The following is a 280,730-nucleotide window of genomic DNA, read 5'->3' as shown; positions in this document are numbered from 1 at the left end:
CCCAGCAACAACAAAATCAGTCCGCAACATGTGCCTATGGCTGCCCGGCTCCTCCGGCACATGACTCCCAATCCATTCAGTTTTAAACTCAAAACTCAGGCAGCGTCCTTCTCCTTGGTCTGGGCCGCAGACCTCCTGGGGCCAGCACACTACTGCATGCAAAAGGGGGGGATGTAATCAGAGCAAACCAGCAGCAGCTGTGTCAATCAGCTCACCTGGTGCTACTCTCATGAGCCACCCCCCCACACCTCTCCCCTGCAGCTGACTACTAACCACACCCACCTCCACACAAAGACATCGTAGGCAACTGGACTTGCTTGCGTTTCTTGAAGACATTTCACCTCTCATCCAAGAAGCTTCTTCAGTTCTAATGGAGGGTTCAAACTCAGTGTGGGTGTGAACCCTTACAGCAGGGCTATTCAATTACTTTGGAACTGGGACCGGTTCATGAAACTGAGGCCAAATAAGGGGCCAGAAAATATGAGTAATCACGGTAACAAATAAAGAAATTTTAACAACATACTGAAGGAGTTAATATATTCTATTTTGTAAATGCATAACAACATATGTGCATTGTGTTATACTAAGACACATAGGTCCAAGGCACTGTTAAATTCAAATGGCAATACCATGTTCAAAAATCAGACCAGGTGAGCCATATCTAAGCCATATTACACAGACATGTAGAAAAATGTATTTAACTGACAGAAAACATCCACTTAATTGCACATAACTGTACCAGCACAACTTGACAACTTTATCCTGAATGGACAATGTGGAGATAAATTCCAATGTTACAGGAAAAGAGGGAAATACTTCTCAGAAACATCAAACTGTCCCCCCTGCTCCACCTACTAGCTAAAAATAGAAATGTAGATAACTGATGACTGAATACATACACATATAATACACTTTTTTTCTTCTTAGAAATAAAATAGACTGCCCCTTAAGTCCACACATGGACTACTACTGTACTCACATTTGTCCATTTTGAAAATATATCAGACAACTTAACAATCAGTCTAGGTGAGCCATATCACATATATTTAATATTTCACTAATTTGAGTGACAGGCAAAATCAGATTTAACTCCACCAACAAAAATAAAACCAAAGTGTGGTAGTGAATAGAATTATAACAACATAACACTGCATGCTATTTTATCAAGGCAAGGTATTTCAAATTGCATCACTCTGTTAAATGAATACAATTCTAAATAACTGATATGGCACTGACAGACAACTTAAACTTCAAATGCACCAACAAATACAAAACAAGACTACATACTATGCTACTGAATAGAATTATAACAACTAACAGTGCATGGTATTTTATCAAGGCAAAATGTTTCAAATTGCATCCAACAATAATCATTTCATCCAGGTCAGTCCTGCTAAGACATGAGAAGAATCAATTTAACAGTCCCTTAGTTGACCTCTCTTGACAATACCAATGTTAAACTGTTCCTCTGCTCTAACTACTCAGCCAAAAGCAGATACACTGATAAGGAGATTTGGTGAGGGCTTTTCATTCTTATCTGTCTATGTTGAAATTGCACCAGACACCTCAATATTCAGTCCAGCTGAGCCATACCACATCAAGAAAAAAATTAAGTGCATAATATGGCATTATGAGGTGAATAACATGTAAACTGCATCATACTGTTCAAAAATCAGTCCTCATTGCTTGCTTGACTAACATGTCTGTTACCTTCCATGTAGTTTACCAACATTTGCCATCTAATGAGAGAAATGGCATTTTTTTGACTTAGCAAGAGCAGTGAAGTCAGGTGTATATGTTGTCAGAGCAATGCGCAAGCAGTGTTGCAGATGCTGGTCAGTGAGAGATATGCGATTGTGAGTTTTAATGGCATTCATGTGTGAGAATGACGACTCACAAGTGTATGTTGAGCCAAACATTGTCAGGAGAAAAAGTGCAAGACCCCTTGAGTGTGGAAATTTCTCTTGGCTGACTTCATGAGTCCAGAATTTTTCAAAACCTGCCAGCTGCAATGACTGTCGCAAGTCTTCTGATGACTGAATGTCAATGAGTTCCAGTTGTAAAGGTGCCTCGTCCAATGACGTTATCAGCTCCTTTGCTTTCATTGCAAAGTCTGCCTCAACATTCACACAGAAAGGGTCCTTCACAAATCTCATCACTTCATGGGGGATACTGAAATCATCAAACCTAGTGGCAAAGTTGTTTTTCAATGAGTCAATAAAGCCTGACATCACCTTTGTAATTTGTAGGCCTGATTTCCTCAATGTGGGGAAGTGGAGCATCTTCCCTGGACAAAGATCAGCAGAGAAAAGTGAGAGCTTTCTTTGAAAAGCATGAAGTCTCTCCACAAGTTGCGTGACTGTTTTATCTCTGCCCTGCAGTTCCATGTTGAGTTGGTTCAAATGATGGAAAATATCGCTCAAAAAGCAAACAGCAGCATTAAACTCCTTATTTTCCATCAGAGACAGAAACTTGACAGCTTTTTTCAGCTTTGAATTCCGGAGAAACACCATAATCTCCTCTCTTAGTTCACAAAATCGTTTCAATGCGTTTCCTTTGCTAAGCCATCTGATGTCATTGTGAATGAGCAAATCTTTGTATTCAGCTGACATGTCAGTCAACAACTTGCGGAAAAGTCGGTGCTGTAAGCTAGAGGTACAACGGATAAAGTTTATAATTGCCATGACAGAGTCCATGGTCTCTTTTAACTCACCACTTAGCTTGGCACACAGGAGGCTTTGGTGGATGAGGCAATGAACCGATCTCAGCTGCGGAGCCACGGCTGTCATCCTCGCGGCGAGCCCCTGTTCCCTGCCCACCATCGAGGGCGCACCATCCGTCACCAACATGTTAACGCGCGCCAAATCCAATTTGTTCTCTTCAAAGAATAAAGCAATTTTTGTGAATAGAATCTCACCGGTGGTGTGTCCCTCCATGGGAATTAATCCAAGCAGATCCTCACGAAAGCATTCCCCATCAAAAAATCGCACGTAGAGGCACAGCTGTGCAACATCGCTGTTATCCGTCGATTCATCCACGGCCAAAGACATCACCTCCGCCTTCCTCAGCTTGTCCAAAAGCGTCTCGGAAACGTCCGATGCAAGGGCCTCCACTCTCCTCATATTTGACGTGTCAGATATTGGAATTTGCTTGACCGAATCGATTATGCTTTTTCGGGTTTTCTCATCTGTAACCACTTCCTCGATTGATGCCAGCATACACTCTTTGACAGTCTCTGAGTCTGTAAACAGCTTTTTCTTTTTGCCTAATATCCATGCCACCTTTAACGATGCAGCCGTTGCTCTCTCCTGATCCGTACAGGCCCGAAACAAGGTGCGACGTCTTTGCTCATAACAAGACGTAAGCCCCGAAATCTTCTGGCTCCGAGCAGCAGAGTCCGGTGGGAAAGTGGCGTCAAAGTTAGCATGTGTTGTCTTGAAATGCCTTCTCAAATTATACTCTTTACTCACGGAGAGGCACTCGTTGCAGATTAGGCACACAGGCTTCGCACCAACAGCAATAAACACATATTTCTCTGTCCATTCACTGTTGAACTGCCTATTCTCTGAGTCAACTTTTCGTTTTTTAAAAGTAGAGAGAGACATTTTGTCTTGTTAGTCGAGCTCCGTGCTTGGCTTGAAAGAAGAAACAAATAGGTCAGAGCAGAGCGCGGCTAGAGCGCGGCTAGAGCGCGCACGGGCGACTTTGATTGGTCCATTGTGGTCCCCAAAAATATGTGTCCGGCCAAAACAAGTAGATATTCTTCCTCCTCTTTTGATTACATAGCAGATTGCCACCATGGTGTAAACGGGTGCATACCGCCACTTACTGCACCAGATAATGTACCATGAGTCATAGCCATGAGCTGTATATGAAACTGCCCGCATGTATTCCCTATGTTCCGCCCAAAGGGCCAGCACAAAATCCCCCGTGGGCCGGACCCAGCCCGGGGGCCGCCAATTGAATAGCCCGGCCTTACAGAGTCGTTGAGTTCATATGTGAGCTCAGTTTCAGTGTTGTTAAGGTCAAGTGAGTCGTTGACCCACCTGACCATCATGTGTGTCGTTAGGGTAGCACTTATGATTACCATGACCTGGATGACTGAGAATCTTCACCGACATCCTCCGCACAAAGATTTTCTGGTTTTATGAAACCAAGGTTGACTTGTTTGACCTAAATTCTAAGCGTAGAGTTGTTTACATGCGCACAAATATTCCCCTATTATTCAGGTTATGACAGCATTCTGAGTTTGATACAAATCTTGATTTTTAATTCTGATTTTTCAAATTTAGCATTCTATGATTAAGCTTCAGGAGCATTCTTTGGACATGTATACAGCACCAATTGTGCGCCAAGCTCTGTGTGTTGTACACAAACTAACTACCCAACAGTTTGTGATGCTGGTAGAGATGCATGCCCAAAGAAAAGCCCACATTTCTGGTTGGGTGGAGAAACAAGATCTTACTTACTTGTCTCTTGGGGTGCTGAGTAGCTCACCTGATAGAGCAGACACCCCATGTACGAAGGCAACGTCCTTGCTGCAGCGCCCACAGGTTCAAATTTGAAATGCAGCCCTTTCCTGCATGTCATCCCCTCTCTCTCCCTCTTCATGCTACCACAATTTTTTCCAAAATAACATCCAATGGGGTCCACAGGAAGGAGAGGGACTTTGCCTCTGTTGAGTCTACAGATTGATGACGGATAAATGTATTCAAACAATTTTATTATCAGGATATGAATGAAGAGTTTCTGAATGCACTCTTTGAACAAACTGCATAAACACTTAATATGTGGAGAAAGTGTTTGCTTTTCAGCAACAAGAACATAGTTTAAATATTCCTTAAAATGCACTGTTTGGACTCACTCCTGACTTCTGCAGCTGCTCTCCCAGCACGCACTGGGTGGAGTCCATCAGAGGGAAAGTATAGATCAACACACAGTTTACACCCTCTATGCCTCCTGACTTGCATGTGTTTGAAATGTGAAGGAGACATGCTGACATTGTTCAAGAAAGATGAAGTAAGAGAAATTCGGGAGCTTCCTGCTGTCATGTGACACAGTTCTACTGCAAAGTCCCAAAAAACATAAGCTACTTTTTCAGGACTTTTGGTGCTCTGAATGTTGTGGTCCTGATTTTCTGCGAAACTGTGTTTGCTGCTATCTGATCCTTCTCTCCCTCTCCCTGCAGAGTGAGTGCTGAGGGGCGGGGCGATCTCCGGGAGCACTGGGCTCCCAGCACACCTGCAGCTCGTTCTGCCTAATTAGCCGGCTTCTTAAGCCACACTCTCTTTGTCTCCAGTGCTGGATTATTCTCCTTGCTATAGTACTACGCTCATGCTCTCAGTGATCTCCTGCCTCTCGCCACGTGTTTATGCTCCAGTGTTTGGTCTCCAGGTTTTGTGAGTTTTGTGCCTTGTCACTCTTTTCGTTGCACTTTTGTTCCTGCTATTTTTCCCATGTTTATGGTGATTTTCAGTTTAGCCTTTTCTGTTGTTACTTTTCCCTCAGAAAGAGTTTTGGTTGATACTTTGTTTGCTCGTATTTTTTCTGTGAACTGATTTTTTGTTGCTACTTTGTAAAACTACTTTTTGTACTTAACTCTGCAACTGGGTCCTGGCTTCCTTGTCTGGCACGTAACACTGAACTCTTTACTTGGTCACAAACTGGAGATCCTCAGGCAACTGCGCCGCAAACAGAAATGTTTGCAGTGTTATCTAAGACGCACAGACTTTCAATACAGACCAAATCAATTAGCCACTAATTTGGCAATTCCCAGGCTTAAGAGGTAACATTCTGCACAGAAAGTAAACTGCAGTTTCAGAGAGTAATTTATTCATTCATTTCATCACATTTCCAGCCATCTGGCCCTGCAATATGGCCATGTAACAGGCAGCGAATCAGGCCTCGGGGTGTTTGTGCCAAACTCACTATCTGACTGAAAGCTGGCATGCAGATCTGCACCCAGTCGGGTGAGCAGGGGAAACTAGGATAAGTTTTATATAACGTGTTTTTACAAAGTATGTCATCACTCTTGTCGTTGCCTCGAGCTGCGCTGATTAAGACTTGAAATAACTATCTTTGATATGAGAGGAGTCTTTCATAGTGACAGAGACCAAAACAAAACTGAACAAAATGGATTTGTCATTGGTCAGGTAGGCATATTATTTTAACTTGAGGATGATGATTAGAGATGGGAGGTTCGACTCTTTTTACTGACACAACTTTGTATGAGTTACTCTCTCTAAAGAGAGTTGGGTTTCACTCGAGTCACCAAGTCAGTTACCCAGAGCTTGATAAATCCTTCAACGACCCCAGTTCCCATAGAGTATTCGCACAAGAAACTTCTACCAGCTGCAGTCCAGTTTAGCCCTCCACCAACTTGAAAGAGGATAATATAATTTAATCGTGCAGCTCTTCTAAACTTTCCAGATGTCATCGGACAGAATGTATCAAATTCCAAGTCCTCATTGTGGCGCTACAACGATTTGTCCAACATTGTACAGCTGCTTCTTTTCCCATGATTGTGTGTGGAATAAAATGCTTTTTTGGCCCCTGTCGGACCAGGAAGTTGTGATTACACAGCTCATTCATTCATGGATGGTCACTGACTGTGGTGTGGAACTTGTAAGTGATTCATGCAGCCTGAGTCAGACCTTCAGTTCTGGGCAGGGAGTGGACGGCTGGCTGGGAGAGCGAGTACCAATTTGAAATTTCTCACAAGGCTGGGTTAATATAGTACAAATACAGTTAAAGGAGCAGTAAGTAGGACTGAGTGGCATCTAGTGGTGACGATTACAGATTGCAACTGGCTGAAACTTCTTGGTCAGAATTTCTTTAGGGTCCATTGTTCGGGAGGTCTCTTCCTCTCCAAAACAGATGGACCAGATGATTTAAAACAGTGAACACAATAAAATAGTTTCATGTTAAAAATCAATGTTTTTCTGACACTGTGTAGCTCAGTGCAGAGGGACTGCCAACTATGGTGGCCAATGCGAATGGCCCTATCTGGAGCCAGTGCTTGGTTTGTCCATTCTGGGCTACTGTACAAACATGGCGGTGCAACATCACAGACTCTGTGGACGAGAACCTGCTGCCTATGTAGATATAAACAGCTCATTCTAAGATAACGAAAACACAATGACTCTTACTTTTAGGTGATTTTATACTAAAGAAAACATTCATTATATTATTCTCCATTTCAGCCATTACATCCCCCGAAATCCAACACACTGGACCGCTAATATAAAAGTTGCACAACAGCGAGTGTCAGCAAAAAGAACAGCTCGTCCTGAACAATTGATTTATGACTCACACATCACTAGTGATGACGTGTTAATGTGTCATTTACTGCTCATTGGACTGGAATCAATTAATATCAGTTTAATAATTTAACAAAGTAATCAGATCTACTTATTTGTCAGCAGTTAGACAAGAGGATCAAGGAGTTGGATATTAGCTTGGGTACAACAGCTTAGCTGTAGCCTATTAGCATCTGTGATGCTCATTAATAACATGTTTTATCTCTTTTGTTCAGTTGTGCACAAAAAGCAATGTAACAACGACAAATTTGCAGTTTTATGAAAAGAGTTACACGCTATTATCTCTGCAAATGAGTGTGTGCTGGCCATATCCATCCATCCATCCATCCATCCATCCATCCATCCATCCATTATTTGTAACTGCTCGTTTTTGACTGGGTCACAGGGGGCTGGACTCTTCCCAGCTGACATTAAGCAAGAGGTTTGGTACACCTCGGACAAGTCACAAGGCCATCCTTTCTTTAACAACCATTTACAATCACATTCACACCTACGGGCAATTAAGAGTCACCATTAACCTAGTCTGCATGTCTTTGGACTGTGGGAGGAAGCTGGAGAACCAAAGGAAAACCATGCTGACTCAGGAAAAACATGCAAACTCCATCCAAGCCCGGGTTCGACCCTTAGAACCCTCTGAAAATAGCTTCAACATCCATGTTTTAAATCACAGCTGGGAAGCTCAGATTTTATTGAAATTTAAAATTTATCCAACTTGATGCTAAATGATGTCGAAGTGACAGGAAAACAAACTAACATGGATGTCCAGCCCGGTCTCATTTCGAAGTCAGCGTATACCGGTGCTCAGGCAGCAACTTCCACATCAGACACTGACGAAAAAAGCTGCCCTTTCATGTCAGCATGATACACGGCTAGTCACGGTCAGTGTGTAATGGTGCCTGATGGTGTCGGGGGAAACACAACCGGACGACAATGTAAGTTAAGGGGGCGAAAAGTCCTGGTAAGGTTGGTGGATGGGTCCAACAGTCACCAACTACCAACTGGGTACCTAGCACATCATATGTAGACTTGAAAGTCCATGACCAACTGGCCACACATTACGATGTCAGAGTGAGAGTGTGTTGGTCAGTCAGAGTCCATTGTATACCTACATTTAATGGATATAGCGCTATTTTTCCACACCGTTTCACGACCAACTCACAAGTCATAAACACAGCACTCTCCCGTCTCTACCATCACATATGATATGAAAGTGGTGTAAGCGTATTTCCCAAAATGTCACTGTTCCCTTAATTTAATGTTCCCATGTAGGGATCTGTGGCAGGAAAACAACTCATGGGTGATAAATTAAAAGCATTAAATATGAATTACTTTGACTTGTAAATACTAAACCTTCAGGCTGTTATTAAGCTTCATTTTGATTTACACTTGTTCATCCAACAGCTCAGGCCATTGTGAGAGAGCTCCCAGCACTGATTCCCTGACCTCAGTTTGCAGTCCACAGAGGCTTTTCTAGTAAAAATGGGACGCTGGACAAAGGCCAATGAAAAAGGGGATGTCAGCAAATCTGAGGTTTTTTTTCCCCCCACTCATGTGATCTGCCCTGAACTTCCTTCCCTTTAGTCACAGCAGAGGGCAACGAGGTGATTTCAATACCAGTCAGAGAACATGTCTGTCATTTCATGGCTTTGGGATTACATAATAAAGTTTGAGCAAGGGGAAATTCTTCGTTGGATACTTACTGAGACAGACCAGAAAGAGTTGAGCCAGTTTGGGCCAGTTACAGTACAGTGAGTTAAATGTCACAATAGCAACAGCCTTTATACATTAGTGTATTCAGTTTTTACATCACAATCCCTCTGTTTACTTTTCTTCCCCACCGTTTCCAGGAACTCCCTCCTTATCACCCTCCTCACACCTCCTCTAAAAACCTCCAGCTTCTTTCCTTGTAATGTCTTCACACAGCAGCTGACAGCAGCTGGATTCAACATGTAGTCAGATCACTTACTGAAGTAAAAGTAGTGATATCACGGTGTAAAAGTAATCTGATTACAAGAGAAAGTCTTTCATTCAAACTTCTAAAGTATTACAAGCAAAATAAAACATAGAAAGAGGTCATTATGCAGAATAACTCAGTATGATATTATGTTTTTAATTCATGTACGCAGCTTTTTAGTGTCGTATTTTAAATGCTTTACTATGGGATGGTTTAATCTCTTTCATTAACTCATCTGTTAAAGTATTTATGGTTGTCAGAGCTGAAAAAAAATACAATATGTTTCTCAGAAATGTAAAATTGATATAAAGTAGCATGAAATGGAAATAATAAAATACAAATGCCTCACAAGTGTACTTCAGTATACTATTTGAGTTAGTATACTTACCAATGCTGTAGTCAGTATTTAAAAAATACTGATGTCATAAGTGCAATCATAGGCGTAGATTTTAGGCAGGACTGAATAATATTCAGAACAAGAACATTTGTCTTCCCCCAATCAAAAATGAAAGTAGCAGTTTTATCTTGATGAAAAAAAAGCAATTTACAGCATTTTGGGAAAATGATTATGCACTTTCTTGATTGATTGATTGATTGATTGATTGATTTATGGATATAGAGGTCAAACAAAGTGAAGGATAACATGTAGTATAAGTATAATGGTCACTGGTGTCATAAAAACAGGACAGTCAATCACACATAACACACACACAGACCATAAACATGCTGGTCTCACTCCCAGAGAGCGTTAAAATTCACTGCTGGGGCCGTGTTTCCAGTTTCACTATGATGCTGGGAGCACTGGTTAGTCTCTGTTTGAGTTGTACCGAGCTTTCCATCAACTCCAATGTTTTATTAGAAACACTGGCATAGTTGGACTTTGACCCAGAGGAGTGGTGTTCAAGACAAGGAAACAAAAACATCAGTTGTGGCATTTGTGGCACTGTAAAGATGGGTGTCTTTTGGCAACATGGCAAATCTTTTACTTGCCTGAGCCTTACAGCCAACACCATCTTATCGGCACATTTGTGCCACAAGAAAGGTGTTTTTTAACGAAATCCGCAATCCTTTCCCAGCCATTTCGAAGTAGTTTTGTTGCCTATACCTAACCTACCTAACCACTCACCCCCTCTTACAGCTGACCCCTTCTGCATTGAGATACAAGGTAAAAGGCCACCCTCTGTGTCGTGTTGGTGACGCCCAAGGCTTGTGCCCAAGTGTTAAAATATGACGAGTAGGGATGACATCACGTTGCCCTAGAACAATAAGCAAAACACACACACACACAAAAGGAAATCCCACATATGATAAACAACATGTCCAAAAGCATTTACAATAAAAGCACCATAGTAGAAGCAATAAATACACTTAAGAACAACTACAATAAAATACTCTGGACCTGCCTGTCATAGGAAAGTGAGAAAAAGTTGGGTGTCGGTAGTGTAGTGGATAGTGCCAGGGCCCCACGTACAGAGGCATTGCCTTGCTGCAGCGGTTGCGGCTTCGAGTCCGGCCTGCAACCCTCTGCTGTGTGTCAGTCCCCACTCTCTCTGTCTCCCCATTTCACACGCTGTCCCTTTCTATTAAAGGCAAAAAACCCAAAAAATAATCTTTAAAAAAGAAAGTAAGAAAAAGTGTCTCAACTTCCCAAAATGTAAAACTATTTCTTTCGATCAGGGGTCGACAACCTTTACAACCTTTATTAAAAGAGTAATTATTGGCCCAAAAAATTGTCTGGAGCCGCAAAATTCTAATTTAATGAAGGTAACAGCCTATTAAGTCTAAATTAGCCCATCAACATTATGAATAGGTTCAAATGAGCATTCATTAATATGATTTACTACAAGGTGGCTCCTCTGCAGTGAGATATTTATAATTATTTAGTACTTTAACCTTGCTGCGTTGGTGGTGAAAGCAAATGAATCTGCCCACACATTATTAAATCATCTATTTCAAGACTTTTCCCTTTCTGGATTTGGAATCCATAGCTAGCCTTGCAAGAGGGACTCCAGGTTATCCACCACTACTGAGGTTTGGTAAAATTTAGAGGAAAAAGCTCCAGGTCGTAGACGTATGATGCACATTTTAGTTGATTAAATGTTGAAATATGTTTTATAGGTTACACATATTAACAACTGTAGAATGCTATAATCACTTTAGGCCTGCAACAATGACAAATAAAAATCTGAATATTAGCCACAGGAAGCCACTGGAGAGGGTCTAAAGAACCGCAGGTTGTTGACCCCTGCTTTAGATATATTGAGTATAAAATATGCTTTTCTACTGAGTTACTTTCAAACACTGGATTCAAGAAAGTTATTCCCACTTTGTTATTTAGTTTAATAATCTTGAAATTTAGGCTGATAAGACATCTCCACACAAATATCTAAAATTATGTCTTCAGATCATATTATGAGTTAAGAAGCCAGATCATTTCACTTAAATATATTTTATTGTTACACATAAGAGCAGTGAGATTGATCATTTCACATCATAAAGTGAATAACACATTAAAACTGTTTACTTCTGAGAGTTAAAGCCTCAAACAACAGAGGGATGTTTTCCACACGTGTTTTCAATGGAACAAACCTTTAACGTCAGTATCTGTGTTTTGTGCTCAGCTCCTCATGTGACTGTTGCTCAGTTCACTTCAGTGTGGAGTGCACAAAGCCCAGCAGAAGTGTATGGGAGCTCTATGTGAAGCTGCCTGACAATAAAACAAAGCTCACATTGAGCCGAGTCTGTGTCTGTACACGACACTTCGTCACTTGTTTCTTCGCTGGAGGAGCCAAAAGGCACGATTGTCTTTTAATGTGCTGCACAACAACCCCTAAAAGTTTATGTGGTGCCAGTGAAACATAGTCTTTAATTCACTCCACACTTTACTGCTAAATGTCTCCCCGCCTAACTTCTGTGCCAGGTACTCCTGTGAAGCCCCCGTCCCTCTCTTCCCTGTTGTTATGGTAGCTCAGTCAGGAATGTGTTCATGTACTTGGATTAATATTTGTTCAGGAGGTGTGGTGGCGTGCTGTTTGTTGTTCAAACTTTTTAGGTTTCTCATCTCAAGAATGTGAAGTATGAGTGAACAGTCAGAAGCTCCTTTTGCTCCACCCAAAGCAGTATAACACCACCTGTGATGATTATTATCCCAACAAACTCAGATGCTACAGCAGCAATGAAGAAATAATAATGAGGCCAGCAGCTTGTGTGAAGCCTCTCTGTGGCTAATGTGGTGAGAACATACCCTCTAGTGGTGTGTTCGAGTGGAACAGGCTACTTTCAAATTCATCAAACATGTTGTAGGGTTTTCCAATCCCCCCAAAAAGTCAAAAACTGAGGCCAGGGCATAAATAGATGTCAAGTTTTATCTATTCTTTATCATTATATAAGCATTTAATACAGATACTGAGCAAAGGAAGGTGAGGTTATTTTATAGCACCCTTCAAACAACAGAATGGATATCTTATATTATATTTCCATACTATAACAGGCACATATAGGCATTAAATCCCATTTCTTAAAGTACAGACATTATTATAATAGTCCAGGAATGGTTGCCAAACTTGCCATACTTTATGGAAATCATTAACTGATCCTTGAGTGGGATGTCTGAGCTTTTCCAGCTTCAAGTGAGCCATGACATCATTGACCCAGTGTCCAAACAGAGGGGACAGGTTAGACTCCCAATTGTACAGAATGAGACGACTTGCTAGCAGTGGTGAAAAGGCCAAAGCATGGGTCTGGGCTTGGGAGAGACCCAGATCTCTTTGGGCCACACTAATTTTTTGGCAGTCTGAGTCACATGTTCAATTTGACCTGGGAAAGAAGGGTCATGTAGCACCTAGTAATATAATCATTTCCTGATGACAATGTAATAAAATTTGCTCCTAACCAGTTGAAAATGGAAAAATCCCAATGATAACTTGACCAATAATCGTAAAATATCCTGACTGATATTGCAATAATATTTTTATCGTTATATCTCTCAGGTCGATCATTTTTGTTTTAAAACAGAATCATTTTGACAGATAATGTAATCATAAAAGAGTATGCATTTTTTCTCGGTAATGTAGAGTATTAGAGTAATGTATAATACCGTAAGTGTCATGTTGGCCCACTGAAAACACTAACATCCCAGTCAACATTTGTATGTGGACTCCATGTGGTAAGTAAATGAGCTGAGAAATGGGCCCTATATGGGATTGTCCATGAGTTCCATAATGGCTCCATGCCACTTGCCCACATGGGTGGGTTTACCCAAGTGGGCCCCACAGGGGTTATGCTACAGCTACCTGGACACCAAGTAGGTATGGGCCCAAAATGGGCATCTCTTCTTGGGCCCACTTGGGTAAAACCATCCATGAGGCCAACTGGCATGGGGCCATTATGGAACCCTTGGAGAAATACAATACAGGGCCCATTTTTCACCTTACTCACATGGGCCCCACATACAAATATTGGCTGGGATTTGACACTAGCTATGTTTCCATCCAAAAGTGATTCGAATCATTGGGAAATGCGCGTTAAAAGAAATACAAATCCTGTGTGTTTCCATTAAATGTACGGACTTTGGTAAAAACTACGAACTCGTGCAAGTTTTCCACAGAACCGGAAACAAAACAAATCTCGCATTCTTCTTCTTCTACGTTTTCTGGCGGTTGGCAACCAGCTTGTAAATGCATTACCGCCTTCCCGACCCGGAGTGTGGATATCACCATGGAGGGAGGTGCGCTACGTCAGACGTAATTCAGACATGTTTCCATTTTGCGAATCAACATTTTTTCGAATCAACCAAAACCCGGCTAAAGCGAACGTATTTTAGTTTGTGCGAGTCAGGGGATTTTAATTTTGGCGTTTCCATCATAATTTTCCAATGCAATACTTCTAGATGCGCATCTAAACAGGCTGATGGAAACATGGCTATTGATGCCATGTTTTGGAAATGTAAACTCTACATTGTTACAAGGCAAAGATGCATTTAACTAAAATCTTATCAATGGGACATTAACGCGCCCAAATCCATTCTGACTGGTCGTTGTGCAAGGATTGTCCACAGAGTGCCCTATGAATGATGTTTTTCTGTAGGCTGACATGGAAGTTAGCATCAAGCTGGTTCGCTCGTCAAAAAGCCTATGGGATTTTGCATTGGATTTTGGATTATTGACGAAAATAGGCTCTATGGCAAACAAACGTTTATGATACTTACACTTTTTGTTCAGCACATGGTTTGGCGTGATGACGTTCTGTAGTCTCATTGAGCTTCTTGTTAGCGACCACCTTTTTTAAGACACATAGAAGCCTCAAAGTTAATGACTGAGGTATTTACTGATGTATTTTATGTCGTAGAACAAAACAGAGTGTCTTCGTCTTGTGTTAACCACAGACCTCATTTAGGCATCTAACCAAAAACCCATTCAAAAAACCCACTGACTTTGAGACCAGGGAACAATGAGCGGTAATATGCTAACTCATTTCCAGAATATGACAAAAGCTGCAGAGGATGGCTAATACTACAAAAGTGAATGATGACAGCAAAACAGTCGATTATATTTCTGTTAAATGTTGTTTTCCATGTGGGTCAAAAATGATTCTTATTGAATGAAGTGTCTCCTTTGCCTCACCTGATCTTATGAAATGTCTGCATTCAAAAAGGGTTTTAAATTAAATTAGAAACTGAGGAAAAAAGTTGAATTTAATACTTAATTGCACCCTGATGGATTATGATGGGGAGATCCAGTAACACATTTTATAATTTTAAAAGGGGACCTGACCAAAAACGTTTGAGAACCACTTCTAAACTTATTTCTGGGTACTATTTACACTATTTTATTCTATGGCAGTATCAGTCAGGACATTTTATTACATTTTTCTTATATCAGATTAGGTGCAAATTTTATTTAATTTTTCAGCTGTTATTACATTTGCAGGAAATGACTACATTATTTTGAGGCTACAGGTCATACTGTTCTACTTTAAAAATAAAAGCTGGGTAATGTTGTATTTTTTAGCTACCAGATAGAGACAAGAGCAAAACTATTTGGTGTCTATATTAGCTTAAAACCAAAATAGGTTGATGTAAAATGACTAAAATCACATTCAGTGTGTTAGCAAACTGATTCTAGTGTTACTGTCTGAACCAGATGTACGGTTTTCTTATATCTTCTTTTTTGAATCACTAGCCTACTGTTAAAATCACCAGAACCATTATAAGACAAATGAATGAATCAATGAATTAGGCTCACTGTCTCTTCAGGCCCAAATAATTCAATCTGAAACCAGCCACATTGCAGGAACATGATGTAGACTGTTGTTCACACCAGTATCAGCAGTGTTCTTCAGGCTCTTGTGACCAAGCTGTGCTTCCCCTTGAGTCAGAATGACTCACTGTCTATATAAGACATGTCCTGATCACCTCTCGCAGATTATGAGGTTTATATATCTGAATCAGCTTAGGAGTGTGTGTTTGACACATTACAGGATAGAGGGACCTATAGTGCAGTTCTCTATATAAAATCTGTTCATCTTTGATAACACTAATTCAGTAACAAAGAAAATGTAACTTTATCCATTTTACTGTAAAGAATACCCTTTATGCTCATTTTCTGGTTCATACTATTAGAATATGTTTACATGTTTTAATGTTGTAAAAACACTTTATTTTCCTCACACTGTCTGCACTGAAACACCTGTACTCACCGTCTGTCTGTCTTTAGCACCTGTCCCTTTGATACCCCCCAAAAAGCCCAGTCTGCTCTGATTGGTCAGCTCCCCCAAGTCTTCCATATCTCAGCTATAAGATACTCTGTAACAGAAGACACCCCAATACAAGTAGAGCCAGTGTAACGGAATGGTACATACTTCCGGTCAGTGTTAATTTTGACAGCTATTTTCGGTTTAGTCTTAGTCTTGAGACGAAAATGCTAATTAGTTTTAGTCACATTTAAGTCATTTTTATCCTGCACAGTTTGAGTCTAGTTTTAGTCAACGAAAACCCAAAACGTTTTAGTCGACGAAACTTTTAGTCAATATGTTTTCTGTCTTTTAATCTTTAAACTAATCCAATGAGGCTAATTCATGTTTCAGAAATAAGACACATGAATTAGATACAAAGTGTTTTTGCTGGCTAGCGAAACATCCTGGCACAGACTATTTACTGGAGTTTACCAGTCTGTAGCTCAGGCGGCATTTGAAGATAATTACAAGCATGGCCATTTTCGACTTTCAGTGTCCGCTGGTCAACCACGAACATTTTCCGTATGTCACGTCTCGTCACATCTCATCATGTCTCGTCACGTCTCGTCACTTCTCGTCACGTCTCGTCACTTCTCGTCACTTCTCACCATCGAAAATGAAGCATAGATTTCGTCTTAGTTTTTATTATCAATATCTCCTTTTAGCTTGTCATCGTCTTGTTTCCATCATGGGAAAAAGGTCTTTGACGAAACATTTTCGTCATAGTTTTCGTCGACGAAATTAACACTGCTTCCAGTCTCCTAAATCGGGCGTGATCGTCTCTCTGAATGTAATTGAAATTACCCAGATCTTCTGCATCATGGGGTCCGTAGAGCAAGCGCAATTGAGACTAACAGCTGCTAACTTCCAGTTTAGCCCTCCGCTAACGTGAATGGGGCTCTTCTAGACTTTCCAAATGTTATCAGACCAAATGGATTTAATCTTGAAAGTGAATGGAATCATTTCAGGGGGGTTGTGATGCTAAAAAAACGTCCACTGACGTCTCTTTCTCAATGTAAGTCTATGGGGAAAAGTCTTTTTGGGCCAAATGGCATAACATGACAGGCCCATTGTAATTCCATGTTTGGCCTCTACATCAAACTGGCTTCTCCTTCAGCCATGTTCAGACATTCAGGGCAACACATCTGACCTTTGTCAGATCTATTGGATTTTTCTGTAAATAACAAACTGAGCACCCACTGGGCCCCAGCGCAGCAGACTCCACCCATCTGTTAATCCACTGTGGGATCAATACAAACACAAACACCTGGTGTGACTCTGCTGTGTTGTCACCCATAATGCACGGGACTGGGCTGTTGTCATGAGTCAGGACACATACTGTAGGTGTCTCTCTGCCATTCACAGCAAATCTGACTTCCCAAACAAACATCGGCGTCCAGCGTCAGAGGGGTTTACATGGGGTTGATGGAGGGAATCACTTTAGAGGATTAACACTGTCATCTGTTTAGATTATAGAGAGAGCTTACCTTCCCATCTGTCACCTTCAGGCTGAGGTAGGCACACTGGCTGTACTGTAAATGACGGAGACCACAGTCTGACTCACTCTGTCTGTTTATTCATTTATTCAGATTAAAAACATGACACCATGTCCCTAAATGGGAGCAGTGTCTGGATTGTTATGTGTTGCATATTAACACTGCCTGATTTACAGAGTGGGCCTCTCGCTTTTGGGTCCATGATACATATTAAGATCCTGTGACCCGGTCTGAGCCTCGCAGACTTCTGAGGTCGGCTGATTCTGGATTACTGGCTGTTGCCAGAGTTAAAACTAAACGTAGTGAAACGTGCCTTTTGCTTCTGCGCTGGTCAAATGTGGAACTAAATGCAAGAAGGGCTAAGACTTGGGACAATACTGACCCCCTAAAATCACGACCTACCTGTTTACCATTGCCTTTAATTACTTTTCCATAAATCACATGTATTTGTTAGTTTAATTTGTGTGCCTTTACTTGCATTTGTATCCTGGGCTTTAACTTGTGTAATCTGTAAAGCACTTTTGGTTGCCTTGTGCTATATAAATAAATTTGCCTTGTCTTTAGATGACTCTATTGATATGAGCTAAGATGACAGAATTCAGATTTACAGTGCTAGAGCGATCAAACCTCTTTCTATCAAGGTATATGTATGAAAGGTTCATGAAGTCTATATATTTCTATCTGAAGAGTCCTCATTATAAATAACAGACATACAACAGCCATATAAAGCAGCCTCTTACCCTATAATATGTCCTTAGAAATCGCCTATTAGTGCTCTAAAAAGCTGTATTTGTTGCAGTATCTGAAAGTACAAAGAAAGCCCAGGGCATGGGCGGATTATGAGACAATAGGCCCCTGGGTACATTTTGCAAAAGGCCCCACCACCTTTCCTACACAGGAGCAAGACACACAGAAGCCCCTTTTAAACTGCCAGATTTTTTGCGAATGTTGGGCCGTTTTGCTGGCCAGCTGTGAGTGTTTATACACACAGAGGCGGAATGGCGAGCTGATCCGAGGCGCCCAATTTTCCACCTCATAGGGTAGTCATATTGGCGGAACCCTTTTAGTTTAAACAGACAGAGGCGGCCTTTAGGTCTGTTTAAACTAAAAGGGTTCTGCCAATATGACTACCCTACGAGGCGGAAAACAGGAGGGGCTGTTGATGACTTGTGGGAGGAGCTGTTGATGACACCGCATGTGCGACCCACTGGCGGTGGATTAACAGGAAACAGCTGATAGCAGGAATTAGCGAGCAGCTAGTAGCAAGAGGGAAACGCAAACCTGACAGACACTAAAGATGAGCAACTGAGGAGACAAGGAATTGCGCACCCTCTTGCCCTCGCAAATGAAGAGGCCATTAACCGTCAGATGACGGGGAAGAACGGGTCGATTTACGAAAGAATCGCCGCCTGACTAGCCGTGGCTTCCCTCCCACGTCACTGTTTACGTCACACGCTGAGCTACACGTTTTGTTACTTGCTCATGCCCCCCATTGCCCTGAAAAAGGCGCATTCTGTATAAACAAAAGTAGGTAGGCGGCATTTTGCTGCACTCCCCAATTTTGTTTTTATACTGCCAATTAGGGATGGGAATTGATAGGATTTTATCGATATCAATGCCATTATCGATTCTGCTTATCGATCCGATTCTTTATCGATTCCCTTATCGATTCCTCCTGTGAATTAATGATATCACCTCCTGTTGTTTGTAACCCAATACATCTGCTTTAGAACGTTTTATTATGAACCTTAAAGCCATGGTCTAGTTTAGAAAGATGATGAGAAAGATTTGAAAAAAAGCATCCCCAGCCTGAGTGTGTCAACACCACGCAGCTAGTGCAGCTAACTCAGGTGAGGCAGCTAACGCAGCTAGCCCAGCATATTATAACAACAAATAGCGTGCAAATCAACTCAACTGCCCTCATCTTACCATCCTTGGTGTTCCCGTGAAATCTGACAACGGGAGCGGGGATGCTCCGAAGCTCCACAGTGAGCTAAGCAGCTCCAAGGAGGCTAACAAGTGAAGTGAAGCTACGGCTTTGACCGCTTCTGTCTGCTTTTACGTGCATCAGGGTTTGATGGTTTAAACATCATGAATTTAAAATACTTGAAATAGTGTGTTTTTCATTCAGGAACACAAGAGCTCAGCTGAAGCTCTGCAGGAATCTCACTGCTTTTCTGTTTATACTGTGGGACGTTGGTGTTTCTGCACCAACTTAATAGAGTTCAGAGTTCACCCAGCATTTTATTTAACTGTAACACCGGGAAGGAGGAGGAGGAGGCTGGTGGTGGTGTTGTGTTGGCGGGGGTGTGACGGAGATTTTCAAGGTTACTGTGAATATGTGTGCAGAAGCAAGCCGTCTGAGGTTAGCTGCTCACACCTACACACGGAATAAGCCAACAAACCTTGATATCCACCTACACAACTACTGCACATTCAGTTTTACCTTCCTGCCTCTCTATCATCTGCATCACACACACACACACACACACACACACACACACACACACACACACAAACATTTCCTCCTGCAATTAGCACTTTTCCTCCTATAATTCATGCACGCCTGTTCTGGGGCCAGCGGGACTCATCATCCACAGAAGTTAATTTACACAGGCTGACCTCTTGCAGATGTTGCACCACTCGCCGCTTAACTAAGCCGCACACTGCACTAACCCTATCCTCAAAACAACATCCTTTAATTTATCTCCCTCTTTCCATCTCGTCGCTCAACCCACTGTGTCCTCTTTATCTGCCTCTTCATCGCTCTCCAGCTCCCTTTCAGCTGATGGAGCTTATTGTGGACAAATAGGCTTAGGAGCATCACTATGGCAACGGCGAATCGTAAAAAGCTACATAAGCACTTCATCAGGGGCCGTGATCCAATGGCTCCTGTGGGAGATGGTGCCCCCAACCTCCTGCAACAAGTAAAGGCAGGCCAGAGAGGCTCATGGGAGGAAGAGGAGGAGGAGGAGGGGGGGAGGCGGGAGACAGAGGGAGAGAGGTGGAGATAATGCTGTGGGACTGTGAGAGGATGAGAGAATCCATTTCTCTTCTCTCTGTCTCTCTCCGCTTTTCATTCAGCCAGTCTCCTTGGTATCCGTCCACCCATCTGTTGCCTGAGGACTTTTATTATTCTGCTCTGCAGTGATTTGGTTTCTCGGGGAGTGACAGAAAAACTTGAAAAGAAGAAGAACAGAAGAAGAAGAAGAAGAGGTAGGAAAATTTTGAATAAACAAATTGGAACAAATGATGTGATGCTTCAGCATGTTCAGAAGCTGTGTTTAAATCTGTAAAAGTAGGCAGCCGTCCAAGTGTGAAAAATCTTAGTTGTAATACTGAGCAGAGGGAATAATCTTGGAAAGAAGAAAGTTCAGGCCAGCCAATTTCTCTTGCAATTAGTTTTTTATTATTCATGGGAGGCAGGTCAAATGTAAATGAAACAAAAGCAGATAAACATAAAAGAGAAAAATGGCTATTTAGAGACACAAACATTTTTTACATTTTATTTATTTATTTATTTAAATATGTTTTCAAGCAAAAATGCCCCAAATTTGTTTGTTACAGGTTCTCAAATGTGATTCCTTTTTTGGCCTTGTTTAAAAGGAACTGAATATTTTTGGACCCTTGGGCAGACAAAACAAGACAACACGAGGAAAAGACAATTAGAAGACAACACGTTTGGCTCTATGGAATCATGTTGCACATCCTATTTTATCATTACTGTTGTCTTATAGAGATTAAAAGAGCAAAGAATTGGCTGATTAATCAAATCACCCTACTTGTGTGTATTTCTTCTGTGAAATAATCTTCATTAAAACAATGTAGAAGTACATATAATAAGCTACAGAGCAATCACTGTTCTAATATACTGTAGCTGTATTGGCTGCATGTGTTTGATTCCATTTTGAAAGTGAGTCAGTCCACTGTTAGGGTCCACAGGTAACGCTGAGACCTGTCTCACTCTGTCATTTTGATGTCAGAGCTTTTCTCTGTACAGTCACCTACAGCACTAAAAACAGCCCCGCTCCATGGAAGCAGAGTCGTATAAAGCATTTACATCACCTGAGGACTGGACGACAACTTCAGCATCTGAACAGATTAACTCAAGATTAAAAGAGGACACTTACAAAACTAAATGGACTCCTAAAATGAAGACAGGATGAGGTACAACAATATATGTGTACAACTGTTAAATACACAGTGTATGCTTTATAAACCTGCCTCTGAAGCAGTTTTGAGGAGATCACAGGCATGGATGGATTACTGAACGGGCCTACTGGCAGTGGTGTAGTGGTAGTTGATGAGGTGGGTGTACTACTAGGGAGATAAGGAGACTACCGAGGAGGAATTGGGTACACTCTCCTTTATATTCCAATGGTTCTTTGACTGATAGTTGGGTATACTGGTAACGGCTAGAAAGAAGAGGTGGATTTACTCTGTATACCTGCGTATACCTTCCACTACATCACTGCCTATTGGGCACAGGCCTAGCGATCCAAAGTGTCAGGGCTCTGCAAAATGTTGTTTAAATTAACACGTACTGACCAGGAAGAAACACAAAACAACGAAAAGATGCACAACTTCAAAAAATGCAAAACAATAACGAAAAAGGAGGCAAACATCTTAAAGTCTGTGTGTCTTGGTCCTGTGTAGGAGAGGCCTTTAACATATCTGTGCCCAGAGGCCCACAGTCTTATAATCCACCCATTATTACACCTTGGGCTACAATTAAGGATTTTTTATTTTCTCAGTTAATTGATCAGTCATGTGACATTTAAAATATCAGAAGGGTGCAAAATGTTTCCAGCCCATTCTCATTCCGAAGTCATCGAATACTAACGCTTTGTCAGTGATTCCAGTCTCAGACACCTGACGCCAAAAGCTACTTTTCTCAGTAGTATGATAAGCCACTGGACAGCGTCCAATTTAAACGCTGATGGCAACAACGTTGCATAAGGAGCTTGAAAGTCCCCATTGGATTGGCAGGAGGGGTGGTGGAATGGTCCAACAGACCCTGGACTTTCACCTGGGAGGCTGGTGTTTGCTTCACATTTGAATGTAGAGCCAAACCATGAGGTTTTTCTTCTAAACCACACAAAGACACTAAGACACAAAGTGTGTAGTATGTAGACGTGAAAGACCACTGACAAAGCGGCGATATTTGATGACGGGATGAGAACATGTTGGCTTGTCACCATATCCTGAAGCTCAGTGGGTCCAATTCTTCAACTTATTTTGTCTGACCAGTTCAGACCCCCACAATATTCAGTTTACGACTGCAGCTACTGATGATATTCATTGTTGATTAAACAAACAATCAAACAAACAAACAAAACTGCAAAAGCTGAAGGTGACATCTTGAAAAGTCTTGTTTTGTTCAACCAACAGTCCAAAACCCAAAGATTTTTACTTTACTATTTAATATGGCAAAGAAAAGCAGCAAGTCCTCACATTTAAGAGGTTGGGACCAGACACTGTTTGTCATTTTTTGTTTGTTTTTTTCTTGAAAAATTAAAGTAAATTGATCAATCATCTAGCAAATAGTTGGTTAACTGATTTGGAGACTAATCATTTCAGGTTTGATACAGTTTACAATCACAAAAACCAAAGAAAAGCAGCAAATCCTCACATTTAAAAAGCTGGAACTGAAGAAAATTTAGCATCTATACTTTAAAAATGACAAACGATTATTTGAATATTGAAATTGTAGCCAATTAATTTTCTGTCGATCGTCGAAACATTGATGTCTCCAAAGAGTCCTTAAAGCTTTTTATTCTGAATTAAGGACAAACCTTCATTAGTGGCCTTCTCTGTTATGTTTTACTTTCATCACCAAAAGCAATGCAAACAAAAGACTGTTGAATTGAATACGGCAGCTGTGGGAGCAGATATCCACCTGTTGAACAAAGAGCCGGTGGATGGGAGAGACAGGGATCGTTGTCTTTTGGGAATTTGCCCAGATGTGGAAACATTATTCAGATCTGGAGATATAAATTATGCAAACTACCTCTTTTCTGTGTGGTAAAAATAGTATAAAAACTATAAAAAGGATTTCATGTGTTCTCTACGACTGCTGCATTTTCAGACAGCTTTGAAAAGTGACAAAACAAAACAAACAATCAACTGAATTAGACGATCAATTAAATGTTCGATATTGAACAGCAACAGCTGCAACTGTTTTATTGGTTTCACATTTCAAGCTCTGCAAAGCACAAAGATTTCAGTTACTGTATAACCTTTCCAAAATGTCTTATTAACTTTTAATAAAAGCAGCAGATCTAATCTGTAGGCCTGTATGTGTTCTCCTTTTATTCTCCTGTCACACACAGCTTTGAAATTAATTCAGCTCAGCACACACTTCTGTCTTGGCAGGATTTGTTTGTGATCTCATTTATTTTGAGGTCACGTCCAATCATGTCAGTGTGATGATGACTACCTCTGATTGCCTCTGTCATCAGGGGGCTGTGAAGGAGGACAAGGCCATGGCCTCCTGGTTCAGCTGGAATGAGCCGACTCACAGGAGCCCCCAGCGGGACCCGGCAGACGTGGTCACCGACACCCTGATGCTGGAGTTCAGCTGGCAGCTGAAGGAGGCGGAGAGGCTGCAGAGAGAGAGAGAGAACGAATACAGGCGCCTCAAGACCGGAGTGGACTACAGCTGGCTGGCCAACACGCCTCGGTCCTCCTACAACATCAGCACCGGGGAGAGGCTTGGTCTGGAGGAGCTCTGCTCCAAGTTGCCGCCTCCCTGCTGCGGCCTGGTCATACTCAAGTAAGGAGACACAGACACTGAGCATGAGCATTAAAGGATATTACTTTGATTTCTTGATCATGAAACTCCACTCTGAGGAACAATAATCTCTTTTAATTTTAGAGTTATGGACAAAAAAAATAACCATTTGATGAAAGAAATATCAGACCCACATCACCACTAAAACTTCATCTGCTCCTTAGCTGAAGTCAAAGGTGTGCTTAAAGGAATACTTCATCCCCCAAATGATCATTTGTATATTAATTTCTCACCCTGTGCTGCACTGAATTGATGAATATAACTTGTTTTCCTCACTTGCCTCCACGATAGATGAGGAATCCAAAAACGGAGAAAATTCTTGATGAATTGAAGTCATAGGGGGCCATGTTTAACAACAGCAAAACTGTATCAAAACATCAGTTTACAAACACTCACACAACTCCTGCACTATAATTTAAAGGGCCAGTGTGTAATATTTGGCATGGTTTATTGACAATCTGAATCTGAATATTCTACCCATTAATATGTTTATACAAGTGTATAATCGCTATAAAATAAAATTTGTTTGGTTTTCGTAGCCTTATAGTTATGCTTTTATATATATATATATCAAGGGCCTTGCTTTAGAGAGGTCGCCATCTTGCGCCGCCATGTATGTAAGGCAGCCCGAGCGGACAATCCAGCCAGCCAGAGAACGCGTTTTGCGTGTATAAATAAACCAACGAAGACAGTGGAAGGAAGGAAGAAGGAGGAGGAAACAGCAGAGAGTGTTAGTAGTTCGTCGATAGAGAGTAGTGAAAAGTTTTTTTAGTTATAAAGTTTGCGAATGGACCACACTTACCACGCAACAGGAGAGAATGAACCCGAACCGTCATCTGCGAGGAAAAGAAGATGCAACTTCACTCCTTGTGATGCACTCTCTGCAGCGCTTTTCCTCCTGATGATATATCTCCCCAGCGTTCAGCCTCTTTTCTCGCCCGCTCAGCATCAAACACATGGAGTTCCTCATCTGTATGCTCCGGCTCAAACAGGTATGGCTCTGGGTCTGTGTCCGCTACAAGAAACTCTTCAAAATCGCGTTCAAAGTCGTCCATTGCAGCTACTATAGTCCGGAGATATCGCTAGGCTACATAAACAGCTGAGCTCTGTTTACCGGCTACGCTGTCAGTCAGTGTGCGGGCTGGAGATTGAGCAGAGAGGGGAGGGGGGTCCCCACTTAGTATCGTAAACGAGTATGTGTGTAAAGTTAGAAGTGTGTCTGTTACGCTAGAAGAGTCAGAGTTTGGGACGGAGTGGAGTGTTACCAGAGTTTCTGGAGTGCTCAAATAAACGGGCCTTTTTCCCGAACGCTCCTCTGGTCTCCTGCTCGTGAGGGATTCATTACAATATCGTAACATGGCTTAGATTTCTAAATAAACATTCACCTCGTCGCTAGATAGACCTACTCCTGAAAAACTCGTGCGCAAGGCTTTTTGTCCCTACGAGGCCGCCGTCATTTACCTGATGGGAGGGGTGAGCGAGTGAGCCCTGCAATCTAGAATTTGGCCACTGATGTCACTGTTTTCAACCCATTTTACACACTGGCCCTTTAAGTCTCATTTATCCAGTCACATGCTCAGTACTTCCAGAATACGTTGTCTTTTAGCTAAAACCTTACCAACTAAAAACACTTCCACATAAACAGTAGAGAAAAGCACCTGGGCAAGAAGGTGCATTTGTATTCCAAACTGATAGCAGAGCTCTAACAGAGGTGTGTCTAAGAGGTGTTTTAAATGGTAAGGTTTTAGCAAAAGTGTTTGCCTGTGTTTTCTTCACAAATTTAATGTAACATGCGATGAATAATTGATATACAAATCATCATTTTAGGGTGAAGTGTTTCTTTAATTTATAATTATGGCTGAGAAAGTAATCATTTAATGGACCCAAATCAAGTGGTGCCCCAGATACTGTTGAAGTATATCCTCCCGAGACCTGAACTTTTGTTTAGTATGCATTTTTAAAATCTCCTAGCTATGTGGGATCAGTAGGACCTGATAAGAATAAAAAACTAAACATTGTCAACAATAATAGAGTCCCAGTGTCCTCAAACGGGACGATACGGAAGTTCCAATGTCTTCTAAAATTGGTAAACTTTGTTGCCATATCAAACTACAAACATTATTTTTCATATGTCAATAAGTTCCAACCATACAATGTGATCAGGTTTTGGACCTTGTCCACTTTTGTGTCGGGATCGGCTGCAGACTGACTTGGCAGAGATGGCTGCCATCTTGTTTTTACATGGATTAGTGTATTGTGCTCTAACTACCACTGGATGGCATAAAAAGTGTCCACAAATGAGGACAACAGGTCTAAGTTAAGAAAAATTAAATATAAGGTCAAGTAAACCCAAAATGTGATGTCTTCATATGAGGACACAGGGTTTCAGGAGGATATAGGCTACAGTAGTTTAAATCTATGTCAATATGATAGTTAAGGAATCGCATAGTAATATACTTTGGTTTCTTATTTTACAGTTAATATTACTAATTATCTGATGTGCAAAGACTAATAGGCCCACTGCAGTTCACATTTTGAGCTCTTCAGCAATCCTGTTTCAGTGTTATGTATCTGTATGTTAGAAGATTCATCGTTCTTTAAACAGACCTGTTGTCCTTTCCCTTAAAAGACAAATATACAGCTTTAATTTGAAGGAGTACACTGAACATGTATTGTCTCAGGGCGGCTGTAGACACCACCAAAACCCTAATCAGTCGACCCTTGGCTCAAGACCAAGATGCTCTTTAAAATCCATTAAAGTCAGCTGACAACTTGCCCGTGGTCCCTCACATGACTCTGTAATTCTTTGCTGTCTCCGTCCTTTAATCTGCAGCACAGACGTCCTGAGCTGGTTTGAGCATCTGTTCTCAGAAAGCTGCCGAGGTCTCAGGTGTCTCGTTAGAGATCGACAGTTTTTTGGGAAACAAGGCACATCTGGGTTTTCCCAAATGTCAGCCTCTTCTTCTTATTCTGTGTCTGGAACTTCCACAAAGTACACATAAAATTATAATATCAAAAGGACACTGAACTCTTACGTTGGACAGATGTTCAAAGGATAATTTGGGTTTTATAAAGGGAGGCTGTATGAGATAGGCTCACTTATCTATAGTCAGTGTATTACATACAGTAGACAATGGTTAGAGTGAACAACTGACCTGTCGCGCAACAGTGCACGGCACAGTTGGGCGTTTTTGCGTAGGAGTATGGAAGTTCTATGGTTGAGAAAATGTAGTGCTAAAGGGAAGGGCTGTCTGACAGTGATGTAAAGCGGAGAAAAATATTATAAATATAGCATCCACTGAGACTGATATCGATTATTTTTACATAGGGCTTTTTTTTAAGTGGCTACAATACATTTTGCTGAAAACCCTCATCCACAGCATTGCTGAGCTTCTGGGGTGCTAGTCCTGTCTGATTCTCCAAACAGGGAGCATGTTGACCCCCATCTACTGTATGTAATACACTGACTATTGATAAGTATCTCATACAACCCCACTTCCAAAAAACAGAACTATCCCTCTCAGGTTTGGTTGGAGTGAATATCAGGTTGATGACATTCTAAATCAGTGGTTCCCAACTGGTGGGTCAAGGTCCCAAAGTGAATGCACTGCAAGTGACTCACTAACATGCATGTCAAATTTATGAAAAACACACTATTAGTAAGTAAGTAAGTAAGTAAGTAAGTAAAGTTTATTTATATAGCACCTTTCACAGATATAAAATCACAAAGTGCTTCACAATAAAAGCAAAAACACAGACAATAATACAATGAAAATTCAATTAAAAAAATAAATGGAAATAAAATAAAATAAAATAAAACAAACCCATAAGAAGCAATAAAAGGAGGTAAAAACATTTAATCAGTCAGCCAAAGGCCTGTCTGAATAAAAATGTTTTAAGTCGCTTCATAAAAATAGTACAGGAATCTGTGGATCTCAGAGAGAAGGGGAGAGCGTTCCAGAGTTTGGGAGCGACAGCTTGAAAAGCACGGTCGCCTCGGGTTTTAAAATGGGTCCTAGGGATGGTGAGTAAAATCTGGTCAGAGGACCAAAGAGTCAAATTGGGCGAGTACGGGAGAAGGAGGTCGGCAATGTACTGTGGCATCTGACCATGTAAAGCTCTAAAAGTTAAAACCAAAATTTTAAAATTAATGCGGAATTTGATCGGTAGCCAGTGCAGAGAAGATAAAATTGGCGTGATATGTGATCTCTTGTTACTACTGATTAAAAGCCGAGCAACTGCATTTTGGACAATTTGGAGCCGGTTCAAAGTGGTTTGGTTTAAACAGGTAAAAAGAGCATTACAATAATCTAAACGAGAGGAAATAAAAGCATGAATAATCATTTCCATCTCAACTCTGGTCACCACAGATCTTAATTTAGCAATATTCCTCAAATGGAAAAAACAAGAGCTATTAAGCTGACTGACATGACTGTCTAGGGACAAGGACTGGTCAAGAATGACACCTAGATTTCTGACGGTACGCTGAGCATGAGCACTTAAAGGCCCCAAAGAATGCTTAATGACAGGAATGGAGTGATCCAGGGCAATTATAAGTGATTCTGTCTTTTTAAAATTTAACTGGAGGTAGTTGTCAGACAATCAGCTTTTAATAGCATCCAAACAATCATTTAAAATAGACGATTTTGGCTGGACTCATCAGTTGATGATAAATGATAAAAGATTCCGCTGTACTGACTAATAATCTGTCCGAGAGGCAGCATGTACAGGGAAAATAACGTGGGACCCAGAACAGAACCCTGCGGGACACCGCATGACAATGGCACTGCGTCCAACATAAATTGGCCAGCAGCAACTGAAAAACTCCTATCAGTGAGATATGAGGAAAACCAATCTAGAGCAGACCCAGTACAGTGAACATCCTGCACAGAGCTTTTATTTTGAAGTGGTGTTTCCTGCTGTAGAGTGACTAACAGACAGCTACTTAACAGAGACAGCAAACTAAATCGACAACATGTCCAAACACAAGTATAACGCTAAATATTTTAAACTGTGTGGACCTTAAACTAATGACTAAAGAGAAATCTGGACTCCATGGCTGGACCAGTTGGGAACCAGTGATTTAGACGACCCAATCACCAGAGAAAGTGTTGGCATTATACATTTCTGCAAACCACAGATGTGTTCGATTTACATGTTAATATGTAGCAATTGTGTTGAAACTTTGGATTTCAACAATGCTTTGGGTAACGTGTGGTTTAGGCATAAAAAGAAACTAGTCATGGTTTGGAAAAGTTCATGTTTTGGCTTAAAATGCTCAGGTTTAAGGGCACAATCCCTGCTGGAAAAGTAGCCATGTCTCAGTAAAGAATAACCCTTTTTTTGTGGCACTATCCCGGCTGGAAAAAAAGAGCAATGACTCGCTAAAAACAGTCGGTTTTATTGTTTGTTGGTCTCCAACCATGGTTTGCAGCTTGGCGGGCATCTCTCCTAGATTGGTGGTTCCCAACTGTGGGTTGCCAGTCTACTCTGAATGGACTGCAGGTGACGTGCAAAAGTGTCAAGTTTGTAAAAAAACACACTTAAGTTTTAAAGACAGGGAATTTCTGGCACTGAGCTTTTATTTTGAAGTGCCGTTTCCTGCTGTAAAGTGAGAGACTAAACAGTAGACTAGTAGACTAGAGTAGTAGACTAGACAGTAAACTAGCTCAACAACATGGCCAAACCCAAGTATGACGCTGAATATATTAAACTGTGGGGACCTTGAACTAATGACTAAGGAGAAATCTGGACCCTGTGGCTGGACCATTTGGGAACCATTGTTCTAAATGTCTAACCATGTTAGAATTTCACATTCTGTGGACGTTAACATTATGATGTTTTGCAGATGTTGGGTTGATTCAGTGTTGTTATTCTATGTCAAGATAACACTGGCACGAAATGTTTGGAGGACGTTGGATCTCGGTTGCTTCACAACACAGTTCAATACCAACAAAATATCAGCGTCATCTGCCATCAGCATTCAGCATCAAACTGACACTGGCATTCAAACTGTCTCCTATTTCACACATGTTTAATGTTACTGTTATTTTGTGACAGCTATTTTAGGAAAATAAAAGTCAGATGGTTACATGAGTAAGACAGCCTCTCTGTTTTGAGACAAACAGTTCATTTTTATGTAGGTGTCATGCCTTTTTTAGCCCATCTCATATCTCCCATTTTATCTTGGTAAACAAAGCACTGTGTGGTTCACAATGAGAGGGACCGTAGAGGACAAAATGGGACTCATTTTCTGTATTGATTAACCAGCAAACTGTATTGTGTAAATAAACAGTCGTGCAGCTTTGATGGAAAGATGATTGACTGGATCTGTAAGACATGATGAATTTAAAGTATGAATAAATAGATGAACACAGACTTATAGACTTACAGAGGAGATGGAGGCTTTTTCCCAAGGTGAAGAGTGACCTTTCATACTCAGTCAATAACACTGATTGAGTCGTTATCTCGTGTAAACCTCCACTAAAGGTTAAACGATCTGTCAATTTGAGACGGACGGCAGCTTTCAGTCTTGCATATTGACAGTGGGGCTACATTCATTCACAGTTAAATAAATAAAGCCTTTTTTCCACTTACTAAATTAAATAATGTCACATTATAGCCTTTTGCTTACCACACCAGTGATGGTTTAAAGGTGTGGGTACACATAATAAATATGATCCTGGCTCTAAGTGTGTCCTCAGAGCTAACACGTGTGTTTGTGTCTGTGTGGAGGAAAGTAGGCCAATCATCAGTTAACCAGCAGGACTGACTGGGAGGCAGCATCTCAAATAGCAGGCTATTTAAAGGCTTGTTAAGGCCTCAGCACCTCTTGTTAGCAGGAGGAGGAGTAAATGGGGGGTTAGCAGGAGTGTGCTGCTGGTCACACAGGTGGGGGGCTGATGACTGTGATCCTGGCTGCCTTTTATAACACTCGATATTATGTGGGTGTTATTTTACAAAGAGGCCAGAAAAACAGTAAAAAAAAACAAAACAAAAAGATCTTGCCTTAAGGTTCTTTCTTCAGTTCACCTGATAATGCAAATATATTGATATCTGTGCATTGACGCAGTTGTGTTGCGTTGCCTTTATGTTTTCTTTTCTTAAATTACTTAATATTGATTTGTACACTTTATTGTCACATCACGTTTTAAAGGGCCAGTGTGTAATATTTGGCATGGTTTATTGTCAATCTGAATCTGAATCTGAATATTCTACCCATTAATATGTTTATACAAGTGTATGATCGCTATAAAATAAAATTTGTTTGGTTTTCGTAGCCTTATAATTATGCTTTTATATATATATAGCAAGGGCCTTGCTTTAGAGAGGTCGCCATCTTGCGCCGCCATGTATGTATGGCAGACCGAGCGGACAATCCAGCTAGCCAGATAAACATAAATAAACATTCACCTCGTGGCTAGATAGTCCTACTCCTGAAAAACTCGTGCGCAAGGCTTTTTGTCCCTACGAGGCCACCATCATTTACCCGATGGGAGGGGTGAGTGAGTGAGCCCTGTAATCTAGAATTTGACCACTGATGTCACTGTTTCCAACGGTTTTCAACCCATTTTACACACTGGCCCTTTAACTTAATGCTTTAATGTTAAAAAAAATGTTATTTTCCTCCAACTGTCTGTGCTGGAACACCTTTATTCACCCTCTGTCTGAAACACTCTGGGTTCATCCCATTATCTCTCCTCAACTCCTCTGTCCTCTATCCTCGATCACTTAACTCGGAAATCGATCAAGACTCGCCATCTTGTAGGATGCCCCAATACATTAAATGCACTTGGAGGAGTTGCGGAGAGAGGAGCCTTTCAATGGAGAGGAAAGCAAGGATACACGAGCTCAGCCTTTGTAGAGGTCGTTTACCGACTGACACACACCCCTGATTGGATATAAGTTACTGATTGGACAGCGCAGCGCTGTAGCTGATCAGACTGATCTGATACATGTTAATCAGTTGCCACCTTCATCAGAAACGTCGCTTCATGCAGGGCCGTACGTAGGATTTTTTAAATACCGAGGTCATTTAGTCGTGGTGCACGTGGGCGGGTCAGAAATTTTTGTCAATTATATATCAAAAGCCTTCAATCTGGTGTACTTTGACAGCCAAATTAAGAGGCTACATCTATAAAGAACTACACACATCATATTAGATTAATCCCATCTTATCATGTTTCTCTTCCCACTTCATACTATAGCGAAATTGCCTTTCACCAAACTTTTTTTGTGGGTGTTTATAATTATGTTTGAACCACTTATTCTTTAGCAGGAAGTACTTCTCTTCATCTGTCAGTTGTCAGTTATATTAATTTTTATATCAATGAAAAAAAAAAACAATCTGTGTTACTGAATTCTTACATTTTTACATGTATCTCACCATAGCAAGTTGGAAGTAGACATATTCTGCCATATATTAAGAGGGGAGACTCTCTGGAATCTGGCAATATAAGAACCATGATGCTGGGACATTCTGTCACTTCACAGCTGTCCAAAACATGTGGTTTGTGCCAGGCGGACATGATTGCCAGTATTTTTTCATTATTGCAAGAAATTCCATTGACTCATTCACAAGTCAAAAATGTGTTTCATTTGAAATAAACATGCAATATTTACATCTAAGATAATAGAAAAATAGTCAACCAAGTGCAATGATCTCCTCCAAGATAATATTTGCCACTTTGCAGTAAAAAAAAATTCTGGACGTTTTCTTGTTGACATGATCTTGACTTACTTCTCTGTGCTGTGTGCTGCTCTTTGGCCTGACCTGAACGTTTTTTGTTGTTGTTTTTCAGTTTCAGTTATATATTGGGGGGCATTTTGGGCAGTGGGGGGGGGGGGCACGTGTCCCCGTCAATGTATATGGTGACTACGGCCCTGTCACGCATGCATAATTAGGCTACAGTTGTCTGGGTGCGCAAAGGTGAAGTGCGCTGATCTTGTCATACAAAGTTTGATTGAGTGACAACTGGAGAATATGGAGATATTTGCATCTTGAAAGCCGGACTACAAATGTGGATAGACAGGGAGAAACACATGCAAGCCTAAGACGTGGTAAGATACAATATTCCTCACTATATGAAGTGACTGATAACAAGATCTGTATAATGGATTGTAAAGAAATTCGTCAGGTTTTTATTTTGTAGACAATTGATCTGTATTTATAGCGTGATGGGATGACAGCACAATGATGTGTGTGGTATCCTCGGAAAGCTCTGGTCCTGCACTTTCATATGATATGTGTGGCATTTCTGTGCGACCCTGCATTCGTGAGTAATCCATCTAAGAATAATGTGTGTGCAAAGCTGTATGAAAGCTGCGTCGATCAAACAAGAGTACCAGAATTTTCTTTTTTAAATAATTATTATAGAGAAGAGAGAGTCACTCAATCACCTTCCATTGGTCCTCCCACGTACTTTCACCGCACAAATGAAATGGTTTATTTTTATTTTCATTTTATTCATTCATTTAGGTCGGGAAAAAATACAGGTCATGACCTCGGTGTCCTCAGTGGTAGTTACGGCCTTGGCTTCACGTTATGCTTCAGAGGACAAGATGGCTCATTTCTCTTAAGGCTTATTTCCTTGCTTCTTCTCTCCTCGCATCTCTTCCCCATGTCTTATGAGGGTGGAGCTAAGATGTGAGGAAGAGACGCGAGTGAGGGAAACATAGATGTGAAATCAGGCATTGAGATAAAGCCTCCATTTTAGCACCTGTGTCTTTAGCAGTGTAGGCTACATCATATAAACACTTGCAATAGCGTGCCTGAAGCAGATAACCATACAAAGAAATCCAGCACGAACTGACATCAGCTTGTAGCCAAAGTAGAAAAAGAGCTTACATTTACTTCATAATATGAAACTGAAGCCATGTTTAATATACACTTCCAATATTGCAACATTATATATACACATGGATACACACATTTGGAGCTGTTCCTGGTGAAACAAAAAGGATCTTACTCTTTAACTAAAAGGTCTTTCACTGTAGGGATCCTTTCTATAATGTTGCCAGCAACTTAAAATTTCAATCTGAGCTTGTCAGTGGCAAAAAAAGCACTTTTAGTGGATGTAAAGTGAGTGCACAAATGCCCACAGGATTATGTTGCAGCTTGTTTAGCTGCTCTCTTCTGTTTCACCTCTAATGACACTGATGGATGAGGGTGAGTGTGATCCAAAGTGTGCTTTGTTGCACCTGTAACACCACCCAGCAGGAATGTCACAGTATCCTTGAGTGCACGTGTACATCACTGCGGCAAGTTTTGAGGTTAAACCACTGGAGGTCAGCAAAAACAAGATTTCCAGGGATGGTAAAGTTACTCCACTGATGACCAAAGTCTGTTTTCAGGTCTTGATTATTATCTGTGCAACAGTCAGCTCACTGGCCATGTTTTTGTGCCTTACAGGTTCAGGGAGATAATGCAGACCAACGAACCCGAGGTGCAGGAGGTGTCCGGCCTGTTTCGTTCTGTCCTCCTTGAGGCTTTGGATCACTCAAAGGAGGAGGAGGAGGCCCAGCGGCTCGCCCGCCAGTGGAACAACAAACGTGCCATGAGCATGTCTCTCATTAACTTCAGATCCCGTATCAAGATCAACCCGTTCGGAAGCACGGTGGGCCTGACGACCCCCGTGGCTGAGGGGGCGGGGCTGAGCGACCTCAAAACCGTGTCAGAGGATGTGGAGAGGGGCATGGAGAGGTCGCAGAGGGTGTGGAGCATGCCTGACTTCAGATACAAAGGAAGTAGCAGCAGTAAGGTTGTCTGATGTGATGTGTTCACGGGACAGTGATGGTGGGACAGATGCTGATCTCCAGGACACCTCTGCTGCAGTATGTCCACTTTGCACCAGACGAGGCGGGATGAATCCCACAACCTTCCTACTCTTGTCAGTATGAGACCAATCAGCATTTGATCCTGCTTTACCTGGACAGGTCAACATCAGGTGTTTCTCTCAGATCCTCTGTAACTTGAACGCACTCTTTTTGGACTTGAAACACTCCTTACTTTGCGTGAGATTATTGCCTCCTGCTGTGATGCCTCTTATATTTGTAGACACTGGCATCTAAGCATTGAGCGCTGTTTACTGTAGGCCAGGTAGGGATATTTATGTATTTTATTAAAGGCTTTTTGGATAACTGAATGTTGCAGGAGCACATGAAATGCATTTGTGTTGTTACATCACCCAACTCAATGATCTTTGAAGACAAAGTTTCGCATGAGATTTATGTATAAACTGTATGTACAAATTGTCAGTAAATGTCAATGCTCAACATGAACGTCATTGAGAGTGAGTCACGCTCTCTTTCTACAGACTGCTCTTTGTTTCCTCCCTACAGCACAACAATTCATCATCCAAGGTCAGCAAACTGAAAGCTTTCCTTCGCCTCTAAGAGAGCGTCAGAAAAAGGAAAGACGCAAAGAAAATATGACTAAAATGTTAGCAGACCTTTTCGAGTGATTAAACTCTTCCCAGCAATTTATTGCTGTTTCTTTTCTGTTTGTCACACATCAAAATTCACAGTACACAACAAGTTTACTCCATTGTCCATGTAAAGCGTTCGGCTGCGTTGACACAGGGGGACTAACGGTGACTGTATTTTATATTTCAATTTAATAAAATGGCTGATGTAGAAACAAGATTTATGACAGAGTTTGGGGGGAATGAATGTTACAAATAAGACATACAGTTACTATCCAACAACTCTGAGTCGACTCTCATATCATTTTGAACAAAATGGACACATTAAAGGAATACCACCCACAAAATGACTATTTATATATCGATTAGTAATGCTGTGAGACAATACATTTGTGAAGAAAACTTTGCTTTTCTCACATGCCTTCACAGAAAATGGCAAACATACTGATTTATTGTCGACTGGGGACCTCGTGGGCGGCACGGTGGTGCAGCGCTTAGCATTGTCGGGTTCAAACCCAGGGTGGGGGAGCCCTTCTATGCACGTTCTCTCCATGCCAGCATGGGTTTTCTCTGGGTACTCCGCCTTCCTCCCACAGTCCAAAGACATGCAGGTTAACTGGTGACTCTAAACTGTCCGTAGGTGTGAATGTGAGTGTGAATGGTTGTCTGTCTTTATGTGTCAGCCCTGTGATAGTCTGGTGACCTGTCCAGAGTGTACCCCGCCTCTCACACAATGTCTGCTGGGATAGGCTCCAGCCCCCTCGCAACCCCAAACAAGATAATGTAACAACAACACAATTCAAACGTACTAAAACCTTACAGTCAATAACTGAACTTAGAGTGAAACAGATTTACGCTCTCCTCAAAACAAGACCCTAATACTATGTTGTTTGTTTTTAGAATAAATGTATGTGTTCAGGAAATACCAAGCATTCAACTAGATAAATAAGACTTGGATTATACTGCTGGAGTTGTGAGTGTGGCCCCCACTCAATCAAAATATTCACCGTTTTCCGTGAAGGCGTGCAAGAAAAACAAACTTTTCCTTATGAATTCTAGGTAACACAACATGACTAACTGATATACAAATGGTCATTCTGTGGGTGAAGTATTCCTTTAAATACTATTTTATCAATACACAATGAGAACGATGTGGCTCCCACAGCCAACATTTACTGTGGAAGCATTAGTTACTTATCTACAAAAAAAGTATGGGCAGTCCTACATGTAGTACAGTTGACATGAATGACTGACAGAACCAGCAGGTAAACAAAAAAAGAAACTCATGTTACACATCAAAGTCTGTTTACAGGTGTTGGGGAGCACTACTGCATATATGAGAGTAAAAGTTCGTAGAGACTTCTGTGGCTGCAGAGGGAACTGCGCAAGAATAATTGCATCAAATGATATCGCTTGGGGCTGAAAGCTGATGTTTGAAAATAAAAAAAAAAATCCGAGGGCATTGAGTTAAACAGAATTTATCAGACCTATGTAGCTGCTCATTTCTGCTTCGGCTAGCAGCTTGTGGCTACTCTCGCCGCTACTACCATGACACACCAGAATTTCCAGTCAAACTATCGGCAGTTGGAGTTGCAGTGTGGGTATTGTAGGCTTCAGGTTTTGACAAGGAAAAAGACAATATATCTGGTCCATTGTGAGTCGGACGATGTTGAAGGAGTAAGATGCTCGATCGGTAGAACACTCTTTGAAAGGGGTGAGCATACGTTCAAATCACAAGCAAAGCTGAGAAGCTGGTGGTTACTGGCCTCATCTGACGTAGGTTACATCCACACTGATATGGTTTTTGTTTTAAAATGCTGTTTTAAAACATTACCATTGGTGTACACTGGCCATGTATATACTGGTGGAAACAGGAAGCAGACTGTCTGGTTTAGGACTAGAGGTTTCTTTGCTTGGATCAATGACGAGATGGAGCTGTTACTGAAAGTAGCACATGAGCACAAGGCGTTCAAGATGGCAGAAGCCAGATTGGGCGACATATCACTGATATTAGAGCAGCACTGGGATCATTATCCACTGCCAGAGGAAGCCATGGCGACGGGAGAGGAGTGACATAATCACAAAAGGTATGCGGACCTAGCTGTAATGTTCTGGCTTGACACATCGTGACTGATAAGACCCATTTGGGAAGTGAATGTGGGCGCCTGCATCATCGATTCCAAAAATCTGTTTCCACCAGTCCAGACTGAAACGTAAACCCAGAGTTTTTAAACTAAAATGAGGTCAGCAGTAGTTATGCGTTTTAAAATGAAAACGTATTAAGGCCAAAACACACCAGTGGCAAACGCTGCACGTCACAAAATATGCCCCAGTATTTTCTATGTCCAACTCTACACCGGCGGTGGCTAGACATGACACGTGACGTGCTAGAGTGGCACTTCACACCACTGTCCTATTTCAAGCCTCGCTGCCCCCAGAATTAAATGCTCTCTGCATGTACATACCAGCTCCCACAACAGCTCTTTTTCCCTGCTCCTATAGCTGCTCGACTCCTCTCGTCACCACGGATGTATAAGGAGTATTGCAGCTGTGTTTTTTTGTGACAAAGACTGGATGAGGAGAGCCTCGTTGCTGATGTCGCAACATCTCCCAAGCTTAACAACCCACAATCCCGTCATTATAAAGACAATGGCCAAAAAGATACTGTCTAGCGATCGGCTCTACGGGTGAGAAATGAAGTTTAATTACGAGCTCTCCACACTTGATTTTAAGCTAATGCAAAGGAGGAAGAAGTACAGATCTTTCAGTAAAAGTAGTAGCGGCCCTAGTGTGTTCTGGCCTTTAGTGTAGATGTAACCGTAGTTGATTAAAGATAAAATGGTCGATTACATTGCTCAACATAAACACTTCTCATATTACAAAATCTATAAGACCAAGCTGAAGAATTGGCCACCTAAACAGTAGCATGATGACAATTAAGCTAGTGGTCTGAACGCATCTCACTTCCCTACAAGAGCTACAGCTCCTTCACTCTATCAGGCTCGGTGCTGCCCCTGTGTGTCGATTCAAGTCGTAATCATTGTCTCTTTCTCAGAAAACTCTTCACTGTTGTTCACCCGGTAGGCCGGAGTTGTTGTTTCCTGAGTTCTGCTGTCCAAGCCCGGGCTCCACCACTGCCGTCAACAGTGGCATCACAGGGTAGAGTTCAAGAACTCGAGAAGCTCTGCTCGATTTTTATCCCGCTGTGACAGACAAAAAAAGGGAAATATAAACCATCCACAAACTATACAGATACACTTGGTTGCTTACTTGATGGCAGAGATGTGAGATTACCTGTTTGTCTTTCTTCGACTTCTTTACTTTCATCTTTATCTTCTTCCCTGAAATCATGCTGTACTTGCCCTTTTTCTTGTCCTTCAAGTACTGAAAGAAAAGCAAAACTAAGTTTAAAGGGACTTGTTTTAAGAGCTGAGCGAAATTAATTGAATGGAAGTCAAAAACAAAATGGTGACACTTAACTGGAAAGGGTAAGAGGGACTAGAATAATGTGAAAGATGTATTTTTGGTCACACAGGTGAGAAGATTATTTTTTATCTGATGGTACTTTAATCTGCAGTTACCTTGGAAATCTGTACAGGTCCTGTGTTTTCTTCTCCTTTTGATTTCTTCTCTTTTTTGCGTTTGTGGCGCTTCTCTTTCTTCCCTTTCTGCTCCACGACACAAAACAAGTTGGACTCAGTTTTCAGCAGTGTTCAGTAATAAAACATTTCAGTCACCTCAAATTATAAACACGTGAGATACAATGCACAAGATTACTTTTTTGTGTTGTTTCTCCTTTTTCCTTTTCTTCGACTGCTTTCTGGATTTACTGCGGGAGTCTGAACACAACAAAACACATCAATGTATTTTCCAACTAATCAATTCATGGACATTGACACAGTTATGATGATACACTTAGATATAGTGTGTGGATTTACAAAGCCCAAAATTTAAAGGCAGACTTTAAAGATACACTTACCGCTACTGCTAGAGCTACTCCGACTGCGGCTGGATGAGCGTGATGAACCCGATGAAGAAGAGGATGATGAGGATGAAGATGAGGAGGATGAACTAGAAGAGGACGACGAGGAAGACCTACTGCGGCTGCGCTTACGCTTGCTTTTTTCTTGTCCTGAATAAACAGAGGACAGATAAAAATCTAGATAAACCTTCTTTTGTATTTGTGCAGAGAAGATGACATCTTGTTAAGACCTCATGCAGTGATGATATTACTTTAGACCTATGTAACAAATATTCCCCCCTCGGTTCCACTATACAAATATAAAAATACAACTTTGAAACAAAGTTAGGGAGTGACAATTAGAGGAAGAGACTGGGAAAAAGATCATCAGAAAAAAGATTAAGAGAAAAAACAGGAGTAAAAACAGTTAACAATTCTCTTTGACGTTACATGCACACAACATTTAACAAGAGACAGTGGTGAAAATGAGAAGAACAACAGTAACACAGTCAATGTGGCTGAACACCACCTAAGTATTTAATGTGACGGGGAGTTTCAAGTGTCAGCTCTTGCCTGTGCTCCTTGATCTCCTCCTTTTTTCTGTTTTGTCGCTGGAGCTGGACACTCTGCACTCCGCTTTCGTTGACTAGAAACAAAGAAAAAAGATTCATGCCAAATGTGTTTGAGTGTGACTGCATCCTGAATATGATGGGAGATGTCTGTTTTTATTGAAATCTGGAGTGTGTTGCGTTCAGCCCTGAGAAAACGTTGCAAAGGGTTTATTTAGGCTGAATCCGAACACACAGAATTTACCGCATTTTCAGACTCGCAAACTTTCCAGCGAGTTCCCGGGAAGTCTGGGAGTGCCAAGGACTGTCCAAATAAACAATGCATCCAGTCCACAGAGACAGGGACCTCAAGCGGACTTTCTGCAGACTTTTAGGGAGTCTAGGGTGCAGACTTCACTGGACTTCACTGATTTAATTGCTCACAATTCATTGCAAAACAGATGCAACGTTGTTGCCAACTAAGAAAACAAAAGTTCTGAACTGTGTAAAACAGTTACTGGAGCCATTAAAATGCTGCTTGAATCATGTGGGCCAAAATAATATGGAGGTAGTCCAAATGCATTTTGTTATTGCAGCCTAACCCTATAGACTGCACAATGCCAGATACATAGGCTACAAAATTGCTTCAACTTTAATGAATAAACTTGATGTGATTGCTCAAACGTTTCTGCAGCAGCGAGTGACACAGACTTGAGGGCCGACTTTCAGCAGCTTGCAGTCTCTGCCCTCGCAGACCTTTCGTGATGGCAGTGAGTGAACACGTCACACTACGTACAACTGAAGTCCACGAGGGCTCAGTCTGCATGTCCAGAGGATGGACGTTTGGATTTAGCTTTAAGCAGAACCAGTGGTGCTTTGATCACCCGGGTTGTGTTACATGAGCACTGAAACTAGAGCAGCTGAGCTGAGAGGGCCATAAGTTCTTTTCAAAGTATTTTTGAACCTACTGAAATAAGTTTAAAAATGTGTGACAATACAAAATAAGTTTGATGTTACAGTCGGTGCCTTTGCCTTCCAGAATAGCAATGAACACCCCAGTCGAGTGAAGGATAGTATGGAAACTGTGGTTTCAAATTACAGTGACTCAACATTTGCCTGGCATCTCAGGATGACAAGGCAACCACTTAAGGTGAAGGATGATCCACCTCTTAACTTCGATACTGTGTTACAATCTACACAAGCTAATCATTTTATCATGAATTCCAGGCCTATAATTACTGCTGGTCACTGTTGTCTTGTTATGATATTGAAGTTTTATGTAAAGGACTAAATTGGAGTAGAAGAGTTAATGAAAGTGCCCGTCCACAATAATACCTGCAGAAGCAAAAGATACAAATATGTCTTAAAATCACATTGCAGACCACGTCATTTTAATATCCCTACAGTACATTCACTGGTTATTTTTTAGCAGCCTTCCTAAAGATTGCAATTACTAAATGACATCTAGACGGACTTAAATAAGCTCCAGATCGATATGCTTGTGCTCTTATTATTGAAGATGTCCTGACTTTGATGAAAAATGAACGTGCAAACAATACAGTTGCTTTTGTGACTTTATTTCAATGTTAAGATATTTACTAACCTATAATCCCCACAATGTACATAGCAGAATGTGCATCAGATTGTATACAACCATTACAGCAAGATTTGTGTCACCTTATTTGACCGCTTCATAGGGATGTAAAAACTTCCGTAAACTTCTAAACCTTCTATGCATCTTTTATAAACTGGTTTCTATCTTTGTATTAAGATAAGGCTTCCCAGTGTGTAGAGGTCCATCAGATTACAGAGGTTCGCTGGAGGAGGGCCAGCAAAGATTTCCCTTCCCTCCTAAATTAGGGCAGTTTGGTCAGTGTATTCTAGTTGCACCCTAAGATCCTGAGTCCATATATGAAGGCCAATGTATAGTATAGACGGCCCAGCACCACAATCTGCCTTATAGATCCTCCGCTCTCTATTTGGTTGCTGACAAACCAAGAGAGATCCAGGGGTGCTGCATGCACGTCGCTGCTGATTGGGTTTCACCTCTGACACACCCACCAAGCGAGAGAAAAGGTACCTCAATGCCCGTTTTACATCATAGCGAGTTAACATGCTGTTCAACTGGAAACCGTATTATAACACTGCACACCGTTTACAGACTGAACGCGCCCCTGATCCGCGCTCCGTTAGGAAGGCGCTAGTTACACACTGCAAAGCTACACATAACCGTTTAAAATGGTCAACCGAATGCATGTAACCGTGGCTTTGTTAAACAAAGTCTGGTTACACACTCAAAGAGAATGAACCTTACTTGTCCTTTCCCTTGTGCTTAACGCTACACAAGGCTACGTTTAGTAAGCTAAAGCTAAACTGCGCTTTATGCTACTAAATAAGCTAACGTTGGCGGAAGAAGAGATGCTGTGACGTTACTCACCATGGCGACGGTGAAACGCAGTTAATATATCAGATATATCTAGACACTTCAACCGCTGAAAAAATGACTAAATGTATTTTTATTCGCAGTTATCTCTCGTAAATTAGCATTAGCCGGCGCTCTTCGGAGACATTTTGTATCCCATGATGCACCGCTGCTAGCTACGTTGAAAACAAGGGGCAACGGCCGACAGCTCGCGCACAGCACAGCGCCTCAAGCGGTGAGGAGTGACACAGCATGTAAACTGATGCTGTGTGAAACACCACGACTTGTTGAACAGGTGAGTTAAAGCTGTAAACTAAAAGATAATAAATAGTTTCTGCTCGACGTCTTTTATCTTTAGCGACCTGAAAATGACCTCCTGTGAAGAAGTTAAAAACGTCTCCTGTCATGTTTCTGTCCAGACTATAGACCTAGCATTACCGTTGTTAACATTCGTTTATTATCCCAGTAAGTTAGGTATCGTTAGCTAAAATGAATACAGTCCAATACAGCAGCTCGCCAAAAATAATATCTTCATAAAAGTTATGACGGTCAGGATTTGTTCAAATTGCTGGAGAGAGAAAGACTCAACACTAAGGTCATTTTGGGATTGTCTACCCTAATAAGCATAATATAAATGAGGTGACCTAAAAGCTAACGTCAGCATGCTAATCATATCTTTCACACGTTGGCTAAGCTAATGTTACCATGGTGATCATCTCAGTTTAGCTTGCTAGCATGCTTCATTTGCTAATTAGCTGACCCTAGGTTTTTAATATGATATTTTACTGATTGAAAATATATCAACCAATATTAGTTGTTTTTTTTTTTTACTATAAACAAATATTGATGATGAAAGTTATAATTAAAATTATAATAAAGAAACACACATTTTGATAAAGATCCTTTAAATCTGTAGTACAATGCCCTACATATGGGACATGAATAATAAACCTGACATTTCTTTCTGGTGGACAAATTATGTAATGTGACCCCCATTTAAATAATCTCAAACATATGTTTCTGGTTATTAGTTAGCAAATTTGGGAAGGTTACTTTTGAAATCTAATAGGTTACAGACGGCACGGTGCTGCAGTGGTAAGCATCGTGGTTCAAACCCAGGGTGAGGGGTTCGAACCCAGGGAATTTTCATGGTCTTCCCGTGTCAGTGTTGGTTTTCTCCTGGTACTCCGGCTTCCTCCCACAGTCCAAAGACATGCAGGTTAACTGGTGACTCTAAACTGGCCGTAGGTGTGAATGTGAGTGTGAATGGTTGTCTGTCTCTGTGTGTTGGTGACCTGTCCAGGGTGTACTCTGCTTCTCGCCCAATGCTAGCCGGGATAGGCCAAGAGGGGTTACGGGAAATGAATGAATGAATGAATGAATGAATGAATGAATTCATAGTTACCCTGTTAAAATGTAATGAGTAATGTAACCTTTTTAATTACTTAATCTTAGCAATTACTATATTTGATTACTTTTGGATGACTTTTCTAACAGATGTCTGAAACTGGGCTGTAAAGCTGAAAATGTCTGAAAATAGGCTATACTTGCATTCCTACAAGCCAAAAAGGTGCAAAGCAACAGAATGAATGTTTTATTCTACATATAAACTTTTTACCAATAAGAATATATCCAAATGTACCCCATTTGTAATAACCAACATTTTGATCAGTAATTGTAATTTGATTAAAAACTGTAACTGATTACAATTATATTAATTGTGTAATTGAATTACATGTAATAGTTACATGTAACTAGTTACTCCCTAATACTGATATTTTGACATTATGCTGATACCATATATTGTGATAAACTACTGTTAGCTGATGCATTGAGCTCCACAAATTAGTGCGAAACACAAATTACAGCTCATGCTTATAGTTATGTCATTCATTATGCAGGTATTTGGTCATAAACCAAAGTATTTTAGATACATTTTGTCCTACTGGTGGTGCTAGAGGAAAAATCAGAAGATCACCAAAGTTAGTACAGTCAATCTAGAGAAGGGCATGAATGTCTCAACCAAATTTCATTGAAGGCCATAAAATAGTTCTTTGGATATTCCACTCAAAACCTCAAATGTCAGCCTGCCATGACTTTAGATCAAAAGACAGGGAATCACCAGCATGAATATCCACTAATATAATGCAAGATATCATGAGTAAGTTATGACTCACTGAATTGGGCCAAGTCACAATCAAATGTAAGGAAGTTATTAGACTGCAATATTTCTACAAATATCTGCAGGATTACTACCACAAAAACACACATAAACACTGGTATCATACAAAAACATATTTATTATGACAGTATTAGTATATTGTACAAATATGAGCACATACCCACTGTATAAAAATACAAAATCTCGATGTGTTCTGGGCATCATAAATCATTTGACAAACAAAAATACTGATTAACATTACTGTGTGTGTAGTCAGTTCCATTTAGCCCTGCAGTCATATGTTTTAATGAAACCTGTCCTTCTGCACTCCAACACCACACAGCTCGAAAAGATATTGAGAGGCAAGAAATGGCTGCTCTCATATCTGCTGATATATGAAGGTTTGTTGCAGGTGTGACGGTTCAAAGCTCAAAAAGTAGAATTCAACAGTCACTCACCAATAGAGAAAACTGGTCAAAAAGATATAATGGTACAATAAAGATGGTTAAAATGTTTATTTATTGTCACATTTGCACCTCATATAAACACCAGACATTTAATATTCATCATCATGTGAGTTCCCGTTGAATCCCTTTTTAAGGCATTGCAGGGCTTTGATAAAACTGACCATGTCAATCCATTTAAAAGACAAAGTGTATGTACATGTAAGAATACATTGGATGTAAATAGAAAGCAGACAAAAAAAGAACTTCAGCTTGTCAGGTGACAGCCAATCTAATGCTAAATGTGTTCATCCTCATTGCATTACACAAACTGTACAGCTGCCCTCAGATAGATAGAAAACGATCAGGAGGTGAGCAACGTTAGGCGTCATTAGTAACGTATCATGCGACTATCCCTGCCCATGTCAGAGCCTCACTGCTGCTTTCACACAGTCTGACTCCGACTCCTTGCAGAAGGACTGGGCTCCAGTGAGGTGACGTGAAGCGGCAGGTCAAAGCAGGTTTAACCCCTCTCTTTGACCTGAAAGCCTCGGCAGAAATACATGTGCCAGACGTATGGAAATGTATGAGGAAAAATAAACATTATGCTAATATCTTAAAACATGCTATAATGTTTTTTTAATAATATAAAAATGAAATAAAGGAAAAGCTTATGGAAGTGTGTCAACAATGAATCTATGGTGCGACCCACTGTGTCTATGAAATGACTGATCACAGTTTTCAGTGTAAATAAATCCCTGAAGGTCCCTGTTTCAAACTCTAAATGGGATTAACCAAATATTCATGTATGTTTTGGAGACTCTGCATGTGAAACTTCCACTGTGTATCCTAAGTACAAATTTACTATAATGGAAAAATACACTGCTGTATCTATAAAATATCTTTGCTTATAAAACTTTTTGAAAATTGACTTGTGTTGACGAGTAGAGCAAATCATCTATTGTTTTAATCACATGTATATAGTTGACAAATTGATATCTGCAGATATGATGTAGCTGATTAATGATCCTTGGTCTCTAGCTCAGTGGACGGTGAGCAGATATTTAAACCTCTGCTTTGTTCTTTGAGTGATCGGCGTGAGCCAAGCTCTCCTCGTTCTCCTCCTCCTCCTCGGGAACCTGGAAAACATGCAGTCCAAATTATTTGTGTGTAGCCTAATAAAAGAGACCTAAACATGTGAGTTACCAGCAGAGGGTAAAACAAAGAGTACTAGAGAGTTGGAATTAACACAGGAAGAACTGAAGCCTGTCTGATAAAATTTTGATTGTAATAACACGGTGAACAACATTCATCTAATATGATCCCAACTAGGGATGCACAATGTTGGATTTTTGCCGATATCTGATGTGCCGATGCTTTCCAACTCATTTTGGCCAATGTATGCACACATTTTTCCACCTACTAACAGAGAACGTCAAGTCTCTCCTGTAGTGGAATGAACATATTGTTATGCCTACTCTTATCGTGATGGCCCACTGGCAGATGCAGACATAAACAGGGCTGCAACTAACAATCATTTTCATTGTCGATTAATCTGCCACTTAGTTTCAAGATTAATTGATAAGTTGTTTGATCTATAAAATGTCAGATAATGGTGAAAATGTTGATTAGTGGTTCCCAACGCCTAAGAGATGTCCTCAAATGTCTTGTTTTGACCAACCCAAAGATATTCATTTTACTGTCATAAAGAAGTAAAGAAACCAGAAATTATTCACATTTAAAAATGCTGGAATCAGAAAATTGTGACTTTTTCTTCCTTAAGAAAATGACTCAAACAGATTTGTTGATTATCAAATTAGTTTGCAGTTGATTTAATAGTTGACAACTACTCATGAATTCGTTGCAGCCGATAAAGTACAATGCTTTTCATAATGTATACATTCTCTGGGCAAAGGAAGAAAACTGCTTCAACTTAGGTTAGAGGTAAAACACGCCATTATTATTTTCATGAAACATTTTCGAACAAAACTGTTGAATTTATCCTACTTTACCAGACATGGATGGTGTTAAAGTTGCATTATTAAAGTTGTATCATATCTACAGAAATGTTCATGTCGGTTGACGCCAATGTTTCATTATAAAGCCTTAAAGATATTGATGACTCCCTGATTTTTTGTGCATCTCTACTCAAAACCACCAATTTAAAATCTTAAAAATATTTGGCCTCTGCATCTATCACTTGTGATGTCTGGTAGTCAGACAACTTGAGGTAATATTTATGAGGAATGGGGCTTCTTACCTCCCAGTAAATGGAGTCGTCAAAGCAGTTCTGGTCTGGAGGCTGGCCCAAGAACGGCAACTTCATTATTAAACCTTGAAGAAGAGAATGAATTGTTTGATCACTCAGCCCTTTTGCTAAATCACAAGGCCCCGAACCTTTCTTCTGGTACATGACAAACCTTGTGCTCAGGAATTTAACTGTTATGTTACATTTACAGTGTAATTTTTCATGTCCACCCACCTGTAACAGCACCTCCAATCACAGCGAACCCGAGGGATGAAGCCAAGGCAGCAGCTTGCATGGCAGCACTAAATCTGAAGAGGAGGCGGAGGAGAGACAGGAATGTAACAGCTGACATTTAACCGACAGATAAAATTACCTCAAAGCTACAATATAGTCGTGTGTGTATATATTTATTATGTAGTGTGTATGAAAGATTTGTGGTGAGTAAAATGGTCCTTACCCCTCTTTTTTCCCCAGACCCACAGCTATAATACTCGCCACCCCGCCCAGGATGCCAGGCATGCCGTGCAGATTGTGGACACCGCAGGTATCTTGGATGCCCAGGTTGGATGCCAGGATTGGCTACAGAAGAGAAAAAAAGGCCTCTTGTTGCAACCAAAGGAGTGTGTTTTAAAAGGTGAAATGTGCATTTTGATTTAAAAAAAATGGGCATGAACCTTAATTTTACCAAAATATGTAGGATTCAATCTAGAAATTGATCATTTTTGGCTGACAGACATTTTTTTATTTAACATCAAGAGTTTTGCAGCTAATGAGTATATTTATTATTGATAAGTTGACTTAATAGTTAACAAAGGTCAACATTGTAGACAGTGCCATGGTGACATTTTCAAATAACTTGTTTTGTCCAACCAACAGTCCAAAAGTCAATTATATTAAATTTACTATCACTGAAGAGTGAGAAAACTATAAAATGTTCACATTTGAGAAGTTGAAACCAGGGATTTTTTTTTTTCAATTTTGGCTTACACAGTACTTCAACGATTAATTTATTATAAAATTGTTGCAGGTTTTTTGGGTAATCCTTTACATGGACACCTCTTAAAGGATGATAACTTAAAATCAGCCATTTTTATTCTGCACCAGAGCTTTGACTTCAACTCACAGAAAGGAACTTGAAGCCCAGGGTAGAGATGATGCCAGCCACAAATCCAATCAGCATTGCCCCAAACGGCCCAATGGCCATGTCAGCACATGATCCCACAGCAACGCCACCAGCCAGGGTGGCATTCTGAATGTGCACCTGTTAACAAAGATATAAAAGCCAATATACTAGAAGTGATATTTATTTAAAGCTCTTGAATTAGTGTTATTGTGGATATTAAAGTTATCTGACCATGTCCAGTTTTCCTTTGTGCTCCACAAGGCTGGAGATGGCGTAGGCAGAGAGCACACAGGCAGCCAGGGAGAGGTAGGTGTTGATCACTGCTGTGAGCTGAGGTAAGCCCGGGTCAGCGATGGCAGAGTTAAAACTGGGCCAGAACATCCACAGGAAGACGGTTCCTGTAGAACAGGGTGATAAAAAAAAAAAACAGCATTTGTATTGATTCATCTTGAAAATCTCATTCATGTCAAGTCACACTGCATATTAGAAACTTATAGGTTTTAAGGATTCATCATAATTTTCCTTGATGTGGATTGGTACACAGCTGAGGTCAATATCACTGAACATCAGCACTGTTATTTGTGTCCACTAGATGGCATAAGTAGTACATGTGCAGGAGGCCATTGAAGAACCAGTGAGTGAAGATTCACAGCCAAATAAAACACATCACTGCTGTAAACAGATGACTAATACATTACATAATTTTTAAGTGTAACCGGCTCTTACCAATCATAGCAAACAGATCCGAGTGATAAACAGATCCGTCGTTCTCATGCCCGTTCCTTAAACCTGGCCTGTAAAGCACTCGAGCCACTGCCAGGCCGAAGTAGGCTCCGTAAGCGTGGATGATCATGGATGCTCCGATGTCAGTAGCCTGTGAGAGAAAAGGTGACACAGTTTAATATAATCCAGTTTACTCAGTGAATGTTCCAGGTCACAATGCAGTTCATCAATGCCGTCTCGTCAACGCAGTCACAAGTCACTGTGTACTTACTTCGAAGACTATCCCCACCAGATGTTCATTGATGGAGAAGAGGGTGATCTCCAGTATAGTCATGATGAGGAGCTGCACAGGGCTGGTTTTACCCAGAACGGCTCCGAAAGAGATCAGAACTGTAGCTGTGCTGAAGTCTGCGTTGATTATTCTGCAGGATGTAGGAGAAAACAAGTCTTTAGGAACACAGAAGTTGCAGGATAAAGCCATTTTCCAGAGCTGCTCAGTAGGGTTGTAAATCACAAGTTTCATCATGACACAATATTATATCAATTCTTTGGACTACGATACGATATTTACTGATATCACAAAGTCTGCCATGATATGACTTGAGAAATTCAGAACGATAAGTTTAGATGTTTTCACTTTGCATTGCTAATATTGGATTGTTTATCAATGAATCAGTAAATTGACCCAGATCGACGTATCTTTACACCTCTACTGCTCAGCAGCCAACACAACAGGTCATTGGTTTATTTAACAGCTATTAAGCCGGTGATGTATATTTAGAGGTCCAGTGTGTAGGTTTTAGTGGCATCTAGCTGTGAGGTTAGAGAACTGACAACTAAAGCAACCATTAAGGCAAAGTACAGTGGCCAATGTGAAAATGCAATGGTCCTTCTCAGAGCCAGTGATTGGTTTGTCTGCTGTGGGCTACTGTAGAACAACATGGTGGACAGTACCATTTCTACAAGTAGACGCCTCTAAATCCTACACACTGGACCTTTAACTGCATAAAAGTTATTCAGGGGTTTATTGAAAAACAATAAGTGCCAAAAAAGACATTCGTACTTGAAGATGCTGACTTTGATCTTGCCATCGTCCAGGTGCCAGATGCCCTGCGTGAAGAGGCCCCACTGCAGGCCAAAGGCAGCCAGGAGCAAGTTGACGCCCACGCTGCTGAACCCGTATCTCTTCAGGAAGGTCATCAGGAACCCGAAGCCAATGAAGATCATGACGTGGACATCCTGAAACACTGGAGACGTGAGAGAAGGGAGGTCAGTTGTGTTGTTGATTCGATGATAGGGCCCTGCTTTGGCCTCAGCTGAATTTGGACATGAAATTAAATCAGATGAAACCCTTTCAAGATACGCTGCCCTCAATTTGAAATTAGCTGAGACGTTGCTTGAAACGGTGGTATTCTTTTGCCTTTGTAGTGTAAGTGATTGATTGAGCAGTTACTGGACTTGACAGGAGTCATTTCCTTCCACAGGGGCTGTTTTGTCAGCCATGACCTGTTAGCTGGAAAAGCAATTCAATCACATTATGAATGGGATTATGGCAAAATGCTGCTGTTGTTCCTGTTGTTGAGTTTGCCGCCCCTTGCTGTTTCTATTAAGTGCATATGATCCTAATTGTTTAGCACACTCTTATCTATTAGTCTCAGTATGACAAAGACAGCAGGGTTTGGAATTTGTTTGGATCACATCCCCTGTTTCACTATCAGCACATGGTGTTGTCTTTAAATTCTCAGCACTGGGAACACACAAAAAGGCAAGCTTCTTAAGAAGAGACACTCTATAAATCTGGGTTAAGGCCAGCTAATTTTGGGGGGGGGGGGGATTTACGCAGAGCTGGGCCACCCCACCGAGAGTCATCATCCTGACAGGAAGGGGGACTCCTGTTTCCTTAAAACCTTTAAGCTTCATATGATGAGCCCCTTGTGGAAACACCGTGTGCACAGGCTAAGAAACAATGTGCTTCATTTCCTCATTGTATAATGAGAATGAAGGTAGCCGCTATTGTCTAGACCAGTGGTTCCCAACTGGTGGTCGCGGTCCAAAAGTGGGTCCGGGGTGGAATCTGAATGGACTGCAGGTGTTTCGCAAATGTGTCAAGTTTGTAGAATTTCCAGCACAGAGCTTTTATTTTGAAGGGCTGTGTCCTGCTGCAGAGGAAGTGACTAACGGTCAGCAAACTAGCTTGATGACAGGGTAAAATGCAAGAAGGTATTAAACTGTGCAGACCTTAGACTAATGACTAAGGAGAAATCTGGACCTGTGGCTGGACCAGTTGGGAACCAGTGGTCTAGAGAGCATTATTTTTTTTCCCAAGAGTGTTCCGCCCAGTTACACCCTACTTTGCTGTGATTGGCTACTTTTATCTTTCAAATGGGAGCCATTAAATGCAGCTTAGTGTAAGATTAACACATTTTTTTTATCTCATTTGTGAAGCTCCTTTTAGTTCCCATGAGGTTGCCAGACAACCAGCTGAGGCTAGATGAAGTCAGCATCCAGCCAAGAAATAGTCCTGCACATAACCCCATGTGAAACTACAACATGTTGTCTTTACCCTTAAGTTTTTGAATGGATTAAACAAACAAGATATTACACAACTAATAAGTGAGCTTTTGAATTGCTGCAAAGTGGATTTTGTTCCAATGTGCTAAGCTAGGCTCATTGTTTCCCCCTGTTTCCAGTCTTTGTGCTATGCTAAGCTAACCAGCTGCTGGCTGTAGCTTCATATATGACACAAACATGAGAGTGGAATCAGTCTTCTCATCTGATGCTGTGCTCATACTACGAGCGACACAGCAACAGGCTACAAGTCATTTCAGTGGAAGATGGTGACATGAAGCCACAAACTGAATCCAAACACTTGTTGCTGCTGCCGGGCGTGGTACGCTACAAATCAAAGTTAAGCTGGCTTTAACTTTTTTCAGTGCTTCAATGGTGCGACGATGCGTCAAGCAATCATATAGTTTGTTTCTAGCTGTGGTTCTGTGTTATTGAGGTCACTTAGCTGACGCTATGCTAGCTTTCTGTGCAGCGCGGTACACATTAAAATGGGGCTCAGGCATTGATGAAATATAGATACATATTTTTGACCAAGTGCAAAGTTAAGTTGGCGTTCAGTCGAGGTGCTTTGTGGCAAGAAGCAGACACACACAAACCCGTGACGATGTAACTATGCAACGACTGCTTGAGCAACACTTCAACAGAGACTCTGCGATAGCACACGGTTGCGTTGTTGCTCTAGTGTGAACACAGCATTGCTCTTGGCAAGGAAGTCAGCCTTGGCTATGATGAACTGTTTTCAGTCAATATTCTGTATTAAACAGAGAGTGGGGTGTGGTTAATAGTCTAATGTAATCCATCAATGTTACCATGGCAGCCATTTTAGCATAGGTATTAAGATCAAAATCATTAGCATAAATATAGCAATAGCACAGGAGCAGGATTTTATCTCTACCTCCTACACTTGAAAATGAGAATCCTAATGAGACAAGGGTCATCATCAGACCATATATATTTGAGCGAATGGCTCTTATTTTGGGTGACTGATGACTGATGAGTGGTGAAATGTGCGCTTCTTGCACACATCTCATTACCTGGGAGATTAGTGAACGGCTGAGCATTGAGTTCTCTATGGATGCAGAATCACAATGTACCAGCACAAGCTTGGAGGGTGACATATAGTCATACGTCATCTTCCCGTTTTAGCAAAAAAAAGAATTACTTTACTTTGAACTAAATTTAAGTTTTGTTGTCAAAAAAAAATTCGCAAATAGTGTGTCTAATCAACATTGTCAGGAAACTCAAAGTGATTTGGGCTTTAAACATCCAGTTTTTATCCATTGTAGAATGAGTGCATGTGTTTTTTTGGTTTGTTTGTTTTATTGACAAACCCCTAACATAGGCATTGGTGCCTTGCAGTTACTAAAGACAATGAGCTATTAAACACTTAACAAATTCTGTTTTCCACCCATGTCTTTTCTCCACTTATTGAAAGAGAGAATGAATATTACACATCCCAAATATTACAAATATTTCCGTTTGTCTGCTTGAAGCTGCTTTTTCATTCAGCACAGAAAGTCACACATGCACTGGTTTAAAATGCAGCAGCTTTAGAATGATCGACTAATGAGGGAGATTATATTCACCCACACCTATTTTCACAAACAATATTTACATATAGAGTATGTCAGCACATTTTCAACATGTCCTTTGGAAGAAAGTGAAACATTAAAACTGTTTACTTGAGGCAGAATCCAAAGATGCCACAATTTGAATACTGTTTTGTTTTTTTACTGGGTTTCTGTATGTACTAAAAATCAGTATACTCAGACAGATGTTCTACTGTAGGCTGCTTTAATCATTAAGCAACCTGAAGGACACAGTTGCCTGGCTGCTTACTTGTAAACAATTGTGAATTTTAAGGTTAATAATAAGCTTTTGAAAATCCTGATGTGTGTTTTTCTAATGCTGCGTAACATGTGGTCAGCATTTCGCACACTGGTATCAGCAGCAGCAGCGAGTTGAGGTGTAAATATCTGATTTGGCTCACGTCCATCGAGCTGGTTTGACAAAAAAAATGTGTTTGCTCTCCAACTTTGCACTCTGACCCCGTCCCATTCTCACCCAGGACATGGACTTGCTTTTCTGGTAGTAGGGGCTTCTAGCGAGTGGTGAGATAGAGGATGGGGAAGCGGTAACGTTGGACAGCAGCCACAGCGACTGGCACCACGCCCAGATCTTAGGTAACGCTCAGCAATCTCAAAGAACTGGGTGAGCCAAGATGAGAGAGGGAGAATCCCCTCGGGACCTACTGTACTGCAGACTGTAGCGGAGTGATGCAACTGGTGCAAAAACATGAATTATTTCATTTTTTTAAAATGCTGGAGCAACACATTTCCTTGCCTTTGATGTTTTCATTCTGCAAATCAACCCCTAATGTAGATAAAATTACTTTAAGAGGGTCCTCATCAGAAACATATGCAGTGTTTTGTCATATCATACAGCCGGAATTTGTTCCTGTCACTTACTGATTGATTTGAGTCGCGATATCTTTAACTCCAGCCCACATTCCTCTGCTTATTTGTCTTCCTTTGATCCTATAAGTACAGATGTCTGGTATGCGTTGAACGCAGCTGCAAGCCTGCACGTCATCCAGGCGCATTTTAGTCAGCATAATTGAAATACATTTACAGATGTGTCATTTAACATCTCATAATGGCAATGCTGCATTGTTGGCACATGTAGTTATAATTTAAAAAGTGCTTATTGTTGCTTCACTTGTTGTTGGGCTTCACTGTGCAGAATGATGTCCACCAGAGTTTTAAATTTAGATTATTAGATTATCATTAGTTTGGAGGCCAGTCGAACAGTGGACTTTTCAGTGAAGTAGGAGACCTCTTGTGATGGAGCAGATGTGCTTTTTATGTGTTTCATGGGAAAACCATACCAGACACAGATTGTTATTCAAAGCTAAACATGCCTGGAGAACGTCGTAATTCATATGTGTAACAAAAAGTTAAGAAGAAACCAAATTAATGATAGAAATACAGAGGAAGACGATATTGCAAGGCATGTTCTGTGCTATCTGAAGTCAATGATATGCCTTAATGGTGACCGTGGAGCTAATCTCTATGGGTCACACCTGCCCCACCCAATCATGAGCAGCCACCAACACAGTAAAACAGCAGTTTGTAGTTGTGACTATCTTCATTCAGATAAGTTGTCAAGTTATCAAGATACAGAGAGACCCATCAACTGTTTAAACTAAGTAGTTTAAAGGGAATGATGCTTTTAAATCCTCCACTATCAGCATCTGTCTGTCTTTTTTCATCACCAGTCTTTGTTCTTTCATTATCTGTGTTTGCCACATTGATTTAAGTCACATGTGACCTCCACTGTATGAGACCTGACACTTCTCCCTGCAGGATCCTCTTGGACTCCTCAGCTGCATGTGTATGAATAGACGTTCTGATGGGTGAGAATGTGACCCCTGTGACTCCTCTTATTGCATTCAGCAGACCTTGGAAATGGACCTCTGTTTGCAAGCAATTGGAAAAAGTTCACCCTTGAAATAGAATTCACATTATTCCAGTAAAGGAGAGGTGGCCTTTTATAGTTCACTCGGCACTTCAAAGTTCAAGACTAAAGAGCTGAAGCTTGATATTATGGAAGATCTGTAGGTTTGTTCCTTTTTAAAAAGGAGAAATAAACCTTATTTTAGCATTTCCCCTGACACTTCTAATTTGCCATGTCCTACTGAATGTCAGCAGACCTTTCCCCTGTTAGGTGTCAGAAAGCTTAGCAGGATATTTAACTAATAAACATGTAATAATCCATGATGTTTAACCTCTTCAAAAGCAGTCTAGTGACCGGACATTAAGGCTTTCCAGCAGCAGAGCATCCCTCAGAGGGCAGCAGCAGGTAGACTTACTGGGGTAGAGGCTCATAGGCTGCGGCTTCGCATGGTGAGTCTCATTGGAGTGTGCGTCGTGCCCGTGACTTGATTTCCCGTCATCATAGTCCACAAACACTGCAAACAGAATGATGGTGATGAGCTGTAAAACCAAGGCCACGATGGGAAACTTGAACCTCATGTTGGTGGCGTACGCAGGCATCTTGAGACCAACTCGGGTTATCTCTCACAGTCTGACACACACTCAGTGACTCTGTCTATCCCTCCCTATCTGTCTTTTTGGGGGGTAGTGCTGTGTGAAGGGAGGCAAGAAAGTGGTGTCTGGTTTTAAACTGATGCAGGTTTCACAGTGACCAATGACAGGGCAGAAGACTGGGGCCTGGGCGGTGAACACCCCCCTCGAGCACTTTGCTGACGGGGATGGGTTTCCTCTCTAGATGTCGGAGGGGAAGAAGCAAAACACAAACATAATGACACTTGGCCAGTGAACAGACATGAGAGAAATACTTAATGACTGCTCCCTCCCACTCATTTTTCACTGTCAGAAAGTTTTGATTGTTGATTTGTTGACTTAACTGAACGTGTGGACTGGGGAATTTCTTTCATGTCTTCCATTATAGGAAGAAAACTATTTAAAATACGTAAAAAGAAATATCTATATGAAGAGATATTTGCTATTTAGAACTGTAGATTGTTCAAGAAAATATACAGTAGCTTTCAAACAATAAGTGTTTTCTTTTATCTGCTCTACTGAACACTGTTCCTCTTTCTTAGTGCACAAGTCTTTAGACTGTTCCCTTGATAATAAACGATTTTGCAGTTTTTTAACTGATGCACCTGCAGTTTCAGATACATTACTGAAGTGAGAGTAGTAATACAACACACAAGTAAAAGTAAAAGTCCTCCAGTTTTGTTTTACATAGGTAAAAGTACAGAGGTAGCAGCAAAATTTATTTAAGTATCAAAAATAAAAGCACATTGTTATGGTGAACAGACCTGTTCATATAACTAATCCATTCATGTATAAGCAGCGTTTAATGTTGGAGCTGACTGTTTTCTTTAAATACTTAAGTCTGTTATAAAGCTGTATATTTTGTAAATTCATCACTTCTCAAATTAGACTTTATATGCAGTTATGAACATAAACATATTAATTGATATTAACATTTAATACATGATTTTAACACTCCATAATTTAGTTTTAAGAAGCTGGAAGTGTTTATTAATGCATTTGTCAACTGTAACTCCTTCTGCAGGCACCCGTAACTGAAGACTGGTGTACAAACTGATAATTAATGAAAAATATAGCAAAACACAGCTGTAATAATAATAATCAAAGTGTTTTAATTGATTTCATATTCAAACATCAAACATCCCATTCAAAACAAGATAATGGGACTCAATATATACATCACAAATACAGGTCTAAACTACAGACAAAACAGTGACAAGACAAATCATACTAATACCAGACAACAACATACCCACCACCTATGTGGTCCAGACACTCTCGGGTTAAAATAAATAGATAAATAGAAATGACAAAAATGACAGCAATAATAATAATAGTGATAGTTAAAGATTAATAAAACAAACAAAAAAAAAAAACAAGAGAGAAAGGAGAAAGAGAAAAAAAAGGGGGGGGGGATTCAGAAGCTGCCAGTTATGTTGGAGCAGATGAAAGCTCCTGTTCAAAATGAGAAATAAAAGGCTGCCAGACCTTAAAGAATCTCTTAGTGTTGTGTAATTTAAGGTGTGCCATCACCTCCTCCATCCATCGTTTGTGAGATGGCGGTGTTGCCTTTATCCAGTTAAATAAAATCAATCTCCTAGCCAACAATGAAGAGAATGCCATTGCTTTCCTTTGAGCAGTCGTTAGTTGTGCTTCCCCTGGTGCCACAACAAAGATGGCTGCCAGAGGGCCAGGCTCTATATTTTTGTTATAAATGGATGAGAAGGTTTTAAAAATTTTGGTCCAAAACTCTTTCAGCCTGGGACAAGACCAGAACATATGACATATGTTGGCTGGCACCTGTTTACATCTAGGGCAAGTCGGATCAGCCCCCTGATAAATCCTTGCCAGTTTGTCCCTTGAAAAATGAAGTCTGTGTAACACCTTAAACTGTATCAATCTGTGTCTAGCACATACAGAAGAAGAGTGTATTAATTCTACTGCCCATCTCCAGTCAACCTCCGATATGTCAAACTCTAACTCTTCCTCCCATTTCCTTTTTATGTAATCAAGGGACAGCTGTAATAATATATATATATTTATAAACAGCGTTTTAATATTTGCCTTTAAAAAGCATGCGTGTGTGTGTGTGTGTGTGTGTGTGTGTGTGTGTGTGTGTGTGTGTGTGTTGCGGGGGTTACTTATTGAACTGTATTATTATTATACACAGTAGCCTAAGTACTAGTACAACAAAATGCCGTTTAGCATCTAATCAGAGGGTCCACACTAGTAGCTGAAGTGCATGAAGACATATGTAAAGAGAAACTAATTGGAGTAAGATTGCATGTGACTATGATTACATGCTATATAAAAATATTGATATATAAATATACAAAAATTCTATTAATGTACAGTACAAATTAATGCAGATATACACCAGACTGGCATCGCACCAAACAACAAGGCCACGCCCCTTTTTGGGGGACAGAATCGTGCCGTCACTGAAGGAGAGAAACAGAATATGCCAATAAGCTGTAGTGTAGTGGCTTAATGAATGGGTCAGTGAGGTACGTTGAGCGTAAGCCAGAGTTTCCATGTTACAAAGGTTCATGGTTAGTTTGGTAAATGGCCAAATGATGCTGGTGACAGTTACTACTGATGGATCGTGAACGTTAGCTTAAGTGGGAGGCTGCTGCAGTACAACCTGAATGTATAGCAGCATCAGACCATTGTCTCCAACTAAATCTCACACAGAGAAAGATCAAACAGTTGGATATTACAGACAACACTCAGCTTAACAATACCTGGTGATTTAATTGAATATGTACAAATGTCCAGACAAGCAAGTCGAGTCATTGATGCACTTAGACGGGGTAAGACTGAAGCACATGTCAGCTATCAACCTCGATTTATTAAAGTATCATGAACGCTCCAGTTCAGACACAGTCACAAAATAATTTTTAGATGTGTCCATAAAACAAACATTTTTAACCAGAAATAAATGCACACAAACTTTATAACTCAAAATTCTCACTCAAAATTATAATGCAAGCACACATCAAATGACACTGTCATCTATATGATCTTTGTGTTTTCTATCCCCCTAAAAGGAGCGCTGCCAGTCTGATCCATTCAACACACACTGTAGATTCGCATGGTATGGCTCATGGGGCCCGGCCCTCTCGGGCTGTGAGTTGGAGCCAGGGAGCCCATTTACATCATGGGGGTCTGCATTGGGCGGCGGGTGGGCGGGCCTTCCTGCCCTGCCCATCTGGGGTGTGTCTCTGGCTCTCTGGAGGTGCTGGCCATTGTCGCCCGGGTCCTAGGGCCTGCGTGGTGTCCTGCAGCCTCTGCGGCTCCCTGGGCGTGGGGTCTGGGCGCTCCTGCAGCCTTGGAGTGCCTCGCCGCCCGCCTTCTCCTGCAGGGCTGGGACATTGGCCCTGGTCCCTGGTGATGGTTTTCATAAACACATTGGGAGGGTTCAAATACACGCATGCGTGTTTGATACTTCAGCTCCGTGACGCATCGCAAAGAACCGATGGGATCACTCAAAAGGGGCTCAGTTGCTTTTCAAACCTACCACACTGCGCTGGCAACTCTTCTCCACAATCGGGCTTTCCTCCACCACCAGGACTCTCACATTTCTGGTGTTCAGTATAGACTTCTCTTTTGTTTTTGTTTTTTTTTTTGTTTTTTTCTCTTTATTATACATTTATTTGTTTATTTTTGGTAATCTGTATGGAGCACAACAACCTCAAGGCCACAATACATCAGCTACACTGCCTGTTTATCCTCTGTTTTTTTTTTTTTTGTTTTGTTTTGTTTGTATGTTTGTTTGTTTGCTTGTTTGTTTGTTTTCGCCTTCTTCTCCGCATGCACTGTTGCTATATAATTCAGGACTTAAGCACCTGTCCCTCAATCCCCCCTGTCTGTTCCTTACTTTCCCCTTGACACACTACGGTGTATCACGGCCCTCTCTGGCTCGTATTAGGAAGTTTTTCCAATAAAGGCTGATAGGCTAGTCTCCAGGGAGGGTGGGTGACGGTCACAACCACGCACAGTATGGGTATAAAATACTTGACTGCAAGATTAACAGTGCATCAATCTTCATAAAAAGCTTACACCCTTTTGTGGCGCTAAGCTACGAAGACTAATGCAGACAGGTTTGAGAAAAAAAATAAATAAAAAATAAAGTGGCATAAATTGATGCCACTCCAGGAAAAGTGTTTCAAAATTGTACTTAAAGATATACTATGCGGGATTTAAAAAAAGAAAAAAAGGAAAAAAAAGAATATCACTTATGGCCCGTTACAAGTGTGTATTTTCTTATTTTCTTCCTACTTTCTGTGTTTTTGACATTTATGGACATGGACCTCCACAATGCTCAGGTGAGGTTGGGGCTTTTTCAAAAGGTAGCGACCAGGTGCCGATCGTTACCAGTAGGCATCAAAGAGACATAGTGCCGAAAAATGCAAATATAGCGAGGCAAAACGCCAAATAAGAGTGAATTTGTGGTTGGCTTTTGCTTTCGCTGGCACTTATAAACAGTAACCGACAATCCTGCATAGTTTACCCTTAAGTAGAGAATTTCAGCTTCCCACTATTGAGTCCAGGCGAGGCAGATGTTGCCTCTCAGGAGCTCTGTTAATTGTCTGGCGCTTCAACAAATGCTGCACATTGTCGTTCCACCCATGAACCCCTGCAGACAGTGTGTGTAACTATGATCAAGTTACTTCATAGTTCAAGTCCTTAACTATCAACTGTTACAAAGAGTACATGCCTGCACTTCCTTTCCCACTGGAAACCATCCAAATGGACTCCTCTGATTGGCCTGCAGGTTGTGATCCAGTAAGCGGCTCCCACAGTAAGTGTGGTGACAATCTGAGGCCTCTCGCCAAATTACCTTAGGCCAGAGGTCCTTCATTTGGGTCCAAGAGCTTTATGAATGAGCAGAGGACTTAATCACTGCCAGCAACACATTTGTGTTTGTCTTGGAGCTGAGAGCAGTGAGGGTTTTCCCAGACCCTTTGGGAAATTACTTCCAAATGTTGAGAGATATCAAAAACTCTGCTGCACTGCGAGGACTTATCTACTCATGCTGAGCATGTGCTTTACACTGTTTTGTTCTAGTATGTGGCAGACGGCGGAGGCCGTTACGCTGGGCGGAGCCCCGTCTTTTTTTATCACAGACAAGTGAGCTAACCGGCAAACTTGAACAGCATGGGAGGATTTGTGGTCCAACTGTCACAGTCATTCATTCATGACGGCCACAGATACTCCCTCACATGGGCTGTCTCTTCTTTTAGTCTTTCTTTAATTGGATTCATTACAAAACAAACTGTGGCTGTTTGACTCCTAACATTTAACTAGCTGATTATTTTTGCCTGCAGAGGACCTTAAACCCTGAGAAATGTTTGTGTAATGGTGATCTGCAATTATTTAACCAATTATTATGTCTGTAGTTTTGCGATCAACTTTTCTCTGCTCAGCTGTGATGTGTCAGCGTTTTGACAGAGAGCATGAGAACTGTTTATATAGTCCAGACTGTTCAATAACAGTAAACGCTCTGAGTCTCACATTTCTCAGCCGGGTATCCCAGAGGTAGCAGTGCGCTTAGGTTGTTGCCTTTATCAACATTTCATCTCTAACTTTAAACACACATGATTTAGTGTCTTGAATAGACTTTGAGAACTAGACACTGATGGTGGTAACATGCTGCAATAAGATGAAATGACTGTTAAGACTCATGCATGTGCCTTAAAGTTAAACTATGCAGGAATTGTCTGTTATTGTTTGTGAACACACTCGCCAGTGAAAGTGAAAGACAACCCCAGATTCACTGTTGTTTTGGAACTACCGCTATCGCTACCTTTTTCTAAAGTCCTGTCTTCACCTGCACGCTGTGCCTTTGGACTGTCTTGAGCACAGCAAAATAAGAAGGAAAAAAGAAAATACAAGCAGAAGAGAGTCTCAAGAATAAAAACAGTAGCAAACATTTCAGTCCTTGACTATCATCAGTGTTGTCATCAAGAACTGAAATGTTTAATGCTGTTTTTATTCACTTATTTTTTGCACTTTGAGCACCTTTCTTTTTGTGCATCAATGTCCTAAATAAGTTGACTTTTTTCCTTTTTTGGTTATCCATTATACCAACTCATCCAAGATAAACTTTTCTGTTATCCTAAGACAGCACAGTTTCAAAGCAGCCCTAAGACTTTGCAAGATGTGGATTTGCTCATGAGGGCAGTTAAATCTATGCATTTTTTTCACATCAGGTTCATCTTTTGTTAACTTTGATGTGCAAATTTGTGATTGCATGACCAATAGATCAGACTAGCACCTATGTGTACTTCACAGTTCGTTAGGGCTCACCTCTTTTCGGTGATTAGGAAGACAAAGATCATAGAAATGTCAATGCGTATCATGCCGACGTTAATCAAGTTTTTTCATCAGTGTTTGATGCCGCAAGTCACTTCCCAAGAGCTGGATTTTGACGACTTCAGAGTGAGACCGGATTGAACACAGTGGCCAGATATTGCTTATCTGGACATCTATACATATTTGATTGAATAACCAATGTGTCAATAGCCAACTGTTTGATCTTGGCTGAGACTCAGTTGGAGATGACAGTCTGATGCTTTTTTACTGTATGGCTTTACTGCTGCAGCCTCCCACTCAAGCTAATGATAGCTATCCATCAGTAGTAACTGTATCCGACATCATTTAGCAATTTACCACACTGACAGTGAATATTAATTATATTATGTGGCTCAGATTTCAGTGTGAAAGCCTGGGTGAACCCACCACACAACAGCTTTTTAGCATTTTCCAGTCTCTTTCCTGATGTCACAGCCATGGTGACAGTTTGTCTCTTTCCCCAAAAAGGGGGCACGGCCTTGGCGATGACACAGTGCCACTCTGGTCTACAGCCTGGAGACATAAAGCCCTTCTATTAGGATTTTTTTAGGACATGACAGGGACCAAATTAGAGATCAGTGTTTTTGGAGTTACTGTTGTTGCAACCAACTGGTCTGATGACGTTGTTCAGGGGTTAGCCACGCGAGCACTTTGAATAAATGGCTGCTTTGTTTGACTTTTTGTTTGTTTCTCTTTGTTGGTGCTGTGGACACAGGAAAGTGGTTGTAGTTCCAAGATGGCAGTTTGAGTCTGTGATGTTGTATTACGTCAGTGTTGGCTTATTATCTCTTTTGTAGCTCTGTCAGTCTCATATGGAATAATTTGCCACTTTCGTCAAACATTCCCAATTATTGCTGTGGGAAGTAAATGTGTTGGCTTGTTTAGATCCATATAATCTGAGAAACTTTGAAGATTAAAGTAACAAAACAGATTAAAAAAAACAGCTAAACTAAACAGCTTATTCATGTTATCAGCTCTCATCAGTTTAAATCTAGCCTCCCTGTGAACTTTCAGGAACATTCCAGAAAAACCATTAAGCAATTTATCTCTGCTCATTCACAACCCCGCCGTAAAGCGCAGATTTGTGGAAAATAAACAAGCCATCAGGCCTAAATGTGCTCCATCCTTTGTCTCGGATCCCCACGTGCCGTTATGTAACACACATGACTACACAGACCTCTCTGATGTCCTGCGCTGCTGTAAAACCACGCTGACTGTACAGTTGATACTCTACTCATTTTATCCATCTGCCACAGACGTGAGTCTCGCTGTAATGGCAAGGCGGCTCGGTGAGCGTAAGGGATCAAAGAGCGAAGGAGCTGCATGATGGAAGCCTACTTTAGTTTGCTTTGGTTTTCAGCGTCAGGACATTCCTGGACAGGCTTTAGTCTGCCACTTGTAAAGGTCAAACTGAGGTTTAAAGTTCATTGCCTCATATGAAACATCTAGGAAAACCTTTACTTCTATCTGAGCAGTAAGAGCAGATACTGTAGATTTGCTTTAAAGTCTGTGTTTATGATGGAAAAAGTTCAGTTTATTTATTGAAATGCATAGAAATTTTGAATGTAATTTATTTAAATTGATCAAATACCATTTTTCTTTCCATTCACTCAGTGTTTTTACTCTTGTCTCGTGTGGGAGCACCACCTTGCAGCTGATATTTATGTATGGACATTCCTCTGTGTGGTTGTGTTTGCTCAGCCCTTTCTCATACAAAGGTCAGCTCCATATGCATCGTTATTGGGTGCCCTAACCACTCAAGTATTTACTTCTTATCACTTGTTTTGAGGACCAGTACGTCGACACAAGCAGTCCTCCTTTCACACTACATGATACAGACCTTTGCACTCCCCTGAAACGACGTCCACGCCTCTTGTTGAATACTCAGGGGATCAACACCACATTCCTCAGTTCGGAGGATTCTTCCATATAGAGATATGTATGTGGCTGATTGGAAACAGAGGTCAGTCGGTGTGACAGACAAAACCCAGGTCTACTTTGTTCTCATTAATCAAAACTGTAAAGCAACCAGTCTTTAGTTGGGTGGGGTACCATCATGCAAAGCTTTCTACCTGAATGTTCGTGAGCTGTAGAGAGCTTTGCACGAACAATATCTTTAATGATCCAGCCTGATTTATGAGGCCTGATAAATAAATGCCGGAGTTCCTCGAGTGAATGTCGACCTTGCCTCAAAGTGAGGCTGTGGAGGTACTTTGAAGTCTTCTACGAAGCCGGTGCATCCACTGGGAAACTTGTTGTTGCTGTTTCTGTTTTCAATCTGTTTCAGGTTCAGAGCAGCGCTGCAGGTTTGTCCTGCCTGTAGAGCTCAGAACGCCAGAAACCGAAAGTTAAAAATACTGCATGTTTGAATAAGATACCAAGTATCTGTAAAAAATAACTAGTGTCTGTGGAGCTGTAGCTGTGAGTTTGCAGGCAAATTGGTTAGAGGAACTGGAATAGAATTTAAAGTTTTTAATGATAAGAGAAGCAAGCTAATATAACTTCCTGGATCATATAGCCACCCAAACAACACCACAACCTCAATAGATAAATAGGAACTAGGACTGGGACACCAGAACCAATACCAGTACCTGTAAAGTGATACCAATACCAATAGAGTACTTAATTTGATACCTTTTTTTCCCCCTCCTTCATTTGATACCAATCATGTGAATGGAAGCATTAACTTGTGTAAATTGCCACTGGATGCCACAGGCATGTAGTAAAGCTCTACTTTCAAATGTTTTAGTGGCATCTCAGAACACTGAAATGCCAACTCCATCAAATAATTCATGCTTCATTTCACCACACCACAGACTGCATGGGTTGTGGCTGCTGCAGTAGTGGACCAATCACATGTCGCATTAAATTGAAGAATGCTACAGTGATTGACTGTGAGCAAAAAACTACAAATGGTCATTTTTCTCTATGTCTAGTACAAAAATGAACAAATGCAGGTATCGTTTGACTAGAGAAGTTTTGATACTACTTAGTCCTGGCTTATTTCGGTTGATACCTTCAAATAAACACAAGAAATTTGTGCTCTAAATAAAGGATCGGCGCTCAGTAAATAACTTCCTAAGCCCTATGATAAGCTATTATGGCAAGGCTTAACTATACAGACCAATGAGCAGTGATAACTAACACGTCTTTGGGGTCATCAGGTGGGAACCTCCTTTCACCAGTATTTCGTGTAGTTGGTCCCACGACACCTCCAGGAGGCTAGACAGTGATCTCTGGCATCCCAGAGACACTCCCCTAATGCCAGCTCTCACTGCTCCTGGCACCGACCCAATAACCTCCTTTACCTTACATTACACATGGCTTTCTCAGCCCAAACAGCACTGCCACCTTCAACAAACCCAGGCTCCGTTGATGCGAGCTCCAGGTAGTGACCATGCTGATACTACCTTTCCTAGCACATTCACCTTACCTTATTTCACATGCTACATAGCATAACTCCAATATAAGCTAAAGTTAAGGGAGATAGAGAAGATGAACCCACAGGCTTTCTCAGCCCAAACAGCACTGCCACCTTCAACAAACCCAGGTTATCAGGATACCTTAATAGTATCGAGTACCGATACCCAACCCTAGCAGGAACCAACATGTTACACCATTATATGATCAACATATCAATCCTTTAACTGCTTTCAAAGAACCCAATTAGCCAGTTTAGAACAAGCAGGATCATTTAAGCCTGAAATTATGAGGGACAGAGCCCTGATCGATGACTTCTTGACCTTAACATTATAATAATGTTTGGGATACTCGGGCTGAGTTGTCATTTCTATACGCCCATATACGACATACTTGAAAGTACTGTATGAGTGCCACCACAGAGGTCACAGTCAGCTTGGATCATAGAGCACATGAGAGTTCAGTGTTTTGCTCAAGGACACTTGTGACAGTTGTGAATGCTCTCACTGGGATCAAACAGGCACTCCAGTTATGGCAGTTATGAAATATCATCTGTCCCCACTGTAGTGAGTCCTAGATAGTCTCAAGCATTTCACCTAAGACACAAGTGAGGAATCTCTTGTTAAATGAGTACATATGTTGGGATTATACATGGATGGCATTGTATGGATATGTGCAGTATGTAGTCCACATTTCCACCTGCAGAGTTCTTATCTGCTTTGAGCCAGCAGGTGTTTTACCAAGAAACATGTGCTGCTTATTTCCTGTTAAAGGCTTTGTGCTGTTTGCTTTGAGACCGAGTCATCTGTTTTGCTGCTCTACATGTCATTATCTCTATGTGTACCTGCAGCCTTTTAAGTCTGGTGTAATGTGGCAGCAGGAGCAGGGGTTAGTGTGCTTACATGGGTCAAAGAAGTGGTCCACTTCAGACATGCCTGTCTTTAATATGAATCCTTGAATTTTGTATTTATTCTGAAAATTCTCTCTGAAACAAATGAGAAAATCTGCCATGGGGATGACCTTTTTTCAAGTTACATTTGAACAATTAATCATTGTTATGTGATACAGGTATTTAATTTACCTTTTACCAATTATGAGACATAATTTGGCGACCACAAAATCCCGTAAATTTCATACCTATCTGCCATTAGATTTTGATATGTCTTGTGTATAATGATGATACTAGAATGAAGGTCACCAAACATTAGAATTGAAATGAAATTTAGGAATCATCTAGCAATTTTGTTTCATTTCCACATTCAACATAACATTGTGTTCATGTTAAATGTTAAATAGGTGACACAGAATCATGTTTCTGTCCTCCACCAACATCACAGAAACTGCAGTTGCGGTTGCTATAAGGTAACTTAACATCATATAACAACAAAAAAGACCCCAAAAAAATCTGGAAAAAAAACATATCTGGAAGCTCGTGTCTTTCTCTGGCAGATGTGTGTGGTCATTAGAGTGCGGCTCGGGCCGCATTTTCCAGACCGAACCCGACTCGAGTCCGAGACAGTTATAACTGAGCCTGGCCTGACCCTGACAGACTTTGTTTGTCACCTGACATAGTTGTTGTTATCATGGTTACAGCTTGTCTGTTTGTGGTTTGTCTAGCGTCCTCCGTTTTCATTAGTTCAGTCTGCATATTTTCCTCCTCCTGCCTGAAATGTAACTATTGGCCTGTGTTGCTACAGGTGTTGTCACGTGAATAACAAATTCCAGCACCTGGATAGGCCATAACATAACATTTCAGCATGTCAAGCGGGCTGAACTTGAACGGAACCCAAGCCAAATTTCTGATTTGTTATCTGAACCCGTGCATGTTCTGTCCGAGCCCGGCCCGGCCTGTCCCTTCAACTATAATTATGAGCCCGAGCCCGGTTTATACCCGACATTTTATTTAAGGATACGAACGTGGACATTGAAGGTTGACTCTCCTCTTTCATTCCATGGCAAGCCTTCGTCATGTGCCTCTTAAGTGTCGAGGTCCCCGTCTTTTTGCTGTCATATACCAGCATCGTGCTGCACTTGGTACACTCGACGAAGCCAACACACACGTTGTCACCATTGACAACTCACATGTGTGCGGCCTCGGTCGGGCAAAGAATCTAAGCTCTAGGTCAGGTATCCACACTCTAGTGGTCGCCTTCCTATTCAGACAAATTTCCAGCTGACCTGGCCCGGGTCAGGCCAAACACAACTGTTTATGTAATATAGGACATGATTGAGACAATGACTGAGGACTTGTCTTCAGAGCACTCACACTTTTGCTCCAGGGACATGATGGCAAACATAAACCTAGCATAGTAGTCTTGAAAATAGCGATGATGAAGCTGATGTAAAACTTTCTGTTGACGTACCATTTTCAAATTATGATGTTAAAATCAGCAACATTCATTCACAGACCATCGGAGCTCATCTCTGACAGCTGTTGTCTGCTTACATTCGTCTGTCACTCGGTGCTCTGTCACATGTTTTTTCATTGCTCTGGTTGGTTGTGGGTCTGTATTTGCGTCCTCAGGCATTTTGGTCTACAGCTGTTGATAATGCCCCTTGGAAATTCATCGGAAAATGAACCGAGAGGTTTCAGACATACTCACATTTGTGAATTGGTCTGGTGATGCCGGGCTGTTACTTCTGTAAGTTGACGTACAACTTGTACAGCTGTGTCATGGACATCTGTTGCTATTTTTGTGGATATAACTAGGTACCTAGCTACCTATGTAGGAAAATGACGTCTCCATCCTTTATCTCGCCTACAGGCCTTTGATTGGCAGAAATAGCCGTCACTGAACACAACACCAGACTTACATATTGATAGAGAGGTTTGGAACCAGACTGGGATTCATCCTCTTATGGCCACAAATATTCATACCAGCAATATGGTCTGTAGCTGCTGAGAAATCTCTGTCTGAACCAATGTGACAGTCAGTCATTGTCACATCAGTGAACACAACACCAGACTTGCATGTTGATAGAGAGGTTTGGAACCAGACTGGGATTCATCCTCTTATGGCCACAAATATTCATACCAGCAATCTGGTCTGTAGCTGTTGAGAAATCTCTATCTGAACCAAAGTGACAGTCAGTCATTGTCATATCATTTGTAAGGTTAAAATAGCGCTACCAGTACCACAGGATTTATTTTACTACTGTGGATGTTTTGCAGTGAGATCCTTGACATCCACGTTTAACTCCCAATGCCCTGGAGCATCATGGGGGTGTGAACCGGACAGGAAAGGATGATAGTGGAGAGACACTCCTCCTCTCTCACCACAGCCCCCTCCTGAATGCACTCCACCCCTCGTTTCCTGTGGCTGGGGCTGAGGGGAACAGTTGCACACCCTGATAAGCCCGCTTGGAGGGAAGCCTATACAGGCGGGTAATCAGCATGTTGGATGCAAGCAATCAAGAACAATCACAAGCTCTCATCATGTTTATGTTGCGGTAGCCCTTTTATGCTATTTAAGTGAAGGGCAATTGTATAGCATCTCCAAAGTGATTCACATCACACTGTTAAGGGGTCACACATCTGGTCAGTTCCAGGTGAGATGGAAAGAAACTATGCCAACAAGTAGCGTTCAAATAAACACCTCTAAGTGTTGTATACATTGTCAGTCAATGTTTTGAAAAGAGCAATACCTTTCTGTTCGTCAAACATTGCATCTTCATAACACGAACATTCACTCCTGCAGCAGCACCTTTGTACATAAAAGGCTTTGCACACAACTGCAGATGCTGATAGGCAGCTCCGTTTGAAGACGGCTGAGAGCACTCGAATGCTTAACAGGTGTGTATTTGAGGATTTAGCGCTGTGCCTATCGAGTTACCGTAGGATGTGCAACAGGCATCAGTCAAAACAGTGCAGACAGAGGAGCGTGAGTACAGTATGAGCCCTGTTGGACTGAAACCACATGTGCAAAATGTGATACAGGGAATTTGCAGTTGCGTGCTTGTCCATGACAGCAGAAAGATGTACAGTCACTAACCCTCTGAAGTCTATCCATGCTTCTTAAAGAGGTGTGGTTGTCACTGGAGGATTGCTATTACAAATCCCGGAAGTTCATGATATTCAAATAAGCTCAGCTTTCAGCAGTATGGCATGTAGTTGAATGGCTTTACCAAAGATTTTAAAGTGAATAGATTCCCTGTATGGTCATTAGAATTACGTAACACTTTGATGGCTTTAGCTGGTTTCCTGTGTAAGTTTGGCTCCATGAAGACCTATTATGTCTACAAATACATCGCAACCCATGCTTACTGTTTACAGCTACAGTATGCGGCCTGTTTGCCGGGGGGGGAGGGGTTTGGTTACTTTGTAGTGCCGTGGGACTTCTTCTATTTGCTCACACACAGAGATAAATCTTTGCTTTACTTTCTAGTTTCCTCAATTACAAAGATAACACAAGCAAGTTGTGGTCCCAGGCCACCGCAAGTATGAAATGTATGATTACACTCTATTAAATTTTATTCCTGCCATTTCTTCTGGAAGAGAAAGTGACAAGAAATGCATTCACACAGCTGCGACGTGCGACAGGTCAGGAGCTAGACTTGAACTCATAATGTCAAAGCCACGTTTTCCTTTTCAGTTTTAAATGTCAGGCTAATTGTATGCATAGCACATTAACGACTTGAGTGGAGATGCGTTAAAGGACACATAATGGCACCTCTGGTGTTGTTTTTCGCTTTTGATTTCCCACAGTCTTTATCCGTACACTTTTAAATCCACCCAGCCTGAAAGATATTGCCTATCATATTATTTTTGGGTGAAAGCCCTTTGAAAAGCAGCGCTGCAGCTTCCTCAGTAGCACATCCTGGTGTCCTGCTGCCTCTCAAACACGGGGCCTCCCTGCAGTGATGTTGTAATTGCTTTATCTAGCACAGGCTTCTTTAAATGACGCCTAATTGAGGGCCTTCACCGCACCCTTTCCTCATGTGGCTCCATGAGGCAATCAACCTGCCATGTTATCACGACATCTTAATAAAAACTAAAATGATTGGACAACCCAGGACTTCCCATAGAATTAGAGTTAAAAAAAAAAAACGAAAGAGGAGGGAGGAGGGTGTTAAAAAAGCAACCGAAAAAAAAAAAACATCCTGGCCTAAACGACATGGGGAGTGGGCTTTCAATGCACAGGATGTAGAGAGATTGGTGGTTTGAGGCATGAAGACGGTGAAGCAGAAAAGGAAAAAAAAAAAGAGAAAATGACTTGTCACGCAAACGGCACAGCAAACCATACGGCTGGGAGGAGCTTTGTGTATATTATATAATTAATGACTGCAGTATTTAAAACATTTACACACTGAAAAATTGTTTGGCATCCAGTTAAAGCACTGAACAGTCATGCAGGTTTCAGCCATGTAATAAAATCCCTCTTGAAAATATTGATTTAAAGCAATTAACTGATTGTATGAAAGAATGTCCAGCAGCCACATGAAACAGAATATGTGTTGAATATGTCGGTTGTATGATGATCCAGCTGTTTAACTGTTTCTCCACATGGTAGTTATTACAGGAGGCATGTCAATTATGTGAGAGCTAAGCAGATGTACAGTATAGGGTCAATTTACTGTACATGGGAGACCATATGTTTGTTCTCTTAAAGTTTTTCTCATGACAGTATAATACCTCAAGCCAAACCAGTGATGGAAACACAATAAATTTGGAAGGACATGGTTCAGCTCCAAATGTAATGAGCCATGTTTGGGTTGAACAAACAGCTGGATGAAATTAGATTTTCAATTTTTTTAGAAGGCATGTGTTTGTATATATGTTTGTGTGTGTTTGTGATATGTTGCTTAAAGGTCACTATTAAGGTTACAGCGAGGCATCTATATATATGTATATATAACTATATAACATATTGTATTTTCTACTACCTGTAAAGGGAGGTAAATCAAGAATGCTCCATTTACACGTCCACTAGGGCTGTCAACGAATATTCTAAATTCGAATTTAAATTCGAATTTGAAAAAAAATTGGACCTTTGAATGTGAAAATTGATTTTCGATTGTGGAGAAAAAAAAAACACACCACCGCAGCTGTCCTCTTTGCGAGCGGGCGTCGGCCTGGGCCGCTGCATTGAAAGCACTGCATAAGGCCACACCTCCCGCAGAGGTGCTGCGAAGCGCAGCACACCGAAATTCTCGCACGAGCCAGAGCACTTCCGTTCACATCAGACACGCATTTCTCCATGCTGGTCAACAAGCGTTTCTGCTCCCAGCTGTTGTCTCCGTCACCCGGCTTGACACATTCGCTCGTGGCTCGCACAGAAAATAGACCAGAGCCGGCCACGGAGCTGCGCAGCGCGGCGCAGCCGGTGTGGAGGATCGGTTAACATGGGCGCCGAAAGGAAACTGGCTTCGCTTCGAGGCTCTTCGCAGCACTTCCGTGAGCGGTGTGGCCTGACGGGTCAGAGGGGGGGGCGAGCGAGAGGTCCGCGGTCGTTTCTAAAATAAAGTTATAGATAATTGTTTTATGTGTTTTAATGTGTAGGTATATTTTCAAAGACGTTTATGTTGAAATAAAAATACCTACAAGTAGTTATGTTTCCTTGTATTAATACATATACAAGTATGTTTCCTTGTAATTAGTTTGCTCTCTTGTGGACATAATGCGAAAAAAAAAATCGAATGGTTCAACCTATGAGTTATTTTTAGAACGAATATTCGAATGTCATTTTTGAGCAATTTTGACAGCCCTAACGTCCACACAGATAAACAGTAAACTGACATTTGATAAATCTTCACCTTAGAAGGTATTAAAAACACTCTGTTTTAGTGGCATAAAACTCTGTTTGCATGTGAACGATACGATACACTGTAGAGAGGGCCACAGAGACTTTTGATTATGCAACTCTGGACGTACTGTCTGTGAATGTCTCTCCAACTCAGGCGCCTATATTCCCTATATGAAAATTTGGCCTGTCACAGTGAAAATATATGTTGTGTCAACCAGATGCAGATGTGCATTCCTGTAGAAAATAATAGAAAGCATATGAAGAATTATTAGGAATAAAGTCATTTTTTAAATCTGGAACTGATAGCAACTGTGAGAAAATGAATGAATGAAAAACATTTGAATATTAAAGTTGAGATAAATGCATGAATCCAGGGGAACAGCCCATTGGTTCGACATCCCATTGTTCCGACCGTATTAAACTCATTGTTCCGAAGTCTGTTCCGAAATCATCATGGTGCCCTGTGGTTAAGGTTTGGTTAGGTTTAGGCACAAAAACCACTTGGTTAGGGTCAGGAAAAGATCATGGTGTGGGTTAAAATGAAAAAGAAAGTGACAAACACATAAGCCGTGAGCCTGCTCCGCCTCAAGCCGGTCGCGGCACACCATACGCCCGCCGCAAGCCGTTCAGCACCGCAGACAGTCGGACTAATGGGATGTCGAACCAATGGGCTGTCGAACCAATGACATGGACCCAAATCCAGAAGGTCTGTTTCACCTCTGTGGCACCACAGAAACGAATTACTGAATATGAGTTTTTACTGATATTTACACTTACTATCTGCCAAGTATAACAGTCTGCATATTTTTTTCAGATTGAGAAAGAGTAAATATCTGACCTGACACTTCAAAATGTTGACATTTCACAAAAACAGAATATACATCAGATTACAAAACATTATGCTAATAATTTAGAATAGATGACATGGATCGGCAGTTTGGTGCAGCTTCTGCAGTGATGCGGGCGCTGCGCTGGACTGTTGTGGTGAAGAGGGAGCTGAGCCGAAAGGCAAAGCTTTCAATTTACTGGTCCATCTACGTCCTAACCCTCACCTATGGTCATGAGCTCTGGGTAGTGACCAAAAGAATGAGATCGCGGATACAAGCGATGTAAATGAGTTTCCTCCGTGGGGCGGCTTGGCTCAGCCTTAGAGATAGGGTAAGGAGTTCGGACATCCAGAGGGAGCTCGGAGTAGAGCCGCTGGAGCCGGGGTCCATTGAGGTGGTTCGGGCATCTGATCAGGATGCCTCCTGGGCGCCTCTTGTTGGAGGTGTTCTGGGCATGTCCCACTGATAGGAGGCCCCGGGGCGGACCCAGAACACGCTGGAGGGATTACATATCTCATCTGGCCTGGGAACGCCTTGGGGTCCCCCAGTAGGAGCTGGAAAGCGTTTCTGGGGAAAGGGACGTCTGGGGTGCTTTGCTTGGCCTGCTGCCCCCACAACCTGGCCTCGTACAAGCGGATGAAAATGGGTGGATGGATGGATGGTGTAGAAATGATTTTATCTCAGGCTTTATGATTTGCACTCAGTTCATCACTGTAACTGGCTTCCACTCCATTTCATTTGGCCCTCTACAAATGTTATTTTTGAAGGTTATATGACATCCTGTGATGCTACAGTGACTTCCTGTTTAGTTGACAGTTTTTGCTCGGACAGAGCTACAGTTGTTTGGCAGCTGATTTACACATTACTCAAATCTAGGACATTCTTTGAGTTTTACTGGTGCAACCTGATTTAATAAATCCCTAGTTTGAAACTAGCTAGCATAGTAACGAACTCAGTGAATGATTTACCTACAAATAGCTGGTGCAACCCGGTCTTGAACCTTGAACTTCATCTCCTCTCATGTCACGCAGCATAACTTCTGTACCATGAATGCATTGGCTGCCACTGAAATAATGAACCGTGAGCAATTGACCCTTGCATGACCAAGCCATTCCTGAGTGAAGCTTATGGATTTGGTCCCTGCGTCTGTCCGACATGACTAATGGCAAACAGATTTACCAGGATGTGAAAAAGGAATGTTCTCCCCCATTTTCTGTTTAAATGTCAGGCCCGGCAAACGTCTGTGTCAGATTACTGTGGCAGCAGCGATAAGCAGATGTAAAGACCCGTGGGGCTTATTTATTATTAAGGCGACGAGTGGGGGGAAAAAAATAGCTGGAGCACTGCAGTGAGAACAGCGCTCTGGAGAAAATAACGCACTCTCATGCAATATTTGTCAGGGCGTTTTGACTCCCATGTGTGATAATACACCAGGGCGGATATGGAGTTCATATATTTTTCCCAGACATCAATTTTCGAGAATTTTCATACAGAAATAATGAATGTGAAAGATGAGAGGGGAGTTTGCATAAGACACAGGAGCCAAGATTTGGAAAAAACAAGGTACCTCTGAGAATATATGAGAACGCACTGAGTTTCTGAGCAGAAATGTTACAAAACACAAATGTGTTAGACTCACGGATAGGGGTGAGCAGTGACTTACCTATAGGGATGTAACATTAGATCGTGGCAGAACAGTTTACTATAAACTATATGCAAGTGCCACATTCTCTCCTTGTCTGTTCTAATGGGGTTATCAGGGGAAATTATTTTGTCGAACACCTACAGGCTTTAATAAGACTATTATAATTAGATCTTCATACGGACTCTAGTGACAGTGTGAATGGCTTCAGTAACATCTATTAGCTTGAGCTCTCTCTGATGTGACAATCCTTGTTCAGTGAGGTTCAGGCGCTTCCATCAGGACCTCAGCTTCATCAGAGCCAGGAACTCTTTCATCCCATCTGCCATTGCACCTAATAACACACATACATCAATGGCATGCTGGGGAGCAGGTGCCCACATGCATCTCTGCCAGTGTTAGTCCATATCATAATGATAATTACATTTTCAACTTATTGAGGTCAACAAAAATGATTAAGGTCACGTCCATACAGTATATTGTTCCATATTACCCTTTGTGTTTGCATGTGTGTTTGTTTTCATAAGAACCCACATTTTTGTAAATATAATGCCAGAATACACAGCAGGGTTCTCCGGACAATTATAAGACTTGGACTCAAAGCCTAAACATTTTTTCTCAGTGCCAAAGCTGATTGAACAGGAAAAAAAGTGTTTGCTGTCATTTCCGGCCGTGCTGCTTCTGCCCTCTTGTCTGCTCTCTGTCGGAGTTTCACCATGGGCAGGGCTTAGCTACTGCACACACACATTCACATTTATTTATGTTTTATTTATTCAGGATAATTTGATGACTTTTTTCACATTCCATAAATGAGCATCAGATGGACTGTATTCATAATAAATACTCCACAATAATATAAGTAAGCAGCACCAATTAATCTGTCAATGAGAATGTGTGTGTGTGAGGGGGCATAAGCACATACAGTGAGCAGCAGCAGCGACCCACCGTCCGACACTGGCACACATGAGGACAGAAACAGGGCTCGGCGTGGAAAGAGCACCTGTCTGTGGTCATTTTGACTTGACCACTGGACATCATTACAAGCTGAGATCTGAGCTCAGATGCCGCTGCAACTTTTCTCCGCAACATTCTAAAACGGTTTTGTCTTGTTGCGAAACTTTTGTCTGAACTGGACTTTAGCGACCTTAATGAATGTGGGCCAAGGTCCTTAAGTGGGGGGCCACTTGCACCTTCCCTACTTCATACCCACCTACTTCTGGGCCCATTGCTCTGACCATACCCATCTTTTAAGCCTGGCCTTTATTTTGATCAGTTACATACTTGTAAAATTTCGTGACTACATTTGAAGTTATCACATTGAGTGCGTTTACATGGACAGTTTTATTCCCTTTTTATTCGGAATGAAAGTTCATTCCGGATAAAAAGTGATCTTGTAAATACCTAATTTGGAAAATGGCCAATACGATTGAAAATTCAATCCGATGTAAGGGGCTGGAATATTCCGTTTCTAATTCTGAATGAAATAATTTCTTGCACTTGTACACACTCATTCCTCTTTAAATTCATTCCCGTCTTTCTGTGCATGCTCGTTTCCTTGCCCTTCTGGCGCGATGACATATATAGCACGCATAGCAACGGGCTGAGATAGAGCAGTCGGACTCATTGCACTCACCGGTCTCCCCACTCCCCACAGCACAGTCTTCTATCTCCCTTTTTCAACCTTCTACCTCTCAAAACAAGTCAGAAAAAGGCACTAAGAATGGCATCGTCAAGCATCTTGTTATCCAGAGCGAGGACTACAAGTGTTTTCTTCCGGTAAACGTAAACACGTAACATCCGCCCCGCCCCCTATCCAATCAGAAACCTTCCCTGCCCCAAACCTTGCACAGACATGAATAAAGGCGATTAAACTGATCTCCCGTGTAAACCCTCATTCGGAATGAATATTTCCCACGTAAACTACATGGAAAGACTTTAATTCCGAATGATTTCATTCAGATTTATTTCATTCTGAATGAGAAACCATCATGTAACTGCACCCGTTGACAAAATTGGTCCACAGACTGACATATAACAGGGCTCAACAGTGCGAGCGTTTCACTCGCATTTGCGACTAAAAATAGGTGTGTGCGAACTGTAAAAAATATTTAGGGGCACATGTGCGCATAAAAAAATCAGCCGAAGCAGCCTATATTTTTGTCAATAAAAAAATATGATAATCTAACCGCAAATGTTGGAGGAACTCCAGCCACCTTCCCTCTTCCCCGTGTGACACGGTTATGGGCGGTTTTCCAAGCCATTGTCGGCACAATGAATATCGTGCGCGACACCAAGGGTAGCGGTGCCGCTTTGTCAGGCGTTGCTGCCCTCTCCATAGACGATGGGACAGCCAGTGCAAAGCGGTTTTACAGCTGATCATGTGTAGAGGCCTTTGGGGACCGTTCGCCACGGTACTGCTGCTGGGCAGGGTGGAAATAAAGCCCTTTTCACACAGAGTGCGCAAAGCGCAGACCTCCGCCGACGAACCCATTCATTGTGTATGTGCTACCGCGGCGCAAGAGCGCACCGCTCTCCCGCCGAGCTGTGCGGCGCCAGCCTGCGCTCAAATTGAATTTTTTTTAATTTCACCGCAACGCGCTGTGACGTCACCTCGGCACCGCGCGTCCAATAGCAGAGAAGAGCCTGAAGTAGACCCGAAAGCGGTCACCATGGAGCTGTAGCTCCTGAACGAGCCTGTACTCCCCCAAATCCTGTCTTATGTGCCCTACGCCACGGTGGGCGCCGCAAAAGCTCTGTGTGAAAGAGGCTTAAGTCCTGCAGAGTTTCAGAGGACCTAGAGAATGTTTTAGGATAGTAATAACATTATATAAGATAATCATATTGCAAAGATAATATATATAAGATAATAACATTAAAGACAAAATTAAATTGCAGTAGTTTTTCAAAACTTGATGATTTTACCTTTCTGTACATTTTGTATACAAATTCATTAAATAATTTTGCTTGTAAATGTCTATTTGCATCACGTTTATTACGGAAAACACATTATTTGATCAATTTACATTGTGCCCCTAAAGTTCTTTGTGCGCTCCTTACTTTTTCAACTTAGGAGCACATGTGCTCCTTGGGAAAAAAGTTAGCGTCAAGCCCTGTATAAAGACATGGCGAAATGAGGTGCATCAGTTATCGGTTTCAGTGTACTTGAACCTTAAAAGTAAAAACACAGACAAACATTTATTTAGTGACAGTTTGTTTCCCTTCTATCATGATTAAAAATATCACGAATGTATCAATCAAAGCGCCCTGTATTGAGTATTAACCCGGCTTTAACACACCTTTGACTGTGTCATTACACCTCTGTTGTCCTTCGAAAAACTGCAAACTATTTCTAGAGTTCTTAAGTCCATTGATTTTATTTTCTTCACAGTTGTGGTTGTGTGTGATTGAATGTTTTGCACTACACTGTGTTTGGGGTATGCCCACACCCACTTTAACCATTTCCTCCACTGCTGCCTTGGGACCCCTCTCCCAGTGTTTGTTTAATGTACATTTGCTGGAGGACCATTGAGTGAGACCAGCGATCACACAGACAGCAGCTTGGAGAAAGAACAACATGCGTCTGCTGATGGCTGACGTGAACCAGCTCTGTTTTATTTAGCTGGGTGTGCTGGGAGAGCTCAGCCCGTGGCCACTGGTTGAACCCCTCGCCATCACGCTTGCTCATAAAACAATAACCACACTAACAGGCACTATCGGAAGTCACAGGCACACAAAGCCCCCTTACTGTGCACCCAGTCTATAGGTTATGAGCTTCTCAGGACAATCTAGGGAAGTATGTGGTTACTATAGGACCTGCTACCACATACAGATTAGAAATAAAGTGTTTGCCATCGCTACAATGCTCCTTCCTTCAGGCTTTTATCAATGAAAGTGATCTGTCAGTGCTTTGGCATGTGGCTGAAGAGATGTGTTTTCAGTGGGCTTTGGTTTGACGGTGGTCTTGTGACGTTCTTGTGTTTGTGATGACAGCCTAAGAGGCGAGCTGACGAGCCTTTTAGCAAGTTTTGTTTTGCTGCATCTCAAAGCACTCAGTGAAAGGAAGGAAGCTGTACAACTCAAGCGCTCCGCTTTCATTAGAGGGAGGTCTGAATGTTTCTGTAGCACCCAGTGAGCAGGAACTCCCTTCTCACAGGTGCCTCTTCAATACAGTATGGGGTACGAAACCTATAGCACTGATCTGGGACTGTCACACAAGTTGTGTAGGGCAAAGTCTAAGTTAGGCATGGGACAATACGAAAATTTCTTGTCCTGATTATTCTGGCTCTAAAACGATAGACTGTATGATATAATGGATGTCACTACTGTATTGTGACCTAATGGTTTGCGGACTGCTTTGAAGCCGGCATTTCAGCTGTCGCCTTTTTTTTTATTTATTTATTTTTTTTATTTGGAGCTATAAGTAACCATATTTGGATGAGAGGGTGGAGCTGTGAAGGAGTGAGGGATGGATCTGCCTCATAGCTTGTAGCATTGCTGTCACAGAGGTGGCCCCTCCCTTGAATATGTGGAATTTTAAGCCTTAATAAAATGTAAATGGGTAAATTATATAAAAATTCACCCCCCGTACTGTTGACATGAATGGTGAAGTTAGCTATAGAGACCAGAACCGTTTTTTGCACCGGGCTGTAAACATGTTTATTTCTGCTGCAAAGTTGGGCATTTTAACATTTTAACATTTTAACATGAGAGTCTATGGGGATTGACTCACTCCTGGAGCCAGCCTCAAGTGGCCATTAGAGGAATTGCAGTTTTCAGCTCTTTAGTTTTTCAGCCCTAGAGGTTGCTGCTTCTCAACATGACAACACATATTAAAAAAAATAAGAATAGAATTAAAAACAATTATTATTACATAATTTTTGATTTGAAGTTTGTTTTTTGAGGTTGGTGTGTATGCAGGCTGTTTTTGTAGAGTCTCTTTTATTGTTGGTTGCCCTGCAGTCTATGTGGGTGCTGCTGGACACCATATGTAAGATTACCCCAATAATGTAAATTCACCATGATCAGTTTACCACCTTCATAAAATTAGCTAGGAGAGGCGTTGACCGTACAAACTGACAGTAGACAGTCTTGTTAGTGACTCATAAGGTGCAAAAATATCTATGTCGGTCAGGTGTAAAGGAAAGATGGCTGACTGGCTTCTATGCTGGCACAGGGAGGATGATGCTGGAAAAACCTTGGATAACATCCAATACCACTTGGTTTTTAGGGCTTTTCAAAAATAATGTTTCAAAGTGCTTTAGAGAGAGACAAAACTTGAGACCAAGTCAAAGGATTTTCATATTAAAACATGCTTATATTTTATTACAAATACCACTAGCAGGTTGTAAAAAAAAAAAAAAAACGCAAAAGCAATAACCAGGAAATGGTTGAGTTAAGAGTCTCCAACAGCTTCTGACTGGATAGAAACAGTTAAGGGAATGTATGTTATGGAACAACTGACTGACATGCCACTAAAAAACGTGAACAATAATGGAAAAAATGGAAATCTTATTTGACTTTGAAGTGATCTTGTGTTTGTGCGTTTGTTTTGTGAGTTTTGTCCCCCATAGTGTTGGGACTTAAGTCAACACCTGTGCCCGATGTATTTACTGTAACGTAAGACATGTGACTGAACATTGAGCGCTTGAAGGTTTGAACAATAACGAGTGATAAAGAAACACTTTCTGACTGGTCCTGATATACTGGGCAGAGCCCTCCCACATAGCTCTGGAAGCAGTTTAAAACAAGCTCAGGTATTATTTTGAAAGGCTAGCTGACCCAGTGTCATGGAGTATTTAATCTTGGTCGTATAGTCAGTTGAACAGTTGCAGTTAAATCCAGTTTGCTGCACTGAGCCTTGAGATCTGTGGTTGGATTCAAATGGAGTGAGCTCTGTTTTTTTCTCGGTATCCTATTTCTAATCCAAAGGGACTGTGATGTGGCGAGATAACAGCTCAGACTAAATGAACTGTCTTTAGTCTGGACAGACTGATGTAACTGATCTCCCAGTGTCTTCCGGCCTTTTTGTGTTTCTGCCAACATATTTCCCTCTTTCTCTTCTCGTCTGTCTCTTTTCTTTTTTCCACACTTTTATCTCCTTCATTTCTAACACTGTTTCATTGAAAGAAATAACAAGGAAAATGTATCCTCTGCACTTGATTACATTCTCTGTCACTCGACATGCAGAGAGCTGTCTGGTGGAGCTGTAGTCAGCGGTGTTAACATATCTGATTTTATCTCAGCCCGAGAGAGTTTAGATGAGGCCAGTCTATGCTGCAGATTCACCAGGTCACATTGTTGATGAATATAAAATCTACAACAATGTAGTACATGTGTGTAGTCATTATTTTTTCTCATATTACACAATCTGCTGTCCAGGAAGACAAACTGACGCCAAAGTCATAAACATTTTCTGGCCCTGGGACCAACTGTTGAGGCTCACTGCTAGAGTTGATAAGCCCCACAGGATGGCACAGCCGCGCTTATCAAGCTTCGCCACGCCAGAGGACCTCTGCTATCGCTGGGTGCACTGGCAGAGGAAAAACTCATCCCCTTATCTCCCTACTGATGGGGGAATAACTCTTCTGCCAGCTCCCCTGTACACTCACTTCAGGTGGTGCTCTCATCTGTCTTCTCGCTGATGGGGATTGCAGTGACTGAGCAGAAACAAGAGACTCAGACTTTCGTACGACTCCTACATGCTGTTGTATCAAGAGCGAGGCTGTTCTGGCATGCAGACAAGGTTACAAAAAAATCAGCCCAAGTGTTTATTTTCAGTGAAAGACGTTTGCCATCACATGAAAGGCCGCTAATTTCAACACAATAGCTGTGCGTGTGATAATGTGGCGATAGGAAATCTAATGGTGAAGCTAGAGCGGATTATTTAATGAGCCAAAATGAAAACAAGCTCTTCTGTTAGTGCAGAGAGGAAACTCAGAACAGATTCATAATACAAAGAAAAAAAACCCTAAGCAGATCCAGGCTGGACAAATTCCAACCAGCCAAGCCTGAAGATCCATCTGGGCCTCTTAAATGTAGACTGCATGAGCCTATTACATACAAACACAGCCTTATTTGAACCAGGAGCCTGCTGTGTGGCCAGAACATGTCTGGTTGACCCCTGAGGAGAGGCACGTTGTCTCTGCCTCAGATGTGGGTTAGAAAAAAGAAAAAAGACAACAAAGTGAAAGCATGTATTCTGACAGAAAAGTTGCAGCCTGACTTGACTAAGGACATGGAGGGCTCTCTCTGCTACTAATAATGACAACTTTAAACATCTACTCAACAGTGATGCTCCCAAGGGGGGGCCAGGGGGGGCATGTTCCCACGATACAATTGCGTGCGAAAATAATTGGAGGCTGATATTATGGTCTTTAACACTTTCCCCGTCAGAGTATTATTTTTGAGTTGCCAGCCACTGCCAGCAATTTTTATCATGTCCGCTAATCTTTCAAGACCCACAGAATAATTTGTTCTATGAATATGTAAACAGTATATACACGAAAATTAAGAAAAGACCTTCTGTTTTTATACACAAAAACATTTTTATTCTATCTTAATCCATTTCTTTTTTATCAACATTTGAATTTGTGATTTTTCATTAAAAAACAACAACAACATTTCGGACAAATAGCTGAGACAAATGTATTTTTGTCAGTCATTTTAAAGTAAAGAATAAATTAGATACTTATTAGGGTCCGGGCAGCTAAGCTGCCAGGACACTATTGTAATCCTAGGTATTCTTCTTCTTCTTCTTCTTCTTCTTCTTCTTCCGAGGAAATCATACTTCCCATGGGTGAAAACTCACCAAACTTTGCGCAAAGGTCCAGTCTCATGCCAGATATCCTCAGCTGTAAACTCAAGCCAATAGTCCTGATGGTGGCGCTACAGCAAGCGTCTAAAGTTCAAAACTTTGAAAATTCATAACAAATCAACCATACGTGCTACAACTTCACAACTTTCATCAAACTGTAGCCCCAGTACTAAAGAAACTTTTGTACACTTAAACCTATAAAAAATTATGAAGTTCATCACTCTGTTTTTTTCAAAAACTGTAAAACTTCTTAAACCTATCTCCTCCCACAATTTTTGCTCAGTTGACACCAAACTTGCTACAGCATCTTCAGACTGTCCTACAAAAACTGCATTTCTCAGATTTTTGATTTATCAAAAATTGAGCCTACAGTGCATCAAAATGTTTGACTGTAAACGGTACTGTAAACATACAGTACAGGCCAAAAGTTTGGACACACCTTCTCATTCAATGCGTTTTCTTTATTTTCATGACTATTTACATTGTAGATTCTCACTGAAGGCATCAAAACTATGAATGAACACATGTGGAGTTATGTACTTAACAAAAAAAGGTGAAATAACTGAAAACATGTTTTATATTCTAGTTTCTTCAAAATAGCCACCCTTTGCTCTGATTACTGCTTTGCACACTCTTGGCATTCTCTCAATGAGCTTCAAGAGGTAGTCACCTGAAATGGTTTTCCAACAGTCTTGAAGGAGTTCCCAGAGGTGTTTAGCACTTGTTGGCCCCTTTGCCTTCACTCTACGGTCCAGCTCACCCCAAACCATCTCGATTGGGTTCAGGTCCAGTGACTGTGGAGGCCAGGTCATCTGCCGCAGCACTCCATCACTCTCCTTCTTGGTCAAATAGCCCTTACACAGCCTGGAGGTGTGTTTGGGGTCATTGTCCTGTTGAAAAATAAATGATCGTCCAACTAAACGCAAACCGGATGGGATGGCATGTCGCTGCAGGATGCTGTGGTAGCCATGCTGGTACAGTGTGCCTTCAATTTTGAATAAATCCCCAACAGTGTCACCAGCAAAACACCCCCACACCATCACACCTCCTCCTCCATGCTTCACAGTGGGAACCAGGCATGTGGAATCCATCCGTTCACCTTTTCTGCGTCTCACAAAGACACGGTGGTTGGAACCAAAGATCTCAAATTTGGACTCATCAGACCAAAGCACAGATTTCCACTGGTCTAATGTCCATTCCTTGTGTTTCTTGGCCCAAACAAATCTCTTCTGCTTGTTGCCTCTCCTTAGCAGTGGTTTCCTAGCAGCTATTTGACCATGAAGGCCTGATTCGCGCAGTCTCCTCTTAACAGTTGTTCTAGAGATGGGTCTGCTGCTAGAACTCTGTGTGGCATTCATCTGGTCTCTGATCTGAGCTGCTGTTAACTTGCGATTTCTGAGGCTGGTGACTCGGATGAACTTATCCTCAGAAGCAGAGGTGACTCTTGGTCTTCCTTTCCTGGGTCGGTCCTCATAAGTGCCAGTTTCGTTGTAGCGCTTGATGGTTTTTGCGACTCCACTTGGGGACACATTTAAAGTTTTTGCAATTTTCCGGACTGACTGACCTTCATTTCTTAAAGTAATGATGGCCACTCGTTTTTCTTTAGTTAGCTGATTGGTTCTTGCCATAATATGAATTTTAACAGTTGTCCAATAGGGCTGTCGGCTGTGTATTAACCTGACTTCTGCACAACACAACTGATGGTCCCAACCCCATTGATAGAGCAAGAAATTCCACTAATTAATCCTGATAAGGCACACCTGTGAAGTGGAAACCATTTCAGGTGACTACCTCTTGAAGCTCATGGAGAGAATGCCAAGAGTGTGCAAAGCAGTAATCAGAGCAAAGGGTGGCTATTTTGAAGAAACTAGAATATAAAACATGTTTTCAGTTATTTCACCTTTTTTTGTTAAGTACATAACTCCACATGTGTTCATTCATAGTTTTGATGCCTTCAGTGAGAATCTACAATGTAAATAGTCATGAAAATAAAGAAAACGCATTGAATGAGAAGGTGTGTCCAAACTTTTGGCCTGTGCTGTATACATGCAAATTCTTGCTAAATAAATCTTCAATGTTCATGAAAAAAAAGATAAAATTCTAGAGTCATGGTAGATGATGTGTGGCAAATTTCAGAATTTTATCTCAAAAACTGAATTTTTGACAGCATTTTGAATTTTGCTCTAATGTGAACAATTGGAGTCATTGTAAAAATGGCAATTTTAAACATCAGGTCTTCACTTATGGAGCAAATCAATCATTGTTACAAACAAATTACCAACATCTCCATGCTGTCTAGATGCAATATGTGTATTTTCAGATTTTTGTCTTAATAACTGAATTTTTTTTACAGTGGTTTGAAATCTGCTTTTCCATGCACAGATGGCTGCTTTCCTACACAACAGTGAATGGCTTACTCAATTTGTGAAGCCACTGTTGAGTTGCTACTTGCCAATTAGCTCAGAGAGGTAGATGACCATCTTAGGTTCCAGAGGTTGGGGGTTCAAGCCTCAGCTGGTGCAGAATTCACATTGTAATGTAATCATCTTCTTGTGCTCCAGCTTATTGCTTAAAATTGCCTGAGCGTGACTGATCACTGTGCAGCATCTTCAAGTCTTTTTTCTGCTAGAAAATCTGCCTTCTCATTGCTTGAAAATAAACCAAACTTTGCACAAAGATCCAATGTCAATACTTCAGTGTGAAACCATCTGAGGCTTCTCACTTTGCACATAGCTCAATAGTTAAACATCAGTTTTTCACTTATGAAGCAAATCAATCATTGTTAAAATAAATGACCAACATCTCCATGCTGTCTAGATGCAGTATGTGTATTTTCAGATTTTTGTTTCGATAACTGAATTTTTTACAGTGGTTTGAAATCTGCTTTTCCATGCATGGACGGCTACTAAACCTGCACGTCTGGCTTAGTCAATTTGTGAAGCTACACATGAATTGTCACTGACTAATTAGCTCAGTGAGATAGAAGTGAGTGTCTCAGCTGATGCAAAAGGCAGATTGTGTTGCTAAATTCCTAAATGTCTTCTAATTCTTCTGCTTGTTGCTCAGAATTGCCTAAAAATGCCCGGACCCGACCCATCGCTGCGCAACAGCTATAATTTATTTTTTGTTTTTTATCATGTCCTTACATCAGTTTGAATGTTATTAATGAAAAAAAAAAAACGTCCAAATCGGATTCAGAAAGTAGATCCGTAAACTTTTCCGTTGGCGCCAGCATTTTCGTGCCCTTTACATGCTGCAACATCTTCTTCCTGTTTCCAGCGGATCTTCTTAGTCGTTTGTTTTTGGACATGGCAATGCAGTCTTATGTCACGAGATGTGTAACAGCGCCCCTATCTTATAGCAGTGAAAACACAAATTGCAGGAAAATCTCATCAGTGGCGGGGAAAGAGTTGAGCAGCTGTGGTGCCCTAATTTTTTAAGTTAGCATGAAGGTAGTGTCATCTTGTAAAACTAGACAGCCTAAAGGCCCAGACACACCAAACCAACAGAACTAACAGCGACAAAGGCCCCTTGCTGTGTTGCCTGATGTCGCCCGGTCTTGGCCAAAAGAGTTGCACATTAACACACCACAAGGACTACAGCCAATGGGCAACCAGCTCATATGCTCTGCACCTGCGTGAGAGGAAATAACTCTTCACACCAGCAGATGGCAGTAGTCTGTAATCCTCATTCAGAAAGAGAAGCTGGAAGATTGTCTGGACGGTAGTTAGCCAGTTAGCACATTAATAGCACAATCCAATGTTGAAAGAACAAAGTGTATTTACTGTGGACCAGCGAACAATAACACTAGGCATCACGAGGCAGCATTGGTATCGACCATGTTGGCTAAGCCTGTTGGGAAGGGGGGTAAATAATGCTCCAAATTTAGGCTACATTTTGGCAAAGGAACAACTGGCACACCCATTTTCAAAGGGGTCCCTTGAGCTCCCACCTTAAGATATCTGAATGAAAATGGGTTCTGTGTACCCACGGGTCTCCCCTAAATTCAAGAAGCCTTGTCCTGAGTAAATGCTTTGTTCCTTGCAATCAATGTACTCCTTTAAATTAAGGCTGTATATTTGTCTTTTTAAGGGAAAGTACCACCAGCCTATATGAAGACCAATGAACTGGCTAACACATGGATATGCAGATACATAACACATCAAAACAGGATTATGGTGGCACCCAAAATGTTAACTGTTCATCCATTAATCTGTGCACATCAGATAATTAAGTAACATAACTCTAAAATAGGAAAGTATATCAGTATGCGATCCCTTAACTCTCAATATTGACATAGATTTTATCCAACTTATTTTGGCTTGCGATTTTGGTGTCCCACCCCAACATTTGTAGTGGCCACTCCTAAAAAAAATTTCAGGGGCACCGCTGCTGCTCAGGATGTCCAAAGCCTAATGTTTTGCTTCCCAGAAACAAGAATAGTGTACAATACATTATTAAAAGTAACAAGGTTGCACGGGTCCAACCTTTGAATCCACCTGCTTTGCAGAGTTGACTGATTCATCTGGCATTGTGACATTAAACAGAGGTTTCTTGGTTGTAATAAAAAATGACTGATGAGCATCAAGTGGTGCGCCAAATCAATGAGGAGTAATAACAATGGCGAGCACTATAGACGATATAGTCGTTGTTCCTGCCTTGTATCCCCCTCTAAGAAAATCTCAAACACTGAGTTATTACCCCCTTGTTTCATGACCTCTTGCCTTTTTCCCCCAGTACTTGAATATTGTCTCAGTGTGTACTTCATTGATTTGTGGGCTGTAGTCCAAAGTGTTCTGAGCAATATATACTTAAAGTAACAAAAGTAAAGTACTTTTTTATGCTAAATGACTCCTGTCATAGTGTTGTAGGACCATCACTGATGCATCATGTAATAGCAGCATTTTTGTTGTTGCTTGTTAGGGTGGAGCTGATTTTCACTACTTCATAAAGTATTCTGCAAACATACAATCTTATAAAACATTTCTGTCAGTAATTAGCTCCAGAAAATGTATTTTTCAGTACAATTTAAATATTTCAATCTGTTTTCAAGAACAAAAGAATGAGGCACCATCGCTGCAATAAAATTAAGAAAAACATTATTTTAAAAAATTCTTGAAATGAGTTGATTTGATTTCTTAATGTCAATACTGCTACATTGAGAGCAAAGTTTACTGAAGTCAAATTCCTTGTATGTGCACACATGTACTTGGCCAATAAAGCTGATTCTGATTTGTATTGAATACAGCTTGTAATATTACTGCTACACCAGAAAATGGTTTCACTTTTCATAAAAAATGAAACTAAAGGACTCCATTTCAGACTAAACTAAGTAATTGCAAAATATACAAAATAAAACCAGTAATATATGACAGAGTAAATATATTTCCCCCTGAAATGAAGTGGAGTAGAATGTCTAATGTAGTTTACGCTGGAAATATTTAATACAGACTTAGTGTCCTTAGTTACATTTCACCATTTAGCGTTTATTATAAACAGTTGCTCAATACTTCCTTTAAAATGGGAGCCAATGTGTTCTAAAGTCAAGCAACCATCTTATCTAACAGGAAGTAACCTTTTCGGCTTCCTGTAGAATCCATGCAGCCCAATTCCACAGGAAGCCCTCCCAAAAGTTACCTGACAGTGTTATCAGTGCATCATGATAAAATAAAAGGGTCTGAAAACACTAATCATTTACATATTTTAAAGCGTTGGCCGTCACTAATGAGGTCTGGATTTACACTGTTTAAAGCTTGGACATATATTTAGGACAAAATGATTACTCATTGGTAAGGGTCTTTATAATTAGCAGCAGTAACCAGGTGTGGTCTCAAACTGTTACTTGGCTCAGCTTTAATAAATCAATGTGGAATTAATTTTTCCTCCCCACTCCTGCCAAATCCACCCTGTCAAATGTGTTCTACTTCCTCTTTTTGAGTTTAGCCCTCACTTAGAGTCAGAGGGTACCTGCCCCTTCAGGCGGTGTTTGTCCAGAAGGGTGCTGTGCCAAAGTAAATTTCCTTTCTAATCTCAGGTTCAATACAAACCCAGCTCCAAAAAATGTTGGGATGCTTTTTAAAATGTAAATAAAAAATAGAGATCAATGATTTGCAAATCATTTTGGGCCTACATTTAATTGAATTCAGTGCAAATACATGCTATTAAATGTTCAAACTCATATACTTTACCATAATTTTTTTTTTTTTTATAAATGTACACTTAGTCTGAATTTGATGCCTGCAACACGTTTCAGAAAACTCAGGACAGGGGCGTGTTTCCCTCTGTGTTACATCACCTTCTTCTTTAACAACACTCAGTAAGCGTTTTGGAATTGAGGACACTAGCTGTTAAAGTTTTAAAGTGAAATTCTTCATCTGCTCAACAGTCCGAGGCCTCCATTTCTGCATTTTTGCATGGTAATGCACCACACATTGTTAATGGGAGACAGGTCAGGACTGCAGCCTGCCAGTCTAATACTTTCACTCTTTTACTGTGAAGCCACGCTGTTGTAATACGTGCAGAATGTGGCTCTGCATCATCTTGCTGGAATAAACACGGAACGTCCCTGAAAAAGACATTGTCTGGATGGCAGCATATGTTGCTCCAAAACCTGTATATACCTTTTAGCATTCATGGTTCCTTCACAGATGTGCAAGTTACCCATGATGCCATGGGCACTAATACATCCCCATACCACCTCAGATGCCGGCGTTGAGTTTCGCACTGGTAACAATCTGGATGGTCCTTTTCCTCTTTATCCCAGAGGACACAATGTCCATGATTTCCAAAAACAATTGGAAATGTGAACTCGTCAGAACACAGCACACTTTTACACTTTGTGTCAGTCCATCTCAGATGAGCTGGGGTCTAGAGAAGTCCACTGCGTTTCTTTAATTTTACATCGGAGAGTCTTAACTTGCATTTGTAGATGCAGTGATGAACTGTGTGTAGTGGCTGTGGTTTTCCAAAGTGTTCCTGAGCCCATGTTGTACTATCCTTTATGCGATCATGTTGGTTTTAATGCAGTGCATCCTGAGGGGTCGAAGGTTTTCAGCCTTGACCCTTACATGCAGAGATTTCTCCAGATTCTCTGAATCATTTGATGATATTATAGACTGTAGATGGTGAAACCCCTAAATTCCTTGTAGTTGTGCACTGAGAAACTTTGTTCTTAAACTGTTTGACTGTTTGCTCACACAGTTTTTTCACAAAATGACCATCCTTTCTTATGAACAACTGAGCCTTTTAAGGATGCCCCTTTCAAACTCAATAATGATGCTGTCATTTGTTACCAATTAACCTGTTTACCTGGTATTTTTTGAGCATTCAGCAACTTTTGAAGTCTTTTGTTGCCCCCGTCCCAACTTTTTTGGAACATGTTGCAGGAATCAAATTCAGAATAAGTGTTACAAAAATTGATAAAGTTTATCAGTTTGAACATTACATATCTTTGTAGTTTCTTTGATTGAATACAGGTTGAAAAGGATTAGCAAATCATCACATTCTGTTTTTTTATTTACGCTTTACAAAGCGTCCCAACTTTTTTGGAATTCGGGTTGTACTTCAGGCTTTTTGACCTGATCAATAATCAACTGAGGGACACAAGTGTCAAAGTGTATCATTTATTGAAAGTGACTGATGACTCAGAGTCCATGTGGACTTGTGGCATTAAATCAACACTTGCAGGAGGCGGGACACCAAGAAGCCACCAGGCCATGTTTGCAGCTCAGCTGCTGCTTCAACGAGCGACAGTTAGAGGCCTTGTCCTTGTAGCGACAGCGTTGCGAGGTGCCTCCAGCTGACAGAAAAAAAGCAGAATGAATGCATAAATAAAAAAACAAACTCAAGAGAGCTCACTAGTCAGATTGGAGTCTTACAACAATGTTCTGAAGGCAGAAATGATCTCACTGGTTGGAGTCAAAGAAAGCTACACTGTCATGTTCATTACGTTGAAATCCAGGAAAAACATAATGCAAAACTGAAGGTTGCAAAAATGAGGAAGCTGGGTGGTCTCCCTGTTATCTCAAAAAAATCTCTTTATACTAAGGTATATACTGAGCTAACTACTTAGCTATCCTGCTTATAAAATGTATACCATGGTCATGAATCAATTAAAAAAAGGACATATTTATTTCTTCTGCTTATAGTTTTCTATTATTTCTGTCTGTGCTTAAAGAAACTTTGTGAGCTTCACTCACTGAGGTTTAAAGCTGTAGTTGGTAACTTCAAAAAAAAAAAAAAAAAAAAAAAGCTTGCTGAAACTCTCTATATTCACACAACACTGAATAAGACAGATAATTTGTGGGGAAAAAAAAAATCATGCTCCTCTGCCTGCTCTTGTAGCGCTTCTAATGGCCTTACCACACATGAATGAAAACAACCAATCAGAGCAGAAGAGTCAGCTGTGAATCATGTCAATCACATCTTGTGAACTGCGGTCAAACTGTCAAACTAGGCAGCGCTGATCAAATATGAATCAAAATTCTGTTACTGCATTGCGTATTTCTCATCTCATGTTTTCAGAAACATACTTTAGTGTACTGTTTAGTAGGGGTGTAACAATCCATCGGTCTGGATCAATATATCGATTCAATGATCAATGATCCAGTATCATCGATGCAAAATGAAAATATGATCTATATCTCCATTTTTGGGATACACTTTGAGAGTCTGTGTCACTGCCAAACAGTGGCAGGCAGATGTCAAGCGGCCAAGAGAAAGATGACGAGGATAACGTTATTTACTCGGAAAATAAATCAGCAGTGTGAAAATATTATAGATTATGGAGAAAATAAGGGTCAACAGACAGAGCACATGGTGAATGTAAACAATACTGTTAACGAGATAAAACATGGTGAAGTTTGGGAGAGAAGAAGAGGGAGAAGTTTGCCTTCAGGGCTGTAAGCCAAATAGTTCTGAAGTTTTAGGAAAAAGATAATTATTTGGGTTAAAGTGAAATCATTTCTTCCAGAAAGGTCTTTCTAATAGAAAAGCCTGAGGGTGAACTTGTTCCACGTGCTGTTATATGTGTGTTAGTGGAGTCCGTTTAAAGTAAACTTTACTGCACTTGTTTACATTATTTATGTTGTTTTTTTTTTTTTTACTTATGGACAAAAGCTAAAAACAAAGGGGTTGCTGCGTCCTCTGCAAATCTGAATTGTATTGTGGGAGACTTTGTAATATCGGCAAACATCGTATCATTGTCCAAAGTATCGATGCGTATCGTGATGAGACGTGATGAGATTAAAACCCCTATCATTTAACTGTAAAATGAAAATGTTGGTCTGCCGGTGGGCGTTGCTTGACACTTTGGTCGACTGTCTTCAAAATCACAGCTGGGTCACAAATTTTCTCATTTTACAGTTTCTGAAAACCTTTGAGATGATAAAAAGGCAATGCAGCTAACAGTATCTTGTTTTAAATTTGATCAGCGCTGCTTAGCTTGACAGTTTGACTGCAGTTCACAAGCAGTGACTGACATGATGGACAGCTGCATCAGAGACTCCTCATTTCTGGTTGGTTGTTTTTGGTGCAGAAAAAAGAAAAGAAGCCAGCACTCACAAATGTCCTTTTGGTAAATTTAATAAACCAACTTGGGTGGCGTTACCAGAAACACAGACGTTTCGACAGAAAGTCTTCTACAGTGTGTAACTCAGGTTACGGAAGTGGCGTTTAAGTACGCTCGAAGCAATCAGAGCAGGTGTGTGGAAAGACAATTTACACTTCCGCCATACAATATAGTGTCAAGTCACAGGCAAAGAAAAACACAATAACAATACAACAATCTTAAACACGTGTGTCACAGCAAAATAGCAGTAGATACACTGAAAATCGATATACATGTGCATAATAAATTCTGCTCGTACAAAAAGGCACTGTGATCAACAGTAAAATGTGTGCTTGAGGGGTCAAATAAAGTACCCAACTGTCAAATAACCATTAATTAAAATCAACAAATTGTCCCTCAATTAACAATCAGATCACAAATGCACAGTAAAAAAATAAAGTGCAAAGAAGTCACTGAGTCGCTGTCCCTCAATTAACAATCTTGACTTTCTGTCGAAACGTCTGTGTTTCTGGTAACGCCGCCCAAGTTGGTTTATTAAATTTACCAAAAGGACATTTGTGAGTGCTGGCTTCTTTTCTTTTTTCTGCTGCTTTTGGCCGTGCACCTGTTGAATGGATTTATTTTAAGAGTGCTTGCTTCTTTCCTACGTGGTTTTTGTTTTTGGTGCACCATGGTAGATTTTAGCCACTGTCATTGGAGACAGTAGTCAAAGGAGGTTAGACATGATTTTTTTTTTCACAGACTGTCTCCTGCTCTTCTTTAAGAATATAGTGACAGTGTTAGCAAATATGACACAAAGTTATTTTCATTTAAGTAACCAACTGTAGCTTTAACTCATCTATTTATAACTGGTATGTAATATTTACATTTTACTTTTCGCTATTTAACTTGTTGGGAAGGTAATTTAGGTTTTTAATATATTGTTTTATTATATGTGATGCAACCTAGTCCTGCGTTATAACTCTATTTTAAAGACTACAGTGGAAAACATCCTGGATTTTATTTCACCTTTGACATTTTGTAGTAATTTAATGTCCCTCTGACAATGTCAAATAAGCTAAACTAAATTTAATGTTTTAATAAATCAGTTAAGGTGTAAAGGCAAACCCATACACTTGGCATTTTTAAGCAGTATGTAAACATTAACAAAATTGTTTGTAATGTAGTAAAGTGTTGCCCAAATTCAAATAAGCCATTCTCATTCACAAAAATTAATGTTAGGAATTAGTCTTCCAGTATTTGCCACTTACATGCAATACTACCACACAGTTTGTTGTCGCAGCCATTGGGACAGTCACCGCAGGAGCGTCCTGATTTGTAGGGACGAGCGTACTGGTAGTTTCCACTGTAATGTAGGCAAAAGCATCAAATATTAAATGTAGCAGCAGTAGACTCTTACATGGGATATCAGCGCAAACAAATCACAGATTATGATCTGAGAAGGCAAAGCACTTTGAATAACTATTTAATGACTACTCAGTGAGAAGGACAAATTAGATGTAAATTGCAGTTTTACTCCTCACTGCAGAGCATTGTCCCTTTTTTCCATCCACTTCAGTATTCTAATGATGTTTTCAAAATTATTTGTACTTAGAAAAAGCCTTCAAGGTTTGAAATGTACTAAAATTTTTATCTATGTTCTTTTCTTCTTTTTAAATCCCCAGATACAATCAATATTACAAAACAGAACTTGACCCTGGATCCATTCACCTCAATAGACACGTAAATATTCATGTAAATATTAAACACATTTTCACTCCGTCCTCGTCACATATCAACGTTTGGTCATGGAAGGTACCCTGGGTGCGTTGGTTGTTGACGTTCTGGGACGCCATGTCAAGTTCTGCCTGTTACATACATTGTCTTCTTTCAAAATACGCTTTTGTTTTCACAGGAAATTTAACGTTTTCACACAGTCTCTTTCAAAATAAACGCACTGTGTCGGTACAACACCGCAAACTGAGTTTTTTTTTCCTTCAACAAACACGTGGTTAGGTTTAGGAAAAAAGAACAGGGTTTGGCTTTAAAATCTTACGGTACACAAACACCGCTCTCACGAGTGAAATTTGGTGTTTGTTGGACCCATCCACCACCCCTCCTGCCTGCCCCAGTGGGACTTTTGCCACCTTAACTTTCGTCCTTGTCCTGCCACGTTTCCCCCTGATGCTGGCGCGCGCCTTTAAACTATAACGGCAACCAGCCACGAATCAGGCTGAAGTTAAAGGATGCCTTTTTTCATTGGTTTCTGACGCCGCAAGTCACTTCATAAGCGCTGGATTTCGGCGACTTCAAAGTGAGACTGGGCTCAAATATTCACTAAAAGTGAGAAAATATGACTTTAATTTATGTTTAAAAAGAAAAGAAATGTTTTGTACTTACGGTGGGCAGTATTGGCAGACGTAGTAGTACTTGTAGTCACTGTTGGGACAGTAGGCTATACCACAGCCAACCTTGTTAGAGTTGTGCCAAACCATCTGTGTAGGAGATAAAAGGAGGAGATAAAACCCAAATCATCCGGAGCTCATGGCATTAATTTGTTGTATAACACTGTTTTAATAGTCACGGTTTGGGTTGGTGAGCCCATTTTAACCCTTAGAGTTATTAAAGATTTGTGATGATCAAAGTTAGTCAGAATTAACAAGTGCTGTGTGATATAAAGGCACCTGTGTGTAGTGTCCAACCACTTTTCCGTTGATAGATCCCACTCCGTAGCGCCAGTCCTTCACCTCGTTTGTCCATTTTTGAATAGCTTGGCTCCAAGTTTTCTTCCCGCTAGACATGTACAGGTTCTCTCCACATTCGCTAGCTACAGTTAAAGAGGAGGGGTATACTTCAGTTCTTTAAAACCAATCATTAATGTGTGCTCAACTCATGATCACACCTGAAAGAAATTCTTCTCCTCTGCACAGTGTCTTTGTGACAGCCAGGAAATTAGGCTGTACCCTGACCAACCCTAACTGTGATTCCTAAGGACATATGACCACCTTCTTTGCATAAAACCTACTATATATTCCTCCTCTATCTAATGCTCCTTCCACTCATTGTTCATGTAATTCTTTGTCAGAAAAAGATGATTTTTGAAGAAGTTAAAAAATTACGTGATCGAGTTGAGAGCTGTCGTTGTATTGAATCTCTGCTGACTTTTAAATTGAATATCAGACACTGGCTGCTCATTTCGTCCACCTCCGGTATGACCTGCTACATATTTTTTTCTTAATTTGAATTTGTTTTCTTTTTTTCGGAGCCAAAACAATATATCACAATCACATGAAATTACAACTAGACTGCATAAAGCTATACAAACAATCCAGTGATAAGCAAAATAAACAAACACATAACCAAACCTATTGCTGAGAATTAAGCAGTACATTTCTCAAAAAATAATGTATATTATTGCCACTGTAGACACGCTTTAATTTTTCCAAAATGTAGATTACAGTTTATCAACCCACATTACAATTTATTGGTCCATATCTGTAATTGTATGCACTCAATCCAAAGGCAAACGCAACTTTATCCAGGTTCAAGCCCTTTCTTGGCCACCAGAAGGAAGCAGCTCATTTGCCTGAAATCAAAGCCACAAACAGAAGCGAGCAGGTTTTTCGGCTTCACAAGGCTGAGCAAAGTCACCTCAGCTTGTTTGAGTTATGACCAGTTTGTAAGTGTTTTTTAAAAATGTTGAGTTTGAAGTTTGCACGATGCATAACCAAGCTCATAATTAGATAAATACATGGATTAATAATTTAGCTCATTACGATTAGAATGTAAATCTCGTCACTGAGTTGATGAATAAGGGTAAAATGTACGTGATTACAAGGGTTGAAGCTACTAAGGCATCGGTTTATTATTCACTTATCTGTATTTCTGTGGCGGAACTTATGCTTGCTGTTAGGTGTGCCACCATAGCGGAATTTGCTGTGGGGCTGTGTATAGTGCAGTGTTGAGAATGTCTTGCTAGGCTCTCATTTTCTGTTTGTAAATGTCTTAGGTTGAAGTGGATGGTTGGAAAGACGGTTGGGGAGACGCTTGAAGGACTTAAAGAGCTTTGGGAAACTCTTTTCATGAAAAGCAGCCAATAAGGTGTTTATTTCACTTTGTCCCTGATTGCGCTGACCGCCATTTTGTTTTCTCTTCTGTCTTCTTGCACTGTATTGATGCATTCTCTGTTATGTTTATTCTTAAAAATAGTTTTCATGGCGTGACAACAAGTAGAGGTATCAGCGACACGGAAATGCTCGAATAAGCACCTGTTTGAGAGAACCGACCTGTGTCTGTGTTGTTGTTACAGGAACTACACAATTCACTGATAAGCTCCACCCTTTGCCAAAGTTTTTGATATTGATTTTGAATTTGTTAAGTGGCAGACATGTTTTTAACTGATCCTGCTCATTTATAGTAGAAATGTGTGTTTCAGTCCCTTAAGGCTGTGTCGCAAATTTGGTGTTGATGAGGTCAAAATAAAGAAAAGTGTATTTATTTTCCTCTTGTCACATGATGCATAATAGCAAAAAATCCATCATGGTGGACTTTTATGGTCCAAGAGGCTTTTTGGAGATCACATGGTGCTGGACATGTGAGCCAAATTTCAAGTCAGTTGGACTTACGATGTGAGTGGCGTGGCTTTCAAAAATCGCATTTGGGTGTTAATTACAGTGCCACCATGTGGCTTATTTGAGTCATATTTCTTGGAGGCATTTGCACATCATTTCCAGTTGGGGCAAGTTTTATGTGTCTAGCTCATTCCAGCTCGAGGCTTGAACTTTGATTAAGTTAATGATTATGAGTAATTCAGTTAAAGGTGAAATGTGTAATATTTAGTGGGATTTGGTGGCGTCTAGTGGTGAATTGCAGATTGCAGCCAGCCAGAAGTTCTCTTGGCTAGATTTCCTTGAGTGTTCATTGTTCAGGAGGTTTTTTACGGAAGCAGAATAATCCACAGGGGTCCTTTCCTCTCCAAAACAAACGCACCAGGCGATTAAAACTGCTAAAAACAAATCACCTTCTTGCTTGCCCCTTTTCTCTCATAAGTTAATGTGTGCCCTCCTTTTTTTTGATCTACACGTTAAGGAGGTTTTTATTGTGAGCCGAATTATCCACAGACGTTTTTTTTTCTCTCCGAAACAAACAGACCAGGTGATTTAAACCTGTAAAAACACTGAATAATGCAAAGAACCATCATGTATATTAATTAAAACAGAAATGAAATCATACAAAACAACAAACAACTGTAGCAGGAAATGATTGCTAAAAGTAGAAATACATGCTAAGCTGTAGCTATATAGTAAACAGCAAGTACACTCAATTAAAACAAGATCTCAAAAAGGCATTTAAACAGCCATAAGGGTGGCAGAGTGTCTAAGTTTAAGGTATTCTTCGTAGTTCTGTGAAGCAACAACCTATTCTGTGAACGCATACCAAGATTATGTGAGGTCATAGTTAAAGACAAATGAAATACAGGGTGGAGGCATCTGCATCAAAGCTTTATAAATGAACAAATACCAATGCTGTTCCCGCCTCATCGCCACATCATAATGATGTTCTCTTCAATAGATCTAAACTGTTTTTTAATGGTGACATAGCACTAGTATGATCATCACCACAAGACCCATACTTAAAATATTTGCCAAACCAGCCACACTGAAGAAAGCACACAATGAACTGCCACATGAAACTAGTCTATAAACCCAGCCATGACATTTTGATTACATTGGAAATGAACTCACTGCGAGCACTAATGTTTCTGCCATTAAATGCTTTAGATATGGTGGACACAGAGCCTTAAAAAGCTGCTAACTCTAAGTAATGTGATTTGTCCTGGGTGGCAGTGAAGCATCTAATGTCACATGATGGTCTAAAATACTGCTGTAGGTAATTTTACGCTCTGACAAGATTAAAATGCTTGACACATCACTTTAGAATTATAAGTAACATGGTAGTTCAGTGTTTGTAAAATGACAGTGTGGTTGACAGTTTTATAAAGTAAAGTTTACAGTAAAATAAACAATAAATGAACTTACAGCTGATCTTTCTGGAGCTGTCAGGACTGTGCTTCATGGTACACTTGTCGGCCCATTTCTGAGCGTTGGCTGCAGCCTCGCTGCTCCAGCTCTGTGGAAAGCAGTGGAAGGATCAGCCATTAGCACATCTAGACAATTATAGTGTATATACCAGACAAGCACACAGCACTCACTGATTTTCTGGTATAGTGTATATACCAGAAAATTAATGAGTGCTGTGTGCTTGTCTGGAAAATCATTTTATCCCTTACCCATCTGCTGCACGAGGGAGCATGTGTAATACCAAATCAAGCACTAATTGGCAAGATCAAGTGAGGATCCATGCTGAGAATTAATATTCAGTGAAGCACACTATGCTTTCAAAACTCTGAAATAATTTTATTGCATTATCGGGATGTTACCATTTTCATCATGTTGCTAGCAGTGGGCTGAACACTTCTTCTCACGTCGTTGTGCTTGTTCACGATCTCATTCTGATCAGCTTTGCTGATGGACAGTCGTTGAGAGGGTTGTTCCTCTTCTGAAGATGATGATCCTCCTAAACAGAGATGAACACAATTAAAACCCAAAACCTGGATTTTGTGAAGTGTGAATGTGCATGAATATTTGACATTTTATAATACTAATTACAAACACTCACCCTTCAGGTATGGTTTTCAGAGATAGAAGGGAAATAATTGGTCAGTTTATTGCACATTAGAAGCAAAAATATAGAAATGTACGTACAGGAAAAGCTACATTTGTCAGATTATCAAACAAGAAATAAACACCCAATATAATTCCCTATTAGAGAGGACATTAAATTTTACTTACAAACCAATCAAAAAAGAATGCGTCGGTGCTCGGAACCTGGAGAGCAGCAAAGACGCTCAAGGCGCACAGGAAGGTGAAAGTATACACCGCCATGGTTATGTCCAGGACTAGGCCACAGGTGTCACTTATATACACAGCACCACGTAAACATGTGACTATTGAACATACAGACTCCAGGGCATTTTGATAACAAAGCATCTGGGAAACATCCCTGATGATGTATGGAAAGCTGCAGGTCTCTTTTTTATGTTGTGCATGTGTTCTTCATGATGAGGGGCATGCAGTATGTTGCTTTTTTTTAAGTTTATGAGAAGAAAGAGAGCAATATCAAAAGAAACCTTGAAAATTAAAAGGTTAAACTAACACTGGGAGCGGTCGTAAGATTTAAAAACCCTTCTCCCTCTTCTGTCCTTGACAGCTTATAGAGATCTTTTTGATGGGGCAGGCCTGTATGGTTTCACCTCTTCTAAAATGCTACCGTGTGTTCTGTATTCTGCATCATTTCTGTTTTGTTTTTTTCTACATATAGCGTGTACACAACGTGACATACGTCCTCTAAATGACAAACAACCTGGCTGACTACTTAAAGTCCCTTAATGCATACACTTACTGTACACAAATATCCTCAGGGACCCACAAACGGCTACTGCTGCTATTGCACAACTAACACTTAACACTTATTTTATACTCACATTAATATTTATAAATTCTCATTTTATTTATTTTTTTTTCTTGAGTCTTGTAACAGTTTTTGTGTGTTGCACTACATGTTTGTGCCTTGTTTTGTGTCTTGTTTGTACTCTTGCACCTTATGTGCATCATTCATTCTTTTTCTTTTTTTTGTGCATCGGGAACCAGAAGAAGCACAGTTTCATTCCCACGTGTACTATACAGCACTGATAGATGACAGTCTTTCTTATTGCTTTATTGCACATTGTCTAACTTGCTCTTCCTGCATTTCACGTGAAGTTTTGAATGTTGAATATAATCTTAAATTGAAAAGTAATAATCTATGGTAATGACAGTAAAGCAAAGAAGTAAAAATGTTGTGAGGAAATGTATCTGTTAAAAAACAAACAAAAAGTATAACGCAAAAAACAATGGTCTAATGTTCAACCATGATTTCAAATAAACTAAATACAACAGAATGCATTGATTTGCAAATTTTTCTAAACTTATATTCAATTAAATACAGTCCAAAGACCTGATTTTTAATGTTCCAACTGGTAAACTTTATTGCTTTTGGTAAAAGATACACTTATTCTGAATTTGAGGTCTGCAACATGGTTCCAAAAAAGTTTGGAAAAGGACAACAAAAGACTGGGAAACCTACACTGTGCATTTACCACCTCCTGGCAACTTTACTGGTAATTTCTCTTCTGCTCTGATCGCCAACACCTATCTACTCTGAGCACAGCTGCTGTCACTCTCTCTGTCAAAAAACCCCACACACACACACACACACACACACACACACACATTCTTGTACTTTTATTATTGATATAATGTATTCCCTAGCCCCTTACCCTACCCTTAACCATCACAACTAAATGTCGAACCCTAACCTAAACCTAATTCTCGCTAAAACCTTTGAAAAGGTGAGGACCAGCCAAAATGTCCTCACTTTGCACAGTTTGATCTGGACAGAGACCACCTCTTTTAATCGGACCCAGGTTTGGCTATTTGGTCTGGGTGAGGTGTCCCACCTGTAATTTTAGTTAGGGTCAAAAAGTCTAAACTAAAAAGTCCAAAAGTCAGAACCAAACAAGGTCGGTTTGGAAGGACCTGTATATAATGTTTCTGGATGTCAAAATTGTATATATCATTGATGTAGAGGCCAAGCCAACACTCAAAGCCAATGAGATGCTGCACCACGAATTACATTATGCACACTGATTAGCGTGTCTGATGCAAGTTAGGTTTGATATAAACCTGCCAGTTGAACACTAAGTCCATTTATTTTCTTGGACAAAGACTGGTTCCTATTAATAGAACTGAGCGCTAATTGGCTCCCTCAGGTAACATTATCTTAGTTTATGACGAAAGCTGCGACAACTAATGGATTAATCAATTACTTGTACAATATTAAATTAATTGGTCACTAATTCTATAATTAATTCATCAGTTTGAGTAATTTTTCAAAGGAAAAAAGTCAGAATTCTTTCGATTGTGAATACCGTAAAACCTCTATCAATAGCCAAGGCTTTGATTTGCTTAAATCACTAAACTCAACCGGCCTATGTTTGAGACGGGCATCTATATGGGACAGGCCTTTAATTCCTTTCACACAAAACTGTTGCTCAGCGAAGATCAGGAAATACAGCCATTTTTAAAAATTTAAACCACTATGAATATTACTATACTACTATAAAACTGGACAGGGCATTTAATTGAAGTTTTACGGTATTTTCCAATTTCTTTATCCATCTATCCATCTATCCATCCATCTTGCTAATAGCCTAATAATCCCATAATATTTTTGGGCTTGGTGGCACCTCTGGAAGACATTCCTTGAGCATCTGAATCTGCTGTCTGCTTGGTTTGTCTGTCTGGATTGGGTCCGTTCCCTGTTGCCAACTTTATTCACCTTTATTATCCTCAAGGGGATTTTTTTTGTGGAACCAGGTGAAACAAACAATGTGTCCAATGTATAACATAAAACATGAATAAAATTTGCCTGGGTCCAGACTTTTAGATTCATCCACTCCACTGAGTTTGAGTTGACTAATGCATCTCGCGTTCCTGACTTGAAACAGCGGTTTCTCAGTTAAAATAAGAAACCAACCAATGTGTGCTGCGGTGGGACTCTAGCCAGTCAGCGCCAAGGATGCGACTAACGCTGCTGTCAAGCTGTTGTCAAATGGTGCGCTGGAACCAATGAGGAGTAATAACAATGGCGACCACTGTAGACTAGACAGTGCTGCTATCGAGGCAGTTCTAAATTGACAGTCTTCTTAACATCACTGGACTTGAAACAATGTGATTGGTTAGGGAACATCCTCATCCTCTGAAATCAGTCAGAGTGGACACAAAATTAGACTGAAGCTGGAAACGGAGTGTAACAAGTTGACAATTCTGTCTGACATCAGGCAATAATAAAATACATGAAACATATAATGAAAATATGCAAAACATTTATGTGCTAAAACGCTCAACTCAAGCTTTTGTAAATATACACTGTGTATAAGTGATGACATACCTCACTTTAGTGGTCACAAGAACCTGCCTGACTACTTGACCTTAATCCCCCAGACTCAACAACAGCCTCTTCCCACAGGCTGTCAACATCCAGCTGCCCCCAAGCTCAACAAACCAAGCACCTTACTTTGTGTCTTGCTTTGTCCCTGGTTTGTCTGATGCATGTACTCTGGCACCTTATGTGTAGTCTGAATGTTGCTTCTCTCTCAACTGGATGTTGCATCATTCACCAGGTGTGCCTGATGTACACAGCACAAATGCAACAGGATTTATTTTTCCATCATACTTTTTATTGTTGATGTACTAAAAATTAGAATTATTTTTCTTTCCATCTCGTCGATAGCACATATGCAAAAAATACACCAAGACATGTAGAATAATCGGGAATGGTGTGCCGTGACTTTTCTCAGAGACTCACTCACCTAACTGTTTACATGAAAAATGTCAAAAAAGTAGGGCTGCCCCCGAATAGTCAACCAAACATTCGGTGTTCAGAAAGGTCATTAGTCAGCAGGATTTCATTGGTTGCTTTGTCGCTGAAAACATCAAAATAAGAACAAAGAAACAAGAGAGAAACTCTATTAGGAGCTGCACCCTGTCAAAATAAATCAAAACCTATATGACTGGACCATGTGGGAATTTAATTTGAAAGGACAGACACAGGAAGTGGCCACGCTCAGTGGTCAGGCAGGAGTCACATTAATTTCCAGGGCTGGTACCTGCGGTTATTCCACAGGCTAGTTAATAACATGTCGGGCAGGAAATCCAAAGTGTGGGGTCATTTTGAGAAGGTGAAGGACAAACCAAGGTGATATATAAACTCTGCAGGAAAACATTTGTCTATCATTTGTCAACTACAAACATATTCAATTTCTGCCTGTAATTCATGTGATGGACAAAGGTTTTGGTGAAATCTTTGAACATCCATTCCAAATTTGGTGACATTCTGATGTTTCTTTCTAGAGATACATGTGATAATGCAGACGCTGTCCCTTTTGAAATGGTCTAAATATTCACAAATTTTGGTTTTGGGAAGGATCCAAACATCAACAAAAGACAACAAAACAATTCTGCATTCAAATAATTTTTACATATTAATCCATTTCACTAACTAGACATATTAAAGTTATGAAAAAAACATGGTAGCGCTTTGCTCTACCCTGTATCGCAAAGACGAAAGCCCTTTTGGGGATTTGTTCCTCCACTAAACTCTACTAAATTTATACTCTTTGGTTTAATACTTCAGGCTATTAGACTTGTTCAGGAATCAGCAGAGGGACACAAATTTAAGTATCTTTTATTAAGACTGACTGATTAGTCAGAGTCCATGTGGACACATGGCATTTAAATGATCTGAGTGGTGCACTTGCAGGTGGCGGGACACCAAGAAGCAATGTCGCTGTTTTGGCAGGTCCACTGCTGCTTCAGCTGAGCACAGTTACTGTACTTGTTAGTGTAGGGACAGGGGTTGGCTGCAAGAGACAGAGAAAGAGAGATTCTTAGTTAAAAAACACAACACAACTCACAAGTCAGATCAGAGTCCTACATCTTCTTCTCGAAGGCATTCTGAAGGCTGAAATTGACCCTTTGCTAAGTCCCGCCCCTTGACGCTGACTGGCCAATCATAACGTAGCATCCGTCTGGCTCAGCCCAGGATCCAACAACAACACAGCTGTGCTCCATTGACTCTAATGCAGTCGTTTCAGATTTCCTTCATTTTCAGGCTGGTTTTGTGGATTTGTAGCTAAATGTTGTGCCTGGGGCACATCGTGTATTAATGATACTCGTTACCTGGAGAGGTTGGAAAAAGATAAACGTTTCTTCCCTGTTCCAAAACCAAAATCAAACCCTGGAAAGTGTAGGGTTAGCTAGCTAGCTACTGAAGATATAGCCTACTGAATGTATACACATGCTGCTTTTGCTTTTTAAGGATTACAACAGTGAAAAAAAGACCGACCCTGCTGTACAGGAACCAGTGAACACTGTTCATCTGCACACACTGCGATGCCACACAGCTGGTTCAATATCAGCAGAGTTTCCCTTTATATTCATTGTCTTGTGTGGCGATCAGCAGCGATGTGGTGGTTCACTTGTACACTGTGATCTGTAGCCTATAGTTCAGCTTTAGCGTCTAACTATCGTTGTCTTTTTAACCTGTTGTTGCTGCTGAGTCAGTTTGACATCCTGGATATATGCTTCAAACACAGACTGTAGACCCCTCTGTCTGCTTCTCTCTGGAATCACTGTTTCATTTTTCCAAAATTATGTTAATATTTCTTCAGGGAGTGCAGTTAGTCACAGTGTGGGCTCCATGCTTACTCCGACAGCTTGTCGGACCATTAGAAAGAGGCAGGGCTTAGTGAAAGATCTGTGAAAGTTTTCCCGTCTTGTTCATTATATTGAGATCTGGGAAAAAGACAACCACCACCACAGGAGGTTGTGAAAATCAGGAGGATGATTCCCTACTATCTCAAATAAAATCTATCTATGCTAAGATATAACTCAAACTCCAATTAGCCATTCTCATCCACAAAAATGGATGAGTGGCCAGTATTTGCCACTTACTGCACAGTTTGTTGTCACAGGCATTGGGACAGTCGCCGCAGGAGGGTCCTGCTTGATAGGGACGAGCATACTGGTAGTTTCCACTGTAATGAAGGCCAAAACATCAATTATTAAACATTCTGTAACAGCAATAGACACTCACACTGGATATCAGCCCAAACGTGTCATGGATTATGATCTGAGAAGGCAAAGCACTTTGAATAATTTTTTTAATGACTACTCAGTGAGAAGGACAAATTAGATGGAAATTGCGGTTTCGTATCTCATTACTGCACGGTGCATTTTTTGGATCCACTTCAGTTTTCTAATGGTGTTTTGAATATTATTTGAAATTAGAGAAGACCATCATGATCTGAAATGTACACAACAGTTTTATCAGAAAAAGATAAGGTGTGAAAAAAATAGTCTTTTTTATTTCCTTTTTCTTCCTTAACTCCCAGATACATTTAATGTTACATAATGGAACTTAATTTTGGATCCATTCAACTCAAAAGACACAAGTATTCTTGTAAATATTTACTAAGAGAGAAAATATGAGGAAAAAAAAGCCTCTACTCCGTTGAGCAGGAGAAAAATGTTTTTTACGTACGGTGGGCAGTATTGGCAGACGTAGAAGTACTTGTATTGAGAGTTGGGACAGTGGGCCATTCCACAGCCAACTTTGTTGGACCTGTACCAAACAACCTGTGCAGAGAACAAAAGATAAAACCCAAATCATCATGAGCTCATGGCATTAATGTTCTGTATAATGCTGTTTTTATAGTTACGATTTGGGTTACTTAGTCCCTTTTAACTCATTCCGATTATTAAACACTTGTGATGGCCCACTCCTATGCAAGTTAGTCTAATAAGAGCTGTCCAAACTGTGTTGTAAGGGCACCTGTGTGTAGTGTCCGATCACTCCATTATTGATAGCTCCCACTCCGTAGCGCCAGTTCTTCACCTCGTCGTACCAGTCCTGAATAGCGTTGCTCCAGGTGTCTTTAAAGCTGGCCATGTACAGGTTCTCTCCACAGCCGCTAGCTACAGTTAAAGAGAAGTGGGATACTTAAGTTTTTTTAAAACCCATTATGACTGTGAACTCAACTCATGATCCCACCTGAAAGAAAATTCATCACTGAGCTTCACATGAGCTGAACCCCATCCGGCCGGTTTGTCCAAAGTCCAGCCCTGGGGCTAATTGTGGCCCGCAGATTGATTTTAGACGGCCCTCAGCTTATCTTTCAAAACACTTGATGATTATCACAATATTTGTAATCAAGTGGAATCACTTTGCATTTTTTTCATTCAGCTCACGATGGCAGGACAGTCATACAGTCTGTAGACATGCAGTAGGAGCTACGCAACCGGAACTAATGTGTTTTCATTGACAGCTGGTAAACAAGCAAACAAACGGTTGCCTAACAGCAGATGTTTCCTGCTAAGTGGCAGACACGGCCACAGCACAGAACAGTTAAGTCAAAAGCGAAGGGTTGCCGCTTTCAGGAGTGGTAAAAAGTTTAATACGTATTCACATAAAGGTGAAACAGTTGCATTTGTGTTACTTGTTTGTAATTAAAAAAACAAAACAAAAAAAAACCATATGATGTAGGAAAAGCTGGCCCCCAGGCATTTACACATTATTAGACATTATTAGATATACATTATCAGGATTATTAGACTTGCTTTATGGAAATGTGATGTATGTACATATATTGACTTTCCATACATCAGATAAACAAATGTACACACCAAGTAAAAGCATATATGTACATTTATTCACAAACTATGTATGAAACCTGTTAGAAATTGGAACATCATATATGTCTTATTGCCATATGTACTGTAGTTATTTATACGTATTACATGCAACATACTGAGGACTTGTGCCAACCAGGAATTGAATCTTACTTGTAAGCTATTTGTGTATATGAGCGGCAAATATTTTTTAAATTAATGTGTCATAAATGTTAGCATTATATACTGTATGTGAACCTAAAAAAAGAGAAATGTATCTTAAAAAAATAGCTAGAAAAACATATTTAATCATGCATATATGTTTTCACAAACTTGCATACAGGAATTGAATATATATCGTCTACATATATGGTCACAACATATACTGCATAAAAAAATCATCATATAAACACTTTTAATATATCTGCAAATATAATAAATGCTTATATTGTAGACATTTATGTAATTTACTTATATATCCACCCTGAAGCCAGTTTATATATGCTGAAATAATATACGTGAATAAATATAAAAGATAGACATATATGTCAAAATTAATAAGAAAACATGCATGTTGCAATTTATAATACTGTATAAAAATTCATAATATAGATACTTTTAAAATATGTACAAATATATATGCTTATTTTGTAGACATGTGTTATGTACGTATATGTTTATCCCAGAGCCCATCAATATATGTTTATATATGTTAACATAACCATATATAAACCTAAAAAAGTTGTATATATGTTGTTTACATGAACTTGCATGTATACATTAAATATATATCATAGCATACATTGTCGCAACATATACCATATAAAATTCGTCATATAGATACTTAATATATGATATATATGATGTATACATATATATGTCCATCCCAAAGCGCATGAATATATGTTGATATATTTGTAAACATAAAATATAGACACGTAAATCAAAATCAATTAAAGACAACACATATAACATTTAAAAAAAAAAGTTTATATGTGGTTTACATAATCTTGCATGTATAAATTAAATATGTATCGTTAACATGTATGATAAAAACATATAATACCATATAAAAATTCATCACTGACATATTTTTAATATATGCACTTATTCAAAGTTTAATATGGGTAGTTCATACATGCTATAAACATTTCTTCATATATGAAGAGGATGTGTATGTGGTAATAATATATGGCCTTGTCGGTAACGTATGTTGAAACATTACTCTTAAAGGGAAATTTCGGTTTATTTCAACCTGTCTCCTATCGTCCTAAATTTGTTTCAAGTGACTAGTGACATAAAAATAATAGTTAGCATGTTAGCCGTTAGCCTAGATACAGCGGGGGCGCATAGTAGCGTCAGACCTGTTAAAACCTAAGTGAACGGGCATACTTCAAGTGCAAAGTTAGTCCACTAAACAAGCTTTTTTTCCACAAAGACCGCCTCATATTGTTAGGATAAATGTCAGAGAACACATAGAAAACGACATGTAAACGTGTTGTCTTACCTTACCGGTGTGCTGCCATGTTTGTTTACCATCTAGCTCTGCTTTCCAAAGCGCGGCTGAAATATATCTCGCCAGCTCTAGATAAAGCCCAGCTGGATACTACTCCAGGTGGAGGTGTCTCGTCCTCGGTCACATCCAGACCTTGAAAATAAGGCTGCAACCGGTCCCATTCCTTGCAACAGCGGCATTCCTCTTCTGTGGGCACTTGGGCACAGCATTCACAGTTACACCACCACCAATCTCTACGCAGCCTTGCAGCAGCCATTCCTCCTCTCTCGTCCTCTACCTGTTGTGCCTCTCTCTCTCTCTCTCCTCCTCCGTTCTTCAGTTTCACGAAGCTCTTCGTCAGTGTATTCTGGCTCAAATAAATAAGGGCGGCCATCAAACCCATTTTCTGCTTTCCAAAGCGCGGCCGAAATATAGCGAGAAGCAGCGATCTCATAGCGTGCCTGAAATCTTGCGAGAACAAGCAGCAACAGCTGGAAGGCAGAACCGGACAGTAGCCTGAAAAGTTCATTCATTTATTTTATGAAAGATTTATAGAATAATGGCTGACTTTTTGCCAGACTTCGACTTTGTGGAGAAGGAATTTGATTTTGCAGAGTTTGATGGCCGCCCTTATTTAAGACAACACGTTTACATGTCGTTTTCTATATGTTCTCTGACATTTATCCTAATGATATGAGGCGGTCTTTGTGGGAAAAAAAGCTTGTTTAGTGGACTAACTTTGCACTTGAAGTATGCCCGTTCACTTACGTTTTAACAGGTCTGACGCTACTACGCGGCCCGGCTGTATCTAGGCTAACGGCTAACATGCTAACTATTATTTTTATGTCACTAGTCACTTGAAACAAATTTAGGACGATAGGAGACAGGTTGAAATAAACCTAAATTTCCCTTTAATATAGGGGCATATATGTCATATGTTACATGTCAGAATTGGCAACCCTAACTCTCAGGATCTGTGACCACTTCATGTGCAGTATCAAGTAATAAAACCTATTGTATATTCCTCTTCAATCTGTCACTCCTTCCACTCAGCATTCATGTAGGTCTTTGTCAGTTTTGAAGTGGTTAAATGATTACATGATTTTGGTTGAGAGATCACACTGTGACTCTCTCCTTATCGAATACTAGACACTGGCTAGGCTGCTCATTTCCTCCACCTCTGGTATGACTTGGTACATAAAACTTTTTTTAATGCAAAGCTAAAATCATATATTGATTTGATTTTTGATTTGATTTGAAGGTTTATTTTGAACTTAAAAAAAGAAAGCAAAGCAACAACAGACAATGAAAGGTTTGTTCAAAAGGGAGTGGGAAGAAGTTGAAACTTATCTAATCCCACCCCTTCTCCCTGCACAGATGATTTATAAATTTATCCTGCTTCCTTAGAAATACTACTGTTAATAACAATCATCATAATAATAACAATAATAATAACAATGAACATGATTTATAAAATGATTTATATAAGATATACACCTATATATACATCTACATTTATAGAAAAGGACAAAGACAAAAGGACCTAACAATAACAAAACACAACAGAAAAGAAACAACTAATAATGAACATAAATGAATATAGAAAACAAAATTTAAATAGAGAAATGAATAATCAATAACACTATCCTGTGAACATCTAATGACTGTCACACCCCCACTTCATCCCTGTATCCCGTGAAAACATATTCTTTATATTTTGTTTTAAACTGTTGTATGTTTGGACATTGTCATATAAAAATGACATAAAATTACACCTCCATAAAGTTAGACAAACAAGTCAGTGATACACAAAGCAAACACATTAACAAATCTACTGCTGTGAATTAAGCAATACGTCCCTCAAAAGTAATACTTCACATTATGCCCTAAGGACCAGCCTGATTATCGCCACAAGACCCGTACATGATACCTGCATCTGATTCAACCTAACTACTCTTTAAAAAGCACACAGTGAACTGCCACATGAAACTAGTCTATAAACCCAGCCATGACATTTTGATTGCACTGGACATGAACTCACTGCGAGCACTAATGTTTCTGCCATTAAATGCTTTAGATATGGTGGACACAGAGCCTTAAAAAGCTGCTAACTCTAAGTAATGTGATTTGTCCTGGGTGGCAGTGAAGCATCTAATGTCACATGATGGTCTAAAATACTGTTGGAGGTGATTTTACGCCCTGACAAGATTAAAATGCTTGAAACACATAATTCAAACTTGATTAGTGACACAGTAGTTCGCACTTAGCTAAAATGAGACTGTGGCTGACTTTTTTGTGATGTATAGTTGTTTTGAAAGAGGGGTTAAAAGGAACTTACAGCTGATCGTTCTGGAGCTGTCAGGACTGTGCTTCATGGCGCAGGTGTTGGCCCATCTCTGAGCGTTGGCTGCAGCCTCGCTGCTCCAGCTCTGTGGGAAGCATAGGACAGATCAGCCACTCGCACATGTAGACAATTATAGTGTATATACCAGAAAATCTCCAAGTGCTGTGTGCTTGTCTGGAAAATCATTTTATCCCTTACCCATCTGCTGCACAAGGGAGCATGTGTAATACCAAATCAAACACTAATTGGCAAGATCAAGTGAGGATCCATGCTAGGAATAAATATTCAGTGAAGCACACTATGCTTTTTTGAACTCTGAAATAATTTTATTGCACTCTCAGGATGTTACCATTTCCAACATGTTGCTAGCAGTGGGCTGAACACCTCTTCTCAGCTCGTTGTGCTTGTTCACGATCTCATTCTGGGCAGAGTAGCTCAGAAACACCTCAGATGGTTGCTGCTCCAAAGGTGATCCTCCTGTGCCGAAATAAACACAATTAAAACCAAAAGAACTACATTTTGTGAAGTGTGAATGTGTATGAATATATGACATTTTATAATTGTAATAATAATTACAAACACTCACCCTTCAGGTATGGTTTTCAGGGAAAGAAGAGAAGAAATATCTTATTGCACGTTAGAAGCAAAAATAAATAAAAATGTAGGCCTACGTTTAGAAAAAGCTACAATTCTTAGAAACAAATCAAGAAATATACATCCAATATAATTCCCTATGGTAGAGGACATTTCATTTCACTTACCGTGCGGGAACCAACATTAAATGCGTCGGTGCTCGGAACCTGGAGAGCAGCAAAGACGCCCAAGGCGCACAGGATGGTGAAGGTATCCACAGCCATGCTTATGTCCAGGACTGTTCACCTCCGAGTGCCACAGGTGTCACTTATATACGCAGGGCCATGTAAACCTAACAAATGACCAAACAAACTCGACGGCATCTGCTTGATAACATAGCACCTGTGAAACGTCCTTGATAATGTATGGAAAGCTGCAAGTACGTGTTTATATTGTGTGTGTGTTCCTAATGATAACTGTGATAAAGGGGCAGGGGGTATGCAGCTTTCATGTGGCAAGGTTATGACGAGGGTGTGCGATATCAAAAAGGAACACGGTATCTAAATAAAACCTTGATAACTAAAAGGTTAAACTAAGACTTGGAGCATTGATAAGATTTAAAAAAACATGTCTCCCTCTCTTGTCCTTGGCAGCTTATTGAGATGTTTTTGATTGGACAGGCCTGTATGTTTTCACATCTTTAACATGCTCCTGTGTATTCCGTAGGGTGCATCATTTCTGTTTTTTCACATATGACATTGAAACCCTGGGGTGGGGAAGCCCTTCTGTGCGGAGTTTGCATGTTCTCCCTATATCAGCTCCCACAGTCCAAAGAGGGCTAGGTCAATTGGTGACTCTACATTGGCCGTCGGTGTGAATGTGAGTGTTAATGGTTGTCTGTCTCTTTGTGTCAACTCTGTGATAGTCAGGCGACCTGTCCAGGGTGTACCCCGCCTCTCGCCCAATGTCAGGGTCACCCCCTCGCTCCTCCCCAACTCCACCTTCTCATCTAAATATGGTCTCTTCTCTCTTCAAAGAATAAAGATGGCAGCGGTTGAAAAGCCAAACTTGAGGCATCAAAATGGCACTCCACAAACCAGTGGGTGGCATCATGACTATGTTCATTATTTTATACAGTCTGTGCTTGTATCTTATGTGCATGATTCATTCTTTTTGCTTTGCACCAGGGACCAGGAGAAACACAACATCATTCCTTTATGTACAGCACTAATGAATTGACAAAAACGTCTCTCAAGTCTCAACAAAAACCTGAGATACTTGAACTACTGCTTGGGGCAGTAACTCACTCCCGAACCAGAAGGGGCAATCCGGCTTTTTCTGGCAGAGAAGCATGGCCTCTGACTTGGAGGTACTGACTATTATCCTGACCGCTTCACATTCGGCTACAAACCGACCCAGTGCATGCTGGATGTCATGGTCTGATGAAGCCAACAAAGCATATCATCTGCAAAGAGCACAGATGCATAGTGTCCCCAAGCTGGACACTCTTACTCTTACTGGGGCCCGCCTCTGGAGCTAGACCTGTGAGGGGAGCTATGGGGCCTGGTCAGGCACAACCCAAAAAAAATGGGGCTGTTGCCCTGTGGTCCCAACACCCAAAGGGATAGGCATCGGGGCGGATGCATTGTAAGCCAGGCATCAGGCAACAGAGGGGACCTAGGCATGCTAACCGCTGGCAACGTACACCAGCACCAACTAAATATAGTTGTCTACATCTCTTCACGTAGCACTGGTTCTGGAACCAAACTCCTGGAGAGAGACTCTTGATTTTTCTGATTTGCCCAGGGTTAGAGGCAGGTGTATGGATACGAATGAGCCCCTGGCTAAACGCCACTGTGTTGGAGTTCTCCCTGGGGAACAAGAGGGTGGCCTTGATGGGACTCCAAATTTGCTGAGAGGTGTTCTCTGACTGTCGTTTGTGCTTATGCACCAGACAGCTATTCAGAGTACTTCTTGGAGTCTCTGGAAGTGTCCTGAAAACAGTACCAACCAGGGACTCTGTAGTTCTGCTTGGGGACTTCAGTGCTCACATGGGCATCGATGGAGAAACCTGGAGGGGGGTGATTGGGAGGAACATCCTGCCTGATCTGAACCTGACTGTTCTTTTGTTTTTTGGACTTCTGTGCTAGTCATGGATTGGCCATAATGAACACCATGTTGGAGAATGGGGTGGTTTGTGATTGTAATTGGTACCAGAACACCCTCAGGTAAAGATCAATGATTAACTTTGTGGTCTTATAATCAGATATCTGGCCATATGTCTTGGATGCTGGGGTGAAGTGAGGAGCAGAACTGTCAACTGTTTGACAGCTGGCTGACGCCCCTATCTGCGAGATCTTCTACTCCCACTTCTGGAAGAATTTTTTGTGCATCCTAAGTGAGGTTAGAGATATGGTTGCAAGGAAGGGATATCATGGGTGGAGTATTCCTTTATTAGCAAGTGTAGTATGTGTACAGTGTACACCAGATTAATAAACACCATTTTTAAGTAATGATAACTTAGTATTGACATAATATGATACATGATGTGGTAAGACAGTATAGCATAAAAACATGGTAAGTTACTGTATGTAGTATGACAAAGTACTGCATAGTATGAAGTGTAATCCATAGTATCAAGTGCAATGTAACTGTAGCAACAATAATAATATAATAAGGCATAACATTGTAGAGTCTAGTAGGGAAAATCAGGCATGGTTGTAACACGGTATAGTTGTAACCTTTTATATAACTCCAGCCAAGAACGAGCTACGAATCACCAGATTCACTCCGCGCGTGCTCAGTTTAGTTCTTATTCCTCGTGAGGAATTAGCACATGTAGTGCAGACAAGCACAAACACAAGTAGGCAGACAAGTAAGCAAACACACATAAGAGTGCAAGACAAGTGCAAATACAACCAACAAACACACACATAATCTGCAATTATATTCTAAATGTATTCACTGTAGGCTATGTTAGAACTAACACCACACCACTGAGTGTATTGTAACATTTCGCTCCTTGTGTTTGCAACTAAACCATGCATTTAACAGCCACACCAGCTACATTTAAAGGGATAGTTCTGACGTTCATCTCCCTCCAGCCAGATGCCAACTTATTTAGGTTTTCTTTATTCCTTATTTCAACCTCGTGAATCAGCCAATCCTTGTCCATTGCAGTGCTTTCAATGGGAGTGACAGGAATTAAAACATAAATGGGCCATCTGCAAAATGGCCTGCTGCATTGTCCACATTCGTGGGCACGTCACGTCACGGGCAGGTATGAAATAATATATAACTAATAACTATATGCTATAGTATTTTGAAATAATACAAAGTATAGTATATCCTCCCGAACCTTGTGTCCTCATATGAGGTCAACACATTTAGGGTTTACTTGACCTTATACTTCATTCTACTTAACTTAGACCTGTTGTCCTCGTCCGTGGACGCTTTTTATGCCATCTAGTGGTAGTAAGAGCACAATAATCCATGTAAAAACAAGATGGCCGCCATCTCTATCAAGTCAGTCTGCAGCCGATCCTGACACAAAAGTGAATAAGGTCCAAAACTTGATAACATTTTATGGTTGAAACTTGTTTCTTTATTATTAATAAAGTTTGTAGTTTGATATGGCAACAAATTTGACCAATTTTAGCAACAGTGACAAGCTAAGACACTGTTAATTAAGAAGTACTTGTTTGAAGACACTAGGAATTTATTTTTGGGGGGAATTTAACCACAGTCACTGGGAATTAATCATATCATCAGCTCGTGTGAGGACATTGGGACTTTATTGTCGTCTCCTGTGAGAACATGGGGACTTTATTTTTGTCACGCTTGAGGAGATTGGGACTTTATTATCATTGACAGTGTTTAGTTTTTTTATACTTATCAGGTCCTACTGATCCCACATAGCTAGGAAAAATTAAAATTGCATACCAGACAAAAGTTTGGGTCTCAAGAGGATACAGCAGTGGTGGAGTGGAGGGTATGTGCAGGTATATAGGGTATACCCACCTCTTTTCTCGGCATTTACAGCACACCTACCTATCAGCAAAAACAAAAAGGCATTGGAGTATATCCTCCTGAGACCTGAGCTTTTGTTTGGTATACATTTTTAATTTCTCCTAGCTATTTAGGATTAGTAGGATCTGATCAGTATAAAAAAATGAATCAACGACAACCGCACGAAAGTTCTGCCCCGGTGTGCAAACTTCCATAAGAACCCATGAAATCAACTTTTATATTTTTCCGCAAGAATAATCCGTGCGGATATTCACCCTCAATGAGAATGGACTTTAAGGTGGCGTAAACCCCAAATGCCATGTCCTCATATGAGGACACAGGGTCTCAGGAGGATATAGGAGAGTATACCCACTTCTTCCTTTGCTGCACACTGGTATGTTAATATCACCCAAATCATCCTGTCTGCCCTTAGAAGAATTTCAGAATTGAGATACCTCACATGGATTTAATTGAGCTGTAATAAAAAAAAAATATTTAACTTTTATTAATCCCCTGTGTAATTTAATGAATCGGCCTAGATTATTGTGCACCATTAAAGGAATAAATTCACTTTTATTTTACTAATGCCCAATTATGTGTGATTTACAAAAGTGCACAGAACTATCGCTGCCCTACAAAGGCAAAAGACCTTAACTCACCAGAGTGTGAAACTGAGAAAAATGACTTTAAAGTTGTCTTGTTGTCCCGCCAAATGAGTTGTAGGTAGAACACTGGACATTTGGCATTTTGTTTTTTATAAATGAAGTTATTTATCCACCAAAAAAATTTAAGCTTAAACTTGACCTTTGACCCTTATTCGGAAGTTACTGTATTCTGCCTTTGCATTGTCTGCAGAACAATAATGGATCATACAAAGGCAAAAGACCTTAACTTTTATTTTATTGCCCATTTGGATTTTTATCACTTTGTATAATATTTTCCTGTGATAACAATGATAACCTTAAACTAAAATTTAGTGATTTTTGTCTAGTTAGGCTTAATATTACATAAACAGAATATTAAAAATAAAAAATAATGAGCATTTGAAGGTTGCAATAGTACATTACTGGATCATTTCAAAACCTCATCATTGTACAAATTTGAAATAAAATAACACTTTACCTCCCTCCTATTTCTTACATTTGAAAGTTAGAGCTGATTTGGCTATGCCAGTAATATGTAGCAATGCCCTTTGTTAAATACACTTGTTAAGTACACTTTATTGAAGTATTAAAGGTGCGTGTCAGAAGTGCTTCAATCACATATAATACATAGGCATATCACCGTAACTCCAGCGCGGTAAACAGTAACTTCACTTTGGTGCTTGGCAAAACAAAGGCAGAGTACCGTAACTTAATTCGCGCATTCTAGAGTGCCGCGGAACAAAAGCAAAGAACCACAACTGATGTTACGGGCTTCTGCCTTGGCTTTCCCTCGGCTTATGGAAGTTACGGCAAAAACAACATCATATTTTTTCCAAAAAAACAACAAAATTGACTCAAGATATTTGTCCACATGATAAAACTGATGTTTATTGTTCCAAAAATGACAATAACTCATTTTCGCCAAAATTGAAGTTAAGGCCTTTTGCCTTTGCACTGCAGTATGAATAGACGAACCATTAATAATATAATCTGTTAGTGTATTGTGCTTTTACAACCACTAGATGGCACAAAATGTGTCCACAAAGGAGGACAGCAAGTCGAAGTTATGCAGAATGAAGTGTAAGGTGCAGTAAACCCAAAAATGTAATGTCCTCATATGAGGACACAGGGTCTCAGGGGGATGTAGGGGAGTGTACCCACTTCCTCCTTAGTAACCTACCCATCTACCCAGTGGCATACCCACCTCATCAACTACAACTACACCACTTTAATGTAGTATGTAGTGGAAGGAAATAATATATAATAGCAGTGATAATAATATGATATAGTATTTTGAAATATATATTACGTTTAGTGCTGCTGGCACTATTATAATTGTTGTTATATAAATAATGAATGCAGCATATATTGGGTACAGTGTGTACAGTGTGTTGTGCTGCTCCCCTCCTGCGATGAACACTTGTAGGTACAACCTCCTCTGAGCATGCGCAGAACGACCGTCCGCCGCCTGTATGTGCTCGCAGACATCATCATCACAGGTTGAGCTGCACATCCTCCTCTTCTGCCACAAGGAGGGACTTTCTTCATCAAATCCGTGCTCCTCTTTCTGTCCCCGCCGCCGCCGCCGCTGCTGCCGCCGCGGTGTGAGAACAACCAGCACGGAGGGAGCAGAAGCCATAAGATGAAGAAACGCTATGTGGACGCGAGCAGGCTACGGAAAATGAAAAAGCTGAAAATAACGGAGAAGCTGTCTGAGAGGTAGCTAACAGCGCCGCGTCGCCTGGCTGGCTGGCGGAGGCTGCTTTTGTTGTGGTGCCTCGTCTTTGTGTAGATTTCAGCCGTCGTCATCCCGCTGTCACCTGTCTGCCTCACATCACACACATCATTCCATCTCACCGTCTCACATCTCACATCCACCCAGGCTGCTGGAGTTTGAACGCCTCACTGCGGGTTTAACTGCGCACACAGAGGCGTGGAGATGTTGTGCCACTTACTTCAGCCCCAAATTGTTTACAGAAAGACGGAAATCAGCAGCTGTGCAAGTTGACGTCGGCCTGCTTCTCCTCAGGCTCTTACATCTGCTTCCACACTGTCTCCTGTGTCCTCCTATCTCCTCAATCATGCACAAATTATTCACATTTATCAAATTATAATTGTCTCTGATAATATTTACTGTATTTTCCTATTAGGCTAAAAACAGAGCAGCTCATTTTGCACATTAAAAATCATAATTTGAAGCGTCTAGACAGAGTCCAGACAAGAAAAGACCACCTCAGGAGAAGGAAACCACTTGTTTTAATTGTGCATTGTTTCACATGAGCAAGGCAGCAAATGCAAATCTGTCGAATGTATTGTATTTTGGACAATACAAGCTGTCTTCTTTTGTTTTCATGAATTTGCAATCAAATACAGCCTACAATTCTTGCTTTTATTGTGGCACAACTTGTACTTTTGGCAGCTATAATTAAAAATACCTGTAAGATAAATTAAAATACACTTTATTCATAATAATACAACATATATTTGCATGTATGTGAAGAATTTCAGATACAATAGTCCTCCCTTTTTCTCGTAAAGACTAAATATTGCTCTTTTGTTGTTGTGGAATAATGTTATGTGTAGAATAAAAGTGAAATAGAATAAAAAAACACTCTTAAAGTAGCATCATAAGGCTAATTTGAGCTAATATGATGTATTTAAGCTGCTGCTCTTTCTCACTTTTTTGATAAAATAACACTTTTTATAATTTTTTATTGTTTATTATCTATTTAAAAATGTCCACAAGATAAATCCACTTACACTTTATATCCGTAACAATAAAAAAGCAGGCTCTAAAACTTGCATGTGCGATAGGATGCTCTGGTGCTCCCCCTCTCTCCTCCAGATGAAATATTGCCATGGTTACCAAACAAAGAAGGGGTGATGTGATAGCAGTCTATGGACGCGCAGAACAAAGGAGGAAACCACAGCTCCTGTTTGGCTCGTGGACGCCTCGTAAAACGAATGAGGGAACAGTCATTGTTCCGCAGTGCCTCTGCCTGAAAAGGACGGACCGCAATTTTAAGACGCAGCTGCTCAATTATAGGTTCTAGCAACGTGTATCCGATTCCCAGCCTTGAATTGGCTCCTGTGTGTTTGATGCTTTGGCTCAAAGAGGCTTTGCTGTGTCCGGAAACATGTTTTTGTTTGCTAGAATCAGAGCCTTGGATACAAATTTCATTGTTGTGTCCAAACTGATTGCACACACCCTCTGATGTTTGGTGTATGATAATAACAAGGATGTGTGTGTTTGCAGTGCGTACACCTTCCTGAAGTTTATGATGATGTGGACGCTGGTGCTGCTGGCAGATTTCATCCTCGAATTCAGACTGGAGTACTTGTGGCCATGCTGGCTCTTCTTCGGGAGTGTGTACACCACTTTCCACTGCCACGGGCTGGTGAGAACCCCCGCTGTGTGATTTCATATTGGGTGCCCAGACAGATGATTATGATGATTATAATCCCACAGAATGAATCTAGTGCGTTAAACTGAAATTAATGAGGGTTTTTGTGTTGTTTTTTGCAGGTTATTTGTGTTGTTTTTGTTTGTGCTGCCTTCACTCTTGACATCTTTTGTTTAATTTTTGTTCCTTTGCACTGGCTGTTCTTTGTGGCCAGCACCTATGTGTTGTTCAATTACATATGGCACACAGGTGAGTATGTGGATTATTCATATTTTAATTAAATAATGTGATTCTATTTTGATGGATATTCTTTCCTTCATTTCACATCTAATTTTAAAAATATTTTCCTGCAGAGAAAGGCATCTGCATATCAACGGTGTCCCTGTGGATCCTGCTTGTGTACACAGAGGCTTCACTTCGACTCAAGGACCTTAAAACCTCTCATGCCAACCTGTCTCATCTTTTTGCTGCACACTGGTATGTTAATATCATCCTGTCTGCCCTTAGAAGAATTTCAGGATTGAGATATCTCACATAAAATTAATTGGGCTGTAATAAAAAATATGAAACTTTTATTAATCCCCGGTGTGACGTAATGAATCGGCCTAGATTATTGTGCACCATTAAAGGAATAAATTCACTTTTATGCCACTAGCTAATCACACAAATCATGTGTGATGTAGAAATTGGCGATGAACCATTAATATATAATCTGCTAGCCAAGATGTGTTAGTATCTTTTTAATGTGGCACAGATATTCTAACTGTGTCTTTTCCCCCCTTTGTATTCACATTCAGCATTGGATATCCTGTGGTGTATCTGGGGTTCGATGCCACCTGCTACTTCACTAACATTTTCAAGCTGCGTATACAGAAAGCCGTGCAGAGCGAGAATGACTTCCACATGCACCTCCTGCAGCACTCGCTCCCTCCAGGCCTGCAGGTTTACCCCAAGACGGGCACAGATGGCAGCGGCAGTGAGTCTTCTGCACCATCTATTAATACACACGCGTGTCTACTATTCTTACACTCCGCAGGATGTTCCTAATTTATGAGATCAGAGGTTTGGCATTCTTTTGTTTGTGTGATCGCTTAAAGTAGCTACTCAGTCCCACTGTGTTTATTCCAAGTGAACAGTTGGAGAGACCCACCAGAGAAACTGGGTGTTAAGAACAACAATTATAAAAGTGAAAATGTCGGTTTGTTATTAATATTCAAGTGAAATCCTCTAGATTTTTTTTCACACTTCCATTAATACAACTATATGTCATTCACAGACTCTCCAGGCAATTAATGCTGAGCAGATCCCTGCAGAGATTTATGTAACATTTAAAGAGAAAGTCGATTTCCGGAAATTAAGGAATTCTTACTCCCTTTTTCATCCAAGTGAAAATGATGACATCACTAAAGTAGCAGCAAATATTTCACACAGACAACCAGTTTCTTTTCCAACATGGAAGTGTCTGCACTAGGGCAGCAAATTCTCACATTTAAAAAGCTGGAACCTCTGAATGTTTGACATTTTTGATAGAAAAATAGCTAATGATTAATCAGTTATCAGAATATGTAGTTGGCAATTAAATACATTTATAAATAAATGAATTTAATAAATAATAAATAAATGAATAATTTTTTTTTATTGAGTTTTAAAACATTAAATGCGAACAATAACATTTCAACAAAGAAAATGAATATAATATCCCCAACCCTGACAGGAAGAAAAAAAATTAAATAGAATGAATAAATAAAACAAAATAAAATGAAATAAAATAAAATAAATCAATAATTAAAATAAATAAGTAACTACTAAAAAAATAATAATAAAAGTACACAAACGAATTAAAGAAAAAATAATTTGCAAAAAGCTTCAAATTATTCAAAATCATGAGTCTCCAAGAAGTCCATATAAGGGCTCCACAACCTAACAACGTTCTTGTCCTTCTTTATTAGCATATATGTCCGTCTCTCCAAAGCTAGACAGGCTGTCAGTTCCCTTGTCCTCATTCCAATGGAAGGTGTGTCCATATTCTTCCATAAAAGTCCAGTTATCCTTCTGGCTTGTAAAAGTCCAAACTCAATAAGCAGTGGCTGCTGCTAAGTTAAAACAGGGTCCCCAGGGTGTATTCTCAATATACAGAGTTTGGCACATAAAGGAACTTCCTTTCCAATTACAAGGCTACTTCACATAGATATCTGGGATATTAGGGAACAACTGACTTAACCTGCTGGGTGTAAAATGGGTTTTTGCGGTAGCCTTTTATATTGTAATAGCTTAAATTTTGTGTAAATAGATTGGGTTTGAGCCTTAAAACAAGCCATCTCCCAGTCTGCTTCATGAATGTCCTCCTTTATATCAGCTCTTCATGCCTCCAGCTTTTTGAAAGATGAATCTCTTGAATATGTTAAGAATAGCTCGTCGAACAAAGAGAACTGACCTCTACCGTTTATGTGGGATAAAGTTAATTCCAGTGAGGTTGCTGTTAATCTGTATAAACAGATATCTGCATATGTATGTAGAATCTAGAGGCAACAGGATGAGATTTTGGTTTTGTTTGTAGTCTGAAACATATTGACCAATCATGTTTAAATGGCAGGTAAATAATAAGTGTGAAGGGGCGAAAGACATTAGCCGAAATGCAGTTTCGGAACCCATCATCTATCGTCTAAAGAATGATTTAGCTTTATATTAGCTTCATTAAATTTATCTGCATTCATTTGCAGATATCTGTTTATAGAGATTAGTCGAATTGACCTGTGCACAGAAGAGAGGGTTTTTGCCAGCATCTTCCGAAATATTGGCTACAGGAGCATATAATCGTCAGACTGATGACTGATGGTTTCCGAGATCGGTTTGTTGTTGGTATGTGGCAGTACAACAATACGCGAACTGCATCGTTTGCTGGTAGAAATACCAAAAACGGTCAGATAGGGAAGTAGTACATATGAGTCCATCCAGCTTAGGGGAAACGTTTTGAATGCAGCAAATCTTTATATTACTTAAATACAACAAACTGAACTGTCGCCACTGTTGTTTACACCAAAGACAGCAGAACTAAAATCATAGGAGAGTGATGATATTGACATTTTTTTGTTTCTGCTTATACTCACAGGCTCTAAATGGAAGATAAAGCCTGAGTCGACTCAGTATCAATGTCAGAACGGTGCTGTCATGGCCCACGATGAGGTGCACACCGTGGACTGCCTCCAGATCCGCAGCGAGGAAAGACCGACAGAGAAAGGAGCACAGGAAGTGAGGTCGGTTGAATCAAACCGGCGGCCGTTATCATCCAAAACTGGTGAGTCCAGAGATCTGCTCCACTCTGGGGCAGGAGGACCAGAATCCTCCACACCCCCGGAAAATCTACCTCAAGATGAGCAAGGGAGCAAAGCCACACGGGCGGCTAAAAGCTCCTCGCCAAAAGCCCGCAGAGGCAGCACGAACACTCCTTCGCCACCTGCGGGGAGGACTGAGAAGAAGCAGAGATCCAGCTCAAAGACAGTCAGCCCCAACCGGGACGTAATGGAGAAGAGCGCCACAGCAGCTCAGAACCACCACACTGAACAGATGACCAAGTACGCCGCTTTTAACTTGAGTTTGTAACCGGGCATGTGAAGGTGAAGTCAGTGCTTAAAAACCTGCCTTTGTTATCGTTCAGGCTGGAGCAGGAGCTGAGGAGGCTGAAGGGTGAGCTGCAGGTGAGCAGGCAGAGCGAGCAGGAGCTGCGAAGTCACATCTGCAACCTGACTAACAGCGAGAGGAGCCTGAGACCAGAGGTTTCCCTGCTCAGACAGTCCAACATGCTGCTTCAGAGCAAGTGAGTCACCCCTCAGATCCACTGCTGAGAGCTCTTTGGCTCCTTCTGTGGGCTGGTTTACACATTACATCAGGCTATAAATAAAAAGTAAGACAGGGATGAATGCATGCAGAAATGCTGCTAGCACTGTGCTTATCTGTGTGAAAGCAAACCGTTTGTGGGCTGATGTTTTAATCCTCACAAGGATAGATTGATCTCTTTTTAAAATGGAATTACCATCGTATGAAGTCATATTTCAAGGTAGGTAAGGAAAGGTAAACTTTAATGTCCCAGAGGGGCAATTTGAGATACAGACAGTAGTCATGAGTACATCAAAACAGAGCAATACATAACACAGTATCCAGTATCACACACCGTCAGTATGGACATTAATGGTCACTGCTGGTTAAGATGAGTGATAGCAGATGGGACAAAGGACGATCCGTAACGCTTAGTGCTGCATTTAGGCCCTTCTGTGCAGAGTTTGCATGTTCTCCCTGTGTCAGCGTGGGTTTTCTCCAGGTACTCCAGCTTCCTTCCACAGTCCAAAGACATGCAGGTTAATTGGTGACTCTAAATTGTCCGTAGGTGTGAATGTGAGTGTGAATGGTTGTCTGACTCTATGTGTCAGCCCTGTGATAGTCTGGTGACCTGTCCAGGGTGTACCCTGCCTCTCACCCAATGTCAGCTGGGATAGGCTCCAGCGCCCCACAACCCCAAACAGGATAAGCGGTTACGGAACAATGAATGAATACATTTTTTACTATGTTTACATGCACTACATGTTACAGTTTTTGATCTTATTATGAAAAAGACAGTTTTCCTACTGAGCTGATTACATGGCTAATGGAAATAAATATTCCACTAATATTCCTGTTTACCTGCAGCGATGCATACTCCGATTAATGCTCCCCAGCATGGCAATTTTCACATCAAAATATGGAGAAGTAAAACAGCTGGAGCTGCTTGTGCTGTTTTGTTTCTATGCATTGTGATAGGATTTTTGCGAGGTTTCCTATCGGTAGCGAACATGTTAGTGTGCAAACACAGCCTCCCTGTTTCATTCCTTCAACGTCCTTCTAGAAAAGATACTTGTGCATATCCAAAAACCTGTTCATATCCAAGTCTTTTATAATGTTAAAAAGTAGGTGTGTTTCTTCCTCCAACTAACACTATATGTGTTATAAATGGGTTTTTCTTTTGGGCTTCTCTACCCCAGCATTGCAAACTCTTGGGAACCACTGGTTTACATGACCTGTATCACATTCAGACTATTGTCATATTGAGAACAACAGGGGAATATTAATGTGCATGTAAACATACTCAATGTGATTAAATTTCCTGTGTAATTAGTCCATTTCTCCTTGTTATGTAACAGTAAAAATGTGACTCCACAGTTTTATCTGAAAACAGATTAGTACTCTAAGCATACTGAAAAACCTATGCTCTAAAGATGTGCGTCCTTACGTAGTCCGTCCAATTGCAGATGAACTATCAACACATGTAACACGTCAAACCCACATCCAGCAGCCAGAGGCTTTAAATCTTGTCTGCGATGAGCATGTTATGCACAGCTTTGATCAGCGCCGCCAGTTCTGATAAGACATGCTCTAGTTTTTAAGGCAAGGTGCTCTCCAGCGACTACAAGGCTGACGAGAAACACGTTTAACATCCTCTGTCTGTTTTTGAGGCGCTCTGAAGTTAATCTCTTACAAGTCTATTTAGATGTGGCAATAACCCCACTTATTTATGGTTTTATTTTTGACATTATGTAAAGTGAGTTTAATGCTCTTCCTTTAGGATTCTGTGTCTGACTAAAACCAAGCAGAGGGACAAGCAGAGCAGTGCGATGCTGGAGAAGAAGACCAGAGCAGAGACGGAGGCCAGACTCTCTGTTGAGAAACAGTTGGCTGAGCTTCAGGCTCAGAAACTGGAGGAAGCAGCCAGCACAGCACGGAGTCTAACAAACAGGTAAATCACACCTAGCAAAAATTTAAAAAAAATTTTTTTTAAATTCCCTCATACTGAGTTGGCTTTGTGCCTGGAAAGTAATGTTTCATCTGCATTTGTTTGTATGCTACTGAGTATAATTAAACGCTGCTGTGAGCATATGGTCAAACATTTGATCAAGTAGTTTGAATTATGCTTTTTTACCGTCTTGCCGTGAGTTTGACGACAACATCGATACCACACTCATGTCTGTATGTTCACTGTGTTGACGCTGAAACTAGCAGCTTATTAGCTTAGCTTAGCATTAAGACTGGAAACGGGGAAACAGCTAGCCTGGCTCCGTCCAAGGTTAAGAAAATCTGCCTACAAACATCTTTAACACTTACTAATTAAAACATTAATGTATGATTTTTTTAATCCATACAGGCGTGGTTTCACTGTAGGTTTTTGTTTTTACGCTTTGGTTTTTGAATGCCTTAAAACAAACAATATAAGTTAATCAGTGAGCTTTAGAGGTGCTAGTAGGTGATACTGTTGCCTTTGGACAGAGCCAGGCTAGCTCTTTCTGCCTGGTTCCAGTCTTTGTGCTATGCTAAGCTAAGCTAAGCTAAGCTAAGCTAACTGTAACCTTATATTGAAAGACCATCAAGCGGCAACCTCTGGGTCTGACAAGTGAAGTCAATGCCTTACACCTGCATTCTTTCTAATGGCCAGCAGCGGGCGACTCCACCGTTTGCAAATAGGAGTCCAATTGTATAGAAGTCTGAGAAAATCACCTGAATTCTCAATTGATTTATTACCTCATTAAACATTTTCCTAAAGCATTTATGGCCTTGAACACCAGTTTCAAGTCTTCTCACATACAGCGTGGTGTTTATTTAGTAAATGATCGTCCCATCTAGGCTACATCCACACTTTTTTCATTGAAAATCAATAACTATTGTTAAATTAATGCCTAGTGTTCACACTATTCCAGCGTTCTGGTCCGCCTTAAACAGAGACGTTTAAACAACGCTGCTGATCCCGCTGTAGTTTGAAAACTCTGTGGTTGTGTTTTAGTGCGGACGGGCAAAAACTAAGACTTGTGGAAACTATGACACAGACGTCGGCATTTACTTCTCGATTGGCTCTTAACAGTCACGATGTGTCAAGCCAGAACATTACAGCTAAGCCTAAATACCTTTTGTGATTTAATCCTTCTTGTGTGGGTCATGTTAGTCCTTTCCCATTGCCATGGCTTCCCCTGGTCATGAATAATGCTCCCTGTTCTGCGCTAATATCTCGCCGTATCTGCTTTGTATCAACCACCAATCTGTTTTTTGCCACCTTGACTGCCTTATACTCGTGTTTTTTTCAGTGACAGTACCACCCTGTCGTCAGTCCTCTTACTTCTCATCATCTCTGTAGTATTTTCTTTAACAAAGCAACCAACTGCAGGGTTGACAATCTGCTTCCTGTTTACTCCAAATCGTGCATGCGTTTTCAGGTGTATTAATATGGACAGATTAATTCTGAAATGGTGCTAAAATGCCCGTGTGCACAGAGAACTTTTTTCATTTTAACCCAGCATTAGTGTGGTCCTAGACGAATATAGACAATAAAGCAGGGTCTGCTTTAGGGCAGCGGTTCCCCATTGGTCAAGCCAGTTCGCTGCCTCTGTCAAGTAGCAGTCAGTCACTCAACCAACAGCACGAAACGGCACTTCAACATAAAAGCTCTGTGCCAGAAATTCACTGTTGCTGTCACATTCACCCGCCACTTTTGGACTGCGACCCACCATTTGATAACCACTGCTTTAGAGTGTGGCTACCTTGTGACTGACAGGCCGCTACCACAGCAGTGTCCTCAGGTTCTTAGTCAGACCCCTTCCATCCTTGCTCCTCCACAGCTCGACCCACTTGTCAAAATATGGTCACCTCTGGCTCCAAAAAAACAAGATGGCGACGACCAAAATGCTAACTGCAGGCTTCAAAACGGTAGTCCACAAACCAATAGGTGACATCACGGTGGCTACATCCATTTTTTCAGTCTCTAATACAGATGTGACAGTGGTTAATCTTCTCATCTAAGTCATGGCAAGAAAGTGAAAAAGCCTATTCCCCAAAATGTTGAACTCGTCCTTTAATGCTCACATGACACTTTCACAGATTGTATTTTCTTGCATGTTATATAACCGTCTTTAAAAACAACAAATGAACTGTCATGTTTCTTTCTGTGTAAACTGGTCTTCATCTCCAATGAACGCCCTCTGTTATTTTCTCCATCTCCTACACCAGGCAGGAACACTGTGAAACCCAAATGTTAAGGAAAAGAGTTAAAGATCTAGAGACAGAGTACAAACAACTACAGCTGGAGTGTCAAGTCAAACAGAGTCGTGTGGTAGAGCTAGAGAGTGATGTTGAGGTATCTTTTTACACTTCTTGGGAATGACCTTGTGAGTTTAAGTGTCTGTGAGTCTCCAGTGGTTCAGTACTTGGTTGTCCTCAGTTTGGTCATGTAGTCGTTTTGCTGTTTGATTTCTCTGTCTGCAATTCTTTGTGTTTGTAAGATCTGTTAGAAAACTGAATCGTTCATTGGGACCATTTAGTGTTTTTAATCTGTTTTATTTTGGCCTGCAGTCAACATGTTGCACTTTGTCATCATATCAGTATGCAGTAATATTGTATGGTTGTTTTTGTCTTGACATCAGGTGTGTACATTGTTGTACTGTGTGGTATTTGATTTCATTTTAGTGACATACTCTCCATGAAGCATGCCACAACAAAAGCCAGGTCTTTCATAAAAACATTGCACTGCTTTAATGAAGGTTTCCGAGTCCAGGCCACCTCCCTCAAAATGTTCAAAGTCACTGTTAACACAGAAAGAATCATCCCTCAGATTATAATATCTAATATAATGTACAGCTCTCATGTTTTTTGAATGGCTGGCCACTTCATCATGGAAACTGTTCTTCTTCTTTGTGGTGCATTGGTTTCCTAAGTCAATGAACAAGTGAATGAACAAGTGAATGAACCAAAACACAAATTAAAAGATCAACAACTCAGGAAACCAAAGCACCGACTCCCTCAGGTGTTCGTCACACACAGCTGATCGATGTTTTACTCTTGTTCTTACTGTTGATGTGTTTCTGGACTCAGGCTTTGGGGAAGTACCGCTGTGTGGAGAAAGAGACGGACATGCTGCTGTCCACTCTGTCAGCCATGCAGGAGAAGGCTCAACATCTGGAGTACAACCTGAGCGCAGAGACTCGCATCAAACTGGACCTGTTCTCGGCTCTGGGAGACGCCCGCCGACAGCTGGAAATCGCTCAAGGTTCCCTCTCTTTCTCTTTACACCTGTGTCATCACCCTGTGCAAACTCATTTTATGTTCCTGTGTGTCTGAAGTGTCTGTGGTGTGTGACCTGCTGCCTCAGCTAAAAAGGTCACTGTGTGTTTTTACTCCTGTTTTGTTTGTTCATGAGTCTGATGCTAATGGCTGAGATATCCTGTAAACAAATTAGACCGTTATTTTAATTCAATCATGGACCAGGGAACAAGTGATGAGTTTTTGGTTGAACTCTGAATGCAATAGCACCACCATGTGGCCAAGAAGCACTTTATATTTTGTCTCCATTTAACTGTGGGCTTGCAATAACTTTTGTCATATACTTGGATTTTTTTATGACATTCTTTATGGTATACTATGCTAGGACATTTTTTATTACATTTTTTTTGTGACATACTATAATATGACCTTTTTAAATTACATTTTTATGACATAATATACCATTTGTTTTTTAGGACATTTTTATGACATACTGTACAACATTTTTGATTATTTTTTATGACATATTAAACTTAGACTTTTTTATTTATTTTTATATGACATACTATACTATGAAATTTTATATTAATTTTTTGATGACATACTTTAACATTTTTGATTACATTTTTGTGACATATTATACCATATCATTTTAAACGAATTACTATGGTATGGTTTTTTTTTAAATTAAATATTATCTGACATAGTGTACTATGACTTTTATGTTAACTTTTTTTATGATGAATTATACTATGACATATTTAATTAAAGTTTTATGACATACTAAACCATAAAATATTTTTAATGAAAAACTATATCATGACCTTTTTTTTTTAACTTTAACTAACTAAAAAATTAAAAACAAAATTTAATATTTGACATTTTTTATGACATACTGTACTATTACTTTTTTATTATATTTTTATTACATATTATACTACCAATTTTTGACATACTATAGTATGACTTTTTTGATAGCATTATTTGTTACAGTTTTTTACATGCTATTATACTTTTTATGTTTTTGGGGGATTTTTTTTACATTTTTTATGGCATAATATATTATTTTAATTTTGAAAAATGTTTTATTATATACTAAACTGTATTTTAATGGCATTTCTTATGATGTGCTATACTTTGATATATTTTTTTCTTTACATAGTATACTGTGACTTTTTTCATTACGTTTTTAAGGCCTCTACTGGCAAATTCCTTGACTGGAGATGCTATATTTTCAAGTTCCATCTATTTCATTCTCATGGAAATCTCTAATTGTGACATACTATGCTATGTTTTTTTAAATTACATTTTTATGGCATACTATACTGTGACATTTTTGGAATATACTGTAGTATGACTGACATTTTTGCGGACTTTTTCATGGTATACTATACTATGACTTGTTTATGATTTCATAATATATTGCAGCATTGGTAAAGATGTTTGGTCATTAAGAAGAGTTGAACTAAGAGACAGTTACTGTATGAACTTAACATCAGGGTAGTTTTTACAGCTGGGAAAACATGAGGGAAGGGAATAACTCCAATAAATCCAGGTTTTCACACATTATAGTTTAAAAAATGACTTGAATATAATGAATTGCTGCCTCTTGCAGTATTCACTCACTCATGTATTACCTTTGTTTGTCTGACAGATAAAGTGATGAAGCAGGATCGGGAGATAAAGGAGATGGAGCAGAAGATCGCGGAGGTGATGGCTGTCAGTCCCGGCGTATCTTACATGGCTCCTCGGCCTCCGGTGCCGCAGTATCTCACCAAGTTACTCAACTCTGAGCGCTACATGCTGAATCCACGAGCACTGATGTACCAGTGTCTGAAGAAATAACAGTCTGTCATCGCCTTTTCGTGATCCTCAGACCCCTCCATCTCTAAACATCAGGGGAAGAATAAGCTAATGGATTTTATCACAGAGCTAAATGACACCACAAAGTCATCTACTTCCAGCCATGAGTGGAACCAGAACGAGCCTCCACTAGTTGAATGCCTTTTGCTGCACTGATGGTGCTAACTTTACATTATCATCTGTTTTACCTGTTTCCTCTCACGTCGAGGGTCGAAGAGTTTCACTCCAAAATGATATGCAGAGCTGCTGGAGGCAGTTTTTATGTAAAGATACCCTCGTCCTGAAAGCATCAGAGAAAAGCACAACATGTCTTTAAAATCAGACCCTGTAGATTTGTCTAAGCAAATGATTTCTGGATATGTAAGTTTAAAATGTACAAGGAGATAAATCATGCCACCCTGCAAACCTATTATCTTACTGGGGGCAGCTTTAAAAGGTTGATTAACTAGGGACAGTATATTTCCTGGTATTACGATAAAACTACACACTCAAAATGTCATTATGAAAAATATTCAAGATTTTAGGGACTATAATAACTTTCCTTTTAATTATACAGAATGATCTTGATCTGCAGGGACGTTGACTAATGAATTCAAAATAACATTTTTTAAATCTTGTTTGTTCTTAGTTTATCTTAGAACAAATTAATCTAATAAACCTTCTTCACAGCAGACATTTTGACCTGTCATAAGAAAGCACAGATGTTAATGATAAGTTTAACAAAGGCTCTGTTCTATTTAAATGTCCGACTAAGCCATGACAGCGAGCCAGCATTAACAATACCACGGACCCTAAAACTGAAGCAGCTAAATGGAATTCAGCCATCATTCATTTCTGTTTATACATACAGTACAGGCCAAAAGTTTGGACACACCTTCTCATTCAATGCGTTTTCTTTATTTTCATGACTATTTACATTGTAGATTCTCACTGAAGGCATCAAAACTATGAATGAACACATGTGGAGTTATGTACTTAACAAAAAAAGGTGAAATAACTGAAAACATGTTTTATATTCTAGTTTCTTCAAAATAGCCACCCTTTGCTCTGATTACTGCTTTGCACACTCTTGGCATTCTCTCCATGAGCTTCAAGAGGTAGTCACCTGAAATGGTTTCCACTTCACAGGTGTGCCTTATCAGGGTTAATTAGTGGAATTTCTTGCTTTATCAATGGGGTTGGGACCATCAGTTGTGTTGTGCAGAAGTCAGGTTAATACACAGCCGACAGCCCTATTGGACAACTGTTAAAATTCATATTATGGCAAGAACCAATCAGCTAACTAAAGAAAAACCAGTGGCCATCATTACTTTAAGAAATGAAGGTCAGTCAGTCCGGAAAATTGCAAAAACTTTAAATGTGTCCCCAAGTGGAGTCGCAAAAACCATCAAGCGCTACAACGAAACTGGCACACATGAGGACCGACCCAGGAAAGGAAGACCAAGAGTCACCTCTGCTTCTGAGGATAAGTTCATCCGAGTCACCAGCCTCAGAAATGGCAAGTTAACAGCAGCTCAGATCAGAGACCAGATGAATGCCACACAGAGTTCTAGCAGCAGACCCATCTCTAGAACAACTGTTAAGAGGAGACTGCGCCAATCAGGCCCTCATGGTCAAATAGCTGCTAGGAAACCACTGCTAAGGAGAGGCAACAAGCAGAAGAGATTTGTTTGGGCCAAGAAACACAAGGAATGGACATTAGACCAGTGGAAATCTGTGCTTTGGTCTGATGAGTCCAAATTTGAGATCTTTGGTTCCAACCGCCGTGTCTTTGTGAGACGCAGAAAAGGTGAACGGATGGATTCCACATGCCTGGTTCCCACTGTGAAGCATGGAGGAGGAGGTGTGATGGTGTGGGGGTGTTTTGCTGGTGACACTGTTGGGGATTTATTCAAAATTGAAGGCACACTGAACCAGCATGGCTACCACAGCATCCTGCAGCGACATGCCATCCCATCCGGTTTGCGTTTAGTTGGACGATCATTTATTTTTCAACAGGACAATGACCCCAAACACACCTCCAGGCTGTGTAAGGGCTATTTGACCAAGAAGGAGAGTGATGGAGTGCTGCGGCAGATGACCTGGCCTCCACAGTCACCGGACCTGAACCCAATCCAGATGGTTTGGGGTGAGCTGGACCGCAGAGTGAAGGCAAAGGGGCCAACAAGTGCTAAACACCTCTGGGAACTCCTTCAAGACTGTTGGAAAACCATTTCAGGTGACTACCTCTTGAAGCTCATGGAGAGAATGCCAAGAGTGTGCAAAGCAGTAATCAGAGCAAAGGGTGGCTATTTTGAAGAAACTAGAATATAAAACATGTTTTCAGTTATTTCACCTTTTTTTGTTAAGTACATAACTCCACATGTGTTCATTCATAGTTTTGATGCCTTCAGTGAGAATCTACAATGTAAATAGTCATGAAAATAAAGAAAACGCATTGAATGAGAAGGTGTGTCCAAACTTTTGGCCTGTACTGTATGTGCTTTTCTCTCTTTGACACGTCAAAAGCCCCGTTTCCACTGAGCAGTACGGTACAGTTTAGTTCGGTACTGTTTCCACTGCAAAAAGTTGTGGATGGTACCAATGGAACCGTTCCGTACTGTCCCCATTTTCGTCCCCCCTCTGTTGGGGGACCTAGCACACAGATCTGGTCTCAAAAAGTGGAGATGTGAACTCTGCAGTCTGTTGATTGGTCAATAGCGGACGGTCACTCTGCTCATGGCTGAGTTGATATTAAATCCTCACTCAGAGAAAAAAAAAGTGTCGTGGAGCGTAGTTCCTGTGGGCTCCAGCAACACTAAACCCCTGAGCTTGCCTGAAAAGGACTGAATGCACAAACCTGCTATTTTTAAATATCCCATAGAGAGAGACTCTCACTGCAGCCTGTTTTATTTTGTTCTGAAAATAACGGTGTGCAGCCTCGTTCTGTGGACGATAAACGAGATGCAGACTGATAAAGGAGGAAATACAGTGAGTGCTGGACGGAGCAGTGGGTGACAACAACCCCGCCCACATTTAAGAGTACTGTTTGTGGTGGAAACGCTAGGGTCTAGGTACCATGTCTGAAGGGTTACTTTTGGTTCCAAAGGTACCATACTGAAAGTGTTTGGTAGAAAGGGGGCTGAACTGTCTCTTGTGAAAAAGGCCCGTAAAAATCTGATGATGTCATGCTGCAGTGGATTTAGTAAAGGTTTTCCTTTGGACTGAATACTACTCACTGAAGTCTAAATATGAATATACGTGATAATATTGAATTATCCCCAAAGCATAGTTAGTTGTGTTTATGGACTACCTTTAAATTTAAGGATAAAATAAACCTTTATTCAATGAAACACAAATATTAGGTCCAAACAATATTCTATTTGCAATTTTCTCAAAGCATAAATATAATTTATTAATTAACTTTAACATATGCTGAGTTTTAAGGAAAGTATGTCTGTGACTGTAAATAGTGGATTAAGATTATTTGAATTGTGCTGAAATTCAGATGAAAGTCATCAAAATCAGACTTTTAAAATCTAAGATGTGTTTTGGAATGAGACCCTTCAGAGTTGTGGACATTTTGATGTCACAGGTGTCGTATTTGTGCAAAGCTTCCCAGCTGCAATATGGAAGTTTCTTGAGAACAATTTGCAGCGATGAAGATAAAGTTGAGGAGAAGAATATCTCTTTCAACTGACAGCTAACAGCTACATTTGGCAGCTCTCGGCTCAAGAAAGGCAAACCTCTGGAAAAGAGATACAGTGTGAAGAAGTGGACTGAGTGTTTCCACTTTGTTTGCCAGAATCAGACTTCGTCCACGAGTCAAAGTGGAGTTGTGAATAACAAGGAATGGTGTTGACCAAACATGGTTCATGAATTTAATTACTGTGCCTATATACATTACTTTTAAACTGGGAAGTAAAAAAACAAATTTAATGTGAAAGAGTAATGTGTTTGAATTGAAGTGCTATGTACTGTTTTTGTAGTTTTTTGTTTGTTTTCTTTCTTTTTTTTTTAAATTCACTGTACAGAATTGAAAATATCCACGCAGCTGAAAAACACTCATGAACTGGATGTCGCCATTTTGGTAGCTTTTTATTTAGAGTGTGTTTCTAGAGTGTTTTATATCAAAAATATTTTTTAGTCTTGCTGTACTTTTATTATACTGCTGTAATTTTGTACGGCACTGTGTTTGTCAGCATGAAATGTGTTTTATTCAACAGTTATTTGAGCACACATTGTGACTTTAAGTATGTACATGAATATACTTGTACAAGGGCTACAGTTTCTTAAAATTTTGAACAAATAACTCCAACAGTGATGCTCTGAGGGTACAGATCACACTCTGATACACCCGAAAGGGTTTTTTTTTTGTATAAATAATTTAAATAATTGAACTTTGTCTCATTTGTATGTGTCCATACATTATTTTACTTGGAACCGAATTTTTTTTTTTTTTTATAAATCATAATCCAAAATGTACCTTTCTTTTTGCAATAGAAACAACAAAATTAGATTATTTTAGTTACATAAATTAATGTTTTAGCCTAAAGTCGGTGAAACTCTCCAGAAAAGAAAACATTTTCTGTTGTGACAAGTACTTTTTCTTCTTTCCTAAATTGTTCCACATACATGCATCCTGAACAGTTTAAGGTGGGACTCCTTTTAGAAGTCTAGATATAAAGCAAAGAAATATTTTTACCTCAGGAGGATGCACTTAAGGAGCACTTAAGCTTGTCATTAAAAAGGTCATGATAGAGGATGTCATAAAAAATGTGATATAAAAGTAACAGTATAGTATGTCATAAAAAGTCATGAACAAAACACCATAGCGTAGTATATGGTCAAAAATCACGAAAAGCGTCATAGTATAGTATGTCCCCAAAAATCATTGAAAAGATGTCCGCAAACATGAAAAACTCATACTGTAGTATGTCGTCAAAAATAATGAAAATAGATCATAGTATAGTATGTTGTCAAATATCACAAAAAAATGTAATAGTATAGTATGTTGTCGAAAATTATAAATAAAAGTCATAGTATAGCATGGCGTCAAAAATCATGAAAAAGCATCATAGTATATTATGTCGTCAGAAATAGTGAAAAAACGTCATAGTATAGTATGTCGCCAAAAATCATTCAATAAATGTCATAGTATAGTATGTTGTCAAAATTCACGAAAAAACGTCATAGTATAGTATGTTGTCAAAAATCATGAAAAAAACGTCAGAATAGTATGGTCAGAAATCATGAAAAGTTGTCATAGTATGTCGTCAAAAATCAAAAAAAAGTCATAATATTGTATGTCATCCAAAATCATGAAAAAAAGTCATAGTATAGTATGTTGTCAAAAATCACAAAAAACGTCATAGTAGTATGTGGTCAAAAATTATAAATAAAAGTCATAGTATAGCATGTCGTCAAAAATAATGAAAAAACATCATACTATGTTATGACGTCAAAAATCATGAAAAAAAGTCATAGTATAGTATGTCGTCAGAAATCACAAAAAAGGTCATAGTATAGTGTGTCCCCAAAAATCATTCAATAAATGTCATAGTATAGTATGTCGTCAAAAATAATGAAAAAACATCATACTATAATATGTTGTCAAAAATCATGAAAAAAAAGTCATAGTACAGTATGTTGCCAAAAATCATTCAATAAATGTCATAGTATAGTATGTGGTCAAAAATGATTTAAAAAACCCCCCGTCATAGTATAGTATGTCGTTGAAAATTATAAATAAAAGTCATAGTATAGTATGTCGTCGAAAATTATAAATAAGTCATAGTATAGTATGGTGTCAAAAATCATTCAATAAATGTCATAGTATAGTATGTCGTCAGAAATAATGAAAAAACATCATACTATGTTATGACGTCAGAAATCATGAAAAAAAAAGTCATAGTATAGTATGTCGTCAGAAATCACAAAAAAGGTCATAGTATAGTGTGTCCCCAAAAATCATTCAATAAATGTCATAGTATAGTATGTGGTCAAAAATGATTTAAAAAAAACCCCCGTCATAGTATAGTATGTCGTCGAAAATTATAAATAAAAGTCATAGTATAGTATGTCGTCGAAAATTATAAATAAAAGTCATAGTATAGTATGTCGTCGAAAATTATAAATAAAAGTCATAGTATAGTATGGTGTCAAAAATCATTCAATAAACGTCATAGTATAGTATGTCGTCAAAAATCATGAAAAAAACCCCATCATAATATAGTATGTGGTCAGAAATCATGAAAAATTGTCATAGTATAGTATGTCATCAAAAATCATGAAAAAACGTCATAGTATAGTATGTTGTCAGAAATCATGAAAAAACATCATAGTATAGTATGTTGTCAGAAATCATGAAAAAACGTCATAGTATAGTATGTTGTATGAAATCATGTAATTAAAAGAAAATGTCACAAAAAGTCATAGTATAGTTTGCCAAGAGTCACCAAAAGGCCTACTTTAATATGCCTAAAATCCATCAAAAAAACATTATAAAAGTCATAGTTAAGTTTCTCAAAACGCGGCCTGTAGGCCAATATTGGTCCACAGAGACATTCCGTACGGCTCCAGAAGATGACATAAAATTCATGTTACATTTTAATCATCCACGCTCCATATCAGTACTTTCACTTTCAGTAGCTTACATTTAATACACGTCTTGGCTGCTACATCAAACTGTGCCCCCTATCAAATGTCTGACGGGTTAGTGATAACAACTTGTATTGAACTACTGGCAGCATGGCAGCTAGTGGCACCTCATGAGTGTCATGGTAAAAATATTCTGTCATCAGTGATATTGCTATTAGCTTAAGTTAGCGATTTCTGTGGACAGCTCAGCAGGTTAATAAGATGGAAAACATTTTATTTATGTGTGTTCTTTTCTCGTGTGGCCCTTTATCATGTGCTGGCTCCCTAAACTGACACTCCTCTTATTATTGAAGTCGTTGTTCTCTAGTGTTCTGATATGACTAATGGCAGCCTGAGATAAACAGACTGTTGATACTGCAGTTATCAAACCTTGACAAGCCCAGCTTCAGGGGCCCCAACTCTTAGCCTGGGAACCACTGTGAAGTCTTTAATTTCCTTCCAAATACACTTTCTTTGATCATGAATGTCGACAACACCAAACAAAGACGCAAGTGCTGATAGTGTACATTTTTATTTCAGGAAGTGAAAAAAAGGGGGGTAAATGCATTGCAGAAACAGAGCACAGTGTCCAGCATACAAGATGGTTACAAGCATGCCAGGCAGTTCCACACTTGTATCTCGAAGTATCTACAGACCCTTCAGAAGGTAGTCATGGCATAGAGCCGACTGGAGCACTGACTACAGGTTTAAACGCCGCCATTTCCAATTCATCCTCCCATTTGTTGCTAGGAAGCCAGAGGACATTTTCCGACAAGATATAAAAGTGTACAGCAGTGCAAACTAACAGAGAGAGATCCCCAAACAGTTAACATAGAAGGGTGGTCGGAGCTAATACGTGAGTATCTACATGGCGAGAGCAGAGTTTTAGCTCTGGCGTCACACAGGAAACTGGTGATTCAGAGTTGCGTGATCTGAATTTTGACGGGCCTAAGCTGACAAAACTTTCTCTCTATCACCATCGCTGCTAAAATGAGAATTGAACCAACACCTGAAGCGAGCTTGCTGCATGCATCAGTTTCCACGTAGACATAGAAAAGCACACATGCATCCGCAACTGTTGAGGAACATCCATCAGATCATGTGCTTCAACCTCTCCTGCGTAAAACGTCACCTGACGACCATGGCCTAATCGGTATGTGCTGCAACGGGCTACTTTGAGAACAGAAGCTACAGTAGTAGTTGGACCACAGTCATAGAAAATAACAGCGTGATGTAAAGAAAGAGCAAGTTAAAGCATACATTCAAACAACCACCGGCCTTAGTGCTGCAAGTGACGTACAGTACACACTCAAGAAAAATACACAAATAAATAGTTTGATTTTTTTTATATATATTTTAGCTGCAGCTCTTCAGATTGTGTTGCGGCTGCAGGTGTCATGACTACGTTATATGATGACAGAATTTTGAAGTAAAAAGTGACATCTGTTGCGTTGCTAGCTTGATGCGTTTGAGAGCCTTCGAAAACCGATACAAGGTAGGAAGATGCCTCACTCGCTGCTTGAGAGAAAGTTTAAAGGACCAGACTTAATCTTACAACACCATAACACATACACTTCAGTATGCCGGGACAAAGAGTTTTTTTTTTTTATACAGACAACTATTAAACAGTTTTAAGTAAAAATGTTTAAAATACAGTTTTAATACTGACTTAAGGAAAATGCTGCTGTATCCAGTTTTATTTAGCTTACCTCTGTCTTCACTATTTGAGAAGTGAAAGAAATAAGCCAAAAAAGGGAACACGTTTGTATTTTCCTTTAAGTTGCGACTAGGATTTCCTCTTTTAAAAGAGAAGCAGATGGCTGTATTGGGTGGGAGAGAAAAAAAAATAAGATAGAAAGCGACGACCACTTAGTGGCAGCTTTTCCCACCAGAAGATACGACAGACAACAGGCCGCAGGATCTGCAACCAAACAAAAGGCTTCCTCCTCTGTCTTCGCAAAGCTTTCCCGCAACTCAGAGATGTGGAGCAAAAAGCTAGTCCTGTCGTAGAGGACGAGGAGGGCTGAAAGAAGGCCGATGTGAGTCCTCCGCTACGAGGAAACAGTCACCGGATTGAGAGAACCGTTCCGGCTGTAGAACTTTGAAAAGGCCTCTTCAAGAACGGATGTGAGTCGCGGCTGGTCGCCCTGAAATGGAGAGACAGCGAGGTTAAAAATATCCCCGGGGCTTGTTGTGGTTATGCTACTAATAGCATGTGTGTTCAGGTCAGCAGGGTCATAATGATGATGATGATGATGATGATGATGATGATGATGATGATGATGATGATGAACTCCACTAACCTCACTGATGAATCCCAGCTGGACGAGCTCCACAGCCAGCTCCTGCACGTTCTCATCTGAACAGACATACAAGCAGTCAGAACACATACATGATGGCAGGGTGATGAGATGCATCTCTCCTTTTTTTTTTTGGTAACAACTGTGTCACACTAGTGTTATCAGCTCTCACATAATGAGCCTTAAAGTATTTCAGTTTGTTACTCAAGTGATTAAAGGTGCAGCAGGTGGAGTTTGGATCGAAACACTATGTTCTACCAGTGTCCACACTGAATATCAGCACTCATTTCTGTTTTCAAGGGTGAAACTATTTTCTCCACAATCACTGATCACACTGTTAAGAAGCAGAAAAATAACTTTATTTCAGTCTGAATTCTTTCTGAATCTCCAACGTTAGTCTGGGTGTTTAACCCTTTAAAGTATTTAAACCTTTGAACGCTGAGCAGCAAATTGGTGCAATTTCTTTCAAAAACACGGTGAAAAGGCAGTGAGAAACTTGGTAAGTTGGTAAAAATATATATCTATTTGATAATATATATATTGATATATATTTTTACTTGGTAAAAATAATAGATTTAGTTTTTTTTCCCCTGGAAAATATGTACATAGCTTGGGGAAAATTATATTTATAATGACATATTTTAAATTATGGTACATAATTATTATAATTTTTTAGCACTTCTTCCAATTCTTTTCCTTCTTTGTGTGTTTTTAACATTCTTTTCTTTTTTAAAAACTAATTTTCTTGTTTTCTTTTTTTTTTAGTTTCTTGCAAATTTTTAATATATATTTTTACTTAGTAAAAATAAAAAAAAAAATTAAAAAAGAAAAAACAGGAAAAACAAAAATAGCTAGGGAAAAATTACATTATTATAACATTATACAGTACAAAATTATTATAATTTTTGAAAACTTTTTCCAGGTCATTTCCTCATTTGTTTGTTTTTAACATTCTTTTCTCCCTCTCTCTCTTTTTTTATCAATTTTTTAAAAAAAAATTTTTTTTTAACTAATTTCCTTGTTTTTAATTTTCTCTTTTTAAATTCCTTGCAAATTGTTTATATATATTTTAACTTGCTAAAGAACTAATAGATTTAGAAAATTATTTTTTTTAAAAAGCTGGGGAAAAAGAAAATAGCTTGGGAAAAAATACTTTTATTATTACATATTTAAAATCATGGTACATAATTATTATCATTTTTAAGCACTTTTTACAGGTCATTTCCTCATTTGTTTTTAACTTACTTTTCTACTTTTTTTTTTACTTATTTCCTTGTTTTTAATTTTCTCTTTTACTAATTTCTTGCATTTTTTGGGGGGTCATTTCTTCTTTCATTGCTCATTGCCTTCTTCCCATGTTTTTGAAAGAAATCAAGCCAATGTGCTCAGGTTCCAAAGGATTAAACTTATGTCCTCTCACAGAGTCTGTGATTAAAACTGGACTTTCAGCTCTGTCAGAGAACACTGTACTGAGTTCAGACTGTTAACTTACAGCTCTCAAAATAACCGAGCCTCCTACCTGCCTGTCAAATAGCAAAAAAACAAAACAAAACATAAACCTTCTCTACACAAGCCAGATCTGAGTGGAGTCCTGTGAGGATCAACAGATAAGAAGTCCAGTGGCTGCTTACTCTGCTGTAGTTCAGTGGCTAACAAGCAAAAGCTAGCTGCTAACAGCCACCACTGCGACCAACAATCTCCAAATCCACTCCACCATCCAGAATCAGACACACACGGCTGCTTACTTGCTGCCGAATTACAGCTCTTAACTCAAGCTGACACTGCTCTAGTGTGAGCGTTTTGCTACCAAATCTATTTACTGGCATGTAAGATGTAACATGAGAAAATAACTGCTAGCACATGTGTTTCTGGGTTCCTAGTTTAAAACATTTCTCCAATACATTTCATAAAATAATTCATTAATGTTTTCCCCTCAGTTTTATTCAGTTACTTTTTTCAAGAACCAAGTTAATTTTTTTTTTTTTAAAATTTATTTATTTATTTATTTTTTTTACATTTTAACGTATTGTAGTGCTTAAATTTCCTAGTGCCAAACTAAAGTATGCCGAGCACCTTGTGCAAACCCTGGCATGTACACAAATGCAACCCACGAGCAAAATGGTGATGTGATAGAAAATGAAACTTCCAAAAGGGCAAATCTACCTTAGTTTTCAAACAATAAAGTGCCCGTGATACTAAAACTGATGGAGACACGGTGCTGTGGTGGTCTACAGGTTTAAGGTGCCAACTATTAACCAAACGTCCCCATTTTGCATGTGGTTTGACATCTTTGTTGCACGTTATTCCTTATCTCTCACATGTCAAATTACATCTATTAAATAAAAGCAAAAAATGATGATAAAAACTGAGGGCGAGAGTATTTGGTATGTTGAAATGTGTCCACGTGGCAAGAAATAAATGTACTAACTTGGTAACAAATCACAGCTTAAGTGCCTGTTGAGTTTATCCTCCAGTTTCAACAGCAGGGTCAGCTGAAAGGAGAACAAAACACTCAGAGACACAATAAAGCACTTTCACGTACAACATACAAAACTAAGGAGCAGAAACATGACTTCATCACTCAGAGTTGAAACTTACATGGTGCTTAGTGCCCTCGTCAACAGGCTCAATATTGCACTGCATCTGGAGGACCTATGAAGGGAAACAGTTTAAGATATGAAGCATCAGCATGGAGACTATCATCAGAAAACAAGCTACATGCAAATAAATAATTAAATGCAAATCCAAAAAACCTAAATGAGCACTGAAAATGAAAACCTTCTTTTGGTGACAGAGGTTTAATTCCTGTGCGGTCCTGTGCGTCAGTTCTTACCTTCCTGGTCTCGAGCTCTGCAGGTTCAGGAGTCGGGGTTTTCACTGACGGGGGCACTATGGGCGACTTCACCGTCTCCTGCTGAGGCTGTTGTGGACATGGTATCCCAAACGCAGTCAGAGGATAGATCCCATTCCTGATACATCAAAAGAAAAAGGGGCATAACTTCAGGACAACTGCAGCTGATTTCATGCTGCGCAGTTCTGCCCTCAACACCAGAGGGTATCTTTAAAACTTGGGTTTTGCTGACTGTGCATGTATGTAACATACATACGATGCCCTACTTTAGATTTTCCATGTTTGACTGCATACAACAACGATTTTTGTTGTGTCAGTGGAGGGTGAGCAATTCTCATTTTATTTCCCCACTTATCTTTTACTAGCTGTTCCAGACATTCGAGCCAGAATCTTCAAATCAACAGCAAATTTATTTCCAAGTACGTTGTATCATAACGGTTTTCTTACCTTACATCTTCCAGGAACTTGTCCAGCTCAAGGGCAGGAAACTGAGAGAGCCTGAAACAGAAGAAAGGCTGTTATTTATTTTGAACGTTCAGCCAATCGGGACCAGAGAGTGAATGAATCTTTAACTCAGTTAAAAGGAAAAAGCTGGGCAACATGGGCAACTTTTCATTCCACTCCCCTCAAGCCTGAAAGTTCAGGTGTTGCATCATTTAACTGTAACACAACCTTTAGGACCAAGAAAACATAACACTGACACAAGAGCAGAATAATATAATGACAAAAAGTACAGACAGAATCTTGTCAGTGTTTTACATATGTGGATATAAATATCCAGTTGGATTAAACGTGATCATACGAAGACAGAAAACCAAAACTTTCCTTCCTTCACCAGAGTTTGTGATCCAGTTATCTCTATACGTCAGTGTTGTGGGATTTTACTCAGACTTACTTCATCTGAACTCCATCCTTGGCCTCAACAATCACCAAGTTGGGGTCCATGTTCTTTGTCATCTCTTCTAAAGCATTTTCTGGAATCATATCTACAGGCAAACAGAGAAGATGGCATTCACCCATCTATTTTATTTTTGTGACTGTGCATGGTTGGTTTTGGGGCATCATGTCCTATAAACAAAATTAATAAGGTCATCATTCTTTGGCATATGAATAATGGCTGATTTGGCCTTGTAAGAAAACACTTCAGACAGACCTTGAGTTGTCTTGCTTTGGTCCGAATCAGAGACTTATTTTGTTTCAAAGTTGCATAATTGCCAAGAGTTGGTTCATGTTCTCACGGCAGTATTTACAAGCTGCTCTTGATTGGTCAGAATTTCAATGTGGGAAAAATCCAGGAAGTAAACAAAATGTTGAAGAAGAGTACACTTGCAAGATAAATGCAACAATTAACAATCTTTTTCCCACTGTGCCCTCTACTGGTTATTTCTCCTGCTAATCTCCAGATTTCACAGTGATATACAAATCAAATGGGTGTTTCTCATGTGTTTCTGTCTGGGATATGTGTTCCCAGATAGGACAGGAGGACAGTATAATCTCCTTAACACAGTATGTTGCAGTATCTGACAACCCAGTGTGGAGCATGTGATGTTGACCCTGCCTGACTGAACTCGCGTCAGCTTCTGCCTCAAGACTGAAAATCTCTCTTTGTCAAACTGCTCTGTGCACCTTCTGGTACATTTCATATGTTTATTTTTACTGTAACCCATGAATGTATGACTACTTTCACATCCTTGTATTTATTCTAGTCATCTGTGGTGTAGGGTTATATAAGGGCAGGGGCCCTTGGGGGTAGGCCATTTGCTGAAATCCCCCGAAAAATCTCCCCTTTTTCACAGCCCAATGTCAGCAGGTATGACACTGTGTGTGTTTCCACTCACGTTGGTGGCTGACGATGCAGTGTGCAGCCAGCAGCTTGAGTAAGGGCACCTCAAACAAGGCCTGGTGAAACAGCAGCTCCTTCGCTGTGGGTCGCTTACTGGGGTCCAACTCCAGACACTTCTGGATAAATTCCTGAGAAAGCATGAGGGGGGAAAAAACTCACGTTGATGGATTTATTTTCCAAACAGCCATGAAGGCTTTAAATGCTTGCTTCTGCTTCACTCACCCGTTGCAGTGGGTCCTCTAGGGACTGAATGGCACTGTTTATGGCTTCTTGGGACACATAAGACGAATCTCCATTACTCTGGATTTCCAACACAGCCATCTGAGGGGAAGGATTGGACAAAGAAGGGTGTCGATTGGAAGTGAGTCATAAATACAAACAACAAAATGTCAACAGCAGCCACTCTCATATTACATAACGCTTTTTTGGGACACTGATCATCACTTCAGACCTGGCTGCTAAGTGTCTTTTACACCAAAAACAGAGTTATTTAAATTGCCACATTTCCTGTCTTGCAAACAACCGACATCCTGATTTCTATTCCTGTGACGGCTGCAAAAAGCAAACTAACACTATCTTAAAGCAAACTTTTAAAAAAAGTCACTCCAGCTTTAGAGATGCTTCGTGCTGCTACATCGGTGCAATACCAGTCAAGCATATTTTCCGTAAACAAAAGAACGAGTGATTATGCAGAACAAGGGCTCCTCTCACCTCTAAGGCGCACATTCCAAAGGAATAGATATCCACGGCTGTGGTAACATTGGCAACAGCTGAAAACAGAAATAACAACACAGTTACGGTATGTGAGACAAATCACAGGATCTTTTTTTTGGCGATTGCCTTTATTGGACAGATGAAAGAGAGAAGCAGACAGGAAACGAGGAGAGAGAGAGAGATTCAACATGCAACAAAAGGTCCCTAGATTGAACCAGCGGTGATGATTTTGTTTGGCTTACGCTCAAAAACTTACAGGACTTTTGATGACAAATGACAGGATCTTACCTCCATATTCTGGAGCAAAGAAGTGAAGGCTCTTCTGCTCTTCCCGGCAGGTTTTCACATGGTTATTGATGGTGTCTGGAGCGACTGAAAAATGGGGAAAAGTTTTAGTAACAGCAACACCAATACAAGACATAGCACTAACAATAACAGTGAGGGCATCTGTAGTATGTAGGGATGGACAGATTTATCAGCTGAAACGGGCCGTGTTGACAATCATCGGCCCATCTGCAAATAAGATGACATTCACCAACGCCAGTGGCCGATAGTTTTCTGTTCTGTCACATCAATTTTGCGCAGGATAAAAAGCAGGGCTTGAGACTGACAGCGTCCCGTCATCCCAGGGACAATAGAAAACGTGTCTGGAACAAACAGAAATCTTCCCCAGGACACCTTCGGGAACAAAGGACGCAGTAAACTCACTCTTGATGCATCAGGGGATGCTCTGTATTCATTCCCTGTATGATTTATTTATTTATTTATTTATTTATTTACACATACACATATACACACACACTGTATATATATATAATATTTGAAAGAAGTAATACTTACTACAATTGAAAAGCATAAAAGCAATTGTCAATGTATGGCTACACACACACACATCCAAAAAGGAGTGGGAGGAAGTATAAACTTACTGAATCCCACCACTTCTCCATCAGTCATCGAGTGAAATGAAACAGACAGCTGCCTAGATAACGTATACCTTAAACTCTTCTAAATATACATGCTACATTGTGAACAGCAAATCTGTGTTGAAGTCGGCAGGAGGAGAGCTTGTTAACGTTAGCTGTAGGCAGAGGGTTGCTGGAACTAACTGCTGACAGAGGTCACAATGAGTTTCATTATGGTGCGTTCACGCTCTGTTCAGTACAAATGAGTATTGGGCGAAGGTTAATAACGTTCTCATGATTTTCTCACATGTAATCTTGTAAAATTAAGTTTTTGGCAAAAAACTTGAATAGATACAGTTTTTGAAGAAGAAATTTGTTAGTGTTTCCATAGCAAAATAAAACAGATATTAGAGAGGTTAGGAGAGTTTGGTTTAGTGCTTTTTATAATAAAAAGTGGGGAATAAATAACAACAAAAACAAAATAAGCAGTCAACAAAAAAATTGGCAACGGTGCATTCCTGGTAGTATAGAAAACAACCATAAAGCTAAAGAGAGACGAAACACCGGCTTTACATTGTCCTGATGTTATCTTAGATCTCTGTTGCTTTAACTGATCTCTACCTGAGCCGATCTTGATGAGGCCATTGTGCTGGATGAAGATGGTGTCACAGGTCAGGTTGCCATGAATGATGGGAGATTCACAGGAATGCAGGTAGCTGGAGAAGTGCAAGCAAAGGTTATGTCAATAAAGCACCTGCCACAACACCACAGGACAAACAAGTCTTTTTGTTTGCAGCTGGTAATTCTAAAATGCACACGCCACTTTCAAGACAAATATGAATTTTTTTAATTGACTGGGACTATGTAACATCGCTGACTAATGGCAGTTGTTGTAAAAACATCTTTGTATTTGGACTGTGAATTGTGTCAAGAAGTAGTTCACAGATATTTGCACTTTTGTTCTACTCACCTGAGAGCAGACAGTATTTGTGTGCACCAGCGCTTCCAGGCCTGTCAGAAGAGACATAAAGGTTACAGAAATTGAAGTTAATGCAAAACATAGCTTTTAAGAAACTAAACAGACTAAACAGGGTTTTAAATCAACTGTAAATCAACTTATTTTCAAAATCCGTTGATGAGTTACAGCAGAGATTTCACACCTTTTCATTCATGGTCTTGTGGTTTTTCTTCGTCTTTTTCAAAAACTGTTTGAGACTTCCCGAAGACATGTACTCAGTGATGAAAATAACCTGCAGACAAAAAGACGACATACAAAGATATTAGCTTAAAATCCACTGCACTCAACACTTTCTATATGATGAGATAAAAAGAGGATGTTGGAGATGAGCTCTTACCCTCGCTCTGTTCTCTTTGACATCTGCCCAGTACTTGTGGAACTTCACAATGTTCAAATGCTCCAGCTGGATCAGATTGTCAAAAACGGCTTTGACTTTTTCCTGTGGGGAAAAACAGAAAAAAAAAATTCAACTTTAAAAGGTACATTATACACCAGTAACACTCACCAGTCAAGGTAAAAGCCAATCCCAGATTCACTCTCGTTTAGCTTTTTGGCTCACTATATTTTTTTATTTTTTTATTTATTGTCTCTTGGATGCCTGCTGCTTACAGTCAGGCACCTGGATGCTACCTCTTTTATAAAGCCCCGACCTCACCTGAGCGCTGTGGGAGTTCACGCCCATGAACATCCCAAACACAGAAACACACTTGTAATGGGTCATAAGATGAGTGAGAGAGATTACTTCTGTTTGAGTCTGTACACTGCTTTTTCGTTTATCTTTACACGTGAATGCAGACATCATTTTTATTCATTTTATTTCATTTATTAAACAGGGGCAGTGCACAGCTACGTAGCTGCACCAGAGTTAACTGTAAGCTAATTTTCATCTGTAGTCCCTGGGCAGGAAACTCTGCTAAGAGACACCATCATATAAAAACCACAATAATGAAATAGAACATATTCATCATGACACAGTGGCTTCAGCAATAACAGCAACAACAACAATATGACTACAACACTGAGACACTACCACAACAATAAAACTACAGCATTGAGATATAACAAGATTTTATAATGTTTGAACAAGTGTTTGAGTTCATGTGTGATGAATACATGATGTCATACGTCATTAACCATAGCATATAATCCATGGTGTCACATTTAAATTGAATTAACTGTTGTATTGCAAACAAGATTTAACAATTCAGACTGAGTAAGCTCATTATGTCTTCACAATATATTGATTCTTAATGGCCTGACCTGCTCTTGGTCAGTGGGTCGGACAGACTATCGTGTAAGTGCAAGGTCAAATTCAAATTCCACAGCTGTAAATGAGCATCCATTACAAGCGGCTCGAGGGCTGACTCCTTAAAAGCTCTGTTAGACTGAGAACATAATTTTCTTCCTGTCACATATGTATTAAAACTGAAAAGCTGGGTGTTGCAAACAGTCTTGCACTAACTGGTCCCTGACCAGCCGTACTCAAGGGCATCCAGTAGCTAGAAACAGAAATACTACCTCATTATTGTGTTTTTATTTTTAAAAAATGAGACAGACTGGATCTTGTGTCATTTCCGCAAACCAAGATAAGAGTGAGATAATAGAAACAACTTTAGGATGATGCAAAACCACCTAGACAAATGCCTAAAATGCCAAAAGGTTTAAGCAAACAAGAACCTCCGACTTATTCCACTCTGCTGACTCACTCCCCTTCAAATTTCCAAAAACTGTTTCAGCGACTGTTCAGCTACAGTGTGTACTTTGCTGTGCTGCTGGCAGCAACAAGTCTGATCGCTCACTAGCCTAAGGAGCTTAAAGCCAGAGGGGGATATGAAAAGCAGCAGGCTTCTACATTGTTAGAGAGATCACAGTAAAGAATGCAACAGAACACAAGAAACACAATCCTTAAACCTTGTCGAAACCTCTCATTCCTTAAATCCTTTAATCGATACAATGATCTCTATTATGTTGTAGTGCACAGACACAAGTGGCTGCATAGACATCGCGCTGCACCCACCTCCTGGAGTTTGAAATTCTTCCTCTCTGAGAACATGACCTCATTCCACACCACCTCAACTCCTTCCTCAGTGTCCATGGCCAAGTAAGCATTATCGATCCCAGGGACGTTGCGCTGATTCACCTACAAAAGGAAGACAAAATAAAGCATCAGGCCTAATTTATACCTTAGTGAAGGTAAACTTGACCCCTCCGCAGAAATATATCCCCTACCTCTTCTCTGCGCTTCTGCCAACGTCCACACGGGCTTTCCTCCAAAATCTCTGACTCATCTTCACTCTCCTCTTCCTCATCCTCCGTGGCAGCGGTGGCTGGAGGCTGGGTCACCATGGACACGGGGGGAGAGACAGATGACACTCCTTGACCTGTGGCTGCAGCTGCCTCTGCCTTCACTTCCTGGGCAGTGTCCGAGGCCTGCTTGTTCTCTCCCTCAGACATCTTCTTGGTTGTCAGGCCCAACAGCCAGCTGTGACACACACACGCAGACATGCCCACAATCAATATCAGCGTCTAAGTCAATGACAATGGGCTGTTGAGGAAGTACCAGGCAAACTAGCTTGACAGCAATGGTATGCACTTGGTGGTTGCAGCTGAGTAATAACCTCTGAGACTTTGCAGGAGAAGTTAGCTTGATTAGCACTGCACAGAAAAGGCCGAAATAAACTGTATCACAAATATGAGGTAGTACATACGTTTTAAAAACAGGAAATGTAACGATGCCAGCTCCAGTTTATCAGACTCCAACAGTCGCAGCGTTATTTGGTTAGCTTTCTTAGCTAAAAAAATCTTCGAGTTGCAGCTAGCTCTGTGACGCTGCTAGCTCCTTGGCTATGGTGCGTTACTAACTCAACTGGCGAGCATTTAACTAACAACGTCCACCGCTTTCTTCACTTCAACGCTAAACGCCGCTCGGTGTTTTAACTCGCTAGCCAGCTAACTAGCTAGCTAGCTAGCGACGGTTTTAGCAGCCCTCCGCCCCTTGCTGCTTCTCAAGACTCCGGCTAATGTGTGCTCTGAAAATTAGCCACTGCTAATGTGAGTTAACTAGACAACACAACAACAGCAGCGCCCGTCCGAGACGCGTTCACTGATTATTAACATCACAACAGTTCACAGATACTCGACAGGAGAAACAAGGAGGGGTTAATGATGTCATTAGCTTTATATCCTCGAACAACAACGGCTGACTGACTTGAAGGCTAGCTACACATTTAGCCAGATATGATGGCGACAACTTCCAGATGCACACTGCACTACGAGCTCCGTAACGTCAGAGCCGAGTATGGTTGCCAGATATGGTTTGTCCCGTCCCCCTTCTGCGGTGTTCAAATGGCAAGGCAAGGCAGCTTTATTTCTATAGAACATTTTATACACAAGGGCAATTCAAAGTGCTTTACAGAGCAATACAATATAAAACATAATAAAGGATACAGAAAAGAGTAAAGAGAAAAACATATAAAAGGTAAAAAATAATTAGTAAATGATTTACAATTAAAAAAACACCTTTAAAAATAGCAAAAGTGCAGGTAAGAGGTACAAATATAAAAAAGTTATTTAAAATTATTTTAAATTGAGTTTGAAAAATACGGTTGCAGTCATTACAGTCAGGGCTCGTCCAACATCATCTGGGAGGTTATCCCAGGTTTGTGCTGTATGATAACAAAACGCCAGGGATGGTCAATAGGCCGGCCTGGAGCAACTTTGTTTTCAGTGATGCAAACGGGATGGAAGATGGTTATATGCTATTATGAACATACAGTGAGTAATTTCACCCAAGAAGCATAGAATATACTAATTATGGGGAAGGCAGAGACTTGGCTTGGGAACTGGGGGTTGCTGGTGCAAGTCCCCGTACGGACCAAATATGGAGCCTTGACTGGCAGCTGGAGAGGTGCCATTACGGCTATACATAATGGAAAAAAATCACGTTTTTTTTAAATGGCTATGGTTACACAATCTAAACATACTTTTCTGCAGCTGAAATTTTATTTATTTTAAGTCACAGATTTTGCACCAGACCATCACATATGCACTTATATAAACTTTAAGTTACAAACTTTCTTAATCAAGACCACCTATAATTTGATATGGAGGGCATATTTAAGAAGAAGAAGAAAAATAACATATACCTTTTTTGATACTTTATTTCCCCCCACAGTGAAATTCAATTTTTTTCACTCTGTTGTCATATACACACAGTGCCTTGGAAAGGCATCCCAAGCAGTTGAGGGTTCAGGGCCTTGCACAAGGGCACCTCGGCAGTGCCCAGGGCGCAAACTGGCACCCCTCCAGCTACCAGTCCACACTCCATACTCGATCTGTACAGGAAGTTAAGTCGGTGACTCTGTGGCTCCCAAGCCAAGTCTCTATGGACTGATCTGCTGCCACCCCTTACTACTGCTGCGACTGCTGCTACTACTACTGGTGATAATAACGACAACAATAATAATAATAATAATAATAATAATGAGTGTATAATTAATAGATAGCATGAGGCAATGTTATCCAGGAAAAGGAAAAAAATAGTTAAAATATTTGAAATTCTAAAAATAGAGATACTCATGGCAGTCAAGCCAAAAAAGAAGATAGAGTCAGACAGCAATTATGTTTACCATTTCATAATTTTGACTAAAAAAAGTTCTTATTTCCTAGCATCCCATACTTTTGTTTTACTGTGAGAACCATGTTACACAAAAAATGCACAATTTTGTCAAGATATCCTTTCATCCTGGTGTATGCTGTAACAAGACTGCAGGTTTCTGTCAAACCTGGCAACCCCGGGCTCAGCAGCCTCCCATCTCTTATTTGATATGGGCGTGGAGTGGCAGAGAATCAGGCCAACTGAAAACTGAATTATGATGAATGGCTGCTTCAGTCAGTCATAACACACCATTTAAAGGGAAGTAAATGTCAGGGCGTTTGTTTTACCACTAGGTGTCAATATAACTGATATTATAGATGTTGAACAGAGACATTATAACAGTCAATCACATGGTGGTACTTGCCTTGTGCATTTGTTGCTAATTATAAGCACTATATAGGCCTTTTAATCCCTTTTAGTTTAGGGATTTATTTAAAAGGGGGTATCACATACAGTTTGGATGCCACTGGGTACATGACCTGACTCTCATCTACTATTTTCTACAAATACCTTTCCTAAAAACGTCCCTCCCAGTAATAATATCATCAGTTAGATTTACAGATTTTGGATGGTATCTCCTGCTAAGCACACTGGAACCTGAAAATGTTGTGTCAGGGTCTCTCTTTGAGGAGCCCCCTCCCCTCCTTTAAAGAGGCCTATATTTAGGCTCAGCCAGCACTCAGGGGCACAACATAGACTGTGCCAGTGTTGGTATGAGAGGCTGCCGGGTGGTGACTGTCCAGGAGCAGTGACAGCATTTCCAGCAAATAAAGGAACTAAAAGTGATTGTCGGAGTCGGGGAGGACACAGGAAGTTTCTCTGGGTTGTTTTGCAAGTTCACGCTCTATTTCTGCAAATAAGGAGTTTCTTTTTTGGCACTTCATAAAGTGACTTTGAATCAAGAACACCAAAGGCTGAGACGTTCTCTGACAAAGATGGGGGAGAAGAAGTATAAAAAGGCTGTTGTTGAAGAGATGAAGGTGAAGGTGCTCTTTGAAAACGAAGCATCATACGAGCCAGATGACAAAGCTGATTACCCTCCTGCTGGGATGAACTCCATCTACTCTGCTATTCTGAGCAGGAACGAGGCTGTCAAGGATGCCAAGCGCCTTAAGACTTTTCTGGAGCTGCGGGACAAATACGTGAAGAAGGGTGTGGTGTTTGAAGACCCCCTGTTTCCTGCTAATGACTCCTCACTCTTCTACAGCCATAAACCCCCCATTAAGTTTGAGTGGAAACGTCCCTCGGTGAGTGCCAGTCTTTAGTCATCATATCTGTTAGGCCATGTTACTCTAAATGTCAAAAAAACGTCTATAATGTGTTTAGAGGAGCTCCTCTCTAAAATCCCAGTGTATCTCATCACTTCCTTCACAACACATGGATGGGGTGTCAAGTGGCTGCGTGGTTGTGGACGCATAGCTCTGGGTTATCACCTTCTACAATCACAGACAGCTGACTCTCACACAGGCAGACGCCCTCTGCCAGTGCTGGGAAACATAGTGGCAACTCAGTGTTGGCTGCAGTGTTCCATGTTTTTATGATATACACTTTCAGGAGGGTTTGATAGTCTTCCAACACTCTACCTCTGACAATGAATAGCTCTGACAAAGCTTTATGTCTTTAGCCAAAAGTGTTGCTATATCAGAGCCACTTGTACATGTAGATTATTGAAGATCTACTTGAGATCCAAACACAACAAATGACACAAACCTTTACCTAAGACCCAACATTTTCGTGCTGGAGCCTATCCCAGCTGACACTGGGTGAGAGGCAGGGTACACCCTGGACAGGTCACCAGACTATCACAGGGCTGACACATAGAGACAGACAACCATTCACACTCACATTCACACCTACGGACAATTTAGAGTCACCAATTAACCTGCATGTCTTTGGACTGTGGGAGGAAGCTGGAGCACACAGAGAAAACCCACGCTGACACAGGGAGAACATGCAAACTCTGCACAGAAGCGTTTCCCCACCCTGGGGTTCGAACCCCCCACCTGGATTTGAACCAGCAACCCTCTTGCTGTGAGGCGACAATGCTAACCACTGCACCACTGTGCTGCCATTCATCCAAAAATCCAAAATGCATTTTTTCCCCCACCTTGTGTTATTTAACAGTCTAGATTATATTGGTGTGAGTTGTTGAGTGTTGGAGATATGGGTGGTAGAGATGTCTGTCTTCTTTTGAATTCAGTGGAACTAGATGGCACTCAGTTTGTGGTGCTTTGTTGTAGTAGATGTTCCAACTGCGCATGCATGTGTGTACATGAGTCCCTGTGTGTATATGTTCCATTGGCTAGCTACTGCTGATAGTAGGAGAGCATAGTCACAGAGGCGTAATGTTCACACTTCAGTTCACCCCAGATTAACACCCCATAGCTCTGTCAACACTGTTGCTGCTGTTAGCACTGTTTGTGCTGTTAGCTGTGTTTGCTGCTACCATTGGCTCGGCAACCTCCATGTTGGGAGTTTTATGCAGACAATTCCAGCTCAGACTCTAAATTACTATGCTCTGAATCTACTAATCAACCAACACATTGTCACTCCGACCTCATCACATATCGACATTTGGTCATGGACTTTCCACGTCCACATATGACGTCCAAGGTACCCTGGGTGTGTTGGTTGTTGACGTTCTGGGACACTGTGTCAAGTTCTGCCTGTTACATGCATTGTCTTCTTTCAAAATACACTTCTGTTTTCACAGGAAATTTAACGTTTACATACAGTCTCTTTCAAAATAAACGCACTATGTCGGTACAATATTTTTTTCCTTCAACAACAAACACACGTGGTTGGCTATAGGCAACAAAAGCATGTGGTTAAGTTTAGGAAAAAAGAACAGGGGTCGCTCTCTCAAGTGAAAGTCAGTGTTTGTTGGACCCATCCACCACCCCTCCCATCTGGCTCAGTTGGACTTTTGCGCCTTAACTTTCATTTAACGCCATTAAAATATAACAGCCACCAACCGCGTATCATGTCGCGGTTAAAGAATGCTTTTTTTCATTGGTTTCTGACGCCGCAAGTCACTGCCCAAGTGCTGGATTTTGACAACTTCAGATTGAGAGCGGGCTAACTCAACCACTGCCTTTACTTTCATGATAAACATGACACTTCATCCCTCTGAGGTTTATGTAACTGATGTGGAGACAATAACTCTAATCTAAATATTAATGCATATTAAAAGACAAGGCATTCCCACAATATTCATTTAATCTTTTTCTACACTGACATAAACATAAATTAAGTTAATCCTCTTCAGTAAACAGAAATGACAAACTAAAATTTCTGCTTCATAGTTAAAATATAGTGTTACGTGATGGTAGACTGTGGCTTAATGGTCGATGATGAATGCTGCTTTTGCCATTTAGCTGAGATTAGTGATACCTGAATCCCAAACAGGGAGGTCAGCAGTGGACCAGGCTCTAAATCCGGAACATGAGGCAGCATTTTAACAGCCTTAGTTATGGTCAATCGTGTGATGACGGGAACAGAGTGAGTGCTGTGAAACCCCTGAATAAATACTTGGTTTCATATTTCTTTATTCTACCCTCACCCTCTTTTCTAACCCCTGGCTTGTGCCACCTCTTCACATGATGTGTGGATGTGTGTCTTTTTCCCTGCTAGTTGCTTCATTTGAAGGATTTTTAGAGGCCTATATGTCGAAGTAAAAAGGCATTAGGAACAGAAAATAAGCTCAGTTGTGGGACAGAAATTCATGAATTTATTCCTATTCCTTTCATCATCCTGTGACCCCTTCACTTTTATCTTGTGACCCTTTGAGGGGTCCAAATGCAGTCCAAAGTTGGGAACCACACTTTTAGAAGATCATGTAATCCTTCAACATAAAATCTCCACAGTATGAGCATAAACATATACATTAATCCCTTACCAGAGTCAAATATGAAGACGCAGTAATTTCCCAAAGGACCACAGATACAGTCAATCACTCTGCCATAACAGAGGCACGTAGTTATGAGGTGAGGACTTCTCTACATTCTGCACAACGTTATCACTTGTCCTGAGGACTCCAGGGTCATGACCGGCAAACCCCCAACAGCTGCATTCTCATAAATATGCAGTGAATGCAGCTCGGGAAATTTCTCCAACTCGCTTTCAGTTTCAGGGTCAAGTGCTCAAATAGTCAATCATGTCAGGTGTGGATTTGTAAATGTCCATTTATGATGTGTAATTGGGTCTCCTTTACAGCAGTGAACCTCAAAATCTGGCCTGTGATAGGGTGCTAGGTGGCCCAACAACAACTTTCTAATTCACAATGAACATAAAGTGATTCACGCTGGGAATTTTTTGTACTATGAATGTAAAAAAAAAAGGTGCCAAAGTGAAACAAAAAGCATTAAATTAGAGCTAGTTTATCAGAAAGTGCCAGGGAGGATCCCCCGGAAAACCTGGCAGATGTCCTCTAATCCTAGAAACTGTCCCCTGGCCTCCTGACATTGTGTAAAAGTGGTCTCTAGGCAAAACAAGTTGAGTATCCCTGCTTTACAGGGTCGCAGGGTGGGGTGGGGGTCTGGAGCTGATCCCAGCTGACATTGGGCGAGAGGCAGGGTACACCATGAACAGGTTGATAGACTATCACAGGGCTAGATTTGTAATTTGCATTTATAATGACTTTGAGAAATATAGATGTGCTCTTCTAGAACAATATTTCATTTAACAAAAGAAGCCAGTTTCACAATGTCTAAACCCAAACAAAGAACAAGAACCTCCCCTCGATAAAATCTTAACATTATATATATAGGTGGCATGGTGATACAGTGGTTAGCACTGTCGCCTCATAGCAAGAGGGTTCCTGGCTTGAACCCTGGGCCCTCCATGTAGTACTCCGGCTACCTCCCACAGACCAAAGAGGTTAGGTTAATTGGTGATTCTCAATTGGCGGTAGGTGTAAATGGTTGTCTGTCTTTATGTGTCAGTCCTGTGATAATCTGGCAACCTGACCTGACGTGTACCCTATCTCCCGTCCAATGTCAGCTAGGATCAGCTCCAGACCCCTCCACCCCAACCCGCGACCCTGTAAAGCAGGGACACTCAACCTGTTTTGCCTAGGGACCATTTTTACAAAATGTCAGGAGGCCAGGGGCCAGTTGCTAGGATTAGAGGACATACAGGGTTAAGTCCAGACCTCTGTTGGGTATTCGGGGGATCCTCCCTGGCTCTTTTTGATAAACAAGCTCCCTGGGCGACCCGGAGGGATGCAGAGGGACAGACTGTGGTAGTCTGGAGACCTGTCCAGGGTGTACCCTGTCTCTCGCCCAGTGTCAGCTGGGATAGGCTTCAGACAGATGAGCAGTTACGGAAAATGAATGAACCAGTGCATAATCTTATATAATATCTAAAATTGGCAACATTTTGATTTAATTCAGGTCCTTAATCTGTTTTAAAAAAAAGTAATATTATGAATCTGACTCCATATTTAAAGCCTTATTTGACAGACTTTGGACTTTGATGTTTGATACCCAGCTTTAGTAAAGGTATGATTAATTAGTTTGATATTAAAGATTATTTTCTTGTCTTTTGACACATTAAGAGTCACCTGGACACCCTAATGTGGACTTCAGACATAAAATATACTTAAACAAGGGTCCTTTTCCTTAAAAATTGTATCAATGTGCTTAAAATTAAGACTTTTACATTGATTGCATCTGTCATTTCATCTTACATGGTATTTCATAATGAGAAAAAGGTTTGAAATTTCACAACACGCTCAGAAATACCTTTTAATACTGTTTTTTTTTTCTATGACAGGAAATTTCTGAAAACCCCCACTTCATCATAGATGGAGCCAACAGGACCGACATCTGTCAAGGAGAATTGGGTAACATCTTAACCATTTCTGCTTTTAAACAAGTAGTGCTAAAGCACGTGGGAACTGACTGCAAGAGTCTAACTTGGTGTCTTAATACATAAAACAAACTGTAATTCCCTCTCTACTTTCACTGATTCTCCAAACACATCTATCTTTATCATTTATGGAGCATCCACAGACCCTTTTTAACAAGACAATAACATTTTTGCCTTACCAAAGACTGTAAGATCATAATATGACAATAAAAAAGTAGGAAAATGGAAGCAAGAGCGTGGAAAAGTGTTGAAGAAAGTTTCTAACAGCACCAAAAGTCAAATGTGTCTCAGCTGAAGACAGCTTCTAAGTGCAAGCAGAGACAGTCCTATTAGGGGACACACATCTATAAAAACACAGAGTACAGCCAAGACACCCGAGTTGGAAACCAGAGCCGTGAATATGTCTGACAGCTGGAATGACCACGAGAATTAGCCTTAATTTAGTTACCATACTGATGTTGGCGAGTGACACCTGCAGCAATGCGGCTTTAATCTGAGACAACTACTTTATGAAGAGGTATGTTCGGATCAAGTGCTTTCATAGCTCATGAATCTGCCGTTGACAGGTGACTGCTGGCTGCTGGCCGCCATCGCCTGTCTGACGTTGAACGAGAAGCTTCTGTACAGAGTGATTCCTAAGGACCAGAGCTTCACTGAAAACTACGCCGGCATCTTCCACTTCCAGGTTAGTATAGAGAGTGTCAAGTTTACGTCTCAGCATGTTGATATTTTTTGGATGGGTGCGCCATCTTGTAAAGATAGCACTGTGTAATCTGTGCCTGCTACAGTGATCAAGCAACAATCCTTGGACAAACAAATTAAGGTAGGCAACACACATCCACATGACTTGGCAGCCCGAGGCTGGATTACAGACCCTGAACTCACATACCCGGGCATTGGAAACTATCTTGTTTTTGGACTAAGAGCAAACACTTTGGTAACAGAGGTATCAGAGGTAGAGGTATCCTCACAATATGGTGCCACCACCCCACACAGCATGACAAACCTTTATATTCTCTATTGGTCAGGCATTATTAATTTTTCAAAGAGACAACAAACCTATTTGATCAGAACATGTTTAACTGACAGCTTGTTAAACTGATGATATGATAACAACTAATAATCTAAAAGATGCTGGGACCTTTTTTTCTCTGTCTGATGATTGATTTCCTGCTTTAAATCTGTTCTGTCTTCTTAATCCCAGTTCTGGCGTTATGGCGAGTGGATCGATGTGGTCGTGGACGACCGCATCCCCACCTGGAACAACAAGCTGGTTTTCACCAAATCTTTCAGAAAGAACGAGTACTGGAGTGCTCTTTTGGAAAAAGCTTATGCCAAGTAAGTACAGTCTATTAAAGGAACGCTTAACCCCCCAAAATGACGATTTGTATATCAGTTACTCACCTCGTGTTATGTAGAATTTGTGAAGTAAGCTCTGTTTTTCTTGCATGCCTCCATGTTGAACAAAGAATCCAAAAATGGAGAAAATTTGTTATGAATTGTGGTCATGGTCCAAACTTTTACACATCTTGCAGTATGATCTTAGTCTCATTTTCACAGACACTGCTGTGCATGCTTTGATCTCTTCGCGTCTTGATTATTGCAACAGCCTTTATTCCTGAAAAACCTTGCTATGACTTCAGATTGTTCAGAACTCAGCCGCAAGACTTTTAACCAAAATCAAGAAGCAAGACCACATCACACCAGTTTTAGCCTATTCTCTGGCTCCCTGTTTGTTTTAGGATTGATTTTAAAATCATATTGATTACCTTTAAGGCTCTTCATTGCCTAGCTCCAGATTACATTTCAGACCTATATGAACCTTTACGTAGTTTGAGACCCCTGGGCAGAGGTCGTCTACTTGTTCCAGAGTCCAGGCTAAAGACCAGAGGAGACAGAGTGTTTGCAATCAGGGCCCCGAGGCTCTGAACTGACCTGCCCAAGGATATAAGGCTGTCTGAGACATTGCGTTTAAGTCTCTCCTAAAAACGTACTTCAATCGGAAAGCATATCCAGATTTTGTCTGAGCTGTCTGTCTCTTTAATTGTGATCTTATTGATTTTATTTCCCATTTATTATCTTGATTTTAGTTTTGGCCTTCCTTATTTTATCTTTTACTTTGGTGACATTTTACGACACGTTATTGGTTTTATTCTACTTGTCATTTAATTATTATTCATCCAGTCGTATGCTCAGTACTTCCCAAACACATGCATTTTTTTAAAAAATGTTCTCACGTAGGGACGAATAGTATGCCTGAGGTGCTTATGGGAAGGTGTTAGCAAAAATGTATGTGTTTGGGAAGTACTGAGCGTATGACTGGTAAAAATGAGACTTAGATTATACTGCCCGAGTTGCATGAGAGTTTAAAAACAATGTTTTGATATAGTGTTTCTGTTGTTAAACGCGGCTCCCTGTGACTCCAATTCATCAAGAATTTTCTGTGTTTTTGGATTCTACATTCACTGGAGGCATGCTGGAAAAACAAAGATTTATTTGCAAATTCAACAGAACACAGGGTGAGTAATAAACAAATGGTAATTAAAGGGGTGAAGGATTACTTTAATATTCACTGCAAAGTGGAGACGTGCGCCTCTCCACATCATGACCTCCATGATGTAAACTGATTCAGTAGAGTTCAGATTTCCTGTCCACCCACTGGAAAAAAGCTTGTCATTTAGTCTTTAATTCATGTTTCTTGCTGAAAAGGTTAAAGCCTGGAGACATGAAATCATCTCAGGTGTTTTAATTGCAATTTTTATAGTTTTTTCCTTATCATTATCAGTGACAGTTTCGTGAAAATGGGAAAATTACTCCATTGGCACTGAAGTAATGCCTCATGATTTAAGACAATCTGTCAAACAAAATGACTGACACCTGAAACCACTGGCCTCTCACCTCACTGCCATAAAATTTCTCTTTAAAATCTAACTTGAGCTGAATGTCTTATTAAGCTGTATATTTTTTTTTTGCAGTGTATAGCAACACTAACTAGGCACACCACTCCTCTGCACCGTTCTCATCTTTCTTATATTGGCTGCAGATGCTGTGAAAAATCCAAGCCTTGGAGAGAACAGACATGTCAGCGCATTGGCCAGAATAATTGACCTCTCGCTTTCTCTCTCAGGTTGCACGGGTCCTATGAGGCACTCAAAGGAGGTAACACTTTGGATGCCATGGAGGATTTCACAGGGGGAGTTACAGAGTTCTTTGAGTTGTCCGAGGCGCCCAAAGACCTCTACAGCATCATGAGGAAGGCGCTGGAGAGAGGCTCACTGATGGGCTGCTCCATAGATGTGAGTGGGGATGAAAGTACCATCGTAAACAGAGAAGAAAAACACACATGAGATGAGACGTGCAGCAACACAACTGACTGAAACATGAAAATCAAACTGTAAGGAGGAAGAGGAGAGAAATAAACCCTATAAATAAACAAAAAATATGTTTTTTCCCCCCATGCAAATGTTTCAGAAAAGCTAAATTAAGGTCTTTAACTTTCCCCTTTTAACATCTGTTCAACTTGATTTCAGGAAAACTAGATTGTAACCATCAACTCCAGAATAAATCACTGAATTAAAATGACATTTTAGCAGTATGTGTTGCCTCAAGTCTGTGTTTTGCTCTGACATGTTGTATTCATCAGGTTTTTTCATCTGCTGAATTGGAGAGTCGGACTGATCTTGGGCTGGTCAGGGGTCATGCCTACTCCATCATAGGCCTGGCGGAGGTACAGTAAAAAAGTCAACTCACTATAAATACAGGTGACAGTCTTTGTAAGAGAAAGCCTGTTAAAGTGATGCTAACAGGATGGTTGTTGTCTCTAGTGTGACGAGGTCGTAAAAGACGCCAAAGTTCGCCTGATTCGCCTGCGCAATCCCTGGGGTCGTGTACTGTGGAAAGGACCATGGTGTCCAAAGTAAGAACTGATCTAGGACTTTAATTCAGCCCTTTATACTACTATAAAATTCATATTATTTACAAAATATTTATTCTTCTATAACTCAGGAGTTGTACTGACTCTAATCTTTTTTTCTGTTGTTGTGAGTGTGTTCTAATATGATCTGGTCTTTCCATAGTTCAAAGGAATGGTCGACCATTTCCATCGCAGACAGGGAAAACTTAAAGAAACAGACCGTAGAGGAGAGTGAGTTCTGGTGAGTAAAACCACAGAGAAATACTCCTCATCACATCTTTAATTTTGGCTCGCTCATAAAATAAAATATCAGTTTTGTATTGTCATCTATTTCTCCGTTGTTTCCCACAAGATGCAGCATTTTGCTTTAAGGGACAAATGAAAAATACATATTTTCTATTTTACATGTAATATGTTTTGGTGTAAGTTGCAGAGTGTTGGTAAAAGCGGCCGTAACAATGTCTGCTTTCTCTTTAATATAATGGAACTAGATGGCACTCAGCTTCTGGTGCTCAAAGTGCCAAAAAAGAAACTTCAGTCAGGACCACTTTAGTCAAAGAAAACTTTATTTCCATTTGCAGTCTTACACAGAAAGCCTCTTCCATATGCCTGTGTGGACAGCCTAAGGCAGAGAGAGCACATCTCTATGCCCTTCCCAGCGCTTACGTGGAAAGCCTGAGGCAGAGAGAGGACACCTCTACACCCTCCCACGTGCAAATGAAAAACGCCTGAGGCAGACAGGCAAACCTCCCTGCCCTTCCATGTGCCTACATGGAAAACCATAAGGCAGAGAGAGCACTCCTCTCTGCCCTTTCTTGTGCAAACGTGGAAAGTCTGAGGCAGAGAAAGCAAACCTCCCTGCCCTTCCATGTGCCTACATGGAAAACCTAAGGCAGGGAGAGCAGCAGGAAAAAAGGAATCATGTGATCTATCAGCTGACTGTCTCCCATCCCTATCAGCTGTTCCATCAGTTGATTGAGCTGTTTGAGATCAGCTGATGTAACTGGGATGTGAGCTGAGCTCGATATCGTGTCCTGCCTGAACTAATGCTATGCTCAATTTTGACTCAACTGCAATGTCTCTCCAGAACTCGGTTATTCAAGACAATCCACAGACCTTGTTGTGGGCAGTTTCATTAAGGAACTATTTTCTTTTTACTGAACTACACCCACAAACCCTATCACTGCACAGAAGGACGCGTACATCTACTGCCAGCTCACCTAACACCACTGAGCTAGCTAACGTAACAGTTCAGCCAAGGAGGACTCCATTAATATTTACATCGCACAGTGTCAAGAGCACATTGACAGACACTTTTTTGCCCCACTGTAGTGTTTGAAACTGTAAACACTGGAACAGTAAAGAACTTCCTCTTTCACGTTCCTCTCCAGGATGTCTTTTGATGATTTCAAGAGGAACTTCACAAAACTGGAGATGTGTAACTTGACCCCTGACACCCTGCAGGGTGATGAAAGGAACAGCTGGTCAGTGTCGATCAATGAAGGTCGCTGGGTGAGAGGCAGCTCTGCTGGCGGCTGCAGGAACTTCCCTGGTAGATATTGACTTTATTTCATGTCAGATTTTATTCCTCCTCTTGATAATATTCTTTGAGTCCCATGTGGCTCATCTGTCTTCACTGCGATCATGTGACCTCGTGTTGCAGATTTACCTTTTTGTGTTTTACAGAAACATTCTGGACAAACCCTCAGTATCGGATGCAACTGTTCGAGGAGGATGACGACGCAGAGGACGGGGAGGCACTCTGCACTGTAGTTGTGGCTCTGATGCAGAAAGGTCGAAGGATGCAGCGCCATCAAGGGGCCAGATTCCTCACCATTGGATTTTCCATCTACGAGGTACTGATCACATAAACCCTAAATCACTGGATTATCTGATGTGCATTCACTGGACTTGAACTTCTTTAACATCTTCTTTGTCTTTGCAGGTGCCGAAGGAGGTATGCCCATGTTGGAGAGGAACATTAGTTTGACGAAGTCAGCGTTTTCACAGTATTGGCCTGTATCTCCAGAGAGTCATATTTGATATAGAAGTACATGTGGTGGTAATAGCAGAAGCAGGGTTTCCACACCTTCTTAAACAGACAAGTTCAATGTCTTTTCACAGACTTCCTAGACCCATTTCCCCAAATTTAAGGACCCAAAGAGGCAGAGTTTGAGACATGGATCGAGGTTAACTACTGTCTTAACAGTGAGAAGTTTATAATGAGAACTAGCAGGTTTTACAGAAGCTCACAGAAAACCATTAAACAGAGCCTTTTTACTGACATTAAGTCAAAAAAAGAAAAAGAAGGGAGAACCTCAATAACTAATTTCTTGCACTTTCAATGGCCTATGTATCTTTATGTCTGTTTTTTCCTTTCAAATTCTTCAAGGATTTCAAGGATCCATGGGAACCCTGTAGTAGTGGTCGTGATAGTTCAGGACTTTTATGAAACCTCTATGCACACCTTACAGGACAAGCCAAAATCCTAGCTACATTGTTGAATAATTTTTCAGTGTTTTTTTTGGGGGGGATTTTTCTACTAATAGTTTAGTCAACATATTGTCAGAAAATAGTGAAATATGCCCTTGAAAAATCCCCAGAACCCAATCAAATTGAAGTGATGTTTGCATTGGTGATGTTGCAGGGTTTTCCGAATGGAAGAATTTTGACCAGGGAAGTTCCCTTAACCTGACATTTTCTGAACAGGGAGCTGGAAGTAGGAGTACTTTTTATGTAGGTTACACTGGAAGGAAACACAGGTGCTTTTGGAACTCTGGGTGTTGGAGTGCACAGAAATTGGACCGTTCATATATTCGGAGCCCTGTTGGATTGTACTGTTTGGTCATTCAGAACACCACATGCTCAGAGCAGCAGAGCCTTCTGCAGGCTCTGTCTGAGGAGATGGAGCAGCTGAGCACTAAACAGAGTTAATGTGAGATGAACCTAACCATTCATTAATTCATGAAATAAAATGCTCCATTTCTTCGAAAAACAGGGCTCGGATTGGATTTATGAATGTCATTCTTGGCTGGGCGCAGTCACATCTTGGAGTACCCACTAGTATTCACTCACATTCATGACAAGACTCGGCCAAGAAATAGTGCAGCACATAACTCCGAGTACAAGCACAACTTGTCATTTTTACACTCTGGTATTTGTACAGATTAAACAAACAACATAAGGTGTTGATAAATTATCTTCAGAGGTGCTGGTTGTGAGACTTCTTTTCATTTGAGCAAGGCTAGCTGTTTCCCTCTGTTTCCAGTCTTTATGCTAAGCTAAGCTAAGCTAAGCTAACTGACTGTAGTTTCATATTTACCATACAGGTACCAGAGTGGTATCAATCATCTTGCCAAAGTTTCAACAAAAGAGTCCCAATTTTGAACTTCTTTCCTTTAATACCTTTTCTGTTTTGACTACTTTCCTTATTTAAGGAGCTCTTTTCCAACCTACCAACTGATTTCTTTCCATTCATAGATGTGTGGAAAAGATCAACACCTGCAGAAGGACTTCTTCCTGTACACAGCCTCCAAAGTGAAATGCAAGACCTACTTTAATCTGCGGGAGGTGACGGAGCGCTTCCATCTGCCCCCAGGAGAGTATGTCATCATTCCCACGACCTTTGAGCCCCATCAAGAGGGAGAGTTCATTCTCAGGGTCTTCTCTGAGAAGCGGAGCACGTCTGAGTAAGGATCACTGAGGGTGGGGCACCAGCCGTGTTTGGTGATGCAGCTGATGTTATTTTGGGGATTGTTGACAGTAAAATTGCGTAATATAGCAGAGGTCAATTCTAAAATGTTTTTGTCTTTGCAGGGAGACGGAGAACTCAATCGGGTCTAACCAAATACAGGTTTGCAACAGGATTAAAGAAGTAGTGGGATCTAGGGATATTTTCATAATCTTGACTGATATTGCAGAGGTGAAATGACTCAAAACAGAGGAGTAGTTTCACTTTATATGTCTACAAATTAGTTTTAACATGGTTTAAATTATGTATTTTATGGTCTTTTGTTGTATATTGACATGTATTTTATTTATCTCTGTTGTTTTTTCTTGCTCGTCGACACTGTAAATGAGGCTTGCCTCAGTGTACTCACGAGTTTAAATAAAGGTTACATACATACAGTACAGGCCAAAAGTTTGGACACACCTTCTCATTCAATGCGTTTTCTTTATTTTCATGACTATTTACATTGTAGATTCTCACTGAAGGCATCAAAACTATGAATGAACACGTGGAGTTATGTACTTAATAAAAAAAGGTGAAATAACTGAGAACATGTTTTATATTCTAGTTTCTTCAAAATAGCCACCCTTTGCTCTGATTACTGCTTTGCACACTCTTGGCATTCTCTCAATGAGCTTCAAGAGGTAGTCACCTGAAATGGTTTTCCAACAGTCTTGAAGGAGTTCCCAGAGGTGTTTAGCACTTGTTGGCCCCTTTGCCTTCACTCTGCGGTCCAGCTCACCCCAAACCATCTCGATTGGGTTCAGGTCCGGTGACTGTGGAGGCCAGGTCATCTGCCGCAGCACTCCATCACTCTCCTTCTTGGTCAAATAGCCCTTACACAGCCTGGAGGTGTGTTTGGGGTCATTGTCCTGTTGAAAAATAAATGATCGTCCAACTAAACGCAAACCGGATGGGATGGCATGTCGCTGCAGGATGCTGTGGTAGCCATGCTGGTTCAGTGTGCCTTCAATTTTGAATAAATCCCCAACAGTGTCACCAGCAAAACACCCCCACACCATCACACCTCCTCCTCCATGCTTCACAGTGGGAACCAGGCATGTGGAATCCATCCGTTCACCTTTTCTGCGTCTTACAAAGACACGGCGGTTGGAACCAAAGATCTCAAATTTGGACTCGTCAGACCAAAGCACAGATTTCCACTGGTCTAATGTCCATTCCTTGTGTTTCTTGGCCCAAACAAATCTCTTCTGCTTGTTGCCTCTCCTTAGCAGTGGTTTCCTAGCAGCTATTTGACCATGAAGGCCTGATTGGCGCAGTCTCCTCTTAACAGTTGTTCTAGAGATGGGTCTGCTGCTAGAACTCTGTGTGGCATTCATCTGGTCTCTGATCTGAGCTGCTGTTAACTTGGGATTTCTGAGGCTGGTGACTCGGATGAACTTATCCTCAGAAGCAGAGGTGACTCTTGGTCTTCCTTTCCTGGGTCGGTCCTCATGTGTGCCAGTTTCATTGTAGCACTTGATGGTTTTTGCGACTCCACTTGGGGACACATTTAAAGTTTTTGCAATTTTCCGGACTGACTGACCTTCATTTCTTAAAGTAATGATGGCCACTCGTTTTTCTTTAGTTAGCTGATTGGTTCTTGCCATAATATGAATTTTAACAGTTGTCTAATAGGGCTGTCGGCTGTGTATTAACCTGACTTCTGCACAACACAACTGATGGTCCCAACCCCATTGATAAAGCAAGAAATTCCACTAATTAACCCTGATAAGGCACACCTGTGAAGTGGAAACCATTTCAGGTGACTACCTCTTGAAGCTCATGGAGAGAATGCCAAGAGTGTGCAAAGCAGTAATCAGAGCAAAGGGTGGCTATTTTGAAGAAACTAGAATATAAAACATGTTTTCAGTTATTTCACCTTTTTTTGTTAAGTACATAACTCCACATGTGTTCATTCATAGTCTTGATGCCTTCAGTGAGAATCTACAATGTAAATAGTCATGAAAATAAAGAAAACGCATTGAATGGGAAGGTGTGTCCAAACTTTTGGCCTGTACTGTACATACAAATCATTTTCATATGTGTAGTGGAAGTAACAAAAAGAAATTCATAAAAATTAGGGTGATGAAAATTTGATACACTTAATTCACATTTTATTTGAAACAGCATTGCTCTTATAATCCACTGTTATTGTCTACTGTCTAACATCCATCCCTCACTACACCCACCTGACATTTATCATTTGCACAGCTTTTGGTTTTTTTTGTTACCTCTGCCAAAAATGTCAATCACAAACCATGTCCACTGACTAATTGATCAGTTTTTGGCTTTTTCAACCAGCTCTGTATCACTGCAATGTGGGCAGTTGGGCCTACATGCTAATAAACAACGCTTAACCTTCCTCCTTGCTGCCAATGCCCAGAGCTCAAGGAGTTGGCATGTTTGCATGGACCCATCACGGACAGAAACCAAACATCATTCACCTGTACACACTGCCCACAAGGCAGTGACACAGAGCCATGGATGGATTACTAAACAAGCCTACCAGGCACAGGCACAGGGGCCCAAAGTGTCAGCCCCCCCCCCCCCCCCCCCCCCCCCACCCCCGGCCTTCACCTCCAATATGTCACTCGAATTGACAAGTACCAATCTCAAAACTAAAAATGACCACAAAGAGACATGAAACAGCTGCAAAGAGGAACAAAGAAACTCACAAAGGCAGCGAAAAGGGGCAAAACAACTACAGAGAGACTCTGGAGAGATGCAGAATGACTACAGAGAAATGCAAAAAACAAACAAACAAAAAAACAAACAAAAACGCAAAGAACTAGAAAATCAGTGTGTCTTGTTGCTATGGAGGAGAGGTGGTGGGGCCTTCTGCATGTTTGTGCTCAGTGGCTTATTGTGTCATAATCTGCCCATGCACAGAGCTGGTTGAAAATTGGAAAGTGTCCGTTTGAGATCCAAAAACTCAATCAGGTAATCAGTGGACATGTGTTTTTGATTGACATTTTAGGTAGAGGTAACAAAATTGCTTGCTGTAAATGTTAACGGCAGACATGAAATTGACACTTTATCATTCTATTTTTCATTTCACATGCATTTTAATCATGTTTATTTTTGTAGTTATTTTTTTTACTTCGCTCCTCATACTTTCAGTGGCCAGCTGATGTATTGGAATTTCTTGTTTTGAAAGAGTCTCGACTATAAGACGCTCTCTATTTTCTAAAATGTATTTAAAAGGTCTGCTTTCTGTTGCAAAATACTTTATTCTTTAAACTTTATAAATATTTTTGATCAAACAGAGAGGCTAGGATGTAAAACAACAACTTTAGGACTAAGATAGGGTTATCAATTTATTAACTCTCACAGACAAATACACAAGTTCACAACTTATCACACAGGATTCAAGTGCTACTGCCCCAGAATATTGAAAACATGTAGGAAAATGTTAAAAACAACCTATCAGTGACCCGTTCCATCCAGTATTTTTCTCTCTTCTATTTCTGTAGTCATGGGGTGCAAGTTGTGTTTTCCATGAGGATTTAATCTTTCTTTTTTTAACTGGTAGCTATAAAGCTCCTCAGGAAATAGATATTGCTTTTACACAAACCTTCTGGCACATCTTCAAATACAAGATATTAACACTAAAACCAAGTAACATGACATTAAGCTCCTACCGCCTCGCAAAGAGGCTGAATATGTGGAACACACCAGAACAGCACAGTGCAGATGCCTCCTGCAGCACTTTCACACTGCTATATCAGTCTGAATTTGATATTTTGTAAACCCCAGCTGTGCAACATCCATATTTCATCAACCTTGTTCTTGAAATCTCTGTCATTTCATTTCATACTGTTCTCATAGTTTTTCCCACAAGAGTAACTAACAGACTTGAAAAGTGCTTTCCTCCTTTTCATCTCCTTTCATCCTTCTGTCCTTCCTTTTCTTATTGGCCATCAGCAAGACAAGAAAAAGAAAGACAAGGTAATGCATGCAAGTTGCAATAGCACTGTCAGATTGAAACTCTGCTTTCCACACTGCTACTCTTCGTCATATTTCGTCATTTTGTGTCATCATTGCATATGTAGATTATGACCAGTGGAATAACTATAAATGAACTCTCTCTCTTTCTCTTTCTGTTTGTCTTTTATAACCCGTCTCTCCTCTTAATAACCTCTGCCGTTACATGCCAGCCTATTGTATTTGTGTCAGACAGAGCACGAGCCAACAAAGAAATCGAGCATGACGGCATCGAGGGGGAAAGGAAAAAGAAACCAAAGGTAATCTCATCATAGCGGGAGCCAGAACTTTTACACTACAGCCAAGCAGCAAATAGCTCACGGTAAACTCTGACCTGTCATATTTTCTGGAGAGTGACGGCTCTGAAATGCAATCTTGACCAGGTCAAATAACACCACTGGGAATAAAACAATTGAGTTTGAAGCCAACTGATCTCAAGTGGCAAAGTTGCACCTGTTTTCCCATAAGGCCTCAGCGCTTACAGACCTAGCTCTTTTTAATGTCTTTCCCTAATGTGCTGCTCTCCTCTGGTACTATTAGGAAATACATCAATCACTAAATGTAGTGTAGTGCAGCAGGAACAAATTGAAGAAATGGAAAAACACAATTCTAATCTTTTAGGATCCCTGATCACTAAATATAGACTTAACAGAAAAAAACAGTTTCATTTGTGCAAAACTCATGACATTGGATTTAGTGGCAGTTAGTGATGAGGTCGCAGATTGCCACCAGCTGAAACTTCTCGTGTGGCAAGAGTGTAGGAGAACTACGGTGCCCATATGTGGACATATACAAGTCTTTCTAAAGTAACAAAAACACAACAATTTTTAATTTCAGATGATTACAAAAAAATAAAAACATAGTTATGAATATTATGTACCATTTCTGCCAGTATATCCCCCTTAACCCTACACACTGGACCTTTGAGAATCTGCTCCATTGAGTCCCTCTCCGGCACTATGCAGTGGTGCAGAGATGATGTTTATTTAAAGGCCAGCTGGGAAGTAAGCAACGCCCTGGTTCCGTCACCAAAAAAACAGTGGCATTGGATTTTGGATTACTGCAGAAAATAAACACTTTCACATTTTTTTTAGCAAGATAATATTCACAATGAACACCACTTTATGATTTTTTAAGCATAAATGCACCTTCCAGAAGTAAAAATCTAACTCTGGGCTAAAAAAGAACTACACCACGTTCACATGACTTCAGCATCACCACCACCAAACTTGTCATTCGACGTAAAAACGTTTAGTGTCCCTGAAAACCTCTGTAGTCTCATTTAGCCACTTGTTAGCAACCACTTTTTTAAAGACACGTAAAAGCTTCATAATTCACAAGTGGGTTCTCTACTGATGTGGTTAATGTCTGAAAACAAAACGTGAAAGGTTTGTGTTAACCACAGACCTTATTAGAGTCATCTAACAAAACCCATTCAGAAAAACCCACTGACTTTAAGATGAGGGAACCGTGAGTGCTAACATGCTAACTAAATTCTGGGTTTTAGGACTCATTCCTGCAGCGCTCTATGGACGTAATTTAAATTGACATTTTGCAACAAAACCAGAAAATAGCAGCTACATATGTGGTCAAAACCACCTTTTGACATCCATTTTACCAAAACAAAACGACAATAAACCAAAAACAACATGTAAAACATTTAAACCAAACCATAGAAACTGCACATTAGTTAAAGCTAGCTGTGACTTTACTCCAGCGTAAAGCTAATTCACCAACTTTTTCAAACTTGTTTCCAGTAATTAAAAAAAAAAAAAAAAAAAAAAAAAAATTAACATTTAATAACCGAGTTTGTGATATTTTATCATTATGGAGAAAAAAACAACAACAACAACAACAGATAAACTAGTCCTGCTATCAGCTAAAGCTAACTGGACAGGCTTTGAGGCCCTTCACCCTGTCCAAACATAAAATCAATCGTCCCAAAAGACATCAAATTCTCTGTTCTTATTTCTCCTGTATCCTTCAGCGAAAACTGCTCGAATCTGAGGAGGAGACTGAAGAGGAAAAACAGTTCAGAGCCATTTACAGGCAGATTGCTGGTGAGGTGAGTACGCAAAGAGGATGATGAAGATAACACAGATTATGCTGTGTGGGTGTCTTACTGTGTGAATATCTGTACAACAAATTGTTCTGCCTTTCATCAGGACATGCAGGTCTGTGCAAATGAGCTCAAGATGATCATGAGGAACGTACTCTCCAAACGTGAGTACACTGGGAAGAATACATTATGATGTAATAATAATGACATAATGGTGTCAGGTGATTTTTCATACTGAGCTGTCCTTTTTCACAGATAATGATATAAAGACAGAGGGTTTCAGCCTTGAGACATGTCGGAGTATGATCGCCTTGATGGATGTATCTTTTCGGTTGGTTAGCTACAGGAGTTTATATGGAGTTGATGAAGCCCTGTGTCAATCAGCAGATTATTAGTATGAATCCCTCAACCCAATGGTAGAACCAAGCCACAACCTCTGAGGCTGAAAAGTGGAGCCAACGCAGAAGTGCCAAAAACTTTGGTTCCTTGAACGGTCACTTGAGGCTGGACCCAAAGCGAGCCAATCCCCATAGACCCCCATGTTAAAATACCCAACTTCACAGTAGACATAAACATGTTTCCAAGCTTGTTTACATGTTTACAACACATTTTAAAGTCACTCAACCCCTCGCTCCTCCACGGTTCCACCCTCTCGTCCAAATATGGTCACTTCTGGCTGATTTATCCAAGATGGTGATGGCCAAAATCCAAGATTTGATGCTTCAAAACGGGAGTCCACAACCCAATGGGTGACATCATGGCAGCTACTTTCATTATTTAATACAATCTCTGTGTAGAACAGGCACTTTTTCTGCTATGTTCAGGATGTGGTTGAGGTTGAGACCTAATAAAAAGGTAGCGATCAGGTACCAGACCATAAGCTATCACAAGTGTGGCTTGAACCCAATAGCAGCACCAAACACGGAAGCACAGTTTATAATAGGCAGAGGGTAATGTCGGACAAGCAGGGAGTCTGGTACCAGGAGTACACCTGAGAGAGGCCTACACGCCTGTGTGGAGCTGACTGTAGGGAGCAAGGGTCTTGACAACAGCGATGATGCGTGGACTCTTTGGCGCACACACTGAGGCAGAGTGTGCAACCACGTGTGCAATCACAGGCAGCAGAACAGATAAACTCATAATGGAGAGCTGACTGGCAGTCACTCCACACAGCAACATGGAACAGTTGAACAGAAACCACAAATGTAGAAGCAGAACTCTTGGTCAGGGACAGAAGGCTAAGTGGTTTCCCGGGGAGCCGACGAAACAGGAGAGTCAGGAACAGGCAAGGTTAGCAATTAGGAAGCAGTCTGGGAATAAATGCTGAAGAGTCTTGCATGCGAATGACAGAGAACAACCTGGCAAGGACAGTCTATGAAACAGGAGTCTTTATACTGGCAGGAGGAAATGATCCACAGGTGAGATGCATTAGCTTGATGAGGTGGGTGTGGTGGACCAGCAGAAGTGGGAGATGTATGGACTGGTGATAGGCTGGCAGGTAGGTGTGGCAGACTGGCATGTATGGCAGGTCGGAAGTGCACACTGTGACATAAGGCAGCATGCATCAAAGATAAAGCTACGAAAATCGAGGACGCAGCCCCAAAATAAACTCAAATATGATGAGGCAAAATTTCATGTGGACAAAGCTCATTCCAAGAGTCAAGAGTGACTCTCTCAAATCATCTAGCTGTGTTGGTATTTCCATAACTGACCCTCTCTCAGACTGATGGGACGGGAAAGCTGAACCTGCAGGAGTTCAAACATTTGTGGAAAAAGATCAAGGAGTGGCAGGTAGGACTGTTGTTAACACTCTGGAGCTTCTGCTCATGTTTAACAAACCTACAAGTTTTCATTTGACTGTCCTTCTTTTCGTGTGTTTGCAGCTGATCTTCAAACGTTACGATAAAGACAAATCTGGCTCCATCAGTAGTTTTGAGATGAGGAACGCTGTTAAAAATGCAGGTGAGGGGGCGTCATAAAACTTCATTAGACTTAATTTGTAGTTGACTGAAGTTTACAACACAATACAAAATTAAAATAAAACCATATTAGAGTTATATTCCTAATTTTGTTCACAGGTTTGTCCTACCTTCACCTTTGTCAGAAATCACATCCCACATTTTGCAGCCTGTTAAGAACCTGTCATGTGATATTAACTATCGACCATCTTTGTGCCATCTTCTCCACATGAAGGGTTTAACCTCAACAGACAGCTGTATGACATTATAGCCATGCGCTACGCAGATGAACAGCTCAACATCGACTTTGACAGCTACATCTGCTGTTTTGTGAGACTAGAGGGCATGTTCAGTAAGTACACATCACACCTGAGTTTGCACATGAAAAAATGAATGAAGAATATATTTTAAGGACTGACTGCATCAGTCTCATGTCTGCATGTGTCATCAAATATTCTGGTACTATGGGGACACAAAGTTAGTTTAAACTTGACCTGATATATTTGATAAACAGAAGTACTACCAGTAAGGCTGACACCTAAAAGGGTAACTTTGGTATTTCTCAACTTGGACACTATTTTCTCATGTTTTTTTTTGTCTAAGTGACAAATGGGAACAACAACTTTTGAAACTGGTCCAGTATTGAGCAATATGGCTGCAGCTGGCAGTTGAAATAAACCCTCAATCACGCAATTAGATGTGAAAATACACTGGTTCCATACATGCTAAAATTACTGTTTATTTAAATGGAGTCTGGTGGGTGTGGTGATAGCGATTTCTGGGCTAGGAAATCAAGCCCCTGACCCAACAAGCGCATGGTCAATGTTGGAGCATCGGTGAGCATCCGGGACGGTCTTTGCTGCGGTGTGTCCCACACTTTTGCCCCTTGTCGGCAGTAGTCTGCTTTTTTTCCACTGATTCAGCATATTGAATCCGCGTTGGAGATGGTGTAGTCCATCAGTGAATGACATCACTCTGATTGGCAGTTCAGCTCAGCACATAAAAAAAACAGCAGTGAGGAAAGTAAACAAAAAGCTAAAGTCAAGAGGGATTAGGGACAAAACAAACTTGTTATTTGAGGTACGATTATTTTTCTTTAGCCATCGAGCTATTTAGCAGAAACATTTTGTGATGGTTTGTGTTATTGTTCACTAGTACACGGTAAATACTTGTTCTTTCCATATTGGATTGTGTTATTAATGTGCTCACTAGCTAACTAGCATCAAGATGGTCTTCCAATTTCCCTTTTTGAATGAGGATTACAGACGATTGCTGTCTGGTGATGTGAAGAGTTACTTCCTCTCACCCAAGCACAGAACGTACATGTTCCTTGATCGACAGTTGAAGTCTTTGCAGTGTGTTCAGGTGGAATTGTTTGCCTAAGACATGTCAATGTCAGGCCACACAGCAGGAAGCTTTCGTTGACACCAGCTCTCTGAAGCTGGTTAGGTGTGTCTGGGCCTTTAGTCTTTAATAAAAAGGTCTATTTCTATAATGGTGTCAGACACTTACAGCCTGTCCCAATACCCCCCCTTAGCCCTACCCCTTGGCCCTACCCCACATTTGCGCATTCCCGCGAGATAGTGGTGTCCCAATTCCTTTTTGCGTGTAGGGGTAGGGGGCATAACGAGGGGTGGGTATCAAAGTAGCCCTTCAGAGCGAGGGATTTCAGATGCTGACTTGCCAGCAAGGGGTAAAAGTCGCCATGGCTACCACCAAGCAAGAGACGGGGAAAAAAGCTCATACATAGCTAACGTTACTGTCGTCAGGTTGCTTGTTAGCTAGCTAGCTAGCTCGCACTATCTGGTGTCTGTCATCTGTCCTGTTCTGCAAAATTGTCTGACTTTTCACATTACGATAACACGCCAGCTAGTATAACTATGCTGCCTCGTAATGTTAGCTGGTTAGCTAGCTAGCAGAAGTCCCCTATCGTCTGTCATTCAACAAACGAAGCATGATGAATGCGGCAAACGCGGTCGGTAGGATGAATGAGGTGTAGGGCCAAGGGCAAAGGGGTAGTGGACAAGGGGGGGTATTGGGATTGGGCCTTAGAATAACAGTCTAAGCCTGTGCGTTACAAAAACAAGCATGATTAGTGGATGTGAATTCGACAATACGCAAATGCCCTGAGTGGCTCTATTGCAGCCTGTTTCACCACAGCGCTCTTGTTCAATACTGGACTGATTTCAAAAATTGTTCCAATTAGTCATTTAGAGATAACAATATGGGGAAATAGGACCCAGGTGGAAAAGAACCAACGTTACCCTTTATCTTCAAAACTAAATCAGTGCTATGACAAGTACGTTTTTATGACAAAATTCAACCTATAGTAGGTCCCTTTATTGCAGCATTGTGATACTGCATGAATTAAAGGTTACCTTAGAGATTTGATTGAAGACTGTTGTGTCTCCTGCAGGAGCTTTTAATGCCTTTGACAAAGACGGAGATGGAGTAATCAAGCTCAACGTCCTGGAGGTAAGGCAGTTTTAGTTTTTGTGATCTACAAAGTGAAAGTGTGTGTCTTGTGCTATCTTTTAATGCATTTCTATATTGTGTTGCGTGTGGTATTACTCATATTTGCTCTATGATTATTAGAGCTTTGACATGGTCGCAGTCTGAGTGACCAGAAAAATAGGAACAGCTGTAGCTCTGTTGTAATTACTACCCTCCTTAAAATGCTGTTTAGTATTATATTTTGAGGTTGGACTTTGAGGCGGTGTTGCATTCGGCTACGTTATACCAGAGGGGTGTTTGCTGTCACCCTTTAATTGAAAAGACCAAAAATAAATATGTATGCAGCACTGAAACATATGCTGAGCTCTCTTTACTAGTTGCAGCTCATAATTAAGTCTAAGAAAAAATAATCAATAGCTAACTGATGCAAACAATTACAACATGTTTCACTTTTGATTTGATTTGCACTGCTGTACTGGATTGCATTTGTGGTGGTTTTTATTTTTTTGTCTGTTATCTTTATTCTCATCTTTTGCTTTTCTTTCCAGTGGCTTCAGCTCACCTTGTATTCTTAAGCCACCTTCTTGACCACTGATGTAGCTGCAGACAGCTGGAGCTCACGTTAGTGACACAACTCTCCTGGACAGCAACTTAACTTTATTTTTTCTTCAGCATTACTGAACAAACTGTATTTTTGCACAGGTGCACAACAAAGTCTTGAGGTCAAAATTTGACGCTTGATCATTTCTCCAGTTTTACGTGACATTTAAATTTCAGTCATCACTCAGACTATGATGGTTTAGGTTTAATGTCAGCTTAATTTTAGCTCATTTTTAGGCGACTGACATCCTATCAGTATTAGGCTGATTCCTGAAACGTCATCAGATTTCTCGACCCTACACTGCTGATGAGAGTGACATACTTTGATGAATGCTGAAGTCAGTGTAACCTGATAATCATGTTACATTAGTGTCTGGTATGAAGCAGTGATGGGCGGCGAAGCGGAGAGTTGACCTTTGTAAGTCTCATGTCATAAATAACATATGGTTAGTAATGCACAGATGCAAATGCTGAATAATGTTAGAATATAAAGATTGAGTGTATGAACACTGTTTGACAAGAGAAATACTGAATGTGCTGTACATTGTTTTTAAAATAAACTGAAGTGAACACTGTAAATTTGTTGCTTTATTGCTGTACACATACAGAAGGTATTAAACACAGGTCAAATACACACTGTACACTTTTACATACAAAAATTAAGGCATGACTTTAACACTGAATTCACTGAACTGAACAACTCTCTTTACAGGTTTGGTCTGACAACTTTCACAACTACTTACGTCTATTGTTCAAAGCGTGAGTTTTCAAACAAGGAAAAAGTGATAAAAGGAACAAGTTCATTGCCTAGAATAACTCTGTGGGAAACATTATAAATTAACAGATGGTTTATACGTTTATGGATGAGGATTTTTTTTTTTTAAACCAAACCTCTCGGTCAACACAAGGAATTTATTTCAGAGTTCTGAAGTGTGACAGGAGCAAATGTCTGAGTCAAGAAGTAGTTAAGGATATACTGTCTTTACACTGTGGTATCACCAACAATTAACAATTTACCGACTCAAAAAAAAGAGAAATCTGACGTGACAGCAGGTGGTAAAGATTTTTATTCTTTATACAGGAAGTAGGTTGCGAAATATTAACGTGTGGATTTAAAACCCTGGAGTAACTCCCAAACTGCACTTTCTAAATATAATACAGTATACCAGCAAGTTGAGCCTGTTTGTTTCCATATTTGAGCTACCGTCCACATATGCATGTCCTGACCAAAGAGAACTGATAACAACCCCAAAAGATTTGAAAATCCTCCTCAGAGCCCCAACCTTTCCTAAAATTAGAGAGCTGCATTAAATCTGATAAATTGTCTAAAGTGATGTGACTTGAGTCAGCCTCAGTGGGAGTTGAAGGCTACAAGTTTGGAAATGAAACCAATCTGGATGTGTGGAGTTAGGAAGAAGCTTACTGGGCTTGGGCGGCATCTATTTTCTCAAACCTTCCCGAAATTTTACCAGGGTATGCGGTTTATGCTGGTATTTGTGTGCAGCACTTCTTAACCTCTCTGACCAGTGAATTCGCAACGTTCCACAAGCTCTCTCCGTTTCTTTGGTCTAATGAATAAACAAATTGTCAAGGAAGGTAATATACTCTTATTTTTCCTATTAGACAGAAAAACACAACTGCAGACTTCCTGAATGTAAGTTTGTGTCTTCCGCCGAACTAAGACGAGCTGAACTGCCTTGTTTACTAATCCAAATACACCTCATTCAGACTCGACAGAAACAAACAAAAAGCTCACCAAAACTGTCTTAGTTAATCTTGTTAGTTGTCTAGTTAGTTAGTCCACTCTTACAACAATAACCAACTCTGGTTTGGTTGACATAAATCCATAATTCATAGAGTTAGATGTTAAAATATGTTGTTTAGTCCCTCTGTGTCTCTCTGCCATTGCTAACTGGTTGTTTAATCCTGTCTTCACTACTGGCAGCTGCCATGTTTGCCAGCTCAGCTTCCTGTTCCACCAGCAGAAACTGACTTCTAGTGGCACGTGAAGTGCACTACATACATTACATCCTCAATACAGCCTCTCCATATAAGTTTTTATAGATACCCCAGTATACTATAATAACTTGATTGTGCCCAAGCCTAGAGCTTACCAGACTACTGTAGCCGGCTTCTCATCTCTGCTTGAATCTATCAGCTGGATGCTATATTAGCCCCTATTAGCATTATACACGTGACTCTGCAACTGACCTGTAAGCAGTTGAGTTGCATTGTGGGTATTATAGGTGCCAGGTGTAAGAGGGAAGACAAATGCATGGATTAAAGACAATATCACCTGTTCTGTTGCATTGGTTTTAATCCTTTTTTTAAACTGTTTAGTGTGAGTCTGACAATGTGACAGGAACACAACACCAAATTGGTGGAATACTCCTTTAAAATAACTATGAAACTGTAAATTTGATGTATAACTGATGTATAAGTTCATTTTGTTCAGGGTTCAGACAATGTGGCATTTCTGCTTTGGTGTTCCACAAATTAAAACCTGTTAACTGAGTCTGGAAACAGCTCACACTATAAGCTGCAGCATAGCTGTAGAAATGCTCTGAATAATTAGCCTCACACACACATATCTGAGGAGGGTTACTGTATAATATATTTTATGGTATCGACCAACAGATCCAAAAAAGAGGGGTGAATTACTTGTTTAAAAAAGAAGAATTACCGATAACCACAAATAATTACTGAGGTTACTAAGCTACTAAGGTCCCAAAAGGTTTTAGATTGAACGTCTTAATCCTGTCATACAGCGGCTTCAGGGATCAATAACAAGCGGCCTGCCTTGTTTCACTGTCACAGAGGTCACACAGGGTGCACAACACCGAAGAGATGAGGAAATAAGATGGGAAATACAAGAAAAATATGTTCTCCCACAGGAATTTAATAGAAAGTAAAACGGAAAATCCGGAAGAACTTTGAAAGAGAAAATCAGTCAATGTGTTGTAATGGATGAGACTCCAACCTTATCTGCTACCTTACTTCAGCGCTGCTGCTGTCAAAGCTGCACTTTACTGTCGTTCTCCGCGTGGTTCTGCATGTGCTCCGGCAGCTTCTGCAGGACAAATACAAACAAGACTAAGGAACTCATGCACACTGCTTGGCTAATGAGCCGACTGGTAATCTTCACTTTGTCAAAACAAAGATGGCGTCGTTTCATTACCTGCCGAACACACTGCTGCGTGCCAAAGAAAGTGCTGCAGCCTCTCCAGCGGCATTTGACAGACTGCAGATTCGGGTTGCTGTGGTCTTTGACGAGGTGCTGCAAAAGATGCTCCGCCATGCCGAAGATCAGAGCGCAATTCTGCCACTGAACAGGGGGCAAAGGTCACAGAGACACACGTCAAGATACAAGTCAATAAAAAAAACATAACAAAAAATTTTTCCTCTAAGCTTCACTCTCTGTGTAATGAGTCGTTACCCAGCAGCGATAGTTCTTCATCAAGTTGAGCTTCACAGCTTGAACACTGCCATCATAGCAGCCTGTGTAGATCTGAGTGAGACAAACAATGGTAGATACCTAGATTAACAATATTAGTCCATCGTTTGTGCACATTTAGATTCAGAAACATGGCTGGATCAGCTTTAGCAACATACCACACTCTTGTGTACGGCCATGCACATCACCATGTCATTGTGACCCCCGTACACCTGCAGGCGGTCATGGGACTGGAAAGACACACAAAGTTTAAATGACGAGTTAATAGATGATTCAAGTGATGCACAAGACGACAGATACAGGGGTTAGTTAAAAAACACCCAGAACAAAATATATCTGCAGGTTTCAAGGAGTCAAATTTAAGATCTTTTTAAATGGCGGCCTGATTGTACCTCACTTCTAACACTGCAAATGGAAACTATGAGAAATCTAATTGAAATTAATAAAGGAAAAAAACTTGTTTTGATTATTTTACTGTGGTTGGTGAAGCAAAAAACAGCCTGTGTCCACTTTCTTAAACACACATCTTGGTAAATTTTGAGTCATATATTCTGTACCTGGAGCTCGTAAACTCGGACCAGTTTATCCAGACAGGCTGTCACCATCACTTTCCCCAAGATGACTATTGATGTGACGGCATGACCGTGACCCTTGTAGATACGAACCAGTTCGCCCGTCTGCAAAAACAAAGACAGTGAACGCAAGAAATGGAAAGAGAAACATGCCAGAACAAAAACCCAGACACACACTCCGCATAAATTAACATTTAAATAGGATTATAAATCTGAATAATCTCATTTTTTTGTCACTTTAATAACTAAATTTGTGCTCAACTTTTAAGACACAGGAATTAAGATTAATAGATTTGTAATGTAGCAAGACAGGAAAGCAAACTTCAAGTGTCTGTCCATCCTTACTCGTAGATAATTTTAGCTATTGGGAAACTTTTTAACTTACATGGATGTTGTGGGCATGAACAGATGTGTCACTGGAGCCACTGAAGACGAGGTCATTCACCACCTGAAAACAACAAAGACTGTACTGTACTGTACTGTACTGTAATTCAGTACACCTGATATACGAGTAATAATCTCTTTAATGACCAGATCTACACTTCATCTACAAGACATACAACCCAACGTTTTTCCAGTCGATGTAAATGTCTAAACTGGAGAATCTCCAGTTATTTAGCCTCCTTACCTGGATGAAAATCATTATAAAGTTTAACAGCTCAAGTGTTCAGATGTGGGTTTGTCTCCTCACCTTCATGCAGAGTACAGTTTTGGTGTGACCCTCCAGCGTGCGTAGCAGCAGGCCGCTCTTGGCGTCTCGTACGCTGATGGTGCTGTCGTAGGAGCCGACCAGCAGGACTCGGCGGGCGCCCTCCTGTGCTGTACCCAGGCAGCTCACACCTCGTGGGCCGTGGCACTCAAACACATCCAACTGCTTCAGAGTCTGAGTGAGAAAGACAGAGAGATCAGGGCTGAAGAAAATGTGGAGATAACTGTGCTACTGTTTTAAAGCAGCTGTCAGAACATTACTGCGACAGACAAGAATACAAAGGCAAGACCTACGCTCTGAAAATATAGTCAACAATTTATTTCGTTTGTTCGTTCAAATACACTGGTTACAGGTTAACACGTGCCAGAAACATAATCTGACAGAATATGACTAACACAAACCCAGTTTAGATTGTTGGTTTACTCAGGTTACAGCATATGAGTGTTTTTAAAGAGCCAGTGAAATAAAAAATACATTATCAGTTTTAATTCTGTGTCTCTGCCTCAGTTAATCATTATGTGCTAAACTCCAGGCCCGCCCACTTTTTATTGGTCTAATCAGTTGCAAAGGAAGTGATTTAAACCCCTCTTGTGACTGTACTCCGCTCAAATATTCTCTACAAAAGATAAAGATGCTCTAACTTCTCTTTCACCGGGACTTTGATGTCAAATCAGAAGAAATACCAACCACTCATGGTGCTGAAATCTTGAGTTTCCTCCCCTTTATTACAGTCACCCACCTTTAAGTCATAGCTAGCCACTGATCCATTGGCGAGTCCAGCAAACAGGATGTTCCAGGCAGTGTGCAAACACAACACTCTGTCCGATAGAGTGATCTGCTCCAGACACTTCGTGGTCTAAAAGTGAGAGGAGAGAAATATATCACTGAATAAAAAGACATTGAAACAACATGCAAACCAGAAGCCAGGAGGCAGAACTAAGCTCACAGAAGTGGGCATGTATTTTAAGTATGATGGCAAAAACTGTGAGCAAAAGGCTTCATTGTCATTTTTTTGAAAAATCCAAAAAGCCGCCTCCAGCTGCTAAAACGCTTTCTGTGTGACCGGGGCCTAAAGCTGCTCTTTCTTTAACAACTGAAGCCACTCCTGGTCTAATAAGGGTTAGACACAAACAAATCATAAAGTGTCCAGACGTTTTGTACCTTTATGCTGTAACAGCGGATAGTCTGGTCACTGGATCCGGTGTAGAGGCGCGCCGGCATGTTTGGGAACGATGCTACCAGCAGACAGTTGACTTTGTTTGTGTGACCTTCAAACACGGCCTGGTACTCCCTGTTCTGGATACACAGAGACAAAATATACATCTTATTATGATCCATTGCCTTAGGTGCTTGGTATGTCGAAAAAATTGCATAACTATATATGTAATAAATTCAATGTAACAGCAGCAACAACAGCAGTGCATAAAGATTATTGTGTGTTTTCTTTACCTGAAAAATAATTAGTTATTTTTTCACAACGAGTAAAAAGCAAAGAACAGTCTGCATGACACAGACGGATTGTCGTAGTTTAATAAGATTTGTTTAATGTCTGAGGAAGGATGCAGCTGTCAGCAGGGGCAAAATTTTGTAATCAACATACCATAAGACCGTAGGCCCGCGCCGTGTTGTCCCCTGAACACGTGTACAGTCGACCCTCATGAACCTGGAGGCCGTGGACTGGTCCTGTGTGATTCAAAAAAGCTCCCACAGATGGCTCCTCATTCTCAACACCCTCTGAGGAAAAAAAAACCTTCAATGTACTGCCTTGTGGTTGTATACCTCCACCAACCAATCAAGTTGAAGTTTACATCAATGTCTGTCCAGGCTAATATGCAGCAATGACAGGAGACAATGCTTCACATATGGATGTTGCTACATCACATACATCTTCCCCCCAGCTGTGCAGAAGATCTATACGATTAGCACAGTTTTAGGGGGCCACCCAAGACTGGTGTCACTAATCAAGTATCTGACCCAATTTCTTCCCTTCTGTTCCTGAGTTATGGCGATGAATAATGGCCAGAAAAGTGTTTTTGGAAAAGAACAGAGGCGTCAGAATGCTACGGAGGTCCTTGCTCCAAGCAGCCCTCCACAAATAGCTTTCTTCAGGCTGCTGATTGGCCAACATGTTCTTTGTGGCTTTAGGGACATGGGTTAGCAGGAGACATAACACTCACCCGAGGGAACACTGGCATCTTTCACTGGCACAGCTGTCGGCTGAACTTTCCTGAGAAGAGAAAAGAGTTAGTCGCATTTCACACTTATAAATAAAGCAATGCTCGTAATGTTCAGGATTCTATACCAACTGTGATCTCACCTCTCAGCATCATTATCCTGAACCGCCTGTGTGCTTGAAGAATTAAATTCCACACTGACAGACTTCTCAGGGGGCTCTTGTTGGACTGGATCATCTGGTGCGTCCTCATTGTCTGATTCATCGATATCAATGACCACCGGGTTGGAGGGCTCCATCATTTTGACAGAGGCGTCGCTCTCACTTCCTCCATCGTCGTCTGATGCTGCAGCAGATGCATTCTGACCTCTTTTGGGGGCTGAAGTGGAGTCAGACTTCTCTGCTGCTGGCTCTTTTCCTTTAACTTGCTCTGTGCTGAGATTTCCTCCTGCCTCTTCCTCAGAATCACTGTCAGCTGGCTGTGCTTCTTCGCTCGCTAACCTCACAGTCTGCTGATTTACATTTGGCGATACAGAGGGCTCAGATTGGAGTTGTTTCAGAGAGGTGTCAGCAGTTGTTGGAGCAGCTAAGCTTGTTGATGGCAGCAGCAGTGAGGGGAGCAAATCAGCGGGAAACAAGGGGACAGGTTGGGTCGCAGGTACCTGAGGTGTCTCAGAGTTACAGGGGAGCATTTTGGCAAACTGACTGGCCTGTCCTGCTGCGGACTGTTGGAAGATTTCTTGCTTTACTTGCATGGCTGTCAGGGCAAGGGGGCTGATGGAAGATACTGGGTTTGTGGGTGATGGCTGAGTGGGGAAGGCACTAGAGGAAGGAAGGGGAGAGAGTCGTGCCCCTGCTGGTGAGGTGGTGGCTCTTTCTGTTATAGTAGATGCTCCTGAGTATCCTCCTGAGAGAGATGAAGAAAGACAAAGGTAAACTACTTGTTGCGTATGAGGTCATTTAAAGCAAAGGGTAAACTGACTGTACCTTGCATCCCCTGCAGGATTTCAATGCGCTGGGCTCTCAGACTGTTGATCTCAGCAGTAAACTACAACAGCAGGAAGAACAGTTTAATGTAAACAAATGAAAAGACACCTGAGGAAACAGTAAAACAGATTTATGTAGCTCCATTAGTGGTGTTACCTGCTGTCTCAATAGCAGGAGTCTTTGGACCTCTGTGTAGGCAGCTTGCAGGGCACTGCGGGCCTGGATCAGAGACCTGTCCAAATCCTGCAACGAGTGGCTCAGCTCATCCTCCCTCAGAGACACAGCCAACAGCTGGTCCATCTGGCCCTGGTCTGTGCAGCAGGAAGAAAGGGAAAAATACACACTGAGATTTACTGGATGACATTTCTTTCTTTAATGTGACAACTTGACCGGAATCAAAACATCATCTGTCTAAATGAATCTGTGGTTCAGAGTCAGTGTGCAGGCATTATCCTTCTCAGTTATGTCGTTGTACAGTAGCCTTGCTTGTACCTACACATGATGTGCATATATTTACATTTGCCCCTTTCAAAAAAGACAATAACAAATAAAGGAAGCTAGCTCCAATAGTCGACCAAAGATTAGTCACTCAGAAAGTTCATAGGTCGGCAACATTTCATTGGTCGCTTAGAGCTCTCAAATGTGAGAATTACCTGTGTTTGACTTTGTTTTCTTCTTTTTTCCACTTGACTGCTTATCAGAAACGTCATCATACTGCAAGAACACACAACAATTAAATTCCAATAATACAAATCTATTAGTTGGATCTTCCAGCTGTGACCTACACTCACCATGTTGTGTTTCCTCTTGCTGGCACCACTGCTGGCTCTCAAATCTCCGTTCTCATCCTCACAGCTTTGCTCCATCTTCACAGAGACGGCGTGGACCGTCGGCCTGCTGCAGCCTTCCTGAGCTGCACCAGGTGGCTCCAAAGGCTCCTGCACCTGAGGAGCTGACTGGGTTTCTGTGCGAGAGTCATTATATACTGTGTCCTGGGGCGGAGGAGGTAGTCCAGTCCAGTGTGCAGCTGAAGGACTGTTTGGGAACGACTCCCAGTGGAAGCCCTCTGACAGAGTCATGTCAGATTCTGCTTGTGTTGAGCTTTGTTGGTACGACAGAGGGTTTGCCAGCTGAATTCCAAACCTGTTACCACACAGAATTAAAACAACAAATAAAAATCCCTGTTTGGCAAATACAGGTTAAAATGGATACAGCGGAAAAGACATGAAGAGGTTACCTGGGCATGCTTTTGCCCCTCGCCTGCTTCTTCCTCTCCTCATACATCTCCCTCCAGTTCGACTTACTACTGCCCCCTGATAAGCTGAACACTTTATTCAGGGTTGGTTTAAGTCCAGCCGCATTTCCCCCCTGAACTATGGCTGATCTGTGGGCGATTCGAACCCTGCGGGTGATGTTCGAGGTAGGCTCAGAGGTCTGGCTGTCAGGCGGGGCCTGAGATTCTCTCTCTTTGCTGTTTAATGCTCTATTTGAGTCACTTGCAGACACTGAGCTTTTCTCACACTGTTGTGTCGCTCCCTGCGTCGTTCTAAATGTCGTCTGCTTTGGCTCAGGAGGAGCAACACTGGACGAAGAAACGCCAGAATGGGATGCATGAGCAGGGCTGTTGACCTGTGAAGACTGCACAGATGGAGCTGCAGCAGAAGTGACGGGAAGTGTAGCCTCCTTGGCGTGCCTCCTACAGGACCCGCCTGTCGGCGACTCTTTCTCAGTCACCCGGACACCCGCCTCACTGCTCTGCTTCCGGGCTTCACGGTCAGCTCTGCACGGCTCCCTCACACCAAGCGCTCTTCTGATTTGCCGTAGCATCGCGCTGATGTCGACATCCCGTATGGGAGCTGCATTGGCAGATCCACTCACTGAAGCATGGTGAGCTGAACCTTCTCGTCCTGGCTGAGAAGATTCCGTGCTCTCATTTTGGCCGTGACCAAAGATGATGGCTCCGTTATGAGGAAGCTGGTCACTGGTGAAGTCTCCATCATACTGCTTGTTGTAATAGTCATTCTGGCTGTTGGTAGGCCATGATTTTTGTCCCGGCTTGTTAGTGACACCTCCTTGTGGTCTCCTATTAAGTCTGTCCGATTGGGAGCTCTCAGTTTTGACTGAATAGTTGTCAGGTTGCTGTGCTGATTGGGTGGACTGGTCTCGAACATTAGAGCAATGCAGAGTTCGACCTGCAGGTTCTCCTGACAAATAAGTCAATCTTCCACTTTGAGACTGCAAAACTGATTCTCTTTGGTAAAGAGGTCTTTGCAGACTGGATACTTTATTCTCTTTGTTTTGAACAACAGCATCATTTCTCTCCTGCTGGTACGTTCCCTGTTTCAGTATCCTCGTGTTCACTTGTTTGGATTTTTCCGGCCTCGCTACATTGGACACCGCCATGTTTTTATGGCTGCCTCCCTGTTGCATGGCTGCACGCTTCTGACCAGCTATCTGCTTCAGTTTCTTCTTTTTCTTTTTCATTGCTTTCTTCCTGTAATGAAAAAAAAACACAAGTTATTAAAACTTATCACAACACGGAGAGAATAAAATGCAAACAGATATACAGGATAAATTATTACTCCTCTTTTTTTAGTGTCTTGTTTCTCTCCAGGATCTGGCCCATGGTCTCTTTGTCCAGAGTCTTGAACAGAGAGAGGGCCTTCACCTTCTTCTGCGTCAAGCTCTTCAACTTGGCTTTGTGTTCAGCAGTGGAGATGTGCCGAGCGTACTCGTTTAAACCCATGGAGGAGGCCTTACACGCCTGACACTCATGAAATGAATCCCTGATAATGAAAAAACACAACAAACACCATTTTTGTCGGACATGAGGAGATGTCAGAGTCCCTGCTTTTAGCTCTCTGTTCAGATCAAAACAACAAAATGGTGCCCATGAGAGTTTTGGGCCAATGCATGTTATGATTATGGGTTCTCAGTATGTCAGGGTTGGGTATAATTTGATATTTTTGATACTAATGCCAACACAACACCTGAGTTTCAATACGATACCAATACAATATTTTTTTAAGACCTTACATTGACAAATATAAACCTGCTTTTCTACAAACAATTATCTTTATGAGTCAAACTTCTCGCTGAAGGAAATACTCCTGAGGAATGCAGCCTAAACATATGTTGTACATATGGTGTCATCATAGAAATAGAACAGGGGTGCACTCCAAATAGCTTACTTTTTGTTTTTACTTTCAGGATGTACTGCGGCTGCCCTTTAAAAGTACATACTGTTGCATGCAATATGCACACAATCGGGACATACTGCTTTCTCATAACATAATGTCCTGAGGTCAACCCGGAGAGCTCTGCAATGTATGTAGTTTTGCTTTTAAATTATAACTGCATACATTGTAGATTCTAACACTATATTCACAGCAGTGAAATTACACATGCATTTCTATTGATATTTTCAAACTTATGTCCTTTTCTTGTTAGTAATCTTTATGATTATTTAGTTTATTTAAATAAGTAACATTCCAATTGCTATTCAAACATGTCATCAGTTACTTCAATGCGCTGTCAGCCGTTATTGCGACTTCTAAGGGCTGTCAATTAGCTGTCAAGCTGTCATCTTTTTGCAGCCCAGTTGATGTGACATATTTTGCAGTATGCAAGCCACTGTGCTGAGGATTGTGGGTCAGAATAGCCAAAAAAGCATGTTGGCTTGCAAACTGCAAAAGATGGCCTCATGTAATAGAACATCCTGGTATTTATGGCATACTGCATTTGACATGCTGTATATTGGGACATACTGTTTTCTGACACACTAAATGTATGGGTATTGGAACATACAGTGATTTTTTTATGGGTGCCATCCTTCTACTTCTTTTCTCAGATCATACTACACCCCCCACCAAAATGTATCAGGGCTGCAACGATTAGTCGACTAATCGATGACTAATCGACTATTAAAATAATCAGTGATGATTTTAGTAGTCGACTAATCGGTTTGAGTCATTTTTCATAGAAAAGTACTATAAAAGTACCCCAAAATATTCTTATTGCAGCTTCTTACGTTCAAACATTGGCGACTTTACACACTCTCCCATGACGAACTAAAACCCTTTGGCGTGAGTACGAAACAAGACATTAGATGACATCATTTTGGGGTTTGGGAGAGACAGACCGACATTTTTCAATATTTTAACACATTTTTCGATAAAATGATTAGTCGACAATGAAAATAATGGTTAGTTGCAGCCCTAGTGTTCATTTGTGTATTTTTGCATCCCTCATGAAAAAAAAAAAAGATGAAATTAAATAATTCTTAAATGAAACTGTCGTTGACTAATATCACTCACTTGCCCAGCACAGTCTCCAGCTCCCTGTGATGCAGCATACTATGCACATGCTCTTGTGCTTCCTGTAGTAAAGAGACATAACGTCAAGATTATAAATCTTTTGTGACAGCTCAATATTGTAGGAAAACCCATATCCAGCAGCCCAGCAGTGTTACTCATTAAAATGTATTGATAAATATAGAGCCACTTACATGTTTCATATGAAACCTGCGACACAGAATACAGTAGTTCCTTTTGGTGTTCTTGTAGTTTTTAGAGTTGTGGTTGTTCTTTTTCTTCACAGGGGGTTTCACCACCTTTTCATTTGGGGTTTGAACCTTTGCCATTTCTAAACAGGTGAACACAAGAACAGCACATATGTGAAAACAAAGCTCTGCAGCACAGGATAAATACAGCCTAACTGCAGTGTCTCAATAGCATCATACCATCACAGAATAAAAGCCTTGGGCCTATGCGACATAAACTGTAGGTGATATTTTACGTAATATCGACATTAGGGTGAACACAATGACACAATGTATAACCAACACACCACTGCAGTAATCCAGTGTTAACAGCTGCACAACGTGGGTGTCAAGTCAAAGCTAGCCAACGTTCACTGAAGCACGTTTGAGGTGAGCTAAACAAGCTAACGGTCCGCGCATTACAGCTAACACCAGCCGCTGGGTAACGTTAACAGCACTTAGCTTAAATCCTAACCGACTGTTCTGACATGAATAGTATCTATAAAATTTAAATGCCTCATATTTACCAGACAATTTTCACATGGCAACAAAACTCTACTGCAGCTCAACCGCCATGTTTGCGCACGTAAATTACGTAGCCGTGACGTCTCCCAATCGTTCGGAGATGACACCGGAAGTGAGGCAGCGGCGGGCGGTCTTCATAGATCTACAAATTACAGTTGGGGGGTTTGCAACGATGTCCGCTGACCACGGTGTTTTACAACTCTAATGAGCCGCAGGGGCCACCGTCCAGTGCGGAAGAGATGTTTTCGCATCCCTAAAAAGGCTGTTGACAGTGTTTTATCGCCAACTGACTTGAATAAAATAGGCTTTTAAAGTTAAAATGTGCAACGGCTGCGTGCAGAAAGAATACCCGGACCGGGTAAGTTGAGGCAACAAGCTTACTACTTACTTACTACTTATTTTTAGGGCACAACGCCCACTTGGTATACTAGTAAGTAAGGGTGATAGTTAGCTAGTTAGCTATGGTGAGTAACGCTAATTTATGTAAGGACAGGAAAACCAAGCACCTCAAAAGATGATGTTTTGGTATAATGTTAAGGCTTAAGGCTAAATTCCAGGGCGCCATTGGTAAAGCATAAAGAGTTAACTGTGGTCCTGTGATGTGCTGCTCAGGGCAACACCTGTCTGGAGAATGGCTCCTACCTGATGAACTACCTGGGCTGTGCCAACTGCCACCAGAGGGACTTTGTGCTGATCAGCAATAAAGCCACAGAGGATGATGATGGAGAGGAGATCGTCACATATGACCGTTAGTCACTCTTCTTCCTCTTGTGCTCCTCACACAACTTCACCAAGCGTTTTTTATTGTGGTGGGGAAAAACCTTTAGATTTAAAAGTATGATTCGACTGTTTATGCACTGTCAGATTTGGGCTGACTCAGGCTGAGGTTAATCTTAAATAATATCATGCAGTGGTGTTTTAGTAGTGCTAGTGTGTAGTAAAGTAGTACTAGTGTGCTTCCGACTTTGTGGCAGCAGTTTGAGGAAGATTCTTTTCCTGTTTCAACATGCCACAGTCCATAAGTATTTAACAGGCCTGCACAGAGCTCTGGTCTAAAGGAGAACACCTCTTAAAGTAAGAATTTCAATATAGTATCTCCAGGGCTGCACAATATGCACAAGAAATTATAATGCAATTTATGAACAGATTTTAGTGGGAATGGTGATTTTTGCATTTCATTTTCATGGTGGTGGTGCAGTGGTTAGCATTGACGCCTCACAGCAAGAAGGTCCTGGTTCGAGCCCAAGGTGGGGCATATGAACCTGAGATAGATATAGATATGCACAACAGGTTAATTGATGAGTCCAAATTGGCCGTGAATGGTTGTCTGTCTCTATGTGTCAGCCCTGTGATAGTCTGGTGACCTGTCCAGGGTGTACTCTGCCTCTCACCCAATGTCAGCTGGGATAGGCTCCAGCACCCCCGCAACCCCTAACAGGACAAGGGTTACGGAAATGAATAAATTAAAAAAAACATTAAAAGGATGATGATATCTTTGCTGGGGTCTGTACCGAGCAAACACTTTTTCTTATGTCTTGGACATGATTTGTCGGCTGGGGCATCTCTATGGCACCACAATGTTTCATTTATAATGGCATGTTGGGACTTTGTTTTTACTTTCATCAAAAAAAATGCAGCTCCTGCAATTGGCCATATTGCGTTTTTGATAATGTTTTAATTAACTGTGCAGCCCTAGTTATTTACATGGTCTAGGAAACTCCAATCAATATTTGTGAACATGAGCTTCTCTCTCTTAAAGCTAGAAACCACAAAAGTAGTACTCAAACTCATAATGTCATCACATATAAAGTCGGAAGCTGCTTCATAGACAATAAACGTGAGGCTGATTTTGAGGACCCACAGAAAGCTTGTTTCCTTTTTTATAGACCGCATGGTAATGTGTGTTTATAATAACTTGCAGGTTCTACTCCCATATCATGTACATGAAATGTAAAACATTTTTTTTAGCCGCCTTAAAAACGCCCTAACTAAAAAAATAATCTCAGTTAAAGTGTACGCTATGTTTAGAGTATTTTCATGGCCTTACCTTGCTGTCAGAAAGCCCTTTCAGTCGTACCATCATGTTTAACTCTACATCTTAAAACGTTAAGGTCACAGCTGAAAATAACAACAGAAATTAACAAGTTTGTGGATTTCACATGTCGGCAATTCAAATCATTTGCCAGTTGTCTACCCGGAGGTGACTGTTGTGAGCATGACGTTACATTGATTCGATCTACACTCAAATGAGCTTTATTCTATTCCAATGTTTTCAGCTCTGAAACAGAAAATGTACCCATATACTCAGAACATTCCCCTGGGTGCTTTTAAGTGTCATCAATAATATCTTTCCCAAGTCTTTGTCTTTGGAGCAGCTCCAGACTCTATACTTGATGACATCACAACTTTGAGTTTGAGCACTTTAGTTTTTGGGAGAGAGTTGTTCATATCGTAAAATATTTTTGGATTGTAGGAATAACTTATGTGAATTTTGAAAATGAGCGTAGCTCTCCTTTAACATCAGGCCAACCTCACTACTGCGATTGTGCCTTCATGGGAACAATCCCCACAGCTAGGTTCCAAAATCTTGTGGAAAACCTTTAAAGAAGGGCGGAGGCTGTTAAAGCAGAATATTAATGTGTCAGAATGGTAATGGCTATACAGTGTATGAAGAAAAATTTACAAAATCTGTCACAACTCACCAAAAGTCAATGGTAACAACGCCCACCTTCTAAGAAACTCATCTTCAGTATGTTTAAAAATAATCCATCAATGCCCATTTCTTTTTCCAGATGTCTGCAAAAACTGTGACCACGTCATCGCCAGGCACGAATACACTTTCTCTGTTGTTGATGAATACCAGGTAAGGTGTCTGCACACTAGTTTATTAACCATATGGTGAGCTGTATTTGTATGTGTTAGTTGCTGCCTTGTACAGTCTGTATATTACATCTGTTATGTGTTGTCCAGGAGTACACTATGCTCTGCATGCTGTGTGGAAAGGCAGAGGACTCCATCAGTGTGTTACCAGATGACCCCAGACAGTCTGCGCCTCTCTTCTAGACGTCACACCAGCAGGTCATGATTCATGTTTTAGATCGAGTGTCACCTACACAGACGTGTTGCTGGCTGCTGGTTATCATCCTTTTAAATTTTAATGCACCTCTTCAATTATATATTCCATATTTTAAGTCCTTGTCTGTTTATAAACCACTGTATGCTGATACCAGTTGAGCAGGACGTTGCTTTTTATTATCCATGACAAGACCAGATAATCTGTATGTGAATTGATGTACTGTAAATAAACATTTTTTACTAGTAAGGATTTATTACCGTCTGCATTTTACTGCTTGAGACATTATATCTGATGTTGCAAAGTCAGAATGACATGCAGCTATTGGAGTTAGAGGGTTTGTTAATTATCCAAAAAATAGCTATAATTTGATTTAAAAATGGCTAAATGGTTGTTTCAATCGTTAGGATATTTTAAAAACAAAATGTTTATCAGCTTATATGGTTCAAAATTATTTATTTTACCAAGTAGCTTGCCCCCAAATAGTATGGCTCATAGCCACCAAACAGTTTGGAGTGTTTTGATTATGTTAAGCTCTGAGCACAGATGCTGTGCAGCCCAAATTTGGGGATGGTTGCTTGAGATAAAAACACCACAAGGTCAAGACTGAACTTTCAAACGTATATTTGTGAGCCAGTGTAGACGAGAAAAGGGCTCAGAAAAATTTCAAACATTTCCATGACAGACGGTCAAACTTTAAAGCTTCTAAACAGCTACTGAGGGGACGTTTTTAGTGGATGTTGCTCAACATCTGGCCGTTTGATGTAGTTTCCTGTGTAGCAGCACTGATTCATAACCTACCCATATCAGCCATACTGCACCCTTCATATTTAATGCACCCCCTCTCTTATGTACGTACATAGACACTGAGAAACCTGAGGGATGTTTTGGTAAAAGTATGTGGCAAGAAAGCCCAAAGAACGATAAATCTTGCACTTATTTAAAGGATTTTAGCGCTTATCTCTGAGATCTAATCTGTTTATGTCCACACGTCCTTTAACCTCCTGTCAGTTACTGCTGTTAAACTTTAAACAGTGAGCACAACAGATGGAGGAGCCTTCATTTCCCTGTCGTCATCTGGTGACCCCCTCTATTCAGTCACCAGCTCATCAGCAGTCTCTCTTGTGCTTACAGAGAAGTCTGTCTGGGAAAACAGCTGCTGTGACAGAACCTGACAGGCGATTGTTGTCAGGGGACATTTTGCAGTCTGAGCTGGTGTGACTTGAGTTTAACTTGAGAAAAAATAAACACTGCTTCATCATTTGAGTGTGTTTGCTCAAGGTTTATCAGTCTGCCTTGACTGCCCTTTCTTCAGTTATCTGATCACTGAAAGCACAGCTAAGCTCAGGACTATTTTTTTCACAGAAACTTGCTCTAAAAATATAATCCACCCACAGTGATCACCTGAGAATTACCCAGAGTAACAGGGGCACTGCTGCTGTTTTCCATTGCTGTAAATACCACAAAACAATTTGCATTCAACTGTATCAAGGTGGCAGGAAAAATTTCAAGGGATGCCCCCTGAAAGTCAGAGATTTGAATCATCGGTTGGAGACCAAACAGTCGACTGAGATTGCTTCAAACTGAGCAGTTGTGCAGTGTATTTCTGGGGACGGTTTGGTTCCCAGATTTTGCTGCAGAGTGAGCACTCTTGACTTTCACGATACTCCTTGGTAGAGTCAGCTGCAGACAAGATGCAGCTGCACAGAGGAGGAAAAACCTTCCAACGAAAGGTTCTGAGTAAACATTATCCTCTCTCCTCTGCTTATAAGTGTGGAGTTTACAGCTCGAAGCAAGTTGACATGACACAGTCTCTGGTTTTTGTTTGATAACTAGCAATGGAAAAAAAAATTGTTGCTGATTTCTGATTGGTCATTAGCACCATTAGTTTGTTTACTGTATTACATGAATGCCATCGTCACTCTGAACCATTCAAACTTTAAAACTTTATATGGAAAAAAAAAACCCACTGATCATTGAGTATTCGCATTGAACAACCAAATCTGATTCAACTGACATAATTCTGAGTCAGGTACAACCCTAGTAATATCTCGGGCAAATAAAACCAAAACTATCTGCACACTGCTGGGAGCTAATAAAGAACTAATGGGTAAATTTAGGTGAACTGGCCCTTTAATCACATCAAAAAATGCAGCAGGTGCAATGATGGGACTGAAGAACCGGTTCCAAATTGCCCAATCCATTGGAACAGTATGCCTCTGATGTTATTGATTCCTTTTATCAATGCCAGCATGTTTTTCAGACAGTTGTTCATTGCAAAACAATGGCGTCAAAGTCATGCGTATACGCTACTGGAAACTTCCAACAAGGAGGAGTCATGTCAGAGAGGAAGAAACCAGCAATACACTGGTATATCTTTCTATGCAACATGGACTTAAATTCTAGAAATCACATGTATGTGACACTCTATGCATGAGTGCAACTGCTGCACAGAGAGACAATAAAACATTTTCAGTTAAAACCTATGTGGGCCAACTTTTTTTCCCCACACACAAAAAAATTGATCAGGAAGAGAAGCTGACCTATAAGCAGAATCGATAATGACACTGGTATCAGTAAAATCTTATCAATTTCCATTCCCTCAGTAGATTCTGCCAGACGTAACATTTTGAGAACTGGCATTTAGTGAAATCACTTACTGTAATATACACTCACTGGCCACTTTGTTAGGTACACTTGTTCAACTGCTTGTCAACACAATTAGCCTATCAGCCAGTCGCATGGCAGCAACTCAATGCAGTTAGGGATGTAGACATGGTCAAGACGACCTGCTGAAGTTCAAACTGAGCATCAGAATGGGGAAGAAAGGTGATTTAAGTTTTTTAGAAACTGCTGATCTACTGGGATTTTCACACACAACCATCTCTAGGGTTTACAGAGGTTGGTCCGAAAAGAGGAAATACCCAGTGACCTTTTTGATGCCAGAGGTCAGAGCAGAATGGCAAGACTGGTTCAAGATGATAGAAAGGCAACAGTGACTCAAATAACCACTGGTTACAACCAAGGTCTGCAGAAGACCATCTCTGAACCAACAACACGTCCAACCTTGAAGCAGATGGGCTACAGCAGCAGATCCAGGATCCATCCTGCTTTGTATCAACAGTTCAGGCTGGTGGTGGTGGTGTAATGGTGTGGGGGATATTTTCTTGGCACACTTTGGGCCCCTTAGTACCAACTGAGCATGGTTTAAACACCACAGCCTACCTGAGTATTGTTGCTGACCGTGTCCATCCCTTTATGACCACAGTGTACCCATCTTCTGATGGCTACTTCCAGCAGGATAACGCACCATGTCACAAAGCTCAGATCATCTCAAACTGGTTTCTTGAACATGACAATGAGTTCACTGTACTCCAATGGCCTCCACAGTCACCAGATCTCAGTCCAATAGAGCACCTTTGGGATGTGGTGGAACGGGAGATTCACATCATGGATGCGCAGCTGACAAATCTGCAGCAACTGTGTGATGCTATCATGACAATATGGACCAAAATCTCTGAGGAATGTTTCCAGCACCTTGTTGAATCTATGAGATCCAATTTTAAATTGTGATAAAAATAAAATGCGACAACAGTCAGACGTGATGAACAGGTTTCATTTTTATCAGTTTTCTTCCTTTTTCCATCTACTGGATGTATGAAATAAAACTGCACATCGTTGCTGGTCTACATTATGATGTACTTTGATCAGAAGCAGTTCAATAAAAATACAGATGTCGCTGCAGATTGTACAAATGAATAAAAATAAACCAAAAAAACAAAAAATCATTTGCAATGATACTCATGCACTTCTACAATACTCAAGTATGAGTGCACTTACATGTACATTCTAATATGTGGATGCCTCTTTCTGCATGACAAATATTTTCTAGCAAAGTAAAAGCACACTACCACACTGTGATATGCCAAATGAGCAATTCATTGTCACATACGATAATTAATCTAGCTGGTTTACAAGAGTGAGGTCAATACGGGCTGCATGCCCTGGTTCTGTACATGAATACCGATGTTGGTATACTGCGCGTGGTGTTAATTACTATTAGTGTTCTTAACGTGAGTACATGGTTTCTATTAGTGTTTGCTATTTTCCTCATGGTACATATCTACAATTAGCGTCATTTTTACATCCCTCGAGTATTAAACATTATCTTTTTGGTCTGGTATTAGGCCTACATGGAGAGTTAGGAGTGAGATGAGAGGTAAGAGTTGGCAATCTCAAGGTTTCCTCAGCCTTTTATGTTTCAACTGCAGGTATCAAGCCACATCGTCAAGTATTTCTGAGAGACACATCCAACGATGAATAAATAAATAAATACATTTTATACATTTTACATTACATACAGTACATTCCCTTGAGTAAATACCGTATTTACACATGCTATCAGCGACTGGATGGGGGACAGCCTCTCGCTACAGTTGCACCATCCGGATCAGTCACGTGTGCGTCAAATACAGTCATCGGTTCACTTTGCCGGAGCCTTTACCTTCGTGGATCAGACCCCTGCCCCTGCTGGAGCTCTGGCCCCACTGAGCCGGCCCTACGGACCTGTCGTGTGGGTGCCGCGGAGGAGGGGAGCTGGAGAAGCTCGATGGCGAGCGGCTGCGTCCCTGCAGTGCCCCGCCCTCTCGGAGCTCCTGCCGCGAGGGGGAGGAGCTTAGTGAGCGCTGCAGGGAGGAGGAGGAGCTGCGAGGGCGAGGAGGGGGGCTAAAGAGCATCCCGCTACGGTCCTGCATCAGCTGTGTCAGACTGGCGAGGAAGTCTGCGTCACTAGTGCTGCTGGCACGCACTCTCAACCGCCGACGTCTGGAGAAAAGAAGATGGTACAATTACGATGTAATTGCTGTATGATGATTCCTCAAATCCTTCTGTGAGGAGAAGTATAATCCTTAAAAATTTCATGAAATCAAAGCACATTTTTGATATTTATTGTCAGCAATATTTCATCTTGCATTGCATCTGTAAGTAGCTACTGTAGTTTTCATTATTAGTGGTGGAGTCCACCATTCCTGTGCTAGATTTAAATTTGCCGATCCATGCACAAGACATCACGTTCCTTACACCATATAAAAGCCATACTAAGCTACTGCTGACAGAGTTCCCACCTCAAAACTGTGACATGCAATACCGCAACCATCCTGCCACTTGCACATATGACCAATTAGTGCCGCAACCCATCCTGACCTATTGAGATAAGATCTGAAGCCCGACACCAAACTACAAATTTAATACTAACCACACGCTGTTCAAATAATTTGGTTAGACAGCATGAGTAAAAGTGATCATTTCTGGACATTTCATACATGTGAAACTAAGATCATATATTTTAAAGTAATAGTTCTTCGTTTTACCCAGAACCAAACTAAGACATAATATCAAGACAAAATACCACTTGTGGGTTATAGAAAAACAAAAAAGCACAAAGCTTGCTTCAGGCACACCGACAGAGCCAAGGATATTATAAAATGCCTTTATTAATTAGGGCATGTCAATATATCTCTTTCACGCCCTGACGAAGACCCAGTGTGGTCGAAACCGGTCGGCGTTTCGTAGTTATTTTATATTGACATGCCCTAATTAATAAAGGCATTTTATAATATCCTTGGCTCTGTCGGTGTGCCTGAAGCAAGCTTTGTGCTTTTTTGTTTTTCTATAATTGACTATTTTCAACTTCAAGAGCACCTGGCACTCATCTGGAGTCCACTACCTCTCACCTGTGAGCGCTCGGTAATTTGTCGTTGTTTACCACTTGTGGGTACCTAGGGTGTTTTCACACTTGGTCCTTTTCAGCCCTCCAAGCAGACTCAGAGCAGTGACTCAGCAGTTTTTTTGCGCACATGTGAACACAGAACAGAAAACTCAGACTCCTCTGAAGCGAACCAAACTCAGACTATCTCGGGAGGTCTGAGTTTGGTTCGCTTCAAGTCCACGGTGTGGTTCACTTAACCTGTGCACTGTGACTGTGTCACTTTGCTCTTTGCCATTGTATTTAGCCCTCTAGATCACATGCTATTACACTGGGAGGCCTAAAAAAAAACCAACAAAACCATGTCAGCCTGTAAGGCTTGCAAGGATGCAGGACGAGGAGTAGTTTGGTCCACAGAAGATACTGCACGTCTCCAGATGTGGAATGTAGAATACATGACACAGCAATAGTCTACAACATACAGAAACACTAAGGTTTCACTCCAATTTTAAGTTCATCTGAAAATGAGGAGCTTCATAACCGCACTGCAGTGTCATGTCAATGTAAAAACAAAACTATGTCAATATATATATTATTTATAGGCTATAATGTGAACAGAGAGAGGACTGAGGCTCCATCAGAGCTGAAGTTGACCAGAGAGAGAATTGAGAACTGGCACTAACAATGTGAACACAAAAAGAACTGAGTCCCTTTTCTGTTGGTCCACTTTTTGGTGCACTTTAAGAGGACTGAGTTCAGTCCATTTAAAAAGGACTATATGTGAAAACACCCCTTATGCGAACCCAGGATTTCCTCCTGCTGCTAATTCACATTAAAAGCATTCATCTGGCAAAACATGTGGAGGCTTGTATTGTGAAGCATCAGTGTGACAGTAATCACTCGTCAAAGCTGCATCTACAAAACAAGGCAACAGTAATTTTCTGCATTTTTTGGACAGCAGATCAGTTTTGAATATTGCCGAGAGAAACAGAAGAAGATGGAGCAGCCGCAGTGAGCTGTTTGACATGTTTAAGGTGACAGGCTGCACATCTCCAACTCTTCACCAAGGTGAACCTATTGCCAAAAAAAGACATAAATAATCCAGGACCAGGCACTTAAGATGGTTTAAAAATATAAAAGGCCTTTATTTCAGCAGGCTATAAACATTAAAAATACACCAACGTGTATCGCCTTGCTCCTTCCTCAGGGTGTAGTAAACACACAGTGTTTGTTCCTGTTTGTCACGACACCCTGAGGAAGGAGCAAGGCGATAAACGTTGGTGTATTTTTAATGTTTATAGCCTGTTGAAATAAAGGCCTGTTATATATTTTCAAACCATCTTGAGTTCCTGGATTATTTTGGCCTTTTTTGGGCAATAAATTCTCCTCTTTTTTTGAAGCATTCCCTTCCAGGAGCACCGCTGGTTTGAGGGACACCAGCAGCACTCCTGCTACCTTTTCCTTCCTCTCTAAGGCTGTAACTCTGGTGCCCTGTTGCTGTATGAAAAGCTATTTATTCACAGTGTGTGTAGCTTTAAATCAGATCGAAGTTACTCGAGCCATGACGGAGAATGCTGTTGTATTAAACCGCACTACCACAAGTAACCACAGGTGTCGCCAAATCAACCAGCACTGACATCTGAAGGATTATCTTCAAATATTTACCATGTAACATAAATTCAATTTAATGTAGGTCATTTAATAACACCTTCACAGCGTCATACCTGTTGTCCACACACGGGCGGATGGGTGGTTTCCCAGGAGGTGGTCGAGGCAGGAACCTGCTTGTGAGTTGCTCGGGTACGAAGGTGGCGCTCACAGGACGTGGGATCTTACTTTTACTACCTGATGAGGAGGACAGAGAGAGGGGGTCTTCTCCTGCACAGTCGGACCTGGAGCCTCGCTCTGAGAGGAGCCTGTCCCTCGGCAGAGCACAAGGCAGGTTGTCACAGGACAGAGATGGAGAGGGTGAGTGGGTGGGGGAGCCAGGGACCGGACTGCTCCAGCGATGACGCCTCTCCATGTTGAGGTCCTTGCTTGGAGAGTCCAGGGGGTTGCTGGGGTCTCGCACTGGGATTCGACTGTATCTCGGGGACGAGGGAGAGTCTCTTCTCCTGAGCAGAGCTGGGGGCGGGGAGGAGGAGACGGTGACGGTGCTCTCCATAGCACCTCCTGCTGTGTCGGCTTGAGGCTGCTGATTGGGCTCTGAGGAGCGATCGGGCAGACCGGAGTCGCTCTCTGGGTCTCTGTCGTTTGTCAGGTGAGCAGTGGGGCCTTTGGCTGAGCTTGGGACAGGAGCTAACTCCAACCTTCCTCCATCTTTTAAGATTTCCTCTGGGAGTTCTTCAGATTCACCAGATGGTGCCTCTAGTGGTATTGCATCACTCCTCTCCTGAACAGGGGACTGTAGCGCACAGCTGGAGGACTGAGATGAGTTTGATTGTTAAAAAGTTTAGACACAAAATATCTAAATGACTTGAAAATTCCATCCTTTTGTTTTTGTTGAAAATCACGTAAATTCACAACAGCATGTCTAAATATTTAAATAAAATACATGAGTCCTAAGTATATCTACGTCACAGGGGTGCTCCAAATCATCTAGGGCATCTAGGTTTCCATGGTAACTGAGCACAAATTTAAGAAACACTGTGTAGAGCTTTGATTCTCTGCCCACTGGGTTTGGGCTGGGCCAGGCTGTAATTTCTGAAATCCCCTCGGGCTTGAATCGATTTGGGTTCACGCCAGTTTCCAAATTTTTTTTATTTTTTATTTTTGGCTCTGCTTCCCCAACAGTAAGAGAGATGGGCATAACATGCAGCAAAGAGTGGTGATCATGATGTGTGTGTGCTGCATCGCCATGGATCACAGTGCACACTAGTGATGCACAGGTCAGGCTTATTATAAAACCCAGACTCACAAACTGGAGCTCAAAGTTTCCGGTAAGAGCCATCGCTGATAACAACCTACTTGCTGTTGACTATATTGTATGTCATTTCCAGTAAATATCCAAATATAAAACATGTTTTCTGTTTAAAAAGTACAAACATAAGAAGACAGCAAGTACTCATCCAAAGAGATGGAGAGAGGGGAAAAGACGGTGAAAGGTGGACTATTGCACAATATTTCTATACATTAGTAACAACTTACTCAGAATGCTGCTTTGTCACTTAATAACCTGCCCACCTGAAGCCTCTGATAGTCAACCCATGTATCACTAGTGTGCGCTCAAAGATGCAGACGAAACAAGGGGGACACCTGGTACTCCAAACCAGTCATTGCAAGACGACGACAGACTTTGGCTCGTAATAAATGATTTACTATTTAAAAATTACAATGGAAATCAGGCTTGGGCAAACTGCTGCCGTAGTTCCGGCTCTTGACATAAATTATGCAGGTTCATGTAGGTTTAGGCCCAATCAAAGCTCTTACACTGTGCTTGTGCTGCGTTCATGCTATGTCAGCAGAATGGGAAGAACAGGGAAAAACACTCCTTCGTCCTACTTGGTGTACACGCATTATTCCAAGGTGGTTAGCCCAAGTGTTAACTTTGTAGTCGCACCAGTTTAACAGCCTAAATTACATATTTGTAGCAGTTCCTTACCACGTAAAATGGTCAAAAGCTCTTAAACAAGCAGGTAAGCTTGAGTTGGGACTGTTTTGTTTCACAATTCATTTCATACAAGATTGAATGCTTGATCATCCCTACCTGGTCCATCTGGGCTCTTCCCACCATGACAGAGGGCATTTGTCCCAGCATCCCCGGCAGCCTCCTGTGGCCCAGCAACCACGTGCCGGGCATGGACATCTGCGACAGGACAGGACTGCTCGGCACCGCTGTGGCCTGGCCATCCTGCGGATCGGACGACTGGTTCTCAGCCTCAGCTGGCGTCCCTGTCTTGTCCTCGTGCAGGGCCTCACCAGGAGGCTTGGTGGCTCCAGAGCCGCTACCTTGCTCTAGCTCCAGCATCACCCACTCCTGAGAGTCTCCCTCTTGGGGCACGGGACTAAGGTTCACGGCCACAAAGCCGCTGCTCGCTGCGCCCTCCTCTTGGTCTGGGGTCGCTGTGCCGGAGTGTTCCTCATTGCAGGAAGGCGTCCCCTGCCCCCTCTCGGGAATAGATTTCTCCCTGACTTGAGAAAGGACAGGATGCTGTTTGCCCAGGCTGAAACAAGATATCGTAAGTGTGGTGAGTTTCTGTCCACTTCCTAAAAACGATTTTTGTAAGCACTCACAATAACGTAATTTGACTTGTACTGAGTACTTACTAGGCCTCGAGGAAGCGTTCGATGGTGGGCTTGGGTTCAGGCGCAAGTCTCTTTTCAAACGCCAAGCTCTGACTGTGTCTCATCCTCCGGAGCAGCGGTGCAGCCCGCTCCAAGAACATGGTCTCTGATCGCACCCGTCTAGGAGAGCTCTGCATGGAGCCGGTGTTGGGGCTCTGATTCCCCTGGTTCTGACTGTGTTCATCCTCACTCACCACCTGAAAAGAAGGAGCGACAAGGCGGCTCAAAAATGGAGATATTGCATTTGTATCCCCAGAGAGACGCTGCGGCAAGACATCCATTTCTTTCATTTTCTTCACTAAGTAGTGGGTTTCTATTCAAGCCCAGGAGGAGTAGATGAAGTAAGTGGTTAGTGGGGTCTTATTCATTATCATATCTTTAGGCAAAGTCAATGGAGTCTTGAGGAGAGACGTGTGCATGACATTTACTGCACTGCAGCTAAACTAAGCATCTCAATGCACAGGAAGAGATTACATAAGATTTATATGTCAGCTGTAGGTAAACATTCATTAACAGTAAACCACGTTGCCCTGACCTTCCTGATCATCGGTTGGGCGTGTTTATGGTTTCGGTTGCGGTCCATCTCGTCCCATACGTCTCCACCAGGGGTGGTCGGCGTGGGTATGGGGGGGCAGTTGTCGGCGTCGCTGAGGCGTTCCCCTTGCAGGACATCCTCAGTGTTCTCCCTCTGCAGCTCGCCTGGCAGCACTGAAGCATTGGCCATGCTGTGGAGGAGAGGAGAAGGTCACCCTGCAGCTCATTTCCACAGCACAATTTAGAGCAGCGATTTCTGAGGGATCTCTGACTGTGCACGTTTCGGGGCTAAATAAAGCTGCAGCCATATACTTTAACACATATCCAACAGAGTGTGAAGGGAGTTTGAACAGCACGGATGAAACTGCAACAGCGAGAACCACTGACTACAATAACTGGCTGTGTGTCAATAGCTTTTAAAGCTAAGTACCCCAAGTACGCCGGTGTGAGGCGAGTGAGCTGCTGAGCAGTGGTTGCGGTGGCAGTGATGGTCAGCATATCCTCCGAATCACATTTCTCCCAGTCATAAGGGTCATTCTCCAGCACGTTGTGGCTCTTCATCGCATTCTCAAACACTGACATCAGGAGCTGTCACACAGGAAACAACAGGCATCAGCATGTGACAGCTGGAGGGAAACAAACAGAGTGTGCAAAACAGGCCAAACAAGAGACGGCTAACCTGATAGTCTGGCTTAGTGAAGTAGTCCAAGGTCAAGATGTGATCGAGGAAGGTACTAAACTCTGAGGGAAGGTGCTTAAGCATGAGTCTATGGTCATATGTCTCTTTTAGGTTTCCTACTTGTTCCTGAGAGCAGAGAGGGGAAAAATAAAAGTCAGACTGGACACACATGCTGCAAATTACAAATCTATGCTGACTAATATATCGAGGCACATACTTTGTCTTTGATTTTCCTCCAAGGCAGCTGACCAACTGTGAATTCAACCAGCATATAGAAGAGGGACCACAGGTCATCATGACGGCCCATTTCCTGAAGATAAAGATACACAAATGTGAGCAATTTCAAGGGTAAATAAAATAGAAATTACCAAAGAAATAGACTGTATAGCAGAATGTATTTGTGGTCCCTGCTCACCTTGTTCTTATGAGCATTGATTGAAGCGTATCGCACAGTTCCTCTGAAGCCTGCAACAGGCCGAGGCTGAAGGAGAATAAAGATATCATTTAATAAAGAAATACAAATGGAAACACAAATAACACAATGTTTGTCCTTTACAACAAGTTTATAGGTCTTAAATCACTCTGACGTATCTATAAATACAATGTTAAAGAAGCTGGGATTACTGTTTTAGCCGTTTGAATCTTTTAGGGATGGTCACACACAGATGTCACATGAGGGTCACTGAGGTCACACAGTGGTCATGTGAATTTGGTGTAAAATGTGTACATCAGTGTACCTTTAATTCAGTGTTTCTAGATGTCCTATCACATAGATGACGCTCCGGTGCAGTAGGAGTAAGTTATATCATACAGTATCTGATTTTAATTCCTTTTGGATCCATTCTGTTTGTTGACACCACTGACTACGCTTTCACACAGCTTCTCAAAGGACATGTAACTTGTGAGATCTTTGATTAAAAAAGCCAAAACACTGCTTTATGGAAGATGACACAGAGTACTTACTGGACGGACTTCTTGGCTGGAGTTGGTAAACTGTCGGGCCAAGCCGAAATCAAGCATATAGCAGCATCTGCAGGTACTGGCTAGCCTTCCCATTGCAAAGTTAGACTGCAATTTTAACAAAACAGATAAACACAAGCAAGTTAAACTGTAAACTGACTGTCATGCAAATATACATTCACACACCATCCAGGGTTTCAGGCAGACTTACGGGTTTAATGTCACGGTGCAGGAAGCCTACGGAGTGGATGCTTTCGATGGCTTCTAAAATCTGCTTGCCAAGTCGCAGAGTTGTAGAGACGGAGAAGGTGCCGCGGCTCATGGTTCTGCGCAAATCTGCAAGATTCCTCCCCTTCAGACAAAAAATCAGTGTGATGATGCAGAGTAATTTGGTGTAAACGGCAAACAAAATACTTCACCAACACTGACTGGTAACAAACAAATCCTACCTGGAGTTCCATCACCACGTAGTTGAAACGATCATTGCGGCCACAGCCCACAAAGCGACACACGTGGTCTTTGCCTGTCGATGAAATATATATAATAGATAAATCTATATGGACAGGTAGAGTGCTTAATACCTGCTGGCTTTGCCTTTCATAAGACACAAAATCTACCTTCCCCGTATGTTTTAATTTCTCAGCATTATATTTACTAATATTGTTCCAGGTACAAATGTAATAATGTTGTAGCCACTAATTGTGTGATATATAAAAATCACTGCTGGAATATTTCAGCATAAATTAGGACACGGAGTGCATAGAGATATCATAAACACCTCCTTAATTCACTGAATAGTTTAACAGGCTCTGTAGTGTGATTATTGTGATGCAGCAGGGTTTCTGACTTTGCTTTGTGGCGACTGAAGAAGAGACTACTGCAGCTTATGCCATAAAAATCTATCCAATGCTTTTAAATAAAACATTAACCTTTACTGACAAATAGCAGAGGAGTTCTGCACAGTAAACACCATGTTTTTAATAAGTTTGGCTGTTGCTAGGCCATCATCTACTGACTAATTTGTCAAACTACATCATGATGTCGGGGGTTGCCGCCTTTGCTAGATGAATTCTTAACTGTCTGGAAAATTTAAGTTACACTGTCACTGGCAGAGGGACAGATAACACTCACCCTGAAGCTTCTTCAGCACAGCCACCTCCATCTTCAGCACCTGTTTGGGTTGCTGAGCAGACTCCACCTTTAAGGCAACGGTGGCCTGACTCAGCTGATCCAAAACCTCGTAGATCTCCCCAAACCCGCCTCCACCTATCTTCCTCGTCTGTAAAAAAAAAAAAAAATTCAACACATATGTCAACACATGTATGACTGTGGAGGAATTCATTTTCATTTGAACATGATTTTGTGATTTCTCTCACCACTTTCCATCGGTCTCTGACCACGTCTGCCACTGACAGGATGTCTGTGTGCTCTCCAGCCCCACTCATCCTGAGTGCTCTCAGCTACAGCCTGCACCTGGCATCAGTGACGCAAGCTCCTCACTGAAAAGAGGGAACCGATTTTGAAATTCAGATCCTTTTTATTCCTCTCTGAATCACTGCATGCTGCTGAGCATGCAAAAGATTAGGACTTAAAATAGCAATTAGTTTCATTATGATTAACATCCTGACTATTCTCCTGATTAATCGAGTCATTGTTCAGTCATTGAAATGTCAGAAAGTAGTTGATGTCTTCAGATGTTTCAACTAATACTGATTTACATTAAAATCAAAGGCAGAGACTGTTAGGCTTTTCTGTTTTAACAATAACTGAGCCAGTGCATCAGTTATTTCAGAAGTTGCTAGTTATTTTTCAATCATCGACTAATCGATTACTTGATTAATCGTTTCAGCCTCACAAAGCACTGAGAGAGAAAACATAGCATGTTACAGTGCCTGACAGAAACACGTAGAAGTACCATTTAAACGGCTACAAAGGTTAGCTACACCTCAGGTTTTACATGCTCACACGAGATGCTAACCAGTGCTAGATAACCATGAACAGCTAACACTGATTGACTCTGTGACACAACGCAACCAGGACTAGCGACACATGTCATAAACGGACACAATCCGCTCGTTTGAGAGGATTAGCCGTTAGGAAGCTAATCTAGCTGTGTGACGGCGCTCAATGCGGCGGCTCCGGTGGTCCTGCAAACAAGCTAACTAGCATGTTTACTGAGGATAACCGTTAGGTAGCAAACCTCTCGTGAGCCCCTTACCTCGCTTCGTTGCACCACTCATCGCGAACCCGGTTAAAACCCAAACAGTCGCCATGTTGCCAGTCTGCCGTTGGTTAGCCAGGTCATTCCGAGCAGCTGTTTATTTTAGAAATGGGATAATGGTGATGGACCATAGCTGACGTTAGCTTGGTGTTAGCCAGCTAGCCTGCTAATGGATGGGGAGTGATGCCCCTGTGCTCTGCCTCGCAGCGGCTGTGCTGACGTCACAGCGGTAGTCTCTCCTGATTGATCCGCAAACTCCTGCATCCCCTCAGACACACAGCACAGCTGCACAGCACATAACGTGCATAACATCAGGTACAGACAAGCTGCATGGGGTCCAAACAGCGCACTGTACATGGGAAGCAGCACTGCGTTACCTGTATTGTTAGGTCATCATTCAAAGTGATCAGCTGTGATCACTACTGTCGAGATTTGCACCATCAGAGGAGCAGGGGCGTTGCAGGGAATTCTGGTGCTCTAGATAAAATATTGATAAGCCCTCAACCCACCACCACCACCGCCCAACCACACACATCTCCTTCTGTCACATACACTACTACTTTGTTTTTTTGCTCAAGAAAGTTGAAAGTTAAAGTCATACAAAAGTAGTAGATCCTAAATAAATATTTTAAAGATTTTTTGGGGGGCTTTTGCCTTTATTTGATAGGGTAGATACAGCATGAAAGGGGGAAACAGAAGGGGGCTGACATACAGCAAAGGGCCGTGGGTTGCAGTTGAACCCCCGGTAGCTGCGGCAAGGACACAGCACCCGTACATGGGGTGCCCGCTTCACTAGGTGAGCCAATGGGCACCCCATCATGGTAACAACTGTAAAAAAGAAAACGTCTTACAGTTATTTAGGATGCACATCATGATGCATTTTCACAGCCAATATTGGCGTGAACTAAAACAACTCACGTGTGAAGGCCCTAAATGGCTTGACTCAGTTACAAACCTGTTAATAAACATTGGGTAACATTAGCCGTGTGAATTTAACAGTCATCCCTGTCACTGTGTGTGACTCTGACCCAGGTGCAGCAGTAATGTCATGATGACCAGAGAAAGAGAGTAGGGCAAAGAGAGGATGAGCGGATCAATACGCTGCAACCAGCTCTACTGACATGAGATTTTACCCATTCTATATAGTCAAATCTGAGACAAAGTTGCAGTGATTGGACAAAATTGCAAGGTCACACAGAATTTACAGGGACTGGCTGAATTTATTTTAACTGTTGCAATCACAAAAACTTGACACCCTGGAGGGAATGAACAGAGTCAACTGCACAAAAAATTACAAGTACTTACAAAGATTTCAGTGTGACAACAATCGTAGGTGAGACATAGAATAAAAAATATTAAGTTAGAGAAGTGCAATAGACAACTGGGGAAAAAACACAACTTATCATTTAAAAAATTATTAAAAATCCCAACAAAAGACGGCAACTGTCAATATTACTGCAATATCAGTGGTGTCTGATTTTTCTACATAGATTTAAATTCTGAGCACATCATCTCGTAGAAAAGCAAATTTTCTCCAAAGTCAAATGAACGCTGGAAGGTTGGAAGAAATGTTTCCTTCCATTTCAGCAGTATAAGTCGTCTAGCTGAGGAAGATGCAGAGGCTTACATATTTTTTGCCCGATAACTAAAATATACATCTTGTGGAGCTACTCCAAATACTGCAGTAGTGGCACGTGGTTCTATGCGCACTTCCAAAACATCTGAGAAGGTTTTAAAAATTGCATGCTGGAAACTATTTAGTTCTGGACAAAGCCAAAACATATGTGAAAGGGTGGCTGGTGCATGCCTACATGAGTCACACACTAGGCGTGAACTTATCTAACCTTACTTTGTATCAGAAGAAGATTCAAAATCTTGAATTGGATAATTGTATGTCATTAGCAGATTGAAGAGGAATGTGTCATATCTAAAGTTTTCTTCCAAACTTCATCAGAAAACAGTGTCCCCTCCCAATGACTCCTTAACAAAGTCAAGAGTTCCAGATTATGTGAATCAAGTAAGGAATGGACTATCCCGATAGACCCTTCATATACACGTCTGTTTGAATAAATATATAAATAATTTACATCTCTTAACATTAGAGATAAAGTTCATTATCTACCTATAAACAGAAATTTGTTATTTATAATTATGTTGAGCACAGTACTGGAGGGGGCAACAAAGCATTTCACTGCACAATGTAGAGATATTTTGCGTATGTGACCAATAAACTTGAAATTTGACAAAGCAATTTTAAACTTACTGCAATTTTTAATATAGGTCTGTATGCATCTACTGGCAATAGTCGTGAGTATGCTTTCATCAGTTTATAGTCACTTAAAATTAAGACTTGTTGTGTTTTCATCACATTAGAATGAGCAGTTTATATCTATACACGGAGTGGTTCCTCTTCCACAGAGTCCACCATGTTGTTTCTACAGTAGCCCAGAACAGACAAACCAAACACTGGCTCTAAACAGGGCCATTTCAGTTATCCTATTAACTGCTGCAGTTCTACAGGCCTGGCACACAGGAGAAGTTGCAGTTCTACAACCTTACAGCTAGATGCCATTTAATCTGACACACTAGGGGGTCCATCAGTGCATCAAAACCACAGGGTCATCTGGCAAAAAGACTTGACCCTAGCTCAACTTTTGCTACAGCAAACTGCAACGTCATCTCACAATGTGCTGCAGCGGCCAATCCAAACAAAGATTCCAGCACAATAATCTCGCAACGGCTCCAGACTTAAATCTGCTCACTCTCATCCCTGCTGCTTCACTGTGAGCTACAAACCTGCAGCGCCTGCTGGACGTTGCAGTGCGCTGAGGCAGAGATGCAGCCGTGACATGACACTTCCCCTCCATCAGCTGTGCTTTGACATTTTGTCCAGGAGGAAACTGAGCAGGCCACATGGACACAGCTCTGACTGTGTTTATGCACAGACATTTATCTTGAGTCAGAATAACTGTTTTAATAGATGTATTGCTTAAGAACGTCATTGTCTCGCTTAAATGTGCATGGTGCTGCAGCAGCAGGAAATTAACAGTGCTGTATACAGGAAGGCTAAACATATAACTGCCGACGCCTTTCGTCCATTGTACAGAGTTTGAGCTGATCCCATCTTGGCATTGATTTAAGGTCCTAAGAATCAGTTAGAACATATATGAGGTCCTTTATGTTTATAACTTATTGGTCCTACCTTCCTATTTGCCCTATTGTTTCATATTTATTTTTAAATTGTACATTTTTAATGGTGTATTGTGTTGTGTGTCTGTCTGTACCTGATTTTTGAGAGAAGCCAAAGACAAATGTCCACTGAGGTCGATCGATCAATCGATCAATCTATCTATCTATCTATCTATCTATCTATTTATCTATCTATCTATCTATCTATCATTAAGCAGGTGAACTTTAATTCATGGTTTGCATACAAATTATGAGTTATATTTTTCTCTTGATTCAACCAATAGAGATGTAATAACTACAAGTTAGCATGTGACTACATAAATATCTAAAAAGTATTTAAATGTAAAATATACTTCTAATGATTAAAAAAAAATCCTCATATACATACATAACCACTGTGAACACATAAGCACTGTATTAAAAATGTGTAGTTTATCTGAGTTTTTTTTCCCATATTAGTTTTAGTATTTTTTTTAAATTATAATACAGGGGGTATCTGTCAGAGGTATTTCATTCATAAGCATGTAGACTCAAAAATATGCAGCAACGCCTCATCATGCTTGTTGTGTTGACCAAATGATAGACATTTTCTGTAGCCTGTATTTTTTTATTGTATTATAATTTGTTTTTATCGTAGTCCTACACAGTGTTGTTTCAGATATTTTTTTCTAAATTCTATTTTTTATGTCATTTTTTTCAGTTAAGTAATTTTTTTTCTCACCTTGTTTCAGTTTTTTGTTTATTTTTAGTTGTCTATAATAACTGCAGGGCTGAAGGGCTGCATGTGCCTGACCCCAGTGCTTTACAAACCCTACCTACAGCCCTGCTTTCACCCACAGCAAACTGTTTCCGTGTAACGAGGTGAGTCTCCGCTTTCCGGGCGGCCGCGACAGCGAAACAAACGAACACGGATACAGCGATGGGAGTGGCCAGACAATCGGATTGGATAACAGGATGTGAGTTGAGCTGTTTTGGGGTGAGGCGGTGTGTCCTGGGGTGCACAACTTTCTGCATGTTTGCGCAGTTTCGCAGCGCTTCACACACTCTGGATAAACCGACACGCAGCGCGCGCGGAGCTGCGGGGTTTGTCAGCAACGTGTGCAAATCAGCGGAAATACCAGAGCAGGCCGCTGCACGGCACCGTTTCCACACTCTCACCGTGTCGTGTGTGGTTTACTCGTTGATGCGGGGAGAAAGTTGTGGACATTTTTTTCCCCCAAGTGCACGGTTTGACGGATACTAGTGTGCAACATTGTGCCCACGGCGTTAATGCGCCTCTCCAAGCCTGTCCGGACTTTGGATTATGTCATCGTGGGATTGTAAAGTCGCCTGTTCGCCATATTGTGCGCTGTGAAACTCGAGGGAAAGTTGTCAGAGTTATGACACTCGCTGCGCACAATCCCTTCATGGAGCTGCATGCAGTCGACTTTGATCGAAACCAAAGTGACTCCATGGAGCTGGCCATGGAGAGCTCCGTGCGCCACTGATCAGGTAGATACACCGTGTTTAACTCATGCTCACTAATCTGCCGTGTTGCCCAACTGCTTCTACAGGCGCTTCCTTATTGCTGATTTTAACATAACATCACTGGCTATCGCTCGGGTGATTGCACGAGCCCCTCCGTTTCCTGTATTTCTTGTTATGCCAAATGGCAGCTACACAGTGAGCGCCTCCTTGTTGCTTCTCTTATGGCTTCTACAGCTCCTGTTTGCACGTCCTGTCTTCAAAATATAGGTCTGCTCCTCCTTACAACAACACACACACACTCTCTGACTGATTCTCACTTTACTGACTGGGCTATTTGCTCGTGTAGGCCTCAGTTTCCTCTTTGCTGCAGGCAAGTTAACGGCGAGTGAAAACTTTGTGTGCTTGTCCTCAGAGAAAAAGAAAGTGTCTAACCCCCTCCTTTCTCTTTCAAGGTCTGGTACCGTAAAGAGGATGAGAAGAATGGACAGGAAACCTCAGATTTGATTGTGGAAGGAGGGTTGCGTGCTCCCCACCCTGCACTTTCAGTTGGGATTTATATTTCCTCCCAGATACCTCTGTATACACAATTAAACAAAGAGTTCCTGAGCCACAGGCAGTGAGCAGCACACTACAGAGGCAGTCACAGTTTGCATCCCCCAGAGATTAAGATTGAGAGCTCTGACTCCAACAGTACCTTGTGATATTTACTATGAGTCTTCCTCCTCAAGTTAATACTGACAAGAGCGGCAAGCATCGGGCTGCAGCCATGAAGGAGCCTGTGCAGCATTCAGGGGAGGTGTATTATGGTATGGGACCTCCGGCCTTAGAGTCGAGCCACAGTGACTCTGCAAGCAGCTCTGGTGTTTACAACCATGAGAAAGGGCCCCAGAGTCTACCACACTATCAGCAGGCTGCTCAAGTAAAGTGGATGCACCAGGACTCGGTGCAGCCCCCCGGCTGGTCTCAGGAAGCTCCCGTGCCAGCCTGGGGGCAGAACTTTGGTCCCTACATGGGTGGAGTGAATGTCAGAGGTCAGATGGCGTTCCATAAAGGAGTCCACGAGGGTGTAGCTCTGCCAATGGGGGGAGAGAATCAACTGCCAGGACCTGTTGAGGTTTACAGAGATGTTGCCCAGGCTCAAGCTCAGGGGAGGGGGCTGGAGTGGGAGCAGCATGCTGCGGCTGCAATGCACCAAGCTCAGCTGCAGGCTGCCTATCAGCACGCCCACAAGGGCGTGGAGCTCCAGGGTCAGCCCCACGTGCCCTCTCACACTTTACAGGGGTCCATGCTGCAGCCCTTCCAGACCACATTCAGGCCCAGCAAGCAGCAGTTTTCATCAGGTTATTACTCTGTTTTTCCAGGCAACAAGGGGATGTCGGGCCTGCCGTACGGCGACCAACCTAAATCTCAACAGCAGTTGCTGCACCAGATGCAGCAGCAGCAGCAGCAGCAGCAGCAGCAGCAGCAACAAATGCATCACCATCACCAGCAGCAGCAACAGTTGCAGCAGCACCACCTTCAGTTGCAACAGCACCAACATTTGCAGCAACAGCAGCAGCACCAAATCCAGCAGCATCAAATGCAGCAGCAACAACAGTTGCAGCAAATGCAGCAACAGTATCACCAGCAACAGATACAGGGGCGACAGCAACAAATCCAGCAAATGCAACAACAGCAGCAAGTGCCACAACAATCTGTGCCACAGCAAGAAACGACACCACCACAGGTGCAACCAAAACAGCAACAAACCCAAAACATTGCAACTTTTCAGCCTCCTGAGCCGGGTCCACCTGACGCTGCGACTAAAAAGGAGGATGCCCAGCCAATGGAGCTGCAGCAGAAACCAGAGGCGAAAGTCAGTGACGCATCATCCGCACCTGATCCATGCCCTGAAAAGGTCGCCACAAATCCCGCAGAGCCTTCAGATGCGATGCTAGCTGCCCCTCGGCGCTCGCGGCGCCTTTCCAGAGAAGGCCAGTCCCCACTGGGACCCCCTTCGACAAACATCTGGTCTCAAGCAACCAAAGAGCTTCCAGCACCCCAGAACGGAGTAGCAGGCACCCAGGCTGTGAGAGGAGGGGAAGTGACGACAGGAGGGGTCATCCGCAGGAGGAGGAGGGCGTCTAAGGAGATCAACCTGGAGACTCTGGCCCAGCAGGCGTCAGTGATGGAGCCTGCTAAAATGATCAAGGTTAAAAACACTTATTACACACTGCTGTAGTTAATTGCTTATTTATAGCAATTTTAATGCAAAAATAATTGTTTAAAAGCACTTCACCCACAGATTGACCATTTGTAAATCAGTTTGTAAAGCTGTGTTACCTTTAATTTACAAAGAAAATTTGTTAACGCTTGCACGCCTCCACGGAAAATGGAGAGCATATCGATTGATTGATCGGGGACCACGTTTAACAACAGCAAAACTACATCAAAACAACTGTTACTTCCCAAACACATGCATTTTTGCTAAAAAAATACCGTGGTTTTTGAGTTTATGTTTTACTTTCAGTTTAGTAAACATTAAAGTTTAGTGGAAATGCATGTGTTCAGAAAGTACTGAGCATATGAATGAATAAATGTGACATGTATGACTTGTGTGAGACTTTGTAAATGGATGATTTGACGTAGCATGTTCCCCAGTCAATCAATAAAGCAATATGTTGGTTATTTTCTGTGGAGGCATGCAAAAAACAAAGTTTTCTTGACAAATTCAGGCAAACACAGCATTGCTAATTCATAAACAAATAGTCATTTTGTGGCTGAACTATTCCTTGAGGCCCAGCTTACTTGAGGAACAAAGACGAGGGCTGATCTGTGCACGTAAGAGCAAATTTTCTCATCTGGCAAAGCTGGCGAGCAGCTGCACAAAGAGGAAGAACCCTGTTTCTATGCAGAACTTCCCTATGGTTTACAAAATCATTTTCTTGGGTCTGTTGACTCCTACAGCTGTCGAGCCTCGGCTACAGCAGGCTGTTTAACAAGTGTGCGCAGTCACACCGTGCAGAACAGTGTGAATGTACATGTGCAATGCATGTGATTCTGGTGCGACCTGAAAAACAGCTATTATTGAAGATTGAAGAAACTTTTGGATTTGTGAGATTGCTCTCATTTTTATCGCTGAAGGAAAGATGATACACTTAACCTAGTACAGGGTATGAAATTAACAAAATATTTTGGGGGCAATTTTGGCCCCCACCGTCTAAAAATGGGGGCATTTTCAAAATGTTTGGGGGCCATCAAAAAATTGTAATTATGTTCTAACAATAAGCACATGAAAAGCAAAACCAACTAAGATAGTGTCTTCACTCTTCAGTAGAAACCACTATAAATGAAACAAATAATGGGTTACATAAAGTTATGGTTGCAAAATATCACTCAGATTTCCTATAATTCAACCAGTTTAAATGTGATGATTTAACCATTAATCTACTGATAGCAGTACTAATGTTTCACCACATTACAGTTACTTTTACTGTTAAAAAGGCCAAATTACTATAAATTCCTTAGATGCCATCCTGGAAGTAAGTTAATTTAAAATTTAACATTCATTCTACCTTAATTTTTCATGAATTTGTCATTTTGTAGACACAGATCACCCAAGAAATGGTTAATTTATACTTATGGTACAGCAAAGCCCCCTCCCCTTCTCTGTCAGATTACTCTCACGTAATCAGTGCAATCTTGTTGATTATGTCTGGAAAATGAGTTGTAGACGTGGCGGTAAATTAATTTAATGAAAATAAAATTATACTTTAATGTCAGATGTAATACCGTTAAAAATATAAATACATATAGTTGTTTCGAAAACGGGGGCAATTTTGTTCCCCCGGAACATGGCTTTTGGGGGCATTCTTGAATAAATTGCGGGCCAAATGGCCCATGGCCCTTGCTAATTTCTGACACTGACCTAGTTATTCAGGATTTACGGTGTTTACATGCTACACGGCACACCCACTGGAACCGGCTTCTTGATTTACTCTGTGTCGAATGGACATTGAGCACCAAAAACTTGTTAAACTCCACTTTTCGTCAAGTTTTTTTCTCAGCACAGGGACATTGTAGTACTCTTCCCTCAGGGGGGTTATCAGGCTTGTAGGTTTTTGTGAAGAGTGCACATGCTGGATGAGCAGTTGGAGCAGCTGCATGTCTGCACACCTCCACATTCCTCAGGCTCCTTCCCAGTCATTCAGCAGAGCCAGGGAGGGGCCGGGCTGTCAACCTGCACAGCTACACTCCCACAGTTTACTCCCCAGCACACACACCAAACAGGTTTATATCTCTATTCACAACCCAGAACTGGTGTGTGTGTGGTTAACAAACAGCAGGTGATGAGATTGAAATCTTTTAGGTGGGTCTTACCTTTAAGTATAAATCATAAATCTGATTTACATGTTACTGCAGCTAGCAGAATGTAGGATGGGTGAAAATGCTGACCTTAAATACAAGGGAGACGTGAGCACTCCTCTGGATACAACTTCATGGAAATATGTGGTAATAAAACCACTGTGTTCATCTAATTTAAAAAAAAGAGTGCAATCCTTAAGTTGCATATGAGAGAAACAGCACTGCAGATTTTTTTTTACCAGTTGTATTCAAAATTATTAATGTTCCTCAGTAAATGCAACATTTAAAGTAAAGTGGCCACTAATTAGCTATTCATTCTCAATTATATAATCCATAGTTGAAACAATTTGTCATTTAATCAATCGACAGAAAAGTAAAGAAACAACTTTTATAATTGATTTATTGCTTCAGTCATTAAATAAACCACAATTGCCCCATTATTGCCAATTAATTTGCTGCATTTAAAGTTTTATATCATTTTACACTGAAAGTTTTGGTTAGCAAGACAATTAAGATGTCTTGTCATTCGTGTGATGGCTATCTTTCGTGCTTTTTCTTTAACTTGTGAAAATAATCTTAGATAATTTTGTTAAAATCCATTGATTATCCTCCTGAGACCCTGTGTCCTCATATGAGGTCATCATATTTGGGTTTACTTTATCGTATACTATTCTACTTAATTTAGACCTGTTGTCCTTGTCCATGGACACTGTTTTGTGCCATCTAGTGGTAGTAAGAGTACAGTACACTAATGCATGTAAAAACAAGATGGCCGCCATCTCTGCCAAGTCAGTCTGCAGCCGATCCTGACAGAAAAGTGGACAAGGTCCAAAACCTGATCACATTTAATGTTTGAAAATTGTTTATTTATGATTAATAATGTTTGTAGTTTGATACGGCAACAAATTTGACCATTGTTAGCAACAGTGACAAGCCAAAATGCTTAAGTACGCTTAAGTACTCGTATGAAGACATTGGGACCTTGCTGTCGTGTCATTTGAGGACATTGGGACTTAATCATTGTTGACAACGTTTAGTTTTTTTTTTACTTATCGGGTCCTACTGATCCCAAATAGCTGTGAGAAATTAAAAATACATACCAAAAACAAGTTCAAGTCTCAGGAGGATATATATTTTCATACTGTTGTAGACGATTTGAAAATGAATCTGATTTTCAAACCATATATCTCAATCCCTTTTCCATCCTCCATGTCTTCTCATCTTCCTGCCTCTTTCCTTTGATGCGTCAGCAGGAAGATGGCTCTTCAGGCAGACAGTCCACCATGGTGCCTCTGGTTATCCCGGTGTCTGTACCAGTGCACAGGAGTCAAACAGACCCTCAGGGCGGCTGGGCTCAGGGACGATTCGGCCCAGGTGAGCGGCCCGCGGGACAGTCCGATCGCAAACCGTCAGTCATCGTGGCTCGTCGGCGATCGCTCAGAAATTCCCTAACGGAGAGTTTTGGCCAGGTCAGTATTGTGAGGAGATGACTTTTACGTTGCTTTGATCGTTGGTTTATTGTTGATATCAGTAGACCTAAGGTGACCTTTAACCACATTATCAGCCTCCTACTGCCTTGAGAGGAATAAGTAGATCTGTCACTGAAGTCAAAGTTGAAATACAAGAATTTGAAAATACTCTGATACAAGTAAAAGTCCAGAATTCATAAATTAACTTTTATAAAAGTATGAAAGTATTAGCAGCAAAAGTATCAAAAGTGAAAGTACCTATTGATAGAACATTATTGGAGTATTATTACTGATCCATAAACAAGTGAGCAGAATGTTGTGTGTTTTGTGTGTTGAATCTTGAAGGTATAGTAAGAAATTCTGGGAGATACCCTTATTTGTTTTCTTGTCGAGAGTCAGATGAGTAGTTTGATACCCTCAATTATCTCACAGCTCAAGTGCTGCAGGGATGATGTTCTTTTGTAGGCCACCACAGTAGTTAGCTTCGCCCTGGTTCCCTTGTCAAAAAGCCAACAGGATTTTTCCACTGGATTTGGGATCATTGCAGAAAGTAAACCCTGTGGCGACCATAAGGTTCATGATACCTGCATGTTTTGTTCAGCAAGATAATCTTCACAAATGAACACTACCTTTATGATTTTTTTAAGCGTAAATGCTAACTTTAGGCTATAAACAAACTACACCACAGTCTGAGATTTTAACGTCGCCACCACAGCGAGGTTGTAAAGCTGTGTTCGGCGTGATGACTCTCTGTAGTCTCATTTAGCCACGTGTTAGCAACCGTCTTTTTTAAGACACGGAAAGGCTTCAGAATTTACAAGTCTACAGCCAGGGTATTTACTAATGTACTTTATGTGGTAAAGGAAAACGTGAAAATCTCTTAAGCTTGTATTAACCACAGACCTTACTTTAGGCGTCTTACCAAAAAATCCATGGACTTAGAGACAAGGGCACCAGGGGTGCAAAAATGCTAACTCATTTCCAGGTTTTAGGACTCGATCCTGCAGCACTCTATATGAAGCTACAGTCAGCAGCTGGTTAGCAAGAAGCTAGCTAGCAGTTAGCCTTGTTCTCTCCTGTTTTGTTTGTATAAACCACTGGTTCCCAATTGGTGGGTCACAGGTCCATTCTGAATGGACCTCAAATGACTTGTAAATGTGTTTCTAAAAAAAAAAAACACTTTATTTTTAAGTACAGTGAATTTCCAGCACAGCACAGAGCTTTTATTTTGACCATTTTCTGTTGTAGAGTGAGTTGCTAACAGCTACTTGACAGAGACAGCAAACTAGCTCAATGGCATGGCCAAACCCAAGTATGACACCAAATGTATTACACTGTTTGGACCTTGAACTAATGACTAAGGAGAAATTTGGACCCTGTGGCTGGACCAGTTGGGAACCACTTGTTTAAGTAATATAGTTATGTGCAGGACTATTTCTTGTTTCCAGTCTTTATGCTAAGCTAAGCTAAACTAAGCTAACCGGCTGCTGGCTCCAGTTTCATATTTGCTACTCACACTGCTAACCTTGGTGAAGAAGTGCTTGTTGAAGCCACCAATTTGTAATAACCTGTCTAGGGATGACGTAAAGTACAAGTATCCCTAAATTTTACTCAAGGACATGACGTTGTAATTGTGTTCCTACCCTCTGATTGTCAGTGTGTACATGTCACAGTGAAGCTTATACAAAAGTCATGGTTTTAGATGGATATTTAGACTCAGCCTCATGTAAAGTAACTTCTTCTAGACCCCATAGAGATGCAGGTCTGTGATGAACTGACCAGCTTCAAAGTTCAAGTTCTCATTAGTACGAGGAGCCCGCTTTTTAATCTGATTCCAGATTTTAGTCCGGGAAACATCCACTGGAACCAATCTGCCATGTTTATGGAGCGGGTTAGACGATAACATGACTCATTAATGCTCCAAAACAGCTGTTTTAAACTGGCTGTGTAGGTTTACAGTGCAGTCTGATTCAGCCAGTACACAATGTACTGCTTGTGTACAAAAAAATCTTTTTTTTTGAGCTTATTCTGAAAATGACCATATTTCTACTCTAAGCTGTTTACACGGCTGATAGAAATAAATATTCTCATTTACATGCAGCTCCGAATAACGTCCCCTAACATGATGTTTATCACATCAAAATATGGAAAAGTGGAACAACTGGAGCTGTTTGTGTCATTTTGGTTTTTTGTGTCAAAACAGGAGGTTTTTTTTGTACTCGTTCAGCTGTGTGAGCACAGCCTCCCTCTTTGATTCCTTTAACCCCCAACTGTTGGCGTGTTGGTTTGCGTTCAGTGCGTCCATGACAACGTGCAGAGCTAACCGTAAACAGGCCAGAGGCCATGTGTCACATACTGTGGTAAAAAGCCCAATTGAGATGCATATTTCAAATGTGCTGTATACATGTCCAAAGAATGCTCCTAACATAAGATATACTGTAGAGTAATACTGGCATATCCCACATGTGTTAAGGGGAAAATAGTACATTCGGAGTCAAGCCTAATTGGGAGTATCCAAACTAAATATGCTGTTTACATGTTCCCTATCAAATTCAGAATATTGTCATATTTAGAATGATAGTAGAATACTAGTGTACATGTAAACATATGTGTCCATTTTTGAAAATCACCAGTAAGTGGTGCTTTGGTCCAGTCAGATGTGGGGATAAGTAAGTATGTGAAGAAGTTCGCCTGTTAATTTTCTGTCTGGTAAAATTCCTGGTTGATTTGGCGACAGCAACACTTGAGCTGCTGTCATGTCACACATAAGCCAGAGGAACAAGAGAACTTAAGTTGTCTTAATAAAGAAGTTAGTCAGTAATATTTGCAACTGCCATCCCGTTACATGACATGCATGGAGTGGGTAGTTTCCCACACAACAACTGTGCTTAGCAGCCTTTCACCTGCAGCTCTTCTTCAGGTGTCTTCAGGTCTTTTATTACTTGCAGCAATATTTAACCCTTTGAAACCTGGTTGCAGATGCCTTTCACAAGTATTTAAACCTTTGAACCATGAGCAAATTGGTGCATTTTCTTTCCAAAAAAAAGGCATTGAGCAACTTGGTAAGAAATGCCCCACAAATCGCGAAAAAATTAAATAAACTAGATTTAGAAAATAACACAAAAAAAGAAAAAATCAAGGATAAAACTATGTTTATAATAATTATTACTACTACATTTTAAAATTGTTATTATAAATTAATTGATTTAATCAATATTATTATTATTTTTTTTCCAATTTTCTTGTTTTTATTCTTATTTGTTTTGTTGCCAATTTTCTTGTTTTTGATTTTTTTCTCATAAATTTTCTTGTTTTTGATTTTTTTTTTCTGTTTTTGTTGCTAATTTTCTTGTTTTTAATAATTTTCTCTTTTTACGAATTTCTTGCTAATTTTTTGGGTCATTTCTTCTTTAATTGCTCATTGCGTTCTTCCCATGTTTTAAAAAGTAATTAAGTCAATTTGCTCAGGTTTTGAAGGGTTAAAACTCATCTGCTGTCAAAAAATGCAGAACGGTTTCCATTGAACAGGCAGGTAGAACCCTATAATCGATATAAATTGGTTATGGGAAAATAAATGACAGCAGACACACCTACATGCTCAGTTACAGCTGAATAATATGACTTTTAATCAAAGAAAAGTATCAAACCTTCAATGTTCTGTCCAGGACGGGGAAAACGATCCAGGGCCTGATGAGGATGGAAAATCCAAATTCAAGCGCCGACCTCGTCCCCAGCCTCTCATCATCCCTCCACACAAACCATCCACCTTCATCCCACCATCCCTCTACTCCAACATCACCGCCTACCAGAGCAACCTGCGCTCTCCAGTCCGCCTGCCGGACAACCCCCTCACCCTGCCCCCGTACACGCCACCACCAATCCTGTCTCCTGTGCGCGAGGGCTCGGGTCTCTACTTCTCCACCTTCCTGACCAACATCGCCGTAAGCAACCAGATCCTGCCGCCACCGCCTACACCCAAATCTGCGACACGCAGCCTGTTGCGCTCCAGTAAGTCTCAGCTGTATGATCTCAGACAAATTTTACTCATTAGGTGTTCTCAGATAGTGGCTAAAAGGACGTTTCTTTGTATTTGCAGCGAGTTCAGAAATCACACCTCCTGTTCTGCCCTTGATCACTGACGCCACACCTGCGAGCCTTGAACCGTAAGTACAACCGCCCCTACAGAACTCTGACGTTCTCAATACCTGGCCCAAAAAAAGACGTCTTTATCAGAAATGTACTTCAATGTACTTTTTTCCCCCTCTTGTTCAGACGTATCAACATCGGGCTGAAGTACCAGGCAGAAATTCCAGAGATGCAGGATCAACCTTGCTCCCAGTTGGACCAGCACAAGGCTGACCTGGTTTGGCTCCCTATAGATGACTCCAACCTCAAACACGGTGACCAAGAGAGCAGTTAGTATCTGCACTGATTGTTGTTATTCTTTTCTTTGTGTGAACTTTTTTTTTCCTCGCCAACCGTTCATCCAATTGACTTCACACTTGAAGTGCCAAAAACTGCAGTTCTTTGAACGGCCACTTGAGGCTGACTCCAGAAGCCAGTCAGTCTCCATAGACCACCATGTTAAAATGCCAAACTTTACAGCAGAAATAAACATGTTTACGGCCTGGTACAATCACGGTTTTGGTCTCTATAGCTAATTCCTCCTTCATAACAATTGTACAGGGGTGAATCTTCATATAACTCACCTGTTTACATTTCATTAAGGCTTAAAGTTAGGCATGATAAGGGCTGTCAATCGTGTTATCAGCTTCTCAGTCAGATCCAGTCCTCGCCCCTCCACAGCGCCAGCCTCTTGCCCAGATATGGTCACTTCTGGCTCTACAAAACCAAGATAGCAACGGCCAAAATGCCAAACTTGACACTTGACAGCTAGAGTCAATAAACCAGTGGGTGACGTCACGTAAGCTATCTCCATTATTTTTACAGTCTGTGCTGAGGACCCAGGGAAGTGCAGTGTTAAGCACGAGCTCTTGCTTGCTCTAACGTCACAGTACATGAAACAAGGGATGAGGAAAGAGAGATACTAGTAGTGAAATACTCAGTCATGAGCCTGTAGTGACTGAGCAACCCTCACCTGCTGGCTGCTCTCATAGGAAGAGTCCTTCTTGTCGTCTCCATCCGTCTCTCCTTGAGTCAACTTTGACTGCTGTGAACTCAAACATTTCAGCACCAGCTACGTGACTTCCAAAATGAACACTTTAGTCCCCCAAAATAGTCGGGCTTTGACTTAATTGTAGCCTTAAAATGTTAGTGTGAGCTTTCTAGGGGACTCAACTATTACCCTTTTTCCATTGTCACTCTTGGCCACGTCGAGAAAAGCCAGTGGTGTTTCCATCGTCAGTTTAGACGCACTGTGCCATGCCAAGCCGCGCCAGAGATAGACATTCTCCAGAGTAGGTCCAAAAGCCGGACGCGCCCACCCTCAAGCAGGTAGTAGTGATGTCTTGCCGGCCGCAGCCGACCCCCGATGACTCTTGTTCGCCCCCAAAATAAGCGTGTGTGTGTTGCGCGACTCTACTCACCTCTGTCTGCAGGAGACCACACAGAAAGGCGTTTGTAGTTTAGTTTCTCGCCTGCGTCCTGTTTTTACTTTAGATATCTGTTTTTATTTCATGTTTCATGTTCGCTATCAGCCGTATTACAAGTTGTGTGAGGCTCCTGTTCCTAAACCCAACATTTCCTTATTTTGGTGCTTCACAATAAAAGTTTTTACACATCAAAATAATAGAAAACTTTTATTGTGAAGAATCTATAGGAAATTAAATGTGTTATTACTGAATTAGCAGCACTTTGTTAGCAGCTTTTCTTCAATTAAGACAAGTCTAATAATACAGCAGGGAGGAAGAGTAAGATCAGAAACAGCCACAGTGAGATGTTGATGAAGAGCTGCAGACAACAGGCTCTTACTGCACAGCCTTTGACTGTAGAAAAGGGGCATACAGTACAGGCCAAAAGTTTGGACACACCTTCTCATTCAATGCGTTTTCTTTATTTTCATGACTATTTACATTGTAGATTCTCACTGAAGGCATCAAAACTATGAATGAACACATGTGGAGTTATGTACTTAACAAAAAAAGGTGAAATAACTGAAAACATGTTTTATATTCTAGTTTCTTCAAAATAGCCACCCTTTGCTCTGATTACTGCTTTGCACACTCTTGGCATTCTCTCCATGAGCTTCAAGAGGTAGTCACCTGAAATGGTTTTCCAACAGTCTTGAAGGAGTTCCCAGAGGTGTTTAGCACTTGTTGGCCCCTTTGCCTTCACTCTGCGGTCCAGCTCACCCCAAACCATCTGGATTGGGTTCAGGTCCGGTGACTGTGGAGGCCAGGTCATCTGCCGCAGCACTCCATCACTCTCCTTCTTGGTCAAATAGCCCTTACACAGCCTGGAGGTGTGTTTGGGGTCATTGTCCTGTTGAAAAATAAATGATCGTCCAACTAAACGCAAACCGGATGGGATGGCATGTCGCTGCAGGATGCTGTGGTAGCCATGCTGGTACAGTGTGCCTTCAATTTTGAATAAATCCCCAACAGTGTCACCAGCAAAACACCCCCACACCATCACACCTCCTCCTCCATGCTTCACAGCGGGAACCAGGCATGTGGAATCCACCCGTTCACCTTTTCTGCGTCTCACAAAGACACGGCGGTTGGAACCAAAGATCTCAAATTTGGACTCATCAGACCAAAGCACAGATTTCCACTGGTCTAATGTCCATTCCTTGTGTTTCTTGGCCCAAACAAATCTCTTCTGCTTGTTGCCTCTCCTTAGCAGTGGTTTCCTAGCAGCTATTTGACCATGAAGGCCTGATTGGCGCAGTCTCCTCTTAACAGTTGTTCTAGAGATGGGTCTGCTGCTAGAACTCTGTGTGGCATTCATCTGGTCTCTGATCTGAGCTGCTGTTAACTTGTGATTTCTGAGGCTGGTGACTCGGATGAACTTATCCTCAGAAGCAGAGGTGACTCTTGGTCTTCCTTTCCTGGGTCGGTCCTCATGTGTGCCAGTTTCGTTGTAGCGCTTGATGGTTTTTGCGACTCCACTTGGGGACACATTTAAAGTTTTTGCAATTTTCCGGACTGACTGACCTTCATTTCTTAAAGTAATGATGGCCACTCGTTTTTCTTTAGTTAGCTGATTGGTTCTTGCCATAATATGAATTTTAACAGTTGTCCAATAGGGCTGTCGGCTGTGTATTAACCTGACTTCTGCACAACACAACTGATGGTCCCAACCCCATTGATAAAGCAAGAAATTCCACTAATTAACCCTGATAAGGCACACCTGTGAAGTGGAAACCATTTCAGGTGACTACCTCTTGAAGCTCATGGAGAGAATGCCAAGAGTGTGCAAAGCAGTAATCAGAGCAAAGGGTGGCTATTTTGAAGAAACTAGAATATAAAACATGTTTTCAGTTATTTCACCTTTTTTTTGTTAAGTACATAACTCCACATGTGTTCATTCATAGTTTTGATGCCTTCAGTGAGAATCTACAATGTAAATAGTCATGAAAATAAAGAAAACGCATTGAATGAGAAGGTGTGTCCAAACTTTTGGCCTGTACTGTACGTAAGTCTATTTTTCAGGACCCAAGGAAGCACAGTGTCGATTTTGAAGTTGTTTGTATGAGCGGTTCTTGAGCTGCACGCAGCATTACCAGAGGCCGAGCAGTCAGTCCGTTCTGAGCATGCACATACACTGCCTGGCCAAAAAAAAAGTCACCACCAAAAAAAAAGGTCATACGCTCTAATATTTCATTGGGCCGCCTTTAGCTTTGATTACGGCACGCATTCGCTGTGGCATTGTTTCGATAAGCTTCTGCTATGTCACAAGATTTATTTCCATCCAGTGTTGCATTAATTTTTCACCAAGATCTTGCATTGATGATGGTAGAGTCTGACCGCTGCGCAAAGCCTTCTCCAGCACATCCCAAAGATTCTCAATGGGGTTAAGGTCTGGACTCTGTGGTGGCCAATCCATGTGTGAAAATGATGTCTCATGCTCCCTGAACCAGTCTTTCACAATTTGAGCCCGATGAATCCTGGCATTGTCATCTTGGAATATGCCCGTGCCACCAGGGAAGAAAAAATCCATTGATGGAATAACCTGGTCATTCAGTATATTCAGGTAGTCAGCTGACCTCATTCTTTGAGCACATACTGTTGCTGAACCTAGACCTGACCAACTGCAGCAACCCCAGATCATAACACTGCCCCCACAGGCTTGTACAGTAGGCACTAGGCATGATGGGTGCATCACTTCATCTGCCTCTCTTCTTACCCTGATGCGCCCATCACTCTGGAACAGGGTAAATCTGGACTCATCAGACCACATGACCTTCTTCCATTGCCCCAGAATCCAATCTTTATGCTCCCTAGCAAATTGAAGCCTTTTTTTCTGGTTAGCCTCACTGATTAGTTGTTTTCTTAAGGCTACACAGCTGTTCAGTCCCAATCCCTTGAGTTCCCTTTGCATTGTGCGTGTGGAAATGCTCTTACTTTCACTATTAAACATAGCCCTGAGTTCTACTGTTGTTTTTCTTCGATTTGATCTCACCAAACGTTTAAGTGATCGCCGATCACGATCACTGAGGATTTTTTTCCGGCCACATTTCTTCCTCGAAGACGATGGGTCCCCACTATCCTTCCAGTTTTTAATAATGCGTTGGACAGTTCTTAACCCAATTTTAGTAGTTTCTGCAATCTCCTTAGATGTTTTCTCTGCTTGATGCATGCCAATGATTTGACCCTTCTCAAACAGACTAACATCTTTTCCACGACCACGGGATGTGTCTTTCGACATGGTTGTTTAGGAAATGAGAAGCAACTCATTGCACCAGTTGGGGTTAAATAACTTGTTGCCAGCTGAAAGATAATCACCCATGCAGTAATTATCCAATAGGAGGCTTGTACCTATTTGCTTAGTTAAATCCAGGTGGCGACTTTTTTTTTGGCCAGGCAGTGTATTAAACGGTCACTGCACAGGTCCACACTAATTCTTTCAAAGTGTCGTCATTTTCTCTCTCTCTCTTTTTTTTCTATAGTGGAGGATTTGATGAGCATGGCGTGTTGCAGTGTGCTCCAGGGCGGAGGAACCAACCAGGAGCTGGTTTTACACTGTTTACATGAATGTGGAGGTGATTTCCTTGTGAGTATAGTGACTCATAGTAACTCACTCAAATTACTAGATTTCAGTCAGCAGAACAACTTTTTAATGAAATCAAAATCCTAAAAAATGACACCAGCAGATCTTTTTTATGCAACTTTGCACTTGTTAGCGTCAGGATTGTTTTACAGTGTTGTGCAGCTGAAGCACTCAAATGAGGAACAGAGACCCTGTTAAAGAACAATGTGCCAACTGTGATAAATCTCGTTGCTTTTAAGGAAACTCTGGGACGTTTGATGCTTCAGGACCCAGTTTTCCCCAAAGGTCATCACCTGGCAGGTTATCACTACTCAGGTGAGCTGTGACATCACAGGAAAATACAAGCTGTTTGACATAAATCACTTCAGTCGACTCTCATGGTTTCCCTTCGTCTCTTCATCTTCCCCCTTCTGTCTCTGATTTCCTAACCTCTCTTTAAACGTTTCCTCATTCTCTCTTGTGAGCACACATTGAACTGCACTGCGTCTGATTTACAAACAGGCTCCGACTGCTGGACTGCAGAAGAGAAGCGCTACTTCAACAAGGGGATCTCTGCCTACAGGAAGGACTTCTTTATGGTGCAGAAATTGGTACGCTCGTTAGTTTTACCCTGCAGCGTGGACGATGATGAATCAGTGTAAATGAATCTGAAATACATTTAAATATGATTAAATGTGCTCTGTGTTGCATGACAACACCTATAAATCATCGGCACAATAATTATGAGGTATTAGTATAATTGCTTTAAACAAACAAGATGGTCAGAGTACAGACTTGCAGTTGTTACTCTCCAGTGCATGGATTTGACAATATGAGGCCAAATTCTGATGTAATGGAAAATCCTTTTGTTAAAACTAAACAAGCTCCAAACATGCAAAAAATTAGACTATACAAACAATATTCTTTCTGTGACAGGAAGTAACTGAACTGGATTTATGGGAAATGTGGTCTTCATTTTGAGAAACAGTAACAGCAACAATACCACTGGCATGAGGCCAAGCTGCCTCTCATCTTAACGTAGGGATGGAAGTTGAAAAGATTTTATTGATACCATTGGTGTTACTGAATCTGCTTATCGGTCTGATTCTTGATCAGCTCTGTGTGTGTGTGTGTGGGGGGGGGGGGGGTTCATCAGTGCAACCATGACACTCTTGAGCTGGCTGAAGTCCAAGGCTGCTTTCCCACCTGCCCAGTTTGGTTCGGTTCAATTGAACTCAAGTTCGTTTGCCCCCTAAGTGCTGTTCATTTGGGCAGGTGTGAACACAGCAATCGCACTCGGGTGCGCACATTGTCAAGACCGAGACCTTTAAGAGGTGGTCTCAGTCTGGTTACAAAGGAACTTCGGTGCGGTTCGTTTGTGGTGAGAACGTGTTCCGACCTTGATCTAAACCAGCTGCAGTCACATGACACATTGTTTGGGTTAAACATGAGCATGTTACAGTCCTGGAGGATTATTAATGTGCACCTCCTCCTGTACTGCCTTAATATGCACATTCAGCACATCCAATGCATCAAAACATTGTTTTCTAGTTGGAGCCGCGCCTCATTTTCAAACTGTATGGTTTGACTAAAATGAACAATGACAGCAATATAGTCCACGATGAGCAGCGCTGAAATCAACCTGTGTAGTTGTCCCTCCATTGTGACATTAGAAAGTGTCACACTTATCCTGCAAGTGTACTCTTCTTTAACGTTTTGTTTACTTCCTGGACTTTTCCCACATGGAAATTCTGACCAATCAAGAGCAGCTTTCTCATGCAAGACATTTGATCTGGTCTGGTTATAAATGCTGCCGTGAGAACACGAACCAACTCTAAGCAATTATGCAAATTTGTAACAAAACTAGTCCCTGATTGGGACCAAAGCAAGACAACTCTAGGTCTGAAAGCACCCTGTGAGCTTGCTGTAGCAACCGTCTGTCGTCATCTAAATTGGATGACATTTGTGTTCATTTAGGGTTTCCCAGTCAAAAAATTCTGCTAAACCTGCCTGCATGGCGCTCAGTTATCATAACAGGATATTTACTCTTGGTAACGGATGTGCTGCTTGGTTGGGAAGCACTGGCGCTCAAGTGTTAAATGTCATCCCTGGAATTTAAGCTCATGTTGCATAGAGAGATGTTTCCACCCTTACTTAGAATAATGATTGTACAGACAGCAGCATTGTTGTCAACTTTCGTTTCCAGCTGTGTAGATGCATGTTTGAAGGGAATTCATAAGCCTAAGAATCTGATTGGGGATGGTAATGGCCCCCTGCAGCAACCCCTAGAAAGCAGCTAAAGCTCCATCCCTAATGATATGCACATAAATGACTGTTTGTTTTGTTTGTCATCACTATATTGATGCTACAAATGCAAATTGCAAGATGCGCACAGTCGTATCACAGTGGAAAAGGTTCATTAATTTATAAGAAATTGTGCATGTGTATGTTGGACTGATTTTTAAAGGTGCGGACCAAGACTGTGGCTCAGTGTGTGGAGTTTTACTACACGTACAAGAAACAGGTGAAGGTCGGTCGCAACGGGATTTTAACCTTCGGCCCTCCAGACTCACCCGTGGAGAAGCACACGGAGGCTGTGGTGGACATTAAGGTAGGGTGAAGTCAACTTGGAGTGATGTGTGGGAATGCAACAAAATGATCACTAGAAACTAATTCTTCATCTTTTATTTTTAAATGAAAGTAGGTTGTCTTTAACCATTCAGCACTGAGTGTTACAGGATGTGTGTGCCAAACTGTGTTTCCGTAGACTGAGGTTACGAGAAAGATGTGATCATTTCATGTTTTTAAGCCTTTAAGGAGTTTAAGTTCGCATTTTAAAGGTTTGTTTTAATATTTTGTGCAATTACTTTGATTCATCGCACAGAGTTCACAGCAGTCCAAGTTGACTCAAGGAGAGACGGACGGAGACGAGAAGAAGGACCCTTCCTACGAGAGCAGCCAGCAGGCCAGGGTTGCTCGGTCACTACAGGCTCATGACTATGTAAGTATTTCACTATGTATTATAGGATCTGCGAGGCAGTTCGACTAAAAGACCACACTTTCTATTAACCCAATCAGGTTTAATAAAAGTCAATGCGAGTCAAAAACAGTCAAACTAACATCTACTTACTTTTGGACCTCCAGGCAGGGCCAGTGTTGGTGATCAAAGAGCCAGACGCTGTGAATAAGGAGGCTCACCACCCGTCAGTACCCCACAGGCAACGAGGCGAGCCTGCAGCAAAGAAGAGCAGAGCACCAGCGAAGCCCCCACCAGATCCTGATGCAATATTTCCATGCAAGAAGTGTGGCAGGTACGTCTTCTTTTATAACTTGTGATGTGACATCTTGATTTTGCACTAAATGGTCAATTCTGATTTTTGCTCACCCAGTGTTGCAGTCTCATTAGTGTTGGTGAGATTTGCAGCTGCAGTGACTTGTCAGTGTGTCGGTTGCAGTGAAAGCAGCTCAAGTGGTTTGCCTCGTCATGTTGATCTTCAAAAATATTGAAAGATTTCAATTGTAGATAAAACTGGAAATTATAAGTTAGACAATTAATCAGATAAAATATATGAAATAATCTGCTCTGTTTGTTTTGATCGACAAAAAAGACTTTGTGATGAAAAGTGTCATGAAATAAAATGGAGAAACAGTGTTGCAAAGAAAGACATTTTGAAACGAGAGCTTTTTTCATATTCAGCGCACTTCCTCGCAGTAGCTCAGTCAACTTTGTAGTCTTTCCAAACAGCTGCTGTTTCATGTAACGTCGTTTTCTTCCTGTACAATAGGGTGTTTTACAAAGTGAAGAGTCGCAGCGCTCACATGAAGAGTCATGCGGAGCAAGAGAAGAAGGCTGCGGCGCTGCGTCAGAAAGAGGAGGAGGAGCAGGCGGCAGCTGAACTTCGGGCCAGGAAGGCGGTGGCGGCGGCGGCAGCGGCGGCAAATCAGAGAGGAGATGGGAACGGAGAGACGGAGCAGGCAGAGCTCAGCAGCCAGGAAGACTCAACTGAGGGAGAGGATGATGATGACGAAGACTGGCACTGAGAGACAAAAAAAACAGGAGAGGAGAGAGTGAGAGGATGGATTGATGGGTACAAAGAGGGTAGAGATGGAGGTGGAACCAGAGGCATGAAAAAAAGACGTCTTGCCTCACGGAGAGCAGAAGAGAAATCTTCCTGTTAATCTTCACACTCCTTTCCCGGCTGGCACCATGTGACCGTTATCCATCAGCCAGCCAGTCACACTCCACACCTTCACACATTTTGTATCTTTTAAATATTGAGAGGAAGTTTATTTTTTGTAAATGCACTTATCCCCTATGCTTCTGCTTTTGCCAATATTGCCTTTTTATATCCTTTTATTTAATTGAATATATGTCAAAACATCATACATCTTCACTGCGTGGACTTCATGGTTATATGAAATTTCGTAAGATAATCGGGATGCCTGTTTAGCAATAAAACATCAAGATCAAAGCAATCTTTCACTTTACAGCAGCAGCCCTTTTAAATAAAGATAGAGCTTTAGAGTATTTATCTTTTTGGTAGGAAAATACTGTGCTGAACTTTGCAGATATCCACCAGATTTTTTAGGTTGGTTGCACACTTATTTTTTACAACTAAGGGACCTTTGAAATTAATATGTACAAAAAAGTATATATGAGATGGCCATATATTTATGATACTGCATTTTTGCAATGATTTTGGTAATATAAAAACTAATCATGTCAGCTGCAACAAGACTTGTGAATTGAAAAGTTTATTAAAATCTCTACTGTTCAGAGAAGTGTGTCTTTTTTTATTTGGTCACAAAATGGTCAATATGTAATTTACATAACCATATCACCAGGGGACTGGTCCAATATGATTATAATAATAATCTTTATTTATAAAGCACTTTTAAAAACAGTTTCAAAGTGCTTTGAATGTGAATAAGGAAACAGATAAGACATGAAAACAACTTTTAAAAGAATTGATAAAAACACCTCTGTGTGTAAAAACTGAGGAAATAAAAGAGTCTAAATGAACTTAAAAGGCTCTCAGATAAAAGTATGTTTTAAGAAATTATGAGATCCTTGACTCGGCTGTACGGATTTCATCGGGCAGACTGTTCCAGAGCCTCGGGGCCCTGACAGCAAATGCTCTGTCCACTTTAGTTTTCAGCCAGGTCTCTGGAACAGATGAAGACCTCTGCCCAAGGATCTCAAAATACGTCTTAGCATGTACGGCACTAAGAGGTGGGAGATATAGCTGGGAGAGAGACCATGAAGAGCCTTAAAAGGAATCAGTAGAATCCTAACATCCATTCTAAAATATACTGGGAGCCAGTGTAAAGAGGCTAAAACTGGAGTGACAGGATCACATCCCTTCGCTCTGATTAAAAGCCTGTTAGCTGAATTCTGAACAGTCTGGAGTCGATTAATAGATTTTTGATTCAGGCAAGAAAAGAAGCTGTTGCAGTAATCCAGGTGTGAAGAGATGAAAGCGTAAAATTGTCTTTGTGTCTTTAAGTTGAAATGGATTGTATTTTTGAAATATTTCTAAGATGATGAAAACATGATTGCACAGGCTTTGCGACATGCTGCTTAAACCAGAGTTCAAGATTTCTTGCAACAGGTTTGATAATATCCAATAGGGGACCAGCCAAAGGTAGAATTCCGTGAGTAGCATTCTGCGGCCAAAATGACAACAATCTCTGTTTTGTCCGAGTTCAGTTGAAGAAACCATTTTGACATCCAGCTTTTTTAACATCAGTCAGGCAGTCACTGAGTGAACTGTGGATCTGACAGGCAGCTCATCTGTGTATCGTCAGCATAAAAATGAAAAGAGACACCATGTTTCTTAATAATGTGTCCAAGGGGAAGCGTGCACAGGGAAAATAAAACTGGTCCCAGGACTGACTCCTGAGGCACACCATGCTAGAGAATACATAAGCTCAATGATTGGATGTGCCACAATTTTTGTCGATTAAACAAAGACAAAACTGAGGATAGTTTTTGGAGGCAATGAGGAATGATTAAAAGTCAGCACTCAGCTTCAGTTGACAATGCTAAAAATTACAGACCAAGCCAGAACTCTGGTGTAGTCATGGACTCAGACCTGAATCTCAACAGTCATATTAAGATGATCACAAAGTCAGCCGACTGTCATGTTTAGACAGTCGGCTGACTTTGTGATCGTATTAATGTGACTGTTGAGTATATTGAGGATAAAAGGACTGATGTCTTGGCAGAATTTGGATAAACTTGTCCATGCATTTATCTCCAGTAGACTCGACGACTGTAACAGTGTCTTTACAGGTCAATGAGACATCTGCAGATGATTCAGAACGCTCCTGCTCAAGTCTTTACTAAGACCAAGAAAGTGACTCAAATCACTCCAGTTCTGAGGTCTTTACACTGACTTTCTGTCTCAGAGAAACCAACCCCCAAATACTACAGTTGGTTTACAAAGCACTGAATGGTTTAGGGCCCAAATACATTTTGGATCTTCTGCTACACTATGAACCATCCAGACCTCTCAGGTCATCTGGGACAGGTTTGCTTCATGTCCCTAGAGTCAAGACTGAACACGGAGAAGCAGCATTTAGTTTTTATGCACCACATATCTCGAACAAATTTCCAGTAAACTACAGGTCTTCTGCAACTCTCAGGTCTTTTATATCAAAGCTAAAGACTTTTCTGTTTGCTGCAGCCTTTTATTAAATCAAACAACTATTTATTTCTTACACTTTATCCCTGTCTTTGTATGTTTTGGCTTGTTATTTTTTTATCCTATAGCTCTTTAATGACTGTGTAATCATTATGTATTTAAATGTCCTTTTATAGTGTGTTTCTTTTGCACTTTGTCTCGATGCTTTTGATGTTTCATGTAAAGTACTATATAAATATGCTTGCCTTACCTTGCCTATGAGTGCAAGACATTGTTGCTCCAGCAGGTGGAGGCAGTGGTTCAGTATGTTGCAGGATATTTCCTTCACACTCTGTATGTGGAGATAAATAGACATTTAGTTGCTGTCTGTGTGGATTAAGATACATTTGGCTGAAATTCTTTCTGCATCCATTTGTCACTTTACCTCTTTAAATGATGCTTGAAATGCCGTCCCTAAACCAACATCTATATCTCCTGAGCAAGAAAGATTTACCACTATAAAATATAACTCAAATACTATATTCATAAATCTGATTCAGTAAGCAAGAACAGCTCCGTAATCATTTTCAGATTATGGGTTAGAAAGCCAACTCGTCTTCAGACAGGGGGGTGTGGTGAAATTTGGCAGTGATCAGCGGTGACATAACTCAGCCATTTAAAGAGCGTGCTCAGTAAAGGGAAGCGTGGCCTGTCGCCCTCGGGCCCTGAGACCATGAAGGACAAAATGGCCCTGTTTCTGCCTCCCACTCATCACTGACATGTTGGACCTCGTCAGCTCTCATTTAGTTTTACTGCTGAAATAAGCTGAGGAAGCCAACACATACACACATACGTAACCGCCTCTTGAGCCAAGATCAGAGCAAGAGGAAATCCACTTTGCTGCTTTATGTTGCTCCTGGATTTAATTAGATTAAAGTACTTTAAAGGAACACTTTACCACAAATACGATAATTAAAGGTGTACAGACTATTTTGTATGTCATTAAAAATGAGTATGCCCCAACATACAGTATGTCAAATGCAGTTGCCAAAAAATATCAGGTTGTTCTACTGCAAGCAACCATGCTCTTCTTTCCAGTCGGACCCACGATCCTTTGCACAGCAGAAGATAAGTCACATCGACTGCAGACAGATGATAGCTCGCACTATGGACTGGGACGGATATATAAGTAAGAGGGTCAAAGTTCAAGGCATAATGTTATGAGGAAGTAGTATATCCCAACTGTTTATATACTCCATGCAACAGTATGTACTCTGTAGGTGCAGCTGCAGTACGTACTGAAAGTAAAAAGAAGAAGAATGCATCTTTGGTCATTGACACTGTCGGTTCAAATTCCAATTCAAACATACAGAGTTAGCCTTGAGCTAAATGTTAACATTAGCATGCTACAATAACAATGCAAACACACTGATTTTGGAGCGTCGGTAGCGTAGTGGATAGTGCCGGCGCCCCATGTACAGAGACAATGCCTCGCTGCAGCGGTTGCAGGCTCGACTCCGGCTTGCAACCATTTGCTGCATGTCACCCCCCTCCCGCTCTCTCTCTCACCCCATTTCACTCTGTCCTGTTCATTAAATGCAAAAGCCCAAAAACATAATCTTTAAAAAAAAAGAAAAAAACACGCTGAGTTTTAGCAGGTATAATGTTCACCACATTCACCATTTTAGTTTAGTGTTAGCATGATGACATTTGTTAATTAGCACGAAACATAAAGTACAACAGAGGTTGATGGGAATAACAGTTTTGCGGGCATTTAGTCATAAACCAAAGTATTGGTAATAAAAGGGCAAATTAAAATTCTGACCTGATGATGGTGCCACATAAAAAGTTAAGGAGCGCCACAGTTATTAAACAGCGTTCTTGACATTTATCTGGGAGACAAGTTGGCCACATTTAGGGACTGTGTGAAAATGATTGGTGTGGCAAATGGGGATAATATGCTTGTTTTCTTCCTTTTGTCTTTCTTTGCAAAATCCGCCCAGAATTAGTATTTCTTTTGACTGAGACCAAGACTGCAGCACCCTTCAAACAGTGTAATTGGTAAAAACAATTTAGCTGTTAACATGAATGTAATGGTGAAGGCGAAGAATTTCAGATGGATGGACTTGAGTGATATTAAAGCTGGGGCGCAGGACTTTTTACCTACAAATGAACGTCCGTTACAGTCAAGCTCTTGCTAAACGAGTTCACACAATGCAGATTAAGCCTATTGCTGCCAGTGTTGGGCTAATTACTCTAAAATTACCTGTCGCTCTTTTTAAAAGTAGTATTATTACTTTACTTATTACTCCCTGCCATCAGTGATTTGTTACACTACTCGTTATATTACGTTTCCGTTACACCCCATAAAATTGGCAATTGCATAATTTTTCCTCAAAATTCAGACTTCTTATGTGCACCTCTGTGTGTGTCGGAGTAATCTCTGGTAAGGGCAGCCAAGGCTACATAGCTTGCAAATGATTTACAAATGACTGCCTGCATGTGACCGGTATTTCCCCATGGATCTGTCTGAGACGGAGAGTCAATCGTGGAGCAACATTTCATCCACCACACATCAAGCCACAAGCTTCAGTAGTTATTTGTTACGTGTAGCCTGCAGAAGTCAACGGTTATAAAATCCAGTTTTGGTTATTGAACCATTTCAGGGCTACAGCCGTCCTCCGTGGCCAAGGAAGGCTAATTTTTGGTGGGGTGTATTTCCTGGAGCTTTTTGTTGTTTGCTATTGGTCGTAGTAGGTGTTTCAGACCTGCTACGACTAAGAGTTTTAGTACCACTAAAAATACCTGGAACAGTGATGTTCTTATCATCTTTCCTCCCGACAGAATTATAATTAATCGAAAACTAGCTTGCTGCTTTGTGACGTGCATGAGCAGTGCAACATGATTGTTGTCCTCTGCATATGACGAGTCTCTCCCCTCAAGCCACCCTTAATAATAGATTTCCACCTACAAAATGAAAAAATACACAACGCTTCCTCTTTTCTGGTCCCCTAATAATTTTAGTACAGTCCCCTTAAAATTTTTTGGGAAGACAGCCTTATTTCAGGAGCCAACTTATTGTGTCTTTGTGTTTGTAACTCAGTGGATGTCTATCCCTCAGGAAAATTGGCAAAGAGATCCTGATATATTTTAAGACACCAAATTGTCCAAACTCAGAAATATGGTTATCAGTATAAACAGATCACTGCTCATTACTGACATGTCGCCCATTACTGTGAACTGTAACTGACATTGTGGTGTGTTCAGTAGTGATGGGCAGATGAAGCTTCATGAAGCATTGAAGCTTTTCATCAAATTGGTTCACTCAAGGGCAAAGCTTCTTGATGCTTCATTTGCTCTACTAAGCCATCTACTGGACAAAAAAAGCTATTACACTTAGTGGTTTGTATATATAGATCTGAACCACTTCCCGAACCAGTCACGTGGTACAGCCAGCCAGCGAGGCTTCGGACGTCACCAATGACGTCACTCGTCTGAAACGACACAAGCCCCGATACGTGCATCGCAGAAACACTTCCTGGATTACTCAACACACGCTTCGAAGCCGCGGCACAGCAAGTCACATCACTAGTGCTCAGTGTCCTAAGAGGGTCCTCTTTAGCTCAGGCCTTGTGACAAAGCATCAGAGGTTTGCAACGAGGATCAAATGTCTTCCCTGAGCAGTGGGCCTACTAATAAGGCACCATTAGAAACCAAGCTACATGGACAAAGTAAAATGGGTTAGGGATAGAGGAAAGGATGAAGACATTAGGAGGCAGATGGGTGTGGAGCAATGGAGACAAGACCAAAACACTGGATCAATGTCACTAAATGTCTGGAAGACAAATGATGAGATCAATGTTTCTCCTTCAGCAGGGCCGAGGTTAAATCTGATGCAAAGCAAAATGTACATTAAAAATATTTATGTTCAGCCACTGAGCGATAAAACTTTGATGATTTTCTGACCCAAGAGGCTGCGGGTCAATGTCATTCTTGCAGTAAGTGCACAGAAAGAAACACGAGCTACAGTGAACAACACGCTCATAAAGTCAAAACACATCTTGATCCAGAATCTAGGCTCTATATTCATTTAGAGGGTTAAACGTACGTGAATCAATCATTGTTACATTTAAGATTTTTGGTCAACAAAAGACTAAAAATAACCAGCTAATAATGTGGAGATTTGTTTGATGTAAACATTAATTAAAGAGGTCTTTAGGGAGACGAGACGAGACAAGACAAGACAAGACAAGACAAGATAAGAGTGCAAGCAGGGGCACATGAAAATATGGATGGGTATCGAGAACTGGTTCCTAATGTCCAATCCATCGGAATTGTATGCAGTCGAGTTTATCTATTCCCTTTTATCAAAGGGATAAAAGGGATTGGCGTCATGATTTTATGGAAACTTGCAACAAGAATGAGTCATTGTGGAGAGGAAGAAACGGTCCAAATGTGGTTTCATTTCACCAAGAAGATAACAACACTGCTGCTTTTGTAATGCCTTTGAAATTATCATTTTAAGTAAGGGTTGAAACACCAGTAACAAACATCTTTCAGAGCTTAAATTCGTGAGATTCTATGGATTTGACACACTACATGACACACCTGACACTTTTCTCCATCCATTCCAACCTGCTTGCACATGTTTCTTCACCTCCTTTCCACACTCTCCGTTGCTCTGGACTGTTGACCCTAAGTACTTAAAATCCTCCACCTTCTTTATTTCTACTCACTGTAACCTCACCATTCCACTTGGGCCCTTCTCATTCACACACGTATTCTGTCTTGCTACGACTAACCTTCATTCCTCTCCTTTCCAGGGCATACCTCCACCTCTCTAGATTTTCCTCCACCTGCTTCCTGCTCTCACTACAGATCACAGTGTCATCTGCAAATATCATAGTCCATGGGGATTCCTGTCTAACCTCATCTGTCAACCTGTCCATCGCCATAGCAAACACCACAGAAGAAGAACATTTTTTTCTTCAACTAATAAAAAAAGTTAAATAGTGGAGCTTTTGCACACCTGAGTCACATGCATGCCTTATTTTTTCTACTCTGTGTAGAGACACAGATACTTTGTGTTGATGTGGAAAACCTAAGTAGGCGTACTTTTTTCCTTGCTGAAAAATCAGGAATCAATAAGGGAATCAATAGAGAACTGGACGGATAAGCAGAACAGATAATGGCGCTGGTATCAATAAAATCTACACGAAAAGCTGTCAATAAGCAGTTTACAGCAGGAAAAACTTGCTGCAACCACGTCTCTTGTTAAGGCTGGTGTGTGCGGGGTAATGCAAATGATAATTTAGCACAATGATTTACTGAGACGAGGCTTACAGAACTGTGATGCAGGCGGGGGTCAACACCAGGAAATCAGTTCAAATAAGTAAACAAACCCAACGAGGAGCAGGTAGGCAGGTGATAAATAGGCTGGCAGTAAATCCTGAACGGGGCCTGCACTATAAGAGTTTTCCAAATGAATCATTCGGTTGATCTGACTCATTATTAGTTGATCAGCTCCATAAAGTAAATTCAACATTGTTCAAGCTCAGTTACTATGGTAACGTATGCTGGAAAACAAACCTACATTGGCCACCAACATCATTAGACATTGATAGTTTGTTAAATTTAGGTTGTTACTTTGGGTGACCACAAGTCAAATTCAGGACAACATCTAATGCCAATACAATTTCACGTAGAATACTGACGAAAGATGACGCTGATTTAAAGTTGTGTTGTTTAGTAACCAAAACCCAACTCAACTTCCAACATTGTTAGACATTTAAAATATCGTTAACCTGATTTTCATTCCAACTAGAATTTAATGTCCATCCAGCGCAAAAGTCCAACGTTTTTCTGACATCATACTGATGTCTGGTGCCAACTAAGCTTGAGTTTTTGGTTAACCAACACCAATCCAATGGGAAAGCAACAAATTTATCACTGATTTTCAGGTGTGCTGCAATGTTACTCTACTTTATTAACCACTGTTAGTCAAAATTTTGAAATTTTATAGAAAATCAACTTAAATAAATGATAAATTAAATGAATTATATAATGATATACGATAACGATACGATACGATACGATACAATATCATAAGATATGACCATGCTGGAAATAAATTTACTTTAGCATGTCATCCTTTGGATTACTGTCTTATCGTCTTCCAGAAATCAATCAATAAATCAATCAATCAATCAGATATACGCCTATGTGCATATTTAGTTATATGGTATGCGATATCATATTTTTAGGCTTGTGCTACATAAAATAAATTTTAATCTAAATTACCCCAGTAAAATGATAATAGCTACATAAATAGCTGACGCTACTATTGCAGACAGTTATATTAACTAGAAGTGTGGTATCTTAATCCATATGCCACTATATTTTACCAGCCACTATGTTTAAAAATGTATTGGTTGATATATTTAAAACAATGTCTAAACAGTAAACTTATATGTTTAGTGGGTGTATGTAAGTAATAAACATCATTAGACTGGACAGTTCTAGCATCAAGCTGATTGTACATAAGTGCCTGAATAGCTTAAAGTCATACAACTTACCATTCTGAGCCATATTTGTATGTGTAGATTTTGTCTGCAGCCATGTTCTTTCCTCCCCACTCAAGTCGTTTTAAAGGCTGAAATTCAAAGGCAAAAAGCACATGGCAACTTAGAGGCCGTTTACACGTCGCCGGCTATTTTCATAAACGGACATTTCACCGTCTCCATTTTCAAAAAGATTTTCGTTTACACTTACCCGTGTATATATACACAAGAGCATGACAAACCTGTAGGTGGCAGTGTAACGAGAAGCTCAAGCCTTCCATGTATCCATTGTCACCATAGCAACATAGGTCGCACTTTTTACACAGGCGCAAGTTCCGGCGCATACTGTGACGTGGGCTGCCTATAACTCCGTTTATCTGCGTTTATCTCAGTTTACATGCAAACGCGCAACCGGAGTTTTCCAAAATCTCCACTCTGGCCGGAGTTTTTAGAAAGACTCGTTTTCAGAGGAGAAATCTCCGTTTGCGTGTAAACGAAGGGCACAAACGAAGGAAGATGTCTCCGTTTATCAAAATCACCGTGTACGTGTAAACGGCCTCTTAAACAAAGTGGCAAGTGTGTGTGAAAAAGGGCTGATGAGGAAAGTGGGAGCAGGTGTGCAGATGGGTGGAGCAGTCAGGTGGCAAAGGAGGGTAAGTCCAAGGACATCTGGTTGGATGGGTGGAAAATGGCAATGAAGGGATAATGGAGATGTTGCTGAGGAGAGGGACAGAGAGGCAGAATGACCAACAATATACACATATGCACACATTGTTACACGCCTAGAAATTACATTTAAGCAGCTACAAGGAACTTTTCATTTTGTGTTGAAAGAATTTGTATTGGAAGCAAGTGAGAGAGATAGATGCAACTTATTTTTAATGCTTTATTTATTTTTTTAACAGCTGTTTGCAGGACAAATAGCGATGACAGAATGTAACTTTATGGCGATGTAAGATTAATTAATGGTGACGATGGAAGGGTTACTGGCTGTGGATAAACCTTGTATCATTTTATGTTGGTACAAAACCATAAAGTTCATCGACTTTATGTAATTTGACTGTAAAAGCATCACTCAAAAGTAGCATGGTACATATTGTATACAGCCAGGGGTGTAACAATACATCAATCTGAATCAATATTGATTCAGTGATTAACAATCCAAAATCATGAAACCATATAGTCGGTGTAAGATATGCCTTTATTTGGACTTGATTTGGACTTGATTTGTGTAGCACCTTTCTAGCCTTATAACCACTAAAAGTGCTTTAATACCACATGCCACATTCATCCATTCACACACACACACACATTCATACACTGATGGCCGAGGCTGCCATACTACTACTATGATCTGTGGACTAGAGGAGCCATGTATCAAACCATTGAAATAATGGCAACCCACTCTACCTCCTGAGCCTCCAACTGTAAACCTTTGTGCCTTTAAATGCATTCAGTTATTTGAATTCATTTGATTGAAACATTTGTGTGTGTTTATTCAAAATGTTTTCACACATTCAGATATGGTCGTACTCAGCTACAATACTTTTGACCCTATTTTGTTTCCATAGAGGATGATGCTGCTTCTCCTCAGCTTCCTCTAATGGCATTCTGCTGAGTGTAACCCACGTAATCTCCCCAGCATTGCTTACATTGCTCACAGCTGTCCTTGACAAAGAACCAAAACCGCTTCATGTAATGACAACAGGGGCCATATAACTGACAAACCACCCAGCTCAATTTCAATGTGCGGTCAACGGCCTTGAGAGGAGCAATCTACCAGGCTGACCTCCAGCCTGTGACACCTCCAGCTTCAATGGGTTATCTGTCTCTCATCTTTACCTACGGCGCTCCAGCGTTTTACAGCCAGGTCCAGCATGTAGAGGAGCCCAGCGGTCTGCTGTGTGTCAGCTGCGACTCCATCCTGAACACAGTAGCTCACATAATGAAATTAAAGCCATCTGTCAGTATTTCAGCTGGAGTCAGCAGCATTACTCTCTCACCGTTATGCAAATGGCCCTCGACTAGAGTCCATTCATCTCGCTGCAGCGAGATTGTGATGCCATAGAAATATGAGGCGCTGGTGACTGACATCGACATGGTTTGTGAAATCTGTTTCACTGCTCATTTTAATGGAACATATACATCTTAGGTTCAATTTACACCTTGAAGTGTTGCCTCTGCTTTTGAGTGAAGGGGCTCCTTACCCGGCTGTCAGCTACATCAAGAGGAATTTATTACCTTCTCCAGGGTCCAAAGTCTATCAAGTCCTCCCTGAGGGACGACACTAAGCTCCAGCAACTCAAAGAAAATAGGTAAATTATAGGAAATATTACGCTTACTCAGTTTTGTGCCAAGGATTAGAGGATAAGATTGCATAGTAAATACAAAGTATTGCCAGCATCCAGTCAGCATTAGAAATGGAAACGGGGCAACAGCCAACTTAGGTGCTGTCTAAAAGCATTTTCAGAATGGGGATAAAACAAACAAAAAAAACCTGAAATATTCGTAAACAAACTTTTACATTTAAACCTGTCAAACCAAAGCCACCAAGAATATTGGTGTTCCATGCATTCCACCATAGGTGTAGATTTTGGGGGGAAAATCAGAGTACAGGTCCCCCTCGATATTTTGAACATGAGCATTGGTTTTCTCCACTGAAACTTGAAATTAGCAGAGAGCTTTTATTTTGACAAAATTAAAGATATTCACATAATGACGCAGAAAATGCACAAATGGGTGTCACGGTGGAACAGTGGTAAGCATTGTCGCCTCACAGCAAGAGGGTTCCCAGTATGAATCCAGGGTGGGGGGTTCGAACCACAGGATGGGGGAGAGCCTTCTGTGCGGAGTTTACATGTTCTCCCTGTGTCAGCGTGGGTTTTCTCAGGGTACTCCAGCTTCTTCCCACAGTCCAAAGACGTGCAGGTTAATGGGTGGGTGGTATTAAAATGGACAACATGCAAGTGTTTGTATTTTGGTATTCCACTCAGGATATATTACAGGTGTCATATTGCGGAAACAGGGAAAATAACATTAAAAAAACTTACAATATGGTCCCCTTTCCTTTGAGTAGAACTAAAGAAGCAGTGTACAAGCTGAGCTTCACTGCTGTTTTTTCTAATAATTTATAATTGGACTTAATCTAATTCGAATGTGTTTATCACATCTATGTGTATTACTAATGTAATGTCTAACCTACAGTGGTGGAAAAAAGTTTTCGGACACCCCATGCATTTGTGAAATATTGCATTAAGAATCACTCTTAGGTCTTCAAGTGCAATTTCTTTTAGAACAGTCACAGACAAAATACTAAATAAATCCTAAAAAAGCCATTAAAAACTTAAAATTGATTGGTTCCATAAAAATACATAAGAAATTTTGAGTATTGGGTCATTTTGGTACCAGTGATGAAGGTCGTTCTTTTTATTAAAAGACACAATTTTTGTTGCCAAGCTTCGTGTCTACATAAAGCCAGCACATGTGAAAGTTCTTCAGACACAAAAATGGCTAAAACAAGGAACCTAACGCAGGAAACACGCCTGAAGATAAAGATTCTCAGCCAGGAAGGGTACAGTTGCCTCCAGATAGCCAGGAAGTGCAGATGCAGTCCTTCAGCAGTTGGATACACTCTGCAGAAATACAGACGAACCAACAGCTTGGAAGACAAACCAAGATCTGGGCGTCCAAGGGTTTCTTCAGCAAGAAATGACCGCATCCTGATCCGCATGTGCAGGCAAAACCGCCGAATGACATCACAGGAGCTTCAACAGCAGTGGTCAAACCAAACTGGTGTCCAGTGTTCCACCCACACTGTACGTGGCCGACTTTTAGATCATGGCTTAAGGTCCTACAAGGCTATCAAGAAGCCCCTGATCAATGAGAGACAGAGGTTAGCCTGGCGTCGTTGGGCCCAGGCACACAAGAACTGGACAGCCAGGAATTGGAAGAAGATTTTGTGGTCAGATGAGTCCAGTTTCCAGCTTTATCTTCCTCCTACTAATGTGAGGGTACGCAGAAGGCCAGGCGAAGCATTATCTCCAGCATGTACAGTACCTACTGTCAAGCATGGTGGAGGCAGTATCATGGTTTGGGGATGCATGAGTGCTGCTGGTGTTGGTCATCTCACTGTCTGTGATGGCACATTGAACTCTACCAAGTATTGTACCATTCTCGAAACCCACATGCTCCCTTCTGCGCGTGCACTGTTCCGTCGAGGTAAAAACTGGATGTTTCAACAAGATAATGCCCCTTGCCACACATCCAAGGCCAGTAGAACTTGGCTGCAGGAGCACAGTATCCAGGTCTTAGAGTGGCCAGCTCAATCCCCGGACATGAGCCCCACTAAAAATCTGTGGTGGATTATCAAAAGGTCTGTTTCAAAGCATAAACCAAAGAATTTAGAAGAATTAAAAGCAGTAATTCAAGAAGAATGGGACAAGATTACCCCTCAACAGTGTGAAAGGCTCGTGGGGAACATGCCAGCCAGGATTAGAGCTCTACTACGTGCCAATGGCAGGACTACTAAATATTAATTTGATGATGTGATGGTTTATTTATTTTTTGTTCAGTTTTGAACACATTCTCTATTATTTGTTGACTTTGATACCGACAATGTTGAGAACTGACATATTGAAACTGTCAAGAATTTAGTTTTGTTAGTTTTTCTTGTAAACAATAAACAAAAAAATATAATTTGTATTTGTTTGTATCTGTCTAATGCAGCCACACCTTTTGAAACACAAAAAAGATTTTTCCACAAATATTTCATGATAATATTTGAGATTGTGTAAAATTTTAAGGGTGTCCGAAAACTTTTTTCCACCACTGTATAATGTCCATAGCATTACCTCAGCTAATGCACTTGGACATTACTGGTTATACATTATCTTGGCAGTGAAGAATGTTTATCCATCTTTTATCGCATACTCAGCATCACAAGCACATTCGGCTGCTCAGGCTGTTTTCATGCGCTGTTTATATGTTTTACTATGAAATGTATTGCACCCAAGTGTGTACATATCCCACATAATGATGAGCCAGTAACTTGTGCATAACCCATGTATGTTGGTAGGCTGTGATCATGTGACCAATGCGCTGACAGAAGTAAAGAAGGAAGCGACCTGAGTGGTCCAATGAGAAGGTAGGTTGGGGTGATGGATGGATTACAAAAAGATTCTCTCCAGGACTTTCCCATTGGGGACTGGTGTTCGGGACCATGTAAACTTTGAATGAACTCAAATTGTCACCACGTTTCTTTTCCTAAACCTAACCACAGTGACTCTACGAGTAACGATCTAGTACAAAACTGGGACTCAGTTGCAGCGGAAAACACAAAGAACAGTTTATCAAATCCAAATCTTTACTTAGGAGGTCAGGGGTCAAACACGTGAGGGCAGTCAGCAAAGGCAGAAAAGTCCATTCAGGGAAATCATACAAAAAGCAAAGTCCATAAATGCAAGCAGAGTCAAAAACCAAAGAATCAAACACAAGGAAAAGACTGGAGAGCATGAACACACTGACAATGGCAATCTGGCAAATGAATGGGGGAAACACTGGGCTTTAAATACACAAGGGTTGATTACTTACTAGACACAGATGAGTGGAAGAACACACAGGTGAAACACGAGGTAATCAACAAAGGCAGGAAAACTGATGTACATAGCAGTACACCCACCTCATCAATTACGACAACACCACTGTGAGAACACATTTCAAAATGAAACAGGAAGTGGACACAAACACATGATTATAAACTTGACAGAATATCACATTACTTGTCTGAACCGAGGCTGCTAGGACTGCTAATTTGTAGGATATCATACGAATTGTTGTGGATACATATGGCTGTGACACCTCCCTAGATATTCTCTTTATAGTCAATGCCATCCATCCATCCATTTTCTAACCGCTTATACTCTTGAGGGTCGCAGGGGAGGCTGGAGCCTATCCCAGCTCTGACATTGGGCGAGAGGCGAGATATACCCTGGACAGGTCACCGGACTATCACAGGGCTGACACATAGAGACAGACAACCATTCACACTCACATTCACACCTACGGACAATTTAGAGTCACCAATTAACCTGCATGTCTTTGGACTGTGGGAGGAAGCCGGAGTACCTGGAGAAAACCCATGCTGACATGGGGAGAACATGCAAACTCCACACAGAAGGGCTCCACCACCCTGGATCGACCCAGGAACCCTCTTGCTGTGAGGCGACAGTGCTAACCACTGCATCACCGTGCCACTATTCAATGCCTTTATAGTCTTTATTTTATTTGTCAAGGAGGGCAATATTGTAAGCACGTTTCCCTTCCCTTTGACTCCGTTCTCGCATCTTACACCCACAAAACCCCTTTTCTTTGTGTTTCATTTTGCCGTTATCTCTCCTTTTTCTCTCCGTCTCCTCAGAATACAGAACTCACCAAGGGGACTCCAGGTGAAGAGATACCGGTAACTCCCCCACTCTATCTCAACTTCCCTGGTTCCGTTGCGCCCACCTCCCTTCAGCCGACACTAGACCACCATCAATTCCACCCTCCACCTGCCTGTGACCCAAATTTCTCCCATCATTCCCCCACCTTCCTTCCTCCCCCATCCCTACATCCCCTCATCCCTCCATCCCATGACCCTCATCCCTTTGACCCTTATCCCTTTATCCCATAGCCCTCGATCCTCTTCCCTACTTCCCTCGACCCTCATCTCCATCATCCTTTATACGTAATAAACTAATTGCAATCTATAACTCTATTGGCATAGTCTTTGTTAGTGATATGAGAGTGATATCAATCTTTTTATATAACTCTCAGCAAGAAAGAGAATAAGTTTGATCCCCAAAATATTAAACTGTTCCTTTAAATATGTCATTGTCGAGAATTGTAACTTGTTGTAAAGAGAGGGCTACTTCACATTTAGAGTGATTTATCGTGGAGCCACCAGGTGTGGAGGACGAAGCAATGAGAACTTAATCTAGCTTGAACAGTGAGACGCATTCAAACAAAAGGATCTAAATCACTGCAGCAACAATATCAGGGAAGCTGTGCCCATTCGCCCGCCCTCTTCCCTCATAAAGTCACTTTCTGTTTATTACCAGAGACTCCCTTTGTCATGACTCTGCAAATTAAGCAGCTCGGGTGGCCACCTTGCTGAAATCTGAAATTATCCGGGAGTGAAAGAAGTGGTGGCTGTAGCGCTGCCAAATGCACTCACTCGCTGTACAGTAAGTGCTCTCAATTCGGTCCTCATTTCCTGACTCCTGCCAATCTTCCCATGAGAGAACAAAAGCTTTTGGCCCATCCTCACTGAGTCACGGCTTTAACAAAGACAGTCTGTGCACAAGGACATTATTTAATGCTTATGCTGCAATAAAAATTCACTTGCTTCACTAGAAATGGGGAAGCAGGACACCACAAAAACACATTTGCATTGTAGTAGTGACCTTGTGATACATTTTTAAAGGCTCCCCTAAAATATTTACAACATCAGGCAGTTCACAAAGTGTCACACAATGACAGGGAAGTGTATTGCATGTGAAATGTGCTACAAAAATAAACTTGTCTTACCTAGACACATCATCGAGCAATCATCTGCCATGCTCTCAGAGAAGCATTAATCTGTCTTGTTTAAACCGAACAGGCCCTGCCCTCATGTAATTTGCATCTGTTTGAAATTAAGCTCATATTGCGAAGATTTTATCCATCCTTAAAGCAGCCACAAGGAGTTTTTAACTGTCTCAGTTTAATACTGATGTCTCTATATGGCTTACATAAGCAAACAAGACCATCAGCGAGAAGATCGGCTGTATAGTTATTGTTAAAGCCTGTCCCAGCATCTGATGCCCTGCTAAATCTAACAAAACTATCTACAGTATGTGTAGCGGAAGAGCCTATGTTTACGCCTTCCCAGATTTTTCCCAAGAGAAATGTATTTTTTATGTTATATTTTGTTGCAGCAAAGAGAAAATGAAAAGAATTGACTAAAGAACAAAAGAAGGCTAAAAGAGGCAGTGATAGCGCACAGGCGAAAAAACACAAGTCAACGCTGGTTTTTCTGTCAGCAGATGAAGGGATTTGAAAGGATTCAAACCTGATCCCAAATTGGCCCTCTTCCTTCTGCTATGTACTACAAAGAGATAACATTACAAGGAAGTGTTGATAAATTTAGCTTTCTTAACAAAATTACTATTACAGAGTAACCAAATCTGTTGATTGTAGGCTTATGTTTAAGTGTAGGATCAGTACTACAACGGTTTACTGTGTTTCACCATTGTTATATTGCAGTTATTAATATTACATAGCCACAGAGAGTTATTGTAGTCATCATCAACCTCATCAGCCTGCATCCTCAGAGTCATCAGCCACCACCTCCACCACTGTCTGGACTCCATGGGGGGATTTATCCTGCTGCCGCTCGGATGTCCCTTGATTTTATCATGATACAGGTTGATGGTCTACCTGCTGGGCATTGCTGCCTGACGCACCTCCCCCGGTGCTTTTTATGCAAGTGTCACTAACACCTTTGGGCCTATGTGGGTCACCATCATCCAGCTGGTGACAAACGGTCATTGATGTTTTGCTCCTTTAACCCCAGTACATCTCCTGGTGGTGGAGCGACCCCCTGCTGATGCCCTAGGTGTTGTTTGGCCCCCAACTCCAAAGCTTCCTCCTTAACCACAGCCAGAAACTGCCTTTTTCCGCCTCCTCAGCCAGTTCTAACGGCTTTCCGATGCCCCGCTCCTGTGCATCCCATGTTGCAGAGTAGGCGAGCAGTTGAGGAACCAACAAAGCCCCTACACCCCACTTCGACGGGGCACGTGACGGCTTTCCAGCCCACCTACCTGCAGCCTGCTGCCAGGTCTGCATACTTGGATCGCTTCCGCTCATGGGCAGCCTTCAGACCGTCCTCCAACGGGACAGTGAGCTCGACCAGCAGGACCATCTTGCGAGCTTCTGACCATGGGACCAGGTCTGGACGGAATGATGTTTCTGCAGTCTCCCTTGGGAACTGGAGCTGTTTCACAAAAATACCGTCAAAGACTTCTGTTAAATATCAATCAGTACAAATCATCTGATAATCTGTGCACTCATATTCTGTATTAAATATTATCTTCACTTCATTCCTCTGTCTCTCCTGATTGAACCGGGGCTTTGAAATGTTGGGCTGTCGGAACAGAGCTGCTCCACGGACAGTAATTGCTAAAAGATGTTAGAGGTGACACTGTGAGCACCCAGCGGAATAACATGGGTACATTTTCTGTTTCAGAATTGAGGACACTACAATAAAATAAAGCTCACAGGGGTATAAAAAAGAAAACAAACATTCTCCCACTCATTGTTTATGGAGCAGCTCCAGACTCTATGCTTGGTGACATCACAGGTTTGAGAGTTCTCTGGTTTCTGGCTTTGAGAGAGAGTAGCTCATGTTCACAAATATTGATTAAACTTTCACAGACCATGGAAATAACATATTGGAATTCCTTATTTAGATGCTGTTCTCTTTTAAGATTGGAAAACAAAACCATCTGCAAATAAAATAGGTCTGTCTCGTATATGTGTTATGAATAAACAGCACTCCGTCTTACTTCATGTTTAAGATATTTGTTGAGTGAAAATATGATAAATCACTTGAAACAAACAAGCGCTCCACTGAACTCACAGTTGATATACATAAACCACATCAGCATGTTTCTCTCTGCTTGAGGATGTTCCCCTCAAACCCCTGAGCCAACAGTTTTTAGCTCGGCCAGATGTCCTGTTCCATCTCGCTGTGATCCATCACTGGATCTGATGGATACTGAACCAGTCATCCATCATAAAGTCATCAACATGCAGCCTTCTCCTCTCACAGGGGAGGTGATGTAGTGGCTCAGATGTTCTGATTTATATATGTGATTCACTGTTTTCCATGCCTGCCCTGTGTTCGCCTGGCCCGTTTGTCTCGCCTGCACCTGCCCTCCCCCTTTCCTCCACCACCACCAAGACCACTATCGTGATTAAGCATCCCTGGTGCCTCCAGACGTGATGGAGTGTCAGTCTACATCAGCTGTGGGATGCAAACTGGAGGATGAGCTCTGATTTGTTGAAATCAGGCATTCTTCAGCACTATGGTGTTGTGATCGATCCAGGCATGCAGCCAGAGCGCCATTAGTGAACAAGCTGCACTGAGAGCTGCATGATGAGGGACCAGTTTCTCAGACAGGCTTTCCTCAGTTTGACATCTTCTAGATTATTCATTTAAATATAAGCAAGTTTTTTTAGCATTAAATCATATCAGCCTTTTTACCTGTTTTATTAAAGATGAACATTACTCATTTAGGAGCATATACTGTATTTTATCTCATCTGTCATATGAGATAAACTATACAATTTTATACCAGTGGGAAGTTTTACCATAATCTTATTAAAAAAAAAAAGTCTAATATAAAATAAAAACAGCTTGAAAACGCACCACATCTGAGTACAAACAAACAGTTGAAAGTATCGAACAATGTTAAAATACTCAACTTCATTTACAACTATGAAAGTGTTACAGTAAAATGTACTTTAAGTCACAAAACCTCACCAACTGACCGCAGTATGTGAGAATACGAGACTGTGAGTCGGACACAGTTCTGTGCAGCACAGGGGCTCCACAGGGAACCGTTCTGGATCCCTTACTCTTCACTCTCTACACTGCAGACTTCACACACCACTAAGCCAATTGCCATTTACAAAAGCTCTCTGACGATTCTGCAACTGTCAGCCTCATCACAGACAAGTATGACAGGGAATACAGATGCAGGGCTTTGTAGGCTGGTGCCAGAGGATGCATTTCCAGATCAATGTATGAAAACTAGCCAAGCTATCATCCCTTATGGACGTCATGTCCCACCCCATGCAGGACACTTTGACAGCACTGGGCGGCTCCTTCAATGACAGGCTGCTTCACCCTCTGTGTTTGAAGTAGAGGTACTGCAGGTCCTTCCATCCTGCTGCTGTCAGATGACACAACCAACACTGCTCCCAGTAGATCACACATACTTAAACTATGGACAGTCAGTCATCACTCATGTGCAACATTTGTATCTGTAAACTGCAAAAATATCTACACTGATCTGTGCAATAATGTTAATTCTGCCACTCAGCCTGTCTATTTATCATTTGGTACTGCTTAAAATCTACCACTCACATGCAAAATCAATACTTACATCAGTCATCAGTTTCACCTGCTTTGGTGCAAATCAAAGTGACATCAGGTGCAGTGGAGAGGCAAAAGAAAGACAATCCCAACAAGTGAATGGTTTTGCAAGTGGTGGCCACAGACAGTTGCTCTCTCCTTATCCTTCCTGACTGATTCTTCTCTAGTTTTGTGTTCTGCTAGTGTCCTTGTCACCACTGGTAGCATGAGGCGGTACCTGCAGCCCAATCAGGTTGCACAGGTAGTCCAGATCCTCCAGGATGGCTGATTAATACGTGTGGTCACAAGAAGGTTTGCTGTCTCTCAGCACAGTCTGAAGAGCATGGAGGAGATACCAGATGCCCGGACGTTACACAAGGAGAGCTGGACAGGGCCGGAGAGGGCATCAACCCAGCAGCAGGACTGGTGTCTGCTCCTTTGTGTGAGGAGGAACAGGAGAAGCACTGCCAGAGCCCTACAAAATGACCTCCAGCAGGCTACTGGTGTGCATGTTTCTGACCAAACTGTCAGAAATAGACTCCACGAGGGTGGCATGAGGGCCCAAAGTCCTCTAGTGGGACCTGTGCTCAAAGTCCAGCACCATGTAACTCGATTGGCATTCATCAGAGAGCACCCCATTCTCTTCACAGATGAGAGCAGGTTCACACTGAGCACATGTGACAGGCGTGAAAGAGTCTGGAGACGCCGTGGTGAACGATATGCTGCCTATAACATCATCCAGCATGACTGGTTTGGCGGTCATTGGAGGCATATCCTTGGAGGGTCACAGAGACCTCCATGTCATAGCCAACGGTACCCCGACTGCTGTTAGGCACCAGGCTGGAATCTTCAGAGCGATTTTCTGACCTTATGCTGGCGCAGTGGGCCCTGGGTTCCTCCTGGTGCAGGACAATGCCCGGCCTCATGTGGTCAGAGTGTGAAGGCAGTTCCTGCATGACAAAGGCATTGACTGGCCCTCTTGTTCCCCTGACCTAAATCCAATTAAGCACCTATGGGAGGTTATGTATTGGTGCTTCTGACGCCGCCAAGTACTGCCACAGACTGTCCAGGAGCTCAGTGATGCCCTGATCCAGGTCTGGGAGGAGATCCCCCAGGACACCATCTGCCGACTCATCAGGAGCATGCCCAGACATTGTAGGGAGTGTGTACAGACACAAGGAGGCTGTTAATTCTGAGGTAAATTTTTAGTTTGATGTCTGTCACATCTTCATGGTCTTGACTGACGGTTATACATTAGCTTTCAGTATTGATGCTGTATATTGATTATTCTATTCTTTCTGTCTGTGCAGTATTTCCCATTCTTCAAGGACCTTTTTAATACCACCAAGGAATCTTTACATGACGGTCCCTGCTTGTAAACACATCACCAGACAGCACATGTGACTTAGACTAAAATATAAAGGCTTCTTTAAGTTTAATGTTGTTGGACTAAGAGTCTCATCCTACTCTCCAATGTGCTATGTGTGAGCTCAGTCCTGCGTGTTCTTTAATGAAGCAATAGGAGAAGATATTCGGTCTCAGTTAATGTAGTTTATTAAGCAGTAAAGGAATAAAATTACAGAGCTCTGGGTCTCAACTTCACGTCCCTGACGAACAACAAAGGTGTGTCAGTTCACGAAGTCTGACCTCCTGTCCTTTCCCTGACCCAGTATATTTGAGCGTAACAGAGTGTCATTGTGCACGCAAGGCGTTGTCCTCTTCTCATTGGCAGTTCCACTTCCTCCTTCACCACACCACGCCCCTGCCTCGTGTTAATCTGACTCCTTCCTGCTGGCGGTGGGGGCGTGGTTCCTGTTTTGAAAGACAAGAGAACAACACAACTCCCTACACGTGCTGTACCTTACTATCTGTATATCACTTTCTATTCTTTTTACCATATATGAAACTAATTATCTAAGCATTGCGGTATGTGCTCCTCAGACTTCATGTCTCTTCCTCTCCTGTACTTCTCCACTTCTGCAAAGCAAACACATTCAGATCAGCTGAAATCATCTCAGTATTCTCATTGTTCACACATCTAAAACTTATATAGTGAAACACAACTTATAGTAAAACACATAAAATCATTCTATTCCCAACAATGTCTTTAAGGAGGCTGTTTTTCCTATTTTACTGGTGTGTAGTATAAAAACTAAATTTGCTTATTCGGCATAGAGTTAATGGGGTAAAACATGCACATTCACAAGCATACTTTGTCTGTTTGTTCTTGTCTGAATCTCTACAGTTTAGTCTTGTTCAGTCAGGTGTCAGAGTTTTTCTTTTATTATTGTACCCTTCCTGTTTCTTAGAAGTTTCCGATGTTTTTGACTACACCTTTGTTGTGACAAAAACTACCCCAATACATAAAACATGAAACTCTTCTTTCCCAGAACCACATGGATCTGGCTCAGACCTTCAGACTTCAGTTTTCCCTCGTTACTTTGGGAAAATAAACAGTTTCCCTGTGTCATCACTTCAGACAACAACTTAAAATTCAGCCTTTTGTTTTCCCTGCTCTACTTTCTGTCTTGACTGTATTGGACTAAAATCAATAAAACACATACAAAATCATAAATTGCACTTTGCACCCTTCATAGCAGACAGTAATATGACAGCTGTGATTTACTGATAAACATTCTCCTCATAGCCCTGATCATTCCTTTGTTTTGACACATTTGTATGCAGAAATGAGGGCGACACCACATAAATCTTCTTTTAGTTACACTTTATTGTACGTTTGATCAATAGGAGCATTTTCTCTGGTGCCTGGGAACAATCTAAATCAGACTTATTGTCTCCTAATGACCGCACGGAAAGCTGTTGTTTCAGCTTCTGCTCGACAGCTACATGTCGCACCCTGTGTGTGATATTAGACAAGACAGTTGGCCTGTCCAGTAGTGCTTTCTCTGTTTACATATGCAGGTAAATAAGCTGTCGCTGTCCATTACACAGGGACTCTTGTTCAGCTTTCTGGCCTCGTATTTGAGCTGAAATGACAACTCCAATAGCATCCATATCTGGGCTACAACATAAACAATGGAGCTCATTCTCCGCAGACACAGGGATTTGTGTTTGTAACGGTGTGTGGATCTTGGAAACACGTTATGCAATACACTGTTAATGTCACGATGATGAAGCGGAGGATGTTCTGCACAATCTGTGCACCATCTTCAACTACCTTGATGATGCATGCATGATAAAGTTCACTGAATAATAATAAGCAGGGGTGAGTATGGTGGTACATGCAAAGCAAGCACAGAACATTGCAATATTCCAATAAATATATGAGGTTACTTTTCGTCCAGCAGATGTATATTGTATGAGGTTATGGGGCAAACAGGATCGTCTCTGTCTGTGCTTTTGCATTTCAGAGGAATTTCTTCTGCGTTTCATTGACTTAAGTACAAAATTACAGAAGGAACTAAAAAATTGATTAACTGAATCAAGACAATGTCCCATTGTCAGATCCCCAAAATAATTATATGGATCATTAGGCCAGAATAGCGACCCAGTAAGGTTGTGCTTTATTTGAAATTACTTTGCTGCTTTTAGTTATTAGAGGATAAACAAGCGCACAGATACGAGCAGACTTATGCACACGGTAGCTAGCTGTGTTTTCACCTTTGCAATTACGATTTGTAGTGGCATCAATCATCCTGGAAGAAATAAAACTCACAAATCAATTACACACAAGGTCATGTTGGGTTAATGAAAGCAATCACCGGGGCACATTAAGACTCAACAACGCAGCAGCCATTTACTCAGTGAAGAACGTCCTCAGAGCTTTGTTAAGTGCTCCTGGTATCAAAGTCGATTTCAATTTTAATGTTAAATCAACAACACACAACAAATGCTGCTTGTAACTGATACTGATACACTGAAACCTGACACGGGCAAAGACACTTGGAGAGCTTGCTGCGTCATAACAGTCTGTGAAGAAGAAGACAACAGCAGATTATTTAGAGAGAGGAAGAGATGACCTGGAGAGGCAGAGGCCAACCATATACCCACACACAGAGGCAACAGTGACACCATTTTCTCTGGTGCTCCATCGTCTGGTTCATTCACTTTCACATTGTTACTGTGTAATTTATAGATCAGATTTATTTCTTATCATGTATAGATCATTATATCTTTATAGCTCCACATTTATCACTCAATAATTGAAGCTTTTTCCACAATTCAGACATTTATTTCTTTCATTTATTGTCATTGCTCCATCATAGATAGCAGTGGAAATTAACTGAGTCAATTTACTTATGTCAGTTGTTGTTTCAACATTTAAACAACATTGAAACAACATTTAATTCTGATGGCTGAAAAAAGGTTAACAAAATTCTCATAAATCAACATTGAAATGTAAATTTTGAAACTACTGTATCTTTAAAGTTTATCAATCAACATTGAAAAATCAATGTTGATTCATCTATCAAAATCAAAACATAATTCAACAGTGATTTAATCATGGTGTATGACATTGATTCAGCAGTGATTAAACAGTAGAATACCAGCTGGGAAGTACGGAAGTACAATTTTGATGTACTTATACTTTCCTTGAGTATTTCTACTTCATGCTACTGAGAGTGAATCATGATGTATTATTATAGATTAACAGTGGCACCCCCCAAGGGGAGGCCATTGCCCTCCTGGTGCAAGTGCCAGCCCCTTCCACTGGAGCCCCCTTGGTGAAAATAATTAGAGTTCAACACAACATTACTGTCTTCAAAAGGCTGCAGTGCACTCATTTTTTAAGCTAACACAAAAACAATGAATCACCTAATGGCCAAACACACTAGTGGCGAAGGCGTGCATCAAAAAATACGCCCCTAAATGGGCCATTCTTCATAATCAGTACTTTTATTTTTGGTATTTAAAGTATATTCCAGTGCTAAAATACTTTTGCACTATTCATTTTGAATGCAGGACTTTTTATAACGTGGTATTTGTACACTGTAGTAGTCTATCACTTTTAAAAGATCTGAGCACGTCTTTTACCACTGATCATAAATAGACAGATACCTGATGTGCCTCTCCTTTTCCATTTTTAAAGCACTGCAGTGATGATCAAGGGCAGTGGTCATAACATTAACATCATTAATATTAACTCCACGAGACGGATGTTACCATCCATCTGTTTAATCACATGCACTTACTTGTTACTGCCGCCAAAAACTCTCCACAGTCGTCCAAAGATGCTCCAGTGGAGACAAATGTACAAGATCTCAATAAATCAGAGAGCAATTAAATCATTTTGCATAAAACTAACTAAGGTACGGCTGAAATAAAATTCAATAAAGGTGCAAATTGTCATTGATTTTTAATTAGAGACATTTATTGATGCTCTGAGAGGCTGAGTGGACACAGTTATGTAGCACATGCACTACATGGCAGAGGCAGTTAACATCCGACCAGAATAAAAATCTGCAGTCAAGGTTAAAAAAACCCTGCTGCAGTAACTTCCAGGTTCAGCACTGATGGGATTTATAGATGCATGAATGCATTTTATCATTATAGGCTGAAAGCAATAAAATTATACATCTATCTGCTGACTGTGTGAGTACAGGTACAGTCCAGAGCACTGCTTTAGGATTTACTTTTTCTCTCATGACATGAGTACTGCAGAGGCTGAAGGGTTTTCAGGGTTTAATGGGAAGAGGTTTTTGTGATACAAAACTAATGTCACACATCCACCATCCTCTCCACCTCATTCATTTTTCGTAAACCACTTATCCTGTTGGGGATTGCAGGGGGGCTGGAGCCTATCCCAGCTGGCATTTGCCAAGAGGCGGGGTACACCCTGGACAGGTCACCGGACTATCACAGGGCTGACACATAGAGACAGACAACCATTCACACTCACATTCACACCCACTGACAATTTAGTCACCAATTAACCTGCATGTCTTTGGACTGTGGGAAGAAGCTGGAGCACCTGGAGAAAACCCATGCTGACACAGGGACAACATGCAAACTCTGCACAGAGGGGCTCTTCCACCCTGGGGGACCCTCTTGCCGTGAGGCAACAACCACTCTGCACCATCCACCATCCTCTCCACCTCTTGATGACAAATTCAGCTCATACACACCACATCCACCATGTGCAGAAAAATGTATTGTGAACACTTTCTTTTGGCAACAGGGCTGATTTTTTGTAAACTTTTTTTTTACGACAGAGCTATGAGAAAAAAAGTTTGGATGCGCTGCCTCTCTTCAGTTTCCTTAAATATTCAAAATGTTTTAAGGTATCCACCAATGCAGGGGCATAAATATAGACAGTGCAGTTGCACAGGTGTCCATGGGGTGGAGGGGCCCAATTGCCACCTGGACATAAACCCGTGTTCAAAGACAAACTCATATTGAATCCAAAATGGTGCGATTTTCTGTATATGCCTTCAAAAAGGCAAACCCATCTCAATCATGGTTTTGTCTTTTAGTTTTAGTATCAATCTGTAACAAAATTTTACTTATACTTATTCTACATAAACTATAAAAAAAAACATAAAAACTATTTAGTTAGATTAATAATGTCCTATTTTCTTATGTAGTTTTTGTCATATGTAGATATGTAATAATGATTTACGAGTAACATGTTGATGTTGTCCAATATCAAGTGTCTGTTTAATCAGTTATTTTAATTTAATTTTCATTTAACCTTTATTTAACCAGGAAGTCCCACTGAGACTGAAAATCATTTTTACAAGAGAGACCTGGCCGAGGTAGCAGCCTATCAAATCACATTTAAAATGCAACAAATACAATATATAATACAATAAAACAACTACTATTCAAACATAATGGCATCTGAAGCAAAACAAGCACATGTCTCTATCACACATTCTTTATGATGCCCTTAAATTCATCAGTTGATATGACTGTTTCTAATTTTAGATCTTTAATGACAATATGATTTACAGCAGCTAGTTCAGGTGGGAAATCTGTCAAGACTGACAAGCTGGGCACATCTAAAGTGAATGTAACATAAAAGTGGCAGTAAGACACACTGTTGGTAAAATATATACACGCCTAAAACTGTGTGTGTGTGCTTAATAACTAGTAATGAGGGTGCACAAGGGCCCGTCATAATTGCGTCCACTGGGGCCCATCGTAACGACCTCACACCACTGCAACAACTCGCAACAAAAAAGCAGAATTTGTCAGGTCAGAGCAGAACATGTTTTTGTGTCTTTCACCGACCCATCCCTCTGCTGTTCAGTCCTCACCCCTCTCTTTCTCTCTCCTCATCCTCCCGCCCTCTGATTCATTAGCAGGACTCGAGCCCTCCTGCCCTCTTTTACTGCCTCCATTAAATCCTAGCTCTCTCCATTGCAACTCTCCATGGATAGCGAGCGCGTCCGTTCATCATCCCAGCTAAGAGCCACGGCCATGTTCTCCACATTTCTCATCCAACCCACTTTATCGTTACTTAGGCCCGGCCCAGCCCAACTCAGCACTTTGTCACTCTGCAACACATTAATGAAATGTAAATTCAATTCATATAATGCTTGTGAGCCTGTGATTAACACTGGGAGAGGGGCAGTATGTCTGAAACTCTTATAACAAGTGCATCTTTCCTTGTACCTGCTGCCGAGCAGAACAAAGTAACCTTGACATAAAAAATATTAATTCATAAACACGTTGTTTTACTTAGTAAATAATGAAGTGTGGCAACAGCTAATAAAATGCCCCATAAACGTTAATTGAAAAGGACTAAATGTGCATTATTACCTGGGTAATTCAAACAGTTTGGAGCGCCTGGTGGGAGACGAATCAAAGCTTTAAAGTTAAATACTGCTGGTGCTCATGCTGTGCAGCCAAACTTTGTTCAAAATTTATTTAAAGTTCTAGTGAAGATCCAAAAGATATTAAACATCAGGCTGAATTTGGGGGAAAATGCGTTGAATATGATGCACAAAACATCAAGAATATTTTAATTTGAAGAAGCATCCATAACAACGTGGTCTTCAACTCTGTTAACAAAAAGTTGGAGCAAGTCTATACAGAATATATGATACTGTCTGACAGTTTATAGTTAAATCATTCTCACAACCTTACAGCTGATTAAAGGACAGTGTGTAAGATTTAGTGACATCTAGTGGTGAGGATTGCGTATTGCAAACAGCTGAAACTTCTCCAGTTTAGAATTCCTTTGGTGTTCATTGTTCAGGAGGTTTTTACCAGGAGCAGAATTATCTGCAGAGGCCTCTTCCTCTCTGACACAAACAGACCAGGGGTCTCATTTATATACATTTTCATGTGCACAAAACAAGGCCTGAAAGAGGCGTACGCTACTTCCCATGCAAAAGTTGTGATCTATAAAAACAGACTTGATTTTTGGAGACAGGAAATTGGTGACATAGACGGTGAGGTGGAGGCCTAATTGTAGAAAATGTCAATTTTTTTTTAGCACACACCATTTTTGGCTTTTGTCCATATGGACATCTTTGGTATGGATCCTATGCATTGTTTTATAAATGAGACTCCTGGTGATTATAACTGTTAAAAACACTGACTGAAGCATTTTCACGTTACAAATCAGTGTGTCTCCAACCCCGTTTGGCATGTCGGACACAGGCCGCAAGCCAAGCATCTGCAAATGCATGCTCATCTTTTTTCCTCTGATAATTTAAGACTGGTCCATACCCATTGAGTGCACAGTTGCCCATGTACAGTTTCACATGGTGTGTGTTTGGGATACAGGTCATAGGAAATTGCAGATTAAATAGTCAACTGAACCCATTAAGAAGAGCCATGTATTCAGACAGAGTTTTTGTGACTTTGATAGTACGATTGCTTTATTGAAAGTACAGTAGTACCATTGCCAATAGTGGGATAGTTAGTGGGCTAAAACTGTACATTAGTAGTTGAGGTAGCACGTTGAAAGGCAGATAGTTAAAGTCATTGCCTTATAGAGGCTAAGTTTTAGTAAGTTTTCCAACTTTTGCCAAGAGGGAACTTTAGATATTGGTCCCTAGATTATGTTCACTGAGTTTCATGCAGATCAGTCAAACTTCCTAGGAAGAGATCGATTTTAAGTGTTTTTCAAAAAATTCAAAATGGCAGAAAATCTATAAAACCGGAAATTATGGGTTCTTGAGGCAAATTTGTTCCTCATGAGGAGAGGCATCTCTGTGCAAAGTTTCATGTCTCTACAACATACGGAGCATAAGATATGCCCATTCAAAGTTTGCAATTTCAATTGGTTGCTAAGCGCCCCCCTTTGGCCAATTGATGCAATATTGTTTCATTCACATCCTCCCATGACCCTCTACCACTGTGCCAAATTTCATATGGATTGACCAAGTCAGTGAGGAGAAAAACGTGGAACAGACACACAGACAGAGTTTTCATCATTATATAGTAAGATCCAGACGTTCAGGAGGTTTTTAGGGGAGCCAAATTATCCAAAGAGGTTTCTTCGTCTCCAAAACAAGCGGACCGTGTGATTTAAACTGGTAAAAACACTGAATAAAGCAGTTTCACCTTTTAAAAAAATCAGTTTTTCTAATGCTCTTGTTGCTGAGAGGCTGTGAACTACAGTGGGCAATGTGAAATATGACAGTGCAACTTGGCGATCTCAGTTGCAACGTATTCTTGTAGAACAGTTTGTACAAAAAGTGCATGCATAACATTTCATATGATATCCTACAAAATAGCGGCCCATGTTTATGTACAGTTACATATTAACGTAAAGTTACCAAGGTTAGGTTTAGGAAAAGAAACATGGTGAGGACGTTCCTTAAAATGACTCAAAGTTCACTTAAAGTTCACATGGATTTGGACACACATCTCCAGGGGAAAGTCTGGGTTTTTGTGACCTGTTCACCACCCCAGCCGCCTCCTTACAAGACAGCTTGAGACTTTTCCTTGTCTACTCCCATCAGCGCATTGGCCATTTGATCGCAGCCTTTAAAAATATGTGGGATATGTAGGAATTCGCTTTTCATAGGAAAACATACAAACAGCCTGTCTCCATAGACTATGTAGATATAAATGGCTTATATTGTATTCCATTTCTGCTAATATATCCCCTTAAATCCTACACACTGGACCTTTAAGGGGAAACAAAAGGGGAAAACTGTATGTGGAGTTGTAATTTATCTCTATTAACTACCTTCCATAGTTTTAAATGATGCATCTGTAGGTTTCAGCACGACGGTGTCTCCTCACTGCGTGCACACTGAGGTGTTTTAAGCTCTGCAACAACCTTGCAGTGTTTAGGCTGTAACCTCACGTAACCTGTCCAAACAAACAGAAATCGAATCCGCCTGCAAAGGCAAATACCGCAGGTCCCAGAGGAGCGGACGCTGCAGTGAGAGGTGAACTGGAGTCGTGTTGAGAGCAGAGCAGTGAGGTCAGGGCAGGCTATGTAGAGGCCTGAACCCCCCTCTGGGATGGATACCAGGCTACACACGGGACACTGGATCATCCGCTTATCTCTGCCTTCATAATTGCTGAGGGCACGACTGTAATGGTGGACAATAGGCATGTCCGTGGAGGATAATTTAAATGCTTCAGTCTTCTCTTGTTCTTAATGACATAAGTCACGCTGCAGTGTCCAAGGTGGGGTGAAGGTGAGTTTGGCCACAGTTGATTATTTTTTAGTCTAGTATGCTTTTACTTTCTTTGTCCGTGTGAAACAGCTCAATATTAAGATAAGTGGGTCAATATGTTTTTCATGCAGGGAACAGCCCACACCAGAGGCTAATAAGTTGAATTTAAAGGTTAATGGAGAATGATTTTAAGTGGATTGGTTTCCCTGGTGGTGTAGTTAATGTGCATACAATTAAACTGCAACATCCACAGTTTGATTCTGATTGACGCTTCAGGAGAGGACCCAAATGCAGATCAAACAGGCAGGTTTGCAGTTTTCAGCAAAAGGCAACTTAATATAGCAGTTCAAGGCTTTCAAAAAAAAGAAGGCAACTCAAAGCAACTCAAAATCCAGCGGGGAGCAGAGACAAAATCCAAAACAACAAAAAAAACAACCAGACATGAAGACCTACGATAATGGCAGGAATGATGAACACAGAAGGTACACAGACAGACTGACAAAGGGAAACACACAGGTATATATACACAGAAAACTAATCACAAGGACGAGACACAGGTGGAGAAGGAAGACATGGGCAAAAGGAGTGAAACAGGGATTGGCTGACAACAAGGGTGGAGCAGACAAGACTAATACACAACAGGTGTGAAGAAAAGACTCTGGGAACACGCAAGATTTAAGGTGGGAAAACACACAAAGACAGGACGTAAAACCAGACATGACACATGAGGAGAGAACCTACAAAATAAAAAAGGAAGCAGATTAAATATGAGCTGAACAACCTGAAACAAGGAATACAAACAGAAAAACTGTGAAACCAAAACCCAGGATCATGACAAATAGTCTCATCTTGAGCCAGTGTTTGAATTGTCCATTCTGGGCTACTGTAGAACAGCATGACAGACACCGTAGAGGAGGACCGCTCCATATATAGATATAAACAGCTCATTTTAAAATAATAAAACCCTGCAACAAATCTTAGTTAAAGGTGATTATACTCTATACTATTATGTAGCATTCCTGCGAAGAGATACTCCTAACTCAAGTTAATGTGCAACCTCAATTTCAACCCAAGGTAAACATTTGGAGATTCAACAGACCTGTCTGTAAGCTCCCCTCCTGCTGCTTCTGCTAGCTAGTCAGGTTGAGGTTTCAAATGTAAAGATCATTAAACGTAGAGGAAATGATGGAGAAAAATGAGCCACTGTACAGGTGTTGAACAATAAACTGGACAACCTCCGTATCACGTAAGTGTCCCGTAGGATATCAGGAACTGTAATATCCTTGAATCGAAACTTGGCTATATATATATATGCAGAGGACTCTGGCGGGATAAGAAGGGAAAACATGTTATTTATGGTGAATTATTGTGAGGTGCTGTCCTGATTCCTGCTCTAGATCACTGCTATATGCCGTTAAGAAGCGGCTGAGTGGTGCTACCCATGTTCAGGAGGAGCAGCTGTCTTATTGAGGTCAAGATAAGTAAACCAACTACATCGCATCCCCACAGTGACACACATCCCAGGACACTACATCACTGATGATATCAATGAACGCTGTGGCAGATTTGATTAGTGAAACAACAGAGGTTACTGTTTCCAAAACTACATTCATACATTGATTTCATCACTCCAACCTCGTCACATATCACCGCTTGGTCGTACACTTTGCACGTCCACATATGACGTGCAAGGTAGCCTGGGTGCGTCTGTTGTTGACATTCTGGGATGCTGTGTCAACTTCAGCCTGTTACATGCATTTTTTGCAATTGTTTCAACAGAAAATGTACAGTTTGCAAATTGACATTTTTCCCCCTAAACAACAAATGCACATGGTTATGTTTAGCCAGCCCTTGCAAGTGGTTAGGAGGTTTGGCTTTATATTCATACAGGAAGTGAACAACAGCCTCCCATCTGTGATTGTTGGACCTATCCACCAACCCTCCATTTCCATTACAGTTTTGCGCAAAATAAATGCAATATTTCTAAAGTTTCGACAAAGTACAATTGTGACTTGCAGGTGTTTCCATTAAAAGGTGTTTTGCGTATGAGCCGTAATTCTTGTAAAATCTCGTCCCGCGAGACGCCACTTTGTTTGCGGAAGTAAGATGGACATTCCAAATCTCTTGCAAGCTGGAACAATCATCTCGGTTGCCACTGCTGCTGTTGCAATAGTCTACAACCGAAGACGAAGAGAGCGAGTGGTATTCCAAAGGCAAAGTCCTTATGTGTGGCAGCGACCACGGATAAAGGATTTCTGGGGAGGATTGTGAACAAGGAATTCACCAATATCATGTCCGATGATGTATATTTGCGAAAAAAGTGTTTCCATTACACTTTTGTGATATACTTCTATATCGACACGTCTGAAAAACCACCTCATGAGAGCGTAAAAACTTTTTCTCGATATTTGAGAGTTTTTTTGAAATGTGTGTTTCCATTACCAGTTTTTTATTGCGATATTTAGGTTTTGCGCATTTCTAGGGTTAATGGAAACACACTTATTGTTGTCCATCTGTGTTTTGTGTCGTTCCTGTTGTATCATGCTGATGTGAAAGGACGGCTTTTTTCGTTGGTGTCTGATGCTGCCCGAGCGCTGCTATTCAACGACTTTTAAATGAGACCAGGTTGTTTGATGTAACAAATAATCTATTGACTGACTTCGAACTTTTTCTGGAGCTTTCATGCAAAATTTTAAGCCAATCTGAACACGAAATCCTAAAACTGCTGTGGATAAAATGATAAGAACTATATCAACATATCAACAGGTCCATCGCCATGACAGCTGGACAACCTCCATCCACAGATGAGAACCACACAAGCGAGTAAGTGAACCTTGAGGAGGGACTGTTTGGTCAGATTTGAGTCATGTAGTTATAATCCCAATCAAAGACTGGTGCTGCAGATCAGGCTATAAAGGCTGTAGTGGTGTGTGGCATTGGTCCATGTCTCTGACCCTACAAATATCAACATTAAATAAATAAATACTGTGTGTTTAAACTAATAATAAGCCACGTCCAAGACAAGTTTCCAGTGGTTTATGATGGCAAGTTTCTGAAACAAAGAGGAGTAGTTGGCTTAAAGGACAACAGTACATGACTCGTTTACAATAAAAGCTAACAGATGTTAAAAAAAGGCCTATATGCTAGACTGAATTAGAGCAGATTTATATGTTGCCCAGCCAAGAACTCAACCTCTGTCAGAGTAATAAACGATTATGGACATGCACACTCACAGTGTCCACCCAGCCTCACTGTAATAAACCTCCATGAGTGAAAAAAGCAGGAGCCAAACATAAACAGAGTGGTTTCTTTGTTATATCTGACCCTGAGCTGAAACCACACAGCTGCTGGTAATGGCTGAGTGAAAGTGATCTGACTCTACTCTGCGGCGAGCAGCACCGTGTAATGACTCAGATCAAAACATTACAAATTAGCTTAAGCTAATGGAAATATTAAAACTGTTTCTCCCAGCTGGGGTCTCTTCACTCTTTGATTCACTTCAGGGAAAACAAAAACACCTCCACTTGTCTTTTCCTTCTCTCTCCTGACAGGTGTCACAGAATCAAGTTCCGGCTCATTAACGTTTCACAAATGTAGAGAAATTGAAGTGTGTTCTTTTTAGAGTCACGTCATTACCTTGACAAATGCTGATACACTACGCCACACTACACCACCACCACCTTTCCAGCAGACAGCAATACATTTTTACTTTTTAATCTTGGATACAAATGTACTTCCAGAGCTGCTGTGACTAGTGAGACCTGGTTTCTTCCCCCATCCCCAAATAAGAACACAAGAAACTAGAGACCATCTTAAGATAAGATCACCCCAGCCATGATACAGTGTGGGCCAGGGGCGTTAAGTGAGGGGCCCTCCCTACTTTTGTCCCCCTTGCTAGGACCACACCCATCTTCGACCTCAGCTTGTAAAGCTAGTGACTGCATGTTGCACAAGCCCCTTTCAGATAGGAATTGTGCAAATCTGCAGGAAAGCCCAATTAGTCTTCTTTCAGCATTGGCAGTATAAATACAAAATCGGGGAGTGCGGTAAAATGCCGCCTACCTACTTTTGTTTTCTCTCGTAAGTCGGCATGTTCTTCACCGTCCCCATCATCTGATGGTTACTGGCCTCTTCGTTTGCGAGGACAAGGAGGGCACGCAATTCCTTGTCTCCTCAGTTGCTCATCTTTACAGTGTCTGTCAGGTTTGTGTTTCCCTCTTGGTGCTACAGTTTTGATGCTATCTTAGTGACAACAGACAGATAAACACCTGGCAAAGTAGTACTATAGGTGTCACCAGGACCACATTTTGCCATGACACACACAAACTCACATGGTGACAACAATACCAATCCCTGTGACATTGTTGTAGCTGGTAAATATTTGGAATGTCCACTTGATTGCCCACAAGATTTGTCCAACTCAAAAGTCGTCCTGCTAAATAAGACGGCATAATCCAACAAAAATGCCCTGAAAATGACGGATTTGTCCAACCTCTAAAATGCAAGAATTGAAATCAAGTGATATTTACATATCGGGGCTGTCAAAATAACATGTAATTTTGATTAATAACGCTGATTAATCACATTTCGTGGTGCCCTTTGTCCCGGTGCGTCACTGAAGGCCACAGTGGCTTTGTCACATGATGGAGGCAGACGAGACAATGCTTCTTGGTCCCAAAAATGGAAGATTTACATTTAAAAAAAACGCCCAGATGGAACTGTTGATAGGAGCACCATTCTCCACAGTTTTTTCAGTAAGGAATTTTCATACCATGGGAGTACTAAAAGCCTGAAATATATCACCTAAACGCAAAACATTTAGCTAGCACAGCCTCTATTTTTAACTCAAAGCTTTTAGCATTAAACCTTCTAATGTTCGTACAACCAAGTTGTACGTTTCTACCTTTTAATACGATCCATGGAAGCGTTAAATAAACACCCCCACAGGTGGACAACAGAATACGTGGTATACATCAGATTTGAGGCGTTAATGTGCAAAATAAAATAATGCTATATTAGCTTACATAATTAGCATTACATTATGCCTTAGCTACTGTGTTTTTGTCAGGTCAGATACATGTTGACCATATCTGAGCTCTTTTATTCTGTATGTGTAAATACACTGTGACAACCAACCTCTACCTAACAATTAGTTGTGTTGCAGCCTGTGTATTTACTGTATCACCATTACTCAACACTTATAATTTGGCTAAGTTTCAGCTTAAGAGCTTGTGAAGTGGCTCCAGCAGAATTTCACAGAACATAAAACTCCCCTTTGCTTTTTGCACATTCATCACTGCAGTGACCTTTTCCTGTCGAGTGAGGTAGAGGGACAAACGCCTTCACAGACCCGCAGGCTTCATGTAATATATAAGTTCATACTCTTACCTGAAAACAAATGTCAGATTTTTCATGGAAAGATTTATGTTTTCTCCTTAAACAGCACTCTAAAACTGCACACATGGATCAGCGTGAAAGCCTGCCATGTTTCCACTCTCTCCATCCTCCTCTGCAGTGACTTTTGTTTAACATTGATGTCCAGCAGACTCTGCAGAGGTATCCCCTCCTGACAGCACTGCAAGCTGGGAAACATCCCTGTCCCTGTTCTGCGCACAGACAGCTCACTTCAAATCAGCATCAAAGTGTCTGGGGATTATAAATATAAATCCTAAAGAGAGAAGAAAAAAAAACATCTTAAATAAATCTTATTGATTTGTCTTTACCTCCCACTCATGGAAGTGACCGCAGTCTTTTTGACAGGAATTCGATAGTTCGGTGACACCTTTTATCCTGGTGGTTTAATGCTCCACTGCATCCAATCAGCTGGGATTAAGACTTCATTTGACCCAGCAGAGGCATTACAGTAAGCAACTTCACTTCAGCCTTAATGTAATGAAGGTTGTTTCATTTAAAGACAGGGGGAAAAAAAGCCTGAAGGGGAAGTTTGAAGCAAAACTCACCTTGTCAGTTCTGCAACACTGACATTTGTGCTGACACACTCGCTGTGACCTTTACAGGTAATTGAAATTTTTTTCCCTTCACAGACAACAACCTGAAAAAAAAAGTTATTCTCGTCTTTCTAGAGAAAATCCAATAATTCTGTCCACTTGACCTCCAAAAGATTTGTGAAAAATCCATTATGTAACCTGGGACCCTCTGCCCTGTTAGAAATACTACCTCTGCATGCAGCTGTCTCCCCAACACTCATTCATATCCCTTCTTCTGACACTCTCCACTGCTTCTGCTGCCTCTGCTGCATCCTCTCTAGGCTAAAGCACAAACGGCTCTAAACCACGGTCTCAGTTGTCAGTAATGGTGGAGAGTCGGCAGGGACTGAAGTCACTGTCACTGCTTTCCGTCAGTGCAGTAATATTTCACATCTAAAGTAATTTACCTCAATAGAGTCACCACAATCTGTGGATTTGCTCATGTGGGTGAAGTAAATTTGTGCAGTTCTTCCTTGTCACGTTCAACTTTGAGTAACTTTGACCTGCAAATTTGCGCCATTGACTAAAAGCAGGTAATCTCGACAGTGCTGACCTTTGAGAGAGAAATGGAGAGTCTTAAATGCAGGGAGATTTTTTTTTTAGCTTTTTGTAGCTTCTACATATGGATGGAATACTGAACAGGCCTACTAGGCACATGCCCACAGGCCAAGAGTGTCAGGAGGCCCCCTGGCCTACACCTGTAAAATGTCACTCACATCATTACTGACCAGGAGAGACTACTGAGAAAATACACAAAATAACCTCAAAGAGTTTCAGAAAGACCACAAAGACACACAAAAAGACAAGACATAAAAAAATCACAGACACACAAAAAGACAACAAAGAGACACAAAAAGACAACAAAGACACAAAAAGACAACAAAGAGACACAAAAAGAAAACAGAGACACAGGAAAAGACAACAATGTGACATAAAAAGATCACGAAACACAAAAAGACATCAAAGAGACGCAAAAAGATCAAAGAAACACAAAAAGACAACAAAGAGACACAAAAAGACAACAAAGAGACATAAAAAGACAACAAAGAGACACAAAAAGACAACAAAGAGACACAAAAAGACAACAGAGACATGAAAAGACAACAAAGAGACACAAAAAGACAACAAAGAGACATGAAAAGACAACAAAGACACATAAAAAGACAACAAAGAGACATGAAAAGACAACAAAGAGACACAAAAAGATCACAGACACACAAAAAGACAACAGACAAAAAGATCACAAAGAAACATAAAAAGAAAACAAAGAGATACAAAAAGTCAACAACAAAGACACACAAAAAGACAACAAAGAGACATAAAATAACCAAAAAATTTATAAAATTACCATTAAGAGAAACAATATGACTACAATGGGACAAAAAATAACAGCAACAACAACAACAACAACAACAAAAGAGGTTTTTAAATACCAAATCTTTGTCACACCCCTCAGCGTCTAAAAGTGAAGCACAGGGCACCCTGTAGCGTCTCTATGAGAAACACAGCTGAAACACATTCTAACACATGGTTAATGTTGTGAAATGGTTGCGGTTAAACCTAACCTCTTGGATAGGTTTAAAAAACAGATCATGTTTTGGGTTAAAATAACTATGTTTGGTATGTAACAATGACATTTCATGACATCAATTAGTGCACAACAACTGCATGTAAATTACATAATGTTACTTTAAAACAATATTGACTTCTGGTTTCACACAGGACACAAACAGCAGTCTCCTGGGTTGAAGTCCTGCCCTCCCACCCTACTTGGACTTCCTCGCTCTTTATACCACGTCAGTTGCCCTCAGTGTCAAATATTGTCGCTGATGGGCTTACCTTTGAAAGCCTGGTGCGCTGTGCCCTGTGCTTTCCGTCACTGACTGTAACAAACGTAATCACCCTCATAAAAGACCAAACTTTTTGAGCTGCTGGGAAATATAAGAGACACTTCCTGACATAAGTTCAATAAGTGAATGTATTCTTGCTGGCGGCAAAGTGACAGGATATTGAAACCCACTTCACTCAACAGAACCCACACCCAAAGCCACGAGGCTGGGAGTAATGGTGAGGAACGCAAAACTATCATTATCTGTTGCCGACAGTGCTGGATTGTCATCTGCGACCTCTGCAATGGATTCTATAACAGAAAGACCGACGTCACTGTTCACTCAAACATCGAAGAGAGATTACAGATTTGCCTAAAGAGTCTTTAAACGTAATTTCATCTGAGCAGAAATCGACTGGTGTTGTTTTGCCTGTCTTGTTTTTGCCTCACATACTGCACCACAGCTTTGTTAAATTAGTCTTTTATTCTTTATAGGGGTGCTTAGGTGTGCTCATTGTCACAGCATCAGTCAAAGTGTCAGTGCAGCAGCAGTAACGATCATCATATGCATCCATTGCCAGTTTATGGCACCCGTAGTTCATTTTTACATTTTTGTTTACGCGTAACTGCACATAATCCAAATATATCCCCTCATTAACCTATGTTTCTTTTCTTATTGCAGTGGTTAACAACATTTTTGGTGTTCAGTTCAACCAAAGGGATTTTACATTTTCAGACTGTTTAATTTCAAGAAAGGTCAGAAGAATTATAAGTATTGAATATTCTTAGAAAAAAAAAAAGATGAAGAATTAGAGAAAAATCATTCAAATAAACATAATTTTGAGTCAGTGGCGTATGGAAGTTACAACGGGCTCTAGTGCACGCTATTATGCATGTATTGTCTTGACACAAACAGACACTTGACACGGGACATCAAAATTCATATTACCCAGCAATCATCACTGCATATCTGACAAAAATATCAAAGAAATTAATAATTAAATCATTTAATTAAATAGTTTTTATAGTATATTTATAGTTTTTATAGCTTATATAGCAAAAGTACAGAAGCGTATTGCATTCACTTGACAAATGAAAAATAATCCGTTTTATTTAGTAATTTTTTCTGTTTTTCTGAGTAATTTTTTTATTTTTCTGTTTTTCAGTGTAATTTTTTCTGTTTTTCATGGTAATTTTTTTCTGTTTTTCATGGTAATTTTGTTTCTGGTTTTTTCGTGGTATTGTTGTTTTGTTTTTCAGGGTAATTTTTTCTGTTTTTCTGAGTATTTTTTTCTGAGTTAAGAGAGCAATAGAACAACAGACGCTTTCTTTCCTTTCTTGAGAGCTCAATATAATGGAAGCAAACATGACCCGCTTGTTTAGTTTAATCCAGTTTTACTTTGTTTTGGGTTTGAAATACTGGAAGATACTCTTGTCATATAGATGGTGTTATCATTAGTTTGTCGATTTTACGCAGGCACCTTATCTCCCAGTGTCCCGGACCCGCCCAGCGATGGGTCGGGTCCGGGCATTTTTAGGCAATTCTGAGCAACAAGCAGAAGAACTGGGAGACATTTAAGAATTTAGCAACACAATCTGCCTTTTGCATCAGCTGAGGCTTGAACTCACAACCTCTGAGACTAAGAATCAATTTCTATCTCACTGAGCTAATTAGTCAGTGACAATTCATGTGTAGCTTCACAAACTGCCTAAGCCAGACGTGCAGGTTTAGCAGCCATCCATGCATGGAAAAGCAGATTTCAAACCACTGTAAAAAATTCAGTTATCGAAACAAAAATCTGAAAATACACATATTGCATCTAGACAGCATGGAGATGTTGGTAATTTGTTTGTAACAATGATTGATTTGCTCCATAAGTGAAAACCTGATGTTTAAAATTTTTACATTGACTCCAATTGTTCACATTAGAGCAAAATTCAAAATGCTGTCAAAAATTCAGTTTTTGAGATAAAATTCTGAAATTTGCCACATATCTACCATGACTCTAGAATTTTGTTATTTTTTCATGAACATTGAAGATTTATTTAGCAAGAATTTGCATGTATATGTTTACAGTACCATTTACAGTCAAACATTTTGATGCACTGTAGGCTCAATTTTTGATAAATCAAAAATCTGAGAAACATAGTTTGTGTAGGACAGTCTGAAGATGCTGTAGCAAGTTTGGTGTCAATTGAGTAAAAATTGTGGGAGGAGATAGGTTTAAGAAGTTTTACAGTTTTTGAAAAAAACAGAGTGATGAACTTCATAATTTTTTATAGGTTTAAGTGTACAAAAGTTTCTTTAGTACTGGGGCTACAGTTTGATGAAAGTTGTGAAGTTGTAGCACGTATGGTTGATTTATTATGAATTTTCATAGTTTTGAACTTTAGACGCTTGCTGTAGCGCCACCATCAGGACTATTGGCTTGAGTTTACAGCTGAGGATATCTGGCATGAGACTGGACCTTTGTGCTAAGTTTGGTGAGTTTTCACCCATGGGAAGTATGATTTCCTCGGAAGAAGAAAGAAGAAGAAGAAGAAGAACTAGGATTACAATAGTGTTAATAATTACCATGAAAAACAGAAAAAAAAAATTACCATGAAAAACAGAAACAAAATTACCATGAAAAACAGAAAAAAAAATACTCAGAAAAACAGAAAAAATTACTCAATAAAACAGACTTTTTGAATGCAATACGTTTCTGTACAAAAGCATATAATTTCATACTCACTATTTAAAAAAATAAATAAAAATGAAAACCATGACACAGGTGGGTTTGCCTTTTTGAAGACATATATAGCAAATGGCACTGTTTTTAAGTTACTAATACCCCTCTCTAATCATTTATCTTTGCACACAGGTATATTTCCAAGGTGCCAATCTGAATCCGCTCTCTCTACGGACCCCTCCACCCCAGGGGCCCCGATGCAATTGCACTGCCTGCACTGCTAATAAAACATAATTTGTGAAACTTAACTGGGACAGAAGCTTTGACAAATATATCCACTCTGATTCAGCTGTTGTCATGTACTGTGTAGTATTAGCTATGTACTGCATCTTTCTGTATGTATAATCATTATTAAAAATCAATGCTTGTTTGCACCAATACTGGGTGTGTCATTACAATAAAAGGCAGATGACAAAAGCAAACTAAAATGACTGCCTTGTGGTTGTATGCCTCTGCCAACGACTCAAGTTACAGTTTATATCCATGTACAGTACAGGCCAAAAGTTTGGACACACCTTCTCATTCAATGCGTTTTCTTTATTTTCATGACTATTTACATTGTAGATTCTCACTGAAGGCATCAAAACTATGAATGAACACATGTGGAGTTATGTACTTAACAAAAAAAGGTGAAATAACTGAAAACATGTTTTATATTCTAGTTTCTTCAAAATAGCCACCCTTTGCTCTGATTACTGCTTTGCACACTCTTGGCATTCTCTCCATGAGCTTCAAGAGGTAGTCACCTGAAATGGTTTCCACTTCACAGGTGTGCCTTATCAGGGTTAATTAGTGGAATTTCTTGCTTTATCAATGGGGTTGGGACCATCAGTTGTGTTGTGCAGAAGTCAGGTTAATACACAGCCGACAGCCCTATTAGACAACTGTTAAAATTCATATTATGGCAAGAACCAATCAGCTAACTAAAGAAAAACGAGTGGCCATCATTACTTTAAGAAATGAAGGTCAGTCAGTCCGGAAAATTGCAAAAACTTTAAATGTGTCCCCAAGTGGAGTCGCAAAAACCATCAAGCGCTACAACGAAACTGGCACACATGAGGACCGACCCAGGAAAGGAAGACCAAGAGTCACCTCTGCTTCTGAGGATAAGTTCATCCGAGTCACCAGCCTCAGAAATCGCAAGTTAACAGCAGCTCAGATCAGAGACCAGATGAATGCCACACAGAGTTCTAGCAGCAGACCCATCTCTAGAACAACTGTTAAGAGGAGACTGCGCCAATCAGGCCTTCATGGTCAAATAGCTGCTAGGAAACCACTGCTAAGGAGAGGCAACAAGCAGAAGAGATTTGTTTGGGCCAAGAAACACAAGGAATGGACATTAGACCAGTGGAAATCTGTGCTTTGGTCTGATGAGTCCAAATTTGAGATCTTTGGTTCCAACCGCCGTGTCTTTGTGAGACGCAGAAAAGGTGAACGGATGGATTCCACATGCCTGGTTCCCACTGTGAAGCATGGAGGAGGAGGTGTGATGGTGTGGGGGTGTTTTGCTGGTGACACTGTTGGGGATTTATTCAAAATTGAAGGCACACTGAACCAGCATGGCTACCACAGCATCCTGCAGCGACATGCCATCCCATCCGGTTTGCGTTTAGTTGGACGATCATTTATTTTTCAACAGGACAATGACCCCAAACACACCTCCAGGCTGTGTAAGGGCTATTTGACCAAGAAGGAGAGTGATGGAGTGCTGCGGCAGATGACCTGGCCTCCACAGTCACCGGACCTGAACCCAATCCAGATGGTTTGGGGTGAGCTGGACCGCAGAGTGAAGGCAAAGGGGCCAACAAGTGCTAAACACCTCTGGGAACTCCTTCAAGACTGTTGGAAAACCATTTCAGGTGACTACCTCTTGAAGCTCATGGAGAGAATGCCAAGAGTGTGCAAAGCAGTAATCAGAGCAAAGGGTGGCTATTTTGAAGAAACTAGAATATAAAACCTGTTTTCAGTTACTTCACCTTTTTTTGTTAAGTACATAACTCCACATGTGTTCATTCATAGTTTTGATGCCTTCAGTGAGAATCTACAATGTAAATAGTCATGAAAATAAAGAAAACGCATTGAATGAGAAGGTGTGTCCAAACTTTTGGCCTGTACTGTACGTCCAGGCTCAGATAATATATGTATATAAAATATGTAGTGAAGACATTGGAGGAATTTAATTAAAGGTACTAAGCATATATTTTTGGCAAAATGGAGCTTATAACTATATCGATGGCTCAATGATTCCAGTTAATTACTTCCAGCGAGAATCATGCTGAGGACTGATAGAGAGCTTCATCACATAAGGTTCAATAGAACAGAGTGGTGCAGTAATGAGTCCTTACACCCAGATATGAGTAAGCACTTTAGTACTCCTGGTTCCCTTGTCTTTATGTCAGTGGATTTTTGGTCAGATGCCTGAAATAAGGTCTGTGGTTAACACGAGCTTTAGAGGTTTTGTTCTACGACATAAAATACATGAATAGATAACCCACTTATGAATTTTTAAGCTTTTAGGTGTCTTGAAAAAGACGGTTTTAAGCAAGTGGCTATATGAGAGTACAGAACGCCATCAAGCCTCGTTGTAGTGGCGATGTTAGGTCATGTGACTGTAGTGGAGTTTGTTTATAGCCTAACATTAGCTTTTTGCTTCTGGGGATTGCATTTAGGCTTCAAAAATCATTGCGTAGATTATCTTGCTGAACAAAAGTGTAAGTATCATAAATGTTTGTTTGCCACAGAACTTATTTTCTGCCATTGTACAAAATCCAATGGAAAAGTCCTTTTGGCTTTTCGACAAGGGAACCAGAGCGATGCTAACTTCCAGGTCAGCCTACTCTATGACAATCACCTGAATCTCAAACTCAGCGAAACCAGTGAGCTTGTGGTGGACGACCAGAGGAGAAGGATTGAACACATGGTTCTAGCTATGACAGCAGACAAAGAAGCTACAGATTCTACAACCTGGATGTTTCACACACATCTTCAACCCCGCAGCACAGAGGATCTAAACAATCAGCACAGTTTTAAGGTGGATACCCAAGATGAGAGACACCAATCCAGTATCTGACCAAATGTCTCCCCTTCTGAGATATGACATTGGGTAATGTCATATCTAATGTGACTTTGAAGAACACATGACATCACAGTGAAGTTGACCCTTGACCTTTTGGATATAACATGTCATCACTTCATCATTGTGTTTTATGAGGTCACAATGATCTTGACCCGTGACCATCAAAATCTAATCAGTCCGTCTTTGAGTCCAAGGTCACAGGTTTCATTTCAACATTGTGGGGTACACGCATGAACCATCAAACACTTCTGGTGAATTTTCATGCACTAAATTTGCCCTTCTTGCCTAAATTTATGGTGGAAATGTCTTTAATTTTGTCCAAATTAAAGTCCTCTGCTACTTTCATGTTCTAATTGGGGGATAGAAATGCACATTCTCAATACTGAGGGAGACGTGTCCCCTATGTTCCCCCTAAAATCTGCGCCTATGCTTGTGTCCAAGTGGACGTTTGTGCCAAATTTGAAGGAATTCCCTCAAGTTGTTCCTGAGGTATCACATTTACAAGAATGGGACAAAGACAGACAATCCGAAAACATAATGCCTCTGACCACGGCTGTCATCAGCGTGGAAGCATAAATCAGACAGTGAGGATGAAACAGTATGCTAATATCCTCTGTGATGCACACCCCATACGGAAAGCAATCAGAACTAATGTACTACTATTAAGAAATGATCAGAGGGTAATCTGTTTAGCAGCCCCCTCGCTGACACCCACTTACTATCGTTTTTAAAGGTTTGATTCGCTAAACTGTCATGAAATATTAACTTAAAACTTTAAATGTAATGGCTGAAGGAACACTTTGAAGTGTTTAACTCTGAGAGTAGATGCTTCTGGTCGACTGTGTGACCTGACCTGCGGGGGTCGACCTTTGAGACCCCCGCAGAGAAAAGATCTTTTACATCTCTCGCTCTGGTAGGACAGCAGCGCATTCAACCGGAGATGATAACAGGGGACGGGAAATCAATGCTTTCAGGAGCAGAGAAAAGAGGAGGAAACAGAAAGTTTTCTCTACAGTCTCAGTGCATTTCACCACAGAAGAAAAGACTTTTAGAGATTGTAGAGTCATTTTAGTGAAGAATATACCGCTATAAGTAAGTGCAATAAACCTGAGCTGAAAACCTAATCTGAGTGAGTGAGTAGTCCTGTATGCCATGTCACAAATGAGAGGCATATTACTTCTGGTTCACTGAGTTTTATTTCATGTCCACATGAGTTACCCCCCAGGAGTGACCCAGCATGCCAAACAACTGTCCAAAAGAAAAGATTAATAACAATAACCTGGTTTATCAGTGCTTTCCACAGTGCTGAGAGAGTCACGTGACCTCTCGTCATCAATAATATTGCATAATTCCACATTACTCTCTTTCAGAAATGCATTTATTTTTCTTCATGCAGACTGTGTAACATCAGTCAACTTAGAGATCTATAATACCATTTGGAAACATCAAACAGTGTTGTTGTCATCCTAGACTTTCGCCGAATTCTCAGTCTGAACTTCCAGCGAGCAGACAAATCAATACAGCGCATTACTTTGAAGAAACATTAACATTATGGCCTCCTACATGCATCATTGCCGTTTTCTCAAGCAGAAAATGGGCTTTCAAACCTCCGAGCAAGGCTCAGGTAATTCCCTTTAGATTTCCTGGTTTTAGCGACGCTGTATATTTCACAAGCTATTCCCTCGTAGACAAAAAAAATAAATAAAAAAAGTCATGGCCACGGTAATTCTCTGTCAAATTGCGGGAGGAAGACTGTGCAGGGGAGGCAGGGTCGGTGATGGAGCGCTCGGCCCTGAGAGGCACGGGGTGACTTGCAGTCATAAAGGGAGTGAATGTCATTTTGCTGCCCCATTTTCACAAGTGTCATTATCGTACACCTCTATGTCCTGGAGACTGGAGGCATCCGTATCGTCCCCTGCACTGCTCACACTGTTCCTGAAGGCGATACCTCCTATAAAGGGGTACACACTTCCTGTGAACAGGTCTCTGATGTTATAGTGAGGGAGCTCTGGGTCTTGTCTCTCAGGCTTTGGGATACACTTTCCCTCCATGGCTTTGTTTCTCTGATAGTACTTTGAAAACTTATTGAAGATGATGGTGATGGGCAGAGCCACCACTAACAGGCCACAGACGATACACAAGGTGGCCACTATCTTCCCAGCCACTGTTACCGGGCAGGTGTCACCGTAACCGACTGTGGTCATGGTGATTGTGGCCCACCACCAGCCTGAAGGAATGGTCCCCAAATCTGTGCTCTCCATTTCTTTCTCAGCGAAGTAGATGAGGGCGGAAAAGATGGAGATCCCAACCGAGAGGAAGAGAAGGAGCAGGCCCACCTCGTGGTAGCTGTGGCGGACGGTGGCACCCAGCGCTCGCAGCCCGATGGAGTGGCGGGCCAGTTTGAGGATTCTGAGAACCCTCATGAGGCGCAGAACTTGCACCACCTTCCCCACATTTTCCAAGTCCTCGTTTTCCTCTGCGACCTCCTCGTCGGCTGTTTCCAGAGCTAAAGTGGCGTAAAATGGCAAAATGGAGGCAACGTCGATGATGTTTAAGGGGTTTCCGAGGAACTTCCTGCGGGAGGGCGCGACAATCAGCCTGATGATGAACTCGGCGGAGAAGCCGGCGATGCAGATCTCCTCCAGGATGGTGAGGACGGGGTCCTCAATGGGTTTCTCGTTGTCATCCACCTGTTGAAACTCGGGCATGCTGTGGACACACATGGCAACGATAGAGGTCAACACCAAGCTGAGGGAGGCCACGGCGATGATCTTTGAGCCCCTTGAGTGACCTGGATCCTCCAGCCGGAGCCAGACGTAGCTCCTCACCTCTGCACACCAGGCACCTTTGAATTTTGCCAGGTCCTTATCGAGAGCAGAGAGCTCCTCAAAGGAGGAGTCGATGCTCGGCGCGTGCTGCTGGTCGTCACTCCGGACGTCCCACTCTCTGTCCTCGATGTACTCCTTCCTCTCGTGGTACCAGTAGCTACAGCAGGGGCTCAGGTGGAGCTCCTGGATTCCCCAGTACTCGATCTCCTGGCTGAAGGAGAAGACGCACGCCTCCTCCATCATGTGAATGCGCCCCGTGTGGTAGAAGTTGAGCACACAGAGGAAAACCCGGGGATTCCTGTCGAAGTAGTACTCCCTCTCTGAAGGGCTGTAGTCGTCACACAGCTCCAGGATCGCTGCCTCGCTTTGGCAGCACAGCAGACGAGCCAGGCGTGTGTGAGGGAAGCGGAGCAGCATGTCCGCATCCACTTGGTGTCGAACCCCTCCCACGTTGAGGTGGACCTGGTCCTCCTCATTCCCTCGTCGGTGGAGGATTTGCCCATACCCCATGGTCCTGATAATACACACACACACACACACACACATTACAACCAGAAATGAAGTATGTCAGATTTATAGATCGTTTCATGCCCCACAAACACATAGTCAAGATTATAAGTGGTACATTTCTGTGGAGGGGGATGTCTATCAAGAAATATTGGACTGCACTGTTTGTAGAACACATTAGTCCTCTGAAGGAAAAAAAAAATCAATACAACACACACAGGAAATGGCTTGAGCTGGAGTGAGTGAAGAGGCGTGAGGTGCTGTCACTTCTTCCAGGGCTCAAGTACAGTATTATCACCAGAAGGAATCAAATTACACAGCGGAGCAGACTAATTCAGAGGAAATGAGAGGCAACAAGTTGAAACTGAAGCCACACAACATTTTAAGCAATGACTAAAGCCAAAGACTGTTTTTCAGCACGTGTAGATTTCCATATTGTCCTCTTAATATCTACTTTTCTAGAAATTCCGAGCAATATGCTGGCTTGGATGCACACCCATGCATGAGAAAAAAAAATTTCTCACCAAACCCTGTTTACAAATAAGTGAATTACTTGCTACATTTTACTATGAATGAATGCAAAAGGTGGAGCTGTCACGTACCTGCAGTTGGAGCCTTTCTTTCCATGAAAATAACTTTTATCCGGGTGGTTTAGTTTTCACATTCTTGTAAAGTGAGGCAGGCAGCGGGTCGGTGGAGGCAGTGCGGCCGTGCTGCAGCTCCACGGACGGGACAAGAAGAGCTGGAGGCGGGACAGCGGCGCGGCGGCAGTTTGTTCCCTTTTACAGGGAACAGGGAGGGGCGAGGAGGAGGAGAGGAGAGGAGAGGAGGAGAGAGGAGGAGAGGGGAGGGGAAGGTGGGAGGGTTAGTGCACAGGAACACCCTGAGAGAAATTACTGTAATAGGTCTACTATTGACCGTATGCTTATAATAACAGCCCCTAAATAAAGCTGTAGCTCTGTTGTGATATTTAATCTCTGCAATCTATTAGAATATGACATAGTATTATTACAGAGTGTAATATTTTATGCATGTTTCATGTTTTATAAAGGCATCTATTTGTGTGACTGTACAAAGGGGAGAGCAGGGCACAACCTAAAACATTTTTGTTTGGGCTATTTTCAAAACTGTTTGAGATTATTTTTTTTGCTTGTTTGTTTGTTTTATTCTAACATCATGGACATCTCTGCTACAAATCAAAAGTTAGTGGGGTTTTTTTCTTTCTAGAATTTACCTTTACAATTGCAGAAGAAGAAGTGGTGGACGTGAAATGTTACAGCGTATCCTATGAGTGGGGTTAATTGTAAAATTAATTCAATACAATGCTATCTATATACTATAGGTCTCCATCTACATCAGAGGAAAAAAAGGCATCCATACAGGTATCCATCCATCTTTTAGTCTGTCATTCATAGTCAGTGGTTGGACCAATAGAAGTACATAGATTGGGTAACCTAGATCCACATGTCAAAATATGAGTACTGAATTTATAAATATTGACAAGACTACTACAAAGTATATCTAATTTATTTCCCCCTCAATATTTAGAACATGTACATTTGTTCCCTGCAATAAAAGCATGAAAGAAGCAGAGGACTTATATTTTGATGAATCAAAGACATTTCCACTTGAAATTGATGCAGGAAAGGCACAACTTAGCAGGGGCGTAGCAACAAAAACTGGTCCCTGTGCATAAGTAGTCTCCGTGGGCCCCCATCCTTCCGCTCTTGACCCATGTCTCTCCTAATCACCTTTTGATTTTTCTTTTTCACAAAGTCAGTTTTCTTTCCTTCTTTCTTTCTTTCTTTCTTTCTTTCTTTCTTTCTTTTTCTTTCTTCTTTCTGCTCCAGCAGCATAAAGGCAGATTTATACTTGAGTAAAAGTACAGATACTCCTTGTAAAATATTACTCCAATAAAAGTAAAAGTAGCTTAGTCAAAATATTACTTATTGACTCTGAAACTTCACCTGAGTCTTCCTCAGCATATGGGCGAGTAGATAATGGCTGAATTTTCATTTTTGGGTGCGCTATCCCTTTAATGCTTGTGTGGTGGTGTGTCTGTGTCTCACTAGTTGATGGGCAGTGACTTGCGGTGTCAGACACCGAAGAAAGCCGTTCTTAACGTTGGTGGGGTTTCTGTGAAGTGCTGTAAAGTTGAGTTGATTCAAAACACACATTAAACACGGCTTAAGCAATGTTCATTTCATTACAGCTCACAAGGTTCACTGACAAAACAATTGTCTTATATTAAACACTAAACACATTTTACATTGTTTAAATTAGCCTAGCAAATAGTGGAGATTTCCTTTCCAGCATAAATCACACACAAAACTTAAAATGCTATTTTGTGGAGGCTTTATTGTCTTCATAATTTGTTGTTTCTTATCTGTGAAATTAAAGTAAATAAAAGCTGTGTTTCCACTGAGGGAAATGGTGTCAGCTTACAGAAATAGACAGGAGGTCTGCACCACCGCAATGTGTAGTTACATTACTAGGGAGGTGCAAGTCAGGCTAAACCATAGGTTCAACCCACAAGTAGAAATCTTGCTTAAGAAGTCACTTAATCAGCTCTAGTTGCATTTTAAGATGAATCCTAGTGCAGGGGTGGACTAAACCATTTTGTGCCTTTAAAGGGTAAGAGGGGCCTGAGAGAGCTTCCACTAAAACAAAACAAAGCTTTTAATTATGGGCTTTTTGTTGCCCCCTCCCTCCCATTCAGACCCTGTATTCAGTCCCACTTGTCCCCCCAAGACTCCCCTGCAAATTGGTGCTTGGAAATTAAGAAAATTAAGTGTTTGATGCTCAGTATTTCCTGGGGGGACTAAAACCTCCCCCATTTCATATGTGTCTCCCCCAATGCTGAATTAAAGTCTGTTAATTGTACTGCAACTGAAGGCAGCTGACCAAAGCCTGTGTGCAGCTGGAGGGGGTAAAGTAAGTAAAATCACACTCTGACATTTCAATCCTCTGCGAGAAAGCACTGCTGGCAGGCTAACTGCCAGAGCAGGCCGTAACGCTGTATTTGGCAGCAGAGGGGAAATACAACATACCTTTATAGTGGCGGCAGTTTAACAAAAAGACTGCTATTGGCTGTCGCTGGACTCAGAACAGTTTGACAATTTGTAATCTGTGAAATAATGTGTTTTTTCCATCTGTGTCATAGCTGAGGGGGTTTCCATCCATCTTTTTATGACTTCAATAAAAAACATTCTCTGTATCTACGAGTCAGATGTGTTTCCCAAAGCATAAAACTTGCAGGGTGTTTGTGAACTTTCTCTGTTGTACTCCTAAAATGAATGTGGCGATTTAACA

The 280,730-nt window shown here is 41.0% G+C and overlaps 13 protein-coding genes across 16 annotated transcripts; 5 read left to right on the top strand and 8 right to left on the bottom strand.

Moving 5' to 3' along the window:
• The first annotated feature begins 20,512 nt into the window (after positions 1 to 20,512).
• Positions 20,513 to 35,774, top strand: rd3 (retinal degeneration 3, GUCY2D regulator). The gene is made up of 3 exons (XM_078173880.1): positions 20,513 to 20,717; positions 23,963 to 24,276; positions 34,706 to 35,774. Exons 2-3 carry the CDS (start codon positions 23,987 to 23,989, stop codon positions 35,061 to 35,063), a joined length of 648 nt encoding a protein of 215 aa, XP_078030006.1. The 5' UTR covers positions 20,513 to 20,717; positions 23,963 to 23,986; the 3' UTR covers positions 35,064 to 35,774.
• A 119-nt stretch (positions 35,775 to 35,893) lies between these two features.
• Positions 35,894 to 42,814, bottom strand: LOC117270277 (uncharacterized). Its single transcript, XM_033647787.2, has 7 exons — positions 42,664 to 42,814; positions 40,252 to 40,324; positions 39,697 to 39,849; positions 39,495 to 39,556; positions 39,299 to 39,385; positions 39,012 to 39,101; positions 35,894 to 38,920 (listed from the first exon to the last, which is right to left on the bottom strand). Exons 1-7 carry the CDS (start codon positions 42,664 to 42,666, stop codon positions 38,870 to 38,872), a joined length of 519 nt encoding a protein of 172 aa, XP_033503678.1. The 5' UTR covers positions 42,667 to 42,814; the 3' UTR covers positions 35,894 to 38,869.
• A 2,114-nt stretch (positions 42,815 to 44,928) lies between these two features.
• rhag (Rh associated glycoprotein) lies at positions 44,929 to 56,077 on the bottom strand. The gene is made up of 10 exons (XM_033649012.2): positions 55,786 to 56,077; positions 50,410 to 50,593; positions 49,618 to 49,768; positions 49,350 to 49,497; positions 48,855 to 49,021; positions 48,624 to 48,761; positions 47,958 to 48,079; positions 47,735 to 47,808; positions 47,513 to 47,586; positions 44,929 to 46,391 (listed from the first exon to the last, which is right to left on the bottom strand). The coding sequence occupies exons 1-10, from the start codon at positions 55,967 to 55,969 to the stop codon at positions 46,317 to 46,319; spliced, it is 1,317 nt and encodes a 438-aa protein (XP_033504903.1). The 5' UTR covers positions 55,970 to 56,077; the 3' UTR covers positions 44,929 to 46,316.
• A 34,332-nt stretch (positions 56,078 to 90,409) lies between these two features.
• Positions 90,410 to 99,310, bottom strand: LOC117270440 (cysteine-rich venom protein-like). Its single transcript, XM_078173878.1, has 7 exons — positions 99,196 to 99,310; positions 98,788 to 98,921; positions 98,387 to 98,477; positions 95,033 to 95,175; positions 94,749 to 94,843; positions 93,620 to 93,714; positions 90,410 to 90,599 (listed from the first exon to the last, which is right to left on the bottom strand). Exons 1-7 carry the CDS (start codon positions 99,290 to 99,292, stop codon positions 90,475 to 90,477), a joined length of 780 nt encoding a protein of 259 aa, XP_078030004.1. The 5' UTR covers positions 99,293 to 99,310; the 3' UTR covers positions 90,410 to 90,474.
• Positions 99,311 to 103,678: 4,368 nt separating this feature from the next.
• LOC117271156 (serotriflin-like) lies at positions 103,679 to 111,660 on the bottom strand. Its single transcript, XM_078173879.1, has 7 exons — positions 111,275 to 111,660; positions 110,867 to 110,991; positions 110,512 to 110,602; positions 105,843 to 105,985; positions 105,552 to 105,646; positions 104,963 to 105,045; positions 103,679 to 103,869 (listed from the first exon to the last, which is right to left on the bottom strand). Exons 1-7 carry the CDS (start codon positions 111,372 to 111,374, stop codon positions 103,742 to 103,744), a joined length of 765 nt encoding a protein of 254 aa, XP_078030005.1. The 5' UTR covers positions 111,375 to 111,660; the 3' UTR covers positions 103,679 to 103,741.
• A 5,554-nt stretch (positions 111,661 to 117,214) lies between these two features.
• On the top strand, positions 117,215 to 130,987 carry LOC117270338 (macoilin). The gene is made up of 11 exons (XM_033647871.2): positions 117,215 to 117,461; positions 118,999 to 119,140; positions 119,269 to 119,395; positions 119,500 to 119,623; positions 119,944 to 120,122; positions 122,256 to 122,718; positions 122,802 to 122,960; positions 124,740 to 124,910; positions 127,166 to 127,292; positions 128,027 to 128,201; positions 129,849 to 130,987. Exons 1-11 carry the CDS (start codon positions 117,385 to 117,387, stop codon positions 130,037 to 130,039), a joined length of 1,935 nt encoding a protein of 644 aa, XP_033503762.2. The 5' UTR covers positions 117,215 to 117,384; the 3' UTR covers positions 130,040 to 130,987.
• Positions 130,988 to 137,191: 6,204 nt separating this feature from the next.
• nrbp1 (nuclear receptor binding protein 1) lies at positions 137,192 to 149,576 on the bottom strand. The gene is made up of 18 exons (XM_033648630.2): positions 149,012 to 149,576; positions 148,533 to 148,785; positions 148,321 to 148,443; positions 146,641 to 146,742; positions 146,446 to 146,535; positions 146,256 to 146,296; positions 145,907 to 146,001; positions 144,672 to 144,755; positions 144,381 to 144,439; positions 143,892 to 143,990; positions 143,665 to 143,797; positions 142,722 to 142,812; positions 142,274 to 142,324; positions 141,809 to 141,944; positions 141,574 to 141,627; positions 141,404 to 141,467; positions 138,979 to 139,034; positions 137,192 to 138,822 (listed from the first exon to the last, which is right to left on the bottom strand). The coding sequence occupies exons 2-18, from the start codon at positions 148,755 to 148,757 to the stop codon at positions 138,727 to 138,729; spliced, it is 1,599 nt and encodes a 532-aa protein (XP_033504521.1). The 5' UTR covers positions 148,758 to 148,785; positions 149,012 to 149,576; the 3' UTR covers positions 137,192 to 138,726.
• A 2,073-nt stretch (positions 149,577 to 151,649) lies between these two features.
• Positions 151,650 to 176,111, top strand: capn3b (calpain 3b). 2 transcript variants are annotated; one of them, XM_033648628.2, is made up of 23 exons: positions 151,650 to 152,207; positions 156,736 to 156,805; positions 157,398 to 157,516; positions 158,036 to 158,169; positions 159,959 to 160,127; positions 160,475 to 160,558; positions 160,656 to 160,747; positions 160,908 to 160,985; positions 162,136 to 162,296; positions 162,431 to 162,600; positions 162,690 to 162,701; positions 164,225 to 164,433; positions 164,561 to 164,597; positions 168,402 to 168,425; positions 168,635 to 168,721; positions 170,449 to 170,526; positions 170,627 to 170,684; positions 170,776 to 170,840; positions 172,243 to 172,311; positions 172,404 to 172,482; positions 172,714 to 172,830; positions 174,895 to 174,953; positions 175,481 to 176,111. In XM_033648628.2, the coding sequence occupies exons 1-23, from the start codon at positions 151,896 to 151,898 to the stop codon at positions 175,505 to 175,507; spliced, it is 2,310 nt and encodes a 769-aa protein (XP_033504519.2). In that variant the 5' UTR covers positions 151,650 to 151,895; the 3' UTR covers positions 175,508 to 176,111. The 2 variants fall into 2 exon arrangements, with proteins under 2 accessions (XP_033504519.2, XP_033504520.2); XM_033648629.2 differs by lacking the exon at positions 168,402 to 168,425.
• On the bottom strand, positions 176,103 to 188,569 carry znf106b (zinc finger protein 106b). Its single transcript, XM_033648625.2, has 21 exons — positions 188,495 to 188,569; positions 187,935 to 188,071; positions 187,744 to 187,805; positions 186,010 to 186,213; positions 184,665 to 185,921; positions 184,219 to 184,570; positions 184,081 to 184,141; positions 183,584 to 183,738; positions 183,428 to 183,488; positions 182,585 to 183,347; positions 182,445 to 182,494; positions 181,868 to 182,001; positions 181,429 to 181,563; positions 181,007 to 181,123; positions 180,250 to 180,441; positions 179,944 to 180,006; positions 179,544 to 179,663; positions 179,145 to 179,216; positions 178,969 to 179,040; positions 178,711 to 178,857; positions 176,103 to 178,602 (listed from the first exon to the last, which is right to left on the bottom strand). The coding sequence occupies exons 2-21, from the start codon at positions 188,067 to 188,069 to the stop codon at positions 178,546 to 178,548; spliced, it is 4,209 nt and encodes a 1,402-aa protein (XP_033504516.2). The 5' UTR covers positions 188,070 to 188,071; positions 188,495 to 188,569; the 3' UTR covers positions 176,103 to 178,545.
• Positions 188,570 to 188,683: 114 nt separating this feature from the next.
• On the top strand, positions 188,684 to 191,814 carry churc1 (churchill domain containing 1). The gene is made up of 4 exons (XM_033649106.2): positions 188,684 to 188,850; positions 189,105 to 189,240; positions 191,285 to 191,355; positions 191,463 to 191,814. The coding sequence occupies exons 1-4, from the start codon at positions 188,812 to 188,814 to the stop codon at positions 191,553 to 191,555; spliced, it is 339 nt and encodes a 112-aa protein (XP_033504997.1). The 5' UTR covers positions 188,684 to 188,811; the 3' UTR covers positions 191,556 to 191,814.
• A 3,388-nt stretch (positions 191,815 to 195,202) lies between these two features.
• Positions 195,203 to 206,122, bottom strand: ttbk2b (tau tubulin kinase 2b). Its single transcript, XM_033649394.2, has 15 exons — positions 205,945 to 206,122; positions 205,103 to 205,225; positions 204,858 to 205,005; positions 204,176 to 204,249; positions 203,938 to 204,078; positions 203,730 to 203,834; positions 203,182 to 203,247; positions 202,984 to 203,076; positions 202,767 to 202,892; positions 202,518 to 202,675; positions 202,089 to 202,278; positions 201,536 to 201,750; positions 200,976 to 201,432; positions 198,994 to 199,694; positions 195,203 to 196,389 (listed from the first exon to the last, which is right to left on the bottom strand). The coding sequence occupies exons 2-15, from the start codon at positions 205,169 to 205,171 to the stop codon at positions 196,041 to 196,043; spliced, it is 2,892 nt and encodes a 963-aa protein (XP_033505285.1). The 5' UTR covers positions 205,172 to 205,225; positions 205,945 to 206,122; the 3' UTR covers positions 195,203 to 196,040.
• Positions 206,123 to 210,055: 3,933 nt separating this feature from the next.
• On the top strand, positions 210,056 to 230,341 carry mideasa (mitotic deacetylase associated SANT domain protein a). Of its 3 annotated transcripts, none has more exons than XM_078173877.1 (13): positions 210,056 to 210,627; positions 211,056 to 212,794; positions 216,198 to 216,416; positions 220,082 to 220,424; positions 220,513 to 220,579; positions 220,689 to 220,816; positions 225,487 to 225,590; positions 225,827 to 225,902; positions 226,089 to 226,177; positions 228,034 to 228,177; positions 228,451 to 228,567; positions 228,711 to 228,877; positions 229,352 to 230,341. In XM_078173877.1, the coding sequence occupies exons 2-13, from the start codon at positions 211,313 to 211,315 to the stop codon at positions 229,605 to 229,607; spliced, it is 3,192 nt and encodes a 1,063-aa protein (XP_078030003.1). In that variant the 5' UTR covers positions 210,056 to 210,627; positions 211,056 to 211,312; the 3' UTR covers positions 229,608 to 230,341. The 3 variants fall into 3 exon arrangements, with proteins under 3 accessions (XP_078030003.1, XP_033504985.2, XP_033504984.2); XM_033649094.2 differs by having other exon boundaries at positions 220,689 to 220,831; XM_033649093.2 differs by having other exon boundaries at positions 210,058 to 210,627; positions 216,201 to 216,416; positions 220,689 to 220,831.
• A 45,102-nt stretch (positions 230,342 to 275,443) lies between these two features.
• On the bottom strand, positions 275,444 to 278,154 carry kcns3b (potassium voltage-gated channel, delayed-rectifier, subfamily S, member 3b). Its single transcript, XM_033648340.2, has 2 exons — positions 278,021 to 278,154; positions 275,444 to 277,425 (listed from the first exon to the last, which is right to left on the bottom strand). The coding sequence occupies exon 2, from the start codon at positions 277,419 to 277,421 to the stop codon at positions 275,919 to 275,921; it is 1,503 nt and encodes a 500-aa protein (XP_033504231.2). The 5' UTR covers positions 277,422 to 277,425; positions 278,021 to 278,154; the 3' UTR covers positions 275,444 to 275,918.
• Between the last annotated feature and the right edge of the window lie 2,576 nt (positions 278,155 to 280,730).

Source organism: Epinephelus lanceolatus, chromosome 13 (genome assembly GCF_041903045.1).
Source record: "Epinephelus lanceolatus isolate andai-2023 chromosome 13, ASM4190304v1, whole genome shotgun sequence".
NCBI classification, from domain to species: Eukaryota; Metazoa; Chordata; class Actinopteri; order Perciformes; family Serranidae; genus Epinephelus; species Epinephelus lanceolatus.
This window is presented reverse-complemented; position numbering and strand designations above follow the sequence as displayed.

What these genes read in the sequence shown, in the direction of transcription:
- kcns3b (XM_033648340.2), bottom strand. Translation starts at nt 277,421, where the DNA reads ATGGGGTATGGGCAAATCCTCCACCGACGAGGGAATGAGGAGGACCAG.
- mideasa (XM_033649094.2), top strand. Translation starts at nt 211,313, where the DNA reads ATGAGTCTTCCTCCTCAAGTTAATACTGACAAGAGCGGCAAGCATCGG. An exon ending in GGCAGGTTATCACTACTCAG is followed by an intron (nt 225,903 to 226,088) that starts GTGAGCTGTGAC and finishes ATTTACAAACAG; the next exon opens with GCTCCGACTGCTGGACTGCA. An exon ending in TCTTTATGGTGCAGAAATTG is followed by an intron (nt 226,178 to 228,033) that starts GTACGCTCGTTA and finishes TGATTTTTAAAG; the next exon opens with GTGCGGACCAAGACTGTGGC.
- ttbk2b (XM_033649394.2), bottom strand. Translation starts at nt 205,171, where the DNA reads ATGAGTGGGGCTGGAGAGCACACAGACATCCTGTCAGTGGCAGACGTG. An exon ending in TCACTAAGCCAGACTATCAG is followed by an intron (nt 202,676 to 202,766) that starts GTTAGCCGTCTC and finishes CCTGTGTGACAG; the next exon opens with CTCCTGATGTCAGTGTTTGA. An exon ending in CGCCCGTGTGTGGACAACAG is followed by an intron (nt 196,390 to 198,993) that starts GTATGACGCTGT and finishes TCTTTTCTCCAG; the next exon opens with ACGTCGGCGGTTGAGAGTGC.
- churc1 (XM_033649106.2), top strand. Translation starts at nt 188,812, where the DNA reads ATGTGCAACGGCTGCGTGCAGAAAGAATACCCGGACCGG. An exon ending in AGAAAGAATACCCGGACCGG is followed by an intron (nt 188,851 to 189,104) that starts GTAAGTTGAGGC and finishes TGTGCTGCTCAG; the next exon opens with GGCAACACCTGTCTGGAGAA. An exon ending in GGAGATCGTCACATATGACC is followed by an intron (nt 189,241 to 191,284) that starts GTTAGTCACTCT and finishes TTCTTTTTCCAG; the next exon opens with ATGTCTGCAAAAACTGTGAC.
- capn3b (XM_033648628.2), top strand. Translation starts at nt 151,896, where the DNA reads ATGGGGGAGAAGAAGTATAAAAAGGCTGTTGTTGAAGAGATGAAGGTG. An exon ending in CATCTGTCAAGGAGAATTGG is followed by an intron (nt 156,806 to 157,397) that starts GTAACATCTTAA and finishes TGCCGTTGACAG; the next exon opens with GTGACTGCTGGCTGCTGGCC. An exon ending in TGATGGGCTGCTCCATAGAT is followed by an intron (nt 160,128 to 160,474) that starts GTGAGTGGGGAT and finishes TGTATTCATCAG; the next exon opens with GTTTTTTCATCTGCTGAATT.
- rd3 (XM_078173880.1), top strand. Translation starts at nt 23,987, where the DNA reads ATGGCCTCCTGGTTCAGCTGGAATGAGCCGACTCACAGGAGCCCCCAG. An exon ending in TGCGGCCTGGTCATACTCAA is followed by an intron (nt 24,277 to 34,705) that starts GTAAGGAGACAC and finishes TGTGCCTTACAG; the next exon opens with GTTCAGGGAGATAATGCAGA.
- nrbp1 (XM_033648630.2), bottom strand. Translation starts at nt 148,757, where the DNA reads ATGTCTGAGGGAGAGAACAAGCAGGCCTCGGACACTGCCCAGGAAGTG. An exon ending in AGAATTTCAAACTCCAGGAG is followed by an intron (nt 146,743 to 148,320) that starts GTGGGTGCAGCG and finishes TTTTCCCCACAG; the next exon opens with GAAAAAGTCAAAGCCGTTTT. An exon ending in TAGAGGACCCACTGCAACGG is followed by an intron (nt 143,798 to 143,891) that starts GTGAGTGAAGCA and finishes ATGCTTTCTCAG; the next exon opens with GAATTTATCCAGAAGTGTCT.
- LOC117270277 (XM_033647787.2), bottom strand. An exon ending in GAGGAGATCAAGGAGCACAG is followed by an intron (nt 39,850 to 40,251) that starts GCAAGAGCTGAC and finishes CTGTTTATTCAG; the next exon opens with GACAAGAAAAAAGCAAGCGT. An exon ending in GACCTGTACAGATTTCCAAG is followed by an intron (nt 39,102 to 39,298) that starts GTAACTGCAGAT and finishes CTTTTCTTTCAG; the next exon opens with TACTTGAAGGACAAGAAAAA.
- LOC117271156 (XM_078173879.1), bottom strand. Translation starts at nt 111,374, where the DNA reads ATGGCTGTGGATACCTTCACCATCCTGTGCGCCTTGGGCGTCTTTGCT. An exon ending in CAGCTCCAGAACGATCAGCT is followed by an intron (nt 105,986 to 110,511) that starts GTAAGTTCCTTT and finishes CTTTAACTGTAG; the next exon opens with CTAGCGGCTGTGGAGAGAAC. An exon ending in CTGTGACAACAAACTGTGCA is followed by an intron (nt 103,870 to 104,962) that starts GTAAGTGGCAAA and finishes TGTCTCTTGCAG; the next exon opens with CCAACCCCTGTCCCTACACT.
- rhag (XM_033649012.2), bottom strand. Translation starts at nt 55,969, where the DNA reads ATGCCTGCGTACGCCACCAACATGAGGTTCAAGTTTCCCATCGTGGCC. An exon ending in ATCAAAGTCAGCATCTTCAA is followed by an intron (nt 49,769 to 50,409) that starts GTACGAATGTCT and finishes TACATCCTGCAG; the next exon opens with AATAATCAACGCAGACTTCA. An exon ending in ACAAAGGAAAACTGGACATG is followed by an intron (nt 48,762 to 48,854) that starts GTCAGATAACTT and finishes CTTTGTTAACAG; the next exon opens with GTGCACATTCAGAATGCCAC.
- LOC117270440 (XM_078173878.1), bottom strand. Translation starts at nt 99,292, where the DNA reads ATGGCGGTGTATACTTTCACCTTCCTGTGCGCCTTGAGCGTCTTTGCT. An exon ending in CTTTTTTGATTGGTTTGTAA is followed by an intron (nt 98,922 to 99,195) that starts GTAAAATTTAAT and finishes TCTGTTTAGGAG; the next exon opens with GATCATCATCTTCAGAAGAG. An exon ending in GTCTGCCAATACTGCCCACC is followed by an intron (nt 93,715 to 94,748) that starts GTAAGTACAAAA and finishes CCTACATTACAG; the next exon opens with TGGAAACTACCAGTACGCTC.
- LOC117270338 (XM_033647871.2), top strand. Translation starts at nt 117,385, where the DNA reads ATGAAGAAACGCTATGTGGACGCGAGCAGGCTACGGAAAATGAAAAAG. An exon ending in AACATGCTGCTTCAGAGCAA is followed by an intron (nt 122,961 to 124,739) that starts GTGAGTCACCCC and finishes CTCTTCCTTTAG; the next exon opens with GATTCTGTGTCTGACTAAAA. An exon ending in GCACGGAGTCTAACAAACAG is followed by an intron (nt 124,911 to 127,165) that starts GTAAATCACACC and finishes CTCCTACACCAG; the next exon opens with GCAGGAACACTGTGAAACCC.
- znf106b (XM_033648625.2), bottom strand. Translation starts at nt 188,069, where the DNA reads ATGGCAAAGGTTCAAACCCCAAATGAAAAGGTGGTGAAACCCCCTGTG. An exon ending in GAAAACAAAGTCAAACACAG is followed by an intron (nt 183,739 to 184,080) that starts GTAATTCTCACA and finishes CCTGCTGCACAG; the next exon opens with ACCAGGGCCAGATGGACCAG. An exon ending in AGATGCCAGTGTTCCCTCGG is followed by an intron (nt 182,002 to 182,444) that starts GTGAGTGTTATG and finishes TTTTTTCCTCAG; the next exon opens with AGGGTGTTGAGAATGAGGAG.